Source organism: Carcharodon carcharias, chromosome 2 (genome assembly GCF_017639515.1).
Source record: "Carcharodon carcharias isolate sCarCar2 chromosome 2, sCarCar2.pri, whole genome shotgun sequence".
Taxonomy (NCBI): domain Eukaryota; kingdom Metazoa; phylum Chordata; class Chondrichthyes; order Lamniformes; family Lamnidae; genus Carcharodon; species Carcharodon carcharias.
In genome coordinates, this window is record NC_054468.1 from 208,644,179 (window position 1) to 208,932,536 (window position 288,358).

Sequence of the window (288,358 nt, forward strand, 5' to 3'; positions counted from 1 at the left end):
AACAGAATAAACATAATGTGGCCAAATGGCTTTTGGTCATTCCAAATGCTGGGGCTAAAAATCTTTGATCTTTCCAGTGGACCATTGCTGTAACTCTAGTGGGAGGGTGGGAGTGCAGCAGAAGGTCCAGAAAATAAGCTTGGATCGGGATACACTATGGTGTCAGTCTACTGTCTTGTATCCCACTTGACCTTGTAAGAGACTGAATCTCTGCCTGCCTCTCACAGGCCAGTGAAGTGTGGAAGGTCAGAGATTGCGGCTGGGGCTGGGGCTGAGGCTTCCATACGTTGGAAGCTCCTGCAATCTTAGCCTTACAAGAAGGCCAGTATTTGCAATTAGAAGAATTGTTCAGGACTCCTCCTTGGTGTATATGAGACCATCTTGGGGATTTATGCCAGAAGGAGGCATAGATCCCTGAAGATTAAAATCATTTTTAGTTTAAACTTACATGCACCCACTTACAAAGGGAGCTGAGGGGATGCTGCTTACTGCTTTCCTAGTGGGTTGGAGGTGGAAACAACACCATCCCCATATGTTACAACATCCTGGGTCAGGTGGACACCTGAAATCCACCCCTGGTAGAGAAAGGGTGCCTGGCACCTGTATGCAGATTAGGTGACCATCCATTGATTCCGCATATTTGACTGGGATCAGGAGCAGTTTCATCGATTAGTGACATGCTGCCATAATTTAGCGAGTGTTAAGTCAGCTTGCTTTGCCTTTAATTTTGCACAAAGATCTTGTCGCGTTGATTTTCCTACATTATAACAGTGACTTATCTTCAAAATTACTTGATTGGCTGTGAAGTACTTTGAGACATATTGAGATTGTGAAAGGCGCTATATAAATGCAAGTTCTTTTTTAGATCCTACTGATTCATCTCAGTTTTCAAACCCGACCATCCCCTCCGTAGGAGTGCCTGGGTTGTGCTGGTGAGACAAGGGACATGGTAATTAAAAGACCACTGTACAATCCAGCAAAAGTACTACCAGTGGAGAATTCTGTACAGTTGGTTTTGTCTGTTGTGGAACTTTTACTCAAATACACTATTTTAGTTCAAAAGTTAATGTAACATTATAAATTAGCTTAGTTGGTACTGCAGTGGCTTTCTCGTACTTGTAACTTCAGCCCCAAATCACCTGTACATGGGCTTGGTACCTTCACATGCATTAACTGCATTAGAACATGTCTCATATTCAAATGTGGCTCTCACTATATTTCAGCTTAAAATAAAAACCCTGCGCTAGTCCTGTGTGCCAAACGGTACTTGCTGCTGTTTTTTATTTTGTTGGTGTAATACTTAATTAAGTAAAACCACCTTTTAGTTTTTCTTATTTACAGTATAGTAACATTTACATCCTCTGCTAGAGAGAGTCCTGAGTCCCAAGTGGGTATATTGGCAACAGGGTGAACACGTGGGTCCTGTTGGGTAGGTAAGCCCTTACTAACATGTGAGTTGTAATCTTCCTTACAAGAAGCACAAGCAGATGTAGCTTCCAGAGACACTCCCTGCTGCTGCTGCTGTTGCTGTTGCTGTTGGAATGCATAACTCACATTCCCACAAGGAAAATTCTGCAACCGGAATAGAGGCACATCCAATGCATTGGCAACGAGGGAAGAAGGTTCTAGTACAAGAGCAGAGGCCTGAGGCCTGGATGTTGGGATGGTAATAGAAGAACCGCCACTGGCATGGAAACCAGAATCTTCCCTTTCTGGTGGTTTGTTGTCAGTCAAAGTATTGTTGTTTTGCATGACAGGCTTTTCTGTGAACCATGACCCATACGTAGGGTTCCAGAGGTTGGTGGGTTTTTTCCGGGAGCCCCTATCTTGTTGTAAAGCAGAAGAGTTGTTCATTTGTGAGTATGTCTTGTTGACATGAGACCCCTCCTCAGATGGCCCTCCAGTATGTACAATGGCAGAATCGTTAGGAACAAATCTGATCCGATGTTCACCAAGGCAGAGGCTGGTCGGACGCTGGGGTGGTGGGGAGGGGTCAGTGGAAGCACCTTCATTCTCTGCTTCTTGTGCTGGTGAAACTAAAAGAGGTGCTAATCCATCAGGGTCATCTGGCCGCATAGGAACATTTCCTTCTTCTTCTGCTGGAGGCCCGTATTCTACAGGCAAAGAAGTGTTTATTACATCAGGATCCTAGAGAAAAAGAGCAAACAATACATTGTTAATGACCAGATCACAGGCCATATGGCAAACCTGTGACTTAAATATACCTCCCCAAAGCACTAAGCACACTTAATGAAATAAATGGAGCTCTTGACATACAAATGGCTGAACCCTGCGAACCCAGATTAGGAAAAACTAGAGTTAGCTGCATGCACTAATGGTCGCTCTAGTGAGGCGTCAGAAGATTACAAGCAGAATTTTCTGCCTGCCGGGCGGGCAGGCCTGACCCAATCTCCAGCGGGCGGGGAGATGATTCCTGCCGGAGAAGCGGGCCCCCCCGCCAATTTACGTGGGCGGGCCAATTAAGGCCCATCCAGCATGACGTCTGGTGGGAAGTGCTATGCGTTTCCTGTGAGGGTGGGGGGGATTCCCCAAAAGCGAGAGTGCGATTTTCACGCATGTGCACAAAAGAGCGCCCATCTCCTGAGGCTAAGTGCTGCCTCAGGGAGATCGCTGACATGTGAAAGCATTAAAAATAGAAAAATAAAATTCCCTAACATGTCCCCCTCATGTGACAATATCACACGAGATGGGACATGTTCATAATTTACATTATAAGTTTATTAAACTTTTTAAATCCCTACATGAAACCTCATCCCGCTGGTGGATGACGCTTCATGTTTTCTCTATTTGACACTGGGGCTCCTGGCCTGCCCGCCAACCTTAAGGTTGGACGGACAGGTCCTTCAATTGTTTAAATGATCCTGTCAATGGCCTCAATTGGTCATTGACAGGTCGGCAGACGGACAGCTGATTTTGCTGTGCTCCCACCTTCCTGAAAATTTAAATGGGCCGGGGATGACGTTGGGGGTTCCCCCCGACATTATTCCGCGTCATTTTACACATCAGCGAGCAAGTCCCAAGCCCCGCTCGCCGACAGCAAAATTCTGCCCTACAAGTGCCCATGGGATGGTACCCCAATGCAAAACACCACCTTCAGAAAAGAAATTAAGTTCTAAAATACTAATCTTTATGTGTGTCTGCAATTTTCTTTCTGTTCACCAAACATCCTATTTTCTGCTTCCTAATTGATTACCTCAACAATTACAACTGACTGGACTACAGCTTGCTCTTTACTGAATATCAGTCCCCTCAAAAAAGATACCATCTCAGTGTTGCACTCTCTCACTGGGTGAATATTGGTTACCAGCAGGAACAGGGAAGAGATAAGGGCCTGATTCACACAAATCCATGTGCAATGTTACCAGATGTACAGAAGCAAGAATGACAGTGGACCATCCTGTTATTCAGGTCCATGCTCATACTTGATCAGACGCCTTTGATCTCTCTCCTGTTTAGGTGTCAGATCAACCCCCTAATATACTCCCTTTATTCCTCAAGTTATATTTAACTTGTAGTTTTATTGGTGTATAATCAGTTCTACATTTGCTCTCTTGATTCAAAGAAGGAACCTCTTTATGTCCACTCCCGCTATTTTTACCCACTGCCCCCTTCAAGAAAGTTGCAGTTGTCTACTGGTTATGGTACTGCATTAGCAAATCAAAGGCTATTAGTTTAAATTCCCATCAATGCAACTTGTGAATGTGAACTCACAAGCAAATCACAAATAACATTGCTGGGGTCCAATTAAAACCTATCACCTTCTACCTGGTTGGAGGCTTCTATGTCTCTCTAGACCCACATTGATGCCTCCAGGGCCACCTAAATGCTGGATAGGCACTTTTGTCCACACCTCAAGAACAAATTAAAAGTTACTCCACTTTATAATTTAAGAAAACACTTGAATCCTGTTCTATTGTATAATGGAAATAGAATTAACTCTCTTCACTTCTTTATGATTTAAGAGTTGTACTGATTTTGTTTGAGTCCTTTCTGTGCTTCTGTATTGTGATCTCAACAGGTTCAGTATCAATTTCTTGGAATTCTTCTCTATGAACTGGCGCTAATGCTATTGATAATTACTCTGTTTCCTTTTATCTAGCTAATTAATAATCCAATCTTTGACTTCATCTTCATCTCAAGAGCTTCCATTTTTGTCTCCCATAGGATCCTTAGTTAAACACTTTTGGAAGTCATGATTTATTAGATGCACCAGATTATCCTCAAAGAATGCAGATCATCATTTTCTTAGTGACACCATGATCTCTGTAATCCTAGATAAATGTAACCTCACTAGAGATTTATCAAATATATATGTAAAGGTTACCTGTGTACAATAATCAATTCGTTCCAATATTGTTGCAAAGTTAGGTCTGTCTTCTGGCTGATGCTGCCAACACTGAGTCATTATTCGATACCTGATATATTAAAAATTAAAGTAGGAAGAACATTTTATAGCTATGTGGCATTTATTTATATTTGCACAATTATCATTTAAATGTATTTTCCCTTCCCTTTTACTTTCTTTCAACTTTGGTGATGTCCTCCATTGTAGGGCTTGATTTTTCAACTATGTGTCTCAATAAACTACACATAACTACTGAAGTGAGCCTACTTAATCTGAAGTGTCAATAGCCTCATTCAAGCTCGCAGTGTGTGGCAACATTGTGCCCTTTTGGCAGCAGTGTTTATGGAAATAACTATTGCTGTTGCCCAGTTTATTTTTAAAAGACATTTTCTGTTGTGCACTCCAAGAAGTTGTAATTGATTACTGGGCATATGTTTGGGGCGGCGGGGGTGGGGGCGGGGGGAAGAGAATCACCCGTTACTGCATTTGTGGAAGCAACAGTCATTATGGTTCACCAGCAATAAATATCAGGCATGAAGCCACAAGCCCGCCCTCTGCCTTACCCCTATCCTGTCCTTGTCAAATTTTGGACTTAGGAAAAAGGTGACAGCCTGACATTAAACTGGCTTCAGCATGACTACAGACATGCTAAAGATGAGAGGACAATACTGTTGCTTCAAAGTTAGATCTATGGTCACAAACACAGCTACACTTTGACATGTTAATTATGCATTTCATTCTCAAACAGTTCCCAATATAACCACCACAGGAAAAAAATACATAAATCAGCTTGCAAATTCCCCTTAATTACACAGACATAGTTAAAGTAAAATTTGGTCTGTGCACCATTTGACCTGTCAATGCTTTGGGAGTCATCAAGATCCATGAACTGCTTATCAAGCTGCAGTTCAGAGCCTCTAATTACTCCCTCATTCTCATGTGACAACTCCAGGTAAAAGTAAAATATTCCAAGGCCAGGGTTTTACGGCCCTGCTGCGGCTTGTCTCTCCTCCCCTGAGGTGTGTCTACCCCACCCCCCATTCAGTTCGGTGGGACTGTAATATCCCGCAGGGAGGGAGGGGCCATAAAATCCTGACCCAGGATTACTTAATCTCAGTAGTTAAAGCAAAAGTAATTTCATTTTTCTCATGTGTTTGTTTATTTTGAAATGTGCTTCAGAAATTCAAATATTGCATGTAAATTTATGCCGGATGAAAATACAGTAATTCTTACAGTCAGTCCTATTAAACATGATTATATGCCACGTCTTAATATCTTTCTTGTCCTACATATCTAATCCACAGTTTAAATCAGGATAGATACTTATAAAAAATCAGTGTTTAATTCCTTTTAATTACTGAGGCAAGAGACAGAAATTTCCCCTCAGGCTTAGGGATCAGGGCCCAATGGGGGTTCAGAACCCTGCGCTGTGGGAAACAGTCACCCAGCAGTGATTTTCGCCGAAGTGACCAATTAGTGGCCAGAAGGTGAGCTCATCATCTACTTAAGGATAGCGAGCAGGCTGTTAAAGTTGGAGGGCCAACTGGAGGCCTTGCAGCATTGAAGAAGCAGAAGCGTGTCTTCCCAGATAAGAGAGAGAAAGAGGGCACCTCAAGATAGAAGTGCCATTTGTCCAACTTTTTAATCTTGTAAAATAAAAAAATCCCCTCAGCAGTTACGCCACTGTTGTGTGGGGAGAGCCTCTCCACAGGGTGGTCTGCAGCCGCAGCTGTGGCCAGGCAGGCAGGGAAGGCCTCAAAGACTGCCTGGAGTGGCCTATAGGTTTGACACTGGTAGGCCACCTCCAGGCAGATAGCTTGTTCCCTGCTTCAGCGGCTTTGGAGGCTGACGGGAAAATTCTAGTCGGCCTCTGACAATAGACCGTCGTTGACCTTCACCTATCGTTGAACCCTTGTGGGTGGATAGTCTCCAATCCCATCTTGAGATTGACTAATAGCCCTAGAGCAGGATGGGGATGGCAAACCAGCAAGTTGACTGGAAGCTTGAATTTTAATGCCTGCTCACCTCCATGTTTGCCTGCAACGAGGAGCTATCCTGTCCTAGGCGATTAAAACTATTTTATATTTCAACATCACCCCTTTATAGTGATGTGCTCCTTTACATTGCACCTTCTCAGGATGCATGCAACACTGCTCCAATATAAATCAATTGTGAGGTGCTACATTATTAACAACTCAAACGAATTGTCATTTGGTAGTAGAGAGCTTGAATATTACTGAAAGAAGAGGCACGTTTTGTCAAAGCTTTTCATCTTGCACTCATCAGGACAATTCGCAAGGGAGCCAACATATTTATATTGAATGAGAAGAAAGTGCTGATTGGTTGGCAAATGGACTCTGATTGGTAGAGGTATTGCCATGGAGAATGCATCAGTTGATGCTGACTGACAGTTAACTGCCTAGCAGTGATTGAAATTTAAACCAGGCAGCTAGACACTGATTGATCAAGACACTGCTCTGGGGAATGAACCAGCAAATAGCTGTCACTTATTTTGTTTAGCTGAAATAGGCGCAATGTGTGTACATGTTCTTCCTGTTTGCAAAGAACAGGGGCTGTGTATTAATATATGTAGCTTCCAGTACATGCAAATGCTCAACACCGTGAGCCTGACTGACAATGCTTGGCAGTTAACCATCAGTCACAATCAACTGGTGCATTGTCCATGGCAATGCCTCTGTCAGTGTCTACTTGCCAACCAATCAGGACTCTCTTCTCATACAGTATAAATATGTTGTTTCCCCTGACATTGGTATTTTCTTGTGAATTGTCCTGATGAGTGCAAGACAAAAGCTTCAACAAAAAATCTATTTTTTTCCAGCAATTACTCAAATAAACTAGATAATCTCAATCCCAGTTATTTTCCTACCAATTATACAAATGAAGCTACCTAACCATAAATCTCTATGCACCCAACCTGTCAGTATGTAGATTATTGCAATGACATGTCAGTAACACCGAGAGAAGAAGCAAAGGTCAAACTACTGTAGAGACTAAACAACAGGAAGCTATAATTCGTCTAAATAAAACCTCTAGTAGAACAGAAGCAAAACAGTTTGAGAAGGATTTACGTACACAGGACCAGGGCAGTTTTTGGGTGGGTCCATTCGGCCACCACTAGTGACAAACTCCAGCACCTCTTGGTTACTCTTACTGGGATATGGCATATACCCAAGTGAAAAGATTTCCCATAGTAACACTCCAAAGGACCTGCAAATAAACAGCAAAACACAGTCTGTTACACTGTTCAAGGTATGTCACCTTCTTAAATTCCTCCATTTTGATGCTGTATTACACTCTACTTTATTCCCTGTCTCCATTCTTCTTTTCATTGTCTAATCAGGCTATGCTCCATCAGCAGGTAAGAAGCCATGTCGTCAGGCAATTGACTTTCAAGCCTCTGCCAAGAGCATACAAGAGCAATCTAGCTTGGCCTAAATAGCCAAGTTGTTATGGTACTGGGCTTGTAACCCCAAGATCAAGAGTTCAAATCTCACCATGGCAAACTATGAAACAATGTAACTTCATCTGAATAGGAACAGATGGAAATGTGTTTGTACTCGAAAGAGTTACAAGAGCAATCTAATGCCATCAGTCTTTGATTTTCCCTCCCTCTCTGTCTTCACGCATTTGGCTTCTGACAGTTAAATAAGGTGTGCCTCTCACCATAATTCAAAACAGAATTAAAAAAGACATGATAACTAAGAAGAAGGGCAGATTGATTAAATTACTGATCTCACTGCTAATTTTAAAACACACACTCTGATACATAAAGTATTAAGTTCAATGTTCAGAAGCTACCAAATGAAAATCAAATATACTCTTATTATCAGTTATAGCTGTTTCCCCTTCATATGTTTGTGAAACTTGGTAAATGTTTTAGGTGAATTTTTGTGCTCATCAAGATGATGACTGTCAGTGCAGGGGAATGAGTTTCCCACTATCAGCATTAAGTAGTAAATCAACTGCACCAGTCTGATTTTATTTTTGCTACCCACACTAGGGCCTGAATTTTACCTTTGGCGGCATGCGATCAGTGGGCCTGAAAGTGGTCAGTAAATGGGCCCCCGACCGTGATTGGCCCTCGACACGATTTCACGCTGGCTGGCCAATTAATGGCCAGCTAACGTGAAACTCGCGCTGAAAATCTCAACACTGCCGGGGTGGGGTCAGGAAGAAGGTGGGCCATAATGTTCCCGCAGGTGCGGGTAAGCACTGCGGGAAAGCTCCCTGAAGGCAGGCAGCTGCCTCAGGGAGCTGCAGACCTGAAAATGCTAAACTAAAGGTTTAAAAAGCTGCAAAAAAAGGTGTCCATGCATTATAATAAATCACCTGAAATTATAGCTGATAAAAATGCTATCCACAGATATTTATTTTAATTTTATTTTATAATGAAAATTTCATCCTGCCCTTGGATGAGGTTTGATGAAAAATGCAAAGGCCGCCTGGCTGATTCACTCATCTGCCAACTGTAAGGTTGGATGGGCCATGAAAAATCAGAGATAATTGTGCCATTAATGGGCTTAATTGCCCTCTTAATTGTTGACGTGCAAGCTTCCGACTTTTGCGTGTGCCCGCTGAGTGAAATATCGCATGAGTGCGCGATGACATCGGGACGCTTACCCAACGCCTTCTTGCACGATTTTAAACCCGATCAGGTTGGGCATGCGCCCATAAAATTCAGCTCTAGCTATCCATTAGAGTTTTCTCAATCTTTATATTTGACTTTAAAGCTCTCCTGGCCCTAGCCCATCTTATCTCTGTAACCTACATGAGCCATACAAACTGTTCCCACAACTCTCTGTTATGCTGATTTCAGCCTCTTGTGCATTCCCATGCCTTTCACCTCACCATCAACAATCAAGGCTGCCTAGCTCCCACCGTCTGCTATCCTCTCCTTTAAAAACGTCTGTATATTTACCCCTTTTGGTCACCTTTCCTCCTTCAGCTCAGCAGCTGTTCTCTTCTTAGCTCTGTGAAGTGCATTGGGATATTTTTCTAAATTAAATGTACTATATAAATGAAAAAAAACTTTGAGGAGGTACCAAGCAGGATAGATAAAGGGGAACCAGGAGTAATATATTTGGATTTCCAAAAGGTGTTCAATAAGTACTGGACATAAGGCCACTTAATAAGGTAAGAGCCCATGGTTTTGGGGTAGTATATTAGCATGGTTAGAGGGTTGGCTAACTAATAGAAGGCAAAGAGTTGGGATAAAGGGGGCATTTTCAGGATGGTAACCTGTAACTAGTGGAGTGCCACAGGGGTCAGTGCTGGGGCCATAATTATTTACAATATATATTAATGACTTGGATGAGGGAAGTGAATGTACTATTGCCAAGTTTGTGGATGGCACAAAAATAGATGGGAAGGCAAATGGTGAGGATGACATAAAGAGTCTATAGAGGGATATAGACAGGTTAAGTGAGTGGGCAAAAACTTGGCAGATGGAATACAATGTGGGAAAATATTGTATTCCCACATATACAATATGTACTTTGCACTTTGGCAGGAAGAATAGAAGAGCTGAATGTTACTTAAATGGAGAAAGACTGCAGAAAGCTTCGGCACAGAGGGATTTGGGGGTCCTCGTGCATGAATCACAAAAAGCTAGCATACAAATTCAGCAAGTAATAGGGAAGGCAGATGGAATGTTGGCCTTTATTTCAAAGGGAATGGAGAATAAAATTAGGGAAGTTTTGCTAATACTATACAAAGCACTAATTAGACCACACCTAGAATACTGTGAACAGTTGTGATCCCCTTATCTAAGGAAAGATATACTGACATTGGAGCCAGTCCAAAGAAGGTTCACTAGGTTGACAACGGCTATGAAAGGATTTTCTTATGAGGAGAGATTGAGTAGGTTGGGCTTGTAATCATTGGAGTTTAGAAGAATGAGAGGTGAACTTATTGAAACATATAAGATTCTTAGGGGGCTTGACAGGGTCGATGCTGAGAGATTGTTTCCCCTGTTGGGAGAGTCTCGGACAAGAGGGCATAATCTCAGAATAAAGGGTTGCCCATTATAGGCAGAGAAGAGGTCGAATTTCTTCTCTGAGAGTAGTGAATCTATGGAATTCTTTACCAAAGAGGGCTGCAGAGGCTGAGATAGACATTTTTAATCAACAAGGGAATGAGGGGTTATGGGGAAAAGACAGGAAAGTGGAGTTGAGGACTATTAGATCAGCCATGATCTCATTAAATGGTGGAGCAGACTCGATGGGCTGAATGGCCTAATTCTGCTCCTATACCTTATGGTCTTATTGTTGATTGAGACTATCAATCTCAATTACCAAAAGCAGTTTATGTCCAAATGCAGCAAGACCTGGACAATATCCAGGCTTGGGCTGACAAGTGGCAAGTAACATTCATACCACACAAGTGTCAGACAATGACCATCTCCAACAAGAAAGAATCCAACCATCACCCCTTGATTTTCAATGGCATTACCATCACTGAATCCCCCACTATCAACATCATGGGGGTTACCATTAGCCAGAAACTGAACTGGAGTAGTCATATAAATACTATGGCTACAAGAGCAGGTCAGAGGCTAGGAATAGTACGATGAGTAACCCAAATCCTGACTCCCCAAAGCCTGTCCACCATCTACAAGGCACAGGTCAGGAGTGTGATGAAATACTCCCACTTGCCTAGATGAGTGTAGCTCCCACAACACTCAAGAAGCTTGACATTGTTCAAGACAAAGCAGCCCACTTGATTGGCACCACATCCACAAACATTCACTCACTCCACCACTGACGCACAGTAGCAGTGGTGTGTACCATCTACAAGATGCATTTCAGGAATTCACCAAGACTCCTTTGACAGCACCTTCCAAACCCACAATCACTACCATCTAGAAGGACAGGGCAGTGGATAGATGAGAACACCACCACCTAGAAGTTCCCCTCTAAGTCACTCACCATCCTGACTTGGGAATATATCGCCATTCCTTCACTGTTGCTGCATCAAAATCTTGAAACTCCCTTCCAAATATCTCTGTAGGTGTACCCACACCACATAGACTGCAGCGGTTCAAGAAGGCAGCTCACCACCACCTTCTCAAGGGCAACTAGGGATGGGTAATAAATGCTGGCCGAGCCAGCGAAGCCCACATCCCACGAATGAATAAAAAAAAAATTGAGACCCAAATTGGTGTGAGGTGCTGTGGAAATACTTTTTAGGAACTGGTTGAGACTGCTGAGAGGAGCAGATGGAATTTTAACCAAGATTCTGGAGGTGAAAGGACAGTGCTTAATTCACAATGAAACTCTACCTTATAGAAACTGTTGGGAGAATCTTTCTTTCTTTTGTTTGTTGTTCTGTGATTATGCTGTCAGTACAGCATATCTTGTCAAATTTGCAAACCTGACTTAAGTTATCTTAATGGTGACCTTAACCCTTTTACTTTTCTCTTTTTTAGGAAACACACACAAAAACACACATACCAGGTATCTGTTTTTGAAGTAAATATTCCTTCCATGAAGGCCTCTGGTGGCATCCATTTCACTGGGAGCATGGCACGACCACCCTTTCTGTAATAGCTAGCCCTGTGGAGTCAAACAGCAAACAGATATGACTTGATTGTCTGTCTGAGAGTTGTTAAAGGCAGTCACCTAATAATATACTAAAGTGGTAGTTCAGCAGACCAGCCAGCAGATGTAGTTATCGCTGCTATTTTCTCAGTCTTAAAAGTGGGTTAAAACAGCCAGATTCATGTATTTTTGTTGTCAGTTATATTTCTTTGCTTCTGATGATTATTTTGCAGGCAAATCTTACCATGTTCTGTACTTTATTGCATAGTGTGGCTCTTAAACAGGATTCATATTTAAGCCTCGGTTTACATGTAACATACGGGAAGTTTTCAGGTAACTTGTAAATTTAAAGAGACATCAATGCACTACTGCATTAAAATACATTACCGCATCATTTGTGTATGACACGGTCCTGATAACGCATTATATAGCTCCTCTCTCCCAGAACAAAAGTAGTTTTGTTAAATACTTCTTCCTTCTAGGCAGCATTGCTTTAATGTACACAGGACAGTTACTCTATTGGAAGCACAAAACACTCTGGTTTTGCCATTTCACTTTCAGATAATAGTGGAGGTGTTAACATAGTTATTTAAAATGGGTTAGTACCTTTGCTAGAGCAGCAGAGAGAGGAGCTTCAAATAAACATTAGCATTTGTGCACTGGAATCCCACATTATCATCTCAAAGCCTGTAGGTATAAGATGTCTGCTGCTGATAGTGAAATCAAATGGGTAAAGAACTCCTGTGTGCACTAGATATAACAAAACAGAAAATATTCTCCCCAAAGGAATGTAACGATTGGATGTTAGAGTGAAAATTTATTTTACAAAACCTTAAAAAATGAACTTATCAATTAAACAAAAAAATGAAGTGATGATAAATTATTTTGTTTTACATAATCAATTGCCCAAAGGCCATCAAAAATGATTGTGTTAAAATGAAGGATATTTTACTTCATTCACCAATGTTAATAAAAATATTAATTTGAATATAAAGTGGGAAAAGTTTCACTAATATTAGTAGATGGAAGAAAATATGCTCCACAGCTGCACAAGCAATTCCAGTGTCACTGCTTCTCTCATTTTTGGATTGTTTCGATGTGTTACTGGCATGCATCAATGCTTCCTGGGCATCAGGATCAGCACAACAGGATAGTGCATTTAGCTACTGATATATTAGTGTTCTTTTGATGCAAGTCAGTATCTGAATTAAAATAACGCTAAGCTTGGGGGCAGGGTTGTAAGGTTTGAAATAATTAAGAGCAGGTTAATCAGGAAAAGCTGAATAAATGGGAAGGTTTGGCCAATGGAATTCAATGTTGACATACACAAAGTGATGTAAGAAGAAAAGAAATATAAATTAGAGCCTAAATACATAGTATACCTAGGAGAAAGCAGATCATTGATACCACCTGTTTCAGTGTTATGTAAGACAAATAACATTTTTTTACTGTATAACATTTGGAATAGAAAACAGATCACAATATTATTACTAAGACTATACAGGCTATTAGTTCATCACTATCTCCATTATTGTATGTAGTTCTGGCTTATATTACTGCAAGGACAACATGGCATTGGAGAAGAATGATGCCTGAGCTATAAAGTGGAGACTACAGAAGTTGAGCTTCTTTATACTTATAATCTTCTTAAGAGGATCTTATTGAGATATTTAAGATGCTTAAGTGTATCGATATGTTGGACTCTGAAAAATTGTTTATCATGGCCCTGAGAACAACACAAGTAGGATGAAATGAAGCACAGAAAGTGAATAGGCCTTTCACACGGGGTGAATATGTGGAGTCAACTCATTAAGAAACCAATCAAGGTTGATAATATCAATAATTTTAAGTGAGATTTGGCTTGGAATTTAATGAGAAAATCAATTGATGCAAATAGTTAGTGTACTGTTTATTCTGCTTTGAAATTCTGAGGTCAGGCAAATACACTGTTACTACCAGTGTATAAAATGTCCAAAGTTTTGAAGGATAATGCACAAGGAAACAGGTAGAAGTGGGAGTGCAGATTTATCTCTTTGTAATCATTGAGACCATGGGGTAATGCATAAAGGTACCTCTTTAATTGTTAGGACCAGCGTGGTAATTATCAAAAAGGATTTACCACATGCACCTTGGGAAGTTTGGCTAACGGAATTCAATACTGACAAGGAACTAGGAGAGAAATTGAGTCAGTCGACACATGTCTATATTAAAAATCTTGTACCTGCACACATGTTCTGTCTATATAACCTAGGGTGGAACTTTGTTGCAGCAGTGAGTGTCCTGATGATGAGACTGGAAGTGAGTGGATCTTCTGCTCAGAGGTGGGACGGCTAGCCACACACAATCACATGGCGACCAATCAAATGGCTGTGCAGAGTTGTGGGTCCCGGCCAATTGTACAGCAGAAAGTCGCTGACCCCAGCATTTCCTCATGGTGCCAAGGTCCAGGTGCCATACTTAAGTGGCACACGACAGCAGACATCCACTCCCTGCAAGACAGCGGTATCGTTCTGCCTCTCTGAGAGGCAGATTTCAACTTTGAACTGCTGCCATCCCCTGCCCACCTGTGGATCCCAGTCACCCATTCAAAAGCAGATATATATCTCATTGCAGAGATCAAGTGGCCCCACCATTTGGCAAGGCATCCCTACAGGTTCTCTTTCAGGCTGTCTGGGAACGGCAGGAGGTCCTGTTTCCCAGCAATGGCAGCAGGAGTCCTTCCTGCCTGACCAAAGCAGCCTGAATGGAGATTTCAGTAGAGGTTAGCAGCTGTGGGTTCCACAAGTGAAACTGGGTTCAACGCCACAAAAGGATCAACAACTTCCTGTGCTCCACAAGGTTAAGTGTCACGGTGTGGTCACTGCAAAGTGCCACTTATGATGGCATCAAACAATGTAAATATGCGAGTGGAGAAGTATGTCAGGCAGGAGTTTGGGTTCTAGACTTCAGCACCAGATGGAACATGTGAACTGAAGACATGGGAGCGGGTTCATGCTGTGAAAGTTGTACCAGTTGCAGGAGTGTGTGTATATGGAACATTCACAAGGCAGGTAATATTAGTTGTCATTGGCCTTTATGCTCTTAAAGAGGTTTGCTGTCCATTGAGATGATACTCAATCCTTCTATCTGCCTGCAGAATAAAAGAGTGCACAAAGTCAGGGAGCGCTCAAAGACTGGTGGTGGGGTGGGGTGGCTGGTAGTGGGGGGAGGGGGGGCATGGAGGGTAATCCCTGATATGCACATATTGCCCCTGCAATGAAGGACATGGTCAAATTGGCTAGGGGAGCAGGGCGGATATTCAGTTGTGGATGGCGAGGCTGGAGTGTCAACACAATAGAGTGAGGAAGTCTCTAACCTGGTGTCAAAAACTGGGCATACAGGAGACACTGCACTGGGAAAAGGGATTGTGCATAACCTCAGGCTAATTCTGTGTGTTCTCTACTAGAGGTTCTCACAGTCAGGAGACACATCACACACAGTCTGCAGCAAACCAGAACTCCACATCTGAGGATGAACACAGAACACTCAGAAGATACAATGTTAGATCTATCCCCCGTTCCTGCCACCAGTGGGAAGGTGTTCGCAATTAGGCTCGGAGGCCACAGACATGTTGCAGCAGCTGATGGAGCATGTGACAGATAAGATCCTTGACAGTCTGAGGACTGCTGGAGACCAGGCCCATGCTCAGCCCCATGCTAATGACGGGCCTCTGGGGATGGCCACAAGAAACTTGCTGGAGATGTAGAGACAGGCAGGGGAACATCCAGCAAAAATGACAGCTATATGCAGCCTTGTACAAACATTGGAGGAGTCCATCCAAGCCATGAGTTCTGTCATGGCTGTGGCACGTCAGTGCATGTCTTCCTCCACAGAGAGGTTGGCGACTGCCAAGATCCAACAGAACACTCAGTGGCTGCTGGATATGTGCTTGGACCTGCATTCCATTGCACTGGCCATGGGCTCCATACACCATTGGCTAGTTGAGAGGGGGAATGAGGCACCTCAACCTCCCTTCAGGTGCCCCTTCTCCTCCTGGAGTCAGAGTGGAGCCATCACGTACCGACACAGGAGGAGCACTAGAAATCCAGCTTGGGGCTGTCATCTCAAGGCGCTCCAAGGGTGAGTTGACACTCCTTCTCCCCTCTGCCAGTGATGCCAGTGCCTCCAGTAGGTGAATCTGAAAGGGTGTACCTGCATCTATGCAGGAGACCCTCAGAAGGCTGGAACTCTCTAGGCCTCAGACCAGCAGAGGATGGCCAAAATCATCTTAGGCAATGGGGTATAGCATTCAGCAGGCTGTCTCCACCTCAGTTGTGGACATCGGGGTCACATACTTAGTGGAAGAAAACATAAGTGAAAAACTTTCTAATGGCACAAAGGATGGCATGGGTGCCTAATCATACTATGACATTGTCAGTTTGAGCACTTCATTCATGTGTGTTGAATGGTCATGTTGCTGGGACTTTTGAAACCAGATGGGGGCTTTTAAGGACTTGACATTTCATTGAAACTCAACGATGGCTGATGTGGAGGTTATAGATACATCATTTATTGTGAGTGGCATATCTGAGCTTCTTGGCAACATGGTGCTTTTTATGTTTGTCAACCTTTGTTAGTTGGGGGAATTTGAACCTTGTTGACAAGCCAGCAATTGCTCACCCACTTATCACCCCTCAGAAACTGTTGTCTCAGTGGCACCTGCAGCCAAGGCTTTCCGTATTTTGCAGGTGAATACATAGAGTTCTTAGCGAAAGCCTTGCCAGGATTGGAGCACAGATGACTGAGTCACGTGTGCCTTCCTTCCAAGTCAGAAGTGTGTGGCCTTGACGGGACCAAGCTTATGGGCTTCTTCATGCAAAGGGCCTGAATCCTTTTCCCTTCCAGGTGCCAGAGACTGTGTCTGGTTTGGTGGGCGTGTGCTGCCTGTGGTGCATTCCATCATCGTCCTGGCATTTACAGCTGGAGCTGCACCATGCATCACTTCGGGGTCTTCTGATTCTTCCCCTTCATCCTCCTATGCGGATGAATCCAGCTCCTCCATCTTATCAGCTGGGAATTCCTCATCTCTTTGCTGTGCTATGTTATATAGTGTTATGATCCCAGCTGATGTTATTACCGGACAACTCTGATCCCAGGGTGGAATCCAGCTTGATAGATCCTAACTTTTATTTTTTGTTTAGAAACATGGAGGGTGGCTACTGAACAGAGTCACAGGAGTCAGCTGATGAACTTGTAACAAAAGAATAAAACATGGATTAAAAAAAACAGAATTACCTGAAAAAACTCAGCAGGTCTGGCAGCACTGGCGGAGAAGAAAAGAATTGACGTTTCGAGTCCCCATCACCCTTCCACAGAACTGAGTGAATATAAGGAGAGGGGTGAAATATATGCTGGTTTAAGGTGGTGGGGGGGGGGGGGGTAGAAGTGGTGGGGGGTGGTTGTAGGGACAAGCAAGCAGTGATAGGAGATGATAATCAAAAATTGTCACAGACAAAAGAACAAAGGAGAACACAGAGGTGTTGAAGGTGATGATATTATCCAAACGAATGTGCTAATTAAGAATGGATGGCAGGGCACTCAAGGTACAGCTCTAGTGGCAGCTTGGCCTAAATAGCCAAGTGGTTATGGTACTGGGTTTGTAACCCCAAGATCAAGAGTTCAAATCTCACAATGGCAAACTATGAAACAATGTAACTTTATCTAAAGCAGATGGAAACGGGTTTGTACTCGAAAGAGTTACAGCTCTAGTGGGGGTGGGGTGGAAAGACTAGCTGGGCATAAAAGATTTAAAATTAATGGAAATAGGTGGGAAAAGAAAAATCTATATAAATTATTGGGAAAAAACAAAAGGAAGGGGGAAGAAACAGAAAGGGGTGGGGATGGAGGAGGGAATTCAAGATCTAAAGTTGTTGAATTCAATATTCAGTCCGGAAGGCTGTAATGTGCCTAGTCGGAAGATGAGGTGCTGTTCCTCCAGTTTGCGTTGGGCTTCACTGGAACAATGCAGCAAGCCAAGGACAGACATGTGGGCAAGAGAGCAGGGTGGAGTGTTAAAATGGCAAGCGACAGGGAGGTTTGGGTCATTCTTGTGGACAGACCGCAGGTGTTCTGCAAAGCGGTCGCCCAGTTTACATTTGGTCTCTCCAATGTAGAGGAGACCGCATTGGGAGCAACGAATGCAGTGGACTAATTTGGGAGAAATGCAAGTGAAATGCTGCTTCACTTGAAAGGAGTGTTTGGGCCCTTGGACGGTGAGGAGAGAGGAAGTGAAGGGGCAGGTGTCGCATCTTTTGCGTGGGCATGGGGAGGTGCCATAGGTTGGGGTTGAGGAGTAGTGGGTGATGGAGGAGTGGACCAGGGTGTCCCGGAGGGAACGATCCCTACAGAATGCCGCCGGAGGGCTGAAGGGAAGATGTGTTTGGTGGTGGCATCGTGCTGGAGTTGGCGGAAATGGCAGAGGATGATCCTTTGAATGCGGAGGCAGGTGGGGTGATAAGTGAGGACAAGGGGGACCCTATCATGTTTCTGGGAGGGAGGAGATGGCGTGAGGGCGGATGCGCGGGAGATGGGCCGGATACGGTTCAGGGCCCTGTCAACGACCGTGGGTGGAAAACCTCGGTTAAGGAAGAAGGAGGACATGTCAGAGGAACTGCTTTTGAAGGTAGCATCATTGGAACAGATGCAATGGAGGCGACGGAACTGAGAGAATAAGATGGAGTCCTTACAGGAAGCAGGGTGTGAGGAGCTGTAGTCGAGGTAGCTGTGGGAGTCGGTAGGCTTGTAATGGATATTGGTGGACAGTCTATCACCAGGGATTGAGACAGAGAGGTCAAGGAAGGGAAGGGAAGTGTCAGATATGGAGCATGTGAAAATGATGGAGGGGTGGAGGTTGGACGCAAAATTAATAAATTTTTCCAAGTCCCGACAAGAGCGTGAAGCAGCACCAAAGTAATCATCGATGTACCGGAGAAAGAGTTGTGGAAGGGGGCCGGAGTAGGACTGGAACAAGGAATGTTCCACATACCCCATAAAGAGACAGGCATAGCTGGGGCCCATGCGGGTACCCATAGCCACACCTTTTATTTGGAGGAAGTGAGAGGAGTTAAAGGAGAAATTGTTCAGTGTGAGAACGAGTTCAGCCAGACGGAGGAGAGCAGTGGTGGATGGGGATTGTTCGGGCCTCTGTTGGAGGAAGAAGCTAAGGGCCCTCAGACCATCCTGGTGGGGGATGGAGGTGTAGAGGGATTGGACGTCCATGGTGAAGAGGAAGCGGTTAGGGCCAGGGAACTGGAAATTGTTAATGTGACGTAAGGTGTCAGAGGAATCACGGATGTAGGTGGGAAGGGACTGGACAAGGGGAGAGAGAAGGGAGTCAAGATAACGAGAAATGAGTTCTGTGGGGCAGGAGCAGGCTGACACGATCAGTCTACCGGGACAGTTCTGTTTGTGGATTTTGGGTAGGAGGTAGAAGCGGGCCGTCCGAGGGTGGGTGACTATCAGGTTCGAAGCTGTGGGAGGAAGATCTCCAGAGGAGATGAGGTCAGTGACAGTCCTGGAAACAATGGCTTGAAGTTCAGTGGTGCGGTCATGGTCCAGGGAGAGGTAGGAGGAAGTGTCTGCGAGTTAATGCTCAGCCTCCGCAAGGTAGAGGTCAGTGCGCCAGTGTTGCCATTTTAACACTCCACCCTCAACAGGGCCCTCAACCGTGTCCGGCCCATCTCCCGCGCATCCACCCTCACGCCTTCTCCTCCCTCCCAGAAACGTGATAGGGTCCCCCTTGTCCTCACTTATCACCCCACCTGCCTCCATATTCAAAGGATCATCCTCCGCCATTTCCGCCAACTCCAGCATGATGTCACCACCAAACACATCTTCCCTTCAACCCCCCTGGTGGCATTCCGTAGGGATCGTTCCCTGATCTACTCCTTCATCACCCACTACTCCTCAACCCCCACCTATGGCACCTCCCCATGCTCACACAAAAGATGCAACACCTGCTCCTTCACTTCCTCTCTCCTCACTGTCCAAGGGCCCAAACACTCCTTTCAAGTGAAGCAGCATTTCACTTGCATTTCTCCCAACTTAGTCTACTGCATTCGTTGTTCCCAATGCGGTCTCCTCTACATTGGAGAGACCAAACGTAAACTGGGCGACGGCTTTGCAGAACACCTGTGGTCTGTCCGCAAGAATGACCCAAACCTCCCTGTCGCTTGCCATTTTAACACTCCACTCTGCTCTCTTGCCCACATGTCTGTCCTTGGCTTGCTGCATTGTTCCAGTGAAGCCCAACGCAAACTGGAGGAACAGCACCTCATCTTCCGACTAGGCACTTTACAGCCTTCCGGACTGAATATTGAATGCAACAACTTTAGATCTTGAATTCCCTCCTCCATCCCCACCCCCTTTCTGTTTCTTCCCCTTCCTTTTGTTTTTTCCAATAATTTATATAGATTTTTCTTTTCCCACCTATTTCCATTAATTTTAAATCTTTTATGCCCTGCTAGTCTTTCCACCCCACCCCCACTAGAGCTGTACCTTGAGTGCCCTACCATCCATTCTTAATTAGCACATTCGTTTAGATAATATCACCACCTTCAACACCTCTGTGTTCCTTTGTTCTTTTGTCTGTGACATCTTTTGATTATCTTCCCCTATCACTGCTTTCTTGTCCCTACAACCACCCCACCCACCACCCCCCCCTCCCCCGACTTCCCCCCCACCTTAAACCAGCTTATATTTCACCCCTCTCCTTATATTCACTCATTTCTGTGGAAGGGTCATGAGGACTTGAAACGTCGACACTATTCTTCTCCGCCGATGCTGCCAGACCTGCTGAGTTTTTTCAGGTAATTCTGTTTTTATTTTGGATTTCCAGCATCCGCAGTTTTTTGTTTTTAAAACATTTACTAAACAAGACTTGAACTATATTACAATGCTGCTTCACCCACAACCATAATTTTACGGATATATACAGATTTGTAAGGATTACACAAGTTACAAAATCTATCTTAAACTCCTAAGGTTCACAGTAAATATACAGTCCATGTAAACCAATTGGCCAAACACACCACATTCTGAAACCGAGTGACCAACCAACCAAGCAGATGCTATGGATCTCTCATCAACTACCCCAGATGCATGCCAGGCCATTAGCCAACTGGACTCGCTGACCCTCATACGAGGGTTTCCAATCTTACCACTTGAAGTACACGCAAATTATGCTTTCACTTGGACATCTCAACAAGGTTCTATCTCCAGTATTTCAACCTCTCCTTCTGATGTTCCTTTCCTCTGAATCTCTACGTGCACTTAACCTTTCATGCACCCTCTCAGATACTCAGCCATGCCAACAGAACACCACTGCTTCACAGGCCTGCATTAAGGAGTCATGTGTGCCCTCCTTCCAAGTCAGAAGTGCTTGGCTGTCTCCTTGGATCTCTGGCTTCTTGCAAGCCTATAATGCTTTACAACTGTCTCCTGCAGCTTTGCCTTTTAACTTGGAGCCCTTTTCCTCTGCTCCTCACTCTTAACTTTACTCAACAGGACCTTTTCCAGATTGCTGTTCTTTTCTTTTGACTTGAAGGTCTTCTTGGGACTCCTCCTTTCTGTCCCACTTGTTTGCTTTAGAACGTTTTGGTTCTTTTGGGAAATCTGCTCTCTGCAGTTCCCTATTCTGTGTCCAACTTCTCCTGGCTCCTGGTGTCAACTGAATTGAAAGTACTTTTCTGTTTTTCTCTGTCTCTGTGGGCCTCCTGTTGCTCAGCAACAGCCCAATTTTTCTACTTTGTTTTAACTTCCCTAAACCACTTCAAGTGTTGTAAAATCTCATGAAAATGCAATACACAAACAAAGCCTTCAGACTTGCAGAAAAACGAAGCTAAAACTCAAGTTCCCCTTTTCTTAACACACAAATACAGAAGCACAAAGTAAATTTAAACTTAAAGCTATAAGACATTCCTAACACCTACAAATACAAATATAACTTACTTAAACTATCTCTAGTTCCTAACAACAGGGCGCAACAGACCACAATGATCCGTGAGACACTCTGTGGCGTGTACTGCAGTGCTCCACCTGAGTGGTTCAGGCAATGCAACCTCATCTTCAGCACTCCAATGGTCTGTTCTATTGTTGTCCTTGTTGAAGCATTGGTGGCATTGTACCTCTCCTCTGCTGGGCTTTCTGGGTTCCGCACAAGTGTCAAATCCAGGTCTTCTGAGGGAGCTTACAGCTCCAGTGTCCAGAGTGGGAGTGCTCAGGAACAGAGCTGCGACAGCAGGAAGGGGTGGCCTGAAATCAGGTTGAGGAGGCAGTTGGTGGTGTTGGATGGAGACCAGGGTGTAGTTGATGCATAGCAGTCGTGCTCCCCATTGGTCCACAGTCATCAAGTCAAGAAGGAGAGCCAAATAGACGGTGCTGACCAGATCTTTACCAGGCTTCTGTACACTGATCACTTCAGACTGACAGGATGGGTCTTTTGCGTTGTGTTTTTTGATGCTGTGGTGGAAGAGGCGAGGAATTGGTAGTGGATGATCCATGGCCAGGTGCAGCTACAGCCAAAAGGACAACAAGGCTAAAGAAGCAGAGGCAGCTCAGGATGCTGGCAACCAGGGACCAGTGTGATGCCAAGCAATGAGTGGTAACTGAATACGCTGCATACATAATAACTATCAGCAAATGTCAGAGAGGCAATGTCAAAGATGGCTGAGAATGTCACGCACTGTCACTGACCTATGTCAGCTCCTGCAGGAAGACCTATAGCTTTGTGGAATGGGAGGTTTTCCTATGCCAGTAGTCTTAAAACTCACCATGCCCTTGAATATCTATGCTCCTGGGTTGTTCCAGGGGTCCACGGGGGACATGTCTGGCATCTCCCAGTCAGCCATACACAGACACATAAAGAGAGTTCACCAATGCCATGTTCAAAAGAGCTGATGATTTTATTCCATTCACCATAGACCCTGAGAGCCAGGCAACCAGAGCTGTGACCTTTCCTCAATCACCCTTGCTCTCCCCTCTTTCATGTTTGAGACTTTCTCTGTGTCAAACAGCTCCCTTTGTCTGTCCCCCACAATCCTTCTTAGACCCTGCCATGACTTGACCTTCCCCCCTCGGACAGCCAAGCTACCTATTTAATTTAGATTAACAAAATACGAGCACCAGGCTTGTAAATTTAATAAGTAAATAGCTGTTTATTGAACAAATTGTCTTTAACTAGTGGCAAAAGAAAGAAATATAAACTGCTAACTTCTAACTCAATAACTTAAACCCTATCCCTTCTTAAACCCCAATACATACATGCACACACACGCGTGCGCGCACACACACACACACACACACACACACACAATGCTTTCAGTCTGTGGTTCACCGGTTGAAAAACTTGATTTGTAATGTCTCTTCTGGTGATTTTACCCCTTTTCTTTCTGACAGGGGTTTTCAGAGAAAGCAGGTCACAGAGATGTGAGGGATAGCCAGCTAGCTATTATGGCAGAATTGCTGGAATCTTATAAACACAGGAGAGAGAGGTTTCAGGACTTCCCTCTTTTCAGGCTAGGAGCTGTTCTGCCTGCACTGTTACCACACAAAACCCTGGTCACCTGGTCAGGAGCCATTTAAAATGCTGTCGTTAGGCAGTTCCCCTTAGTCCAGAACCCCTTTCTGGCACCATCCTGTTCTCTTATGGCACCTATGTTCCAGGATAGCAACATTGTAGATATTCCTCATCCTGCTCCAGTGAACAGGTCTTTCAACTGTAGCCAAAAAACTGTAGTTTTTTAAAGTCACAGTCCAATTTTAAAGCCATAGTCCAAGAAAAATAAAAAATAGGTTCTTTACAATGTCAAAATATAGAATGGAAATTTCCTGTACAAACTTGTTATGCTGTAATTAGACTCTCCTGCTAGTGGCAGTATTGTCATGTGGTAGTTTTATGTCTCCAGCTTCTTAACTTGTATTGTAGTGAAAACCCTATGCTGCAACCGACTATTTCCATGGGTAGAATCATCCAGAATTGCACTAAGTGTGGTAGTGGCCAGGAAAAACTATATTTTACCCACTGGCCGCAATGGCAGCTTCTCACGCTGCATCATCCCAATCCCACCACATTAATTATGCATTCCTGGGAAACATGCCAATTCGGTGGTGGGCAGGCACACCACACCGTCTCTTCGCCCCTTTATCATGCTGGGCGCCACATTTAAAGTGCAGCTGTGCGCACACCTCTCAGTGCTTCCAGCCCAGGACTGCTGCAAAGAGGACATGGCTCTGAAAGGCAAGAAGACTGCAGCACCCAGGTTTAGTGACGTGTCCCTCAAGCGCCTTTTAGATGCAGTGGAGACCCACTGTGATGTCCTCTACCCTCCCCATCTGGCTGCAGGAGGGGCAGCATCATTACCACTCTGGCTTGCTAGGCAATGGCAGTTGTGATCAGTGCCAATGTTGCACAGAGGAGGTTGGCCATCCAATGCAGTTCAAGGATGAATGATCTTATCTGTGCCGCCAGGGTAAGGCAACCATCTCATCCTTCTAAACTCACACACTCAAGCCCATCACACATTCACTGGCATCTCACTCACTGCCAGCTGAGGGGTCATCGCCATCCATTGTGTCACTCACACCCTTACATATCCATCTGGCCTCATCTCCTCTGAAGACTGCCTCCTCAGCCCTCACCATATTGAGGCCACTTGCATGTGCCCCCACACAAACCCTGGGATACCCCACTTCCCCAGAACAGCCCTCGCCCTGCAGCCTCTTCTCTTGCCTGAGGCCACTTCTCCCCCTCCCCCAAGCAAGCCCTTGCCCTGCAGCCATTGAAAAGACATCCACGCCTTACAGCTGGTCGGGTAGGTAGAGACCTACCCATGAGTCCCCCTAAAAGTGGTCTGTGAAGCCTGGCGCTAATGACTGCAAGTGCTGCCCGAAACAAGGTAGGCAAACAAACCTCGAAGTCCCAAGCAAGTGCAGCCCGCCATGTGCATTCCTTATATATGCTGTTGTGAAACTTGTTCTGTAGTGAAAATCCTATGCTGCAACCGACTCTTATTTCCATGGGTGGAATCATCCCAGAATTAAGCGCAAATGATGTTTTACCCGCCAGCCACAATGGCGCCGATGTGCTCAGACGATCCAGTGTGCGGGGGATAATTCCGGCAAGCTGGGCTTATAATAATATGCAGATGTATTACAATGAGGTTCCCGAAGTCCGACGGCGGGAAACGCAGTCTGCCACTGATGGGCAAAGCGGATGATTGCAAACTGGTTTCACAACGTGTTGAAAATATTTTTTGGCCTTCTTGTCATTATGTCCACTCATGCCCGAACATGGTCAATGCCAGTGGGCACAGAAAATTCCACCCTATGTTTCCTAAATGATCATGTTTTGCTATTTGTAACTAAAATATAAATTAAAATATCTAAGAATAAGGACATAATGTATAATTTTAAAATTGGGAATGTATTATATATGTGCATCATGGTCCAATTATCCTATACTTTGCAACACAGCTTTATCTGGAAGTTATAATCCATGCGCAATTCCACAGGAAATTGACTACAATAAACTGTATAACATCCAGGTTACAGTGTTACTCTCTTTTAAGTAATGCACATCTTAAATTGCCTGGTACTTTATTTAAGATTGATAAAGCCCCAGTATAGTTGGAGCACATTTTCTATTATATTCAGATAGACAGGCTGACAAATATTCTGTTAGTGGAATAAGAAAAAGTAGATTGAACTGTTAAAATAGGTTCAATATGCAAGGTTATCAGTGTACAGCCAAATTCTTCATTTGAACAGTGTTTTTAATTCTAAGTACTGATTACTAAATATTGCAAATTACAGTATTTTCTTTATTTACCTGTATATATCACGAGCCATTCCAAAATCTCCAATCTTAGCCACTCTTCCTGTACCTTTGAAAGTAAGCAGGCAATTTCTTGCAGCTATATCCCTATTAACAAATAGAAAATGAAAAAGGTAAACTTTCCCCCTCATCTTCTCTCATTTCTTCATCTATTTTCCAGCAGGAGTTGACACATACTGGAATAGGGTTCCATTGTCCCAGCGACTGTCTGTCACTGCTAACATGCTTCATGCATGATCCTTCATAGTGAGTGTTGCTAAGTGATTTGACTTAGGGAACAACACTGAAAAAGTTGAAAACAAAAACAGAATTACCTGGAAAAACTCAGCAGATCTGGCAGCATCGGCGGAGAAGAAAAGAATTGACGTTTCAAGTCCTCATGACCCTTCAACAGAACTTGAGTGAGTCCAAGAAAGGGGTGAAATATAAGCTGGTTTAAGGTGTGTGTGGGGGGGTGGCGGTTTGGGTGGGGGGATAGAGAGAGAAGTGGAGGGGCTTGGTGTGGTTGTAGGGACAAACAAGCAGTAATAGAAGCAGATCATCAAAAGATGTCACAAACAACAGAACAAAAGAACACATAGGTGTTAAAGTTGGTGATATTATCTAAACGAATGTGCTAATTAAGAATGGATGGTAGGGCACTCAAGGTATAGCTCTAGTGGGGGTGGGGGGAGCATAAATGATTTAAAAATATTTAAAAATAATGGAAATAGGTGGGAAAAGAAAAAGCTATATTATTTATTGGAAAAAACAAAAGGAAGGGGGAAACAGAAAGGGGGTGGGGATGGAGGAGGGAGCTCAAGACCTAAAGTTGTTGAATTCAATATTCAGTCCGGAAGGCTGTAAAGTGCCTAGTCGGAAGATGAGGTGTTGTTCTTCCAGTTTGCGTTGGGCTTCACTGGAACAATGCAGCAAGCCAAGGACAGACATGTGGGCAAGCGAGCAGGGTGGAGTGTTAAAATGGCAAGCGACAGGGAGGTTTGGGTCATTCTTGCGGACAGACCGCAGGTGTTCTGCAAAGCGGTCGCCCAGTTTACGTTTGGTCTCTCCAATGTAGAGGAGACCGCATTGGGAGCAACGAATGCAGTAGACTAAGTTGGGGGAAATGCAAGTGAAATGCTGCTTCACTTGAAAGGAGTGTTTGGGCCTTGGACGGTGAGGAGAGAGGAAGTGAAGGGGCAGGTGTTGCATCTTTTGCGTGGGCATGGGGTGGTACCATAGGAGGGGGTTGAGGAGTAGGGGGTGATGGAGGAGTGGACCAGGGTGTCCCGGAGGGAATGATCCCTACGGAATGCCGATAGGGGGGGGTGAAGAGAAGATGTGTTTGGTGGTGGCATCGTGCTGGAGTTGGCGGAAATGGCAGAGGATGATCCTTTGAATGCGGAGGCAGGTGGGGTGATAAGTGAGGACAAGGGGGACCCTATCATGTTTCTGGGATGGAGGAGAAGGTGTGAGGGCGGATGCGCGGGAGATGGGCCGGACACGGTTCAGGGCCCTGTCAACGACCGTGGGTGGAAAACCTCGGTTAAGGAAGAAGGAGGACATGTCAGAAGAACTGTGTTTGAAGGTAGCATCATCGGAACAGATGCAATGGAGGCGACGGAACTGAGAGAATGAGATGGAGTCCTTACAGGAAGCGGGGTGTGAGGAGCTGTAGTCGAGATAGCTGTGGGAGTCGATAGGCTTGTAATGGATATTGGTGGACAGTCTATCACCAGGGATTGAGACAGAGAGGTCAAGGAAGGGAAGGGAAGTGTTAGAGATGGACCATGTGAAAATGATGGAGGGGTGGAGGTTGGAAGCAAAATTAATAAATTTTTCCAAGTCCCGACAAGAGCATGAAGCAGCACCGAAATAATCATCAATGTACCGGAGAAAGAGTTGTGGAAGGGGGCCGGAGTAGGACTGGAACAAGGAATGTTCCACATACCCCATAAAGAGACAGGCATAGCTGGGGCCCATGCGGGTACCCATAGCGACACCTTTTACTTGGAGGAAGTGAGAGGTGTTGAAGGAGAAATTGTTCAGTGTGAGAACAAGTTCAGCCAGACGGAGGACAGTAGTGGTGGATGGGGATTGTTTGGGCTTCTGTTGGAGGAAGAAGCTAAGGGCCCTCAGACCATCCTGGTGGGGGATGGAGGTGTAGAGGGAATGGACACACACCTTAAACCAGCTTATATTTCACCCCTTTCTTGGACTGACTCAAGTTCTGTCGAAGGGTCATGAGGACTCGAAACGTCAACTCTTTTCTTCTCCGCCTATGCTGCCAGACCTGCTGAGTTTTTCCAGGTAATTGTGTTTTTGTTTTGGATTTCCAACATCCACAGTTTTTTTGTTTTTATCACTGAAAAAGTTGATCCTGTCCTCACCTGACACCCACACACAAACACTTTCAGTAGGGACCAGTGGATACTAATTTGTTGCCGGAGTCCTGGCTGATTTTTTGTCTCTTTGCCCAGGGGTGCCAAGATCATTGGCCAAACTGTCATCTTGCCTGAAATCCTCTAGATTAGTAGATCATTAAAAATGAGACTTTCTAATTTGTATGTTTAATAATACAGCAGTCAGTGCCTTCACTATAGTGTCATTATGAGTGTGAAAATATAAATTTAATCTACACACAGCTGATGCTAAGTAACAAAGTTAGATTATTAGTAATTGCCAACATAAAGGCTGAGGGTGAGGAGAGGGGGGGTTTAAATCTTAGAATTTGTACTTGTAGGTGAATATAAAAGTATGTCTGTTACAGATTGCTCAGTCATGTCTGGGTGAAAGCTGGCAGAGTGGAGTAAATGCAAAGTATTTATTATATATGTATAAATGAGTATATATAATGTATGTATAGGTACAAATGACGCCAGGAGTGTGCTAAGTCTGTCCTATTATTGTCTAACTGGGCATAACATTAAACTAAGATTGACACATCTGACCTTTGGTCTTGTCTTCTCTTTGAACTTCAGATGAATATCTTTAGAGGGTAGTGGTTAGTTGTACATGGATACTTCTCAGCATTTACAGTCCTGTGAATATCTCATTTTTCACAGCTCTTTACATTACACAGCAAGTACATCTTGTGTACTCAATCATTGAAAACTGCCTGGAGAAAACGCTTTGAACCAATAAAGTAAGCCAAAGTCAAGAACAATTGGTTTGAGATATAATCCTTAAAATATCAGTATTCTTATCGACTTAGGCAGATGGCTGCACTGTAATTAAACATTTGCATGCTTTCACCTTAGGTAGAAAATCAACTATTGCAATCAGAACTTGTGCTGTAACAGCTGACTTGGAATCTTGCCAAGTTCTTTCAGCATGCCTGAATTAGCAGAATTCTCATCTGAGTCAACATTTTAAGCTCCAGTCCAGAATTTTAGCATATGATCTATGCTGACCCTCCAAGGATGTGTTATTGGAACTGCGATAACGTGAATGAGGTCTTTAACTGAGGTACCACTGCGATATTTCATTTTTTTTTTTACATACATGAAGCATTTGGGGGACTCGAGAATTAAAGGTGTATCAAGCACTACACTAGGGACTAACTCAGGAAGAACACATAGCATCAGGAATAAAAACAAAAAAACTGCGGATGCTGGAAATCCAAAACAAAAACAGAATTACCTGGAAAAACTCAGCAAGTCTGGCAGCATCGGCGGAGAAGAAAAGAGTTGACGTTTCGAGTCCTCATGACCCTTCGACAGAACTGATTCAGTTCTGTCGAAGGGTCATGAGGACTCGAAACGTCAACTCTTTTCTTCTCCGCCGATGCTGCCAGACATAGCATCAGGAACTCACCTGGAGAGAGCAGCAATATTTAGGACTGACTCAGGGAGAGGAGCAGTTCCAGACACTCACTCAAGGAAAAGAATAACTTGGAGAACTGACTCAGTGAAAAGAGTGGCAAGAGGGAGTCACTTGATGAGGGGAATAGCTTCAAGGACTCACCTGTAAGGAGGGGCAGCACTTGGGACTCATTTGGGAAGAAAATCTGCACAGGTGCTCCTTTGAGGAGAGGAGCAGCACCTGAGACGCACCTGTGACTTACTTGGGGAGAGGTGTGGTATTATAGACTGTAATATTAGGGACTAATGCAGGGAGAAGATCAGGTTTGAGGAATCACTCAGTAAGAGGAGTAGAATCAGAACTTGCCTAGTGAATGATGAACCAACAAGGACTCATTGAGGAAGAGATGCACCACTGGGGACCTTATATTAAAAAGTAATATAGGCAATGCCATGTAAAATTAATAATTCAATGTGATGAATATTTACCGTACAGGTTGGTTTTGCATCTTTATATATTTCTTTTTCTGCCTTTACAATCTGTCAACCTCAGGTCTGAAAACATTTTTTTTCTTGCTTTCTCTCATCAAAGGGACAAAAATTACAAACAAAAAAATGTAGCATGACTGAGGAAACTACATTCCAATGGCAATTATATGTTCCCATCCATGTAAGGGGGGGTGCATGCATGGGAATTTTGAAGTATTACAATAACATATTTGGGTTGCAAACATAAATTTATTTGAAAAATTACCTACAGCACTTAAATCTTAATAAATTTTTTGTGAAGAAATGCGTGTGAAGTGCAGGTCTATGTAACTAATTGCAAAAATTAGCTACTCAGAAATAAATGATTAGAACTGCATATCTACGTGTTGATCCCCACATGAGAAAGATCCAGGATCTCTATTATTGGTTTTACGCTGCTGTTATTACATTGGTCAAACAGTAAAACATAAAATTTTAAATTTCTGTGACTATCTGATTTGATTTGAGATCACAAAATAGGGGGCCTGATTTAAGTTTATCTGCACCAGGAACTTTCAAAAAGCCACTTGGGTTCCATGACCAGTTGATATTCATAACTGATAACAATCTTGCAGTGGTTGCTGGAGGCTGGACAAATGCTATCTGGGAGCTGGACTTTTGCTTTTTAGAGCCACTTACTTGTCAAATTGAGGTAATTTCCATTAATTAAAAATTAACCTATCTAATCCATGTTTGCTACAACTGACTTTAGCCATAGCCAAATCATTTCAAAAAGAAACATGCAATAATGGGAGATAGCACAATAACATCCATTACTATATCAATTAAAGAGAAGATTTCCGTCCCGATAGTCCTTGACTGATTTTATCCCAGTACAGAGGTGAAACTGGTGTATGCTAAATCCTTTTCATTTCTTGGAGAGCATTTACACCAGTAAATATCAACAACACCAGGTCTAGTTTAAAAAAAAGATCCACAATAAAGATCATTAAAAAGGATGTGCCATTTGATACCTGCCAGCCATGCCACTTGCAAAGCTTGTGACCACTTACCGATGGATAAAGTGATTTTCCTCCAGATACTGACAACCACGAGCAATGTCACGAGCCACATTCAGTAAGTCCAGCATGCTGAGAGTTGATGGTTGTCCCTGAAATATCACAAAACATTAATGAACAGTAGCAATTAAGAAATGTGAACGTCAGAAATTCTGCTGCTGATGAAATGTTTAGATAAAAAGGGAGCTCAAATAAATTACAGTTATTTTCTTGTCCCACCCCAATCCTCTCTTATGTTGCTGGCCTTGTAAGGAATTGACGGAGGAATTTCCCATCACAAAGTCTACAGAAAGTCTAATGTTAAGGCCAATACTTGTAGGCCCAGACTAATTTCCAGCCTTTTCAAGTCTCTCTGATAGAATTGTGATGGGAGTGTGCCAGAAAGGCTGAGATTTTTGTCCCAATATATCCAATAAACTTTTACAGTGTTCAATTGCAGAGGATACTAGAAGTTCTGCTCACATCATTCCAACCGCAGTAAAAAACATGTTACTCATCTCACTGTTAGCTGAATCCTTGGTTTCCTGGGGTGAGGGACTAACTGCATTGGAAATGCCTTCCAAATCAAGCAGTTGCTTCATTCAGATGTTAATTGATGGCAGGGACATTCTCCATGCTTTCTCTCAATGTTCTAGCTTTCAGAACATCAGATGTCAAACAAGCCCCTCATGGATATAATGGTTCTGCGGCAATTGGGGGCATATGGAAAGCCATGAAAAGAATATAGTAATTTCAGCCATTTTATTTTTTCTCACTAACTGTTTGGTCCTCATGAGCCTTTGTACCATTTGGTAAATTATATATCATTCCCCGCACTCCCCCCATCACCATTAATGGCACCAAAGGGTTTTCCAATTGGCATCTTCTTCTCCAGGGCATTTGGAAGAGGAGGATCAACAAAGAGTGCTAGGCAGAGTAAGTTGTGTAAGGAGTTCTCTGTGCACACCTGCATCTGCAGACAGATCTTAACACATTTTGCATTGGGGTGGCTCCACTTCCCGAAGGAAGTTTAAGTGGCTGGCTATCTGTCATGAATAACAGATGTGAATTCCTGATTAATCATAAAATTGATGCTTTTCAATAAATAACTAAATCACAGTATGTTGCACTTTCAATGCTACTTCATGAAAGAAGGCATACCAGAGTGATCACCGTCTGCTAAACGTTGACTGGCTGCACCTGTCAAGAAGCCATGAACCAGATCTGCAGGCCCTGGCACCCCAAGCTGACAATGATCACAAGATGTTTCAGGTCATTAGAGAGCCAAATATAGTATTGTGCCATATGCTGTAAGGACACAGAGTAAGTAAACAGCATAAGCACAGCACATCATCTGCATCATCAAGGATTTGAACTTATATAGCCTTTTTAATGCAGAAAATTTTCTCAAAGAAATATGAAATGGTGTAATCAAAAACAAGTTGCAAAGCCAAAGAAGGAGAGCAAAGCCAAAGTTTGGACAAAGAGGTGGATTTCAAAGGCTTTCTTAAAGGAATAGTGAGAAGTGGAGAACCAGGAGAGTTTAGGGAGGGAATTCCAGACTGAGGAGCCTAGACACAGGTTTGAAGACACAGCAACCTGTTGTGGGGCATAAGGAGGGAGGGATGCACAAGAGTGCAGAGTCAGAGGTTTGAAATCTAACCTCACCTTCTTTCGGGTGTGCTGCATTAATGACATATTGAGATGCTGCAGTGATGTAGCTCAGAAGGCCACCTCTATCATTTCATGAACCATCAAACAGGTAATCAACCATATACTGGGCTGCCCCCGCTTGCCTTTAGACTTGTGCATGCACATACTGAGCTTTTCAGAAGGCTTTTGGAATTTTTGCCCTGCCATTATCCCTGCCCTTAAATTTCACTTACATGCAACTTTTCATTCCAACTTTTAATGTGCACACTGCAGCTGTCCAAATCTAATTTCAGAAAATTGAGTGCAAACAGCATATTTCAATTTGAGGCTGTCTAAAACCCATCATTAACCATTTGGCATTAAACCATACTTGCAGCTGCAAATCTAAGCCAAAATGTCTACACATGAAGAACCATTTTTTCCTCTTTTCAGATGCTGCCAGACCTACTAAAATTCTTTAGTTAGCCAAGCAGATTAGCCTTTATCAAGGCTGTACGAAAACCCTGAAGAAGAACATGTTATCTTGCCTAAATTCTGTTAATACTTCTGTGCATCAAAGCAAAATTCTGAGCTGAGTACAGAAAAAAATCTATTAGTGCTTTCTAATTATTTTGCTAAAGAATGAAAAGAATTTCCACTTGCATGTCCTTGGGACATCCCAAAGTGCTTCACACCCAATGGCCTACATATTAACTTCTCATTGCTCTGAGAGGAAATTGGAGATAAGTTTCCATTATGATTCTCTCGCTCGTTACTTCAGCAAAACGGCCACTAAACTCTGTAAAATGTATGAATGCCATTTTCCTGGGATGTCTACAGCTGATTTACAGGAAGAAATAGGAGAACATCAATGAAAATTCATCTTTGTAACTTTTTATGACATTAGCGGACATTTTTGTTGAACCGTTACATCTTGAATAGCGAAGTGGACACACATGGAACTGCATTTGTTAGTGAGAAAATTTAGTTATCTTTACTTCTTTCTCATCTTCTTGAAGATGACTTTCGCTGAGATTTGGTTGCGCAGGTGCTTCAGGTTTCTTGCCCAACTGATTATTCTCAAGTCCTTTGATAATAGGGATCATCAGCCTCAGTTTTCCCTTATGCTTTGGTGACACAAGTTGAGGACAAGGGGCCTGAAATTCCCTGAGGATTCTTCCAGACCTCATTGTAAATCTGCTGGATCTCCAGTGAAATGACGTAAGTGGCAATTTTTAGCCAATGATGGGTTCCCTTGAGGTTCCCCCCAGTCTTCTGGTGGATGCATGGTAGGGGACACAGAGCCCTCACTAAATTTCACAGCCAAAGTTTGAGTTGACCAGGGCATTGTACAGCTTCAATGTGGTTTCTTCTGGTTTATGCCCAAAGAATCTAGCAATGTAATGAAGCATCCTATTTGCTTTGTCTATTGCCGCTCAACACCGATTGACATGCTAAGTGTGAAATCTATCATCACTCCCAGATTGTCTTCTGCTTCACCTTTAACAATTTCTATGTCTTCCAGAGTGAACATAGGATATTCATCTTTGCTGCCAATTTCTAGCATCTTGCCTTTACTTAGTTGAACTGCCACAGAATTGCCCAATTCCAGATATCTTACTCTCTTTGTTGCTCCCCTGGCTTCTGTGTTCATCTTGACAGCTGCCACTCCCCTCATTTTAGTATAGTTCACAAGCTATACCATTTCGCCCTCAGTTTCTGCATCTTAAGTCACTCACATAGATTATCAACAGTAAGGCCTCCAGCAGTAAACTCTGTGGAACTCCACTCAATACTTCTGCACCTTAACACTCAGCTACCAAATAGGCAATCCTTTCTTTTAGTCACTTTTGTATTCAAAATTTGACTTTAGTTTGAATTCCCACTGTTTGGGGTCATCGACAATGGGCTGGGAGACTGGAGGTTTGGCAATGTGGGGGGGCAGATGTTGGGAGGGGAATCCGACATTTACCCGCTGCTATGGCATATTGCGAATTAAGAGTTGTTGCCCGTTGCTCTTCTCTGGTATCTTGCCCATGTTGGGAAGGCCCGCTGCCACATTGGAAAGCCCTGGTGACCTCTAACTGGGTGCCACGGAGGGCCCTCCTTGATGGCTGCCAGACAACAATGGCACTGCTGGCACATCCCTTCCCTCCACTCTCCCTCCCCCAACTCCCTCTCCTCCCATCCCCCACCTCTTCCACCCCAACCCCTCCCCAAACTCCTCCTCTCCTCTCACCTGCTCCTTCTCCCCTCTCCCCATCTCCTCTCCACCTTCCTCCCCCCACCTCTCTTAACTGGCCAGCAGTGGGACTTCAAAATCCTCTGAAAAATTCAGCCCTTAGTTTCAGTAACAGCTTTTGATGCAGGTGGTTATTAAAGCTTTTCTGGAAATACAGGTATATTGCGTCATTATGGGGCTGAATTTTCCTAGCCCCGGAGCAGCAGGCTTGAAGATGAGGGGAATTGGGAAAATAGCAGGAAGCCTTGTCGCAATGGCTTCACTGCGCGGTCTTATCTCTGGGGATGTTTCCCATGGGCAGCCGAGACCCCATTTTGGGGCAATTTAGAGGGGCCACTGGCATTCTGACGGCGGTGGAGCGGTTCCCCTTCCATGTGCGGAGGCCGCTAGCCCCATGGAGGCGGCCCCTGCATGTGTCAGGCCAGGGATACAACAAAGCCAGTGGATCCATGCCCAAAGCATGGGCCACTGGCAGCAAAGTCCACACTCACAGCCCAAACACTGCCACCAAGGGATTTTCCCCTCCGATTGCAGGGACATGCCTGCCTGGCTGCTTTGATCTTTTACTTTAAATTTATGCCTACTTTCTCAGGCCTGCCTCAGCAGTGCCCACCTCTTCTGGTGATGCTGCCAAGGCTCTCAAGCTGCCAACTCTGTCATTGGGCAAGCAGCATTGAGGGCTTGCTCGCTGACCCAAACAGGACAGCGAACACATAGGTAACCAATTAGAAGGCCCCCTCTGGGAAAGGGGCACCCTGGTCTGGCTCCCAGCAAGTGTGGGCTTGGGACCCTCATTTGGTTATGATGCTGGGGGTCTCAAAGCCTGTGGGAAAATCCTGACTGCTATGTCCTTGGTATGATATTTCCTCAAAACAGTCAAGGAAAATGATCAAGTAGGATCTTCCCCTTCTAAATTCATAATGGCTTGTAGCTATCAGATTATTCCTATACAGATATTCCTCAAATTCACTCCTCTTGATGGACTGCATCATTTTATCAGGTATTGATATTGGACATGTTGGCTCTGTTGTTACTTGGATCAGATTGGCCCCTTTCTTTAATTGGGTACTATGTTAGCTTGGGTTATGAGGTAGGGCTGAAAAGAGGGACATTCTCAGGTTCCATGGATAGAGACCAACTACAGACATCTTAGCACTGCCCTAGGTTAACCAAGTCAATGCAGACCAGGGAGTGAACTTCTACATTTTTAACTAGCATTAAATTTCTTAGATCAGCTTGTCTAATGTGAGGCCTGTCTTATATGAGACACAGCTTTTCCAAATTGGAATACATGAAAAAGAGCCTCAGTAATATTTTCAGAATATTTGAGAGCCTTGACTGGGTGCATTACTATATAATGAGATCTCCAATTTGCCTACACCAAATCAGCATTCATAACTGATTCTTTCTTTTTGTCTGTACTTTTCAAATATTCTGCATCTTTTCATGATGGCTCATTACTGCACATTTTTCTAAGGACAGTGTTTTTAAATGACATGTAAATGTAACTGATGAAAGAGAACCTGTTACTAAGTGTGTCACTGTTGAATGAGATGTTTTGAGCCGTATGCTCGTGAAAACGAAAGACCTGCTTGGGAATGACATTATCTCCCAATGGAAGATAAAAGAAATACACAATCCTCTGCCTTTGTTTTCTGTGCCTCTATTATGTCTCTGTTTTTTCAATCTGTAACAATGGACAGAATTTAATGCCCACCCCCGTGGTGAGTTTGATGGTGGGGGGACCAATTAATCGGGTGGGAGGGTGCCACCACCTTCCCACCTCTACCCTGGCTAAGTCCAGGACAGGAAGGCCAGTGAACAACCTTGCTGCCCCGCTGCCAATTGGGGCCTTAAGTGGGCAATTAAAGCATCACCATCAATGGTATTGACTCAACAGCAGGTGGGGGACTTGCCATGCAGGAAGCAGGAAAAGCAAACACCGTTGGGCTGCTTGCGGGCTCCCAGGAGAGGTCTCTTGTCTTGGGCACTCAGTATCTGACTGAGGGACCTGGCATTGCAAAGGGTGGGGGTCAGGTTCCAAAAGCCAACCGTGTCCTTGCTACCAAGCCCCATCCTCCCATCCCCCACGACCCTCCCTCCTGCCATCATTCATCTGTGTCCAATTACCTCGGCAATCCTGGGCCTTGGGTGGGGGTAGTGATGACAGCAGCCACCACCTTCCTGGTGGCACTGCTGAGCAATGAAGAGCTGCTGATCTCTGACTGGCCAGCAGCCCTCAGTCTGCCCTCCAGGGTCCTCAATCCCAGGGAAGGCCCACTGCTGTCCAGTAGACCTTCCCAAAAAGAGGCGATGTGGGGCTCTCGTCAGTTCTCCAGCTGGCAGGCGAGACCCTTGTCACCTCCATTAAATACTACCAATGATTCAATAACTCACATTTAATATAGTAAAACATCCCAAGGTGCTTCACAGGAGAACTTTCAAACAAAATTTGACACCGAGTCACTTAAAGAGATATTAGGACAGATGACCACCAATGGTGGAGTGACTAAAATTGGTGTTGCGCAAGGGGCCAGAATTGGAAGGATGCAAAGATCTCAGAGCTTTTTAGGCCTGGAAGAATTTAAAGAGACAGGGAGAGGTGAGGCCATGCATTTTATACAGTGCATTTCACAACCACTGGATACCTCAAAGTGCTTTACAGCAAATGAAGCACATCTGAAGTGTAGTCACTATTGTAATACAGGAACAAGAACAATGAGAATTTTAAAGTCGAGGCATTGCCCAACCCGGAGCCAATGTAAGTCAGCAAGCATAGGGGTAATGGTGATAGGATTTGGCACAAATTAAGATATTGGCAGCAGAGCTTTGGATGAGCTCAAGTTTACAGAGAGTAGTAAATGGGAGTTTGGTCAGGAAAGCACTGGAATAGTCAAATCTGGAAGGTAACAAAGTATGGATGAGTATTTTGGCAGGAGATGGGCTGAGGTGGGACAGAAGAGGTAGTAGGCAGTCCCTTATCTGATATGTGATCAGGACCTCATCTTAGAATCAAATAAGACATCAAGCTGGCAAAGAGTCTGGTTCAGTCTTGGACAGCGTCCAGGAAAGGCACGGAATCAGTAGGGAACCAGTTTGTGGAAGATAACAAAGATAATGGCTTCATTCTTTCCAGTATTTAAGAAAAAGGAAGTTTCGGTTCACGCAATATCGGACATTGGAAAAGCATTGTGAGAAATCAGAGGCTGTGCAGGGGTCAGGAAGTGGTGATAAGATAAAGCTGGGTGTTGTCAGTGTACATGTGGAAACTGACATTGTGCTTTGGGATGAGGAGCAGCATGTAAATGAGAAGTAGAGGGTGGCCAAGGTCAGATCCTTAGGGATTCCAGACATATAGTGCAGGTGTGGGACTGGAAGCCATTGCAAATGTATTTGCAATGAGCTGACACAAAGCACAAAGTCAATTTATGTCACATTTACTGCCACGAAACAAATGTTTGTGTGAGTGCTTGCTCAGTTCCACAAACATAAAATTCTAAGTTATGATAGATGACTGCTCTGCTCCGGAAGTCTACAGGTCAGTTACAGTCATACTGTCCTATTCATTCTTACAACTATTTCCAACTTCAGTTTTCTTACAATCATTTCCACAAATGTTACTTTCTTTAGTAAAGCAAAGGGCATTTCAACATGATATATGGTACACTGAAATTTATCCAATTTAACTCAATGTTCCCTGAGGAAATGGGACTCAAAGTGCCATAGTATAAACCTTTTGGAAATAACAAAGAGGATTCAACGTCTTTTTTCATGCTTAATTTGGTGTTTTTAATAGCAGCCATTTCTCTTGTCTGTGCCACCTAATGGGCCCTTGAACAATGGAGCTTGATGTTCCAATCTCACTTTGATAAAAGTCTGTCTGGCATCACATAGAGCAGAACAAAGTTTGGTAATGATTCTGCCTTTCTGAATAGAGCTGCTTATATGTATTGTTCTATTGTCACATTTTCTTCTGACAAAATTTAACTGTGAAATTAATATGTTCCCATTTGCTGAAAGTACAAGGACTATAGGAGACATAACTTTACAGTTTTGGACAAGAAATGCAGGAAGGATGTGAGGAAGAACTTTTTTTTTGCACAACTAGTGGTAATGACCAGGAACTCGCTGCTCATGAGGGTGGTGGAAGCAGAGATGAATAGTGATTTCAAAAGGAAATTCGATAAGCCCTTGATGGATCTAAACTTGCAGGGCTATAGAGGAAAAGGGACTGACTGGATTGCTCCACAGAGAGCTGGGCCAAATGGCTGCCTCCTGTGTCGTAATGATTCTATGGTTGGAATCTTGGCAGGCGACAGAGGCTACAGAGCCAGCGAAGACACCCAAATCACCTCTTTTCGAAGAGGCTCCGCTACCTCTTGTGCCATTAGGGCACTTAACAGTCGAGCAGCAGGCCTTCCCCTAGGATCAAGGACCCCGGGGGCAGAAGTCATGCGTGCTGACAGCTGATGTCCTATCAGAGGCCCGCAGTTCCTCTGTACTCAGCAGCGTCCCCAGGTGGTTTTCAGCAGCCCAGAGACCTCAATCAGGCACCAAGTACCTTTGAACAATGGATCCCCCCCCCACAGAGCTCGTGCTTGCTTGTCGTGCTTTCTGCATGGCGAGTCGCCCGCTTGCTGCTGGGTTACTACCAGCAGTGATGGGATGTGGCCGTTATGTGGGCATTAATTGCTTACTTAAGGGCCTCAATTGGCAGTGGGGCAGGAAGGTGATGGGGTCCCCATCTGCTACCCTACCAGAATCATAGAATCGCACAGTGCAGAAGTGGCCCTTTGGCCCATCGAGTCTGCACCGACACGTGAGAAACACGCCTGATCAAATGCTCCCCCGCTGGGGTGGGCACAAGATTTTATCCTATGACTCTATAAAACTTAAAACTGGCATCTCAAAATAGTGCATTGTGGAACAGACATACAAATTGATGGTGCACTATCACTGTCCCTGTGCTTACCTGTACTTCATATAAACTCTTCACATAGGCAAATATTTGTGGAATGTTCAAAACACACAGAAACAGTGGAGTTTTTCAAATTGGATGCTCATAAATATCAGGGAGCAAATGCTATAATAGATTTAAAAAAGAGCTGTATTGATTGCAAGGTTTGACAGGAAACCAATTTTACCTGGTACAATTGGCCATCTGAATTTAACTAAAAGGAATGAGGAATTCAATCATTGTCCAAAGCCCTTGCTAACTTTTTATACATTGGTAGATCTCACAGTCCCCTGCACATCCAACTTTATAGCAGAGCGCACACTAAGAGCTTTACACTTTTTTGATTCAGGAAGAAGACCACCAGCTTCTTAGGTCACCAGTAATCAAATCATTTTTAACTGTGACAAATCTAGTTTCAATTACAGCCCCCTGTTGCCCCTGTTTCTAACTTCATGTGCCTCTTACACTGTCCCTCTGGCCTCTCTGTGTGTTTCTCTCTCACTGCTGGGCATCTGACTCACACTGTAATGCAATTAGAATGCCGGACTGTGCAATGCTTTAAATAGCATTGGGTTGATCTCTCTTGATGGTGCAAATAAGGAATCAAGATTTGTTCATTTCTTGCAGGGTCAGGGGATACACTGATAACAATGGGGAAGAGGAAGAATTGCAGGAAGGGAAAGCAGGAAGCATAGGAGGAAAGTAGGGGAAGAGGAAGCTGGAGAAGAGGAAAGGGAGAGAATGGAGTAGGAAAGCGAAAGGATGACAGGAAGGAGGGAGGCAGGAGGGAAGAGATGAGGAAATGGGACATAAGGGCTAAAGAGAAACGGAATGGAATATTCAATGGACTGCATCTCTGTCTGGGAAATTGTTGTTACAGTAAAGCGGGTGGGGTGGGAAAATCCAGCCATGTTGGAAAGCAGGAAAGGTCAGTAAAATTCAGTCCATGGGGGGAAGGGGATGTAGAGGTAGAGGTACTGAAGGCCAACAGTGGGTCAGAGGAGTACCAAATAAAGGGAATTCAGATCTAATGCTCAGGGGTAATAAGACATGAGGCATCAGGCCAACAAGGATCCTGGAGGTGGGTAATGTCATTATGGGGGTGAGGAAGTGTTACTTTGTAAGGGAAAATCCAAGCTGGGGAAAGTAATCTATAAGAGGCAGCTAGTGGTGATAAGGTAGAAAGTGATTAACAGCCAGTGGGTTCCTTGGAATGTAATGGGAAAACAGGGGTGTTTGAGAATTTCTGATGGGACAGGGGCTGGGGGGGCGGTGGTGGTTTGTGTGTGTGGAGGTGGGGTGGGGTTGGGGTGTGCTGCCATGTAGGCTTTTATACTCAATTGGAGGCAGTTTTGATTTAGTCTGTGCAACCCATGACTTACAGCTCACTGGGTAATATTGGTAAATCTTACATAGGGTTGTTGGGATGGGGAATGGGGAGGAAATGGTCATTGATTCCTGCTTAGGAGGGTATTAATTTGCTGCTCATTTCGCTCAGATGAAAGTCCTACCACAGCTGATCCAGAGGTATACCCCTAAGATATCTGCCTGCTACTTTGACTTACTGTTTACCAATCAACCTTCCACTAGGTTTAGCGGTTAATCCTTTTCTGGTCTTTTTTGGGGAGGGGTGCTTTTCCAACTATTGATACCACTGGTGGAGATGTTGGGGGTGGTGCCTTGCTCAGCTGGAGTGGCGACAAGAGAACTTGCTCAGCAAACGGGGCAGACATTGGAACACCTGCTTACTGGGTGAAAATATTTATCAAGGGATGACAATTAAGGCTCACTGTTTCTCAATGCTCTTTCTACCATTACTGGGCAACAAATATGCATAACCTGGTTATGAATGAAGTTGGTTTTTTGGGGCTTTTTTTTGTGCTATTGAACAGTGATTAGCCTGATGACGCTGGTTCTGATGACTGAAGGCTGTTACATTTAGGCTGCATTGATCTTCATTACATATTATTATGTGAATGTTTCTTATCTCTCCTTTCGGGTGTCACATTTTCTTCTTCAGAATTTCAGTGACGTGCTTTCAAGGGGATCGGGTTATAGATAGATGGATATCTATGCTGGTTTAATTGAGCATCTGGCATGCCCTGGTGGTTTCTGTTCCTTACGGCAGTTCTGCTCTCTTATTTCTCTGCCGCTAAGATGCCATCATGAATTTGATCCTACTGGTAATATTTGGGTCTTTTTTTTAAATTCGTTTACAGTATGTGGGCATCGCTGGCTAGGCCAGCATTTATTGCCCATCCCTTATTGCCCTTGAGAAGGTGGTGGTGAGCTGCCTTATTGAACAACTGCAGTCCATGTGGTGTAGGTATATCCACAGTGCTGTTAGGGAGGGAGGTCCAGATTTTGTCCCAGCGAAAGTGAAGGAACAGTGATGTATTTCCAAATCAGATGGTGAGTGACTTGGAGAACTTGCAGGTGCTGGTGTCCCCATGTATCTGCTGCTCTTGTCCTTCTAGATGGTAGCGGTCGTGGATTTGGAAGGTTTTAACTAAGGACTGTTGGTGAGTTCCTGCAGTGCATCTTGTAGATGATACACACTGCTGCTACTGTGAGTTGGTGGTGGAAGGAGTGAATGTTTGTGGATGGGGTGCCAATCAAGCGGCTTTGTCCTGGATGATGTCAAACTTCTTGAGCGTTGTGGGAGCTGCACTCATCCAGGCAAGTTGGGAGTATTCCAAGACACTCCTGTCTTGTGCCATGTAGATAGTGGACAGTATTTGGGGAGTCAGGAGGTGAGTTACTTGCCACAGAATTCCTAGCCTCTAACCTGCTCTTGTAGCCACAGTATTTATGTGGCGAGTGCAATTCAGTTTCTGGTCAATGGTAGCCCCCAGGATGTTGATTGTGGGAGATTCAGTAATGGTAATGCCATTGAATGTCAAGGGGTGATGGTTAGATTCTCTCTTGTTGGAGATGGTCATTGTCTGGCACTTGTGCGGTGTGAATGTAACTTGCCACTTGTCAGCCCAAACCTGGATATTGTCCAGGTCTTGCTCATTTGGACATGGACTGCTTTGGTACCTGAGGAGTCACAAATGGTGCTGAAAATTGTGCAATCATCAGCAAACATCCCCACTCTGACCTGATGATGGAAGCAAGGTCATTGATGAAGCAGCTGAAGATGGCTGGGCCTACCCTGAGGAACTCCTGCAATGATGTCCTGGAACTGAGATAACTGACCTCCAACAACCACAACTATCCTCCTTTGTGCTAGGTATGACTCCAAACAGCGGAGAGCTTTCCCCCTGGTTCCCATTTGCCTACTCTATATATGCTTGTCTTGGAATCTAACCTATGCCAGCCCTTTCACCTTGTTTCCACCATGTTTGAACCTTCTTCCTGCAATTTACTCCTCATGCTAGCATCAAATATTTTTGCATTTGATACTTAATATATCAAAGTTGCGACTGATGCAGCTCACTTAAAGTACTTCATACTTCTAATTGTTCCTCTGATACTATGACTGCTGATTGCTTAGTGGGACAGTTCCCTGAGATTTTGAATAGTGTCTGTCACACAATGTAATTTATGATTGCAGTTTGTCACAATGTTATGTTGGAAGTGGCATCAATCCTTTGAATCTTCAGACCCCTCCCTGTTTTTAATTTTTAATAGATGACGGATGTGAAATATCAAATATTAAAAATAAAGCTAAGCATAAACCACATGGCCTAGAGAAACTTATGACTGCTCTTTATTTATCACATCCCTCTTTAAATTTAGTAGTATTCTTTCTGCAGTTCCACCTTATCACCATCTCTCTCGACTGCTCTACCATCTCTAAATTGTCAGACTGTCCAATATATACGAACATAAGAACCAGGATCAGGGGAAGGCCATTCAGCCCCTTGAGCCATTTAATAAGATCATGGCTGATTTGATTGTAACCTCAAATCTGCATCCCGCCTACCCCCGATAACCTATCACCCCCTTGTTTACTAAGGATCTACCCACCTCTGCCTTAAAAATATTCAAAGACTCTGCTTCCATTGCCTTTTCAGGAAGAGAGATCCAAAGACTCATGACCCTCTGAGAGAAAAAAATTCCCCTCATCTCTGTTTTAAATGGGCGACTCCTTATTTTTAAAGAGTGACCCTTAGTTTTAGATTCTCCCACAACAGGAAACATCTTCTTGACACCCACTCTGTCAAGTCCCTTCAGGATCTTATTTGTTTCAATCAAGTTGCCTCTTGCTCTACTAAACTCCAGCGGATACAAGCCTCGCCTGTCCAACCTTTCCTCATAAGACAACCCGCCCATAACAGGTATAAATCTGGTAAACCTTCTCTGAAATGGGTGAGCAGGAATTTTCACCAACTAAATATTGAAAAGATTGAGGATTGACCTCTCCCCAGATTCTGTTCCCTAGCAACTGACTCCATTCTTCTCCCAGATAACTGTCTTACGCTGAACCAGACTATTCACAACCTGTTATGAGAAAGCCTTTTGGTAAAGCTGAGTTATTTAAAAATCCCAGAGGGAAGCTTTAAACAACTATCAAAAACTAAAATTTAAACGGTGTGTTTGAGATGCAACTCTAAATTCAGGAATCAAGCACCAGTTCGAGAGGTTTTATATTAAACCAAATGAAACATTATATTAATTTACAGAAATTATATACATATACATGGCTACAAATTACTACTATCACAACTTTTAACAAATTCCTAAACTAATTTCCATTAAGGCAAAAGCAACTCATAGTCTTAACCAGACACCAGGCAAAGCATTTTCACCTTACGAATTCAAAATGAGGTTCCTTTCACTTTGGTTCCTGTGGAGACAGTTGTAGGCTTAGAGCTACTTTGATCTTACATTGCCTCTGCTGTGCACACATGAAAATTGCTGAAGTTATAACTAGCACAGCTCATTGAATGCAAAATCTTATTGTATCACTAGCCTCTTTTAACTTGCCTCTTCTAACAATAGAACCCCTTTCATAGCACCAATTTTATTAGTAATATAAACATATTGCTTGGTCTCTGCTAGCTAGATTTCACTCGCCTTCTTGAATGGTCTATTCAACAAATTCAAATGCACGCTACCTCTCTTACATCTCAAAACAAGCACACATCAAAGCACCCAGACTAGCTGACTTTAATCCAACTAAGACGCACCCACAGACTAAAGCTCTATTTTAAAAGAAAAATATTTTCCAATAATATTACATTCATTAATGGCTTCATGACACAACCTTGGTGTCATATTTGACCCTGAGATGAGCTTCTAAACACATATCTGTGCTATCACTAAGACTACCTATTTTCACCTCTGTAACAGCATCCAACATTGCCCCACCTCAGCTCATCTGCTGCTGAAATCCTTGTTGATGTCTTTGTTCTAGACTTGATATTCCAATGCATTCCTGGCTGGCCTCATACATTCTACCCTCCGTAAACTTGGCGTCATCTAAAACTTTGCTACCTGTGCCTTAACTCACACCAGGTTCTATTCATCCATCATCCTTCAGTGCTGCTGACCTACATTGGATCCCAGTTAAGCAACTGCTCAAGTTTAAAATTTTCATCCTTGTTTACAAATCCCTTCACCTGCCCCGCTTCTTTCTATCTCTGTAATCTCCCCTATTCTCACAGTCATCTGAGATATCTGTATTCCACTAACGCCAGACTTTTGAGCATTCCTGGTTTTAATTGTTTCACTATTGCCAGCTATGCTCTCCGTTGCCAAGGTCCTAAGCTCTGAAATTCCCTCCACAAATGTCTCTGTCTCTCTATCTCTCTTTCCTCCTTTGAGATGCTCCTTGAAGCCAGTTCCCCTTGACATTCAATGGCATTACTATCACTGAATCCCCCACTATAAACACAATAATGGAGTTACCCATTGACCAGAAACTGAACTGGACCAGCCATATAAATACTGTGACCACAAGAGCAGGTCAGAGGTTGGGAAATCTGAAGAGAGTAACTCATCTCCTGACTCCCCAAAGCCTGTCCACCATTTATAAGGTGCAAGTCAAGAGTGTGATGGACTAATGTCCGCTTGCCTGGGTGTGGCTCCAACAACACTCAACAAGTTTGACATCTTCCAGGACAAAGCGGCCCATTTGATTGGCACCCCATCCACCTGCTTCAACATTCACTCCCTCCACTACTGGTGCACAATGGCAGCAGTGTGTACCATCTACAAGACGCACTGCAGCAACTCACCAAGGTTTATTTGACAGCACCTTCCAAACCACCCAGAAGGGCAATGGCAGCAGATGCATGGGAACACAACCACCTGAAAGGTCCCCCCTAAGCTACTCACCATCCTGACTTGGAACCATATCCCTGTTCCTTCACTGTCGCTGGGTCAAAATCCTGAAACTCCCTCCCTAACAGCTCTGTGGGTGTACCTACACCTCATGGAATGCAAAGGTTTAAGAAGGCAGCTCGTGATCAACACCACCCTCTCAAGGGCAATTTGGGATGGGCAATAGATGCTGGCCTAGTCAGCGACATCAACATTCTATGAAAGAATAAATAAAAATAAACATCTTCCTGTGTTACTCACTGTGACCTTATTTGAGAATGGGACTGTAATAGGAGGATCTGGTACATACATGGTTAATTTGGGACTGAGTACAGTACCGCCCACATAGTGATGTAAGACACATGACCCAGAGCGAGGGTCAGTCTAGAGATGGACAAAGATGAGTGAAGACCTAGGGTGGAGTCAGCTCCATACCTGTATCTTCTACTGTGTATATCCACATAGTTATGAGTTGTTAATAAAGACATTCCACCTGCATCTCATGCCCACCCACCAACCCTACGCCCCCAACCCCCAAGAGGCACTAGTGAGCAGAGTGCCTCCACCTCATTCTTGTCCACAGAGGGAGCACCTCATAGGAGTATCTGTCAGCGGAGGCCACCACATCAGTAATGTCATTTGTGGGTCACTCGGGTGTTTATGATGTAAATAATAGTGAAATAATAAGCAATAAAATACCGGGAAAGTTGTTGCATTAAAGCTGACTTGCATCTTTTCATCTCACATTGGCAGAACTCCAGAGAATGGAAAATGAGGGTTGGCAGAACAATGGAATGCACTGGTGAAAATTGTACTAGGTTCACACTTTGGAGCCGTCCTGCCCCTCCTTCCTCACCCCTTCATCCCAGTTGCCTAGGTGTCTGCATCTGCTCTGGCAGATGTTGCTTCTCATCACTGGTTGGACCAAGCACAGGGAAAACCTGATGACATTTCCTGTTTTTCTCTTCCTTCATTGACACTGTAGAGTTTGCCTGAACCCCACCCAATCCCCTTACTCCCCAAAAAAACCCTGGTTGAGAGCACAGATATGAAGAATATTTCTTCTCACTAAGCACAACAGCTTGTCTGTGAATGAGGACCATCTCTCAGCCTTCTTTCTTCAATGCTGTCTCTTGCCCCTGTCCCGCTGTTTCAGATCGCTCCCTATGTCACCACCTCCTCCTCCTCCCTCTCTTGATCCTGACGGTAGCACACCCCTTAGAAAAAAAATCCAACTCTGGACCTTAAACAAGCTGACAACAAGCTCATTGATAAGTTTAATTGGCCAGTTACAGTGTGGAGCCCCATACTGCCTCTTCCAGCTCTTGTCGGCACCATTCAACATCTGAGCATGCTGGTTTCTTGTTGGTGGGGTTTAAGCGACTGCTCGTACCCATTCTCGGTCTCTCTGATGAATTGACATTCTGCCCAAGGTCAACACATATCTAACATTCTCATATCTCATCCTTTCTCTGGTTGTGTAAAGTGGTCCTCTTTCAGATCAGCAATTTGATGGTTTGAGTCTCACTTTATTGTACCGGCAACACTCAGCTTTTCCTTCTGTTCCAACCAAAGCTCACACAGTATGTAGGCTAATTGTTTGGCCCAATGAATTGCCTGCAAACTGATGGGCATGGGCCAACTGATTCCCACCTGCTCCTCAATTCCCTGTGCTTGTGAAACTCCAAAATGACCATTTGGATTTGCCGTTGATGTGCCTTTTTCCACCAGTTCAATATATGCCATTGCTGCTTTTCATTTTCGCTGTGCCTAGAATTTGTATAGTGCTGCTAGGTGCTAGCATTGATGTTCCCTTTTCTCCTCTTTTTGTTTGTAGTATTCTCTTTCTTCCTGGAGCTTGTGATGCTCCTCTGCAGCCTTCTATTAAAGCACTTCTAAGATGTAAGCTTGTTCCTTGTCCTTTGCTGCTGCAGTCAGATGTGCTAATTCCAAGATAAAAGCAAAGTACTGCAGATGCTGGAAATCTGAAATAAAAATAGAAAGTGCTGGAAATACTCAGCAGGTTTGGTGGAGAGAGAAACAGAGTTAACATTTTGGGTCAAATGTGACTCATCTTTGAAGATCTATTGAGTATTTCCAGCTCTTTGTTTTTATTTTGCTAATTCTAACTCATGATATAATGTCACTGCTTGCTTCCAGCAATTTACTTAGACTTAAAAGTTGAACACTCTTCAGATGAGATTTGATTCCACTTAAGCTGCTATCAATTGTTTCAACTTGGCTGTTCTCCAAATTTTTTCTTGTGCCCCGTGTGAAGAGCTGCATTGACAACAAGGCCACAGTTCCAATGAACTGAAATATCTTGTGTGTAGTAACATGGAGGCAGTGTGCCCAAGTGAATAATAAACTGTTTACTGTAGATAAGTGCACTGGAAACAGGGGCCATGAAATTCTTTGGGACCTGATCCCAGTGGGATGACAGCCATCAATGATCTCCAGTGCTGACTGGCAGGTGCAAGTGCTGCTATAGGTTCTTGTCCACTTCTTGCATGCCTCATGCGTCCTGAAATCACAGCACTTGCCAGCCTTTAAGGGAGAAGAATTGCTCACTGCCTCCCTGTCCTATCCAAACCTTTGCCAGGTTTCTTTGGTCCCATGGGTAAGAAGGCCGATCAGGAAAAAGACAGCCTTGTCCGGGCATTTCGGCTCAAATAAGGTATTGACAGAGTGGATACAGAGAGAATGTTTCCTCTTGTGGGGAAGAGCATGACTAGAGGCCATCAATACAAGATAGTAGCCAAAAAATCCAATAGGGAATTCAGATGAAACTTGACCCAGAAAGTGGTAACAATGTGGAACTCACTCCATAGGAACCGATTAAACAGAGAATAGATGCATTTAAGGGGAATCTAGGCAAGCATCTGAGGGGGGAGGGTTACAATCGTAGCTCTAGATGAGAAAAGATGGGACAGGCTCGAGTGAAGCATAGCCACTGGCATTGATGGGTTGGGCTGAATGGCCTGTAAATTAGTCAACATATCTGTGAATGGAAATGATTCAGGCTAGCAAGGCCTGTCAGTGTAGGGGTCCTTACTCCTGGCTCTGCCTGATGAGATTTAGCTAATAACAGGCAGGCAGAGGTTTGGCTTCTTAGAAGCCATGAAAGAAATGGTGGTGACCTGTTGGAACCTGGGTCTGTATCATTTTCCAGGGTGGGTTACTCTGGGTATGGCTGACCAGTGATCCCTTGCCATTTTCTGGTTCAGTTACTCTTGCTCTCTCTGACTGATGGACAAATAATATTTACAGGCAATGTGGGCAGAATCCTCCCAGGGTTGCACTAAGGGCAGGAGCAGGCGGGTAAAACAATCTCTTACCTGCCGATCGCAATGGCAACTTTTCATGCTGTATCGTCCCAAACCCGCCACATTAATTATGCCTTCCCGGGAAACACGCTGTTTCCATGGCGGGTGGGCTCTCGTTCAACCGGCACGCCATCACCCTGTCATTTCATCATATCAGGCACCTTATTTAAAGTCCAGCCACATGCACACCTCTCAGTGCTTCCAGCCCATGACTGCTGCCCGGAAGATATGGCCCTAAAAGGCAAAAAGACTGCAGCCCCCAGGTTTAGTGATGCGTCCCTCGAGTACCTTTTGGGCACCGTGGGGGCCAGCTGTGATGTCCTCTACCCCTGCTCTGGCCGCAGGAGGCCCAGCGGCATCACTAATCCAGCATGGGAGGTGGTGGCAGCAGTGGTCAGTGCCAATGTTCCGCAAAAGAGAACAGCCACCCAGTGCTGGTACAAGAGAAATGGTCTCATCCATTACGCCAGGGTAAGTCACTCTTCTACAACAAAAACAGAATTACCTGGAAAAACTCAGCAGGTCTGGCAGCATCGGCGGAGAAGAAAAGAGTTGACGTTTCGAGTCCTCATGACCCTTCGACAGAACTGAAGTTCTGTCGAAGGGTCATGAGGACTCGAAACGTCAACTCTTTTCTTCTCCGCCGATGCTGCCAGACCTGCTGAGTTTTTCCAGGTAATTCTGTTTTTGTTTTGGATTTCCAGCATCCGCAGTTTTTTTGTTTTTAAGTCACTCTTCTCATCGCTCTCAACTCACACACTCACAAACCCATTACACATCCACAGGGATCCCACACCTCAAGAAACAACACCACTAACCCTCTCTCACACCCTCACATCTCCATCAGGCTCATATCTTTTGGAGCTCACGTCGTTATTCTGTCCATGGCTCCGCTCACCACACAAGCATTCTATGTAGTGCCATGCGTCCTGCTCACATTCTCTCCATCTGTTTTCATGCAGGAGAAGCCTGCATCAGCAGGGAGAGGTCCCAGGCTGGGGTTCGAGTGGCCCACATTAGGCCACTCACTCATTTTGAGGAGTGTGTCATTGTGCTGACTGGTGAGGACATGGACCATGCCTGTGGTGACAGTGAGGTCAGCGGCGAACACCCACCTGAGGATCCTGCACCACGTCATCCATCCCTCAATGCAACTGCGCTCTCTCTCCTGCTTTTGACTATGCTGCCACACAGTAATTATCTCTATTTTGGTTCACAGGGAGATCTGCCAAGTGACCGACACCCTCAGCCAGCCAGTCCCTCAGCTCCACTCACTTCCTCACCTCAAGCCAAGAGGACACCTTCTCCATTGAAGAGCTGGAAATAATCAGCCTGGAAGACCCATCACAGTGCTTAACCACACCCTCCACCAGCGCAGACACACATCTCGGTGGGACCTAGATCTAGAGCAGGCTCGGGGTCACTGCATGGACACGAGTCTGCAGAGGGAGGCAGATTCAGCCGAGCTCCCTGGCACTCGGAGGACTGCTGGGGAAGAGGCATCTGAGAGGTCCGAGTCAGATGACAAACCTCTGAATTCGGCCTTCCAACTTATCCTGGAGAGTCAGCAGAAGGTGTGGGAACATCACGCAGAGCTGCTGGAAACCCTCAAAAGAGTGGCTCACAAGTTGGATAAGTGCATCCACCAGCTCTCTGATGAAGTGGTGCCCACATGTGTGCGTATGGAGGTCTCATGGGGAGGATGGTGAATGTCATGGAGACCCTGGTCCAGCTGAGGTAGAGAGGCACACAGATCTGCACTCCATCGTGGGACCCTGCAGTGGCAACACGAGGGGGAAGTGGGGCACCTCAACGTCCCTCCAGGTGCTCTTTCCCCTCAACAAGTCAGGCTGGGGCCCTCAGTTACCTGAAGGGAGGAGGAACGGCAGCTGGACACCCCTGGGTTATCCACTCAGGAATCTCAGAGGCTGTGCTCTCTCTTTTGAGTCCTCTTTTGCCTGTGAGCCCCTGAATGTCATCCTCTGTTCTGGAGGAAGAAGTGTGTGTGAGGCTGGGCTTTTTGGAGTCTCATGCAGGCATTCTCCCACGCATGCAGATCCTTCCCGTAACACACTCATCTGAATGTCCTGAGCATTTTCAGTGCTGCCTGCTGGGTTTCGCCTTCAATTGTCCATCTGAGCTGACCTGCATCTCCATCCACCCAATGATCAAACTACCATGCCGCACATGATCTTGCCCACCATGACTGTAGTTTCACTTTCGGTTGAACACCATGGTGCTAATTCTGTTTTACTTCCGCTCCCCCATCTCTGATCCTCCTCCAGTCACCCATTTCTTTTCCCCCATCACAGTCGACCTCCCTGGCATCACCTTCCATCTCCCTTCCATGACCTACCAGCCACAACCCTTTTCCTTCGGGGATGTCCTGGTGAACGTGCACGTTCCCTTCCTTCCCGAAAATCCCATCCCCATCCATATCCCCGACCTCCTTTTTCCCACTCCCAGGGTCCATGTCTGCCTCCAAATCACGACCAACCACCCTCGCCGTCCCTTCTGTCGCTACCGTCGAACCCTCACCTTCCACCCTATCACCTCACTCTGCCCTCGGTCATTCTCGTCCTTCCCTCATACCACTCCCATCCTCAGTCCACTCCCCAGGAGGCAGTCATGGACCCTTCAGACCCCTCCCTTGCACACTCACTTGGACAGCCTTTCCCCTCTGGATTCCTTCCCCCACAGGACCGCTTCCCCCAGAGCCCCTTTCCCCCTCTGGATCTCTTTCTCACTGGAACGCCTTCCCCCCTCCCGAACCCCTTTGCCCTTGGAACCCCTGTCCCCGACTTAGTCCTCTCACCCTCCTGGACTCCCCCTCCCTGCCCGTTTATTCCCTCTCTCTTCCTGACTTCTTCAAAAACCCTTACTTCTTCCACCACCCTTAGTTCTTCTCCCTTCTTGACTCCTTCCTGCAGTTTACCTCTTCCTCCAGCCTTACTTCTGTCCCCTTCCTGACTCCTTCCTCCACCCTTACTTCTTTCTTCACCCTTACTCCCTCCACTCTCTGCAATCCCTTCACCCTGGTCCCCTCCCCTCTCTGCACTCCTTTCTTCCCCAGGCTCCCTTTACTCTCCGCACTCCTTCCTCCACCCTTAATCCCTCTCTGTGCTCTTTCCCCCCTCCGAACTCCTTCCCTTATACCGTCCATTCCCCCCTTACACCTACCTCCCCAGTTACCATCTTCTCCCCCATTACCCCCTCCTCCCCCGTACTCCCTCCCCCTTCCAAACTCACCCCCCCGACACCTTCATTTCACCCCGCCCCCCCCCCAACCTCACACCCCCGACACCTCTTCCCCTCCCAGTTGATCCAAGACCTTCCTTTCCCACCCCTTCAACCATCATCCATTGTGAGCATCAACATGACTTCCCAACTTCCATGAGCTGTTTCGTAGCAGAGCCATGTCCATGAGAATCCACCCAGCATGCCATGGACGTTCCTCCAGTGTGATGTTGCTGTCGTGGTCCAGCATCTTCAGCTCCTCGGATGTCCGCAATACGAGCAAGGCCCTGGTGGTAAGTCCCAACTTCTGCACGTCACACTTGTCAAGCCGTGTTCTGCACCCGCATGTTTTCCCGCCAATCTGGGCGGGCGATCTAGCATGGGGGTGGATGAATCCGGCAGGCTGACCTTATAATGATATGATGGTGTATTACAATGAGGTTCCCAATGTCCCATGGCAGGGAACACGGCCTGCTATCGATGGGCTGAGCGGACGATCGCAAACTGGTTTCATGACCACGTGCCAATTTTTGGCCTTCTTGCCATATTGCCCGCTCACGCCACCAAACACAACCTGGCGGGCATGAAAAATCCCGCACTTGATTTCAGGCTCATTACAGATCAGGTTTATTAAGAAATAACATATAAGTAAAAGTAAAAACAGCAGCAGCTAGGTAAATGATAATTAACTTCAATCGGGAGAAATATGAAAAGGACTATTTCACACCATTGCACAGATTCAAGATCTCCCCCAATATAACTTGAGGATATACATCGTAAACTCAATACACCTACAAATTTAATCAAATTAAGAAAAATTCAGGATTTACGCTACAAAATCCATGTTCTTCTCATCACAAAATCAATATTCCTCCGTGTCAAACACTATTTGACTTGGCATATGCCATCTCTGAATGGCAATGATGGTGTAAATGTGTCACCTTGTCAGTAATAAAAGGAAGGGAGAATAAAACTCACAGCCTTAATCCCAGCATTTACCTCAGGGCCTTTCACCATAGTGAGCATTTATCGGGATCAATTTTGTCACTTTCCTTCATAAACGTGAGTCACATTTTTTAAAATGCAAGTTCAAAACTGTAAGTCATTATTTACTGATTACATGGACCTGAATTATGATTTAATGCAGAACAATACTTAACCATGTATGAATAAACTTCAGAATTAAGCACTGTGACTTCAACTTCTGCAGTCAGATTATTGAAGAATTGTACTTTCCCATTCATTATAATCCGTAAGGTCCTTCTTCAAGCTCAAAAGGACTGGTAGACTATGGTAACTCAAGCTGCTAAAATACTTCATTCAGTGCATTAAGCCAGAAAAATGATCCAGCAATAACTTCCTCTCGAAAGTTATAGGCTGAAATTTTCCAGCCCTTCACGTCAGCAGGATCTTCTTGTCTTGCTGATATGAACGGAGATTTCACTGGCTCACCGGCCCCATCGTAGAGGAAGCCGCTACAGGACCGGGGGAGGGGAGGTGCGAGGAGGCTGGAAAATTCTGGCCATACAATCCTAGGAACTTGCAGCTCAGTAGGAGGACATTTGGCCCATCAGGCCTGTGTTGTTCTTTGAAAGGAAGTCACACACTCGTGCTTTTGTCTTTAACCTTGTAAGTTCTTCATCCTCAAGTATCTGTCCAACTCCCTTTTAAAATTAATTACGGAATCCACCGATTTTACAGATTGAATGTTCCATCCTGACCACGCTGAGTTAAGAGAAATTCTCCTCACCTCCTCTCCAGGTCTTTTCCCAATGATTTGGAATGCATGACCTTTAGATACCGACCCACTCATCAGTGGGAAGATTTTTTTCCAATTTTCTCTATCAAAACCTCCTTAAAAACGTCCATGAGGTCACTGTTTACCCTTGGCTGCTCTGAGGAAAACAGTCCCAGCTTTTCTTACCTCTCCTTATAATTCACAGTATCATTACAGTGCAGGAGGCAGCAATTCGGTCCATCAAGTCTGCACTGGCTCTCTGAGAGTGCATTCCACTTAGACCCACTCCGCTGCCTTATCTCTGTAATCTTGCACGTTCTCTCTTTTCAGGTAGCAATCCAATTCCCTGTTGAATACCTCAATCAAACCTGCCTCCACCACCTTCTCAGGAAGTTTGTTACAGACTCCAACCAATCTCTGGGTGAAAAAAAATTTCCTCACATCACATTTACTCCTTTTGCCAATTATTTTGAAACTGTGTCCTCTAGTTCTTGATGCTCTATTGAGTGGGAACAGTTTTTCACTATTTACTCTGCCCACACCCCTCAGGATCTTGAATCTCTATCAATTCTCCTCTCAGCCTTCTTTTTTCCAAGGAAAACAATCCCAACCTCTCCAATCTATCCTCATAGCAATAGTTCTTCATCCTGGGAATCATTCTTGTGAACCTCCTCTGCACTCTCTCCAATGCCTTCACATCCTTCCTCAAGGATGGTACCCAGAACTGGATGGAGTACTCCAGATGAGGCCTAACCAGTGTCTCATACAAGTTCAACATGACCTCCTTACTCTTGTACTCAATTCCCCTTATTAATAAAGCCTAAGATACTAAATGCTTTATTAACCGCTCTCTCAACATGCCCTGCCATCTTCAAAGACCTATGCATGTATACACCCAGATCCCTTGTTTTTATACTGTCTGACCATATCTTCCCTGCCAGAATGAATCACCTCACACTTCTCTGCATTGAACTTCATCTGCCACTTGTCTGCCCAATCCACCAACATGTTTATGTATTTTTGGAGTTCAAGGCTATCCCCATCACAGTTGACAACACTTCCAATCTTTGTATCATCTGCAAATTTTGAAATCATGCCTTGCACACCACAGTCTAGGTCATTAATATATATCAGGAAGAGCAAGGATCCCAACACTGACCCCTGAGGAACTTCATTACAAACCTTCCTCCAATCTGAAAAACAACCATTTATCACTACTCTCTGTTTCCTGTCACTCAGCCAATTTCTTATCCAAGTGCCAACTTTCCCTTTTATTTCATGACCTAGAATTTTGCTTGCAAGTCTCTTGTGTGGCACTGTACCAATTGCCTTTTGAAAATCCATACATGCCACATCAACAGTGTTTCCCTTATCAACTTTCTCTGTTACCTCCTCAAAAAACTCCAGCAAGTTAATTAAACATGATTTGCTCTCAATTAATCCATGCTGGCATTCCCTAATTATCCTGCATTTGACTAAGTGATCATTGATTTTATCCTGTACTATAGTTTCCTTAAATTTCCCTACCATTGAGGTCAAACTGATTGGCCTGTAGTTGCCAACTTTATCGTTGCACCCCTTTTTGAACAAGGGTGTAACATTCACAGTTCTCCAGTCCTCTGGCACCTCCCCTGTGTCTAAGGAAGACTGGAAGATTATCACTAGTGCCTCTGCAATTTCCACTCTCACTTCCCTTGGGTACATCTCATCCAGTCCTGGTACCTTACCTATTTTAATTAAAGATAGCCTTTTCAACATCTCCTCCCTCTCGATTGTAAGTTCTTCTAGTGTACCAGTTAACTCCTCTCTCACCTCAGCCTGGGTAGCAGACAGTCCCTCATCCCTTTTAACATCCTGGTAAACCTCCACTTTATCTTTTCTAAGACCTTTACACCTTTCCTGAAGTATGGAGTCAAGAATTGTGCAACACTTCAACCGAGGCTTAACCAGTAATTTGGAAAGTTCTAATATGATCATTCTCCTTTTATACTTTACATCTTTATCTATAAATGCAAGTAAACCAAATTATTTTCAACCACCTTATTAACTTGGTCTGCTTCCTTTAGGAATTATGTACATGGATACCAAGACCTCTCTGTTCATTTACACTATTTAAAATCATCCCTTTATACTATCTTTCCACTTCAATCATTCCAAAGTGCATCATTTTACATTTTCCCACCTTGAACTCCATCTGCTATGTATCTGTCCATTTCTCCATCTTGCCTAGGTCATCTTGAAGCTTATAACTTTCTGCATCACTAGCTACTACTCTGCTAAGTTTAATTTTGTCTGCAAATTTACAATTTGACACCTGAGTCGAGGTCATTTATAAAAATTGAAAAGAATAATGGACCCAAAACTGTCCCTTGGGGAACACCACTGCAAGCTACATCCCAATCCAAAAAAAATCCATCCCCCACCACCCATTGCTTCCTGCCACTGAGTCACGATCCCATATAGCAATTTGCACCTGCAACTCACCAATCATACTACAGACACTGACGTACACACAATGTATTGTGTCCTTCATTACTTTTGCTAATTTCTTTAATTTGTTTGCTGCAATTTTTGGGATATTTCCAATTTTATTGCTGTTAATATCTCTGTTTTTTGATGTAATTTATGCGCCTGTCTGCTGTTTTCTGGTTCCCTTCTCTCTACCATATTAGTTTAAACCCTCCCCAACAGTACTAGCTAACCTCTCAGTAAGAAAATCTGTCCTGGCTATATTCAGCTGCAACCGATTCATCTTGTACAGGTGACCCTTCCCTCTTGAACTGGTTGTAAGAATGTTGTAAGAATTTGAAACCATTCCTTCTACATCACTTCTCCATCCACACATTCACCTGCACTATCCTCCTTTTTCTATACTCATTGGAAATAGTACTGAGCGGTACTGAGAGTAATTCTGAGATTCCTATCATTTATTTTTAAATCATTTTCCTAGCTTCTAAAACTCTTCCTGAAGGACCTCATCACTTTTTCTACCAATGTCATAGGTTCCAACATGAATCACGACTTCCGGTTGTTCCCATTCTCCTCACAGAATATTCTGTTCCAGTTTGATGATACCCTTCATCTTGGCACCAAGGCAGCAATGTTCCATTCATGAATCATGGGGCAGGATATTGAGTTCGGCGAGTGGAGGGGTGGAACTCCCGAAATCACCCCGCTTCATTTCAATTTTCAGGTCGGCGGGGGCGCAGCTGAATCAGCTGTGCGCCTGCTGACCTGTCAATGGCCAATTGAGGCCATTTAAAAACTAATTGAAGTAGTTAAAGGGCCTAGCCATCCAACCTTAAGGTTGGTGGGCAGGCCGGGAGCCCTGGCGGGCTTCAGAAAAAGCATGAAACCTCATCCACGGGTGGGATGAAGTTTCATGTAGGTTTTTAAAAACTTAATAAAAGTTTAATTGAAAGTGATGGACATGTCCCAACTCATGTGGCAGTGTCACATGAGGGGACATGTCATGGAAATTTTATTTTTCTATATTTCACATTTTTGAATTTGGCACCGCTCTCCCTGAGGCAACACTTAGCTTTAGGGAGATGAGTGCATTCTTTTGCGTGCACACGCGAAAGAGCGCACTCTCAGCTTAGGGAATCCCCCCCGCCCACACAGGGCATGCACAGCGCTTCCTGGCAGACGTCATGCTGGGCGGGTCTTAATCGGCTCCTGAACTTCCCCCTCAATGGGGGGAGAATTCTTCCCATGGTGGGTATGGTCAAATCCCTCCTACTGCCGGGCGTTTGATTCTTCCTGGGTTCCTTCAAGGTGCTGTCATCCTTCCTAGTATTCAAAACTGAAACTGGTTAGCGAGTGTCATTGACTTGGCCGATTCCTGTGCTACCTGTTTCTTCCGGCTAGCCAGTCTGTTGTACCTCTATTCCTTCATTCCTGCAACATCTTTAAGTGTGCATATCCTGGAATGTACATTTGAGGAAATATCGAACTCCCAGATGCACTGCAGTGACTCCAGTCACTCCTCAAGCTCAGAAATTTGAGTTTGTGCAACTGGTGGTACTTCCTGCACACATGGTTATCTAGGACGCAAGGTGTCTTTTAGAGTTCCCACATGGAACAGGATGCATTCTATAACCACTATACCAACTACCGGGGTGAAATCCATCTTTGGCAGGAATACAAGTCCGGTGGTATTGAATTGCTGCCTGATAGTAGCCACACCTGAATTTCCTTTCTATTGATCTCAGTTGGCCTCCACTGCCATATTATGCTGGGCAGTGGAAGGTGGTTGAGAGCGAGAAGGCTGGTTTTTCACCCAAGTTGGTGAAAACGTGGGAAGGGGGAGATACGCCCTCTGGGGGGGGGGCACACTGTGCACCTCACCTAAGATCATACCCCACTTTGTGCCTCCCAGCCTGGCCTTGAAAACCTGCCCCCACCCACTTTGTGCGCCTCCCCCACTCCGCACCCCCCTCTCCCCCCCAGAGCGTCTGATCCCTTCCCGCCCAAAAAAATTCTGGAACTTACCTGGGTCTGCTCACCATGATCTTTCTCGTGGGACTGCCGCTGCACCCACAACTGAGTTCTGGGACTGCGAGAGCTGTTGGCCAACAGATTGGTTGGGATCGCTTGAGGGCAGGACTTCCTTTCACTGAGGGGCAGAAGTCTGACCCATCAGTTTGTTTAAGACCCTGGCAGCATGTTACTGCTGCGGGGGAAGGCTTTGAAAAATCAGTCGGTTTCCGAGAGACTTTTTTTTCCCCAGCTCACCCCCCGCAACATTAAATGCAACCTTTAGAGTTCGATGGGGCTCGGAAGAGAGGGGAAGATAAGAGATGTGTAGGAAGGAGTAGGAGTTTCAATTAAAAAGGATCAGCCATCATCATTGGTTCATCTTTCAGCTTTGATTATCACTAGTCATCGAATGAGTTCAGTGAAAGAAGGCAAGTTCTAATTATATAAGCAGTCGCTTGATAGCTTTGTCAAATACCTTTTCCAGTCAGTGACAGAATGAATGTGAAAACTAAACTTTGCAATTAGGTGATTTTTCTCACTTAGGCAGACAATAATGATACAAGCCTAATCATAAATGAAACATTTCATTATTTTGCCGCTTAGTATTTTGAATGTCAGGGTATTAATAAAATGTGGTACATCTTCCGTTCTTCCACTTTGTTATCCAGTTTCAATCAGCGTTACAAAAACTGACAACCAATACATTGCAACAAGTATTAGTTATATTTCAAATGTCAGTGTTTGCATTCGCACATTAATTCTTCAATCAAAGATATAAATCTACGGATTTCATTTCAAAGCACCGAGAGTTTATCCTCAATCAGAACTATAGTAATTCAGAAAATGGTCACATTTGACATTTTGTTAGCACTGTCTAAATAAAACATCAGGTTAAATGCTGACATTTAATCTGTGTCATCTGGCAAAGGGTCAGCATAATGTGAGCCTAAAAAGGGATCGCTTGTGCATCTATGAATGGACATCTCATAAAATGGTCACTCAGACGGGGACTATACATTGAATGTTGGCAGTCTATTTTGAGCATGATGAGGTGGGGAGTTGGATCACTGCAGCCAATAACAAGCCTAGCCTCATCTAGCATTAACATGAGACCAGCAGCAAGCCCAATTAAAAGCCAGGAGTTTAGAACATTAAGATTGGTCAATTTTTCAAATGCTATGGGAAATTCTCACTCTAAGGTGAATCAGACTAAACAAACCTGTGAGGCGTATATGTTAGCATGCAAACATTGCTATTAAAGAATGGTCACTTCTTACCGGTTTAGGTCGATATTCTCGAAGGAAGGATTTCATGTCTCCTCCTGCCATCAGCTCCAGTAGAATGAAGCGAGGAAGAGCCTGCAGGCTGACTCCTATACATCGCACTATGTTCTGGTGGCAGAATTTACTGGAATAGTTGGAGAAAAGGACACATTTACCATTTCTAAGAAAACCATTAATTGTTTCATCATGTGACAATATACAAGATGATCCATGAGGACCAATATCAGAAGGCCCTGGAGAGATTTGGGGGTGGGGGGGGGGGGGGGGGGTTGGGGGGGGGGTGGTGGGCAACTAAGTTGATTGAGTCTCATTCCTGTTAAAATGTATTTTTATTGCAATTGTAGAGATTCCCAGATTTCCAGGTCAAGCAAGATTTAATGAGGGAAGAAGTTGGCAAAACGTCAATGGAAAGAGGAAACAAATATTCTAGTGATTTGGGGGAGGATTTTCCTCTTGTTGGGCAGGTGCAGCAGGTGGGCCTGGGAGCAGCCCTGCAACGGTCCACCACCCGTGATCGGGCTCCGATTGCGATTTCACACTGGCTGACCAATTGGCGTCCAGCCAGTGTGAAAAACACGCTGATTCCCCAGCAGCGCTGCGGGGTAAAGACAGGAGGAGAGTGAGCACTGAAGTGTGCGCGTGCGCGGGGAAGCGCTCAGTGAAGGCTCCCTGAAAGCTCAGGGCTGCTTCAGGGAGCTGAAGATTTTTAACCTTAAAAATTAGGTTTTTTTAAAAATTAGGGAAACATGACTCTGGGACATGTGAAAATGAGTTTAAAAATGTTTTATTGTTTTTTCTCAATCACTGTTCGAAACCGTATCCCGCCCGTGGATGAGGTTTCACAAAAAATGCAAAGGCTGCTTTGCCTATTTGCCTGCCCGCCAACCGTAAGGTTGGTTGGGCAGGGAAAAATTCACTTTAATTAATTGATTAATGGGTTTAACAGCCCTCTTAATTGTCAGTGGGTGCGCTGCCGACTGTCGCACTCATCCGCCAACCAAAATATCACGTGAGGGCGTGATGACGTCGGGATGCTTGCCCAACATCATCATGCGCTATTTCATGCTCGTCATGCCAGGCACACGTCTGCACGCCTAACTGAAGGTCCTGCCCCTAGAATATCATTGTTTTTCTAGGAATTAGAAAATCATATGGGATAAAGGATACTTGCCTTTATTAGCCGAGGCATAGAATATAAGTGCACGAGGGTTATGCTGGAACTGTATAAAATGCTGATTAGGCCACAGCTAGAGTATTGTGTGCAGTATTGTGTGCAGTTCTGGAATCTGCATTGTGGGAAGGATGTGATTGCACTAGAGAGAGTGCAGAGGAGATTTACCAGGATGTTGCGTGGGCTGGAGAATTTTAGTTAAGAGAGATTGGATAGACTGGGGTTATTTTCCCTGGAGCAGAGTGGGGACATGATTGAGGTGTACAAAATTATGAGGGGCATAGATAGGGTAGACAGGAACAAACTTTTCCCCTTGGTGGAGGGATCAATAACCAGAGGGCATAGATTTAAGGTAAGGGGAAGGAGGTTTAGAGGGGATGTGAGGAAGAATTTTTTCACCCAGAAGGTGCTGGGAATCTGGAACTCACTGCCTGAAAGGGTGGTAGAGGCAGAAACCCTCATAACATTCAAGAAGTATTTGGATGTGCACTTGCGATGCCATGGCATACAAGGTTATAGGCCTAGTGCTGGAAAATGGGATTAGAATAGTTAGGTGCTTGTTGGGCCGATGGGCCTTTTTCTGTGCTGTAGACCTCTATGACTATGACTCCATGGCCCTGCAAACCCACAAGGCTGTTTATACGGTATTGCACCTATCAGTTATCACTTCTACTTGCCAGTCATCTCCAGTGCTGACCACACCATATATTGTATTGGTTTCAGAAGTGCAATTTTTATGCAGCCTGGAAGTAAAGTATTGGAAAAGGACGAAAGTTCATGGCTTAATGAGTCAGGTAGATGTAGCGTCCTAAAGTGGATCTCTGATTCTGCACAATTTTTTGTTTATTCATTCGTGGAATGTGGGCATCACTGGCAAGGCCAGCATTTGTTGCCCATCCCTAATTTCCCTTGAGCAAGTGATGGTATGCTGCCTTCTTGCAGTCTGTCTGGTGTAGGTACACCCACAGTGTTGTTAAGAAGGGAGCTCCAGGATTTTGATCCGGTGACAGTGATGGAATTGTGATATAGTTCCAAATCAGGATGGCGTGTGGCTTGGAGGGGAACTTGCAGGTTGGGGTGTTGCTATCTGTCTGCTGTCCTTGTCTTTCTAGGTGGTAGAGATCATGGTCTTGACGGGTGCTCTTGGAGGAGCCTTGATGAGTTGCCCCAGTGCATCTTGTTTGTAGTGTACACTGCTGCCACTGTGCATAGGTAGTGGAGGGAGTGAATGTTTAAGTTGGTGGATGGGACCTGTGATTTCAAAGCTTGTATTTTTCGAGACAGACTCCAGTGAAAATGCAAACTGGAAAGGGGACTTGAGAAAGGAAACTGGCCTATTGAGTTCCTAAGAAAACTATGGCTGAAACTAAGATTGGAAACCAAATCTTCTGGAGAGACTGAAACTGGTTGAAATCATATAAAAGGACACAGAGCCATCGGACTCTAATAATGATTGCAGTGGTGCAGTATAGGCAGGCTGAAGAAAAAAGGCTAGATCCAGAAGCTGAGAATAGGCAAATATACAGTTGCTGCAGCTGTTTCTGTTACTTGAACTTAACATTGATGTAAGCAGAGCTGAGGATGTCCTGTAGATGTGAGACATTTTTGATTAAGACCGTTCCCTTGGGTCTTGAGTTGGTGGTCCACTGCTGTTGGCTGGGGATCAGGCTAAATTCTGGAAGAAGAGGAACTGAAATTTTTTGTGAGGAAGACAAGAGCTTTAAAAAACTTTGTAACTGAGATTGATGACATATATGCTGCGTGGACTGCTGAGCCAATTTGTAAGATCTGTCTTAGTTGTATCTGTCATTTAATGTGTAATTTATAGTTTATAATTGAACACAGTTTGCCTGTTAAGTAATGTTCAACTTATGTTGATTCTGCATTTTAGAGCATATGTGGTTACCCAAGTTAGTACTTAGTATTTGCTTTGTTTGACACTTGCATAGTTAAAAATTATTTTGTTTCAAACCCTGGAATCTTTGTGGCTTCATTCTTTCAGCAAACAACTGGGATTTCAGATTTCTTCCTTTTTCAAAGTAAGTTACAGGTCTCAACTGAGATCAAAGTAAGTGTTGTAGAAGCCACTGTTACAATCCATGTAGAGACTGTTAACTTTTAAAGAGAAATTCAAAATTCCTGTTATTTACTGAAAGAATGAAGCCACAAGATTCTATGGTTTAAATAAATGATTTTACTATTACAAGAGTCAAACAAAGCAAACACTACTGATTAAACACTATCTTAGGTTATCAGTAATGTTTTACCATAATAAAAACAATTAACACGATTACTTAAACTTTAAAACAGAAATCCTCAAGTGAACCTTTCTCTTTCCACTTTGACTTCACCCCAGAAATCCTTTGGCTACTTGTCAAGCTCTTAAAGGTTCCTTCAGTTCCTTGGACTAAACCAAAGTGCCTCAACTCTCAGGAATTCACTTCCTCAACGTTCCTGCTATCTTCTGAAGTATGAGTTTTCTTGGGGTCCTTCCATAGCATCCAGCTAAGCGACCTATCACTAGGTTGACACCTCATTTTTAGGTATGCCTGGTGCTGCTCCTGGCATGCTCTCCTACACTCTTCATTGAACCAAGGCTGATCCCCCGGCTTGATGATGATGGTAAAGTGAGGAATATGCCAGGCCATGAGGTTACAGATTGTGGTTGTATACAGTTCTGCTGCTGCTGATGGCCCTCAGCACCTCATGGATGACCAGTTTTGAGATTCACTGCGGTGGCTTAACAGGAGCCAATGGTCTAAATGTCAGTGCGAATGACAATTTTGCAGCCACATGTAGAGCTGCCTGAGCAGATAATCCTGGCTGGAGATCATCAGGTAGTAGCTAATCACCAGTTAAGTGTACACTAGTGAAGTGGTGAAGGTCGAAGTTATGAGGTCTTTGTAGGACCTGCATGCCCTGTAAATTTGTTGCGACAATAGAGTGAAATTTTGTCAAATAGCGCTATTCTCTTCTTTTGTGCACTTGTCCTTGTCCTCCTCCTTTAAAATTACAATAAGGATTTAAAATGCAATAAGGAATTCTGTACCTGCTATTCAGATCCTGTCACTACGAATGGGGCCAAAGATTTCCCATGGGTCTCAGATTGTCAAAGGCAAGCCAAACCTAATCCAGTTGCAAGACAAAAATAATGCCTTAAAAGCTTAGCTGTAATACCAGCAATCTCTCTTGAAAGTTTGTTCAGGCTGAATGCTCCAAAGTAAACCACTTCCACCAGTATTAACTGCAGGTCGCTTGTACACCTCATGTATTTTATTGTAATTTACTTGTGCTGCAATGGAAGCACAGCCCAGAGGCTTTGGGGTTTCTAATGTCATTCTTCTGTATCAAATTTTATATTAATGGATCTTTGTGGAAGCACAAAGGAAGGGCCCAGATCACATTGCAAGCTACAGTGCAACCATTACAGGACAAACTCAGCAGAAATGGGGTCTGTTGTATTATGCCTTTAAGGGCTATCAGTATGACATCACTAGGAGGGAAATGTGTCATGTGAACCGGCCTTAATTTCACTTTTGCTTTGAGAAGAGCACATACACAGCTCTGATGCCTTCTACCTATGTTCTCATGTACCTAGTCTTAATAAATGAACCCACAAAACATTTACCCAATCCCCTATGAGCAACAAGTGCCTTGTGTCTTGTACAGTAAATAAGCCCAAGGTAATACATCATTGTAATACCACAACATAGTGATCAGTGCTGGTAAGGCAGGGGGCAGCACGATTAAGTATAGGTATGGCGTGGTGAACAGCCTTGAATCATACTACGTGGCATGAGAAGATCCTCGAGTTTTGGTCAGACCGTAATTAAGTCGTAGCATCGAAGAGGGTTGAAAACACAGTGTGGTGATTCTGAAGAAAAGCTTTGGAGACACAGCATCGAGCTAGTGCTCATGAAAAGAGATGGTGAGCAGACGGATCCCTCGTGGTGGGATTGCAGTATGCAGCCTGTCAGTTCCATGAGTGGGACAGTCCGTCCAGAGGACCAGCACTGGGTTAGCTCAGTCAGAAAATACGAGAGACCAGGGTGTGGGCCAGAGCAATAGCTAGCAAGGAGAGCTACACCGACACTTATCCCAGCTACTACAGAAGAAAGAAAGTTAAAGGAGTGTTGTCAGAATGTCCACAAAATCCCCAGTTTGAACTGATTTGCAGCTGAACCAGTGGTGGGTTTACTATGAAACAAAAGGTTCAGTGGCATGGGGCCCCCAAACAACAGGGGGACTCAAAATTCAGGACAAATCGGACAAAAGAATTACAACCGGCCAAAGGAAAAGCCAAATCGCCTTTGTCTGCTGCATAATGTGTGCACAAGGGAGTGGTGGTCTAAATCAAACGACATTTACTGGTTTCCTTTGCAAAGATAGACAGCAGAATGTGAGTTGGGATGGTCTAAGATTGCTGCTGTTTGTGTTGCAAAATGTTTCTAGGTGAGTGTTTGTGCGCACATGCGGGTCAGATCCTCATGGGTGCAGCACGTGGTCCAGGGGTGGGGTGGAGGGGGGAGTGAGGGCATGGGGTGAGAAGGGGCATGAGCACCGCAGATGTGGACAGTCGTCGAGCGTGAGCGGGAAATGGTTGCTATCTGCTCCTCTCAGCTCCGTAACAACACTTTGCCACACTCAGTGCTGTACCCCCTCCCCTCCCAAAGCCCGGGGACTCCCCTTCTCCCCACTAAGGCCCCGTGAACACCCTCCCCACCCTCAAGGCCCTTGGACCCCCCTCACCCCAATAAGGGCCTGGGACCCTCTTCCCTCCTCCTCAAGGCCCTGGGAGCATCTCACTCCCCCTCAAGCCTCTGAGACCCCCCTCACCCCAATAAGGGCCTGGGACCCTCTTCCCTCCTCTTCAAGGCCCTGGGAGCTCCTCACTCCCCCTCAAGCCTCTGGGACACCCCCACCACCCCCGGATCCCCCTCCCCACTGACAAGATGTAATCCGGATGCCAAACTCCAAAGCGACCAACACACTGAGCAGCCAATCAGCTGAAGTAGAAAAGGAGGAAGGTGCTTCTTGACAGGTTAGTTGGAATTAAACCTTAAATCCGCTAGCAACTCCTCTTAAAACATTTTTCTGGTGGTTGTTACTTCCCCAACATTTAAATTCCCATGCTCAGGCTTATTTTTAATGAACAGGCCAGAGCAAGAGCCCCAGATATTATCTGCTTATGGGGTGGTCATGGAGCACTGGAGGAGGCCATTCGGCCTGTCTGGCAAGTGCTGTTCTCTGAAAGGATAATTGAGTCGCCAGGACTCACACCACCTCTTCCACATGTAGCATTCATCTGCATTTTACAAAAGACACTTTTAATAATCACACATCATGGGCAGAATTTTTGGCTTGTTGGGCAGGCATGCGCCCGACCTGAATGAGTGTAAAATGACGTGCGATGATGTAGGGCGAGCGTCCTGATGTCGTCACACACTTGCCTGATATTTCGGTCGGCGAGCGCACACGGGATCAGCAGCACTCCCGCTGGCAATTAAGTGGCCTATTAAGGCCCTTAATGAACTAATTATTTGAAATTTTTTTGCTGCCCATCCAACCGTTCAGTCAGCGGGCGGGCTAAAAAGCCGAACGGCCTTTGAGTTTTTGGCGAAACCTCAGCCGCGGGCGGTTTGAGGTTTCGACCAGTGATTTAAAAATTTTTTAAAAACTTTTCAAACTCATCTCTAACATGTCCCTGCTCATTTTACCATTTCTAATTTCTTAACTTTTTTATTTTAAAAATCTTCAGCTCCCTGGGGCAGTTCTGTGCTCATGGAGCTTTTACTGTGCGTGCATGCTCCAACTTCTGCGTTCGCCCTCCTCCACCCCACCCCCACCCCCCCCACGCGGGCAGCACTGAGCACTGCAACGCGCGGGCTGGCCGTTAATTAGCCGGGCGGCAGTCCATTTTGTGGCCACCCCTGACGAGCCCTTCCGAAAACCAGAAACTCCTGGACCACGCGTGTGTTGGACTTATTTTGTTGAATTCTGATTATCCTGTATTTGCCGACAATTTGATTTGGTTTATTGGGGAGTAGGAAATCCACAATGAAACTGTTACCTTGTGGTGAAAGTTAAGCTTTTTCTTTCTGAATGCCAAGTTATCAAGATAAACGCACTGTAACATTCGCAAAGAATGAAAAATATCAGGCGGTGGGGGGAGATAAGCGAGAATGTTCTTTTTCTTGGCTGGGTCCTGAGGGGGGGGGTTGGAATTCCTGAAAATGCGCACAGGGCTCCACTGACTCTAAATCTGCCACTGAGCTGACCTACTACCCAAATTCAGAATGTTTAAACAGCGCAGAGCTAAGGTTCCTTGATTCAGGTGTGTCAGAACCAGAGAAGCAAGCCATAAGAATTCACCTAGCAATTAGGAATCAAGGTCTACACAGGCTGAACACACCAGGATTATTAACAGCAGGAGAGCTAAAAGATCCCCAAAATATATAGGCCAGAATCTTGGGGTCAGCGTGCAGGGATGGGCCCCGCTCGCTGACACGCAAAATGACGTGCAGTGACGTTGGGCGTGCGTCATTCCGATTTTCAGTTCGGTGGATAACAATCAACGGAGCTGACCATTCAACCTTAAGGTTGGCGGGCAGGTGAAGAGCCCAGGCGGCCTTCGCATTTATCATGAAACCTCATCCATGGGTGGGATGAGGTTTCACGAAGGATTTATAAATCCAATAAATTTTTTACATTAAAATTCATTGATATGTCCCAGTTCATGTGATACTGTCACATGAGGTGACATGCCTCAATTTTTTTTTTTCTTTACATAAATTTTGAAAAGTGAAATTCAACTCCCTGAGGTAGCTCTGTGCCTCAGAGATTTCTGCGCTTTTTCACGCACATGCACGAAAGAGAGCAGGCCACGGCTCAACTTACTTCCCCCCTTAATTGTCGCCCATGTAAAATGACAGCACGTAGCCGTTTGTGGGCAGTGATCGGCTGTGTGCCCGCCCTTGCCCACTCCCGCTCAGCTCCCCCAACGGGGAGAAGACTCTCCCCATAGGTTACATTAGAAGGCCATTTCAGAATCAGGTTAAATTTCCATATTTATCAACTTTTGTTCATGTCATTTCGACAACAGCCTACAGGATCCATAGGCCATTTCATCAGCAGATGCAGAAAAAAGGGTACGTACTGTAATTTTTCAAATGCCGCACTAGCAGACAGAATTGTTGAGTTGGCGATTGTATCCAGTCCCATTGAAGCATTCCGGAAAGGTCTGCTAGTCAAGCCTAAATGTATAGCATCGAAGAGCTACTCAAGGATGGACGTAAGTATGAAGTGATTTTCACAGGTTGACAAAGTTTACAGGTCCTAAGTACAACCCCAGTTGTTGAGGCATTCACTAAAACGTCCAAATCTGGCAAGACATGTGGAAGGTGTGGCCTTTTCCATGCACCAAGGAAATGCCCAGCTTTCCAGCAAATCTGCAAGGTATGTGGCAGAAAGGGCCATTGGCAGTGGCAGTGCACTAGAGCATAGGCTGATGCAGCCACAAACAGCTGTGTACTGATCCAAACAGCCCATACACAACGGGTACCTTCAAGCAATAAGAATGACCGTCCAGTATCCCGTCAGAAATATATACATACACACAGGTATACAGGTGATTAATAAAATGGACAATGACGATGATGCGTATGATGGGATGTCAATCTCGTGGAAAACATAGATGCCACCACACTGTCCAAAATGTTTGCCTAGATTCGAATTATCTAAGAAAGTTGGTAATCGTTCATTTTGGCCAAGGTTGAGACAGGGGAAGTGCCAACGTACTACCTTTGCGAATTCTAAAAGACATGAATCCACAGATATGGAAGGCTATGGTGAAACCTACTGCTGTAAAACTTCCAGCGTACAACAGTTCACTAACTCCATGTGCAGGGTACGTAGTCCTGAAGTGCAAATACAAATCAAATCTTCCTGCATGTCACAGATGTTGTGCAACAAGGAAGCTAAAGGCTTCGACCTTTAGGTTTCGACCAGTGATTTAAAAAAAATAAAAACTTTTAAGTTCTTTCTTGTTTATTTGGAAAATCTTCAGCTCCCTGAGGCAGCTCTGTGCCTCGGGGAGCTTTTACTGCGCCCACTCACGTCATGCTTGAACTTCCGTGCTTGTCCTCCTCAGCCCCCCAACCCTCACCTGGCACAGGCAGTGCTGAGTGCTGCAGCACGCAAATTTTAAGGATTAATGGTGGATTATGATACCATTCTCAGTTCAATACCCGAGAAGGATTTGACACTTTGTACTACTGCCTAGTTTTTGGTGGCCAGGTTACTATAGCCCTCGATCCGTTAGAGCCTCAAATGGACGTCCAGGGTCGTAGGCATTTCTTGGCTTGAGATTATCTACCTTGATTCAGCTACCTACAAGGAGGAATTTCTTCGCAGACTATTTAAATTGGGCTAACTAAGAAGCAGCAATCTCCTGGAGCAATCTACTCCACGGATCATCATGCTCACTAACTGAAAAAAAAAATGCTTGAACAGTGATGGCCATCTTTTTGGAGTGGGATTGGAACATAGAAACATAGGACTTAGGAGAAGGAGTAGGCCATTCAGCCCTTCGAGTTTGCTGTGCCACTTGATAAGGTCATGGCTAATCTGGTTGTGGTCTCAGCTGAACCTTCTTCTCTGCCCCCATGACCCTTGACTCCTTTGTCTATTAAAAATCTATCCTGCCCTGAATAAATTCAAAGATGCAGTCTCCACTGCTTTATGGGGAAGAGAATTCCAAAGACTAATGAGAGAAAACATTCTTCCTCATCCCCGTCCTAAAAAGGAGAACTCTTATTAAACTGTGTCCCCTCATTCTAGTGTTGCCTAGAAGAGGAAACATCCCCCCAGCATCTACCCTATTAAACCCCCTCAGGGTCTTATATGTTTCAATAAGATCACATCTCATTCTTCTAAACTCCAGTGGGTGTAGGCCCAACCTGTCCAACTTTTCCTTATAGATAAACTCTTCATTCCAGGAATGAGATGGGATGAGAAGAAGATTGGAATGAGAACAAAGGGGAAAAAAAAAGAAAATAGGGGAAGGTGAAGTGAAGTTGTGGCTTCTAATGCTGTTTGGCAAGGAACCTTACTGTTTCCTTTGACAATTTGTTAAGACAGTCTTACCTAATTATCAAGGCCTCCATCAGGAAATCCAGCTCATCCTGTTCAGAACATACCTCTGGCAATGTCTAAAGAGAACAGAAAATCAAAAGAAGTTACTTTTACCAAGGCCAGAATTTTTCGCTTGTCAGCTGGGCATGCATCCAACCCGAACGAGTGTAAAATGATACATTGGGGAGCGTCCTGATGTCATCGCGCAATATTCCAGTTGAGGCGCGTGCGGGAGTCGGCAGTGCACCCGCCAACAATGAACAGGTCTATTAAGTCCATTAAAGTCCCAATGGAATTAAATTTTTCGCTGCCTGTCCAACCTTACGGTTGGCGGGCAGGCAAAAAGGCCAAGCAGCCTTTGGGTTTTTTAGGAAACCTCATCCACGGGCGGGGCGAGGTTTCCAACGGCAATTAAAAATTAAATAAAAGTTTTAACACTTTATTAATAACATAATAACAGACTCACATGGTGGGGGGGACATGCTTCATAACATTTTAAAATTCCTTATCTTTATTCCTGAGCTCTGTGCCTCAGGAAGCTTTTCCTGTGCGCAGTTGTACGCATGTGCAAAGTTCCCCACTCCCCCTCCTCCCCCTCTACACAGGCAGCGCTGAGCGCTGCAACGCACGTTTCACGCTGGGCGGGCCTTAATTGGCCCGCCATCATGAAATCGCGATCGTGGCCCGATCGCGGGCGGTAGTCTGCTTCCCGACTGCTCCCACTCGCCCCTACAAGCCCGCCCGACAAGGGCAAAGTCCTGGCCCAAACGTATTTACCATGCATCTCTCAAGAGGGCTGTGGTGTGAGATCCCTTATAGAAGAGCAAAATATTGCAGATGCTGCAAATTTGAAATAAAAACAGAAAATACTAGAAATATTCAGCAGGTCAGGCATCACGTGTAGAGAGAAACACCAGTTTACATTTCAGGTCGATGACCCTTCATAAGGCCTGTTGTCAACTGAGCATTTCCAGCATTCCTTGTTTCTTTAAGATCGCTTGTTGGGCTGTAATGGAAAATGAGTGACTAAAGTGAAATGCACTCCTGTCTGAGCTGCTGGGAAGCAGAATTAGCTGCCATTTGCACATGTCTTTCACCCCTGACAGCCTCTGGTGTTAAAAGCTGTTAGAATTACTGCCTCAGGGACATTGGCACATTGACACTTAACAGCATCTTTTAAACCTTGTTAATTTTAACATAATGCCAACTTGTTACAACTGAAATAGTTGACAGTGGAACAGCATTGTTTGCTTGCTTTACGTTGGACTGAATCTGCTGAGGATTGCCACTCTGCTCCTGTTTTTTAACTCAGCGCTGGAGCTCCACATTCCTGACCCAGAACTCTGAACTGGGCCTATGCAGAAATGCGGAATGTACCTGTTCTCATAGTCGTTCCTCATACAGCAGCATTGATGAGGGAAACCAAGCCATGCCCTCCTTTACAGCACTAGCTGCCGCAGTTTAGTAATTTGGTAATTTAGTAATGGTTCATTCACTAGCGCAGAGAAGCTTTGGGACATTTAAATAGCTTTACCCTGTGTTAGTGAATGAGTGTGAGTGAGGTAAATGGGTAGCATGGTAGGGTGCTAGTTGGATGGTAGGTAGCAGGGTGGTGGGTGGGTAGGCTGGCAGGATGGTGGAGTGATAGGGTGGTGAGGTCGTGTCAGATTGGGTGGGAGGGAGAGTTGGAAGGTCAGGGCAGGGGGTCAGAGGGTTGGGAGTATCCGGACATTTCTGGGTAACTATTCAGTTAAGTAAGTCAGAACCTTCTGAAGTTTCTGACTGCAACTTGGAGTTGGAGGCTTTTTCGGAGGGTTACAGGCACAGGGTAATTGCCCATCAGAAGTTGAAACTTTCCAGGCAATTCCTGCGGAGTCCTTGTGTTGGGACCTCTGAAGGGTCCCCCAGCACATCTTCCAGGGTACCTCCGAGGTCTGACCATCCAGAGACCGGGTTCTGAGCCATCATATTGTGGCTGCCAGTGAAACAAGTGGATTTATTTACTGGCATGTTCTTCTGAATGGACAGTCACAATATCATCTGTAACCCTTTCCTGATGTTAAGAATAACCCATGCAAGTATTCCATGTTGGTTTTCATATTACTGACTTAGACAGACGGGTGTTGGTGACATTTATGTGGTGGAAAGAAACAAAAATCATCCCACAAGGTGGCGCTCTTTGCCTATGTAGGAATGCATAGCGCCTGAATGATGCAGCAAACTGGTGTCATTACTATGAACCTGGATTTTTTTTAGTTTTGCATAATCCAGGCATATCTTTGGCGGAACTGAACTTTCACTCCTTTTACCCTTGACCCCAGCTGAATCTTTGGGTCACTTAAATAACTTTGGAAGATTGCTCAGCCTCGATGAGAGAGAGTCCACTTGCGAGAGGGGGAGGGGGGATGGTTTTGGTTTTGGTGGGTGCAGATCACGTGTGGCAGACCACAGAAGGTTGAATACACAAGGTCTTTAGATTTAAACACCCACCTGTGCTGGGTTGCGGGGGAGTCGGAGGGTTGGGGGGGGGATTCAGGGTGGTGCCAATTGTATACTTATCCAGGAGTTAGACCTATCTTTTTCAGTCTAACATTTTCTGGGTAACTATCCAGTTAAGTAAGTCAGAACCCTCTGAAGTTTCTGACTTTAACTTGGAGTTGGAGGCTTTTTTGAAGGGTTGCAGACACAGGGTAATTGCCCTCACCCCTCAAAGCAATTCTGGAGGGCGGGGGAAATCAGGAGATTCTTGCACCCAACACTGCTATGATGTAAGTTAAAGTTACTATCATTTAAACATCATTACAGTATGCCCACTCAAATGTTGGCAGGGACCATCCTTCAAATTCAGAGTTAGAAAAATGAATGGGACACAGAATAGGAGCGCATCTCAATTACTACATAGCTGCCCAGTTTTGCTTTAAAATCATAATATTTTGCCTAAAAACCATAATAGGATATTAACATAACACATGTTGCACATTAACTATGTAATCTGTTCTTAACACCAAATCAGAGTACTAAAATAAAAAATGGGGGAAAAAATAACTCACTCTGCACCTGTTTGTTGGGCATTTAATGACACAATGCCTGTTTTATCACCCTGACCTCAAGCTCAGCTTCAGCTGCTCACCAGTGATCTTCCCTCCATCATAAGGTCAGAAGTGGGGATGTTCGCTGATGAAACACATAATGTTCAGCATCATTCGCGATTCCTGATACTGAAGCAATTCATGCCCATATGCAGCAAGAACTGAACAACATTCAGGCTTGGGCTGATACGTGGCAAGTGACTTCGTGCCACAAAAGTGCCAGGTAATGATCATCTCCAACAAGAAAAAATCTAACCAACTCCCCTTGATATTCAACACCGCTGAATCCCCCAAACTTAACTGGAATAGCCACGTAAACATAGTGGCTACAAGAGCAGGTGTGGGGCTGGGGACTTTGCAGTGAATAACTCAACTCCTGATTTCCCAAAGCCAGTTCATCAACTACAAGTTGCCAGTCAGGAGTGTGTTGGATTACTTTCCACTTGCCTGGATGAGTACGGCTCCAGCAACACTCAGGAAGCTTGAAACAATCCAGGACAAAGCAGCCCTCTGGATTGTCACCCCATCCACCACCTTCGACATTCGCTCCCTAAACCGCTGATACACAGTGGTAGCAGTGTGTACCCTCTACAAGATGCATTGCAGCAACTCATCAAGCCTCCTTCAGCAGCACCTTTCCAAACCTGTGACCTCCACCACCTAGAAAGGTAAGGACAGCAGACACATGGGACCACCACCATCTGCAAGTTCCTCTCTCACACCCTCCTGACTTTGAACTATATCACTGTTCCTTCGGTGTTGTTTGGAAGGGAATTCCAGCATTTTGACCCAGTAGCAATGATGTGTACCTATTCCAGATAGGCTGCAGCCGTTCAAGGTGGAAGCTTACCACCACCTTCTCAAGGATAATTATGGATCAGCAACAAATGTCGGTCATGCCAACAACACTCATATCCCATGAAAAAATTTTTTAAAATGCATACATCGCTCAGTTTTTCTCTGGCTTAACCAATCGTCCTTTAAAAGACCATTGGAGACCACCAACAAAAAACCAAGTGAAGGATCCCATGTTTGGCAACCAATAGCATCTGTGTGAGGGGCCGGGCAGGTGAAGATGAGAGATATAGTGATAAAACCTCCAGTCAGTTCAGCAACAGCTGGCAACTCTAGTCTTCACTAATAAATTCCATTCATCACGTCAGCATTGAAGTTGGAGCTGAATGAAATGTCAATTGCTTTCACCTGTCAATTGTTTTCGATTCCAAACTAGCCTGACCATTTCAGTCATCTGTATCCCTTTCTGAGACATTGTCCATCCAGCACTTCCTTGGTCTTCTTATTCCCTGTGGGCCATGGGTATTTTAGTTGTTTCCACTCTTGAAGTCTGCCAACACCATCTCTGGGCAAGAGTTGTTTCTTGTCCGAGCCAAGCTCGTACTATGTCATTCAAGATTCTTCTCATCCTATGTTACTCTCAATCAACTTATCTTTGCTGTCAATACCCTTCACTGTACATTGGGATGAGTTGAATGAGTGACAACATATTTCCATGTACAATAATTTTGGCACTAGATTAGCAAAGTGCCAAGGCAATAGGAGAAGGTTTAGGAAATGGGATGCACATTACTGTTGTTGCAGCAGCAGCGAATAGGAATTCAGATTGAATGATACAGTAGGAAAAATGCGGGAAACTCAAGTTAATTAAAAAATAGTAACGAAAGTAAAAAAAAACTTGTATTTATCTATTGTCTTCCACAATCTGAGTGTCCGAACATCCTTAATGGCCAATAGTGTGATTTGGAAGTGCAGTCAATGTAATGTAGGGAAGTGTGGAAATCAATAAACAGCAATGAAATAAGTGACCAGATCACCTATTTCTCTGATTTTATGATATTGGTTGAGGGATAACTGTTGGTCAGGATACCAAGCAGAACTTCCTGCTCTTCTTCAAATAGTACTATGAAATCTTTTACTTTTACTTGAGGGGGTTTGGGTTTACGTTTCATCTGAGAGGCGGTACTTCTGACAGTGCAACACTCGCTCAGTATTGCACTGAAGTGTCAGCCTAGATTACGTGCTCAAGTTTCTGAAAAGGGACTTGTACCCACGACCTTCTGAGCCATGAGTGCTGCCACTGAGCCGCAACTTAAAAATTATTAAACAAAAATGGGATAAGTAAATAGCGAAAGAGAACAGGGAAAAAATGGTGACGATAAAAACCCTATCTCCATAGCTCCCTTGCTGTTAAGGGACAGAAAGCAAAAGAAGGCCATGAATTAATGGCAGGTTGTATATACATGGGAAACTGTAACCCTGAGGCAGGAGATTATGAATTATCAAGGAAGATCCTGCTGAGTTTGGAAGAGCTGGGAGGCTGGCCTATGAAACATGTCCATACAATTTGCATCGTGAAGTATGCCATCAACACCTGGAACATTATTACAGAACAGATTGCAACTTTAGGTTATGAAGGAGAAACCCAAGCTGTTATGTTTTACAGCCACTGCTGTTTTCCATATCTTACCCAATATTAGTCATTTTCTAAACTCTTTATTGCAGGGAAACGAGGAAGCGCGTCCCTAAAAACCATGTACTTTCTGCCAAAACAAATGAATCTTGGATAATAACCACAATGTGATTTTGAAAGTCAATATCAGAATGGCCATTATCAAAATTGAGCAGCCCAGAGTCAACACTGTTTACAAATGCCTCAGTAAAATCCACCATTAAACTTCCACTCAAAATCTAATGGGAACAACTTTTATAGCCATCAAATAAAACAAATGAGCTTATAAAATAAAAGCAGTTTTGTTTCATTCTGCATCAGCAACGCAAACAAAAGCGCTGATAATCAGAAGCTTTTTTTTTGTTTTAATCAGCAGTTTATTTTAAACAGCACCTTTCTTAATGCTTTCTAGCAAAATTAGCTACTTTATGTAAATCCAATGAGCACATTTCCTAATACCTGTACCATTCGTGGATACTGATACTGACTGAATCTTTTCTTATCCCAATTTTCTCTGGTCGTCTCCTGAATATATAAGCCTGAAGCCTCTGAATGCGTCGGGAGAAATAAATGGGCGGAAACATTGCTGTTGTTTGATTTTTTTTTCTTTATTCTTTGTTGCCAGCTACTAAAATTCCTTGCTAAATTATGGTTCTAAAGGTTTCAATGGATCTCTGGTTCATTGTGCAAGTGACCGTTGCGCAAACATGGTGAAAAGCCTTTGCCTCCTGATCAGCTGCACCCGGGCCCTATACGAATTCATGGGTTCAAGTGTCTTTGCATAATTCAGGTGTATGCATAGGCTAGTATCAATGCTACTGAGATGCCTATTTGGCTAGGGAAGGGCTGAGAGGGCATGGATGAGGACAGCACAGCAATGAGAGGGGTTAGCGATGTAGGAAACTGCATTGTCATGTTGCTGTGTTGAATGGACAGTTGTATCAGCTAAAGTAGGCAAAATGGGTTTTAAATTATTGGCCTGAATTTCATGCTCCCCCGCTGGCAGGTTTGAAGGTGTGGTGGGTGGGGGCGGGGAAACTCTTAGCCATGTAAGGGCTGTTTCCCACTCAGCCTCAATTTTTAGGCTGGCAGGAGGATTTCTAGGATACAGGGGAAGCCTGAAAATGATCAACCTCGGTCGAGAAGGGTTGGGGGCCTCCATCAGAAGCCCCCTTCTGACTTTGACAGCAGGCCTCCACCCCCACCTCCCCAAGGTTCTCTCTCCCTTGACACCCCAATCGCCCATTATCCACCCCCACCAGGCCTCCTCTACCCTCCTTGCCCTGAGACCCCGAAAACTTACCTTTCCATCCAGTCCTGGACCTTAGGCTCTGATGTCTTCAGGAAGTTCCTCTCCTGTCCACTGCAGCTTCTGTTCCTGCAGGGACTAGAGGGCTGCCGGCCAATCAGATTGGACGGCAGCTTTCTAAGGTGGGATTTCCTCCCAGGTGAGGGGCAGAAGTCCTGCCTGTAGCCAACCGATGCTCATTCGAACATGAAATGGCTGCGGGGCAGGCAGAGTTGGCCGGGATGTGTTCCCCACCCACTCTTCGGATGGAGATGAGATGGGAGAACCCGCCATCCGAAACGCCCTGACCTTTGTTAATATAACCTCTGCCAGAATGAGGCCCTGGCAGTCATGTATGCATGTTTCAAACAGTGTGTGGGAGAGGTGCAAACTTGGACATGTTACATTATCCTGCTAGACTTTTTACAGAATGAGGCAGGTGCAAAAAAAGCTCTTTCACCCACTTCTACCAGAGAGGTCAAGGCTGAAAATGATGAATCATAACTGGGTCTTGCTCAAATTTCATCCTTGCCTACCTAACTAGCGCCCCTGGTGTGCTCAAAATCTTGCAAATTTTTGGGGCTTAGTAGTTTACTGCACAATGGTGAGCACAATCCTGGCTTCACCTGACAACAGTTCAAACAAAGAGTGAGAACGCTAATTCAGTTTTTGTCCTACTTTACTCAGGTACGCTGAAGGCACCCATATCACTGCACTGCTGACACTGGAAGCCTGTGGAGCAGATAAAATCAACAACCAAAAGAAAAAAAAATGCACAATAATTTCCTGGGGAGGGTTTTCCCTCATCGGGCGGGCGTGGTGAGCAGACCCGGGAATGGACACAAGGCTGACTGCCGCTCGCGATCAGGCCCCGGCCATGAATTCACACTGGTTGGCCAATTAATGGAAAATGCAAAGGCTGCCTGGCCTGTTTGCCCGCCCGCCAACCAAACAGTTGGACAGGCAGCGAAAAATTCTATTTGATTAATTGTTTAAGGGCCTTAATAGGCCTCTTGATTGTCGGCGGACACGCACGTGAGAGACTGAAAGATCACGAGAGAGCGTGATGACATCGGGACTCTCACCCAGCGTCATCGCGCACTATTTCACCACTGTTTGGGTTGGACGCGCGCCCTCCGGCGGGACCAAAAATTCTGCTCCCGGTTTCTGTTCAGGTCTGTTTCGTTTAGAATCAGCCACAATAAAATGAATTGAATTTGCCTTGGCAGCATCTTCAGACTGATATAAAAAGATAAAATAACAGATATCAAAGTGGTCACCAATTTGTTGCCCCCTCAAATTTTGTGCAGTAGGTGGAATTGGTGACGGGAGACTGAAAAACCCAGCTCGTATCTATATAGCTGGATCTGCATCACTCTTGCGGCAGAAGTCATTTTAAGATTGGCCTAGAAAAGCCATAGTTGCTTTTAAATACTATGGGCAGAATATTATGCTTGGCGGCGGGCACGTGCCCGACACTCCTGAGCGTAAAATGACGCGCGATGACGTTGGGCGAGCACCCCAACAATATTGCAGTCTCGCGATATTTAGTTCGGCGGGTGCGTGCCAGAATCAGCTGTGCGCCTGCCAACAATTAAAAGGCCTACTAAAGCCATTAAGTAGCTAAGCAAATTCAGCTTCCTGACCACCCCCGCCAAGCACGCCTGCCAAGGGTAAAATCCTGCCCTGTAATACACAGAAACAAAGCCTAGCTTAACTTTCTGCTTCGTTCACTCAGGATTGGGCTGACCACACGCTTTGACCATCTAGAGAGGGCTTCACAATCAATGGAGCTTAGAGGGTTTAAAGTTTTTATCCTTTTTCTTATTTTACAGGTTAACAACGTGTTGTAAGTATAGGCTTTTGTTATTAACTTTTATTGACATTTATATGGGAAAAAATGTTTTATTAAAAGGTTACAGATTTTTTTCCTTTCCCTTAACTGTATCTGATGTTTGTGTGGAACCTAAGGTACCAAACACTGGGCTGTCACTTTCCCTGACTGGTGAACAAGTGGCACCAGCTGGCTGTTACACGTGCACTTGCCCATAGGTTTTCTCTAGGCTTTGACACTTAACAGCCAAATATTCAAAAAGCACAGCATTCCCTATAGATCAGTGGTATTCATTAGAAAAATAGTGATGGCCAACTGGGATATGGGAAAATTTTAATCAGGCCACAAGTACAAGGTTTCTCAATACATAAATCAAAAACAAGATTATGAAAAATAAACACATTAGTAACTGTACACAATACACCAAGTGTACGCTTACTAAGGGCAGGATTTTCACAGAGTTTGGGGGGACTCCACAGACCTTTAAAAAAATGGCATGTTGGATCTGAATGCAAAAGATGCGTCCCCATTTCTGACAGATCCAATTTTGGCCGGCGAGGGGAAAGGGACAGGCCATGATTCACATAGGTGGGAAACCCAAGCTCAGCATAGCCATTTTATCTTAGTGCTGTGTTAATACAGGCCCCATTTTGCCTGTTCCAAGGCCCTTAACCCACAGTGTGGGAGACATGATTTGATGGAATAGGCATAAACACTCTTGAAGGGTGGATAGGTCTGTTTAAATGTCATGGTCTGAAGTTTTTTTCAAAATCACCTGATCTTTAAACTTAAAAGAAAACAGATTAAACTGTCAGCGAGAGTGAAAAAAGAGTCTGTTGGAGTGCTTTGACAGACGGGCCATCTTGTTTAGATTAGAAAAAGAAGACAATCTGTTCTGCAGTTTCAGTGAGGTTCTTTGTTGACATTTCCCAAGGGCTGTTATTATGCCACAATGAATGCTTGGCTGAGTTCCAAAACTACAATTATCTCAGCAGGTGTTTCTGAGTTCACAGTTTGATTGGAGAGGCTATTACATGATAAGCTGTCTTTACTGTGGTTATTAACTAGAAGCGTGTTTGTTTTTCTAACATATTAACCACTTGAGAGGATTTAAAAGCTTTGACTGGGTTTTGAGGATGGGAGTGTGCATGAGTGAGAACTGTATTAGATTGTTAGGAGTCTACTTTTTCATCTCCATATGATTCTTGAGGTCTGCCCAGGGTGAGCACTGGGAAAGTGGCTAAGGGATTGGCATGGGGAGTATGAAGGGACATGGAATGGATGGGGGTATGAGTTGGCTTGGAGGTGGCATGGGGATATGAGGGGCATGAGGATGTGAGAGGGTATAAAGGGTGAGGATTAGAGGGCCAATAGCCTCTAAAATAACTGTGATGAAGCCCCAGAGAATTATGATAGGTCTTCTAACCAGCTTACCTTGGCACTTGCCCACCTCCATGGCCGCCTACGATCTGCTTCCAGGGACCCTGTTCCCTGGAGTGAAAATTGGATCCAATGGGGCCCTTTAAACCAAGGCAGCTCTGCCAAGTCAGGAAATTTCCCAGCATGAGCTACCCACCTCACTAATGAAAATCCAGTCCTATAACTTATTAACTCCTAGTAACGTAACTCCTGCTTGCTGTCATTCCCATTGGCTGCCTTTCCCTTTCCCAGACCCTCCCACTCGCTACCTCTCCTGTTCACTGCTTCCCTCCCCAACCCTCTTGCTCGCTGTCTCTCTCCTGCTCACTGACTCTCCCACTTGTTGCTTCCTTCCCCAACTCTTCCCTCTGACTCACCGCTTCCCTCTCCCAAAGCTTTGCTGTGAGTGAGGGCTCATGCGAGGGTCGGCGAGAGGAAGGAAATGAGTGAGGCAGCATCAGAGACTGCAAGTGGGAGGTGTGGGGAGGGAAGCAGCGTGTAGGAGAAGCAGTGAGTAGGAGGGTCGGTGAACCTCTTGGTGAATACTGCTGCTGTGGAGCAGGCAACAATGTGTATCCTTAGACAGTAAGATCGAAGAATTGTTAATTTGCCACACAGTTTGAACAAGAATCTGTCAGTTACAATATTGAATTCAAGGGCAAATTAGGTATGAAAGTGAAATAAAGCGAAGTAAACAAAAATTGGATTAAGAGAGAGTAGGAGACAAAAAGAAAAGTAAAAACAATTTTTTTGTATTTCCAATAATAATTAAATTCTGAGGAATGAGACTCCATACTTGTGAAAGCTAATTTTCAGTGTTAAAGAAGTTGTTTGGCAATAATTAAGATTTCCCACATCATTAAAAGTGTACTCACATTGGAATGGATAATCTCTTCTTGTGAGTTTAGTTTGATCTGTAAGGTAAGTACAGCAACCTCATGCTGTTCAATCTAATTGAATGATTAGTCAGATGGTGGAATGCGATTTTTAGTAAGTTTTTGGAGGATCATCTCATCTGCACAACAATGTAAACTTTTCCTTTTTTAATTACTTATGTGCACTTGTCAGAAATTGTTGCTTGATTTCCACACAAATAGCCCTGATAACCACCTGACTTTTAGTTAAACAGCAAATTCGGGCCCTTTATCTACTAATTCAGCAGAAAGCTGTCTGCAATGGAAGCATTTGCAAGAGTTCAGCAAAATGGAAAGAGCTAAAAAAATTGAAAGAGAAGGACGTGAGTAAAGAACTATTACAACACAGACTTCCATGAAAAGAGATATCTAATTGATGAATCACCTTAGTTAAAATAATGATGAAAGTTTGTTTAGAAGCACTTATTTAGAAGTACAACATTTTAAAATTGCTGGCACAAAGTGAATGAAAGGGTGCCAGGCAGATCAACAGATACCAAAACTTGACTGTCTGCACCCTTTATACGCCACCCATTCATATGGTTATCTGGCATATTTACTTGGCAGTGATTGGGGAACTGAGCCACTTTAATCCAATTTCAGATCTATGCCATCTCATGTAAAGGCACCAACCATTATCTGAGTAGCATTGCCAGTGTAAGTTGGGGGTAATTACCTCCCTCAATATTTTGCCACTGACTCCTAGCATTAACTAATTTGCAGAATCAGCCAATGTGGTGTCCACACAAGAAAGAATAAACATTCATTTAGAATGTTTCTTCTGATGTCTTTGGGATCTCCCAAGGTACTTTAAAGTTAATGGATCACTTTCTTGAAGGGTAGTGTTACAATTGCAGAGAGACTGATAACTTTTAAAAGAAAGGAATTCCCATGAAGCCAATGGAAAGAAAACCAATGGACAACATTTCACTTTTTCAAATTTTTACTGTAACAAACCAACTAAGATCAACATAATTCATACACTAATTAATAAGTGAAGGATATTTCAAATGAAAAGATAAATTTCACTTTAATTCGTTGATACAACAAAAATAAGCCTCACATCACCTCCTGCACAAATGTGGGACCACGTGCAATCTCACAATCTTTCCAGCTCGGCACCCACTATGTAGGAACTTCCACTTCCCACTCAATCATTCCGACCCGAGTCACATTCACCAGCAGACGTATTCCATCCAAAGTACCCAGGCATAGCTAACACCAGCAAGGCTCACATCTATGAACCCTCTCTCACTCGGGTCCCAACAGCTCTGATAGCACAGAATTCCCAATGAGTCCCTTCTCCAACCCTCTATAGTTGCTCTGGTGAGCTCTGACAATATTGAAACATCAGCAATGGGTCTTGTCTGATCCACCTTCCTTGCCCTATCTGTCTTCAGTTCTATGCTCTTTCCAACTGCATAAAACACACAGCAACACAAGGTGGAATTTTCCATGAATTGCACCAAGCGCGGTGGCGGGCGTGAAAAACGATGCTTTTCTCTCTGGCCACAAGGGTGGATTTTGAGCTTCCTGGTGCGTCCCACCTCATTAATAATGCATGCATGGGAAACTCATTGGATCGCTGATGGCTGGGCTCAGGTATGCCCGCCACGCCATCACCTTATATTGAAAGCACACCAGAGCACAGCCTACTTCATGTACACAGACGAGCACTGCTCCAGGTGACAGATGGCCCTGAAAGCCAAGATGACAGCAGCACCCAAATGTACTGACGCCTTACTGGAGCACCTTTTGGATGCACTTGAGGCTCACCATGATGTTGTCTACCTCCGCTCTGGCTGCAGGAAGTCCACCTGAGTCACCAATCTAGCCTAGAGGTGGTGGGAGCAGCGATCAGCACCAACGGAGCACAGAGGTTGTCAGCCATCCAGTGCAGGAAGAGGATGAATGCTCTCATCCGTTCCATCAGGGTAAGTCAACCACCTCATCACACTCAACACCCAAACCCATCACACACCCGCTGAGATTTCACACCTCAAGGGACAACACCACTAACTCTCACACACACCCTCACATCTCTGTCAGGCTCATATCCTCTTGATCTCACGTCCTCATCCTGTCCATGGCTTTGCCCACCACACAACCATTCCGTACAGTGTCATCTGTCCTGCTCACATTCTCTCCATCTGTTTTCATGCAGGAGAAGCTGGCTCACAACAGCAAAGAGAGGGCCCACACCAGGGGTGGAGTGACCACATTAGGCCCCTCACCCACTTTGAGGAGCATGACATCACGTTGGTTGATGAGGGTGTGGACGTTTCTATGGCAATGGGGAGGTTGGCAGCGAACAGCTATGTGAGGATCCTGCACCAGGTCATCCCTCTCTCAACACAACTATGAGTGCTCTCTCCTGTTTTTGACTCTGCTGCATGCACTAACTATCTCTACTTTGGTTCACATGGAGCTCTGCGAAATGACCAGCGCCCTCAGCCAATCCCTGAGCTCCATCCAGGTCCTCATCCATTGAAGAGCTGGAAATAAGCAGGCCAGAAGATCCGTCACAGCCCCTACCCACACCCTTCACCAGTGCAGAGGCATACACCTTGGTGGCACCTAGATGTAGAGCAGGCTCGGGTTCACAATCTGGTGGTCACTACATGGATATGTGTCCGCAGCAGGAGAAGGCAAGTTCAGCCGAGCTCCCCGGCATTCAGAGGACTGCTGGGGAAGAGGCATCTGTGAGGTCTGAGTTAGATGATGAGCCTCTGGATTCAGTCTTCCAACTTATCCTGGGGAGTCAGCAGAAGGTGGGGGAACATCATGCAGCACTGTTGGAACTCAACAGAGTGGCACATGAGTTGGAGGAGTGCATTCACCTGCTCTCTGATGAGTTGGTGCCCACATGTGCATGCATGGAGGTCTCCATGGGGAGGATAGTGGATGCCATGGACCTTGGTCCAGCAGAATGTGGAGATGCACGCAGACCTGCACTCCATTGTGGTAGCCATGGGTAAGTTCCTGCTGTGGCAACACGAGAGGGAAATGGGGCACCTCGACGTGCTCTAAGTGTTCCTTTCCCTCAAGGAGTCAGGCTGGGGCCCATGGGCACTCAAATGGAGAAGGAGCGGCAGTTGGACACCCTAGGGTCATCCACTCTGGAACCTCGGAGGCTGTCCGCTGCCTCTGAGTCCCTTTTGGCTGTGACCCTCTCAACCTCATCCTCTGTCACCACTGAGGGACAGGGGAATAGCCAAAGCAAGCTGGGATCCTCCAGGCTCGCTAGAAGACACAGGTCTAAGTTGTCAGAGGCAACAGAACCAACCATTGCACAGGCTGTTTCCACCCCTGCTGTGGATGTCAGGGCAGCACCTAGAAGTGGTAGGCCTAGAAAAGTTAAGAAATTCTGATCACAAGTGGTTGCACGGCTGAACACATTTTGCCACTTTATAATCTGAAAATATATTCACTTTCATTGAATAATGTTGTCTTTTAGGTTCATTCACGAGTCTTCCCCCTGCATCCCCCCACACTAGCAGAAGTGAATCTGGGGGGAGAAGTGTGTGAGTGGCAGGGCCTTTCGGAACCTTGTGTAAACACTCTCCCACGCATCCGGAGCCTTCATCCTGCACGCTCATCTCACTGTCCTGAGCATTTTCAATGCTGCCTGCTGGATTCTCTTTCAGTTGTCCATCTGAGCTGACCTGCATTTCTGCCCACCCATTGATTTCATTCCCAAGCAGCACCTGTGTCAATCCAACATGAGGCTCTGCTCACTTTCGATTTGTGTGATATGGTGATCGTTAAGTTTCTGGTAAGCACCCCCATCCTTCCCCTCCCCCAGTCACCCATGTCCTTTCCCCCATCACAGTGGATCCCCCGGCATCAGCTTCCACCCCTCCACTATTACACTATAGACCAAAACCTTCTCTTTCAGGGGTGTCCAGGTGAATGTTCATGTTCCCTACCTTCATGTGAATCCCACTCCCATCCACATTGACCTCCCTGACTTCCTCCTCCCACCCAGAGGGTCCGTGTTTGCCTCCATGTCTCCACTGACCACCCTCGCTGCTCCTTCCACCGGTACCGATATACCCTCACTCTCCCACACTATTGGCTCCCTCAGCCCCTCCCACATACTCACCATTCTGCCCCCATCCCAGCATGCCCAACCTGAGTTTGCTCCCCAGGAGGCTCACATTGATTCCACAGACACTTCACTTGCACGTTCACCTGGACATTCCACCCCCTCCTTACACCTTATCCCCTCCGTACACCTACCTCCTCACTTATACCTTTCCCCCTTCAACTTCACTCCCCAACATCTTCACACGCCCCCCCCCCACCTAATTTACCCCCCCAACACCATCGCCCAACTTTACCCCCACCCCAGCCCCCGCAAACGCTCGGCACATCTCCCTCTCCCCCCACCCCCTTTGCTGCTCATCCATACCTGTTCATGTCAAAGTCCCTGAAGGATGGTACAAGCCCAGGGTGAAGTCCCTGAAGTTCCGAAACAGGTCCGAAGCCTCAGTTAAGTCAAAGCTTCTGTGTGGAAACTTCCCAACTTCTGAGAGCTATTTTGCGGCGGAGTCATACGCGTGAGGATTCACCCAGCATGCAATGCACGTGTTTCTCCAGGGTCCAGTATGTGTAGGCCTCCAGCATCCTCTTCTCCTTGGATGTGTGAGATCTGAACAAGGCCCTAAAGGGAATTTTGCTTGTCATGCTGGTCCAGGTGTGTTCTGGACCGGCATGTTTTCCCAGCGTCATAATGGTAAATCAGGTGTGAGGGGGATGATTCCAGTCGGGTCTTACTTTGCAACCTATTAATGGGATCCAAATCGGTTTCACACTGGCCTCCAGTGGAATTCACGATCCACCATGGCAGAAATCATCGGATGATCCTGCTGTGATTTCACGCCAAAGTGTAACTGATTTCTGTCTCTCCCTTGAATTTTCCCCCTCTGCCCCGCCATGATGCCCTCCACAAACGGGAGTGGAAAATCCCGGCCACAGTTTCTGCTTTATTCTCAGAGACCTGTTTCAATACCAGGATCTGTTTAAGGATCTTGCTATTTCCTCTTTACACAAGTTCTCAGTGTGTTATGAGCCACCAAACAGAAAACTGCTCCATTCAGAGAGAACATGGTTTGTTTCCTCTCACCCGAGTTCTGTGTATTCTGAACTGCCAGACAGAAAACAATGGTGGTTGAATCCAACTGCAATATCTTTATATTTGCCATTTGTGTCTTAGCAGTTAATCCCCATGGCAATCCCAGGTCACATGGACATTTCTTAGGACCTAATGATGTAATAATCAGGAAAGTAATTAGCCCTCTTTCAGACTACTCACTAGCCCATTTTGGTCTTAAAGGGACATTGCACAAAAAGAAAATTTTCTAAAGCACTTGGGTCCTCACAGCAGTCACTGATTTATGTCATAACCAATTTGTGCACATTAATGTCCCACAAACAGCAAATGAAATAAAATTTATCTTTCTCAGCTGGTATTAAGTGTGGGATGAATGATGGCCAGGATATTAGGAGAGTACTTTGCTAATTTGCGAACCATATTTTGGGCTCATTTATGTCAACCTAAACAGTGGAGGTCCTGTTTTAATATCTCATTGAAAATACAGCATCTCCCACAGCACAGCTCAGAAGAGTCATCCTAATTTACATACTTAAGTCCCAGCCTGGTGCTTAAGCTTGTAACCTTCTGACTCAGAGGGGAGTCTGTCAGCTATTGAATCAAATTAGCATAAATATAGGATAGATAACTGATGACTAGTACTTTTATCTTCTTTCCAACTGATCTGTTCCAGCTCCCAATGTCATTGCGCTGCTACATTTCTTATCGTAGACAGTCATTGATGACCATCATGTGGCCATTCTATAGCCCACTATGTGTCAGTAAAAGGAAGTAATTAGCCATAGTAATTGGTTATATCAACTAATAGAGCTGGTGCAAGGATTAAACCCACGTCATTGACGTCATTTTGCATCACACATGAGACATCTAACCAACTGAAATAAGCAAGTGAGCCAGCATCATACAAATTAGTTGTGTTATAGTGATTTTAGGTGTGAAGCTCTCTTAAAATGTAGGCATGCCAAGAGGATCAGTTCAAAGCTGTCACCTGCCTGAGTAGAGGCGTGCATGATAAGGAAAGAAAAAATTGTAACATGGGGTGGAATTTTCCACTTGGAGACTAAGTGTTGTGGCGGGCGGAAGAGTCGGCACTGCTCCCACTGGCCAGCACGTGGGGGGCAGAGGCGAGTTGCTGTGCGAGATAGTCTGCTTTTCATCTCATCGCATATGCAGAAACAAGCAGCAAGTCATATCTCATGGCAGGCCAGGCTGAGATTCATCCACCCTGCCATTACTCATTGGGCTGCATTGTTTCGGGCACCTGATTTGGATGGCACCCGCACACATTTTCACTCTTTGCAGCCTGAGAATTTGTTGTGGCGAGTGATGGCACCCAGAAGAGATAAGTTTTGTGCCCCAAAGTTCAGTGACAAGGGCCTGGAGAGACTTCTTCAGGCAGTGGAGGCCTGGTGAGAGGCCGGATGTTCAGCAGCCTCCCCTCCAAGGTTTGGAGTCGCCAATGTGGTCAGTGCCTGCCGGATTCAGAAGGGGAACTACTCTCCTGTGCAGGAAGAGGATGAACGATCTTATCCACTCTGCCAGGGTATGTCAACTTTCTCCTCAACCTCAACTCACACTCTCAGAAGGCCATCAGGCATGTGCAGGGTTACAGTCCATAGGGATCTCAGATACTATCAAATACTACATCATCACTGATTCTCTCGTATACACTTCGACATCTTCATCTCTTGTCACCTCCTGCACAAATCATGTCTTCAGCCATTACATAGGTCCACTCAGCACACACCGAAAGCATACATGTTTATCATCTGCTTTGGCATCGTCCTGCTCACAGTCTTTATGCAGGACAAGATCACCCATTACGCCAGGGAGAGATCCCAGAAAGGAAGGGTGATGCCAGAGCTCAGGCCACTTTGAAAAGCAGGCAGCAGAGCTGGCTGGCGTTGACAGGGGCCATTCCTGCGTCGAAGGAGAGATCGGTGTCTCCCAACGATCCAGTGAGGCCTCACCCACTAGTCTTCGCCGACCTGCCAAAACTATGAGTGCTCCTCAATGTAGGTGACTATCCAGCCAATCGCTAATTATCTCTTCTCTCTATTACAGGCATCAGCTAAAAAAGGAGGCACACCATCAGCCAGCACACCAGCCTCCAGACCACCTTGGATGAGGATCCTGAGACCCACAAGATGTCGAGCCGTCACTGCATTCACCTGCACCCTCCACCAGCGCAGACACGCACCTCGGTGGGACCCAGCTTTAGAGCTGGCTCAGGGTCACTATCTGGTAAGCACAGTACAGATTCAGGTCCACAGCAGGCAGAAGCAACGACAGTCAAGGTCACTGACACTCGGAGGACTGCTGGAGGTCAGGTTCCTGCTGAGTCTGAGTCCGATGACGAGCCTCTGGAAGCGGCCCTCAGAGAGATGCTGGAGCTCCAAATACAGGCAGGGGTTTAGCGGGCAGGGTTGTCAGGGGCCATCAGCAGATTAGAATGGAGGATGGAGGAGTCTGTCCACGTCCTGTCTGATGATGTGGCTCTGACATGCCAGTGCATCGAGGTCACCATCGGAAAAGTGGCAATTGTTAAGGAGTCCCTTGTCTAGCAGAACGCTCAGTTTCTGTTAGATAAACACTCAGACCTGGACACCATTGCTATAGCCATGAGTGAGATCCATCAGTGGCTATGTGAGAGGGGAATGGACACTTCAATCTCCCCCCAGGAGTCCCTTCTCCTTAAGAAGTCGAGGAGGGGCCCTCGAGCACCCACAGGGAGGACACCCTGGGGCAATCCACCCAGGACTCTCCAGGGCTGTCCAGTCGGTCCAAATACCTTCTGTTTGTGACCCCATCAGGTCGAGGAGGGTGTACCTGCCCCACAACAGGAGACCCAAAATAGGCTAGGGCCCTCCAGAGGATGCCCGCCAAGGACATCACAGACTACAGGGCAAAGCAGTCAGCAGGCTGCTTCTACCTCTGCTGTGGCTGTCAGGGATATACCTAGACGTAGCAGTAGGGTAAGAAAAGTTAAGAAATACTGAGAGCACAATGGTGACATGGGTGTTCACTCACTGTATATATTTTTCACATCTGTAGATAAATTTTGCTTTTCTGAAAGTCTCATCTAGTGAATGGCTCTTCTACCTGATGTAATGCTCCGAGGTCAGCTATCGTGTCCCTCAGGTCTATATTGTTTCTCACAATCTCAGTATGGTGAGTCACCCTATGTCCATGGCAATGACATGAACAAAGCCAGCTGCCCTATCAACATGGTGGTTGGGCAAAGCATATCTTAGACTTGTGTTTAAGGATCAAATCATGTGGCCTCATGACTCTAGATTTTGCAGTTTTCTTTGTTCTCCTGATACTGTTGCACTGAACTCCGGTCTATGTGGATGTTATAGGTTTTAATGGTGATCCGCACCGGAGTCAATTTTTCAATGGCCTCAATGTAATGTCTTTCAGTCTTGGGCGTGGGTTACATTTCAAGTAATAGTTGGGGATCTTAGCTGTTCCTGGCAGCCTGTAGCATGGCCACGTTTATGGCAAGAGATCACCCCTAAAGTAGTTCCCACTTTCCACCTGCATGATGCAGAGCTATGTACCTAGCACTTGGTGACTCCTGAAATGTCTGCTAGACAACCACAACTATGAGATTGGAGGCCTGTGTCTTGCCTCATGATGCCGACCTATTAAAAGGCAAGATGCAGGTTTGCACCTGAAGGTCTGGCTAGCGTGGCTTGACAGGATCCCTGAGCTAGCTCCCTGAAGGGCAATCAACATGGTTATCTGATCATGACAATGCCACCAGTGTCGCAGGCTTCCTCGTGTATATCTTAAACTGCTGGATGAAAATGTGGAGGCCTCAAATGGGATCGCAGCAAAGCTCCACTACATCTGAAGTGCGCACGTTATTATCGATAAAGTTATTAAGTAATGCTTAACTGCTGTGTCGAGATTAACTGGGCTACCTCACACCCAGATACCAAGGCAATGCTGGACGTGTACTTGGGAAGCTCCAGATGAAGGCTGGGTCATGAGTGCTTATCAATGATCTGACGATGGTGCTGCTGAAGCTCTCCCTGTGCAAACAAAGGTCATCTGACTCGCAGGCTCACATCCATGACTGAGAGTGACAGATCACAGAGTCCTAAAGAACAATCTCATGCTGGGGACTCAATATGAGGATGCGGCCAGAACATTATTCTTGCATGAGGGATGGCCTGTGGAGAGATGCTGCAGCCTGGATTCAGAGCAGTACTCAGACGGTCAAGCGAGAATCAGTGATTGATGGTTGTCCTCCTTGAGGCACCTTACAACACTCCAGTCATACTACCACGAGTTCATTGAGGTTTGCAGTGCTGTTCCTGCCTCTTAAAGGCTGCCATCATCAGTGAAATGATGGCACGAGACTTGAGAAGACTGCATCATGTCTACTTGCTTCACAGTGAGCACTGGTGTAGTTCTTCAGAATGGCCAAATGCTCCGCAGGCTGCCTAGCCTTCCAAGAAAAGACCATTGTCACGCAAGATAGTGACTACTCATTTTGAGATTGATGTCGGTGTTAGTGTCAAGCCTGCATGGAGGGCAGAGGTGAAAGAGGCTCATATGAGCTAGTCTTCTTCATCTTCCTGGAACCTTGTGGCTAGAAGGATCTCATGGGCATGTCTTCCATGTCATGACTTATGGCCTCTTCCTGTGGGGCTTCCATATCCTTGTCCTCATTGAATTCATCAGTTTTGACATCCTTCTCATTGGAGGTGATGTGCAGCTCCTCCATCTCTCCAGGTGGCAACTCATCCCCTTTGGAGCACCAGATTGCATAGAGCACAGCAAATACAATGTTGCAGGACACCCTCTGGGTGCCTGACCAGTCCAGATGAAATTTATCTTCAACATGCCAATGGCCTGCTGAATCAGGAGCATGCTGCAGAACGATCTGCACCGTACCTCTCCTCTGAAGCACTCTGTGGCCACCGAATGGGTGTCATTAGCTATATCTTTTGGGGGAAGCTTTTATCACCAATGAGCCAACCCTGAATGTGCTAAGGGCCCTTAAAGATCTGTGGCATCTGCGAGTGACTCAAGATATAAAAGTCATGTGAGCTCCCCGGGTATCTAGCATGGACCTGCATAATCTGCTTTTGATAATCACAGATCAGCTGAACTTTGAGAGAGTGGAAGCCTTTTCTATTGATGAATTGTTGTGGCTGCTGCCAGGGAGTTCTTCATGCCATATGTGTGCAGTCAATGGCACCCTGCGCCTGTGGGAAGCTGAATATCACTGCAACTCCCACTGCTCTGGTAGCCTGGTTTGATTCATCCAGGGAGAACTGGAAGTAATTGTAAATAGGGCATCAGTGACCTCTCGTATGCATTTATGAGCAGAGGATTGTGATATTCCACAGAGGTCCCCACAGGAACCCTGGAACGAGCCACTCGCAAAAAAGTGGAGTGCAGTGGTCATTTTTAGAATCATTGGCAATGGATGGCCTACCAGTCCATGCGGCGTCAGATCCTCCTGAAGAATGTGGCATATGTGAGCCACCACATCCCTTGACAGGCGCATTGTCTCTCATTCATCTGCAAGTATGAGAGGTGTCTTCGGTACACCCTGGGTCGTGCCAAACACCTCCGTGGAATTGACGTCTCCTCCTCAACTTCTGGGTCTCCATGGGGCCCCCCTGGCTCATGGTCCGCAGGGCGAGGCTCTTCCCTTTGCCCTGCCTGGCAGCGATGGGCCCTTCTTCCCCTCCTCAATTACATGAGATCCACGAAAAAGGCAGCATTGCCTGCTGCCTCCATTCTGCACTCCTCCTGTCGTCTGTGGAAAAATTGATCAGAGAGGTGATCAAACCTGACCCTGCAATGATCACCTTCCAAACTACAGGGTCATTGTGAAGCCCTTGGCCAGGATTTTCCGGTGGTTGGGCGGGCTCGGTGGGCAGGCCGGGTCAGGAAACTGCCAGGCACAATCGGGAACCGACCGCGATTTCACACTGGTGGGCCAATTAAGGTCCAACCAACATGAAATGCACGCTGCAGTGCTCAACACTGCCTGTGTGTCTGTGTGTGTGTGTGTGTGTGAGTGTGTGTGTGTGAGTGTGGTGGTGGTGGTGGGGAGGAGGGCGAATGCGGGAGTTTGCTCATGCCTTTGAGTGCATGCAGGAAAAGCTCCCTGAGGCACAAAGCTGCCTCAGGGAGATGAAGATTTTTGAAAATAAAATAGAAACATTTTAAAAATGTTAATAAAATGTCCCCTCTCATTAGTTTGAAAAAATTTTAATGACTGATCGAAACCTCATCCATGAGGTTTCACAAAAATTCCAAAGGCCATTTGGCCTTTTTGCCTGCCTGCCAACCGTAAGTGAAAAGTTTCACTTAATTAGATCTTTAATAGGCCTGTTAATTGTTAGTGGATGCGCTGCCGACTCCTGTGCGCACCCACCGACCAAAACATCACGCGAGTGCATGATGGTGTCGGGACGCTCGCCTGACGTCATCGCGCATCTTTATGCGCTCGATTGGGTGGGGGCGCGTGCCCACCCGACGAGCACAATATTCTGAACCTCGAGCTGCCCTCATTCCAGGCATTTCATCCCAGATCCTCCCTTGCAGCTGTAGAACAGCTTTAAGGTTCACTGGAAGCTGAGTTTCCCCCACACCCCAGGCATGATAGTGCATTCACAAAGGGGGTTGGATCTGGACAAGTGCAGCAAGGCACCATCAGCCTCAGTCAGGCACTGTCAGGCCTCCGCTTTTGGAGCAGACTAGAGCCCAGTTTTGCATTAATGTAATGACTGTAAAGCCTGGATCTCTCAGTTGCAATATGTAGCGTCTTTGGACTATGTTAATTTGTAGTTTAGCCATGGCCCCTTTACAGTTTGACCCTTCTGACTTTGCACATTCTTATGAGAGGGACAATGGTCATTCATATCCATTCAACATTTGGCCACAAGCTGTAATTGACTCTCACAAGAATGCAGACCATGAGCCCTCCCCCTCCCTGGACTGGGACCAAGACACGTGTGCCAGGCAGAGCCTTGCAGCATGGCGTGCCCTGCCAGGGCTGTCTTTGCTTTCTGGCTCCAACTACATGGTATGCACTGCCACAGGATTGCCTCAGACTTTTTCCCTCTTTTCCTTTATCTCCCCCGAATCATGTGTCTCCATCTGCCCCTTCCCTCCCAGGCTCCAGTCACCCCACCAAAACCCCCAAAGTCAAGTGTGTACTTTCCAGCCCCTTCCCTTGCCTGTGTGTAGCCTCACCACCACACAAACTCCCCCCCCCCCCCACCGCAGTCAAGTGGTGCCTTCAGTCAGAGCAGTTGCGAGAGCAGTGCGGTGAAAGGCAGGCAAACGCAAACCTCAAGGTCACAAATGAAGTGCAGTTCGCCAGGTGCTGGTCTTGATTCACATCAGTCTAATTAGCTGCCGGCATGGCCATTGGATTTGGTGTGGGAGCGTGATTCTGGCGAGCTGGGTTTTCACTGAGCACTCATGAGATGCATAGGCATGCAAAGCTGGCCCCTGACCCATGGTGAAATCTGGGAGGGGAAAATTGCAATCTGTTTTTACACCGGTGGAAAACTGACTTTTGGCTGCACGCCGAATTTCCTGGTCCTGCCCACCATGATGCCTGCCGCTGACGGGACTGGAAAATCCCACCTATGGTGGAAGGGTGTTGGTCAGCAATGAAATTACAACAGTTCGACAAAGGCCACATTTTGCAGACCGTCTGTTGCAAGGCTCTATTGTGTACCTTGTCAGCTTCCTTAAAGATCTAACATCTTTTTGATCATAGTATCTGTAAGTCCCATGTACAGCATTGCCCTTGGTCACCAGGCACCAGGCTGCCAGGCATAGACTTATGGACAGGTATACTAGTAATCTAAGCAGGATAGTCCTCCTCACATTCACATAGCGGCACTTTATTTCAGATTTCCAGTATCCGCAATATTTTGCTTTTGTAGTAGTGTTTCTACTGCGCTGTTAATGGACTCGGCTTTTGGGCACTGCAATGGTTCAACACTTGCCCACACATTCCACTTCTCTGCCTCCAGATTTATTTTGTCAGTCTCTTTTTTCTTGTAAAGGCCGCAACAATTTTTGCCTCCATAAGGCATTATGACTTCTGGTTGACTGAATAACAGAACTAGGAAGTAGTGCTGCATTATGTTAACAACGATAGAACATCAGTGTAATTAGAACAACAAAGGGTATCTGAAATGATGCCACTTTGTACACTCTTTTAGCAAACTCATTAACCTACTCATTGTTACAAAATCACATGGCAATTACAGACGATGAAGGCCATTCAGCTTAATTCATCCATCCAGAGAGCTCCTAACATATTGTGACACCTAATTTCTCCTTAAATGGTCGTTTTTCTTCAATGATTAAACAACTTTATTTATAAAAGATGGGTTGAGAGCATGGCCTTTCCCTGTAATTTGTAGATTATGTAAGCACCTTTACTGCTGTCCGTAGTTTTTCTATAATAACTGTTCTGCCCCAGAAGGCTGTGGAGGCTCAGTATTTAGTATATTCAACACCAAGATTGATAGATTTCTAGATATTAAAAGTATCAAGCGATAGAAGGACAGTGCAAGAAAATGGCGTTGAAGTAGAAGATCAGCCATGATCTAGTTGAATAGTGGAGCAGGTTTGAGGGGCTGAATGGCCTACTCCTGCAGCTACCTCCCATGTATGGGCCATTGTTTACGTAGCTGATAATATTAAAAGATCACTGATCTTAGAAATTAATACCATATACCTAGTGAAATTTTTGGGTTGAACATAGTGAGTGATGTCAGTGGTGAGGAATGCAATATTTTTACTATTTCCGGCAGTCAGGGTCAAGCATTGTTAGGTTAATAGTCTGATTAGATGCAGACTAAGGCCCCCTTTAATCTGACTGGAACAATGTGCCTCTGTATAAACCTCATCACCCCCTCCTTCCCCACAGCACAAGGATGATATTCTTCCAATTGGTCTCAGTTAGATTCAAACTCAGGTTCCTGAGGTGAAAGAATGGCACAATAACTCATGTAATCCCATTATGAAGATAGAAAAAAAGCATGTTCAACCATTAAACATTGCTATGAGCAAGTCTGCAAATGTTGTTGAGTACATGACAGAAAACAAAAATCATCAACGCTGGCTGATGCCAATCTGTAATGTCATACAGAGTGAACAGAAGTCATCACATGCAATGTTAGAACAACTGCGGCATTCACCTCCTCATGATCAGTTTTCGAGAACACTTACTGTTTAACTGGTCATTTTCTCAGAAGGAGAATGGCAGACAGAATCAGGACAGGCAGTCTAACCCACTGCCTTCTCAGGAAGCTTATTACTTTCAAAGGCATCCTTTGATAGGAAAACGTGTCTGGCAAGTTCTTTCTGTTTATGTGGCGAGGGACAAGAGTCAAAAAAGCCAATGATATCATACACACAAATGAGATGAAGCACTGCATTAATACATAAGGGCTGGATTTAAAATAGCCCATTGCAGCCAGGCTCACTTAATTATGGGAAAAAGCCCAGCATTAGTCTCCCAATGGCGGAAAACTTCTCTCGATTAAGTGGGATAGAAGAAGGGGCTGCCACAGGATTCCCAGTCACCAGCGGAGGTGGTCAATTAGGCTCACTAATGAGCCAAATGAAACCCATTACCCCTGAGCCCACTGCAACTTAGTTGTGGCTCAGAGATTAAATGGGAGCTACATGGCTTTCTTGTACCCTCGGAAAGCTGCCCAGCAAACCCTGTTGGTCTTCCGTGATTGTCTCTCTATATCAGGCACTCTGTGGCTAATCGAGAGACCGGGCATCATGAAGGTGTTGAGGGGGAGCCACTCCCATGCCCTTGCCTCCAACCCCCTCCTTCCCCATGACCCCACCCCACCCTCACTCACCCATGGCGTAGAGTCTTACAATTATCCTGTGCCTCTGCTGGGCACAGTGCCACCAGAGCCAGAGCTGCCAGCCTCAGATTGGCTGGCAGCTCTTGGCCGACAGAACTTCGGCCACTGGGGACCTCGATCACAGAAAGGCCTGCCTGTGGCCACTTAAATGCCTGAAAGGCACTTGATTCCGCTGGGCCTCCCTCACAGAACTGACGGAGGATTCCCACTGGTTTTCCGACTGGTGGGCGAGAGCCCCATCGGCCTGACAAAAAAGTGTTTTAGAGGCAAAAATAGTGGAACAGAATTTTCACAAAGATGGCGGTGCCTCTTATCAAAAGAAAAACGGCACTACAAAATAGAATGTAGCCGCATAACACTTTAAAATTAACATGTGATTAAAGACACCAATGGAAATCACAAGGTTCCTACCTTCACTGCGACTTGCAAAGGGCTGGGTTCACCAGGGATACCAGTCACTTGACCTTCATACACCTCACCAAAGGCTCCATGGCCCAGGCCCCTATTAGGAAAATCATTCTGTCAACACTAGTCATTTCCAACTAATAAGCAGCCAATTACAGCATCTACAAGCTTTAAGAGAATCAATGTTTGCAATCCCACACTTCTATTAGAATAAAGATATCAATGGTGAGTAAATGTTGCGATTTGTGATCACAAGAATGAATCAGGTTATAAACTCTTTAAAATAAAGAAAGCTGTTTCTATTTTTAAAAGCATACTTGTACCAAAATATCACCAATTTTTAAGTAAAATGAATAAATGTCATTTTGAATGACAGTGCTTGACAGGTTTGATTAGACATGCCTAAATCCAGCATCAGCAGAGAGGTATTTATAGTCTACACCTGTGAATTCAGTCATTTAATTCAAATTATTTGATCATTCAATTTTTAGCTCTAAACTTCCAATTTGCTGTGTATTTCACATGGTCTAGTTCAGATTCCTGTCTAATTCATGCTGTTTAAATGAAAAAAAAAAAATGACTGAATAATTAGGAGTGGGTTGTACATGCCTCTGCAGTTAACAAGTTCTCCAAATAGGAAATTGCAATGATTAATTTTAACCCAATAACCTGTTCTTATTTATAAATAGCCACTCACTATTGAAGCTGACAAATAATTAGGATTTACTTACGTAGCAGAAATAAAAGCTGTTCGTGAAGTCAACCTTTTCATTACTGGACTCAGTTTTCTTTTTTCTTTTGTCTGGATATTTTTCAACTATTTCAACTCCGCTGGTCAGGCCATTGTATGCTCATTTACTTGGGTGTATTTCAGTTAAACAGTGAAGTTGTTAGTGGACTAGAGAGGCCTTTATACATAAACTATTTGTCCTCCATTACTGTAGTGCATCACTCCAGGATTACCAGAACAAAAAAAGTCCTCTGGAAATCAGTAATCTCTAGGGGACCTAAATGAATAAGCGCACAGGGTCTGACAAGGTTCAAGTTAATTAAATAAAGAGAACGACCCATCTAATTGGGATTCGCTTCTCAAAATCCAGTAGGACCACGCATATTATGATTAAATAATTAGAAGCCTAAGTCAAATAGGATGGTCACAAAAGTATGAATTTAACTGATTTTAGCTAATGATAATGGATTCTATCTTTTAAGTAGAAATATAAAAAAACTTACAGTACACAAAGTGGTCGCTCTACCTATCATCCCTCCTTTCAGGACCTCCCTGAATGTCTGCACTTCCACAGGGACCCCTCCTGCCCTGTCTTGTGCACCCCAGCCTTCACCCACCTGTCGAACCCCCTCCCACTCACTGGGGCCTCGTCTCCTGACCTCGCTGAAAACCTCTCCCTACTTATCTGTCATCTGGCTCCTTTCTCACCTTCATCAAGGACAGGATGCAGGCCTACCAGAGGCCACTGCTCCTGGTGGAGCCTCTTACTTCCCACTTACACATAAAAAGGGGATAATGTCTCAGTGCTGCTGGACTAGAGAGGACAAAAGTAAAAATCACCTCATGCTGTTCCAAAGCACTGACCTCTGCTGAGAGGGGATGCGTGTGAGACTGGCTTTGCTTTGATGTTCTCCTGCAGGAAATTGAGCTGCCAATGCCCTTGCGCATGAACATGCCTGAAGAATTATACCCAGTGCTATAGAATGTGTCTTAAGGGATGAGGAAATTTGAGGGAAAAATAATAACAAAAATAACTGTTTGGTTGTTTATGTTTGTTCCTTACCAACAAGTATCAAGAAAAACTGAGCAACTGCAAAACACCAAGGCCTGAGTTATTTCCTTGGCCTGGGCCCGGGAGCGGTTGGGAAACAGGCCCACGATCGCGATTTCACGCTGGCTGGCCAATTAAGGCCTGCCCAGCGTGAAACGCGTCTTCCCAACGGTCAGGAAGGGCCAGGTGGGGGCAGGAGTCTCCCCAATGTTGACCTGGCAGGCGGTTTAAAATTGGTAGAAGCAGCTTACTGAAGGCTGCCAGGGGAGAATCATTCTGTGGTCTGGAGACTGGAGCAATGGCCTCAACAGCGGCTGGGGGTCAGGCAGGAGGGCAGGTCGGGTGGGTACTCCGATACCAATGCAGATACCAGCACCTCAGTGAGCATTAGATCATTGGCTAGAATGTTGGTGCACAGCAGTGAGGACACTTCACACTCACTTGAGGAGCAGACTGAGGCAGAGAGTGCCCAGGGTGCCGGCATTTGGAGGACTGCTGGAGATCAGGACGATGCTGAGACGAAGGCAGGTGATGAGCCTCTGGATGCTGGATGTCCAGCGGAATGTGCGGGAGGATCTGGCATGCAGGAGATCCATGAGGGTATGCATGACTTGGTCTCTATCTTGGAGGAATCACTGAATGCACTGCCTCCTCCATTGAGAGAGTGGCAACTCTCATGGAGAGGCAGCTCCAGGGACAGAATGAGGGGTTCCTGGGGTTGCACCTGGACTTGCAAGCCCTCACACAGGCAATGACCTCAGGTGGTATCCCAGCTAGGTGCCCCTCTATCAATGGCAAGCAGGGAGGTCCAGAGCGACCTCATATTGGCGCATGACCTGTTTGTCATCTCTGCATACTCCTCAGGTCACTCTGGATGATGGCAGCAGCTCCTCTGCCCCTCTGCCAGTGACCGTGGCATCTGATGAGCTGCAATGACTGGGGTGACGCCAGCCGTGGCACTGGCTGCTCCCTCCCTGGTGGGGCCAGTACAGGCTCCACTGGCCAGAGGATGACTGCCAAGGTCATCATGGCCAACAAGACACCGGAGTCAACAAGCTGCCTCCAATGCCACTATCAGCGATAGGGGGGCACCAAGACCCAGCACTCACAAATGTAAGTTTACGGCACCATGAGAACAAGAGGGACGGGTCATGGGTGATCTTCTGTTCTGCCATGTTTTATTTATGTGTTTACTGGTATGGGCACTAACACCAAATACGGTAATGTTCATTTGTTTTGAGTGTAAAAATTATAGAAATTTTGCTTTTGTCTTAATGGGCTGAGTATGCTTCACCTTTTTATTTTCTTGGAGCAGGGTACGCCAGTATCTAATGCTGGACATGAGTGGCTCTAAACCTTTTGCACAGGTACTGAGTGGACTTTGGGTTCAATTGAAAGGGTCATTTCAGACATCCTGGATGGAGGCTGCAGCCCTGGCATGAGGTGGAAGCAGGTCTTTGGCAGCCTAGCTGAAGGAGCGTTAGATCAAGGCATCCTTGGTGACCCTGGCTCCCTGAAGGATGCAGAGGTCTGCCTCCACACCCTCAGCGTTCTCCTCACTGTGCTCCTCTTCTGACTCACTACCGGATTCATCCTCTGTGGCCTGCGGAGCTGCCTCAACATCCTCTTCCTCCAGGGACAGAGCGAGATTGTGGAGAGTGCAGTGTGCAACCACTATCAGTAACACCCGTTCTGGGGGCTATTGTAGTGCGTCCCCTGAACGGTCCAGGTATCAGAAGCACATCTTCAGGAGACCTATAGTCCTCTCTATCACCGCCCTTGTGATAATGCTGCTCTGCCTCTGTTCTTGTGTGGTGGAGAGGCGTCATAAATCACCTTTTCAACGGATAGCCCTTGTCACCCAGCAGCCATCCATCCAGTCGGGCTGGAAAACTGAATAACCTGGATGCGGGGGAGCCCAGCAATCGCTGAAAACCCTCCGGCTCGTTCAGCCTGGCTGGCCTCGTCCGTACGGAAAAGAGTAAATGTCATTACCTGCCTGAACAGAGCTTCTGTCACCAGCTTGATGCAACTGTGGACAGCTGACTGGAAGACTCCACAAAGATCCCCCGCTGACCCTTGGGAAGAGTCAGAGACATAGAAGTTGAGGGCCACTGTGACCTTCAGAGCCACTGGCAGTTGGAGGTGATCCCAGGCTCAATCATATGACAAATGGAGGTCACAGTCTCCATGGAAAGATGGAGCCTCCTTCGGCATTGCACCTCGGGCATATTGAGGTAGCTGCATCATTGCCTGTAAACCCGGGCAGCAGGATAATGGCGTCTTCTGTGGCTCTTTATGCCTTGGACTACCTGCTGGCTCTGCGCCCCTTGTGCCTGCGCCTCTCCTCCCACAGATCCATCCCTTAGAAGCTGCATTGGGACAGCTGGCCCCTCTCCCTTTTGCCCTCTCTTCCTCCTCAGACGAGGTGCCACCAGCAGAGACCACAATCCCCATTACCAGAGTTACAGAAGGCTGTCTGATACCTGGAAGGTTCTACACGGTCAAAATTCTCCAGGGGCCTTGGAGAAAACAATGGCCAGGAATTTCCCCTGGGCGATTTGGGGGCAGGGCCTGCTCGCCGAGGGGAAAATGACGCGGGATGATGTCGGGAGGAATCCCCGACATCATCCCGGTCCATTTAAATTTTTATGAAGGCGGGTGGATAGCGAGATCAGCTGACCTGTCAAGGGCCAATTGAGGCCATTAACAGGCTAATTAAAGTAAGTAAAGACCTGCCTGGCCAAGCTTAAGGCTGGCAGGCAGGCCAGGAGCCCCAGCGGGGTCCAGATTATTCATGAAACTTCATCCCCGTTTCATGTCCGTTTTGTACAAAATTAATAAAGTTTATGTGTTCTTTATTAACATGCGTAGGCCTTAATTGGCCAGCCCACTTAAAGTGGCGGCGGGGCCCACTTCAGTGGCGGGGGTCGGCTGGCCGCCCACCGCTGAGCCGGTGGGGCCCGCAAGCCATCCGAGGGCAAGATTCTGCCCAATGTGTCCTGAAATGAAGCCTATAAAAGGTAAGAATGAAGCTCAGAACCAAGGTGAAGCTGTCAAGTTCAAATAAGCTACCAGCAGCAAACCATCTCCTAAACTCCTCACTACTCACAACGGCAATGCTGCTGACCCTTTTTGTCTCGCCCTTGGATGAGGTTTTGCAAAACGTGGGCTGCCTGCCTGCCCATTTTGCCTGTGCGATGAGCTCGAAATCGTGTGGGCAACGTAAAATCGAGAACAATTGCCTTTTTATTGGTCTTAAGTGGCCTCTTAATTGGTGGCGGGCACGGCCCTGAAACCCATGAAATGGCCGACCTGAAGACTGCTTGCGTGGAAGACGATGTCGGGACGCTCGCCCAACGCCATTTCACGCCCGATCGGGTCAGGCACGCGCTCTCCTGCAAGGCGTAAAATTCTGCGGCAGGTAAAAGTAATGAAGCCATGGCCCCAAACGTTAACTTTCCTCTGACTCACCTGATGAGGATAATGTTTTTCCGGGAAACCTCTTTGAGATCGCTGATGGAGGTAGTTTTCCCAGCAAAGCAGTAGTTGGGATTGTAGTCAGTCATGATGGTGGAGGTTCGCAGCTTGCTGAGCTTGTAATCAGGACTCTGTAGCTCCATCTGCATGGCTTGCAGCTCTTGGTGCTTGAGGCGGTATACTACAATGAACATTATTTAAAAGGAATTATTTCACCAACACACAAAGAAAAAAGGCATCGACTAGTAATGAGGAAGTGTGGGTCTTACTTGAAATCTTAAAAAAAAAAATCACAAAATGTTGGAAATACTCAGCAGGTCAGGCAGCATCTGTGGAGAGAAAAACAGGGTTAACGTTTCAGGTCTGTGACCTTACATCAGCAGCTTTCTGATATCGTCACAGACCTGCAACTTTGGGCGGAGTCTTGTGCCGGTAATGGGGGTCTTGCAGAGCCAGCGAGACCCCCACACCGCCTCTTTCTGGGAAGGCCCACTGGTAGTGCGTGCCAATCAGGCAGTTGACAAGCAAGTGGCGGGCTTTTCCCCGGGATCAGGACCCAGGTCCCGCCTACCAAGAGTTTCCGGCCAATCAGAGGCTGGCAGCTCTTTTGAACGGCAGGACCACTGTGGCTGCTGCTGGAACGACACCCACCTGAGGCCTGGGATCCAGGCCACAGGTGAATGAAGGTGGGAGGGGGTTCACGGGGGAGTGGGACTTAGGGGAGTCGGCAACCAGGGCAGGAATGTTGCTCTCAGCAGGCCCCCCGATGTCGGGTCTCTCGATCAGGCACTGAGCGCCTTTGAATGAGGGGAAGCCCCGGGAACCGGCAAGCAAACACACCAGGCTGTGCTTGTTATGCATGCTGCACGATGAGCCCCCTGTTTGCTGCAAGGGCCTCAATTAGTGGCAGGGCAGGAAGGTGGTCCTCGGGCCTTCCCGCCACAGATTCTATCAGGTGGAGGCAGGAAGGTAGCAGGGTCCCCATCCTCTACCCTGATACAATATCTCCCCTGTCACCAAACTTGCCACGAGGGAGGGCACAAGATTCTGCCCTTTATCTTTGTTTCTCTCTCCACAAAGGCTGCTTGACCTGCTGAGTATTTCCAGCACCTTCTACTTTTATTTTAGATTTCCAACATCCGCAGCATTTTTGCTTTTACATTCTCACTCATCTTTTTTTTTGGTGCTCCCCAGGGTAAGACTCTGATAACACTTAAAGGCAGCTAGCGACTCTTAAACAGGAGGTGTACGGCAACTGCAGACAGCAGGGAACACTGACAAGTGAAAAATGGTTGTGAGAGATCTAAGGCACCAGTTTGCCAATAGAGCGTTTGGGGGCCTTGCTCCAGGTGTTCAGCAGGAGAAGCAACCCTCTGAAGGACACAAAGCCCTCCAGGAACACCTCTGCCGCCACTGCCTCCGAGGCCATTTCTTCAGGGCAAGTAGCTTTTACCGAAACTGGGACAGAGGGACCTAATTTGGCTTGTCAAAATATACTGGATGAGTAAAAGGGATCCGTGCACATTTCACCACAATGTTCCAAAGGGCTGAACTTACCGATCATGATTCCTGAGAAGGCAAGCAACAAGGCTGCCACCACCACTGACAACACCACTGAAAGCACTAGAGAGAGCGGCAGGTGACCCTCTGGGGGTGCTAGGAAAGAAGAAAGATTGTGAGAAAATTACCAGTAAAACAGCAAATAATTTAATTCCATTCCTTGTCTTCCCTGTTTCCATCCTATTCCTATTTCTGAACCCACACATTGGCCTTTGCCTGTCCATACTTGGCTGGGAGAGTTTTCAGAGGGCTCCAGGTTGCAGAACTCTTCACGACTATTAGCCATTCTTCACCTGTACTAAGACAACAGGCTTCAGTTTGATTGTGCGGCTTGACGCTCTATTCAGTGTTTCTTACCTAAGATATGTCAGTGTTCAGCAGTGATGTCACAGGATACAGCAAAATTTGTACAATACATCTATTCTTTCAGAAAATAAATTCAGCTTTTATTTTGGCAATGATGATGATTAAACTTGCATTATTTGGGATAAATCTGAAAGCGAGTGAAAAAATAACCATGTCAAAAATGATACTCACAAATGCAGGTAACACTGTCTGGAGCCAATATTTTTCCCGATTCACACAAGCAGATGAGTTCTTCTTTAATGTGGTCAAATACACAGTCATTATGTTCGCAGTGGCTGCAATTTAAGTGCAGCACAATTTCAACCTCCCCATGGCTTTCTGTCACTGTGTAGAGAGAGAAACAAATACAAAAAAGAAACAGTGTGAGAGATAATAGATTGATAGACTCATAGACATTTACAGTAAAGAAGGAGACATTCAGCCCATTGTGTCCACACCGGCCAACAAAGATCTGACTACACTAATCCCATTTTCCAGCACTTGACCCATAGCCCTGGAGGCTATGGCAACACAATTGAATATCTAAATACTTCTTTAATGTTAGAAGAGTTTCTGACTCAACCACCCTTTCAGGCAGTGAGTTCTAGACTCCCACCACCCTCTGGATGAAAAAGTTTCTCCTCAACTACCCTCTTAGCCTTCTACCTCTTACCTTAAATCTTTGTCCCCTGGTTATTGATCCCTCTACTAATGGAAAAAAGGCTTTCCTATCCACCATACCATGTCCCTCCTTTATTCTACCCACCAATGCTTTCTCATGCACTCTCTTAGCTTTCCTAATTTCCTTTTTAAGTTCCCCTCTGCGCTTTTTATACTCCTGTAGGGACTCAGCTGTATTGAGCCCTCAGTATCTGCCTTAAGCTTCTCTTTTTTCCTTTATCCTAACCTTTATGCCCCTTGACATCCAGGGTTCTACGGACTTGGTCCCCTCCTTTGTCTTTATGGGAACATATTTGCCCTGTCTTCTCGCTATTTCCTCCTTGAATGCCTCCCACTGGTCCGGCACAGTTTTATCTGCAAGTAGCTGCTCCCAGTCCACTTGAGCCAAATTGTATCTCATCTTAGTAAAATTGGCCTTTCCCCAGTTTAGAACTTTTATTCCTGGCCCAACCGTATCCTTTTCCACAACTATCCTAAATCTAACTGAATTATGGTCACTATCTTCAAGATGCTCCCCTACTGCATTTTTTACTTCTCCCCATATGGCTTCTTTTGATAATTCTTCCAAGATATCGTTCCTCCTCACTGCTATAAATGAGTCCTTGATCAATATTGTCACGCCCTCTCCTATCCCCCTCGCCATCTCGTCTGAATGTTGAGCTGCCAATCCTGTCCTTCTTTTAGCCAGGTCTCGGCCATAGCTATGATATCATACTCCCACATGCCTATCTGTGCCCTCAGCTTGTCTGTCTTATTCTCAGGCTCCTTGCATTAGAATATATTCCATTTAGCCTTGCTAAATTCAATTCTTTCTTATCTAGCCTATGTTCCCTCTGCCTTCCAGACTCACTGACTAGCATTTTAACTTCTAATTCTATATCAGCTTCTCTCCCCTCTGAATTGCTTTTCAGGATCCCACCCTCCTGCCAATTTAGTTTAAATCTGCCCCAGCAGCATTAGCAAACCTACCCCCGACGACGTTGGTCCCATTCCTGTTCAGATCCCGTCCAACTTGTACAGTTCCCGCCTCCCCCAGAAACAGTCCCAAAGCCCCAGGAATCTAAAGCCCTCCCCCCTGCACCATCTCTCCAGCCACGCATTCATCTGCTCTATCCTTCTGTTTCTATGCTCATGACTGCGTGGCAGCAGGAGTAGTCTGGAGATTACTACCTTTGAAGTCTTGCTTTTCAATTCCCTACCTAACTCCCTAAAAGCTGCTTGCTGGACCTAATTTCTCTTTCTTCCCATGTCATTGGTTTCAACATGGACCACGACCTCTGGCTGTTCACCCTCCCTCTTCAGAATGCCCTGCATCCGCTCCATGACATCCTTGACCCTGGCACCTGGGAGGCAAAATACTATCCTGGAGTCATGTCTATGGCCGCAGAAGTGCCTGCCTACTCCCCTCACTAACGAATCCCATACACTTACTGCCCTTCCACACTTCTTCCTCCCCCACCCTGAGCAGCTGGACCACCCACAGTGCCATGGCCTTTGCTCAGGTTGGCCTCCACAGAGGAACTGTCATTCTCACCCTTTTCCAAGGCCGAAAAATAGTTTGCAAGTGAGGTGCACCCAGGGGATTCCTTCATTACCTGCCTGGTCCCCTTCTTCTGTCTGGCAGTCACCCATTCCCTCTCTGCTCGCACTTCCTTAAGCTGCGGGGTGACCACATCCTGAAACGTGCTGTCCACGAACCTCTCAGCCTCATGAATGCACCGTAGCGCCCCCTGCTGCCACTCAAGCTCCAAATCCCGGAGCTCGAGTTGCTCCAGTCGGAGGCACCTCCTGCACACATGGCCATCCAGACCGCCAGGAGCATGTAGGATTTCCCACGTAGCGCAGGATAACCATAGAGACAAAGAGATAGTGAACAGACCAAGAAGGGAGGATGTGAACACATTCGAGAGAGTGCTGAACAGGTTTACAAAAATAGCTCCAGGGATGAGAAACTTGAGCTATGAAGATAGATTGCAGAGGTTGGGACCATTCTCCTTGGAGAGGAGAAAGCTAAGAGGAGATTTGATAGAGGTGTTCAAAATCATGAGGGCTGGACAGAGTAGGTAGGGAGAAACTGTTCCCACTCGTAAAAGGATCAAGAATGAGAGGGCACAGATTTAAAGTGATTTGCGAAAGAAGCAAATGCGATGTGAAAAAAAAAAACTTTTTCACTCGAGTGGTTTGGATCTGGAATGCACAGCCTGGAAATGTGGTGAAGCCAAGTTGAATCAAGGCATTCAAGAGGGCAATAGATGATTATTTAAATAGAAATGGTGTGCAAGGTTACAGGGAAAAGGCAGGAGAATGGTACTGAGTCATAATTCTCATTCGGAGAGCCAGTGCAGACACAATGGGCCGAATGGCCTCTTTCTGCATTGTAACAAATCTGCGACTCTGAGAAACAAAGAGACACAGAGAGGAATAGAAAGCTAAAGACCCAGAGGCAAAAATGAAGAAACAGAACCAGTGACTGAAGGAAGAGGAAAATTAAGAAACAGACAAATAGAGCAAGAGACAGTGTGCACTGAAGACAATGACATGAGCCTAGTGGTTTAAAAATGCCTGAATTACACTGGGGCACAGTTTGATCATCACCATTTGGGTAGTAATCTGGTTAAGATCACCTGCCCATTAACAAATGCACCCAATTTCCTTTATACTTTTCTTGATGCATCTTCAATCATTTGCGAGAAAAGTTCAATACACCAGGAATATCTGATGATGACCTAGGGGCTTTTGCCCAAGTTTCCAATCTCCAGTATTTTAACACTAGCATTACCTACACTCCAGAGTGGGGTATTGGCAGTGTTAAAATAATGTCCAGTGGAAAAGCTAGTCCGTTGTGTCTTGCAGGTAGTTAATGATAACATCCCATTACAATAATAGAACTGTCCACAGCTCTCACATACCTGCGAGTGGTGGGGTGTATATTTCACCCAGTGGACTAATATAAGAAACACCACAGCCACCATCTTTTTCAGGGTGATTATTCTCAGTTGCATTTCCCCCTGTAGTTAATCAGACATGATTCAATTCCCTTGTCATCCTTTCATTCATAAAACAATCACATGACACTGTTTTACTAATTAAAAAAACAGAATATAAAATCAAGATATAATTTTTCAGCAACATTACCTCTGCAAGACTTAAGTATGATTTTACAAAGTAACCACTTCAGCTTCTCAGATGGATCCTTAATGATAAATACCCCTTGTTTGGTTTGAAGCTATAAATATCAGGAGAATCTCACATTTGATTTCCAGCTTGAGCTGAGTTAGCTCTTCTCAACCAGGACAACAATAAATGATGTGATATCTGAAAAAAAAACTCTGCCATTCTTCCTGTTCTCAACTGCTATCTAGTGGGCCCTGATAGGAAGTGTCCATAGGACAGGGTCATGCAGAGTAGTAGCGTTCCCCATTGTTCAACAGCCTGCTGTCAAACAGGGGGCAAGAAATTCATGTGTGGCCAAAAACCAGTGCAAAATGTATACATCCATCACGTATGTGACATTATTGCATTGTGCAGTACACGACTGCCATCTATGCTGCTCTGCACTATTGGGAAACCTGGCATTTGGGAAATATCATATGTTATATTCAGCTGATAATACCTTTCCACATGGAAAGTGATCACCATTAATACAAAGCAAAATACTGCAGATGCTGGAAATCAATTCTAAAGAAAAGTCATCAGTCTGAAACGTTACCTCTGTTTCTCCCCTCAGATGCTGCCAGACCTCGGAGTATTCCCACATATTATTAAAATAATGAAGGGGTTGCATCTTTCAAACACTCATGATTTGTGGACAGCTGATTGGCCAAATTGGCATTTGTCACCAGGGAAGGATTAGGAGGATCCAGCGCCATAAAAATGTGCTGTATACAGATGGTATGACCCATTCCTGTAAGTTGTCTTGAGATCAGCCCACAACACATAGGGTGACTGCTCCCCTTGTGAACTGGATGTGGCAAAGAACAGTTCTCTTGTGATATGTGTAGGTCGTTGTGGTAAGGTGTGTAACAAGGAGGTCCTAGCGTAATGATGTATGTGGATATATTGGTCTCCTTGCACTTATATTTGTTGAGTATATTCAAGACTGAGATCAATGGCTCTAGAGATGCAAAGGGAATCAAGGGCAGGAAAGTGAAGCTGTGGTAGAAGAGGAGCTATAATTCATGTGGCCTACTCCTGTATCTTTCTTATTTTCTTACGTTTGCCCCTCATGAAATTGTATTCCTCATCCAGGTCATGCAACACATTAGAGCCTCCAAAGAAATTCTGAGCTTCATCACTTTAAATATTATTAAAATTGCAGCAGCGAACAAAAATAATGAAACAAATTAAAGGCAAAAGTAAACAAATTTTTAAAATGGCACATTTTCAGCAACAAATTCTTCAGGAATAATGCGAAGATGTAGCTGATAAAACAACCCACACTTTGCAAACAAATTCAGCAACAGCAGTCTCCCTTTACAAGCCCTCCTTGAGGAGGCTGGGTCACAGGATTAATGATGCGTCCATTTAACTTTGGTCAGCTAAGAGCCGGGGTTGGAGTCCACTCAAAAATACTTAAAACCCAGCAAGTTGACAACTTGGATAATTATCAGCCTTTGACTGGCCTCCAGCACAGCCTCTCCCTGTGCACAGCTTGATATTTCTTCTGAAAAATGTGGCATGGTGAAGGGACACCACGTCACAGCAAAAACTCATGCTGAGAAATAACATTTGCCCTTAAACGGCACACATGCCACTGTCCACTAGTGGTTGTATATTTCTTGCTCTCTGATTTTCTCTCTTACCTCAGCAAAAAGTACTTTGCTTTTATTCAGTGAATACTGAAATGGGATTCCCACGAGAATCCGTATCCCAATACCCTGCCATCGTGGCATTGCATGAGGCATTATGCCACACTGCAGCAAAATTAAAGGGGAGAGGCTACAAGGAGGCATGAGAGAAACCTACAGTCCAGACAGAAAAGCAAAATACTGCGGATGCTGGAAAACTCAGCAGGTCTGACAGCATCTGTAGAGAGGAAGACAGAGCCAACGCCTCGAGTCCGTACATGAGAATATTTGCAAACTTCGTATGGATCACTGACATTTCCTATCTCCATATATGGCTACTTAGCCTTAAATGGCCACATCCGTTTAAATTTACCCATCAGTCACAGTACTTCGTGTAAGTTTGCAAAGCTACGCTTAAAATAGACTGGGGCTTACCTATATTATGTGAGTAAAGGTAATGCTGCAATATGGGGTAGAGTCAGCCAGCCTCGTAACAATCAACCAAGTGCTAATAATAATACACCCCACAGCTAACATTCAGTTAGAAAATCTGTTCCGTCCAATCACTGTAAACCACATTCCTTTAGTGATAGCTAGTGTACATATACAGATAACAAACTATAACGAACCTATATACCCTCCACCTCCTCCTCCTGCTGTACAAGCTCCTCCTCCTCCTCCAAAGCCTCCGCTTGTTATCCAGCCCCATTTCTTGATGGCCTGTGGGCAGGATTGTCCACCTTCAGCACCTTCGGTCAGCGATTTGCCAGACCACAGCAGGACAGTGACATCACTCCAACCACCGCCGCCCCCTGTACAAAAACATAAAAGGGACATTAATTACAGGGAAGAAATGGAACCCAAATGGCCTCCATACACTTTGTTCATGCCACAGTCTAAAACAGTAAAATAAAAGCAAAATATCGCAGATGCCGGAAATTTGAAATAAAAACCAAAAGCGCTGGAAAAAAACTCAGCTGGTCTGGCAGCATCTGTAGAGAGAGAGAGACACAGAGTTAATGGGGAGAATTTTCTCCCCGTTGGGCGGGCGGGGGGGGGTGGGTTGTGCAGGAGTGGGCGCGGGTGTGCGCGGCTGGGCACTGCCATTTTACATGGGCAGGCCAATTAAGGCCCGCCCAGCATGACGCACACTCAGAAGCGCTGAGCGTTCCCTGTGTTGGCGGGGTGGGGTGGGGGCTGCCTGAATCAGGCAGTGCGCTCTTTTGCATGTATGCAAAAGAGTGCAGAAATCTCCCTGAGGCACAGAGCTGCCTCAGGGAGATAAGTTTAAGTTTAAAAAATTTTAATATAGGGAAAAAAAATTTTTTTAGGATATGTCCCCTTATGTGAAACTGTCTATGAATTTTATTAAAAATTTTTTCAAACCTTTTAAAACCTTCATGAAGACTGGTCCTGCCCGTGGATGAGGTTCCATGAAAAATGTGAAGGCCGCCTGGGCTCTTTGCCGCACGCCAACCTTAAGGTTGGACAGGCAGCTCAGTTTATTGCTTTAATTGATAGTTAACTGGCCTTAATAGACCTTTGACAGTTCGGCGGGCGCGTAGCCGACTCAGGTGCGTGCCCGCTGAACTGAAAATCTGAATGATGCGCGGTGATGTTGGGACGCACGCCCGATTTCACCGTGTGTCATTTTATGCCTCTTGGTGAGGGAGCCCCCCCCACCTTGCCGAACCGAAGATTCTGCCCAATGTTTCGAGTCTGATATGACTCTTCTTCGGAACAGTCTAAAACAGATTGCACCATTTCACATCTTTTAAATCTCATTTATTTTTAGTTCTTGTTTTCTGTGAAAATGTTCCCTGTTTTGTACATTACTATTAAGAATGATCTTGAGTTTGCTTGATGGCTCAGTTTTCACATGAACTGCTCACTGGTGGTACAAAGACCCATGGATTATATAGTCATTTACCTAATTTGTTATATGTGGAACCTTGCTGTGCGTAAACAGGTTGTCATGTTTGCCTACAACACAACTGACCAATTAATTAATTAATTAATTGCAAAATACCTTGTACATCTGGAGGCTGGAAAGATACTAGATAAATACATTTTTTTTTAACAGGCCTGTAAGGTTCCAGGTGTAAACCATGTTCTGTGCTAAATTAGCTGATTTATGTAGGATGGCAAAAAAAACACAATAACCAATCTATCATGGCCCACAAAGAAGTACAAGGGCAGCAACATGAGAACACCATCTCCTGCAAGTCGCTCTCCGAATCACACACCATCCTGATTTAGAACCATAGGACCATGAAAAATTACAGCATATCAAAGAGGCCATTCAGCCCATTGTGTCTGCACCAGCTGAAAAAAAATCTATCTGCCAGTTCTAATCTCACGTTCCAGCACCCAGTCCATAGCCTTGCAGGTTACAGCACTTCAGGTGCAGACTTGGAACTATATTATTGTTCCTTGCCTGTTGCTGTATCCAAATCCTGGAACCACCTGTGGGTGTGCCTACACCACATGGGCTACAGCGGTTCAGGAAGGTGACTCACCACCACCTTCAAGGGCAATTAGGGACAGGCCATAAACGCTGACCTTGCCAATGAGGATCACATCTCAAGAACACTATCCAGTAAGTTCAACGGAACTGCAATGATGAGTAGGAACTTTTAGGCTGAGAGTTGGATGAGGACAGGATCCTTTTTAATGTTTTCTACCATTGGTGAGCATCCACTTGTCACCGTTTATGCTTGTACACTATGAGGCATCAAGGGATATGGGGAGAGCGTGGAAGTACGGCATTGAGATAAAAGGTCAGCCATGATCATACTGAATGGCACAGCAGGCTCGAAGGTCCGAATGACCTACTCCCGCTCCTAATTTCTACCTTTCTGTGAAAGGCTAGTCAGCTAAGGTAGCAGAGGACAGCCAGTGTCAGTGTGCCTGCAACCCAAAGACACTTGTGTTCACTGGTGTGATGCTCTGTCTTATTTTGCCTCCCTTCCTCCCATCATCTGAATAAGGAACTGCCTGGCTTCTGCTCAATACTTTTTCACAGAATAGAGGTCAGACAGTCACGGCATGGGGTATCATGGATAGAAATTATTACAAAGAACATTCTTAATGAATTCATTATAATAATCTGGATAACTATAATTGAAACAATAAATTGTTTAGTATTTCAAATTTCACTTGCTCTCTGACATTTGTTAAAATGAATAGGCAATGCACAACCAATTTAACGGCTGACTGAGCATCCCGAAGTCATTAATGTCCCTACGACAAGTGGTGTACTCATGTTGATGATGAACCAGACTTTCTTATATAGATCAGACTGGATAAAGTAGGGTTTTTAGTAACTATATCATGTGAAACATTCTGCAATAAGTTGGTTTAAATTTATAACGAAACATACCTTAGCAAGAATAGAGCTTTTGTGATAGGACGTTTAAGATGCAGTACATGAAGGAGATTCCACTGTGCAAAATAATTAATATGCATCAGGTAATAATGGACAACATCTTTCAAGAGTGTCAGTGTTGCCCGTAAGGTAAAATGGTGTGTGTGTGTGTGTGTGTGTGTGTGTGTATGTCACTGGTGCTGGTAGTGAGCAACTAAGCAGTTTGAAATGATTAATTTAGAATATAATTCAAGAAACGTGTGTAACTCAACATTAAAAGATTGTAAGTGAAATTTTAACAATAATTTATTTGTTAAATATGTCATGACATCAGGGAGTGTGCTATTAATAAATATGAAAAGTAAATTGCAACAATACAGGCATAGACTACACAGCTGCAGCTTTCTCTCCAGAGCATCAATAATTTTGGCGAGGGCGCTGTTTTTTAAATTTATTCAAGGCCTTCATGCAATTTTTTTTTCTATTTGGTCCCTTCAGTTTCTTGAGATGTACTCTTGCTGGTTCCACAGGTTTTGGGGTACATCATTCAAAATGGCCATTCTTGGAATGTCAGCCTTGCTAGTAAAGGAATATGTGTCCCTGAAGTTTTCCCAACTGTGGGTCATTTTCCAAGGTTTCTACAGAGTCGTCTTAAACTACCTTAAGACCAGAATCATAGTTGGTTGATCAGGAAAACTGTGAAGAAATTCACAACCTCAGTCACTTCAGCCATGGCGACATATTATTGCTGAGGCTGATTCTATCCTTGAACTATATCCATACAGGGGTTCTTCCCTGATCACTTTCCAGAGTCATTTTGTTTTCTATTCTAGGGACACTGAGTTCAGTTTTAGAAACCCTAAGTAACTCAGCACAAACCACAATCAAAATATGTTTGCTCCTACATCTGAAATATGTTTAATGATGCTCACCCTGACTCAGTGATAACACTTCTGCCCCTGTTAGAAAATCATGGGTTTGTGGCTTCACTCCAGAGAGTTGAACAACTAATCTAAACCGACATCTCAGTGCAGCTTCGCGGGAGTATTGCCCTCTCTTGAGTTGCCAACTTTTGGATGAGGCATTAATTCAAGCTCCTTTTTTGCATTTGTGCATGGAATGTGGGTGTCACTAGCTAGGCCAGCGTTTACTGCCCATCCCTAATTGCATTTTAAGAGTCAACCACATTGCTGTGGGTCTGGAGACCTAAAGGACATTAGTGAACCTGATTACTATTTTTTTAACGACAATCAGCAATGGTTTCATGGTCATAATTAGACTTTTAATTCCAGGTTTTTATTGAATTCAAATTTCACCATGTGCTGTGGTGAGATTTGAACCTGGGTCCCCAGACTATTACCCTGGCTCTCCAGAATACTGGTCCAGTGACAATACCACCATGCCACTACCTCCCCCAAGATGTGATGTGCCATCACACATAAATGAAAAAGGTCCTAAGGCACTTTTCTCTAAGAAGGTAAGGTATTTTGGCCAACATTAATCCCACAGACACCACCAAAAGTAAATTATCCTGTCAATAATTGGATTGTTGTTTGTGAGATCATGCTGTGCACAAATTGGTTGCTTGAATTACAAGAGGGACCACACTTCAAAAGTCCTTCATTGGCTGTAAAGCACTTGGGGATGTCCTGCAGTTGTAAGGTTCTTGTGCTTTTGACAGCCTTGGTCTCTATTAAGGTGTAAGGAAAAAGCTATCTTAAAGGGTTCTCTTGAATGCCATTGTATTTCTGTGCTTAGAGTTACAGGGTAGAGCTTAGGGTCAGAATAGCAATGTTCAGTAATGTCATAGATAATATCAGAAAACAAGCAGAAAGGAGGGTAAATATTATACATAAAATACAGTGGAAGGCACTTCAAAATGTCATTGATTTTTTTTTATGAAGCTAGGACAATTTTGAAATGTTAAAGTCAAATTTGGAATAAGGTGATCTTTCTTTAAGGTTTCAGAATTACTGTTGAGGCTGAATGAAATACTTAGATTTGATTTGTTCATAGGGACGGGTAACAGTACGAAGTAGGTGGATTAATATTTGCTTTCTCTTATGACTGAAAATGAAAATTCACAAAATAATGGAAGCCACTTACTCATTCTTCTCACAATCCCACATCAAATTGTCTAATTGCTTCTTGAATGATTGCAAAGATTTTTCCTCTCCAACCCAGAAATTAATGGAAAATCAGTGGCAGTACAGCTGTGGCCATTTTCAGGAGACCCTATGGGAATAAGTCCCAATTGGGCATTTACCTTCTCGCCATTGGGCTTCCTGGCTCCTGTGAGGATAATTTACCTCCAGAGATCCTGGTGTGGGGCGGATATCCCACCCTGAAGAGCTGCTGGACAGTCAGAGGCTGGCAGCACGGCCTAAATCCGTGATCAGTGATGGAGCCCAAATAAAGGTGAGTAAAGCCAACTCACCAGGGCCAGATAGGAAGCCCCCAGCGAGGTGGGTGGGGGGGGGGGAGGGGGGGGGGTGTTGATTTGAAGGTCATGAGAGGTTTTACACTGGGTTTCTCCCTTCTGCTAGTGGGTGCCTCCACCAGGCATGGTGTGCCCTGCAAGGAGAGAGTTCCTTCCTAGGCACCAGACCTAACCATCAAGATATTCCTGCCTCCAGGCAGGAAGGCCATCTTTGAGCCTTCCTGCCCTGGACTTGTTCGGAGGAAGGTGGGAAGGGGGTGGGATCTCCACCCTGCACCTTCCTACCTAATCACACTGCCTCTCAATTCCAAATCCTGCCTATGGAGGCCATTAAATCCCACCCTAGGAATTTATCATTGGGCAGGCAGTAGGGTAAGTTCCAATATCAAACAAGAGAAAGCCCCATTAACATATCCAAATGTGGCCAAAGTGGAGCCAGGATGTTGCCTCAATTTTGTACCTTTAGTTCCCCATTTGCTAGGCCTTGTTCCTACCCACAAACCATGGGGAAATTACTGAAGGCAAGTGCTTCTTTTAAATATCTGAAAGGTTTATCTGTTGATATCATCTACTACTCATGAGTTTATTGTCGCAAAGAGGCTAGATTTTTGTCCCTTAGACACATTGCTGCAAACGCCACTAACTTCAGCTACTTGGAGGAATGGGAGGAGTAGAAAGGACACACTCATTCTGTGGGAGGGCCAGGACGTGCTAGGAAGCTTACCCACACCTGTCCTTGCTCTCCCAACTAAGCAGAACTTTCTTGCGCTTAACTGAAAAGGAGTGTAGATAGAGGCACAGCTTCTCAAGGAAGCAGTAGCAGATTGCGTCATCTGGTCCAGGATGACTCTCAACCAATTTCCAGGATTAATACTCATGTGAAGAATGAATATCACCACAGACTGGATGGCCCAAACAACCTATTTCCATACAATAGTTTCTTTCTAATACACTTTTGATAAAATAATGGACAGATTTTTTTTTTATTCGTCCATAGGATGTGGGCATCCCTGGCATAGCCAGCAATTATTGCCAATCCTTAATTGCCCTTGATAGAAGGTGGTGATGAATTTCCTTCTTGAACCACTGCAGCCCATGTGGTGCAGGTATATTCACAGTGCAGCTGGGGAGTGAATTTCAGGTTTCTGATCCAGCGACAGTGAAGCAACAGTGATATATTTCCAAACTAGGATGGTGTATGGCTTGGAGGGGAACTTGCAGTTGGTGGTATTCCCAAGTGTCTGCTGCCCTGATTCTTTTGGGGGCGTCCATGGAGCTTAGGGGTTTAGGTTGTAGGTTTGGTGGGTACTGTGATAAGAGCTTTGGTGATTGCTACAGTACATCTCGCAGATGGTATACACTGCAGCCACTGTGCATTGGTAGTGGAGGGACTGAATGTTTCAGGTGTTAGATGAGGTTCCAATCAAGCAGGCTGCTTTAGCTTGGATGGTGTTGAGCTTGTTGAATGTTTTGCAGATATCACTCATCCAGGCAAGTGGGGAGTATTCCACCACACTCCTGACTTGTGCTTTGTGGATGTAGTATAAGGGTTTGGCACATAAAGAGTTAACGTAGGACTAAGTACAGTTCTGTCCACACAGTATAATGTTGGACAGAGCCATGTGTAGAAGCAAGCATGGAGGCAGCTCCCAGCTTGGACCTTTACTGCACCTATGTATATAGTTTCTAGTAGTTAATACATACTTACTGTTGAACCACCTAAGACTACAAATACCTTAGTAAGGCCTACTGAACTACACCCAACACCTTATAACAGTGAAAAGGCTTTGGAAAGTCAGGAGGTGAGTTACTCACCGCAGAATTCTCGGCCTCTGGCCTGGTCTTGCAGCCACTAGTCTGTGAGACTTGTGGAATTTAATCCCAAAGCACCAGGGTAATATGATTTAATAAAAACTGACCTTTTACAGGTCAGTTACCTTTTACATGGAATTAGATAACCTCTATTCCAAAATAGCAAATCTTCTGACTCACTGCAAGCAATACCATGGTCATTTATGAATGTTTGAGAAAAGATAGCCAAAACCAATAAAGATGAGTTGAAAATTGATTTCTTCTCAAGTCTTGGAAGTTTAAATTCATTTTTTAAAACAGACAGGCATTTAGTGTAATTTGTTTAAACCTTTTTTCACCTTTTGAATGGAGTGATTGACAAAACTGATGCACACAAATTATATATTATGGTGAACTGTTCTAACACTGAACGCTAAGAAATAGGAGCAGGAGTAAACCATATGCCCCCTCAAGCCTGCACCACGATTCAATACAATCATGACTGATCTGCTGCCTCAGCTCTGCTTTCCTGCTCACTCTCCACATCTCTTGGTCCCCTGAAAAATCAAAATCCATCCATCACAGCATTAAATCTACTTAATGATGCAGCATCCATAATCTTCTAGGGCAGACAATTCCAAAGATTCACAACCCTTTCATTGAAGAAATTTTTCCTCTTCTCAGTGCTAAATGATCAACCCCTTATCCTCCGTGTTTTAGATCCCTCAGCCTGGTGAAACAACCTCTTATTGTCTACCTTGTCAAGCCCCTTCAGAATCCTAAATGTTTCAATAAGATCACCTCTTATTCATCGAGCTCCATAGAACCATAGAAAAGTTGCAGCACAGAAGGAGGCCACTCGCCCCATCTTGTCCATGCCAGCCGGAGGACACCCAGGTGCCCTTTCTAATCCCACTTTTCTGCACCCGGCCCATGGCCCTGCAGTTTACAGCACTTTAGGTGCAGATCCAGGTACTTTTTAAAAGAGTTTAGAGTTTCTGCCTCTACCACCAACTTGGGCAGCGAATTCCAGACACCCAGTACCCTCTGCGTAAAAATGTTCTTCCTCATGTCCCCCCTACACCTTCTGCCACTTATCTTGAGTCTCTGTCCCCGGTTCTAGAATTCTCTATCAAGGGAAACAATATAGGTCCAATTTACTCATCCTCTCATCATAGGGCAACCCTCTTATCCCAGGAATCTATCTAGTGAACCTTTGCTCTGCTGCCTCCAAGGTAAGTATATCCTTCCTCAGATATGGAGACCAAAACTGTGCACAGTACTCCAGATGTAGTCTCACCGCCCTGCATAATTACAGCAAGACCGCCTTATTCTTGTGCTCCAATCCCTTTGCAATAAAAGCCAACATGCCATTTGCTTCTTTAAAAGTGTCAGCAATGGTTCAGCTGGTGCAATCTTGCCTTTGAGTCACAAGGTTCTGGGTTTAAGGGCTTGAGGACATAAATGTAGGCTGACAGTCGAGTGCAGTACTGAGTGAGTGCTGTATTGTTGGAGGCCATCTTTCAGATGGGATGTTAAATTGAGGCCCTTTCTGACCTCTCAGATCCCACGGTACTATTTTGAAGAAGAGCAGGCGAGATATCCCCAGTGTCCTGGCCAATATCTATCCCTTATTCAACATAAAATACAGATGATCTGGTGATTATCATATTGCTGTTTGTGGGAGCTTGCTGTACAAATTGGCTGCAGTGATTCCTACACCACAACAGTGACCACACATCAAAAAGTACTTCATTGCCTGAAAAATGTTTTCAGACACCCATTGGTCATGAAAAGCACCATATAAATGTAAGTCTTTCTTTTAATTGCTTGCTGTACTTGCATGTTAATTTTCTGGCTGAGATTTTCTGTCCATGAGGGTTGTGAACCTGAAACTGAGGCCAGTTCTGGGCTTTTAACCTGCGTGACATGTTCCAGGCATGGCCCATCTGGATTTTTAAAGGACCAGGCCAATGAATGGAAAGGAGTGGGGCTCATCATCCAATTAAGGAGGTGGGTAGCCTCCCAAGGATGGAGCGCCAATGGAGGCCCTCCAGCACGGACACTGGCCAAGGTGGAAGCTGCTGATTCATGATGGTGAGAGAGAGAGAGCACAAAAGATGAAATGGTCAGCTATTTAAAAACTTAAGAGGGTCGCAGCTGCCTGGCTGTGATTCTGGAGGGACAATTGCTCCATCAGACAGCCAGAGACTGCCGCTGCAGCTCGGCGGACCTGCTGTGGGTGGGGGCCCTTTGCTGGATTAATCATAGCCCGCACCCACCCTGTCCCAATGTGCATCCACTGTGGTTGCCTGCCAATGCCTCTTGCCTGCATTGCTGACTGGAAATCCTGTAATTGTCCCTAATTTCCCTCAGTTGGCTACCTGCCAATCCGGCCTTGAGCTGGCTTTTCCAAAAATGCCTTGGGATTGAGATTGTGGCACCAAACTGGCATGACAGCCAGTAACGTGAAATTACGGGCGTGCCTACCTCCAATCCAATCCCAATCTGCTTCTAAATTTCAGCCCTCTGTGTTCCATGTACAAGTATACCAAAATCACTCTGAATCAACATTTAAAAGTTCCAATCCTTTTAAAAAATATTCTGCTTTTCTATTCTTGCTCCCAAGGTAAATAATCTCATACTTCCTCACTTAAACTCCATCTGCCACCTTGTTGCCCACTCATCTAACCTGTCTATATCTCTTCACAGCCTCTTTGTATCCTCCTCACAGCTTATATTCCTATCTAGCTCTATACCATTAATCTAAGGGCCACAAGCTATAAATTGGAAAGTCAGGAGTAAGAATGGAAGCCAGGTATAACAGTTTTTACATTAAGGATTTTGAGCTTGTTGATTAAGTTATCATCAAAAGTAATTGAGGCAAATGGCATAAATGGATGCAAGAGGCAACTGAATAGTGAAGGCATTGAAGGATGTGATGAGAGGAAGTAAGGTTGATCTATGGAAAAGGAATGTATTGCTGGGTCCAATGATCCTTTCTAGGCCCTGGATTCCAGTAGATTCTGGACACTTCCATAACTGTTTCTGGCACTTTTTTTGTGGTTATGTGGTAGCGGATATCCATTCTCCCAACCTACCAGAGGCCAAGCATTCTGTCTCAGCTTTACACTTTGGCTGGTTGTGATTAGCAACTCCACATGGGAGGAAAGCAGTGCTGAAATGTCAGCAGGTATTGTAATTTACATTCGGGTTGTCTAGTTCAAAGCGCAACGTACTAATTTGTCATGTCAATGATCCACTGCAGTCATTCATTGAAGGAAGGACAGACTTGAGTTCACACTGAGGCCAATGATTTAGAGCTGATTAGTCACACAAATTACACATTACTTTAAGTCACCTTAAGTAACATTTACAAATTATATTTGAGGCAATAAAATACAAATATTATGCTGTAGTAGTTTTTGTTAAATTGTCTGTGATTTGAAGTGCTAATGGCATATCAAAGATAATATCTACAGAGTGGTTTGCAGAGAGACTGTTTGTGACATTCCAAATTGCATGTGAATTGGTGAAATGGGATATAACACCAATGTGTCAGCAATCTACTTGAAGTAATTATAAGGAGATCAATAAGGCTAAGGGCTGAAGGATTTAAGGCTTCATAAATTAAGGAACTTTACAGCGTGATTGCTTTGCAAGGTCATGTTATTCCCACAATATAAGAACATTACAACAATTCTTTTGATAACAGGTGAAAAACTTCTTCAATTCAGCCTGAGGCCTACGAAAGCAAAAGTTCTAGGGACCTGAATTAAAGAGGACAACAGTAAAGAGGACAACAGAAGAAAGCAGTTCTTCCCCCTTCAAATTGTTAGGTAAAATTATGAATTGCCTGATCACTAACTTTTGCTGGAAAGTGAATGTTTGTGGACATTGATTGGGGATTGGATTGAGCATGATTGTGATGCCTTCCATAGTTAAATAGACCACCTGTACGGATTCATGCATGAAGAGCGACCATTTGGGCAATGCTCTGATATGTGGCCAACACCTGTGAAACTGTACCACCCTCAGGAAGAGACACATTTGAAGAAAATAAAAAGCTAAGCTATCTGAACTTACTGTCTAAAATTCATCCAGAAGCCAAAACCTCAGTGGAATAGATCCAGGCAAATTGAGTTAAAGCTGAGAATATTCACATTAGAATAACTATAAAGTTGAAAACAAAATTCAGTTTTATACTCATGTGCTTGCGTGATAATACATTACTCTCGACTTCAGCCTATGGGCAGGCTGATGTGGAAGAAATCCAATGACACTTGTCTTTGCCTAATGCTGACCTTCTTCAGTTAAAAGAAAAATATGCTTGGCTTTTTTTTGTTTCCTTAGGAGATGATTCCAGAGATGTTTTGGTGCTCCAAGCCAAAGAGGACATCTTAGCATTCAAAGCATAGATACAAATTCCCTTCTAAAATATATGATACAGGACTAGAGGGAATGGTATTGAAATTTGTAAGGGGATTCCAAAACAGTAGGCATAGTGAATTCTACAGAAGAGCAAAGGAAGCTATTAAAGGACATCACTGACCTGCAGCACCTGACATCCCATTCACACCTGGAACAGAGGAATCAGTTTCTAGCATCTCTTCAGGGAAACTGGAATCTTTACTCAAATAGGCTTTGCCGCCTCCACCCGCTGCTATCAGCAATGGTATTGGTTCTCCATTATCCATCTGGAATATTTCAGGGATGCAAGCACAATTTTTAAATACAGTTAAATAAAACATCAAACATTTGCTGCACAGAAGGAGACCATTCAGCCGATTGTGTGTGTGCTGGCCTAAAATGAGCTTTGCAGCCTCATTCAACTTTCCAGCTCTTGGTTTGTAGCCCTGCAGATTACAGCACATATCCTAGTATATTTTTTAAAATGCAGTGAGGGTTTCTGCCTCTACCACCCTTCAAGCAGGGAGTTTCAGACCCTCACCACCCTCTGGATGAAAACAATTATCCTCAAATCCTCTCTAATCTTTCTGCCAATTCTATCAAAACCATCCATAATTTTGAACACCTTTATGAAATCTTCTCTTAACCTTCTCTGCTTTAAGGACAGCAATCCTATTTTCTCTAGTCACTCCACAAAACTGAAGTCCTTCATCCCAGGTACCATTCCAATAAACTTCCCCTGCACTTGCTCTAAGAATCTGACATCCTTCCTAAAGTGCAGTGCCCATAATTAATGACAACACTCCAACTAAGGCCTAAATGGTGTTTTTAGGTGTTTGGCGTAACTTCGTTGCTTTTTACTCTATGGTCCAGGCCCAGTGGAGGCGGAAATGGGGTGAAACTATCTCAATATCTTGCATAACCTTTTTGCGGGTCAGAAAGCATTGGTCACGTCTCCACATGCACCTCTTCTGAGGACAGTGTTGACATTCTGAGCCCTATAGAAAGTTCAAATTTCCTTGCTCCTTCCCTGCTATTTTCCTAAGCTGGTGCAGTTTTTGGAAATCCTAATAAAACCAATCTTATTAGAAAGTTCTTTACCACTTGGGAGAGCCTAATGAGGAGTCAGAAACATTCTGACATATAAGTATTAAATCTTTGGACAATTTCAAATGTCACTATTAGATATTGTACTGGGATGTAGACGTGTTTCAACTGCAATGATACATCATAGGGCTCTGTCCTGAAAAGCTAAGGTGACCAATAAATTGACCAGTATTGTTTAAGTGTTAAGATTCATTAGAGTACTTTTCCCATTGGGAAAAGTGCTATCATGCATTAAAAATGAAGAAAACACTGCTTGGAATCTCTTGTGTAATAATTTGAAGTAACTTGAATGCGCAGAGTACTTTTAAATGAAAAAAAACCTTCAGCAGCTTTCACTTGATAACCACTTGTTCTTGGACTGCTTTGGTTGCCAGGATGTCTGGTGTAGCTTAAAAAAAGACCATGGGGATAATTTTGACGTGCGTAAAATGAAGCGTGGTGACATTGGCCATGCATCATTCAGATCTTCTGTTTGGTGGGCGCGCGCCAGATGTGGCTGTGCACCTGCCAAACTGTCAAAGGCCTCTAAAGGCCATTAATAAACTAATTACACTAATCTCAATGCTGCCCATCCAACTTAAGGTTGGCGGGCAGACAAAGAGCCCAAACTGCCTTCGCGTTTTTCATGAAACCTCATCCACGGGCAGGATGAGGTTTCATGAAGGTTTTATTAAATCAATAAAAAAAATTTTGACAATTCATAAACATGTCTCAGCTCATGTGGCACTGTCACATGAGGGGACATGTCTGAATAATTTTAATCTTTCTTTTTTTCAAACTTTATAAAACTGAACTTTATCTCCCTGAGGCAGCTCTGTGCTTCCTGGAAACTTCTGCGCTCTTTCACATGCATGTTGAGCGCTACCAGGCATACGTCATGCTGGGCGGGCCTTAATTGGCCCGCCCACATAAAATGGCGGCATGCAGCCAATCATGGGCGGTGATTGGCTCCACGCCTACTCCCAACCGGCCCGCCAGAAAATTCTGCCCTATCTGGGTTTTTTTTCCAGATTCAATAGACTCAATTGTTTATATTTTCCAGGATTTGTTTGACACTGAACCCATTATGAATGTTTGGCTGAGTTTCAAAAGTTATAACCACTTATCTCAACAGGGGGCTGTGTTCAGATTTTGGTCCACAGTTTTAAGAGGTTATTAAAGGATTATCTCTCTTTGATGTGGCAAGTGAATAGGTGTTTCTTTATTTTTACGACATATTGACCATTTGAGGGGATTTATTTTTCTGAATGGCTTTTTTGATAGAGAATTTTTTTCAATATGAAATGTGCTTGAATGACAGCTCTATTAGATTGTTATAAGTTTTTTTTTAATGTCCATTTCAAAGACATCCTGAGGTCTGCCTATGGTGGATACTGGGTGACTGGCTATGGAGGATATATGGCAAGCATGAAGCATGCATGGGGAGAATACGAGGGGGCATGGAGGGGCATGGGGAGCGTGAGGGAGCATGGACATGGGTGGGGGTGGAATGGGGAAAGGGGTGAAGTTTACTGGGCATAAGAACAATACTGGGATCGGGGATACTGTTACTGAAAACCAAGGTGGACCTTCTAACCAACCCACATCCACATCCGTATTCCTTTTGCATTGCATTGCAACTCGCAAAACCCAACCCCTCCCTGCCCACATCTCTCAGAGACAAACATAAGGCAGGAATGGGGTTTGAAGGTCCCTTCATGTTTTGGAAGCTGCCAAAGGATCCAACTCACGTTTTCCTGTCCTTACATGAAAATATGGCCCTGTGCCTCTATGTATAAAGCAAGGATCTCATATGCTCTTTAATAGCCTTCTCAACTGCTCCTGCTACCTTCAAAGATTTATGTATGTCCCAGGTCTCTCTATTCTTATGTTCCCTTTAGAATTGTACCATTTAATTCATAATCCTTCTCTTCATTCTTCTTATCAAAATGTCTCACCACAGGTCTTTGCATCATATCTCAATTGCCATATTTTTCCCATTTTACCAGTCTATGTCCTCCTGAAGTCTATTACTATTCTCCTCATGGTTTACTATATTTCCAACTTTTGTGTCACCTGCAAACTTTGAAATTATGCCCTGTTTAATCAAGGTCAGGTCATTGATATATATCAACAAGAGCAGTGGTCCTGATATACTGCTGTACATCTCCCTCTATTCTGAAAAACGACCATTCACCATTCCTCTTTGCTTTTGGTCCCTTAGCCAATTTTATATCCATGTCCCTTTAATTCCATGGACTTTGATTTGCCAATAACATGCAAGATCACAGGAGGCTGCAATTACAGCCTTTGGGTCACACTATTGTATAGATATTAGGTGATAAAAGTCTTTTCCAGAGTATATGGTAAGTAAGATGTACTTACAGGAGTGATCAGTGACACCAAGCCCAAGAGAATATCCAGTGCAGATGTGAAATTGTAATAGCTTCATTTAAATCAATTGTAAGAATGCTTCTTATCAGGAAGAACACTTTAGGCTTATCTAATAAGCCTCAGCAGTAAACTCAGCAGTAAAGTGCCACAGATCTTACAATATGGATCTGTGCCAGACATTCAAATTCCCCAGCACTCCTACACACCAGCTTCTGTAACTATAAATCCTCCCCTCATGTTTTCTGATTAAGACGACTGGAACCACACAATTCGGTCCAAAGGCAGAATCAAAAGCATTCCCTGTCTGAGGCGAAAGAAAACATTTGCCATCATTCAGTACTATTTGCAGAACCCTACTTGAAATGGAATATTACATTAAAAATAAAATTTCTTCTAAGGCTCTTTAAGTGGCTTGGATTTTTGAACTTGGATGTGCACTTGAAGCGCTGTAACCTACAAGGCTGCAGTGTGGACACAATGGGTCAAATGGCCTCCTTCCCTCCTGTAAATTCCAGTGATTCGATGATTTCTGATTGATAAGATGGTGGATGCCTTTTTAAAAAAAAATCTGTGACGAACCAAGCTATTATAAATCCTCACCTTGAAAATGAACGTGGCTCCTCCACCTCCTCCTCCACCTCCTGCCCACTCTGTGACATTGCCATTTGCTTTTAGCTCCTCTTCAATTACATTATTCTCTCCCAAGCAAACATTCTGGATGGTGGGATTAGCCTTCAAACAAAACAATGAACAATGTAATTCTGAGTATACCATGTGCCTGGACCAACTGAGTCACTGAGGTAAAAACTTAAAAGAAGAGATTTTCTCAGAGTAGAACAAAATTAAAAATCCAATTTGATAAGCTGGAAAACACTAATAGTTACATTTCAATCTTAGCCATTAACATCTCTAGAAAACTGTATTTCAGGTTATATCTTAGACTTTGGCATGCTGTACACTGGAAACTCATTACATCAATATCATTTCAGTTACATCTCAAAACCTCAATGTGAACTTTGGTTCTGGACTTAGTTATTGTTAATGAATTATTTATTTTTGCATATGAATTAGGCTGGAAAATTATGAAACAGCATATAGAGTATATATTCAAACTTACAAATCCATCTTAATGGGGAGATAGCTGCCTTAATGAGAAGGATACGAAGGATCCAAAATACCAGAGCTCAACTTACTATGTCATGGACTGATACATCACAAATTTATAGCTTCCTATATATAGGAACATGGTCAAGTTGCTGAATTGATTGAAAAAAATGGAATACTTGAAAAAAAAACAGTGCTAAACAAATCAGTGCAAAATGGAAAAAGCAGTAGGGTGGTGTTGTCTATGTAAAAGTGAACAAAATAACAAGACAGTGATGAGTGGAAACGACCAGAAAAATATGTGTCTTGCTGGCTATATGGAAGCCGAATAGAATAATGCTTAATAATAGAATAATGCTTCTGTCCAGGAAAACAAGATTTACCTTAGACCAATGTTTTTCAACTAGATAAACTTGGGTGCAGGGTTAGGATCCTGAAAATTGAAACTGAGAACCATGCTTGAGAAAAATAAAGAAGATTAGAAAAATCAGGAAGGATAGATTAGTTGATGCAAAGTTGGGTTTTAAAAGGTTGTAAGATTGGAGGAGGAGGAAAAACCTAAGGGAGATAAGGCACTCAACAATTTTGAAGACCTGATGAGGATATTAATGTTGGGAAGAGGAAGATCATGAAAGATTTAGAAAGAACAGGCCATCAACCATATAGTATAGTGCGCTTGCACGTAACTGTAGGAGCCGCACTGGTGTAGGCCTGAAAGCACTAAGCACCATTTTATTCAGGAATTGTGCATATCTTGGAAACATCCATGAAATGGTAATGTTGGAAAGAAAGACTTAAGCAAAAGCCTTAAAACAATGAAAAAGAATATGAACAGATATATTAATCCCAGAGTGTAAAATGAAAAGGAGCTGAGATCACTGATTTGCTGAAGTACCAGGGGACACACATTAACTCAGATCTAAAATAGAGCGTTAAACTGGATATGAGAGTCATAAAAACACAGCAATATCTTTGTTTCAAAAATAAGCCTAGGGAGTTTGATGCAGACATTGGAATCATTAAAATGGTTTGTTCAGGGGCAGTTAAAAACTTTCATTACCCATGGCCTCAGTGGCTAGCAAGATAAAACAGATAAATTAAGAGTGTCAAACTCAGCAAATCCTGTGATGTTCCAAACGCTTCATACAAGAAAATATTGGGATAAAGGAAAACAGGCCAAAATGAGCAGCAGGATTTCTTCAAGCTTTGTTTCAGAGCCCCCAAAATTCAGATATCCGAGATTTGAAACACACAGATTACAGGCTAGTGGGTAAACCCAAAATAAGATGTTACTCATTAGCTGTTTGTTAAAGCAGCTCAGAACACTGTATTATAGATTGATATGATGTATATTTATGGCTGACAACTTTCAAGGTCATATACTTCTGATTTCAAATGTGCCGCCTTAAGCAGTTCCTGCATATAGATCAGGCACTCTATTGAAATAGCCTAAAATAATTTAAGACCAAGGGCAGAATTTTCACCACCATATAGGGGCAAGAACAGAGGAAGGCAAGAGGCCCTGTTGGCCACTGTGCCAGCACCATCTTGTCCATGGGCCATTTCCCTGAAGGTAGGATGAGGGCTGATAGTCAATTATGGTAAGTGAATGGCTGACTAAGGCCAATTATCAAAGGCGAACATAGAAACATAGAAAATAGGAGCAGGAGTAGATTACTCAGCCCTTCAAACCTGCACCGACATTCAATATAATCATGGCTGATCCTCTATCTCAGCACTGTACTCCCGCACTCTCCCCATACCCCTTGACGACTTTGGAGTCCAGAAATCGATTTATTTCCTTCTTAAATATATTCAGAGACTTGGCCTCCACAGCCTTCTGTGGTAGAGAATTCCACAGGTTCACCATCCTCTGAGTGAAGAGGTTTCTCCTCATCTCAGTCCTAAATGGTCTATCCCATATCCTGAGACTGGGACCCCTTGTTCTGGACCCCCCAGCCAGAGGAAATATAATCCCTGCAGCCAGTCTGTCCATCCCTGTCAGAATTTTATATGTTTCAATGATCTCTCCTCTCATTCTTCTAAATTCCAATGAATACAGGCCTAGCTGGCCCAATCTCTCCTCTTACGACAATCCTGCCATCCCAGGAATCAGTCTGGTGAACCTTTGCTGCACTCCCTCCATGGCAAGTATATCCTTTCTTAGGTAAGGAGACCAAAACTGCACACAATACTCCAGGTGTAGTCTCACCAAGGCCCTGTACAGCTGCAGTAAGACATCCTTGCTCCTGTACTTAAGTCCTCTCACAATGAAGACCAACATACCATCTGCTTTCTTAACTGCTTGCTGCACCTGCATGCTTGCTTTCTGTGATTGGTGTACAAGGACACCCAGTTCCCTTTGTTCATCAACATTTCCAAATCTATCACCATTTAAATAATACTCTGCCGTTCTGTTTTTTCTACCAAAGTGGATAACTTCACACTTCTGCATCTGCCATGTATTTGCCCACTTACTCAACCTGTCTAAATTGCCTTGAAGCCTCTTAACACCCTCCTCATCGCTTACATTCCCACCAAGCTTCATGCCATCAGCAAACTTGGAAATATTACATTTGATTCCCTCATCCAAATCATTGATATATACTGTGAATAGCTGGGGTCCAAGCACTGATCCCTGCGGTAGCCCACTAGTCACTGGCTGCCACTCCGAAAAAGACCCCTTATTCCTACTCTCTGTTTCCCATCTGCTAACCAATTCTCAATCCATGCCAACATATTAACCCAATCCCATGTGCTTTACTTTTACACACTAACCTCTTATGTGGTTCTTAATCAAAAGCTTACAGAAAATCCAAATACACCACATCCACTGGTTCTCCCTTATCTATTCTGCTAGTTATGTCCTCGAAAAACTCCAGTACGTTTCTCAAATATGCAGGATTTTGCCCTTGGTGGGCATGCGAGCCCCCCTGGCTCGGTGGCAGGTGGACAGCCAACCCCTGCCGCCAAAACAGGGCCCGCCGCCATTTTGAGTGGGTGGGCCAATTAAGGCCCGTCCAGCAGCCTGCCAGATAGGAAGCTGGGAATCCCCAGCATGCGCGTGAAAGAGCGCACTGCTCCCTGAGCCTTCCTAAAAATTTAAAGGGATCGGGATGACGTCGGGGGTTCATCCTAACGTCATCCCACATCATTTTCCCATCAGTGAGGGACCCCAAATTGCCGATGGGAAAATTCTGTCCATGATTTCCCTTTTATAAATCCATGTTATCTTTGTCTAATCCTGTTGGTATTTTCTAATTGTCCTGTTATCACTTTCCCTACTTCTGATGTTAGGCTAGCAGGTCTGTAATTCGCTATTTTCTCACTCCCTCCTTTTTTAAATAGTGGGGTTACATTTGCCACCCTCCAATTTGCCGGGACTATTTCAGAATCCACAGAATTTTTGAAGACAACACCAATGCATGCACTATTTCCATGGCCACCTTCTTTAGTACCTGGGATGTAGATTATTGGCCTCTGGGAATTTACTGGCTTTCAGTCCCATTAATTTCTCTAGCACTATTGTTTTAGTAATAATAATTTCCTTCAATTCCTCCTCCTCACTAGACCCTTGGTTTCCTAGTATTTCTGGAAAGTTATTTATGTCTTCTTCTATGAAGACGAGAGTTAAGGGAGTTATTTAATTGCTCTGCCATTTCCTTGTTCTCTATCGTAAATTCTCCGATTTCAGGCTGTATTTGTCTTGACTAACCTTGACCAACATTTTTCTTTTTACATACTTATAGAAGCTCTTACAGTCTGCTTTTATGTTCCTTGCAAGTTTACTCTCATACTCTATTTTTCCCCTCTTAATCAATCTCTTGGTCCTCCTTTGCTGAAGTCTAAACTGCTCCCAATCCTCAGGCTTGCTACTTTATCTAGCAACTTTATATGACTCCTCTTTGGATCTAATACGATCTTTAATTTATTTTGTTAGCCATGATTGGGCTGCTTTCCCTGTTATGTTTTTGTGCGAGAAAGGAATGTATGACTGTTGGAATGCATACATTCATTCCTTAAATATTAGCCATTGTCTATCCACCATCATGCCTTTTAATGAAACTCCCCAATTTATCTTAGCCAACTCACACCTCATACCTTCATAGTTTCCTTTGTTAAGATTTAGGACCCGAGATTCAGATATGCAGATCAAAGTCACCCATGAAAACAGTAGCAACCTTGTTACATGCATCTCTAATTTCCTGTTTAATGCTGTCTCCTACGTTATCACTACTGTTTGGATGCCTAAATGCAACTACCACTAATGTTTTCCACCCCTTGTTGCTACTTAGCTCCACCCAGACTGATTCTACATCTAGATTTTCTGAGCCAATATCCTCTCTCACTGTCGTACTGATTTCATCCTTAACTAACAATGCCATGCCATCTCCTTTTCCTTTTTGACTGTCCATCCTAAATATCGAGTACCCTTGGATATTAGGATCCCAGCCTTGGTCACCCTGCAGCCATGTCTCTGCAATCGCAATCATATCATACCCGTTTACATCTATTTGCGCTGTTAATTCATCTACCTTATTGCAAATGCTCCATGAATTCAGATACAGTGCCTAAAGACTTGTCTTTTTAACATTTTCACCAATTTTTCGTGTACTATGGCCCTATTTGCTGCTAGCCCATGTTTCCTCTGCCTTCTAACCTTGCTTCCTACCTTTCTGCTTTTCATTCCTATCTTTGTTTCCCTCTCTTGTGTCTCCCTGCTCAGGTTCCCACCCCCCTTGCCAATCTCATTTAAACCCTACTCCACAGTACTAGTGAATACCTCTATGAGGATATTGATCCCGGTCCTGCTGGAGTGCAACCTGTCCAGCTTGTACAGGTCTCATCTTCCCCAGAATTGGTCCCAATGCCTCAGGAATCTAAAACCCTCCCTCCTACACCATCTCTCCAGCCATGCATTCATCTGGTCTTTTCTCCTACCCCTGATCTCGCTAGCATGTGGCATTGGGAGTAATCCTGAGATTACGACCTTTGGGGTACTGCTTTTTAATTTATTTTCTAGCTCTCTATATTCTGCTTTCAGGACCTCATCGCTCTTTTTACCTATGTGGTTGGTACCAATATGGACCACAACCTCTGGCTGTTCACCTTCCCCCTTTAGAATGTCCTGCAGGTGCTCAGTGACATCCTTGGCCCTGGCACCAGGAAGCAACATACCACCCTGGTGTCAAATCTGCAGCTGCAGAAATGTCCATCTATTCTCCTTACAGTAGAATCCCCTATCAGCATTGCCCACCCACTCTTTATCCACCACTCCCCCCACCCCCCCCCCCCCCCCCCCCCCCCTATGCAGCTGAGCCAGTCGTAGTGCCATGGACTTGGCTCTTGCTGTATTCCCCTGAGAAACCATCTCTCCCAACAAGTATCCAAAACAGAAAATCTGTTGGAGAGAGAGATGGACAAAGACTCCTGCACTACCTGCCTGGTGCTTTTACTCTGTCTGGCAGTCATCCATTCCCTTTCTGCCTGTGTACTCTTTACCTGTGGCGTGACCACCTCACTTTACATTCTATCCATGAAGATCTGATCCTTGAGCCTGTATAACCCCTGTTTTAAAGCTAGACTAAAACTCACCTTCTCCAAGCACAAAGAGCAACTTTTAGTTAGTTGCTAAATTAAAGAAAGATTAGACTTTAGATAGAAATTAACCCTTAAAAGTCTCCCTCTCACCCAACTCCAACTGAAGCACTCTAATGTAGCCCAAAGCAACATTCAAACTTTCCAGTCAGTTTGCAGCCTCCTGTGATGTCAGGAACTAGGCTATCTGCCTAAATTGGCCTCTTGGTGGCAGAATGGAGGTTCCAGCACTCTAGGAAGGCACTGAGGCTCTGCCCAACAGCTTGGCCACAGGCTGCCCTTTGGCAGAGATCCCCCTCCACAATGAGGCCATTTTTAAATTGAGAATTTTTAGAAGTTGCTGAGAGGGTGCCTCAAGAGAGAGGTTCCCACCCTCTCCCTTTCCTTCAATGGCAGGCTATATCCCCTTCCAAGTTGGAGAGCTTCCTATTCGTCCTCCAGCTTCGAAAGCCTGCCTGCCATCCTCAATTGAATGGTGAGTATGCAAAGTGACCACTAATTGGTTAATTCAGGGAAGATCACTGCTGGGTGACTGTTCCCCACACAGTGATGGGTTGGGACCCCTATTTGACCCTGACTTTGGGGTACTGAGCCAAGTGTTTGATCTGAGATATTGTGTTTGAGAGCAAGAGATGAAGAGGGAACAGAGTTGAATCCTATGTTTTTCAAAATTGCTCTATTGCAAAACTATGGAGGTCCAGACATATAAGGAGTAGCAAACCTATTCAGGACAACTGTGAAAGGGTTGTGCTATTTAAACAGTCCCTGGTTCATGTTATGAGCACCAGTGCCTTAAACTGACAGAATAGAGATAGCAAAGCATCTTATTTGGAAACAATGAAATATAGGTACATATTTATAACTAACTAAAAAAAATGCCAATTTCAAATTCAATCCAGTGAATCTAACTCTTCCACCTTCAGCTTTTCCCATGTATAAAGGATCTGTTTATACATAGCAAGCTGAGAAATCTTCTGAACATTGCACTTCAGAATGGTTGCTGTTTAGAACAGAACACACACTGAAAACTGAAGTGGATGACAATGCATTCATTGAGGTCCATTAATAGAGGAATGTTTAGTGATCATGTGTGAACTCTAAAGTTTCTTTTCTGTAGCCTAGTTATATTTACTGCTCTTGAAGTTTAGTGAATCAGTCATAGAACGATCACCATTATCACAGATTAAAACATTAAAACTAAATAGTGAGCTTCTCAACCCTTAGAATAGATTGGTTACCAAACCAGTATTTCAAAATCATGACTCATAAAGCATTGAAAAATGTCACTTTAATGGCACTGAGGCACCCGTCATTATCATAGTGGTTCTGTGACAACAGCTTTGTAATAGCCTTTGTTCTAATTAACCTCTTCACTCTACCTCCTCTGAGACAGTGAGTGACAAGAGAATTTATTGTTTCCCCACACTGATGCAGTTGAGATCAGGAATTCAAGTATGATGCTCATTTTCCAACATTTACTTTTTGCGTTGCATTTAAAGCGTTAGAAGAGTTGAGAATTTCCACACATAAATGACCTTCTGAAAATGGCAGGTTCAGTTTCTTGTTCCTCTGCTTGTTTTTATATTCTCTTTCTTTTATTATCTTTCATTCTTCTGAAATGAGAAAAATGTTCCAAATATTTTGATGAAAAAGAACAGAAAAACATCGGGCAGATCGCTTACAATCTCAAAGGGTGGTTATTTCTTTTGCTTTCATCAGAACCAATGACCAAAATGTCACATCCGAATGTTAACCTATCTTTCTCTTTCAGAGGCTGGTTGACCTTCTGTGCAATTTTTGGCATTTCCCATTTTTCTTCCCGAATGTCAGCATTTTCTTTTTGACCTTTGAATATTTTGAGCCTATTTTTCATCATGAAGCTGAGCAACAGATGTCAAATTAAAACACCTTCAAAACACGGATTTCATTTATAATTTTGCTATAATTTTCAATGAAATATTTAGCAAGAGTGTTAGCAGTATTGTGTTTTATAATTCAGAGATGTGCAGAGATGACACACACCAGGTTTCATATGTTAACAGGACTTCAATACAAAAGCTTTTAATATGTCTCAGCCACAAGCTTCCAGCTTGCTTTCAGTTTTTCTTCCTTGGTAACCACACTCACAACCTTGGCTAATAGCACACAGAATAGATAACAATCAATAGACATACAATCAAACACTGAACAAAATATCTTTCCCCCTTGTAAAACTAAAGGACCTTATTTTAAATTAAACCACCATAAACAACAAACATGCGAATAAATACATTTCTTAGAGAAAACAGATACCCTGAACTCTAAGTATAGAAATAGTCTTTGAAAAATGAAGGTCACGGAAGATGGCACTGAAATCTACAAACTTGAGGTTGTGGTTCTGTGTGATGACCCTTGATGAGACAGATGATCAACATCACAGACACTCTTTAGTAAAAGGAGTGCATCCTCATAATAACTGTCCTTGAAATATCCTGGTCTATGTGCTATCATGTGCCTCAGCTGTCAAAGTCAACACTTTGTTGTCATCCAACAGATAAGCGTTGGTACTGAGCAACAGCATGAGCTGTTTAGGAGCTGATGCAGATGATGAGAGCTGGTGATCACGATTTGGCCGTTTGATGCAAACCCAATCTCCAACTTCAAATCGTGGTTTCCTTGTATTTGCTAGTCAAAGAACTCATTTACTTTATCTTGTCACTTTGCAATTTCTTCTATTTTCACTCTGACATTCTTGTTGGAAAGCATTGATGGCTCAAGAAAGGTCAGTGGCATGCAAAAGTCACAATCAGTCATGAGTTCTGCCGGTGTCGTTCTGATAAGACAGCATGGGATGGATCGACATGTGCTAGGAGGATATGAATGAACTGTTCAAATTGCTCTCAGACTGTTATTGACCATCCTGTTGAATTGCTCGACGTCACCATTCGTTTGTGGAGTGTATCATGATGTAACATGATGGTGAACTCCATAGCTTACTAGGAAGTAAACTGTCTGGAAACAAATTGCAGTCCATTTTCTGTAATGATAGTCTCCAGCAAACCCCATTTTGTAAAAACATTGTCTAAAGTGTCAATGATAGAGTCGTTTTTATGGAATTTGTAGCGATTTCTGGTCATTTGCTATGTAGATCATGAACAAGAAGAAGAAAGCGTTGATTCCTAGGGGCTGTTTGCACTTCTCCAAAAATATCAACGTGGAGTTGTTGCCATGGTTTCGTTGGCCAGTGGGGTTGTTTGTAGAGGTGTGGAACATAGTTTAACAGATTTTTCACTGAGTGTACAAACTATGCAGTTTCTAATGAACTCTTCCATGTGGCAATCTATTGCCGGCCAGCAGGTTGCTTCATGGGATCATTGCTTCAACTTAACAACACCTGGATGTCCTTCAGATGCAAGATGCAAAATATGTTGCTGTACTGCTCTCGGGATAACCACTCGAGCACCACTTGGCACACAGTTGTCATCAAACAAAGCAAGTTCATTGCGTACTCTATAGTACAGGGTCAGTTCTTCCTCTATTTCGTGAGGCCACTTGGTTTTTAGGTGCGGGCTTATGTTCTGCAGTGCATTGTCGCCGATTCTGCCTTCAACTCCTCTTACAAAATGAGGTTCAGGGGTTGTGTGTGAAATCACTGCGATCACTTAGTCTTCAATGTCACAAGTTGCTTCGATATCACCAACATTGTCTACAGTACAACTAAATATGTCAACTACTCAGTTGCATGAACCTGTGAAGGACCCAGCCTCAAAGTTGCACTGATGAAGACAATCTGGCCAACTGTAGATGTGTAGAGGTCGGTGATCAAATCCTGATGTGGTTAACAATGTGGTCAGCGCTTGGTGATTGGCTCAGAGAGTGAACTTTCTACCACAGAGATACATGTGCCAATGTTCACAAGCATAGATGCAAACTAGTGCTCGCCACTCTCCAGTAGAGTATTTGTGTTCAGTTTCTGACAATGGACCTGACGTGCACGCAATCAGTCATTCTCGTCCTTCAATGTGCTATGAGAGTTCTGCTCTTATTGCATTTCCTGGTGCATCTGTGGTGATATACATTTCACCATGTAGGTTGAAAAACATGCAGACTGGCGGAGATGCTAAGTTCACCTTTAACATGTCAAATAGTGTTTGCTGTGCGGGTTGTCCTTTTCCATTGTGCATCTTTATGCAGTATCTTTCGCAAAGGCTTAGGAATCTCTTCATACTTAGGAACAAATTTTTGATGAAAACTGGCAGTGCCGAGGAACAATACCAACTCTTTCCATTAGACAAGGTCTGAAGTGCAAGAATGGCTTTGATGTTGGCCTGAGTAGGCTTTACTCCAGCTATGTCACTCTGTACCCTAGAAAGTCAATTTTGGATGCTGCAAATGTGGACTTGTCCTTGTTGAGACTCAAGTGAGCACTGCTGATAACCGCTAATCATGTTCTTCTTTGTCCCTTCCATGGACAATGGTGTCATTGAGTAGGTTGAGCGTCCCTCAACATCTGACAAGACTGAAGAAATGATCTTCTGGAATGCACTAGGTGCTGAACTCAGTCCATTGGACATTTGTGGTACAGAAACACACCTTTGTGAGTAACAAAAGCTGTAAGATATAGGCTTTGCTTTGCAAACAGCAGCTGAAGAGAACTTCATCGCATGTTGACTCGAGTCATGAAATGATGCTGATAGTTCTTGGATCATAGGAAGTGGATACTTGTCTAGAATGATTGCTTTGTTGACTGCCTTAAGGTCAACGCTTGGTCTAAGTCTGCCATTTTTGCATCGTGCTTTGGCTAGGTTCAATATCCATGGGGATGAGTTGATTCGTTCAATGATACTGTCTGCTTCATGTCGTTTCAACTCCAGTGATACTTTTGCATAGATTGCAAATATTAACCGTCAGAAAATTTGTTGAAACCAGCAGAATTGACATGTAGACACGAGGAGCATAATAATAACCCTTAATCTCCCCAAATCCAGTTAAAGGAAGGATATTGTGCATAGTCAATGTGATTGACCACATTAATGTGTGTTCTCGTGGGGTCTTCAAGTTTGAAGCCAAGCATATCGAACAGGTTTGCCACCACAAGACTTCTGCCTTAGGCTAAATAGGATGTGAACTTGCCTAGGGTGATGTTTTTGTAGTGCACTAGAACTGAATTCCCAAAACCAGAATACACGAGTCATCGTAGGCTTGAAGAATGTCTGTCGCAGGAGTGAGAGAAAGATGTGAAAAATAATGATGGTAGAGTTTTTTTTATTCATTCATGGGATGTGGGCTTCGCTGGCTCGGCCAGCATTTATTGCACATCCCTAATTGCCCTTTAGAAGGTGAGCTGCCTTCTTGAACAGTTGCAGTCCATGTGTTGTTGGTACACCCCACATTGCTGTTAGGAAGCGAGTTCCAGGATTTTAACCCTAAGGCACAGCGATATATTTCCAAGTCAGGGTGGTGAGTGGCTTGGAGGGAAACTTCCAGGTGGTGGTGTTCCCATATACCTGCTGCCCTTGTCCTTCTAGCTGGTAGTGGTCGTGGGTTTGGGAAGTGCTGTCAAAGAAGCCTTGGTGAATTTCTACAGTGCACCTTGTAGATGGTACATAGTGCTGCTACTGTGCGTCGGTGGTGGAGGGAGTGCATGTTTGTGGATGTGATGCCAATCAAGCGGGCTGCTTTGTCCTGAATGGTGTCCAGCTTGAGTGTTGTGGGAGCTGCACCCAACCAGGCAAGTGGGGAGTATTCCATCACGCTCCTGACTTGTGCCTTGTAGATGGTGGACAGACTTTGGGGAGTCAGGAGGTGGGTTACTAGTTACACGAGTCCTAGCCTCTGACCTACTCTTGTAGCCACAGTATTTATACGGCTAGTTCAGTTCAGTTTCTGGTCAATGGTAACCCCTAGGATGTTGATAGTGAGGGATTCAATGATGGTAATGCCATTGAACATCAAGGGCCGATGGCTGGATTCTCTCTTGTTGGAGATGGTCATTGCCTGACACTTGTGTGGTGTGAATGTTACTTGCTACTTATCAGCCCAGGCCTGTTTATTGTCCAGGTCTTGCTTCATTTGGACATGGGCTGCTTCAGTATCTGAGGAGTCGAGAATGGTGCTGAAAATGGTGTAATCAGCATTGAGCATCCCCACTTATGACCTTATGATGGAAGAAAGGTCATCGATGAAGCAGCTGAAGATGGCTGGGCCGAGAATTGTTACTCGGTATAGCAACTTTCATACTGACATGAATGAGAAGGGACATTGAGATGCACGCAATCTTGACTGAGTAATCTTAAAATTACCTAGTGCTTTGCCATCCATGATGCTATACACATGCTGAATTTCACTCTCAGGAATAGATTCCTTCACATGTTGAACTGAGGAAGGCTTTTTCTTCTCCAAGACCTGCACACCTTTGCAAAATGATTCATCTATATATGTTAAAATTTTTCCCCTTGAGCCTAATATGATGTTGGGAACCAATGGATACCTCCACAATATGTGCATATTGTTAAGCGTATCTGACCGTGATGGGCAATTGTTGTGGAGGCTGCTGAAGTCTCTTTGTCCGTAACTCTTGTACTTGAGCTGGTTGGGCAAGCTGTATCTGCAATCCTGAGTCTGAGGGTGCATTTCTGTGCAACCTCTTTGAATCTAACATGGTAGAATTGATTTCGACTGCTAAGATAGTGGTTTTTTCCAAAGTTAAAGCATCATCCTCCATGAGTAGGTGTTCCTTAATTCATTGAATTGAAGTTCTCTCAATCAGTTTATCACAAATTAATTCATTAGATACTGTGCCAAATTTACACGTGGAAACCAACTGCCACAATGCTGCCATATCCTGTTTTATGGGCTCACTATTTCCCTGGCATCTCTGTTGGAACATACATTGTTCAATCATGACACTTTTCTTTGGCCCGAAGTATCTTTCAAGAGCAATATCAAACCATATCAAACATAGACATGTCTCCTGTGAGCTGTTCGAATACATGCTGAGGCAAAGGATGAATATTGCACTCTTGTGGATCACTGCTACCTCTGTGTATTCCATACCCATAGTGAGAAAATAGATCTTGAACCCCGAAACCTATTGATCTCATGGCAAGAGTAGGCCTCCCAGTGAAGGAAAGCAAAGGTGCTGGAACTGATAAATTTAAATGATTCTCCACTTTTGTCACCAGTTATTGGCTGGCATTTTCCGGCCCCATTGGCATTGGGCATCATGGCGGAGACAATAAGGCAAAAATGGCAAAGATCAATTTTACACTGTTGTGAAACCAGTTTGCGATTGTCCATTCTGCCGGTCAATGGCAGGCCGCGTTTCCTGCAGTTCAGGACAAACGTCCGGGACCAATATCTCCATGGTGGCTGCCATCCTACCAGTTTTGACTTCGGTGCATTGGCATGCCGGCGCTATCACCTCAGGCTGAAGATGGATGGGCTCTTCCATTGTGCCTTGCAATCTGAGGAGTGCAGCAGACATCCTTTCCTGCTGTTCGTGAGCTTGCCTTTGCAGCTCCAGCAACTGAGGTATGACCAAGTCCAGAGGCTCCTCATCTGACTTGGATTCAGCAGGTTTCTGGCCTCTAGCAGTTTTCAGAGTGCCGGAAACCGGAAGTCCCTGCCTCCACCGGCTGTGGATCAGATAGTGCAATGTGCTCACTAGATTGTGACCCTGAACTAGGTCCCTCTGAGGTGTGTGTCTCTGCACTGGTGGAGGGCATGGGTGAGCGCTGTGATGGGTCTACAATGATAGTGTCAACAAATTCTTCTTCTGGGGTGTCTTCAGGGGTTGAGTTGAGGACCTGGGTCGTGGACCCTCTTTGCTGCATCCCAGGTTTGACTGCGAAAGCAAAAAGGAATAATTAGTGCATGGCAGGGGACTGCGGAACAGGGGAACTGACTCACAGCATGGTTGTCTGATGGATGTTGCACGACTGGATCCTCACTTGGTTGAGCACTGCCAACCTCATTGTCAGCACAGGAATGGTCCAACTGTTGCTAGCCAGCTGGATGACTCTATTCTCAAAGCCCGTGAGGACCTTGACGTTGGGCATTCCTCCACCAGTCAGTGACCTCTCCCTTTTGCTGTGTGATGGCTTGTCCTGCATTAATACAGATGGAGAGAGTGTAAGCAGGACACCTGCTAAGCCAGATTACAGTTGAATACAAGCAACTATAGAGGCATGAGGGAGGAGCTGGTCAGAGTTGACTGGGAGATGAGCCTAGCAGGAAAGACAGTGGAACAGCAATGGCAGGAGTTTCTGGGAGTAATTTGGGAGACACAGCAAAAATTCATCCCTAGGAAGAAGCATACTGAAGGGAGGACAAGGTAACAATGGCTGACAAGGGAAGTCAGGAACAGCATAAAAGCTAAAGAGAAAGCATACAATGCAGCGAACAGAGACCAACAGAGGACAACTAAAAAAGAAATAAGGAGGGAGAAGATTAAATATGAGGGTAAACTAGCCAGTAATATAAAAGAAGATTGCAAGAGCTTTTTTAGATATATAAAGGGTAAGAGAGAGGCAAAAGTGGACATTGGGCTGCTGGAAAATGACGCTGGAGAAGTAGTAGTGGAGAACAAAGAAATGGCGGAGGAACTGAATAGGTACTTTGCGTCAGACTTCATGGTAGAAGACATGAGTAACTTCCCCAAAGTTCAAAAGAGTCGGGGGCAGAGGTGAGTATGGTGGCCATTACAGAGGAGAAGGTGCTAGGAAAACTGAAAGGTCTGAAGGTGGATAAATCACCTGGACCAGACAGATTACACCCCAAAGTTCTGAAGGAGATAGCTGAAGAGATAATGGAGGCGTTAGTGGTGATCTTTCAGGAATCACTGGAGTCAGGGAGGGTCCCAGAGGACTGGAAAATTGCTAATGTAACCCCCCCCCCCCACCTGTTTAAGAAGGGAGTGAGGCAAAAGATGGGAAATTACAGGCTGATTAGCCTGACCTCGGTCGTTGATAAGATTTTAGAGTCCATTATTAAGGATGAGATTTCAGAATACTTTGAAGTGCATGGTAAAATAGGGCAAAGTCAGCATGGTTTCATCAAGGGGAGGTCATGCCTGACAAATCTGTTAGAATTCTTTGAGGAGGTAACGAGTAGGTTAGACAAAGAAGAGCCAATGGATGTTATCTACTTGGACTTCCAGAAGGCCTTTGACAAGGTGCCGCACAGGAGGCTGCTCAGTAAGATAAGAGCCCATGGTGTTAGAGGCAAGGTACTAGCATGGATAGAAGATTGGCTGTCTGGCAGGAGGCAGAGAGTGGGGATAAGGAGGTCCTTCTCAGGATGGCGGCCTGGTAACTAGTGGAGTTCCGCAGGGGTCAGTGTTGGAACCACAACTTTTCACTTTATACATTAATGATCTAGATGAAGGAATTGAGGGCATTCTGGCTAAGTTTGCAGATGATACAAAGATAGGTAGTATTGAGGAGGCAGGGAGGCTGCAGAAGGATTTGTACAGGTTAGGAGAATGGGCAAAGAAGTGGCAGATGGAATACAACGTGGGGAAGTGTGAGGTCATGCACTTTGGTAGGAAGAATAGAGGCATAGACTATTTTCTAAATGGGGAGAGAATTCAGAAATCTGGATTGCAAAGGGACTTGGGAGTCCTAGTCCAGGATTCTCTTAAGGTTAACTGCAGATTGAATCAGTAGTTAGGAAGGCAAATGCAATGTTGGCACTTATTTTGAGAGGACTAGAATATAAAAGCAGGGCTGTGCTGCTGAGGCTTTATAAAGCTCTGGTCAGACCACATTTAGAATATTGTGAGCAATTTTGGGCCCCATATCTCAGGAAGGATGTGTTGGCCCTGTAGAGGGTCCAGAGGAGGTTCACGAGAATGATCTCAGGAATGAAAGGCTTAACATATGAAGGACGTTTGAGGACTCTGGGTCTATACTCAATGGAGTTTAGAAGGATGAGGGGGGATCTGATTGAAACTTACAGAATACTGAAAGGCCTGGATAGAGTGGACGTGGGAAAGATGTTTCCATTACTAGGAGAGACTAGGCCCCGAGGGCACAGTCTCAGAATAAAGGGAAGACCTTTTAGAACAGAGATGAGGAGAAACTTCTTTAGCCAGAGAGTGGTGAATCAATGGAATTCATTGCCACAGAAGGCTGTGGAGGCCAAGTCATTGAGTGTATTTGAGACTGAGGTAGATAGGTTCTTGATTGGTAAGGGGATCAAAGGTTATAGGGAGAAGGCAGGAGAATGGGGTTGAGAAACTTATCAGCCATAGTTGAATGGCAGAGCAGACTCGATGGGCCGAATGGCCTAATTTCTGCTCCTATGTCTTATGGTCTTATAGATGAGAAGGATGCATGGCATGTGTGGGTGGAAGTGGTGCCATGGATGGGATGAGGTAAATGAAGGTGTGTTTGAGAGTGTGAATGGTGATGTCCCTTAAACTGGCAGTGAGTGAGGTCCCTGTGGATGTGTGATAGGTTAGGGTGTGTGTAAGTTGAGAGTGATGAGAAGAGTGACTTACCCTGGCAGAACGGAAGAGATCGTTCGTCCTCTTTCGTCACTGGGTGGTTGTTCTCCTTTGCAGGGCATTGGTGCTGACTGCCACTGCCAGTGGCCCCCATTCTGGATTGGTGACCTTGCTTGCTGGCCTTTGCCGAGAGCGGGGATAGAGAACTTCACAGCAGGCCTCCGCTGCAGATGCCCGAGGGAGGCGTCGCTAAATTTGGGGGCAGCATGTTTCAGCCATGACTTTTCAGCAGCTTATGATACTTTAGAAAGTGCAGAGCCACCCTTTAAATATGGCGCCCAGTTTACTGAAGGCCTGAGGTGACGGCTGGATGAGTGAGTGAGAGGCAGCCATCCCAGCGATCCGGCATGTTTCCCGGGAATGCGTTATTAGTAAGGCTGGGAATGGGATGAAACTGCGTGAAAACCCAACATTGCGGCCGGTGGGTAAAACATCTTTATACCCACCTGCTACCGTACTTAACGTAAATCTGCGACGATTCCGCTCATTGTGTTTTGTACGTCAGAGATATGCAGAGATGACACACACCAGGTTGTATGTGTTAATAGAACTTTATTACAAAAGCTTTTAAAATGTCTCAGCACAAGCTTCCAGCTTGATTTCCATTTTTTTTCTCTTTGTAACCACACCCACAGGCTTAACTAATAGCAAACAGCACAGAGAACACTCAACAGACACACACAATCAAACATCGAACCAATGAACAATTGAGCACAACAGGACAGGGTGACCAACTCTGGGCGAGAAAAGAAAGGGACATTTTGCCATGAGGGGGATGTTGGTGAGGCCATGGGAGTGGCGGGGTAGAGGGTGTACTCTATGGAGACAGAAGAGGTCCTGGGAAGGCCATTTTTTTACTCATTCATGGGATGTGGGCAATGTTGGCTAGGCCAGCATTTATTGCCTATTCCTAATTGCCGTTGAGCTGGTGGTGGTGAGCTGCTTTCTTGAACCACTGCAGTTCATGTGGTGTAGGTACACCCACAGTGCTATTAAGGAGGGAATTCCAGGATTTTGACCCAGCAACAATGAAGGAATGGTGAGATATTTCCAAGTCAGGATGGTGAGTGGTTGGAGGGGAAGTTGTGGGTGGTGGTGTTTCCATGCATCTGCTGCCCTTGTCCTTCTTGGTTGTAGAGGTCACAGGTTTGGAAGGTGGTGTTGAAGGAGCCTAGGTGAGTTGCTGCAATGCATCTTGTAGATTGTAGACCCTGATGCCACTATGAGTCGGTGGTGAAGGGAGTGAATATTGAAGATGGTGGATGAGGTGCCAATCAAGTGGGCTGCTTTGGCCTGGATGCTGTCGAGTTGAGTGTTGTTGGAACTGCACTCAGCCAGGCAAGTGGAAGGAACTCCATCATACTCTTGACTTATGCCTTGTAGATGGTGGACAGGCTTTGGGGAGTCAGGAGGTGAGTGACTTGCCACAGAATTCTCAGTGCCTGCCCTGCTCTTGTAGCCACAGTATTTACATGGCTAGTTCAATTCAGTGGGATATTGATAATAAGAGGTTCAGTGATAGTAATGCCATTGAATGTCAATGCCTGACCTGGGACAAAAAGTTGAATTATGGGACAGTTCCAGAAAATCCGGGATGGTTGATCACCCTCCAACAGTGATTTTCCCTGAATTGATCAATTAGTAGCCAGAAGTGCATTCACCATCCAATTAAGCAGTGCAGATGGGGTCCCAAACCTGGAGGGCCAATAAGTTGCCCTCCAGCTTAGAAAAAGCTGCAGACTGTCGGGTAAGAGAGGTGCCTCTTAGCATTTTTAAAGATTTTGAATTAATAAATGACCACAGGTCACCACTGTGGAGGGAAACCCAACTCAGGGCAGCCTGTGGTCACAGCTGTGGCCAGGTAGGTAGGGAAAGCTACAAAAGCTCCTGTTGGCAGGCCGCCTCCAAGCAGCTGGCCTGTTTCTAACACCTCCAGGCCTGGAGGCCCACTGGAAAATTCCAGTAGGCCTCTGATAATTGGCATTAATTGGCCTTCTATTTAATTGGCTTACTGCCACTTGCAGGTGGGTCAACCTGATCCTGCCTCTTGCAATGTTTTTGAGGGACAGAATGGTACCAGCTAGCTGCCTGCTAGCACAAAAATAGACACCCACCCGCCTTCTTTATCATCTTTATTGACCCCATTTCGGTGAAAATTCAGCCCTCGGTATGGACAGCCGTTTAGGGGTTTTATGACAATCTGACAGCTTCAGGTTCACTTTTACTAACATTGACTTTCTCTTGTTCCTTCTAAAGTCCAAATAAGCCATGGTAAACATTCTATCTCCTCCCTCAATGCTGATTGTTAAAATACCAGATTGCACCATCTTTTATTCTCTCGTGATGTTTCCCAGGACCTCAACTGTGCAAGTTCCTAACCTGCTTCAGCAATCCCTCCTCTCATCTCTAGGGGCAGAATTTTTTGTCCCGCAGGTGGGCCCAACCCAAATGGGAGTGAAATAGTGCACAATGACGTTGGCTGAAAATCCCGACGTCATTGCGGACTCTCGTGATCTATCAGTCGGCGGGCGCGTGCGAGAGTTGGCAGTGCGCCCGCCAACAATTAAGAGGGCTATTCAGGCCCTTAAGCAATTAATTAAGTTGTACATTTTGCTGCCCGCTCAACCTTTTGGTTGGCGGGTGGATGAATAGGCAAGTCGGCCTTTGTATTTTTCACAAAGCCTCATCCATGGGCAAGCTGAGGTTTCCAACAGTTACCAAAAAAAAACAGTAAAAATTTTTTACATCCTTTTTTACATGTCCTTCTTCATGTGGCTGAGTCACATGTGGTGACATGTTTATATCATTTGTAAAAAGTTAATATTTGTATTTAAAATTCTTCAGCTCCCTGAGGCAGCTCTGTGCCTTCAGGGAGCTTTTAGTGCACACTCCCCCGCACATGTACACACTTCAGTGCTCGTGCTCCTCCTGCCCCCACCTGGCAGTGTGGAGGCTCTTAGCGCGTGTTTCATGCAGGCAGCAGTCAGTCTTGCAGCCACTCCTGGGCCCACCCACCGCGCCCGCTCAACGAGGGGTAAATCCTGCCCTAGGTTTTTAAAACCTAAGATTGATGTTACTTAGCCAACGACATTTGATGTAACTCATCTTCTCCACAGCTTTCAACCTGGATAATGTCCTGTACAATGGGCTATGCCTTCCCACCTATGTTCCTTTCTGATAAAATAAAATGTAATTTACAGTTGCAATAAATGATGAGGTAAAACTTAGCAAGTTTTCTACAGCAGAAATTTCATATGCATTTTAATGCCAACATTTCATCTATTAAAGCACCCAGAGAACATTTATCTTTTCATTTGTTCACTTCTATATGCTTACTTCAACATGCAATTAATTTAAATTTAACAGCAACTTCTTTGTCTCGATCATCTTTTGAACGAATCTTCAATGTATTCTCCTCCATACTATTTCAATCTGCCCATTTGATTATACAATTTAGTTCTTCTCATCCCTTATCATTAGTCATTTTCCGAATGACCTGTCTTGGCATTCCATCATCAGCAAATTTAATTAACTATGTGTTGGGAGTATACAGGTTTTAAATCATTTGCTATCAGTGAATGCAACTGAGTCCCATTCATGGTTCGTTGTGGCAGATCTCTAGATTTCATTTGTCAGAAAGAGTAATGCGGCCGTGGCTTTATCCTCACGTGGCAAATGGTAATAAAACTCTGGGAGCTGCTTTAATTGGTCCATCAGTATTTGAAGCTGCACAGTGCTGAATGCTTTCTACATATTCATGAAAAGAATCTGTCACAAAAAGTCAGACTCCACTCATTTCACTAATTCTAGACAAGGCTGGAACAAGTCAGAACAATAAGCCTTGATCCCAATTTTTGGGCCTCTGAGCTTGAACTTCAAATTAGGATTTCTCATTAGCCAAATCAGTTTTGCTTCAGCTTTGGCTTTCACAAGTCCTGCCACTGTATTTGAGCAGAGTGAGCACTGATGGTGTTGCAAGTCGTAACAGATCCAGAACTTGCAACAACAAAACAAAAATGGGGAGCTCATCCCCACAGCCTGCAAGGAGTGAAAGGAGCTCCACTTCAGCAAATAGCATAAATGTTACAAGGCAAGAATAAATCGTCATTTTGGGAGCCAATGCATGAGGTTAGTCAGTATAACATTGATCCATTTTGTTAGAGTGAATTCAGAATACAGTGAGATTGTTACATAACATTAGGCAGACTGCACTGCACTTAGTGGGTAGCGTAATGTGACCATCATAGTAACACCTACAGATGCAATACCAATGGAACACTGGGATGACTCACTAGGGGTGAAATTCAACTTTGGCTGAGGCATAAAATGAACATCAGCGGATCAGCTACCCATTATACGTTCTGCATGATTTACTTTACATTGAAGGCAATGGAAAGAGAAATCAGCTGTGGTGTATAACTGGTGGCCAACGTACTATCGGACATTTTGCACCTCAGTTAAAGTTGAACTTAAATCCATTATTTTTAATATATAAGGATACATTGCGTTATAGTAATCTGATGCGTAATAAACCTTTAGGAAGAATGTATAATGGAAGATCACATGATCTTATTATCCAATGACAGTGCAGCTACTTTAGTAGTCAGAAGAGGTCTAGAGTTAGAGTCTGTAATGTAGAGACAGAGATTGAGTTGTAAGCACACAAGCATTGCTGCTTAGTTCCTTTGTAAATAAGTAGAATGTGTTCTACATAAGAACTGTCTGCTGACCTACTCTTTCTATAGTACCAACTCGGTCATCCCAAAACAAGCATGCAACCCGGATCCATTAGTCCAACTAAACTAAGGACCAGGATCCAACAGTGTCCTTAATCTTCCTCCAAAAAATATAATTCCAGATTGATCCACTTGAAAATTCATCATATATTAATCTGACCAACCTACTGTCGATACATTTTTTTAAAATTTATTCGTTCATGGAATTTGGGCGTCGCTGGCAAGGCCAGCATTTGTTGCCTGTTCCTAATTGTCCTTGAGAAGACGGTGGTGAGCTGCCTTCTTGAACAGCTGCGGTCCACATGTGTAGGCATACTCACTGTGCTGTTAGAGAGAGAGAGAGTTCCAAGATTTTGACCCAGTGCCAGTGAAGGAAGGGCGATATAGTTCCAAGTCAGGATGGTGTGTGGTTTGGAGGGGGACTTGCAGGTGGTTGTGTTCCCCTGTGCCTGCTGTTTATATGCTCTTAAAGTCATTTACAAGCCCACTTCACAGTTAATTACATTCCCAATTTTTATAATGTGATACTGTCCCTCCAATAGCCAGGTCATATAGTTATAGATACACATCCAGAAATTCCTGCAGGGTTCTTGATGTGTGTTGAATTGTGGGTGGTGTGGAGCTTCCAGAAACTGGCATTTCGGGACACAAATTCCACCAGTCTACACAGCAACACAGGAAACCAAGGACACAGTTGTCCCTAATGTCCAACATTGCTAAGATATTAATGCCAGAAATATGTTGTATTTGACAGCAGGCGACAGTGGGCCCTTCCATAATGTGCCAGAGTTTCAATTGGCAGAGTCCTGCTGAACCTGGGTTCCAATTTCAATTGGCAGAGTCCTGCTGGATTTGGGTTCCAAATTTCTTTCCCCTAGGGGCATTATCTCAAAACAGCTCTCCCTGGTCCATGTAATTTCATTAGGAAGTGCAATGAGTCCAACATTGAGTCCAGCAGATATTGTTATTTGCTGCTCTACTGTCCGAAAACACTCGTAAGCACCAAATTCTACTTTCTGTCCTTTAACCTGCTGAGGCCAATTGCTGACTGACAGCTTTGAGGTTACAGCTGCCCATAATAGTAGTGGCTGATGACCTTGGGTTGCTTCCTTAGGATCTTGATAAGCACTGTTACTCATGACACCATCAGTATTCCGAAAAAGCAGACAATTGGTATTCTGAAGGTCTGCTTCAGGTGGCTATACGTTCTCTGTAGCTCACTAATTATAGTGCTGCCAGCACATCATGTGGACTATGGTAGCCCTTACACCATGTATCAGCTAGTGTTCTAAAATGCTTTTGACAAAGTTTCATCCAATTGGTTATTTGCTAAACTTAAAACTGTAGGAATTCAGGATAAGCATTGAACATGGCTAAGAAATTAGCTGAGTCCTCACTGTGAATGGGTGGGGTGTGGGGGGAGGGGGAGTATTGAGAAGATTATTATTTGGACTGCTGTTGTTTCTAATTTGCATAAATGATTCGGATTCAGAAATTCAATGTCAAGTAGCCAAATTTGCAGTTGGTATTAACCTCTAGATTCAGAATTGAGTCATAAATTACAAAATGAATTAGATGGATGAATGGCAGCTAAAAGTTAATGATGAAAATGTAAAGTTCTGTACACAGGAAGAACAAATAAGTGTGACACCTGCATCACAAATGGTGCTGAAATAGCCAAAAGCTGAAAAAGATCCAGGAGTTGTAGCTCAATATATAAAAAAATACAGGATAGTAGTTAACCAAAACCAGTGGCATGTTGAATTATACAGCTAAAAACATAAAATATAACGGAGATAGTAGGGATCAAACTTTAGCGAGCTTTGATCAGATTGCACCTGGGTTCAGCTTTAGTCACTAAATCTCCCGTGGGAGATATTCAAGTTATAGAGGCAGTTCAGAGAGGAAAGATTGGGAAAACTTGGGACCCAAAAAGTTTCAGGCCATCCCAGTGTCATGCTGTCTTAAATTTGGCAGGACTAACCAAAGTGGCCAGAATTAAGTCTGGGACATGCATACAATGGGTCCTAACCTTGCTGCAAAGCCTTTTCCCGTCCCTTACAAGGTCATCATTGCAAGTGGTGGGGGGCGATGGGGGGGAGATCTTGCTGCAGGGATTCTCGCAACTGCATTACTTATAGGGACACAGCCTACTGCCAACACAGCTATATAATGCTTGACCCAGTGATGGATGGGGGACCATCCAGAGGCCCAGGCAAGATTGTGAGCTGGACATCAGAAGGTTTGCCAAGAACAGGCAGCTACACTTCCCTTCTAGGGCGTGTTTTACATCACTACTCACCCCACTCTCAATCCTCAGCACTGGGCATTAAAGTAGGATTTTATGACTTGGTACTTATGGGGGCATCTTAGAAGTCTCCAGTGTAATGGGTGCTGGCATTTGAAGGCCTTAATCACTTTTGATGGTTCCAATTAATCTTTACGCTTCAATGTTAAATATATTTATTATTACTGATTTTACAGAAGAATTACTGATGATAGAGAGATGCCTGCTGACAATCTCACTTGGGTCATTTAGTTCAATATTTCAGGATCATTTCATTCTGTTTACACACCAAATTTTCAATCAAATTTGTTAAACCTTTTTACATTAGCTACAAATTGTCAGGCAAAAGGCTTTTATACGAGGAATACAAGTCCACTGCTGTGAAATACGCATTTATGATGAAATCTGTAGGAGAATGAACTTTGTGACATGGGTTGAATATGCTGATCTGTTAAGGCACCGCATCAGTGATAGGGCTTGTACCTCTAATTCCCTAATGGAAAGCTGTTACGGCAGGTGGCTAAGCAGAAATTAATTATTCTCATATTTAAGGGAACAAAATAAATCACAGAGGGGTTCACTGAAGAGTTCTCTAACTTAACTCCTAGAAATCACATAGTCAGTGAAATCAGGGTATTTTTTTTGCCCTTGTCAAGGCTATTGAATGGTCTACGGCATGGAGGGGGGGAAGGAGTTGGTGAAGGGGTGCGGTATGTGGAAATATAAAAAAGTCATGCGATGAGTTTTGTTTTGACTGTTTAAATATAAGCTCGTGAGGTTTATCTCACAGCTTTCTTAATCCATATAATTTAGCTGAAGATGATCAAAGATCTAACAATTCTGTATCTAATCTTAAAACTGTACAACTAGCTCCATTACAGAATTATAAATTAACAACTATCTTCTTAACCCTCTGGCAACTACCAAATCCATTTGGCTGCTTTGTACTAGGAGCACTTCCAGCACACAGTCTTCAAAGCTAACCCATTTTTCCTTAGTTGCTGCCAGAGGGCTACAGATTCTACCATGTTACCAATTCAACTCTCCTTTTTCTTCTGTTCTGACTTTCACAGGAACTAAGTCTGCCTTTGATTCTTCATGTATTAAATATACTTTCAAACAATGTTATATTTCAGCATATATTTACTAATAAGCTCCTCAAGATTACTTTCACACGGGAATGCTCCTGAGAAAGGTTAATTTTGTATTAACGGAATCTTCTTTTAATTTACCCAAGATTCTATTATAATTAAAGGCATGATTCTAAAGAATACTTAGATATTGAATTTTTTCTCTGTTCCCTGTTTCAATCTAGAGATACGATAGTGCTTTCCACTGAGGTTCTCCCCATTTTCACAGAGTCTCAATGGAGGTTGGAAGAAAAGCAGGTGAAGTGATGTAAATGGCCATTTATGCTATTTCTCCAGGGTTTCTTCTTATCTTCTGCTGAGGTTTTGATGAATGACCAAGGAGTTCCCGCCATCCATTGTTCTGTTGAGATCTCAGATGTTAGTAATATTTGGGATTTGGGACTGTCCTCATTAAACAGTGGATAATGGATATCTGGGAGAGATTACGAGACAGTGATATAAGCAAAGGGTGTAAGAGTTTTATATACTGAAGAGTAGATAGTTGGGAATGATTGGAAGGCTATAACTTACAGATACTAGACCCATAGAAATTTATAGCACTGGAGTCCATTTGGCCCATTATGTCAACGGCAGCCCTATGCTGGACCAATCCAAAACTAATAACTGCCTTACTTTTACAGATCCCTTTATCTTCCTCTGCTTCAAATGTTTATCCATTTTTCCCTTGAAAGGAATAATGGTCTTTGCCTTATTGTTCCCTCTGGCAAAGTATTCCATGCTTCAGCAATTCTGCATAAGGAAATATCTTCCAAAGTCTCTCCACGCTCATACTGGCAATTTCAAATTGGTGACCCTTATCTCTGTCTTCCTGACCAGAGGGAATAATTTTTCCCTGGTTACCCCATTGAGACCATTCATAATTTTGTTAAAGAATCTATTAAATCTCCTCTCAGCCTTCACTGTTGTAGTGGAAATAGTCCCAGGATGTCAAATCTCTCCTCATAGCTATAAATCCTCTACCTGATATCATTCTGATGAATCAAGCTTATGTTGTCTATGGATTTAATATCCCACCTGTAATGGGTGATGAAACCTCCATTTTAATTCTCAGCTAACTAATGCATTGCACAAATTCATCATTACCTCGTCACTCTATGGCCCTATTGATAGAAATAGGAACCAAAAAAACATTTGCCTTATGTTTCATCTTGTGTTCGGGGTCTAAGTGGGGTTCTTTAGGGTTTGACTGCTTCCCTAAGAAAACTACTTAAGACAGTAGTTCGTAAACCCATTATTATTTATTTACAACTCTATGTGCATCTCAGTAACTCTACATGAGGTTGGACTTCTCCTTCCTTCCATATCGCTTTTACTTGGTCATGTGACATTGCATCATAGTTTCATCAGCATCGGGTGCTTCTGATGTTAACCTTTTACTCTACACCATATATCTCATGATAACTCTTACAGCTGTCTATGAAATTTTCTTCTGGTACTCCATCTCTTGAATTTTCCTATATGTCAGTGTTTCCTTTAAAAAAGATACTGGGCAGATTTCAACAGGTGGCAGGGCTAATTGGTTGGAGGCGAGACTTCCATCCCTCATTTGGGAGGAAGTCCCCTGTTCAGCAGGCTGCCAGCCAATTTGATTGGCCGGCAGCTCTGTGATCCCAGCAGCACCACTGCAAGTGGCCACTGCTGGGACTACATGTACTCCCACTATTCTAAGTAAGGGTAGGTCTGGGGCCTTTTGACAAGGATGGAAGGGGAGGCCCATTAATTGGCCACATAAGGGCCTTAATTGGGGTGAGGACAGTTAGGCCACCCTAGACCTTACCCACAACAACCCCCCACCCAAACTCGGTAAAATTACAGACAGGTCGGGGCAGGCGGGGCAGCTACCTGGGTAATTTTACAGGCCTTCATGCAAACCCACCACCAGGGGCTCATAAAATTCTGTCCATCGTATGTGGCCTGTTTTTCAATGCACATTCCCCTTAAATCTTTTTATGTGGCACGTTATATTTATCATGGGATATAGCTTGTGTGGTACCTTGAGGGTTGCTGTGCATTCACACACATGCACAAGTTTAGTGAGAATATTGCTACATACCCACCTTGCATTACCTCACTTTATGTCAGTTCTACAAATTGCATAAATCATTAAATCTGACTGGTCTTTTTAACCTCCTTCTTCTAAGTTTGAAGCTACATCCTCTTGTAAAGTCCCAAATGCTTTTGTTTTTTTATGTGTATCTACTGCGGGTAAAAGAATTATGCATTTGAAGCCCTTGGTTCATTCGTATTCTTTAGTGTTTTTCCTTTGAGTATATATTACCCTTGCCTCACACTTCACATTAAATTAGAGCTGCCAACCTTTTGCCCATTTTCCCTTCCTCCACCACGTTCAACAATTCCCTCATCTCCATCACATCCTTTAGCACCTAGCACTAGGCCAAACTAAAACACTTCTCATTACAAGTCGCTGACTCCATCCTTCTCCATCATCCTTCTGTGGCGGCTGTTTGAGGCTCAACCAGACTGATTGCAAACTTGGTGTCATACTTGACCCTGAGAGGAGCTACCAGCCATATATTTGTGCTATCGCTATAATGGTCTATTTCTGCAGCATTGCCAGACTTTTCCCCAACTCAACATATCTGCTGCTGAAACTCATCCACGCTTTGTTGAACTCTAGACTTGACTATTCCAAAGCAGTCTTGGGTGGGCTCCCATCTTCCAACATCCATAAACGTAAGGTCAACCAAACCTCCGCTGCCCACACCCTAGTTAGTTCTAAGTCCCAACACCCCTTGCTCACTGACCTACATTGGATCCTGGCTAAGTGTCACAATTTTAAAATTCTCATCCTTGTTTTCAAATCCCTCCATGGCCTTGTCCCCAAGGCCTACCCCCACATCTCTGTAATCTTCACCAGTCCTACGACCCTCTGAGATATCTGTACTCCTCTAATTCTGGTATCTTTTACATTCCCGGTTTTAATTAGTCCACCATTGGTGGGCATTCCTTCATCTGCTGAGGCCCTGAGGCTCTACACCTCTCTGTCAGCCTGCCTCCTTTTCATCCTCCAAAACGCTCCTTAAAACCTAGGTCTTTGACCAATTAAGCTTTCGATAATCTGACTTTTTTTGTTATATTCTTTCATGGGAAGTGGACAGTGTTGGCAAGGCTAGCATTTGTTACCCATCCCTAATTGCCTTCGAGAAGGTGGTGGTAAGCCACCTTCTTGAACCGCTGCAGTCCATGTGGTGTAGGTACACCTACAGTGCTGTTAGGAAAGGAGCTTCAGGATTTTGACCCAGCGACAGTGAAGGACCGGCGATATATTTTCAAGTCAGCATAGTGTGGGGCTTGGAGGGAACTTGCAAGTGGGGATGTTTGATATCAGTCCTGGGAAGCAGCTTAGAAGATTTTACTAAAGTAGCTATATAATTGAAATTCAAAAGCAAAATACTATGGATGTTGGAAATATAAAATAAAAACAGAAAATATTCAGGAGGTCATGCAGCATCGGTGAAGAGAGAAATAGAGTTAACAGGTGGAATCTTGTGCTGGTGACAATCAGCTGTTGGCTGAAGAGCCGGTGAGACCCCCTCTTTGTATCATTCTGGAAGGCCCACCAGTAGTGCGTGCCAATCAGGCAGTTGATAGGCCAACAGCAGGCCATTCCCTGGGATTAGGATCTTGGACGGAGGTCCCACCTACTGTTAGTTGCCAGTCAATCAGAAGTTGGGGGCGGTGGTGTTTGAGTGGGTGTGTGGAAAAAGTACAAAATGGCAAGTCTGTAATAGGCTGAAAGTCTGTGATAGGTTAAATGACAAAAGAGCTGATGGTGCAAGTTCAAAGGAGTGGTAATGGGACAAGTTATGAAACAAAAGATGTGTCCAGAGGAGGTATGAATGGTCAAATGATGGGCAGCTGCCATCTGAAAACAAAAATAAGAGTGAAATGAGAAGAAAACCAAAACCTCTAAAGTAACAGGAAACAAAATGGGGACAGCGATTACAGTCTGAAATTGTTGAAGTTGCTGTTGAATCCGGAAGGCTGTAAAGTGCCTAATCAAAAGATGAGATGCTGTTCCTAGAGCTTATGTCAAACTTTATTGGAACAGCGTTGGTGGCCAAGGGCAAAGAGGTCAGAGAGAAAGGTGGAGAATTAAAATTACAGATGACTGGAAGCTCAGGGTTATGGTTGCAGACTGAACGGAGATGTAAGTACAAGCTGTTGTTGTATAAATATTGTTTTTGCTCATTTCGCAGCACCCATTACCACCATTCTCTTGATTTCAATGCAAATAAAATTCAGGAGATATGTAAGATTTTCTTACAATTCATTATTAAATATCCTACATTATCACACAAAATCCAAATCTATCCCAATTGTTATGAGACTGTGCCCCTTTATTTTCGAAAATATTATTTTTCAACTTTGAATTGACTGGAAATTTTGCAATTTGAACTGAGAAAACTGCTTAAAAATGCAAGGCCAAATTCCAAGGTGAAGATGAGAAGCAAACAAATCACCATCGGGGGAGTGTAAAGAGAGAGACATTTCCTAAAATCCAGGCACCCATCAAAATTGATAATTGTCTAAGGAAGAAACAATAAAAATGCAAAGTACTGGATATTGAAACCCTGGCTGCCACAGAGAGACACACCTGAAACCTCTAGGAAATACACTTTGGGTGAAGTATTTCAAGGCAAAGCTACCCAGCCAATAGAGAGAGACTGCAAGTGACACAGCTGGTGTCAAGAAAGTCTTTAGCAGAGGAAACAGGCTGAAGGCTACTGTCTCTCCCTTTTTTGGAATAAGCATGTCACCCCGTTTGAGAAGCCAGCTCTACCAGAAACATGCTAGCGAACCGAGATCTCATAATAATTGCAAGATCTTCTACATCTGATTGCATCCAAGAAGAGCGTAAGAGTGTAAGTGTGTGTGTGTGTGTGTGTGTGTGTGTGTCTGAATGATTACTTGAGGGCCAAATGATTGATGTTGCATTTTTAAAATTTTTTCAGCTTTAGTGGTTAATAAATTTGCTCTTTCTTTGACTCAAGAAAACCTGGTTTGATTGACTCCTTATTGCTCACAGCTTAAATAGTTTAATATAGTCTGATCTGGAAAAGACATATCCCTGTGAAAAAGAAACTTAAACCTTTGTTGTGACCAGCCGAGGAGGCTGAATAGAGAGGAGCCAGTTCACCTCTTCTGTTACGACACAGCAGTTGTTAAAAGCTGAGTTATTTAAAATCCCAAAGGGAAACTTTAAACAACTGTCATAACCTATATTTTCAAGTGATATGTTTGAGATGCAGTTCTAAATTCAGGAATAAGACCACCAGTTTTTGAGGGGTTTTTACATCAAACTACATGAGATATTTATTAATTTACACAAGTTAAACGTATACACATGACTATGAATTACTACAATCATAACTTTTTAACAAATTCCCAAACTAATCTCCACTAAGGCAATCATAATCCATAGACTTTAAGCAGACACCAGGCAAAGCATTTTCACCTTACAAATTCAAAATGAGGATCCTTTCACTTTGCTTCCTTTTCAGGCAGTTGTAGGCTTTGATCTTATATTGCCTCTGCCCTGCACACACAAAACTTCTGTTGTACCCAGCACTTCTCTTTGAATGCAAGTTCTCATTGTATCATCAGGCCCTTTGAACTCCACCTGTTTTAACAATAAAACCCCTTCCATAGCACCAATTTTATTAGTAATATAAACATATTGCTTGGTCTCTCCTAGCTAGGTGCCAATCACCCAAATTCTTTGAATGCTCTATTCAACAAAATGCAAATGTCCTCTACCTCTGTGTTTACATCTCAAAACTATGATATATCAAAGCACCCAGACTAGCTGGCTTTGATGCATTAAAAACACACACAGTCACACCCACAGCCTAAACATCTATTTAAAAAAATATAATTTCCAATAACATTAAATACATTAATAGCTTCATGACACATTCTCACCTGGTTATAACACAATATGTCCCTCGACTCTCCAAGAGCAATATTATGGAAAATCCTCTAGATTTTACAGAAGACAGGAATATGCAGCTATACAATGTTTTATGTAACATTTATGCAACATTGATAGTTAGGCAGATAAATAGCTTAGGCAAATGGAAGAGATTATGCTACATCAAGGCAAAAATAACGAAATGCTCAAGTGACAACTGCAGTGAAATGCCTGTAAAAGACAAAAGTAATGCAAATGGTTCAGCCAATTTATTTTCTTCTAACCTTTATACATGGCTCATTGATCTTTAATAGATGTATATTTTTAGTTGGCGGAGTGAATAGTCAGGTTAACAGTATTTATCTTTGACTGATGAATGAGGACAGGGAAAGCCACTTAAATGCTGTAATCACAATTGATCAACCAGCAGCATAAAGCCATGTGGTTAAAATGTCAGTGGGCAGGCGAACACAAAATATAGAAACATTCTGCAATGATTCACAAATCTTTCTTTACATAATATCAAGTCCCAAAGAGTGCCCCAACCCAATCGGGAGTAAAATAGTGCACGATGATGTTGGGCGAGTGTCCTGACATCAACAAGCACTTGCGGGATATTTTGGTTAGCAAGGGCACACGAGAGTCGGCAGCACGCCCACCGACAATTAAGAGGCCTATTAAGGCCATTAAGCAAGTAATTAATTTGTATTTTTTATTGCCTGTCCAACCCTCTGGTTGGCGGGTAGGCAAATAGGCCAGGCGGCCTTTGCAATTTTTACGAAACCTCATCAACAGGTGGGTTGAGGATTCCAACAGTAAATAAAAATACAACAAAAATGTTTTAACATCATTTTTAACATGTCCCTCTTCATGTGACAGAGTCACATGTGGGAACATGTTTATATCATTTGTAAAATCTTTACTTTTGTATGTACAATTCTTCAGCTCCCTGAGGCAGCTCTGTGTCCTCAGACCTCAATGCTCGCCCTCCTCCTGTCCCCACCCCAGCAGCGCTGAGCTCCTCAGTGTGCCTTTCACACTGGCTGGCCGTTAACTGGCCAGCCAACTTTAATTTGCAGTTGGGGGCCGATCACGGGCAGTGACACTTTACCCATCCGCTCCTGGGCTTGCCTGCCACACCTGCTCGATGAAGGGAAAATCCTGCCCTAAGTGTTAATATGGAAATATCATGCTAAGGAAGGCAACAAGTTGAAGATTAATGCAATATAGGCTTAACAGATAGTGTAGAGATTTACTTTTGGATGGGGAAAGAATATGTAGAAGCTTTCTTTAGAGAACAAATGGGTTTAAATCAGTGGACATGATCTGTGGATTGAATAGATTTGATGGATTGAATGCTATTTTCTTGTTCAAAGCATTTTGATATTCTTATGTCTACATCCACAGTCTTGTTATGTTTGTAATTATACAACATATTGGATTTATTTGATTAGATTGAGCAAGAGGTGATCTATCTTTCTGTTATACTGTTCAAGGAATATTAACAGGATCTTTAGTGAAATATATACTGCAATTATGGAACTTCTTCCATATCTATCAAACTACTTTGACACATTCATATAAATAGAACAAACTGGATAAGTTAATCATAAGAAACATCAAGACAATACAAGTTGAGGAATAAGCTATAAGGGAAGGTCATTGGAATGGATAATAGAAATGGATTGAAGAGTAAGTGTGTCGTACTCCTGCGGAGAAGAGATTGAGGGACATGCTGGTAAGGTTGGTTAGTGAGGTTGAGTTCAATAAGATAAAAACAGTTTCCTGCATCATAGGCCTTTGTCTGTTCCTAATAATTGTTATGTCCTTTTGAGAGAAGGGGGATATGTAAAATTAACTAAATGGCTACTTACGTTGGGACAGGCATCTTCTCCCTGTTGTCCAACCAGTATGTACAGAATCATATCTTTTTCCAGCTGGAAAATGGCTTGTACTAACACACCATGAAACCTTCTAAAGTTTCCCTTTCCCCCTATGCCTCCAGCAGCTCCGTAAGCTGATATCCTGTAGGTAGAAGTGAAAATTGTTTATTTCATTCATACATTCACAAGAAAGAAACAATAGTCTCAATATTTATCGAGATAGGATTCAGAGTGTGTGTGTGGGGCAGGGGGGCGGGGGTGGTTGTTGGAATTATGGTTGTAAAACAGGGAAGTGTGGTGTTGTTATCTTGGATGTCATGGAGTTTTAACAGAGGAGGTGCTTTAATTTGTTCATTCAGGTTTCCCACCCCACAGCCAGCCTGATTGACAAGGCTGTCGAACAGGAAATTCACTGCAAAGCAAAAAAGCCTAATTGTGATCAGGTCGGTGATTACGGAAGCAGTGGTTGGTCATTGCAGACAGGGTGAGGGAGATCAGCTTTGGACAGATTATGTAGGGGGGTTGGCAATAGGGAAGGGGAATGGGGTGTAAATGGGTAGATTGTTGGGGAGTGGAAGAAACATTCTTGTTTCTCCTAGTCCACAATCTGTGCTGTAAAGACACTTACCTAAGGATCTGGCCCTTCTCATCTTCTTTTACCTGTTGGGCTTCCAAAGACCAGAGAAACCAAAATGACATGGGTTATAAATGGATATCATGTTAAAATGGAGGTACACAGCCTCCTTATAATGTTTCAATGACCGACCTGCCTCCTGAGAGCAGATTAGTTGCCTGCACTTCTTTTTGCCTCTTTTAAAACCAGAAGTGGGCAGGTTCGAGGCTTAGGTTTGAAATTTTTAACACTAACTTCCTACCCAACCCAAACCTATCCATCTTTAGGGCTTAAACGTTTTCCCCCTGCCAACCCCAATCCCCATATGTTTAGGGAGCCAGAATAAAGGATTAGTCTCCTCCATCTGTTTTCCCCCTTATCTCTAAACTGTCAGTTCTACACCTCTACACTTTAAAAAAATACTTCTCAAGACCCACCTTTTTTTGCCTATCTTTTGGTCATCCCTCCTGATTTCTATCTTCCCAGCTTGACAAGCATTTTTATTATGTCTATTTGTTAAGCGTCTTGGGATTTAATGTTAAAGAACGTCCATAAATGAAAATAAAAGCAAAATGCTGCGGATGCTTGAAATCTGAAACAAAAAGAGAAAATGCTGGAAAAAAGCAGCAGGTCTGACAGTATCTGCTAGAGATGGCACAGATGCTGCTAGACCTGCTGAGTTTTACCTGCATTTTCTGTTTCTGTTGCATAAATGAAAGTTGTTGTCAGTGCCCTATTGTGATCTCCTTATAAGTTTCGAGCTCTAAACAATCTTCTGTAGCTGCAAGGGAAGAGTAAATGAATAATGAGCTTATCCATGACTATAACTTTCCCCAATTCTTTGTTATCATTATCCATTATTCCTAATTATTCCTATTAAATTGGAATGTAGACCATCTGCTCGCAAGCACTGGCCAATATAACACCTTAGCTAGTTTTTAGGAGATGTGCGAGAGTAACTTCAGTGGACGTTTTGGGAAAGAGCCTCCTCTACACTTGCTCTGCCCGTTTAATGATCAAGTTTGCATTGGGTCCGAGCACTAACATTAGGTTCATGTTTGCACATTTAGAAGTTGCAGGCTTCTGACTTTGCCGCGTGCCTACTTCTGGAAGAGATCAGATGCAGCAGAATGCAGCCTGAAACTCATTTCTCAAATGTTGATTTTTCACCCAAAAAAAGAAATGTGTGCACTGATGTTTAATTTCTCCATGGGTTGTCTTGCCCATGCTGCTTAAATATGCTTCTGGTAGGTCAGATTACTGTCATCTATGATGATACCTCTAATCTGAACCTTCCTTCCAGCGTAGTGGAGATTATGCAGAAGGTAATCTTAAAAGGAAGGAGGTGAGAGAAAATAATTGGAAAGAGGAAGAGTTCTCAATTCAGTTCCTTGTAGATGTCAATGCACAGCACAAAAACAATACCAAAATTTAATTTACTGTCAAATCTACTTGTTTATGGATTGGGTGAAGAAATTCATTTTGTTATGTCAAAGTAAATAACTGGGGATAAGCAGGAATGTAATATTAATACGGCATTGTTGACTTATGCTATATATAATTGCCTGGAAAAGATTACTAGTTAACATCACTCAGGGCAAAATGGGAACAAGTTGCATGTTACAACACTACCATTTAATTTGATAAATTGGGGGAAAAGCCAGCTTTATGTTTTCTAACATTGACAGAAATCTTTTTATTCCCAGATGCCTATATCTCAAAGGAGCGAGACGACACATAAGAAGACTGACAAATTAAATTGGATTAATACATGATGCAAGTGTTGCTCTAGCTATCAAAGACTGCAAAGATCAATCCATTTTTTAATGATACTTTGGTTTACAAGAAACTGCTGACATGTCATTAAAATCTGGGTCCATCCTGGTTTTTAAATGTTAAACTTGAGAGTAACTTCGACGAGCCATACTAGTTTCATCCTGTCGTGCCAAATGTTCTTAGTTAGCAGTAATGGGTGCTGGAAATAGATGAGAGGTGCCATAGGGCTACAACAGTCATGGATGAACAGCAGGAGAACTGCATTTAAACTGCAAACATATTATCCAATTTTCTGCTTTTTCAAAACAATCAAAATCCTGAAGCAGGACCTGGCACATTCGTGACAGGTAGCCAAATTGATCATTTAGTATCAGTTTGTCCTGTCAACATAACGGTGTTAACCACAAAAACAGCTGATTGAAGTATTGCAAACACAGTGTTGTATAGGTTTTATACAGAGCTTGACTGACACCATATCAGATTTCATATGTACACCAAGAGGATTAATGTTAGCACAAAAATACAGATTCTACGATGTTTTTTGGGTCTCGTGCATTTTCCAGGCTTCAAAGGCAATGTGCCAAGTTATGTTGAAGTTATGTTGAAGTCCATTGGCTTTTGGCAGGACTGGATGATCCTGCCAGCGGGCAGGGCCAGAAAATCCCGCCCAATGTCTTGGTGATGCATGTCATTTATAATGCACAAAGTACTTATAATGGCAAAGAGATATCCTTTGAATTATCCTGTGAATTGTGAATCGCTACAAGTTTCTGGCCAATTTGCGCTACTCTGCCATTAGCTTTGCGAAAATGGCATCCTGTGCTTAATCTCACCTTGGTTTCCATGAAGTGGCTGCACTTGCACATTAATTGCCTGTTTAACTCACCACAGAAAGTTAAGTCTAATAATTAACATGATAAGCATCCTTTTAATGGTGTGAAATTGTTAATAGCTCTCAATCAACCTCTGCTATCCAGATAGTGAACAATTACAGATGCGGAGTCTCATTCCTTCAGGTTGTAAATCGTTTTAGGGGAAATTAAAAAATAATAAATTTTTTATTTCAATTTTTTTCTTATTTTTCCTTTCTGTTTTTGTCTGTCTCTCTTAATCTAATCTTTCTTTCCCTGTCTTTAGTCATCTTTTTGAACTGGATTTGACATTGATTTCACCCATTCTAATTACCCCACTTCTTAGCTTTTCCTTTGTTCATTTCTCAATCTTAAATCTCATTGGTTTAGGAGATACTCTGTTTTCCCCATTCTTCACCAAAGTCCCAGATGACCTGTTACACTCGCTGCGCCCTTGTTAGTTCAAACAAGCAGCAACATTGAGCAAATGTTTTTAAAACTTAAACATACATGAACAAGTGTAATGAATAGGGCACATCACCAGATACCTGATTCCAACAAAATCTGGCCCAATAATTACTCCCTTGGTTATAGATGTATTCTCTTGTTTGCAATGTTAAAGAAGGGCAACAATTTACCTCAGCTAGATTAAACAAAATCCAGAAACAGATAGCCCATTTGGTTCATCAAGCCTGCTCCATCAGAGACCAAGGGGAAGATTTTAAGGCCCTGCTGGAGTTGGAAAGGGAGGCGGATGAGCTTGGAATTTTGCGCCACCTAATTATGTGCTCCATTCTGTCCCCAGGCCATTCTCCCAGAGGCAGAATGGGGACCTGCAGGGCTACCCATCCACAAAAAGGTGGCTCTCTAATTCAGCTAATTCATTGCCACTTAAGACCAACTGTTGGAGGCCCACTGGGATTTTCCAGTCAGCCTCCCAGTTTCCAGAGGGGAGGTGGCAGACAGCCCAGCTGCCTTGGGTGGCCTTCTGTCAGCAGATCAGAAGGTCAGCGCTCCAGGAAGGCTTAGAGGCCCTCCCTACCTGCCAGGGTGCAGCAGCAGCTATAGGCTGTCCTGTAGAGAGACTCCCACCTGACAATGGTGGCCCAGCTGCTCAAGTTATTTTTTTACTTTAAGTTTAAAAATGTTGGAGAGAGGATGCCTCCATTTTGGGGTACCCTCTCCCTTGCTTACCTGCTGCTAGATTCAAACTGACTGCATGGCCCTCAGTTTCCAGAGCCCATCCACCATCCTTAACTTGACAGTAAGCCTGCCTGTCATTTGGTTGCTCCTAGGAAAATCACATTGAGTGACTGTTTCCCTCACCATCCTGGGTTTCCCATCCACATTTGAGCCTAACGGTGGGGTCAGAAACCCGGAGGGAAATCCTGCCTCAAGTGCAATTAAATGAGAGTGGACCAACCACCAGTACTTTTCCCCTAATTTAAAAAAAACTAAGCTCCTTGCACAACATCTGCTGAAAAAAACGAGGAGTTCTAGTAGCTCTGTAACCCTCATACTCTTTCCCAACAAATATTAATCTGGTTCCTTTATAAATGTGACCCTGAATGAACCCCTGGGAGTCTGTTTCACATATTTACTATCCTGTGGCAATATTTTTCTAAGTTCATGTGTTGCTTATTGTCTTTGCATTTGGAGTTCCCTACTTCAAAGCTCTTGTCCAAATTTACCTTAGCTACACTTTTCATTAGGCTCCCCTCAATCTTTTTCCTAGTGAAAATAAAGAGTCAATTAAGCTTTTCTCATGAATTAGTCCCCTAAGGGCTGACATCATCATTCTTTGAAAAGGATTCTAATGATTTTTTAAGATAGCTTGACCAAAAACTGCATGCTGTTCTTCAGAATTGGCTGGATCAATCATATAATTAGCAGGAAATTAGCAGTTTATCATGTCAATTAAAGCATTTCAAAGTGCTTGACAGACCAAAGAGTACAGGGAAATAATAAACAGTTCTGGGTTAGAAAATCCATAGCCCTTTTGATGCGTTGCCAATCTAACTCCAGCAAGACTTCTGCTAGAAGGATTACAAATGCAGTCAGAACACAAGGTTACTGCAGATTCAGGGTGTCTTCCAAGGGATGGAATCTCTGCATGTGCCAAGCAAGGCCAGAATAGGACTAGGGCTGGAGACTTAAAATTCTGGTAGTTTCAGTGTCCCCAACCTGGGAGCAGCTCAATTGGCTCCTGAAGCAGATTCCAAAATGATCAATTTATTACATCTTTACAAAGGGGCATTTTTGTTCAACTTTGAGGTGGTGGGATGGGGTGATATGCAAGTGGCTGTTGTTATATTTTCTGGCAACTTGAGGCAGATGTGTATGATGATCTACATGATCTATTGGTGGCATGGGCACCCACAAGTGGAATATAATGTGAGTAGTTCCCTGTTACAGCATGAATTTTGGCTGGGTTACTGATTGAGGCTCCATAAGAAGGCAGCCTGGCACTTGCACCCAGATGTGGCTGCTGTGAATTTTCCCCCTCCTGATGTGGAACCAACAACAGCATAGGCTGGATAATCCGTTTGTGCTAACATTTATATGATTTTGTCATCATTGATCTATCAATATATCTTGATCTAATGGAACATAATGCCTCTTAATACATCTGTGTACCCTGCTCCTTCAACAGCATCTTCCAAACTGCAACCTCTACCACCTAGGAGGACAAGGGCAGCAGACACATGGGAACACCACCTATTGCAAGTTTCCCTCCAAGTCACACACCATCCTGACTTGGAACTATATTGTCGCTTCTTCACTATCGCTGGGCCAAAATCTTGGAACTCCCTCTCTAACAGCACTGTGGATGGATATACCTACACCATATTTACTGCAGTGCTTCAATGGCAGGCCAGCACCACCTTTTCAAGGGCTAGAGCAATGGGCAATAAATGCTGGCCTTGCCAGCAATGCTCAAATCCCATGAAGAAATAAGGTTTAAAAAATTGCCTTATTGATAACTGCTTCAAGTACTGTCAAAACTTTGCTCTTCCAGCCTTTGCCTGTGGAGATTATTTTATCTTATGGGCTTGTACATGGCAACCTTTTCGAGATACAAAAGCAAACTCACAAGGAGCTCCTCCAATCAACTAACCCTATACACTGAGCAGGATTGCCTATTTAAATTTTGATGTATAGATCCTAGTTGAATGATCTTTGTGCACTAGTATGCGGTGTCTACCAGTTCATTAGATGCTTTCCCTGAGCAGAGGATAGTGCATGATATTTCTATTTTGATTTTCCCATATTTTATCATTTTGATTCAATTTAACTATTTTTTTAAAAGAACTTATGTGAGGCTTGGTAGATTGAGCCATCAATCCTGTAATATAAATGACATGACCACTATATGAGGAGGCACTTGAAGTGTCCCAATGGAATTGAGCTTTGCTGAAGCACACAATCCAAAATTGAATGCTTCATGTTATGAGACTCTGACTGCTTGACTTCACATGATAGAAAGCTTATATTCAGGCTGTTCTTGAGCTGTTAGCTGTCTACTCATATTTTTTGTTGGTTAGCATGTACGCTGACCACTGGTCAGGGAATGAGACGACGTTGGGAAGGAGGAAATAACTTAGGTAGCACATTTAAAAAAATCCTACAAAGTCATAAAATAAATCACCTCCCAAGAAAATCCTTCAAAGCACCAATTAAGGCAATAGCAGCCAGAATTAACACTATCATCATATGGGCTGCAGTGGTTTAAGAAGAAGGTTCATTTCTCAAGGGCAACCAGGGATGGGCAATGTATTCTGGCCTTGCTAACGACTCCCATATCTCAAGAATGAATTTAAAAGGAAGGATGTCTACACTTACTTGTATGTGTCTGTTGACGGTACTCTCCACTTCTGAATGCCTTTCCAAGGTCCTCTAGCTACAACCACCACAGAAGTACTTGTGTTCCTGTAAGCATTGTTGCATTGAATTTGGGTTGGCCCTTTGGGTCCACTGGCGCCACATGTCCTAATAATCCACGGACCTGAAAAATTTGGAGGGGGGAGAAGTTAAGGCAGCTGAGACTACTTTTTGCTGCATATGCATTCGACTGTAGATAGTTGATGCAAATGAAGTCTTTGGTTATTTTAATGGAACAATAGGCATGATTATAAAGTGGTATTTAACCTCTGTGAGTCTGCTAACCTAACACAAATTTACCTGCAGTGATATCAAGGAGGAATCATGGAACAATTATCTGAGTTAATTAACTTAACAGCTTAGTTCCATTTTCCCACCAAAAATCAGTGAAAACAAGAATTTTGGCCTGAGATTTACCATATATCATACAATTGTGTACTATAATGCATGAAAGACTCAGTGCTTCTGTGATACCACATAGGAACATTGTAATAAATCACAGTAGGCGAATATCCTATTAAACGTAAGGAAGATTATTCCCTCCACAGGACAAAACAACTTCCCCTGCTGGGTTTGGTTTTTGTACTTTGCTTCAATTTAATACAACCAAGGAGTGGAGAAGACAACTTTTCAAATAATCTCACTGTAAATAATTTGAGGACTCTTGGGAGTGACTCAAGTAGACATACCCACATGGTCTAAATGTTCAATTGCAGACAGAACAATCATTCATCAAAGGAAGTTTAGAATCCATGCTGGCCTATTTAGGGGAGTGAGCACTGAGCACGTTGTCTATCTACAATGTATCAGTACAGGCAGACAGCCTGATGGAGTAGCATTTAAGCCTCCTGCTTTATTTGATGGAATGGCAAGTTCTGAGGTTTCAGATCCATGCTTAGTATTTGAAACTTCTGATGTAGAGTGTAACTTCTCCAGTCCAGAAATCTATTGTTCAGTAACACCAGTTGTCCAGAAATTCTTTGAGCTGATCCAAGCCTTATTTTAGATCAGTACTTTGGGAGTGGAAACATAGAAGGTGCAGTATTTGGTTGAGTAAATCAATTTTTATTACTGCTTTATAATGCTTTATCATTGTTTATGTTTCACTGCTTTTTATGTCTCTGGTGTTTTCCAGTTTGCACACTACTGGTTAGGCATTCTAATAGCATTCTATAATCCAAAAATTCCGAAATGCAGTAATGACTTGGTCCCAAGCTGCAGAGATTACAATGTTGCTTTCAGTTGTCTCTGGTCTCTGATTTGGCGAAATGTCATTGGTTAAATGAAAAAATGTTTGTTTCCCTCCAAACATACACATGTTGGAGTAACAGGTGCCTGAGTTGTATAAAAATTCAGTCAGCAAGAAAAATTGATGCATATCTCCACCCCCAGGTGAGAAGTAATTATTCTTGCATCAAGCTATGGAGGAAGTTAATGTTAAAGTTCCTGGCAATAAGACTCCAATATTTGCACAATTCAAAATGGAGCACTGTGAAAATGACATATACTTAATTATATTGGTTTATTTAGCCTTGCACTCAGCAAGCATGGGGAGAAAAACAGCTCAGGCATTTTTAGAGTAAGTGAGAGGAGCAATTCTCAGCAACAGCTTGGAATACTTGTGATGCATTGGGGCAGACTTTTGTTGGATCGCTGAGCTCTCTGCAAACCGGGAAGTTAGGTGGGGAGAACTGCAAAAGGAGCCCAGCTAAATTCTTTGTCGATTTATTGGAAAATATGGTAGTCTTCCACACAGATATGTGGTCTGGCCCACTTGATTTTCTGCTAACTGTTGCCTTCAAGTGATGTAATATGTTCAGGTGTGAGAACAGGAGAGCCTGTTCCATTAAATTCTGGTCGGAGCAAATGTCTATATTTTGCCTCATTATAGTTGGAGCTACATAAAACTCTGGATGGAATTTTCCCAAATTTGCGCTAATTGCAGTAGCGGGCAAGTAAAACAGTGTGCTGCCCGCTGATGGTGATGGTGAGTTTTCATGCCGCATCTTCCTGAGCCTGCCTCATTATTTATGCACTCTCAGGAAACATGCCATTTCCATGGCAGGCGGGAGAATGAGGAGCCTGCCCACCATCACCCCATCGTTGCATCACGCTGGGTGCCATGTTTAAGGGCCAGCCGCAAGCACAGTGCTCATTGCTTCCAGCTCACCACTGCATGTTGGAGAGACATGCCTCTCCAAGGCAAGAAGACTGCAGCTCCCTGGTTCAATGACGGGTCCCTCGAGCGACTGCTGGTTGCTGTGGAGGCCCGCCGGGATGGGCAGCAACATGACCAATCTGGCTTTGGAGGTGGTGGCATTGGTGGTCAGCACCAATGCCCTTCAGAAGAGGACAGCTGCCCAGTGTCACAAGAGGATAAATGATCTCCTCCATTCCGCCAGGGTAAGTCACTCTTTTCATCACTCTCAGCGCACACACTCACAAACCTAACAAACATCCACATGGCCCTCATTCACTGACAGCTCAAGAGACATCACCATTCACTCTCTCACACTCACCGTCACTGTCCTCATCCCATCCATGGGACCACTCACCACCCGCACAGGCCAGGCATACTTATCATCTGACCTGGCAGGGGTCCTGCTTACACTCTCTCCATCTCTATCCGTGCAGGACAAGCTGGCACACAACAAGAGAGAAAGAGAGAGAGAGAGACAGGTGGCGGAATGCCTGAAATCAAAGTCCTCACGGACTTTGAAAATAGAGCCATCCAGCTGGCGAGGATCTGGACTGATCCTATGCTGACGGTGAGGTCGGCACTACTCTACCAAGTGAAGATCCAGTAGTGCAACATCCATCAGGCAACCATGCTGTGAGTGATGTGTCCCCTTTCACAGGCCACTGTCATGCACTAATTATTTCCCCATGCTTTCACAGGCACATCTGCCACACAGCTGATAGAATCCATGACCCAGGATCTCCAATCAAGGCCCGAAGAAACCTCAAAGAATCTGGAGCCACCCTCCCTAAAGTCCCATCACAGCACTCGCCCACACCCTCCACCAGTGCAGGAACACACACTCCAGTGGGACCTAGCTTTGGAGTAGCCCCGGGATCACAATCTGGTGAGAACATTGCACTGTCTGATCCACTGTAGGCGGTGGCAGGGACTACCCAGGTCTCCGGCATTTGAAGGATTGCTGGAGGTCAGTAATTTGCTGAGTCCGAGTCAGATGACGAGCCTCTGGACTTGGTTGTGTCACAGTTGCTGGAGCTACAAAGGCAAGCTTGGGAACATCAGGAAGGGATGTCTGCTGCACTCCACAGGTTGCAAAGCACGATAGAGGAGTCTGTCTGCCTTCAGTCTGAGGTGATAGTGCTGGGATGTCTATGCACCAAGGTCAACACTGTAGGACGGCAGCTGCCTTGGAAACCTTGGTCCAGGAGTTTGTTCCTATACTGCAGCATGGGCTCAACTCTATCGCTGATGCCATAGTTGACCTCCAAATGTGTGTAGGTGAGAGGGGTGCCGGGCAGATCAACCTTACTCCAGCAACCCCTGCTCCTCAAGGAGTCAGTCGGGGGTTCCTCGGCACCCATAGGGTGGAGAATCCACAGGTGCACACTCCAGGCCCATTGACCCAGGTGACTCCAAGAGTGTCCGGTCCATCCGATTCCCCCCTTCCTGTGACCTCAGCAGCTCTAGCTCTACAGGCCGAGAAGATTGGCCCCCCTCTCATCAGCATCTGTGACCAGGCTCCAGTGACAAGTGATTTCAACTTGAACTTATAAATTCATTAATGAACCAGCTGCTTTATGACTGAAACGCAGTCTGCTGTTGATGGGCCGAGTGGGCAAGTGTGACCTGCCTTCCCACCATCGTGAAACCAATTGCGCCATATTGTCCACTCATGCCACCTATCACGTCCACCGCCAGCAGGCTCAGAAAATTCTGCCCTCTGCCTTGAGGTTGGGAGGTGATTGCTGACACTTTAAGGGATTTCTGCTAGTAAAACGATTAGCAAACTTTTGTATATTTCAGCAGTTCTCATAACTATGTAACAATGCACGAGTAATAAAGATGATGATTCATTAATGAATTTATAAATTCAAGTTGAAATCACTTGTCATTGGAATCTTAGTTTTGGATCTTCCTACATCCTAATCATCAATGTTTCATGCTGTCAGTCAGTATTTTAAGCCCTTTCAGTGCGTCAACATCTGCTAACATGAATATGTGTAATCATATCCCAATCTGCAGCTCTGCCCTGTCCCTTTCAAGGCTGATGGCTAGTGGCCACTGCCACCTCTCTGCATTCTCTCTGTCCGCTTTACCACTTCCGTATATTGGAGATCGATACAAAAAGGAAGAGCCACTTCAAACCAGTGCCAATGGAGTCTGGATGGGTAGAGAGGGAAAAGAATGCTAAGGGAGGTCAAGAAGGGGAAGAGAATCTAATGAGGGGGCAAACAGGGAGAGATGCAAGGGGAGATTAAAAGGGTCAGAATGAAAGAGAAGGCAAGAGGGTAGAAAGTCATTGGAGGGAAAAAGAGGCAAATGGATGGCATTGAAGGGAAGGGGGGGGGGAAGGGAAAATTAATGGACATGAAGTAGAAGGTACATGGATAGTAATGGAGGGTAGGAAGTGGATAGTAATGAAGGAAAGAAAGTAACAAGCCAGAAACAATGCTTTGTGGGAGAGAAAACAAGTGGTAATCTGTTAGTCTGAAAATTTAAAAATGACAATTTGCCTTTCTTTATTAAAGGAAAATCTATTAATTGTGAAGTATAAAAGTGGTTGACATTAACCAGAATATATAATTTTTAGGGGTAAAGTTTTTAAAAAAATTCTTGACTCACTATTAACTCTGTATCTTCAACTTTTGGATCTTTCCTTCAGACATTCATGAACATATATATTTTTCTCCATACAAGTGAAGCAATACAAATGACGGCTTCTCACGACACAGAGCCTGCGTAACTACTTGTTTTCATATATCAGGTCTCTTTTTGAATAGCCCAGAATACTGACTGACAGCATGAAACACTGATGTAGGATGTAGGAAGATCCAAAAGAAAAGGCTCCAGTGACAAGTGATTTCACTTTGAATTTATGAATTCATTAATGAACAAGTTTTGTGGGAGTGTGTTAGCCCTTTGGAGCGATTGGTTAGTTTCTGCTAGTTTTCCAGGTTGCCCTGTAAGAATCTACAACACATGCATGTATTGTGGCTAACTGGAAGTCATGTGCTTTCAAATATTTGACAGGAAGACATCTGGAAGAGTGAAAACTGTGAAGGTGATCCACTTAATTTAAGATTGAGATTAATAACATAGCAGTGCAAACCTACGCCATTGCAAAAACTTGGTTAGGTTAAGCAGTCACAATTTCAAACAGTACGAGAACACATTTTTACAGCATTACGAACCATGTATGTCAACCTACAAATCTCAAAAGCTGACAATGGAAAACAATGGCATATGGCTTGAAAAGAGCCTTGACTAAACGCTTGTGACTAAAGCAACAGCTTCAAGATGACTGAATATGTTAAACTCCTCTTTACTAAATTGAATTTCAGAACCGTCTTAGTGTTTTGGGATCACATATCACAATTCATTTCTTTTTGTGGAAACTGTAACCCAAAGGATTTATATATGACATATGAAAAGGAGGAGTTATTAATGGTAATGAAATGGGACATGAGCATAAACTGCAACTGCAAACAATCTTCCAACCCTTATATAAAAGGTAAAACTTCAGAAGTACACAGAAGTCATTGGTGGGGAAGCTAAGAAACAATAATCTGAGAGAAAAATGACAGCCATTTGGACAAGCAGAAACTAGTAAAGGGAAGCCAGCACAGATTTGTTAAGGGAAGATCTTGTTTGACTGACTTCATTGAATTTAGATGAGATACCAGAGGTTGAGGCTGTGCTGTTGATGTTGCGAATATAGCCTATCAAAAGGCGTTTAATAACATCTTACATATTAGGCGTGTTAGCAAAATTGGGATTAAAGGGAGTGTAGCAGCATGGATATAAATCAGCTAGGGGATAGGAAACAGAGAGTAGTTATGAATAGCTGTTGATTGAACTAGAGCGAGGTATGCTGTAAAGTTCGCCAAGGTCGGATCACTGCTGTTTTTGATATAGGTTAAACAACCTGAACTTGGTGGGGGAGTTTAAAGGGCGCAATTTCAAAATTTGCAGATGAAACAAAATTTGGAAGTGTAGTAAGCGCCGAGGAAGATAGTAATAGATGTCAAGAGAACATTGAGAGCGTGGTGGAATGGGCAGACAAATGGCAGATGAAATTCTATGCAGGAAAGTGTCAGGTAATGCATGTTGTAGGAAGAATGAAAGAGAGACAATACATTCTAAATGATAAACAATATTAAAGATCAACAAGAGAGTAATCTGGACGTGTTTACGCAGAAATCCTCGAAGATGACAGGACAAGTTGATAAAGCAGTTAATGTAGAATATGGGACCTGCACTTTATAAATAGAGACAAATTACAGAAGCCAGGAAGTTATGTTAAAACTATACAAAACACAAGTTTGACCCCACCTGAAGTTACTGTGTCCAGTTCTGGGAACCACACTTGAGCAAGAGTGTGAAGGCTTTGGAGAGGGTATGGAAGAAACTTACTAGAATGGTTTCAGGAATAAGGATTCACTGTTACATGAATGGACTGGGGAAACTGGGCTGCTTGTTCTCTTTAGAGCAGAGAATGTTAAGAGGAGATTTTACTGAGGTGTTTAAAATCATGATAGGTTTACAGAAAGTAACTAGAAAGAAACTGGTTCCAATGGCTGAAGGGTTGATAGAAAGGGCACAGATTTAAAGTAATTGGCAAAAGAACGAGAGGCAACATGAGGTAAAACCTTTTTTATACAATGATTGTTTAGGATTTGGAATACACTGCCTGATAGGGTGGTGGATATAGATTCAATAGAAGTTTTCAAAATGGAATTGAATAATACTTGAAGGAGAAAATATTGCAGGAATATGGGGAAAGAGCAGGATTACTCTTTAAAAGAGCCAGCAGGACTCCATGGCCTGAATAGCCTAATTTTGTGCTATGGCTAATCTATGATTCTATAATTTCCATCTTTGCAATAGATTTAAAAATGTTGATGAAGAAAATAAGTACGGCTGATATGAAGTTTATTTCTGGGGCTGGGTGGTCTGGGGACATATTCCTCTCAAGAATTTCTTTCACATTTCTTCAGTGCAATTTTCAACATTTTGAAATGCTCTGGCATTCCCCTTGGTTTGTTTTACATTAGTAAGCAAAACTTTACTCTTAGCAAGATGGCAGCAAACATTTTCTACTAAAACAAGCAGGCGGATGAAACAAGATACCGTGACACACAACATTAAGCTTCAAACGTTAAGTAAGGTACTTGGGTCTGTGAAGGTCTGATCAGCCATTCTTCAAATGAGTAACTCATATCCCTGGTGAAGACACCTTTCAGTCTATTCCGCATGAGCAGCCAGGGGATTTTCAATTCTTTCAAGATATGTGTATCACGGCACTTTTCGGTCACTGCATACCATCTAGACATAAAAGGAACAGTGACCTCTTCTAATCCTGAGCACACGTCGCCCTGAAGCATTCCCAGTTGTGTTTCTGAGCACACAATATGCAGCCTAATCCAATTAACTTCCTTCACACAAATGTCAGGTTCATGAATGGCAACTAGTGTAATCATTTGTGCCTTGTACACAGGGAATGCTAAGTGACTGGCAAAATTCAGACTGATAGTTAAGCTAGTGCTACATCTCACTGCTGAACTTAAGGAATGACACCACAAGGTGGAAGAGGGGAACTTCACTGATGCAGCAATGAACTGCAAAATAGTCAGAGATATCTCATGTTGCTGCTTGGAAGTATCCAGTCGTCATGAGGTTGGTTGCAGTGGGACTTACAATTTCACTGAAAGTGTTTCCCAAATATTGGATGTTTAGTAACAAAATTTGGGGCATCTCAAAAGTCCCATCAATATTGAAGCATAACCTCTTTATACACAGTTGCTGAAGAGGTCCAGGTAGGTTGCCAACTTCAGTTGCATTAACAGTGTCTTATAGTAAGTCCCATAACTTCAACTCTTCGCTTGCCATCCCCTTTTGTTGCCATTCTGAAGCATCTGATGCTAATAAGCTTTATTGGATATATCTTCCGTATAATGGGCAGAATTTTCCGTTCCGGAGACAAAGTGCCATGGCAGGCAGGAAAGGGTGGCGCTGTTCCCGCTGACCAGTATGGCGGGTTTCCATGCTGGATTGTCTGCCTTTCAGCTCATTATGTATCCATGAACATGATGCACATCTAATCTCGTGGCTGAGCAGGCTGGGATTCATCTGCCCCACTATTACCTCATTGGTTTATGTTTCCAGGCACCGTATATGAACATACAAACACATTAACATGAATTAGAAGCAGAAGTGGGCCATTTGCCCCCTTGAACCTGCTCCACCATTCCACAAGATCATGGCTGATCTGTTTGTGTTTCAAGTTCTACATTCCCATCTATCCCTGTTAACCTTTGATTCCCTTTGTCTAACAAGAATCCTCTGCCTCAAAAATATTCAATGACCTTGCTTCCACTGCTTTCTGAGGCAGAGAGTTCAAAAGTTGCACAAGTCTCAGAAAAAAAACATTTATCCTCATCTCTATCCTTTAAGGGCAATCCCTAATTTTAAAACAATGCCCCCTAGTTCTGGACTCACCCACAAGAGGATACATCCTTTCCACATCCACCTTATCAAGACCATTCAGGATCTTGTATACTTCAATCACATCATCCCTCACTCTTCCAAACTCCAGTGGAAACAAGCCCAGTCTGACCAAACTATCCTCATAAGATAACCCGCTCATTCCAGATATCAATCTAGTAAATCTCCTCTGAACCATCTCCAATGCATTTATATTCTTCCTTAAATAAGGAGACCAAAACTGCACACAGTACTCGAGATGTGGTACTATCAATGCCCTGTACAATTGAAGCATAACATTCTTACTTTTATGTTCAATTCCTCTCATAATAAAGGAAAGCATTCCATTAGCCTTCTTGAGTACATGCTGTTCCTGCTGTACTTTTGTGATTCATGCACAAGAACACCTAGATCGCTCTGCATCTCGGAATTCTGCAGCTGTTCCCCGTTTAAGTAATCCTCTGCTTTTTTATTCTTCCCGCCAAAGTGAAGAACTTCACATTTTCCCACCTTATACTCCATCTGCCAGATTTAAATGGCACCCATGCACACATTCACTCTCTGCAGCCCAGGACTTGTTGTGTTGAGCACTGGGACGGCCCCCGAAAGCAAGATGTCCACAGATCAGAAGTTCAGTGACAAGGCATAGCACTCCTCTAGGCAATTGAAGACCAATGGGAGATACTTTCCCCCCATGATGGGAGCTGGAGGTCCACCAGCCTCACCACAAATGTTTGGGGAGGAGTCACCAGGGTGATCAGCATCAACATAGTGTAGAAGAGGATGAAAGATCTCATCCGCTTCGCCAGGGTAAGTATACCTTCTCCTCAATCTCAACTCACAATCTCACAAGGTCAACAGGCATTTGCAGGGTGACAGTCCACAGAGACCTCACACATGACCAGCACAAGGGGCATCACCACTGATTCTCCCACACACACTTTTACATGTTCATCCCTTGGCACATCCTGCACAAGTTGCATCCTCAGTCCTTACATAGGTCCACTCAGCACACAATGATGGCTGGCATGCATATCATCTGCTCTGGCATCTCTCCTCCTCACAGTCTGTCCATCTGTCCTTATGCAGGAAAAGATCACCCACAACAACAGGGATAGATTCCAGACCAGTGGGGGATGCTGGAGCTCAGGCTACTGAGCCCCTATGAGGAGCAGAGCTGGCCAGTAAAGAGAGGGGCTGTGCCTGCACCAAAGGAGAGATCGGCCTCTCCCAACAACCTGGTGAGGCCCCACCAACAACTCATCCCCAACTCGCCAAAACTGGGTGTTTTTTAAGTTGGTGACTATGCAGCCAATCACTATCTCTTCTTCCTATGACAGGCACCAGCTAGAAAAGTAAGAGACCCAACAGCAGCCATCGCATCAGTCCCAGACCAACTCAGATGAGGATTCCGAGGATCCACTAGATGTAGAGTCATCACGGTGTTCACCCACACCCTCCACCAGTGCAGGGGCACACAACTCGGTGGAACCTGGTTTTAGAGCAGGCTCGGGGTCACCATTTGGTGACGCCAGCACAGATTCTAGCCCACAGCAGGCGGACAGACAAGATCACTGACACTTGGAGGAATGCTGGAGGCCAGGCCCCTGCTCTGTCCGAGTCTGATGACGATCCTAGGGACTTGGCTCTCAGAGAGATGTTGGAGCTCCAAGAACAGACAGGGGCACATCAGGCAGGGGTCTCAGGGGCCATCACCAGATTAGAATGGAGGATGGAGGAGACCGTCCATGTTCAGTCTGATGTCACGTTGGCACTGACATGCCAGTGCATCGAGGTCACCATTGGAAGGGTGGCGATCACCATGAACAGGTTTGCCCAGCAGTTTCTGCCAGATATTTGCGAGAGCCAGCACACCATTGCTTCAACCATGAGAATATTCCAGAAGTGACTAGGCGAGATAAGCGAGAGGGGAATGGGGCACCTTGATCTTCCTCCAGGAGTCCCTTCTCCTCAGGGAGGGGCCCTCGGGCACCCACAGGGAGGAGGAGCATCAGCCGGACATGCTGGGGCCATCCAGCCAGGATTGACCAGCCACTTCAAGTCCCCTCTGCCTGTGACCCCATCAATTCCAGCTTCTCAGCATGAGGAGGTTGCACCTGCCTCACAGAAGGAGACCAAAAGCAGGTCAGGCTCTTCCAGGTCTCAACTCTCCAGAGGACACCCGTCAAGGTCAGCACTGACAATAGGGTGTAGCAGTTAGCAGGCAGCCTCCACCTCTGCTGCAGATGTCAGGGATGTACCTAGACATAGTGATAGGGCAAGAAATATGAAGAAATTCTGAGATCACAAAGGTGGCACAGGTGTTCACAAACTGTACATACTTTGGGCACATGTAAATATCATTTGTTTCTGTGAAATTCTCACCCCGTGAATGGCACTTCCATCTGATGCAATGTTCCATGGTCATACAAGGGTAACAGAGGCCAGCCCTCGTCACATATCTCCCATCATGTGCTTCAGGTCTCTGGTGTCTCGCACCATCCCATAACAGTGCATTGCCTTTCTGTGTGCAGCAGGGGCATGAGAAAGACATCTGGCTCCAGCAAAATGGTGGTTGGGCAATGCATATCTGAGACTTGAGTCAGAGGATCATATCATGTGGCCTCATGAGTATAGATGTTGCAGTCTGGCTTATTCACCTGATGCTTCTCCACTGAGGAATTGTCCATGTGGTCCGTATAGATTTTAATGTTGAGCCACATTGGAGTCAGTCTCAGTTAGTGCTTCTTTCAATGGCCTCCATGTAATGGCTGTCAGGTTTGAGTATGGTTTACATATCCACAAATATATGGGGATTTTGTACACTCCTGGCAGCCCGCTGTGTTATGTTGTGTTCATGTTTACAGCTAGACATCAGTCCTATAGTAGTTCCCACTTCTTCACCTACATAATGCAGAGCTATGGATCTAGTTGACACTTGATGACTCCTGAAATGCTTGCTAGAGGACAATGACTAAGTGAGATCAGAGGTGTGTGTCAAGGCCCCATGCTGGAATATTACATGGGAGGATGCCGCTCTGGACCTGAAGGTCTGCCTGGCGGGGCTTGCCCAAATCCCTGAGCCAGCTCTCCAATTGGCAATTGACATGGTCATCTGATCAGAAGAATGCTATCTGTGTGCCTAATTTCTGTGTGGACATCTGAGACTTCTGGAAGGAAGATGTGGAGGCCTCAAATGGGATTAGAGCTAAGCTCCACTACATCTGATGTGTGCTCTTTATTGTAAATGAATTAACTAATTAAGGCCCAAATGCAGTGACTGCATTCTCAGACCTACAAAAGCAAAGGTTAGGCTGCACAGGAAGGTGGAATACTCCAGACAAAGGCATGGTCATGAGTGATTGTCAGTCATCAGACAATGCTGAAGCAGGCTTGCAACCATGACTGAGAGTGACAGGTCACTGCATGCTGAAGATCTTATGCTCTGGACTCAGTATGATGATGAGGCCTGAACACCAGTCTTGCATGAGGGATTGCCTATGGAGATATGCCGCAGTGCAGATTCAGATTAGACTTCAAACATCAAAGCGAGAAACAATGGGGCACCTAGCAATACTGCCACAATTGCACTGAGGTATGCAGTGCTGCTCCTGCCTCTTGAAGGCTGCCATAGGCAGTGGAGTGTTTGTGGGATGCTTGAAGAGACTACACCACATCTACTCTGTTCACAGTGCATACTGGTGGTGTTATGGTCACATAATAGAATGGCCACATGCTCCAGAGGCTGCCTAGCATCCTTAGAAAGAGGTCATCATCAAGTAAGATTGCAACACCTTATTCTGAGATTGATGTCCTTCATGGAGATGTTGAGGACAGCACTGAATGTGTTAATGTCAAGGCAGCATGGAGGGCACAGGGGACAGAGGCTCGCTGGGATAGTTGTCACAATTGTCTTGCAGCCTTGTGGCTATTAGCATCTCATGGCAACATCTGCCATGTCTGGCCCATGCTATGGCCTCCTCCTCTGGAACCGCAGCTTCCTCGCCCTCATCGAGCTCAGCCCTCTCGATGTCCTGGGGAGGAGCTGACTCTGCTGGGACTGGGAGACCATGCATTGCCAGTGGCTCTAAATCGTCCATTGCAGCGGTAGCACAGCCTTGAGCATCAACGGAAGTGCCCCTCTGTCTCCCCCCACCCCCCACCAAAACATTTGATGTCCCGATGCCCCATGCTGACATGACCCCTCCACATCGTGATGCCCAATGCACAGTTATATACCAAGCACCCCCACCACCCCTGAGACCATTGAGTGACTCCACTGTATTACCTGTTCCTCATCTACAGGCTGCAGATGCCATCTGCGTAAAGTGTGCGAGGGACTGACCACACCCTGAATACCTTGCTGGGCACCACAGGTCACAGGTCAGATAGGGCCTTCCCCTCCCTCAACTGGGCCCAGGACAGGCTTACCAAGCACAGCCTTCTAAATTGGTGAGCTATTGCCCAGGACATTCTATGCTTTCTGGCAACAATTAAATTTGTGCACCACCCCCCAACACTCGTAACTCAATGTGTCTCTGTGCACCCTTCCCCAGTCATTCCCCACCAGTCATGAGTCTCTGTGCACCCTTCCCCAGTCATTCCCCACCAGTCATGTGTCTCTGTGCACCCTTCCCCAGTCATTCCCCACCAGTCATGTGTCTCTGTGCACCCTTCCCCAGTCATTCTCCACCAGTCATGTGTCTCTGTGCATCCTTCCCCAGTCATTCTCCACCAGTCACGTGTTTCTGTGCATCCTTCCCCAGTCATTCTCCACCAGTCATGTGTCTCTGTGCATCCTTGACCAGTCATCCCACCCAATCATATCAATCTGTGCACGCTTTCCCCCGGGATCCAGTCACCACCCCACACCTCCCAACCTCACAGTCAAGCCTTTGCCTTTCAGCCCCTTCCCTTGCCTCGGTCTTGTCTCACCCCTCCACCCCCAGTCAAGCTTTGCCTTCCAGCATCCGCCCCTTGCCTTCCCTCTGGACTTGCCTGAGCGGCCTTGGCACGGAGTCAGAGCAGCGGCGAGCGCAGTGCTGTGTGAACAAACCTCGAGGTCACGAGTGGAATGCAGTTCGCCGGGTGAACGTCACTTGTATCTGGTCGTGTTTCATGCCAGTCTAATTAGCCACAGGCATGGCCATTTGATCTGGATAGGAGGCGTGATTCAGGCTAGCTGGGTTTTTATGAGTATTTATGATATTCAAATACATGCAAATGCAGTTCCCGATACGGCCCAGTGGCCTAGTTGAACCGCCATGAAATTCGGGAGCAGAAAATTTCTAACTATTTATATGCCAGCGGGAAACTGACTTTTGGCCGCACTCCAAATTTTCCTGTCCTGCCCGCCACAGTGCCAACTGCTGGTGGGAGTAGAAAATCCCACACTCCACATTTCTTACTCTGCTAAACATCATACCTCTGCTGGCTCTTGTGATGCTTTAATACCAGCTTGAAATGGGACAAATTACAACAATTCTTTGGTTCAGTCACCAGCTGGTGATTAGCCTCCCAGCAAACATTGCCATCTTTACTAGGGTGAAGAAACATGACATGACCATATGGGAACCAAGTAAACCTGGGTAAATTGAAGTCTGTGCTTCAACTACAGCTTAACAAACAATTATCAAGCTCAATAGAAGCATGAATGACAGGACAGTGCCTAAGTGTAATTACACAGAGGCTGTTAATCAAGTAAAATATATTGATAAACTTACTGGAGGTTTCAATGAAGTTTATTTCTTTCCAATTTTCTCATCAAATTTTGTTGACGTTTGTAGAAAAGTATAGGCTAAGAAAGCTAATGAGATTGTGCTGCATGATGTGTGTTCAGAATGCTGCTATACAATGTGTCCTCAAGCAACCCTGATTAATACTGGAGGGAGTATGCTAAGCAAAGCTATTAGGAGCAAATCAGAGGTTATCAGTTTAGGAATGTAACAAACATTGATGGTGGAGAGGAAAATTACTGGGAATGCTATTGGAGAGTATGTAACTCAGACAGATAAGTGAGATTTGGTTCTGAAGAGGGTATGTTCAGCAGGGTAACAGGGAATAGTCCTGTTTAACATGTAGCTGAAGAGGTCCAATTGGACGTGGTGATATGGAGTGTAATGAGACCACAATGCAAGCTGTTACATTGAAATCCAGCAATGCAAATATTTGGCTTCTCTCCTCAATGCAATGAAAAGGAGATTATTGTCCTTAATCTCCCAAATCAACAAAGCTTTTAAATTAGTATCACAAGATAGTGCTCCACAATGACTTTAACCTCACAACTTCAACTGTAAAAGGCATTCAGGCCCACAAAAAAAACCCCTATTTGTTTGTACAGTCATCAGCCTCCCAGCCAATGTTGCCATCCTTACCAGGGCTGGGTGAAGGAACTTGACATTCTGTCACTGAGCCTTGATTCACAGTATCTTCCCTGTCTTCTCCCATTATCCCAAAACCTTTGTTTAATCTCCAAAAACACCGCACAGCAATGGTGCATGAGGGGAGGTGGGGCAGTTGAAAATCAAACATTATGGGAGCCCAACCAGCACCAGCAACAGGTGAGGATGAGACAAGAGTTTAACAGTAGTAACATTCGTGGCTGCTGCATTTGACCGTGGTTGAATGGGATGCTGCCACCTACTGAGGATAGAATCAGAGTGTTCAGATTCCTGGACTTCTGCGAGGGGTGGAGTGTATTAGGGGAGGTACTGGCACTCTGGCATGCTCAGACACCCTTTGCAAGCCTGGTACAGCTAAAAGGGCAGAAACAGCCAGTTCTTCAAGATGAGTTATCTTCCTTATTTGCTCCCAGTTTCAGGCACACGGTACAATGACACATCAAAGGAATGTGAGTGGAGTACTATTAATGAGAGCACTCACCTCTGAAACTCTCCTGGCAGAAACGTCTGATCTGTGGCTGGGTTGTAGCAACAAATACAGACAGCACAGCCAGCTTTCTTAGCAGAAGGACACTGGATCAGGATGTGTCTGTTGCTCCCAGCAGCACTGTTCTACACTGGGGCCTAGAGTATGGTGATTCCTGAGGCAAATGCTGGCTGAAGGAAGAGAGCAGGACTGCTGGGCATGACAGGTCTAGGTTGATGTGTTCCTGACTCTTTAAATAAAAATCCAGTTGATTTGTGATAAATACACAGCTGGGGAAGAGCAGGGGATTACAAAGTTTTAGGAAAAGCTCCATGGACCAGATAAAACGGAGAAGCAAGCCAGATTTAGCTCATGGACTGGGAACCAAGATGCCACAGACAGATTGTACATTACAGAGGAATGATCTAGAATGAAGTCGAGTCGATGTAACATATCCTGGAGAACATGGTTACATTTCAAAATCCCTGGTTAAACTTTCTGGTAACAGTGTGTCTGGTAGGGATGTACAGTAAATCGTCACTATAAATTATGGCTGCGTTCCTGAAAATCGTGACAACTTTAAGTGAATCATGGGTTGCCAAAGGAATCAATGTTAAAGCCAGAATTGGGTTTCTTCAGACATTTCTTGCCCGGAAAAACCCACGTACAAGTTGAAACACTGTACTATACATGCACAGCACTGTGTATTCCTAAGTCAGATAACTTGCAAAGTAAAATAAATCACTGAATATAACAGAAATACTCTATAAATTGAAATTAGATGACACTAAATCACCCAAACAAGCCCTGAGTAGCAGCTTCTGTGCACTCCTGAAACTCAGCTCAACTCTTTGCTTGCTTTCCTTTCCCACTGTCTCTCTCTCTCTCTTTTCCCTCTCTCTCTCTCTCTCTTTCTCTTTCTTTCTCCTTTCGCACGGTCCCTTTCTCCTCTCCCACTCTGTCTGTCTCTATAGCCTGGACCCATTCCTGACAGTTTGCAGGAGCCAAGCCCCAGTTCCTGTGGGTTGTCACAGAAGAAGGCAGGGAGGCGATGGAGCTGGGAGGGCTGCGCGAGGAGCCAGATGTGGGCCGCGGAAGGAGCCGGGGGTGGGGGGGTTGCAGAATAAGCCAGTGGGGGCGCTCCCTCCTCCTCCTCCCACCCTGGGTTACTCACAGTTCACCACCTGGCTGGCAGCTGGCAGCTTCCTTTCCCTGCCCTGCGCTCCTGCTCCTGGAATCTCAGGCCTCGCTCTCTCCCTGCAACCCGGGCCTCTGGTGACTGCAGCAGCAACGATGGATCCGGCATCAGAACATGGCGATGACTGCCCCAGAGTTCTGCAGCCATTTCGCAGGGCCAGGGTGCAGACGGCGTAAAATTGGAAATGGCCACGTAAATCGAAAAGAAATGTGCCAAAGTGTAAACGCTGTTGTAGAGAAATTACTTAAAGTGGGGTGACTTCTGGTGAGGATTTACTGCACTCCAATATTGATGTCAATAGAGAGCTAATACTTGTGCTAATCGGTCACTGTACAAAAACCTTAGTGGTTTGTGTTGCATGTTGGTGCCACCTGTCAGAAGAGGAACTGGGGGAAAGAGTAAATTAATAGAAAGAGCAGTATTACTGGGAGCAGAAGTTGCTGCTCAACAGAGAGCAGGACGACATTCATCCTCAGCTCACAGGTTTATTCAAGCTCCGATTTCAAATAGTACAAAGTATTTAATGAAAAAACACACACTAAGGCCTGAACTTTGCACTCGTTGGGCACGCGCGATCGGCAGGCCCAGAAGCGGACGCTAAATGCTCTTCCGCCTGTGATCGGCCCCCGACCGCGATCTTACTTTGGCTGGCCGGTTAACGGCCAACCGGCGTGAACGGCGCCCGGAGAAAGGCTCAGCGCTGCTGGCGGGGATGGGAAGAGGGCGGCCGCCCACGTCACCGCGGGTGCTGGTGAGCGCTTCCGCTAAGCTCCCTGAAGGCAGACAGACATCTCATTTTAAAAGGGAATAAAAGAGTTGACGTTTTGAGTCCTCATGACCCTTCAACAGAACTCAGTTCTGTTGAAGGGTCATGAGGACTCGAAACGTCAACTCTTTTCTTCTCCGCCGATGCTGCCAGACCTGCTGAGTTTTTCCAGGTAATTCTGTTTTTGTTTTGGATTTCCAGCATCCGTAGTTTTTTGTTTTCATCTCATTTTAAATCCTAACGGAGATTTCACCCCGCCCTTGGATCAAGTTCCATCAAAAATGTAAAGCCCGCCTGGCCGATTGGCACATCCGCCAACCATAAGGTTGGATGGGTCATGAAAAATCCCTTACAATTGGGCTGTTAATGGGCTTAATTGCCCTCTTAATTGTTGGCAGGCACTCTTCCGACTTTTGCGTGTGCCTGCCGAGCGAAGTATCACACAACTGCATGATGATGTCAGGACGCTCGCCCGACGCCATCTTCTGCGATTTCACGCCCGTTCGGGTCGGGTGTGTACCCACCCACGGGATGTAAAACTCTGGCCTAAGAATCCTTTTACATGCACTAAGAAATATGACTGAGTGATTTTTCAATCCTTGTCTGGTGGCACAGAGGGTGCAGATTGCTTGCATTGTTATCATTCGTTCACTGATTTGTACAGTATGTTTGCCCAATGTCATTCAAGCCTGCCTTGTGGTGTTGAGAATGAACTTGGCCATTTCGGAGTTGAGACAGTGTAGTGCTGGGGGACTGCTTCACTGTCTGAGATGTCGTCTTTCAGGTGCGATGTTAAACCAAATCAGTCTGCCTTCTCAGATAGATATAACAGATCCCATGAATTATTTCAAAGAAAAGCATAATCTGCCAACCCAACCATAACACTTATGACCATGAGACCCACCTGAACATGATCAGCAGTCCACAACCAGAAACTGCCTCGCTGAGGATGATATGAGGCTCTTGACCACAAGTTACGCCCTGAACACAACCTGCATTCCTCATGCCTACTATGTGCCCTGCAACATCCAGGTCATTCCCCACCATGACTGGTGTGCCCCATAACCTGCAGCGCAGCATCCCGCAAACATGATCAGTGTCCCACCCTCCCTCTATACCTGCTCGTTGTGCTGCAGGTTTTCCTGTCTGAGACACAGACAGTCAGACAATCAGAAAAAAATGAAAGGAGGTTAACAATATCTGTACTTTCAATCTTCCCGTCAAGAACTCCTCATGCTCTGCTCCCTTCCCATAAATATTGGTTCCTACACTTAAAAAATAATTAATTGGCTATCAAATGCTGTGGACCATCCCGAGGTCATGAAAGGCACTGGATTTTGCATTCTTCAGTTAGTGTATCATTTAACTTTCTGACTCTTCCCACCTTCTTTCCATTTATGCATCCTGATTATCATGACAACTATGTTATCTACGATTAGTATTGTGAGGAAAGAAACACTCTTAGTTATAGATTACACATATTGTATATTATCATTACATCAGGATATTATGCAGCATTATGAGATCTTTTAAACAATTCATCATATTCCACTGGGTAGATTAAACTGATTTCCCTTAGCACATCTTGGCCATTGAAATGACTGCAATGCGTCAGATAATGATTGAACGGTGTTTCAGTGGAGCCCATTTGAGATCATTTCTGATAAGATTAAATCTCAATTTAAAGAAAACAATTTTTAAATGTCCCAAACCATTATTTTTTAATGGAGCTTTGCTCTTGAGAAGATCAAAATCGTGTTAATATTATCTTTTATTTAATTAAATGAAGTTGAGCTGATTAGGAATTTACTAGAACTGGTCGATTAATGATGGATTTTATATATTTTTATGTAGTCTGTGCAATGGGCCTACCGAAACATTTATTTTATATTCTTGCTTGGTGCATTACCAGTAAGGTGCAAGCAATATTTAAAAAAAATAAAAACCATAGATTTACCTCCTACATTACAAACAGCTAAATAAATCACAATATTCGAATACCATCTGTTTCTCTGTGTCTCAGCAAGATAGCACCCAGGTTCTTATCTTGACTGCGCTAATTTAGGAAGGGCCCAGGTGGAGACGAGGCACTTGCCCATAGGGCGGGAAATCAGAGGCCATACTCTTGCATCTGAGAAAGGCCGGTATTAATTTACAGCAGGTCTGTTTTTGGGCAGGAAGGTGTATGACTTTGGAGGTCGTGAGGGGGGAGTTGCAGTATGGTGGGTGGGGGATGGTAGTGAGGGGAAGGGGGGTGGTGGGGGGGGGGAACAGGGGTAGTGTGAAGCACAAAGTGATCGGGAAACAGAGTGCTTCATAAGTAGAATGCTATAGTCAGGAATGTGGATCAAATAGGATCTCTGTGTTAAATATTCTTAAGCTATAATTTAGTTTAACATTTAGAATTTGACTGAGAACGTTAAAACTGCAAAAGAAACTGCAAGCTACTTAAGGTCTGGTTAACAGACACTGCCTGTCAGCAGCAGCAGCAGTTAGCTGTCAACCTGCTGAAAGTGGTTGCCTTACTAAATGTAATTATTGTAACCGGAAATAAAGGCAAAATACTGCGGATACTGGAAATCTGAAATGAAAGCAAAAAATGCTGGAGACACTTAGCAAGTCTGACAGCATCTGTGGAGAAAAAGACAAAGTTAACGTTTCGAGTCTGTATGACTCTTCTTCAGATCTAAAGGAAGGTAGAGATGTGGTGAAATATATACTGATTAAGGGGGGTGGACCGGTGAAGCTGGATAGAAGGCCAGAGATAGGTGGAGGCAAAGGAGAGATGGCAAAAGGTGTCATAAACAAAAGGTAAAAGAGTTGTTAATGGTGGTGGTACTGGCTAAATGAGATGCTAATGATGAAATTAAGAAAGCAAAATGTGATAATGGCTGGACCAGGGTAAGCACTCTGGAAAGTGACAGATGGCCCTAGCGGGGGTGGGGTGGGGGGAGGGGACGGTGGTGGGAAGAGAGATCGAAAATAGGCTAAAAGCTGGGGATAACACAATGAATGAAAATGGAAATAAATTTTAAAAATAATAATAATGAAAATAAGTGGAAAAAAATTAATAAAATTTTTTTTAAAAAATGAAAAGGAAAAATGTGGATGAAAAAGGGGTTAGGGATGGAGGAGAGAGTTCATGGTCTGAAGCTATTGAACTCAATGTTAAGTCCGGAAGGCTGTAAAGTGCCTAGTCGGAAGATGAGGTGCTGTTTTTCCAGTTTGCGTTGAGCTTCACTGGAACATTGCAGCAGGCCGAGGACGGACATATGGGCATGAGAGCAGGGTGGTGTGTTGAAATGGCAAACAACAGGGAGGTCTGGGTCATGCTTGCGGACAGACCGGAGGTGTTCTGCAAAGCGGTCACCCAGTCTGCCTTTGGTCTCTCCAATGTAGAGGAGACTGCATTGGGAGCAGCAAATGTAGTAGATCAAATTGAGGGAAGTGCAAGTGAAATGCTGCTTCACTTGAAAGGTGTGTTTGGGTGCTTGGAGGGTGAGGAGGGGGGAAGTAAAGGGGCAGGTGTTTTACCTTCTGTAATTGGATGGGAAGGTGCCGTGGGCGGGGGTTGAGGTGTTGGGGGTGATGGAGGAGTGGACCAGGGTGTCTTAGAGGGAACAGTCCCTACAGAATGACAACAGGGAGGGCAAAGGGAAGATGTATTTGGTACAAACCTTCCCATGCAATCACAGAAGGTGCAACACCTGACCCTTTACTTCCCCCCTCCTCACCATCCAAGGGTCCAAACACTCCTTTCAAGTGAAGCAGCACTTCACTTGCACTTCCCTCAATTTGGTCTACTGCATTTGCTGCTCCCAATGCGGTCTCCCCTACATTGGAAAGACCAAGCGCAGACTGGGTGACCGCTTTGCGGAACACCTTCGGTCTGTCCGGAGGCATGACCCAGACCTCCCTGTCGCTTACCATTTCAACACCCCACCCTGCTCTCATGCTCACACGTCCATCCTTGGCCTGCTGCAATGTTCCAGTGAAGCTCAACGCAAACTGGAGGAACACCACCTCATCTTGCGATTAAGCACTTTACAGCCTTCTGAACTTAACATTGAGTTCAATAACGTCAGACCATGAACTCTCTCCTCCATCCCCACCCCCTTTTTTCATCCATCTTTTTTCTATATTCATTTTTATTTTTTAATTTTTATTAATTTTTTCCACTTATTTTCATTGTTATTATTTTAAAAATTTATTCCCACTTTCATTCATTGTGTTATCCCCAGCTTTTAGCCTATTTTCGATCTTTCTTTCCACCACCGTCCCCTCCCCCCACCCCACCCTCACTAGGGTCATTTGTCACTTTCCAGAGTGCTTACCCTGGTCCAGCTATTATCACATTTTGCTTTCTTAATGTCACCCTTAGCACCTCATTTAGCTAGTACCACCACCATTAACAACTCTTGCATTTGACATAGTCTACTTGGGCTTCAGCAAGGCTTTAGATAAGGTCCCACATGGGAGGCTATTAACGAAGGTAAGAGCCCATGGGATCCAAGGCAATTTGGCAATTTGAATCCAGAATTGGCTGAGTGGCAGGAAGCAGAGGGTGATGGTGGAGGGGTGTTTTTGTGACTGGATGCCTGTGTCCAGTGGGGTTCCACATGGATCGATGTTGGGTCCCTTGCTGTTTGTGGTATATATAAATGATTTAGTCTTGAAAGTAGGAGGGTTGATCAGTAAGTTCGCGGATGACACGAAAATTGGTGGGGTGATAAATAGTGAGGGGGATAGCCTTAGATTACAGGAGGATATAGATGGGCTGGTCAGATGGGCTGGTCAGTGGCAAATGGAATTTAATCCGGATAAGTGAGAGGTGATGCACTTGAGCAGGACCAACAAGGCACGGGAATATATGATGAATGGTAGGGACCCTGGGAAATACTGAGGATCAGAGGGACCTTGGTGTACATGTCCACCAACCCCTTAAGGTAGCTGGACAGGTAGATAAGGTGGTTAAGAAGGCATATGGGATACTTGCCTTTATTAGCCAAGGCATAAAATATAAGAGCAGGGAGGTTATGCTGGAACTGTATAAAACGCTGGTTAGGCCACAGCTAGAGCATTGCGTGCAGTTCTGCAATCTGCTTTATAGGAAGGATGTGATTGCACTAGAGTGCAGACAAGATTTACCATGATGTTGCCTGGGCTGAAGGGTTTTAATTATGAGGAGAGATTGGATAGACGGGTTATTTTCCCTGCAGCAGAGGAGATTGAGGGGGGACATGATTGAGGTGTATAAATTATGAGGGGCATAGATACAGTAGACAGGAAGGAACTTTTCCCCTTGGTGGAGGGATCAATAACCAGGGGGCATAGATTTAAGGTAAGGGGCAGGAGATTTAGAGGGGCTGTGAGGAAGAATTTTTTAACCTGAGGGTGGTGGGAATCTGGAGCTCATTGCCTGATAGGGTGATAGAGGCAGAAACGCTCTTAACATTTAAGAAGTATTTGGATGTGCACTTGCGATGCCATGGCATGCAAGGCTATGGGCCTAGTGCTGGAAAATGGGATTAGAATAGTTAGGTACTTGTTTGACCGGCGCAGACTCGATAGGCCGAAGGGCTTTTCCTATGCTGTAGACCTCTATGACTCTATGACCTTTATGACATCTTTTGCCATCTCTCCTTTGCCTCCACCTATCGCTGCTCTTCTATCCAGCTTCACCTGCTCCACCCCCCTTAATCAGTATATATTTCACCATAACTCTATCTCCCTTTAGATCTGAAGAAGAGTCATACGAACTCAAAACGTTAACTCTGTCTCACTCTCTCCACAGATGGTGTCAGACCTGCTGAGTTTTTCCAGCATTTTTTGTTTTCATTATTGTAACCAGAAACTGACCTTGACTTGGGAGTGAGTAATATGCTCTCTTTAATCATGGTTCAGTCAATAGCATTCTTGCCCGAAAGGCAGAAGGTTCTGGATTCAAGTCTTGCTTCAGGACTTAAGTGCAAAGATCAAGGCTGACTCTCCAGTGTAGTACTGAGGGAGTGCTGCACTATCCAAGGTGTCTTCTTTCGGATGAGATATTAAAGCAAGAAAGACCTACCTGTACTCACTCAAGTGGATATAAAAATCCCATAGCACTACTTTGAGTAAGAGCAGGGGAGTTACCTGCTTAACATTTTTCCCTCAATCAATATCACGAAAACAGGTTATTTGGTCATTAGCCTGTTGTTATTTGTGGGAGCTTGCTGCATGCAAATTGGCTGCCATGTTCCCACATTACAAAGAGTGACTAAACTTCAAAAGTGCTCCATTGGCTGTAAAGCACATTGAAATAAAAACAAAAAAACTGTGGAAGCTGGAAATCCAAAACAAAAACAAAAACAGAACTACCTGGAAAAAGTTCTGTCGAAGGGTCATGAGGACTCGAAACATCAACTCTTTTCTTCTCTGCCGATGCTGCCAGACCTGCTGAGTTTTTCCAGCACATTGAAATGTCTGGTGCTTGTGAAAGGTCCTTTAGAAATGCAAGTGCAGGGGGTTGGGGGGGGGGGGGGGGGGGGGGCGGTGGTGGGGAGGGGGTGCTGCTTTTTATTCTGTTTGTTTATCTCTGTTAGCTGGTGAGTGTTTCTATTTGTCTTTCAGATAGGAGAATCTATTTGCTGTTACTTGACTAAAGGAGTAATTAATTACCTAACCAAATGATTAAATAAGGTTAGACTGACAGGCAGGGCAGGAACTTTGCCATAACTGTAACATGGGGGAGTTTATAGAGAGCACAGCCATCCCAGACAGAAAAAAAACTATTGTTGTATAAACATATAAACTAAGAGCAGGAGTAGGCTACTTGGTCCCTTGAGCCTGCTCTGCCATTTAATAAGTTCATGGTTGATCTAATTTAACCTCAACTCCACATCCCTGCCTACCCCAGATAATCTTTCACTCCATTGTTTATCAAGCATCTATCTACCTTAAAGGCTTTGTATCTGAATGCGCGTAGCATTCGGAATAAAACTAATGCGTTAACAGCGCAAATAGAGATAAATAGGTATGATTTGGTGGTGATTACTGAGACGTGGTTACAGGGAGAACAGGTTTGGGAGTTGAATAATCAAAGGCACTCTGTTTCGGAAGGATAGGCAAGAAGGAAAATGAGGCGGTGTAGCTCTGTTAGTAAAGGAAGAGATCAGTGCTATAGTGGGGAATGATATAGGCACTGGAAAGCAAGACGTAGAGTCAGTCTGGGTAGAAATAAGAAATAGCAAGGGAAAGAAGTCCCTGGTGGGAGTAATCTATAGGTTCCCAAATAGTAATTCAGCAGTAGGGCACAGTATAAACCAGGAAATACTGGGAACATGTAAGAAAGGCACGGCAATAATCATGGGTGATTTTAATAAAAATATAGACTGGACTAATCAAATTGGCAAGTGTGGCCTCGAGGGAGAGTTCATAAACTGTATTAGAGATTGTTTCTTAGAGCAATATGTTGTGGAACCAACCAGGGAGCAGGCTATTCTTGATTTGGTTTCATGTAATGAGATGGGATTAATTAATGATCTCATAGTAAAGCATCCTCTAGGGAAGAGTGATCATAGCATGCTAGAATTTCAAGTTCAGTTTGACAGCGAGAAACTTGAGTCCCACACTAGGGTTCTGGAGTTAAACAAAAGTAACTACATTGTCTTGAGGGTAGATTTAGCCCTAGTGGACTGGGCAGTAAGTTAGGACAGTTGATGAACAGCGACAGATATTTAAGGAGATATTCAATTCCTCCCAAGTAAACTATATTCCAAAGAGGAAGAAATATGGTAAAAGGGGGGAAAGCATCCATGGCTAAGCAAGGAAGTTAAAGATAACATAAAGGCAAAAACTAAGGCATACCAAATTGCAAAGGTCAGTAGCAGGCTGGAAGATTGGGAACCTTCTAAAGATCAACAAAGGGTTACTAAAAAATTAATAAAATGAGCAAAGGTAAATTATGAAAGAAAACTAGCGTAAAATGTAAAAACTGATAGCACAACTTCTACAAGTATATAAAAGGAAAGAGAGTAGCTAAAGTGAATGTTGGTCCCATGGAGGATGAGACTGGGGAGTTAATGCAGAAAAGGCAGAGACGCTTAATCAACATCTTGCCTCAGTTTTCATGGTGGAGGACACTAGTACCAACCCAATAGTAACAGGTAGGGCAGAGGGTATAGAGAAGGAGGAACTTAGGGCAATCACTATCACTAGAGAAAAAATACTGAGTAAACTACTGGGATTAAAAGGTGACAAGTCCCCAGGACCTGATGGCCTACATCCCAGGGTCTTAAAAGTAGTGGCAGCGGAGGTAGGGGATGCATTAGCTATAATATTCCAAAATTCCCTGGATTCTGGAAAGGTTCCAGTGGATAGGAAGAATACTAATATAATGCCCTTATTCAAAAAGGGGGGAGAAGGCAGAAATTAGGAAACTATAGACCACTTAGTTTAACGTCTGTCTTTGGGAAATTGTTGGAATCCATTATTAAAGAGGTAGAAATGGAGCATTTGGAAAGTCAAAATGCAGTCCATCAGAGTCAGCATGGTTTTATGAAGATAAATATTGTTTAACTAATTTGCTGGAGTTCTTTGAAGACATGACGGGCAAAGTGAATAATGGGGATCCTGTAGATGTAGTATATCTGGACTTCCAGAAGGCCTTTGGTAAGGTGTCATACAAAAGATTAATGAACAAGATAAGATCACTCGGAGTTAGGGGTAAGTTATTAGCTTGGATAGAGGATTGGCTAACCAACAGAAAGCAGAGAGTCAGGATAAATGGGCCTTTTTCTGGATGGCAAGCTGTAACTAGTGGGGTGCCACAGGGTTCGGTCCTTGGGCCCCAACTATTTACAATCTATATTAATGACTTGGATTCAGGGATAGAAGGTACTATAGCTAAATTTGCAGATGAAACCAAATAGGTGGGAAAATAAGTTGCAATGAAGAAATAAGACATTTACAAATGGGCATGGACAGATTAGGTGAATGGGCCAAAATTTGGCAGATGGAGTTTAACGTGGTAAGTGTGAGGTTATCCATTTTGGTCGGAAGAATAAAAAGGCGACTTATTACTTAAACAGAGAGAAACTTCAGAATGCTTCAGTGCAGAGGGATCTGGGTGTCCTTGTGCATGAATCGCTGAAAGCTAGTATGCTGGTGCGGCAGGTAATAAGGAAGGCAAATGGAATTTTGGCATTTATTGCTAAAGAAATAAAGTATAAAAATAGGGAAGTGTTGCAACTGTACAAGGCATTGATGAGACCACACCTGGAGTACTGTGCACAGTTTTTGTCCCCTTACTTGAGAAAGGATGTTGTTGCACTGGAGGCGGTTCAGAGGAGGTTCACTAGATTGATTCCAAAGATGCGGGGCTTGTCTTATGAGGAGAGATTGAGCAGTTTAGGCCTATACTCACTAGAGTTTAGAAGGCTGAGAGGAGATCTAATTGAGGTGTATAAGCTGCTACAGGGGATAGACAAAGTAGACGTGGAGTGGATGTTTCCCCTTGTGAGGTATTCTAGAGTGAGAGGCCATAGTTTTAGTCTAAGGGGTGGTGGATTTAATCAGAGATGAGGAGGAATTACTTTTCTCAAAGGGTCGTGAATCTGTGGAATTCGCTACCTCAGAGTGCAGTGGATGCCGGGACGCTGAATAAATTTAAGGGGGAGATAGACAGATTTTTAATTAGTAACAGGTTGAAAGGTTATGGGGAGGGGGCGGGAAATTGGAGTTGAGGCCAAAATGAGATCAGCCATGATCGTATTGAATGGCAGGGCAGGCTCGAGGGACTGAATTGCCTGCTACTAGTTCTCATGTTCTTATGTACCTCTGTCTTAAAGATATTCAAAGACTCTGTCTTGAGTAAGAGAATTCCAAAGTCTCACAATCCTCTAAGAGAAAAATGTTTTCCTCATCTTTGTCTTAAATGGGAGACCCCTTATTTTTAAACAATGAATCCTAGCCCAGATTTTCCCACAAGAGGGAACACCTTTCACACATCCACCCTGTTAATTCCCCTCAACATCTTATATGTTTCAAGCTTACTCTTACTCTTCTAAACTGCAGCGCATACAAACCTAGCCTGCCCAGCCTTTCCTCATAAGACAACCTGCCTATTCCAGGTGGTAACTGAGTAAATCCTCTCTGAACTGCTCCCAACATCTTTCCTTAAATAAGGACACCAATATTGTACACAGTACTCCAGACATGGCCTCACCAATGCTCTGTATAATTGAAGCATAATCTCCTCAATTTTGTATTCCCCTTACAATAAGCAATAAAATTCTATTAGCTTTGCTAATTTTTTTTTATTCATTCATCGGATGTGGGCGTCGCTGGCTAGGGCAGCATTTATTGCCCATCCATAATTGCCTTGATAAGGTGGTGGTGAGCTGCCTTCTTGAACCGCTGCAGTCTATGTGCTGTAGGTAAACCCACAGTGCTATTAGGGCAGGTGTTCCAGGATTTTGACCCATCAACAGTAAAGGAATGGCAATATAATTCCAAGTCAGGATGGTGAGTGGTTTGGAGGGGAATTTCCAGGTGGTGGTGCTCCCATGTATCTGCTCCTTCTAGATGGTAGCGGCCGTGGTTTTGTAAGGTGCTGTCTAAGGAGGCTTGATGAGTTCCAACAGTGCATCTTGTAGATGGTATACACTGCTGCCACTGTGCATTGGTGGTTGGGAGAGTGGATGTTTGTGGATAGGGTGCCAATCAAGCGGGCTGCTTCGTCCTGGATGGTGTCAAGATTCTTGGAGTTATGTTGGAGCTGCATTCATCCAGGCAAGTGGGGAGTATTCTATCACACTCCTGACTATTCCTTGTAGATGGTGGACAGGCTTTGGGGAGTCAGGAGGTGAGTTACTTGCCACAGGATTCCTAGCCTCTGACCTTCTCTTGTAGCCACATTATTTATATGACTAGTCCAGTTCAGGTTCTGGCCACTGGCAACACCCAGGGTGTTGATAGTGGGAGATTCAGTGCTGGTAATGACATTGAATGTCAAGGGGCGATGGTTAGATTCTCTCTTGGTGGAGATGCCCATTGTCCGGCACTTGTGTGGCATGAATGTTACTTGCCACTTGTCAACTGGATACTGTTCGGGTCTTGCTGCATTTGGACATGGGCTGCTTCAGTTTCTGAGGAGTCGTGAATGGTGCTGAACATTGTACAGTCAGTGAACATCCCCACTTCTGACCTTATGATGGAAGATAGGTCATTGATGAAGCAGCTGAAAATGGTTGAGCCTAGGACACTATCCTGAGGAACTCCTGCAGTGATGTCCTGGAGCAGAGATGATTGACCTCCAACAACCACAACCATCTTCCTTTGTGCTAGGTATGACTCCAACCAGCGGAGAGTTTTCCCCTGATTCCTATTGACTCCAGTTTTGCTCGGGCTCCTTGATGCTACACTCGGTCAAATGCTGCCTTGATGTCAAGGACAGTCAATCTCACCTCACCTCTGGAGTTCAGCTCCTTTGTCCATGTTTGAACCAAGGCTGTAATGAGGTCAGGAGTTGAGTGGAACCCAAACTGAGCATCAGTGAGCAGGTTATGGCTTGGTAAGTGCTGCTTCATAGCACTGTTGATGACCCCATCAGTTTACTGATGATAAAGAGTAGATTGATGGGGCTGTAATTGGCCGGGTTGGATTTGTCCTGTTTTTTTGTGATGCGGCATGCCTGGGCAGTTTTCCACATTGCTGGGTAAATGCCAGTGTTGTTGCTGTACTGGAACAGCTTGGCTAGGGACATGGCAAGTTCTGGAGCACAAGTCTTCAGTACTATTGCCGGAATGTTGTCAGGGCCCATAGTCTTTGCAGTATCCAGTGCCTTCAGCCGTTTCTTGATATCACGTGGAGTGAATCAAATTGGCTGAAGATTGACATCTGTGATGCTGGGGACCTCCGCAGGAGGCTGAGATGGATCATCCAGTCGGCACATCTGGCTGAAGATTGGTGCAAACGTTTCAGCCTTATCTTTTGGACTGATGTGCGGGGCTCCCCATCATTGAGGATGGCAATATTTGTGGAGACTGCTCCTCCAGTGAACTAATTAATTGTCCACCTCCATTCACAACTGGATGTGACAGGACTGCAGAGCTTACATCTGATCTGTTGGTTGTGGGATCACTTAGCTCTGTCTATCACTTGCTGCTTAAGCTGCTTGGCATGTAAGTAGTCCTGTGTTGTACCTTCACTAGGTTAACGCCTGATTTTTAGGTATGCCAGGTACTGCTCCTGGCATGCCCTCCTGTACTCTTCATTGAACTAGGGTTGATCCCCTGGTTTGGTTGTAATGGTAGAGTGGGGATTTTCCAGGCCATGAGGTTACAGATTGTGGTTGAGTACAATTCTGCCGGTGCTGTTGGCCCACAGTGCTTCATAGTTATGTGGTACTGAGCCTATCTCAGTGATGGATATTTAAGTCCCCCACCCAGAGTACATTCTATGCCTCATAGTTGTCCAGTCTTGAGTTGCTAGATCCGTTTGACACCTATCACATTTAGCACCGTGGTATTGTCACACAACACGATGGAGGATATCCTCATTGTGAAGATGGGACTTCATTTCCATGAGACCTGTGCAGTGGTCACTCCTACCAATACTGTCATGGACAGATACATCTGCGGCAGGAAGATTGGTAAGGATGGGGTCAAGTATGCTTTTCCCTCTTGTTGGTACCCAGTCTAGCAGCCAGTTGGCTAGCTCAGTCAGTGGTGATGCTATCGGGCCTATCTTGACATTGAAGTCCCCAACCCAGAGTATGTTCGACGCCCTTGCCATCCTCAGTGCTTCCTCCAAGTGGTGTTCACTGGTTCAGGACATATCCAGGGATGGTGATGGTGGTGTCTGGGACATTGCCTGTAAAGTATGTTTCTGTGAGTATGACTATGTCAGGCTGTGACTAGTCTGTGAGACAGCTCTCCCAACCTTGGCACTAGCCCCCAGATGTTTGTAAGGAGGACTTTGCAGGGTCCACAGGGCTGAGTTTGCCATTGTCATTTCCAGTGAATAGGTCGAAGTTGGGTGGTCCATCCAGTTCCAATCCTTTTGGGATTTTTAGCAGATTGATACAACTAAGTGCCTTGCTAGGCCATTTCAGAGGGAGTAACACATAGGCCAGACCAGGTAAGAACGGTAGGTTTCCTACACCAATGGTTTCATGGCTATCATTAGACTTTTAATTCCAGCTTTTTATTGAATTCAAATTTCAACCATCTGCCGTGGTGGGATACGAACTCAGAGCATTGCCCTGGGTTTCTGGATTACTAGTCCAGCAACAATACCACTATGCCACCGCCTCCTCTTGCTGTACCTGCATATGACACCGAGATCCCTATGCATCTCAGAGCTCTGCAATTTCTTGCCATTTAGATAACATGCTTCTTTTTTATTCGTTCTTTTTTATTCATCCAGATAAAATGGACAACCTCACTTTTTCTCACATTATACTCCATTTTCCAGATCTTCCTCCACTCACCTAACCTATCTATATTCTTTTGCAGCCCCCCTATGTCCTTTTCACAACTTATTTTCCTCCTTATCTTTGTGCCATCAGCAAATTTAGCAACATACCATCGATCCCCTCATCCAAGTCATTTATACTAAGTGTAAAGAACTGAGGCCGCAGCACTGATCCCTGTGACACAACACTCACACTCCTGCCAACCAGAAAATGAACCATTTATGCCTACTCTGTTTCCTGTTAGCTAGTCAATATTCTATCCATGCCAATATGTTACCCCTACACCATGTGCTTTTATTTTCTGCAATAACCTCTGATGTGGCACTTTATCAAATGCCTTCTGAAAATCTAAGTACCATACATCCACTGGTTTCCCTTTATCCATAGCACGTTTCTTCTTCAAAGAACCCCAATAAGTTGGTTAAACATGATTTCCCTTTCACAAAATCATGTTGACTTTGCCTGATCACCTTGAATTTATCTTAGTGCCCTGCTATAATGTCTTTAATCATACTTACTAACATCTCCCCTGTGACAGACGTTAAGCTAACTGGCCTATTGTTTCCTGTTTTCTCTCTCCTTCCCTTTTTGAATAAAGGAGTTACACTAGCTATTTTCCAATCTAATGGAACCTCCCCTCAATCCAGTGAATCAAGGAGAGGGAAGAGTTACTTGGACACTTTGTTTCAGGAGGCAGTCACACCCCTTAGATTAAGCAGAACTTTTGAGCTGATCATTAGTCATGGATAGGAGGGATCCAGGCTATAATGATGGAGAATCTTCAGCCTTAGACTTTAACAAACAGACACGATGTACTTGCTACCTTTATGTTCTGCAATGTCTGCAGCTCAGACTCCAACTCAGCAACTTCAAGCTGAAGTTGCTCGTGATTACTCAAGTGGCTCAAAGACTGGTGTGGGAGAAGTGGGTTCTGGTTTGTGGGGCACTGGCACCAGTATTGGGGAAAAGTGAGGGCTGTACCATTGGGGCAGTATACACCTGAATCATGCTGGGACCAGTGTTCTTGTAAACCACATAGCTAGGGAAGTAAAGAGGGATGAGAACAAGGACTGCAGGGTGGATGAGAAACCTGACATAGATCCTCCATCACTTAATTGAATAAAAAAGATCTGCAAGTTAATTAATGTCTTCCTATATTTTGTCGCAGACCTCCAATATTAACTATGTGACAAAAGTATAATAACTTGCATAATATTTTTCTAGTTTATTGTGAAGTAGGCTTATGGGGGTAAGGATAGTTGGGCCTGTCTGTGTGATTTAATTACATTTGGAGTCAAGTAGACTGCAAGCGTGAAATCATCAAAAGAAGCTAGGTGCTTGACTTGTTAATGAGTAAACATGGATGCTGGCTTAGCATTTAAGATGTGAAGGGAATTTGCATTTTTATATAAATTAAGGGATTTTTGGATTTCAAAGAGATCTTAGTCTGTTTAAAACTAGCCAGATAAGCAAGGCTAAGGAGTGTCTTTGTTTTTCCCAAAGGTTACTGACAATGTTGGCAACATGATAGTTTTTATACTTTGAGAAAGATACAGTTTCAAAGACATATGGAACAACAGAATTTACATTTTAAAAAGAGAGAAACATATATAAAGGAGAATGTAAGGCTACGTGGGAGGAGGTCATGTAAGATCTAACAGGACTGTGTGAAATAGCCTGAATGAAGCCTCCAGCCATTTGTGCGTAAGTCTCCTATATAATGAAACTGAAATTGGGGGAAAGCCATTTGGAATTCCACTGTCAAGTAGGTATTGTGTTAGCTAGTTGGCTCTGTTTTAAATCTAGAATCTATTTTGGACTAAAAGCAAAATACTGCGGATGCTGGAAATCTGAAACAAAAACAGAAAATGCTGGAAAAACTCAGCAGGTTTTTCTATTTTGGACTGTTGTGTTAAAGGGGGTGTAACCGGTGGTCAGGTTAATTAGGAATTTTAGGAGTTATTATAATAGTAATTGTAGTCTTATGTATGCGCTTGAAATCTTTTACTTTGTTAATAAATATTTTAAATTAACGTTTTAAATCTCTAAAGGTCCTGGGTGAACTTATTACTTCTGAATTCATGGCACACATCTTCTCATAACAAATACAAATTGCAAAACTGTTGTGATAGCACGACAAAGTTTCCCCTTGTGGATTTGGTCTGCCTAGCACTCATCATCTGCCACGTTATAACAAATACAATCCCAAATTTTGATAACTGTGAAACTGTACTTCCAATTCCTGACTCCAAATTGTTTACCGTGGCTAAAGTATTTGAGAGAACAGAGAGGCCAAAGGGATATCTATTGAGGAGTGGATAACAAGAGTGGTATTGAAAGCAAGAGGACATTACCTAAGGAGAGGGAACAATTTATAGGGCAGAATTTAGCCCTTGGCTACGGGGGTGGGTCCCATCGGCCCGGCGGCGGGTGGGCAGCTGAACCCCGCTGCCGAAACGGGGCCCGCCGCCATTTTTAGTCGGCAGGCCAATTAAGGCCCGCCCAGCAGCCTGCCCGACAGGAAGCGCTATGCGTTTCCTGTTCCGGGGAGGGGGATGGAGGGAAACCCATCTGTCAAAGTGCGCTCTTTCGCACATGGGCACGAAAGAGCACAATGCTCCCTGAGGCAAAGTCCTGTCTCAGGAGATTCGTGAGAGGTAAGTAAACTCTAAAAATAGATAAATATTAAAATTATTAACATGTCCCCCTCATGTGACAATGTCACACAAGATGGGACATGTTAATAATAAACACAAAATTTATTAAATTTTTAAAAAACGGACATGAAACTTCATCCTGCCAGTGGATGAAGTTTCATTAATAATTTGCAGCCTGCTGGGGTTCCTGGTCTGCCTGTCAGCCTTAAGGTTGGCCGGGCAGGGTGTTTAATAATGTTAATTAGCCTGTCACTGGCATTATTTGGCCATTGACAGGTTGGCGGGTGGACTGTTGACCTCGCTGTCCGCCTGCCTTCATGAATATTTAAAAGGGACCGGGATGATGTTGGGGATTCCTCCCAACATCATCCCGTGTCATTTTCCCCGCGGCAAGCGGGCCCCCCTCCACCCCCCAAATCGCCAAGAGGAAAATCCTGGCCATAATGTCTGAAAGCATCGAGGTCATAAAGAAAAGTTGGTGGTCAGAACTTTAGTAGAATGGAGTCAAGGGCGTAAGATGTGGGCGTCTTGGGCATGATAGAGAAACTATAACGACATAGGAGATGGGTATTCACTGCTCGGGTGACAAATGCACTAAATAAAAAGTAATTGCATGTGCCTATCAATCCACAAACTTTACTCAACAACAAAAAGTTACCTTGAGGGAACTTTGGGTTTACATTAATTATACTTTGTGGCCAATTAAACAAAGCTGCATGTTAGCTGCAGAATATTGTACTTTACATGTAAAATCTGTATTATGATAAAATAATGTATTATTTGACTTACCGTGAACAATATCATGGGAAATTCCCTTTATAATCAGAATTCCACCTGAAATAGAGTTCACTGTTTATCCTCAATATGTTCAAAGACTTCAAGCCTCAGTTTCCTCTTCTAAACTATGTTTAACCTCTTCAGAATAAATTCAAATAGAAATGCTTCTGCTTATCTTGACTCCAAGTGCTTCTATGTAAGTAGTTGTTTATAAACCATGACTACAGCTTTGAAGTCTGGTCCTCACACTGTTCCCATGAGACTACTGAATGGAAGGTTTTTAATGTGTAAATCACATTGCTGGCTTGTACCGGATGGCTGTGCACTTATCCATCAAGCTAATTACATGCTGCCCTGGTCTTGCTGGCTTAACCAACATGGGTGCCTCGAGTTTTCTCCACATTTACACCAAGATGCACTAATAATCTGCGGGCAAACAAATCATGTGACTTTGTGGATTTTGGGCATAAATTAGCTGTGCGTGTAACTACAAATGGGGAGTCACTTCAATTTTTTATATTAGTCTGCCAAACCCTCTGTCCAAACAAGCCTCCACACATTAAGCTAGTCAGACTCCTAACTGTCAAATGCAGACATCCTCCATTTGCACTTGTTCAGGGGTCTCTTTTCAGCCAGATTTTCAGGCGCAGCAGGAGAAAAGGTCATTTTTCTGGTCTTTTGACTGCAATATGTTGAGTATTTAAACAAAGTTGCATTTTCTATTTATTTTAATGTGATTTATGCTTATGCCATCATAATATATTAAAACTTGAAAAGCTTTACCAATTGCAGGTTGTTAAACATGCTGGGCAGAATTTTGCCCTTGATGGGCGGGCGGGCCTGACTGACTCGGTGGTGGGCGGGCAGCCGATCGCCGCCGGCGGAACGGGCCCTGCCGCCATTTTGAGTGGCCCGCCCAGTGTGCTGCCTGACAGGAAGCGCTATGTGCTTCCTGTGATGGCGGGGGGGGGGGGGGGGGGTGATTCCCCAACTGCAAGAGTGCACTCTTTCGTGTATGCGCGTGAAAGAGCGCACATCCCCCTGAGGCAAAGCGCTGCCTCAGGGAGATTGCTGAAAGACTGTCAAATAATAAAAATAGGACAATAAAAAATTCATTAACGTGGCCCCCTCATGTGAAAACGTCACACGAGCTGAGACACGTTAATGAGGTACGCAAAACCTTTATTAAACGTTTTTAAATCCGATATCAAACCTCATCCCGCCACTGGATTAGATTTGTAAAAAAAAAATCACTCACCCGCCTGCCCGTTGGGTCCATGCGCCGAGCCGAAATTCGCACGGGCCCCTCAAAATCCTGGCCGATTGGAAAGTTAATGGCCTTAACAAGGCCTTTAATTAACGGCGGGTGTGCGTCCCTCTGCATAGTGCACCCGCCGACCGAAATATCGCGAAGCCGCTAGCTGACATCGGGACGCTTGTGCGTCGTCAACGCGCGACATTTTAAGTGCTGGCATGCGGACTCCGCCACCCACTCGCCAGCCAGAAGATTCAGCTCGCTGTGCCTGATTTGCATGAACGATGGTTCTCTGTGTTGAAATTTTAATTCAGAGACTCAGGGAAGAAATTTATGGCTGTGGGTTTGGCCTCTCCTTGCACTCTGACTCTTTATGCCCATTTAACGTATTTTATGTTTGGGCATATTCTAATGAGATTGGGAGTATACTGAGGTGTAACTTGCCATCTACAAAATGTAAGTAACTTTGGCACAATTTCAGGTGCAATTTCCAGGCTGTGTCAATGGAGAAAGTTCCAGGCTGGAGGAACATAGTAAACTCTGCAAAGAAATACAACAATATCATATGGTTTCTTCCAATTCTGAGACCAACTTCAGGCCAGTCCAGATTAAAGTGATTTTTTAATACTGAATTTTTACCAATTTATTTTACTATGCTTTGGGATTATCAGAAGCACTGGCAAAGGCTGTCCTAGTTATATTTTAAATATTCCCCTACTGCCAAGATTATGCATGAGAAGTAAAGCAACTTTGGATCTCTACTGTACAGTATTTAAAAGGCTAAATGGCCAGTAATGCTTACGGGAGAGCAACTAATAGCATACCAGTGGCACAAGATTGAACGGAAATTTGATTCAACTCTATTGTAGGGTGAGGTAATTTATCTTAATCATTGTGGATGTCACAAATCACAGAATACCTGTAACATTGGAGCGTAAGAGGTAGGACATGGGATTCAACAAGAGCTCTCTCTTTGCCGGCATGATATTGAAGAAAGATATATTTAAAAAAAAGGTCTTTAATTTCACCAATTAAATGCTTTTAACTTTAGGGCTGCCTAACTGAATGGCATTCTGACTCACTGAGTGTCTCGTGATGCTTATGTGATACCTGCAAGTCCCAAGTGATTTAGGGTTTGCAACACTTTCCATTCAAGTTACTGGTCTAAGTGGTGCTGAGCGAAAAGCACCAATCTCTAACCTCCTCATTAAACTCAGCTGACAACTAATGCAATTCTAAAGTTTATCGGAAATGCAAACTAAACCTGTTTAGACTATAAGATGATGGCAGCTATTTTCTCAAACTACTTTCTTTCAGTTGATTCAGCTCAAGCATCACAAAGCATTGAAGTAACAGCAGAAATTCCAGGCACTATGCCTTTCACATGCAAACCAAGACAAACACATCTGCCACAGGACAAGCTGATGGTGGAGGCTGCTACTGACAGCAGCTAATTGAGGAGTATAGCTTTCTACTCAGGTCCAACATCAAAGCAATCTAGATGCAACAAAGGAACTTGTGGAAATTTGTTGCTAACATTTTTTTTAAACATAGACTAGTCTGACTATGAATTAAGAGGTAGTAGAAATACACATTAACGGTAAATTTACATTATAGATTGGCTGCTGGCAGTAGTCCCGACTTCAGCAAGATAAACAGTGAAATTTGCAGGTAGATTTTCCAAATGCAGATTCCCAACATGGGGCCTCTCCTGTGAGGAGCATGAATCAGAAGGGTTCACTCCTTAGTTTGGATTGGAAATTGTGGGAAGTGATCACAGTGGATGAGGCTCTGAAGGTGCATTTGCAAAATATACCCTGTGGTATTCAGGCTAGCATTAGAATGTCATACATCCAATTATCTGAATAGCTGTCAATATATAACATAAGCATGCAGTATTGAAGTTCACCACTAGGTGTCCTATGCAAAGATATCAAAACAAAAAAATATGCTCACAATATGGTCTCCTCTACTTTAGGGGACCAAACACAGATTGGGTGCCCACCTTGCAGAACTCCGCCATTCAATTTGCAAGCGTGTTCCTGAGCTTTCAGTCACTTGTCAGTTTAATTCTCCAACCCACTCCCACTCTGACCTCTCTGTCTTTGGCCTCCTACACTGTTCCAATGAAGCTGGAGGAACAGCACCTCATGTTTTGATTAAAGCCTTCCAGGCTCAACATTGAGTTCAATAATCTCAGATCATAACCTCTGCTTCCGTTTTTGGTTGGTAGCTGTTGGTGATTATTCTGTTATTTTCCCATATATACCTTCTCTAAACATATCTTTTGTTTTCCTTTTGTCTTGCACCATCATCCCTCTTGCCATTTAATCTCTCCAGCCTTCCACCCTATCACAGACCTTTTTTATTCTTCCCTGCTTCTCCCTAATTCCCTGCTTCTGTAAATGCTTAAAAATAGTTACGCTTTTAAATTTTTTTCAGTTTTGATGACAAGTCACCGACCAGAAACATTAACTCCATTTCTCTCCCCACAGATGCTGCCTGGCTTGCTGAGTATTTCCAACATTTTCTGTTTTTATGTTATAAAAATAACTTTGTGCAGTACTGAGGCCTACCACTAGGTGCCACAAGCACAACACGAGCAGACGATAACTAAATATTCCCCAACTCTTGTAAACCCGGCTCGAGAGAAAGTGCCCTGGATGTTCTAATTTTAGTTTGAATGGTGTCAACAGGAGACAGGTCCTCCACCCCCAGAAAGTGTTCAGGCTAAGCCACAGGGGCTGCCGGGTGCAGAGGTGGGCTGTGTGAAAGGCCCTCCTTGGTGCTCCAGGACTTTGTCCCAGCTGTAAAAAAACAATAAAACAAGAAACAGCTCTCCAGTCCTCACCCCCAACACCCCCTCACCTCCCACACACTCCCCATGCCCCATCCATGCCAACTCATGTCACCATCCAGCCCCATGGCTCTTCATTCTCTCCATGTTACCTCATGCCCCCACAAATCCCCAAGGCCCCTCATACCCTCAATGCCAACCTATGTCCCTCTACCCATCCCGAGTGCCCCTCATACCCCCCCATGCAACCTATGTCTCTCTACCCACCCTCCAAAGACCTTTATAACCTGAAGTTGGAATAGGTGCTATCTCATGACAACCAAGACCACCCACCATCCACCCTTTGCCCTTACACTCTCCATGCCAACTCACTCATTATCAACCATGGGCAGACCTCAAGACCTATGCTGAGATGAAATAAAGTTCTAAGTATCTATTGCAGACTTTATTTAAAAAGAACATACTCATTCATAAAAAAACCCATTCACTACATTTACAGTCCTTCACCTACATAATCCTTTATGAAAACAAACATTTCAAGTGTGTAATCCCTTATGAATTAAAAATTTCATTCAAGTGCTTAATCCTTTACAAAACAAGTATTTGTATTCATAGCCTCACACCAAAGACTTTATAACCACTTGGAGCTATCAATCAAACCGTGAACTGACCGGTACCCCATTGTAATAATGATAGGTTGTGAAATCAGCCATGCAGCACAAATCCTGTAATGATAACTCCCAGGGCTTATATCAACAGACAGCTAGTGAAATAACAAGCACTGAATTTTTAAAAAAACTCCAGAATGCTTTTTAAAACATTTAAAAGGTCAGCTGATTTAATTACCTTGACAGCTTGACAGTTTCAATGAGTTTATCCACTTCTTACGCACATTCATGTCTAATTTTAACAATCACAAAGGACGGTTGACTTCTCCCAAAGGGCACCTGCCCTCTCCCACATGGTGCCTGACCTCTACAAAAGGGTACCTGGCCTCTCCCAAAGGTGGCCCTGGACCCATCCAAAAGGCTACTCTACCTCTCCAAAGAACCCCGGTGGTTTCAGTCCTGAAAAGTGTAAAGTCCATGAGTTGTGTTTTGGATATCCCACTAGAGAAGGCCGGATCTAACTGAAGGCACTTGCACTTTTACATGTGCAGCTGCCTCATTGAACCACAGATGTGCAAAGTACAGCCCGTACCTGTTCACCCCCATGGCAAAAATGGTGGGTGCTGGGTTTGGGGCAGGACTTCCAGAACTGGGTCTCCATGTTGGCTAAGCTGGAGACCCTCTCCATTTTATGGAAAATTCAGGCCATTTTCTCCACTTCGTTTGCTGGAATCTAACTTTATAGACTCTTGAAAGCTGGAAATGAAACTTTGAATGTTACCCTAGGTATTAAAACTCATTTGAATTTCCTTTGACTGTTATTTTAATGCATGTATCAGCCTTATTTTAAATTCTGTTAAAATAGTGGACACAGGAAATTTAGTTAAACGCTGGAATGCCGATGTTTGTGAGATAATTTTGAAAGCAAGACCCTGAAATTAATTTTCTAACAAGTCTGCAGTTTTCAGCACCATAGCTTCATGACCTTTCCCTTCAATCTTTGATTCTGAAAATGAATGTGATTTGCCTCAACAACAAGAAGTTATATTTATATGGTACCTTTAGCCTTATAAATCATCTCAAGGCATTTTACAGAAAGCATTATAAAACTAAGCATGACACAGAGACTCCAACAATGGGCGCAATTTCACGGCTCCGATGTGGTAGCAGGGCTGTAAAATTCAGCGAGCCATTCAAAAGTCCACTGATTTCAGCGAGACTGTAAAATCCCACCGCTGCAAAATTCCGCCCAATAGGCCAAATGACTAATATCTTGGGCAAAGAGCTTGATTTTAATAGGTGTCTTAAAAGGAGGAAAGTGAGGCAGAGAGGTCTAGGGAGGAAATTACAGAGCTCGGGGAGAGGCAACTGAAGGCATGGCCACCAACAGTGGAATGATTAAAATCGGTGATGCACAAGGGACTAGGAATAGAGGAGGCCAGATATCTTGAAGGGTTATGGGCTGAAGGAGATTACAGAAATGGGGAATGTAAGGCCATGGAGGGGTTTGAAAACAAGGCCGATAATTTTAAAATCAAGACATTGGGTTTGACTGGGAGCCAATGTAGATCAGCGAGCACATGGGTGATAGGTGAATGGAACTTGCTGTGAGTTAAGACATGGGAACCAGAGTTTTGGATGACTCCAGTTTATGGGGGGGACAGAGGTTAGAATGTGGGACCAATTGGAAGTGCATTAGAAAGAGCTAGTCTGGAGGTAACAAGGGCATAAATAAGGGCTTCAGCAGTTGAAGAGCTAAGACGGGGTGAAGTTGGGCCATGTTATAGAGGTGGAAATAAGCAGTCTTAGTAATGGCACGAGTATCACGATGGAAGCTCATCTCAGGATCAAATGTGACACCAAGGTTGTGAGCAGACTGGCTTAACCTCAGACTGTTGCCAGGGAGGGGGATGGAGTCAGTGTCTAGGGAATGGAGTTTGGAGTGGGGACCGAAAGCAATGGCTTCAGTCTTCCCAATGCTTAACTGGAGGAAATTTCTACTCATCCAGTACTGGATGTCAGATAAACAGGGTTATAATTTAGAAACAGTGGAGGATTTGAGAGAGGAGGTGGTGATGTAGAGCTGGTGTTTTCAGCGTACATGTTAAAATTAACATGTGCCATTGGATGTGTTGTCAAGGGGTAGCATGTGATGAGAAATAGGAGAGGGGGAGGATTGATCCTTGCGGAACAGCAGAAGTAGTGGTGTGGGAGCATGAAGAGAAGCCACTTATTCTCTGGCTGTGATTAGATAGATAAGAATGGAATCAGGCGAAAGCAACCCCAACCAACTGGACTACAGTGGAAAGGTACTGGAGGAGGAAGGTGTGGTCAGTGATGTCAAAGACTGCAGACAGGTCTAGAAGGATGAGGAAGGAAAGTTTACCTTTGTCGCAGTCACATCGGTGTCATGTTATTATAATTATATAAGTACCAATCGTGCCTAAGGGATTGGGTAAACACAATGTGGGTTCATTTATTTAGACTAGGCACATGAGAACAGTTATACATAAGTATAAAGCTTGAAGGCAGAGAAGCTGTGTTTGTGTGCTCTGCTCAGAGCAAAAGTGAAACTATAAGTGACACACTTCCCTTCTAGTGACAACATGCTGATATCCCTTAATAGCAGGTTACAACAATAGGATGCCATTTGTGACTTTGATTTAGACTGTGGTAGGGGCGGAAATCTGACTGGACGGATTCAAACAGAGTTCCTGGAAAAATGAGAATGAATTTGGGGGCAAATTCAAATTTCAAGGACTTTCAAGAACAACGGGAAGTTTGATATGGGATGGTAGTTTGTAACGATGGGGCCAAGGATTGGTTTTTTGAGGAGGAGGTGATGACAGCAGATTTAATGGAGAGAGGGGCAAAACTTGAAGAGAGAGAACCATATACAACATCGACGAACATGGCAGCCAGGAGGGAAAATTCGGTGATCAACAGTTTAGTAGGAAGAAGATTGAGGAAACAGGAGGTGAGTCTCAATGACAAGATAAGCTCAGAGACAGCATGAGGGGAGATAGGAGTTACTTCAACACTCACACCTCTAACATCGGGGCTGTAAATCTGTCAGTGCTGGATGGCCCCCTACTGGCTGTCCAGACTCAGGAATCTGCCCACTGCCCTTAATTGGACAGACTCCTACAGGAGGCCACTTAATTGGCTGCCTCTTCAAAATCACCTTGTAGGTCCTCCTGCTGGCATTTGCATGTTCCCAATTCATATTTCATTCCAACGACGGGAATGGGACATGGGATTGAAAGTTCAGCCCAATGGTTCAGGATGACAGACTTTCATCAGAACTCAAAGGTTATCAATAAGCATCACTGGCCTTGATATTTACCAGCTGTGTATTCAGAGCTGGGACAAATTTTATGTTTCAGAGACCTGTAAGTATAGGTTTCTCTGACAACCATAGTTTCCCAACCAACAGCCACCACAAGGCAGCCCAGTAGAAGGACGGTTTAGCAGGTAGATTGCTGAGGGCTGGAGAGTGGTTCAGGGAGGGGAAGGGAGGAAATGGTGGAGATGGGGTGGGAAAAGCATGGTTGAAGGGCGTTCGGGAGGAGATTGTGGAGTTGGCTGGGAGAGGTTTCCACTGTTAGTTTGTTGTGCCTGGAAGAACAACCCCTGCTCCTTCTGGCCCACACTTAGCCCTGTAAAGGCATTTACCTTATGGATCTGGCCTTTCTCAACTCATTTTATTTATTGGGTTTGTTGGGATGGTGTTGGTTACAGAACGTGTCTCTTAAAGAAGTCTACGTAGTCTTCTGAATATTAACAGCAAGTCTTAATTAACTATTTATAATTATATAATATATACAGTAAAGGATACAGGCAAGAAGCTATCTCCATGTCTAGATCTTAAAATGTCTCTGGCCAACACCACTGACCTAAGTCTGGGTCATGTGCCTTCTTACATCACTGTGTGGACGGTACTCAGTCCCATATTAACCCTGTATATGTCAGATCCTTGTACTATAGAGTTTCCCAAGAGCAAGACTCATTCGACAGCAGTTGAAAATAGAAATTTTATTGACATGAAGGCACAGAGCCTCAATTAAAAACAAAAGTGGGCAGGTTTGAGGTGTGTTTGAAATTTTTAATTTTTTACTTCTCACCTGACCCAAATCTGTTTCTGGAGGTGAAAATAACCCTCATCAACTCTGTTTTGTTGCCTGACCTGCTGAGTTTTTCCAGCTTTTTTTGCTTTCATATCAAAGGAATGAAGCTTGCTTCCCACTGTTGTCAGTTCAATAAGATCCAATAATTTTTCATCTGTGATGTATGGTTACATCAAGCTGAAAATCTTCAAGTTATCCTGGAATAATTATATTAGGATTCTGCTCAACATTTTTATTAACTCCTTGTAGGTGTCTTGCAACTACTGAGCTAAAAATAAAATGTCGCTTCTTTATTGTTACAAATAAATTTATAATTGAAAGATTCCCTATCCCCAGTCTACTATTTAAACCAAGATTATAAATTGAATATCAGCAGAATCAGTACTAAATCTTATTATATGTAAAATTACAAACTGGCTTTAAGCATGATCAAAGTCACTCCACAACAATGAAATAACCAGTGAGAACAAGTCAAGAATGCAAATGGACCACAGTTGCATTTGTGCCTTTGGTTGCAGTTGCATTTCAGGTTATTAATTACGGAGAAAATTACTGGCTCCTGATTTAATGTAATGAGATTTTATTACACCCATCAACCATGGTTCAAAACCGAAAATAGCTAAGGAATTTTTAGAAAAAGACAAAGGTTACACTTTTTATTTCCCCTCTCTGGATCTCTGATACAATGCCATTGCTGACAGGGTAGACAGGAAACCTTCATTCAACTCTCTGCTGTCCCCACCTCCACCATCAACTCCCAACATTGCTAATAGCTTGGAAATGCACAAAGGTGTCACAGGATGTCTGACCCTCCTAATGGGGAAGTGTCTGTCTATTATTTCAGATCATTCTCACAACATAGTTGAATTGTAGGCTCATTGGACACCAGGGGCTGGAGTTCCACCTTGGAGGTGGGAAACAGGAGCCTGGGTCTGGATTTTCACAGAGTCATGCAGACTCTGGGGAACTTCCAAAATTGTAGGTGGGACTCTGAGCAAGGGCCTTATCTCATGGCACAGGAGTTACAAATCTTTAGAGAAGTTGTAAATGCTCTTAAAGGATGTATAAGGTCTGTAGAGCTGTCAAGTTGTCGATTTATTTAAATGGACAGCCCTTCAAAAAATAAAAAAAAACTGCCTGTGTCTGTGAGAGTTGAAAAAAAAAATCTGTTCTAGCAGTTTCAATAGCTGTTTGCTGGCATAACCCTAAGTGCTATCATTAGAGCATTATTAACGCTTGGCTGCTTTCCACAAACTATTATCATTGCAGTGGGGTGGTTGTAAGTTTACAGTTTGATTGGTAGCTCAAAGAGGCTACTAAAAGGTTAGCCATCTTTGAAGTGGGATTATGAATACAAATCTGTTTGTTTTAATAAGGGATTAATGACTTGAGGGCATTTAAAAGTTTTGAACGGGCTTTCATGAGTGGGACTGTTTTTTATATCATAAAAGCTGGAATAGGTACTTAGGACTCTCTTTTATTTCATCTCAGCATGGCTCCTGAGGTCGCCGGATATTGGAATACTGGGTGAGTTGGCATGAAGGATGTAAGGTCAAAGGATGGTGGGTAGGAAGATCATGAGTTGGCAGCACGTTGGCATAGGAGCTATAAGGGGCCACAGAGATGAGTAGGATGCATGGGTTAGCATGAGTTGGCATAGGAGCTATAAGGGACATTGGACTCGGTAATGAAAATCTAGGTCCTGATTGTTTTTATATCAAAAATCTGCCTTAGGTGGGCAATCGACTGAAGTTCAAATTTTTGCAGAGGTGAGTCCTTAATTGATATGGAGACAGGTTTCCCTTCCACTTACTGGGAATAGGAATGGAGGCGGGTCAGAAGAAGTGTGGGACTCATTTACACTCCCTAATACAGCCATTGCTGAGGCTGTGCTGTGCTGATTATGCTGAGGGAGAGATCTGCAGTTTTTGCCAAAGCCTTCCACAGCACTACAGGGAAGCAAGATGTAACAGGGGAGCAAAAGCCTGGCATCCAGGGCAGGACAAACCTTCGCTTCATTGATGTTGACCTTGATCTAATGCTGGAGGCCATGAAGAAGAGGAGGCAGATCCTCTTCCCAGAGGATAGCAGAGGAGGCCACCTTGTCATGCAGCAAGGGCACCTCTTTGCTCACACTCCACTTCCTCCACCTCCAATTCATTCTCTTCCCTTATCTCCTTCTTCTGTTCCTCTCCTGATGAGCTGTTTAATTCCAGGGCATCACTGTCCTCAAGGTCCACACTTCTCTGGAGGGCCAACGAGAGCACAGCAGGGCACCACAATGGCCAGGACACTTGCACAAGGGTATTGGAGGGTACCATGCGACTAGCTCAAGCCTTGGTGAAGAGGACATCTGTCACCAGGGTGATGCACCAGTGTGCAACCACCTGCAAGATCCTGTAGCAGTCCACAGCTGGCCCTTGAAAGGATTCAGCAGTGAAGAAATCCAAGGTCACAGTTTTGTTAACTGCTACTTGCAGTGCGATCAGTGGTGCAAGGTGTGAGGTCCACACTGATGAGGGCACGGATGACTGTGACCATCTGCCTAGAGATTCTCAGTCTCTTTTGGCACTGGTTCTTAGTCATGTCCATATATCTTTGTTTCTGCCTGTAGATCCTGTGCTCCAGGTGGTATCTCCTTCTCTTTTATGTCTCTCGTCACTCTCCTCTAGCCCCCTGATGTCCAGGCTCTGCCCTTGCTGTGCAGGTTGCTGCTCTTCATGTCCAATGGCTCTGATTCCTGAGGCTGCAGAACTCACTTCCAGCTGCATCCTTCCTGGTGCTCAAGTGGAGTCCAAAGAGTCTTGCCCACTGCTTTGATGTTCACGTGATACCAAGAGGGGGATGACAACCTAAACTGGTAAAGTTCTTAATGCTGTCTCCTCCCCTGACCTGTGATGGGCTGTTCCAACTTTTGGGGGTAAGTCCTTTCACCTATTATCCCAATTTAGACTTACCTTTAGAAACTTTTCTGGCCTGTCTGACCCACCCCCGACTCGGCCCACACCTGCTTTCAGCTGGCCTGGGGCAGACAGTTCCTAAACATTGGCCACCTCCACCAAAGTTGAAAACTTGCAGAAATTCGGGCTTTTAAGCCCTTAATGACCTTGCCACCATATTCTTTTAGCCACCACCTCTGTTTAGATGTGATTTGGGTGATGAAAATCTGGCCCTAGCTTTAACTACATATTATGTCAGCGCGTGGGTTTGCAATGGGCCTGATGAACGTCAGAGATTCAAATTATAATGTTGCAGCCCTATCTCTAACTGTGCTCAATGCCAACAAGGCTCCACACCAGATGCAGTCTTGCAAAATTGCACAGCCTGTGGCTTTGGACATATCAGGAGCTTGGTTATAAATACACAAGTGTTGAGTGGGTAAATGAATAGTCTCACAATGTTCCTCTCTGGGCTTGCATTCTTAATCTACTTGGCTGAGGGTTGTGGCCAAATCCAGGATCTAATTCTGTTCCTTCTGCTTTGCAATCTAGAGGCTGTTAAAATATGAGCCCATCCTATTATTCACGGTATAAAAGAAAGGTCATTTGGCAACAGTTCAGTGCAACACAATTGAAATCAAGAGCTCATTAAGTGGGGATCAATGGCGCTGAGCCATGACACAACATTCTGTGGTGCAACTTGTTAGGTATTTCTCAGTATTGCCCCAAGCAAGACATTGGGTGGGATTTTGCGGCCCTGACACCAGTGGGCGTCATTGCAGGCAGGACGGGAAAATGTGTTGAGCCATTAAAAATCAACGGTTCTCCACATTTTCTTGCCCTGCCGGTGGTGAATCCCCGTCATTATTTACAATTATTACCTAGTCTCAATGTTAGAAAACAACATTGAATTTACATACTCAAAAAACAGGGCTTATGAAACAACTGTAATGTAGAAAAATAAATTAAGATTAAGCAAAAGAATTGGGAGTCAAATTTCCAAACAAAATTTCTCTTGTTCATTTGTCATAGCTTTGGTGGAAGAGCCACAGAAACCCTGGACAAAAGCCACTTACGGCATTTTTCCATGTTTTCGCAGCTCCTTTCCTGAAGTTATGGCCAATGAGCAGGAGAACCACGGAATCACACAGTGCAGAAGAGGCCCTTCGGCCCATTGAGTCTGCACCGACTCATGAGAAACACCTGAACTACCTACCTACCTAATCCCATTTCCCAGCACTTGGCCCATAGCCTTGAATGTTATGATGTGCCAAGTGCTTATCCAGGTACTTTTTAAAGGATGTGAGGCAACCTGCCTCCACCACCCTCCCAGGCAGTGCATTCCAGACCATCACCACCCTCTGGGTAAATAAGTTTTTCCTCACATCCCCCTAAACCTCCTGCTCCTCAACTTGAATTTATGCCCCCTCGTGACTAACCCTTCAACTAAGAGGAACAGCTGCTCCCTATCCACCTTGTCCATGCCCCTCATAATCTTGTACGCCTCGATCAGGTCGCCCCTCAGTCTTCTCTGCTCCAACGAAAACAACCAAGATTATCCAACCTCTCTTCATAATTTAAATGTTTCATCCCAGGCAACATCCTGGTGAATCTCCTCTGCACCCCCTCCAGTGCAATCACATCCTTCCTATAATGTAGCGACCAGAACTGTACATAGTAATCCAGCTGTGGCCTCACCAAGGTTCTATACAACTCCAACATGACCTCCCTACTTTTGTATTCTATGCCTCGACTGATAAAGACAAGTGTCCCATAGGCCTTTTTCACCACCTCACTAACATGCCCCTCCGCCTTCAGAGATCTATGGACACACACGCCAAGGTCCATTTGTTCCTCAGAACTTCATGGTGCCATGCCGTTCATTGAAAACTTCCTTGTCAAATTACTCTTTCCAAAGTGTATCACCTCACACTTTTCAGGGTTAAATTGCATCTGCCACTTACCTGCCCATTTGACCATTCCGTCTATATCTTCCTGTAGCCCAAGACACTCAACCTCACTGTTAACCACCCGGCCTCCACAGGAATTCACTCCCAAAGTTACAAAGAGTCGGCTTGTCCAACACCCAGCCCACAACCGAAAGGCAACCCATCATGCGTCTCTATTCCTCTGGAGCCACTGTTCAAAATGCCGGTAAGATAGGTAAGTGAATTGGAAGACTCTGCAAGGAGCTGCTCCTCCAATCACAGGCCATCCCTCTCCTGTGTTTGCTGCTGATAGGCTAGTGAGCCTAACAGCTGCAAATGTCGGGGGGGAAACAGCTTGTGATTGGAGGACCAGTGACACCGGTGGCGGTGAGTGTGCTGGGCCCAGGGGAGAGAGACTGGCTGCGGGGCCCGGTGGGAAGGAGACGCTGCCAGTGTGTGTGATAGAGAGAGGAAGTGTGAGAGAGAGCACAAGAGAGTGAGTGTGTTAGGAGAGAGTATGAGAGGGAGGGTTTGAGAGCAAGTGTGAGAAACAGAGATAGATTGAGAGTGTGAGAGAGAGTGCGAGAAAGATAGTGGGCAGGACTTTGCCCTTAGCGGGGGTGTTTGGCAGGGGCCATCAGCACCGCACCGTGATTTCACCCTGGCAGGCCAATGAAACGAGAGTGGCAGCGCTGAGCGCTGCCTGTGTGCGAGGGGGGAGGGGAGTGAGCGCCAGTCAATCACGAACTTCGCACACGTGCGCAAGTGAGCACTATATAATTTCCCTGAGGCAGCACCATGCCTCAGGAAGATGAAGAGGTATAAAAAAAAATTTAATAAAAATGTAATGAAACATGTTCCTCTATGTGACTGTCACATGAGCAGGGGCATGTAAATAATGAAAAATTGAAGTTTTTATTTTATTTGCTTTTTGGAAACCTCATCCCAACTGTGGATGAGGCTTCCAAAAAAATGCAAAGGCCGCTTGGCCTTTTCACCTTTTTGGGCAGCGAAAAATTTGATTTAATTGGTGACTTAATCACCTTTACAGGCCTTTTAATTATGGGCGGGCACGCTGCTGGCTCCGCCCTGCACCCACCAACCAAACTATTGCGTGACCGTGTGTTGACGTCGGCTGAGCAGGTGTGTCATTTCACGCTCGAGCAGATCGGGCGCGCGCATGCCCACCGAGCGGGGATTTCTGCCAGGCACGCGTGTGTGTGTGTGTGTGTGTAAAAGTGTCTGGCTCGCTCCCAGTCTCAAGGTTCTCACTCACCCTCACCCCCATAAACCAACACATACTCACACCCACTCACGCAGTGGGTGAGGGTGAGTGAGTGAGCACCCTGAAGCTGGGAGTGAGCCAGACGCACACTCTCTTACCCTCTCACACTCAAATGGTCATCTTTACTAATTACTCATTTAAAAAAATATGCATCAATTGCTTTGACATTGTTTTATTTTTGCTCAGCAAGTTGTTTCTTTTCTTCATATCTCAACTTTTTTTTGAAATTCATCTTTAATGTTGAGTCAATCACCTTACCTTTCTGAAAGTTGTTCATCGGACCCTTGAGTGAGAAAAAAAATGGAAATGTGCCTCCCCACCTCCTCCCACAAGCAAGAAGGTTGGGCAAGCCTGGTTTAGAGTAACTACGCAAAGAGTCAATGACAAGAACACACCATCAAAATGGCTTGCTGGCCACCCCCATTTGTTAAATGTTCCTGAAACCATTTGAGGATAGATATCATACTTGACCCTGTGGACAGTAAGGCAGCTGGGAGCATTACCAGGTGAAGGACAAAGGGCAATATCCTTCCAACCAAATTAATTGAAAAAGATATTGTGTGCCAGGAGGAGTTTGCCCTTGGTGAGCTCACAATTGAGAAGTCAGCTCGAAGAGGAAAAGTTGAAACTGTAACAACTGAATATTGAAAAAAGCTGTTTTAAAAAAAACATCAGTCTTTCTTGAAATTTGCTGAAAACTGTACAGATTTTCTCTTGAAATAATCTAAGAGCAATTCCAGGAGCTTTTACGATATTTTCAAAACATGGAGGGGAAAAAAAGAACTAGTTACTTCTTGTTTTATAAGAAGCAGAAGGAAAGGGAGAGAGGGGGGAGAGAGAGAGAGAGATTCAGCATTGGAAACTGTACAGAGAAGAGCTACTAGGCTGACAGAAAGAAAACGATTTGCATTTGTTTCAGCATCTTTTATACCCCCAGGCTGCCCTGGGGCGCTTCTGAATGAATGAAGTACTTTTGAAGTGAAGTCACTGTTGGAATGTATGGGAAAATGTGGCAGCCAACCTACACTCAAGACACACCAATGCCAGTGAGAAAATGATCAGATAATCTGTATTTGTGATGACAGTTGAGATTACATGCTGACAGAACACTAGCAGAATTCCCTTCATCTTTTTTGAAATGTGCTTTGGGATCTTTTACATCCATCCAAGCAGGCAGATGCAGCCTTGGTTTAATGTCTCTTTCAGAAGATGGCACCACTGACATTGCAACCCTTCTACATAACTACATGGAAGCCTAAATTAGCTGCTTACTTCCAAAAGTGGAGGTTGAATCTGACTGTACAGGCAAGAATGTTATCACTGTATCTCAGCTGGCATATCCCTAGTGTCAGCAGTCAGTTATGAGGAAAGATCGGAGGTTTAGAAAAGTGATATTGAAATGCTGCTGTTTTAGGAGAATACAAAATGGTTAAATGATCACACTACCCGGAATAATACTTTAATTTAAACTAAAAGCAGAATAAGGGGAGACAACTTCAAATTAGTAAAACGTAATTTTAGGACCAATGTCAGGAGGTTCTCCTTCACACTGAGTGATCAGCACTTGCAATGGACCCTCTAGGCAGAGTATGGAGTTCAAAACCCTGGAATCAATAAACAATTAGATGTACCAATGAGAGGAATTGTAGGGTTTATCTGGATGGATAAATGAAGGTAGGCAGAATGACCTTCCTCATTCGTAAGTATTCTATGAGATGTGTGAAGAATGAGAAAGGGTAAGGTAATTATATGGAAGCAGGGTTGGGGGAGGGATTCTGGAGGATTCACTTCTGGAAGCAGTTCTCCATTAGAAATGCAGCTTTACATTCTGCCACAAGTGAAAAAAATCCAGACCAGTTCTGAAATCATTGCGCTGGAAATTCCCTTTATATGGATGTTTTTAGAGCTACTTTGGGACACAAGTGCAAATGTTCCCACGGAACATTTATGAGGCATAAACTCTTAATAAGGAGAAAAATTGAAGAAAAACAAAGTTAATGAAACCAAAGAAAATTTGATGTGTGTATGTGTGAGGATGGGGGTAGAAGAGATAGGCTTAAATTTTTGTAAAGATGGAGGTGGTCTCTGGCTTAGCCAAAATGGAAATGGAGACCCGATTCCGGCAGTCGTGTCCCCAAACCCGGCAGCTGCCATTTTTGCTTGGAGGGACGGCTGGGAAAGGGGACGGGTTGTAGTTTGCACATCCATGGTTCATGGAGGCAGCTGCACATGTTTAAGTGCAGCTGGCTTCAAACGGATCCAATTTCTGTAACTGGAATGTCAAGAAAAAGACTTCTGGGCTTTCGACCTTTCAGGAGCAGGTCTAAAAGCTGTTGGAGTTCTTTGGAGTGGTAGGGTACCTTTTTGGAATGTTTAAAATAGGCTTGAATGTGCATAAAAAGTGGATAAACTCATTGGAACGGTCAGAATGTCAAGGGAGCTGTCAAGCTATTAAGGATCTAAATCTCCTGGCCTTTAATTTTTTTTCAAAAAAAGCAGTCTGCAGTCTATAGAAAATCACTGCTTCCCACTTCATTCTGTTGACATAAACCTGAGGGTTATTATTATACGATTTGTGCTGCATGACTGCTTTCACAACCCATCTTTATCACTGTGGGGTGCCTGATAGTTGACAGTTTGATGGACAGCACTAAGTGTTTATAAATTCTTTGATATGAAACTATGACTACAAATGCTTGTTTTTATAACGGATTAAGCATTTGAATGAAATGTTTGTTTTTATAAGGTATTAAGCACATGAAGGAAAGTAAATGCAGTGAATGTGCTTATTATGATTAAGACTGCATTTTAAAAAAATAGTGAAGCCATCAATAGACACTTAGGACCCATGCTGAGATCAAATAAAACACAATTCTGAGGTCTGCCCATGGTGGTTACCGGGTGGGTTGGCATGGAAAATGTAAGGGCAAAGGGTTGGGGTGGGGTCATGTGTTGTCAAGAGATGGCCCTAAGTTGACATAGGGGCTATAAAAGGCTATGGGCATAGGTTGCATGGATGGAATGAGCCAAGGGCTGTGGTACAGGGGCTTGGTTGGGCATAGAGGGGCCATGGAAGTGGGTAGAGGGGCACAGTTGGCATGGGCTGGCATTGATGGAGAAGCAGAGTGTGTATGGCGGGGTGAGGGGTATGAGGGCTGGAGGGCTGTTTTTTTGTTTTTTATTTAAAACAGCTGTAACAAAGTCTCGGAGCACCGAGGGTGGCCTTGCACTCAGCAGCCCCTGTGGCTGCCTCTACACTATTTCCAGAGGTGGTGGGCCTGAGTCCTGTTGACACCTGCCCCCTCAGATTGAAAACCTGACCATCCGGGGCACTTACTCCTGAGTCGAGCTTGGGGAGCCAGGAATTTTCCTGACTCTGCACTCCCGACTCGGGAGTGAAAATTCAGGTCATAGTGTGAGCAAGAGAAAGGTTGAGAGCGAGAGAGAGAAAAGGAGAGAAAATATTTTTGGGGTAGTGAGATAGATATAGGTTGCATAGGGAAGAAAGAGGCAGGGGCTAAATTTTCATCTTTAGTGCCAGGACAGAGTGGGTTGAGCACCTGCTGCAGAACCCACCTCACATTTATTCCAGAATTTAAAGAAAATTGGCAGTGGTGATCCACTCCATGCAACTGTTGAGATAAAAGTTTACTCAAAGCTTTGAGTAGTGAGCAACAACTAAATAAGTCAGTGGATTTCTCATACCAGTATCTCATTCATCAGTTAGACATTTTACAGCCTTCTGCACTCAACATTGCATTCAAAAATTTCAGATCATAATCACTGCTCCCATTTTTTCAGGCAGCAGATACTGTAAGTGACTCATTGACACCTCTTCTAGACCCATTTTGCTTACTTCACTTCTCTTATTACTGCCCCATTTTGCCATGCATCATCATCCTTTTTGCTATTTAATCATTCTGCATTCCACCCCAACATTGACCTTTCTTTTTGTTCTTTTCTCTATCTTGCTGTTCACTTCCGCTGTACTTGTTTAAAACCTCTTACATCTGTAATGTTTTCCAGCTCTGATGAAAGGCTACAGATCTGAAATGTTAACTCTGTTTCTCTCTCCACACTGCTGTTTGACGGACATGAGTATTTTCTGTTTGTGTTTCAGATTTCCAGTATTCACAGTATTTTGTCTTTGTAACTGGACAAGTCTACTAGTTATTTTCCAACATCAGCTCAAAGAGTTTCACCATCATCGAGCTAAGTCAGTAAACAGAGGTAACATGGAGGGAATGCTCCAACTGGCCTTAGTGACCCTGCATAAGGTGGACTTTAAATGGTATTTGCTATAATTCTTCAAAAAAACCTTGAAACATATTCATGATTTACAATTGATAATAGCATATACAAGATTGATGTTACCCACTTGCCATGACAAAGGCCCCTTGAGGAGCTGGATGGCAAATCTACTAGACTGTAGCACAATGCTTCATCGAACATCCTGGCTAAGAACTGACAAACTTGACGATGCACTGACACATGATCATAAATGGCCGGCAGTCAAAACCGAGAGCCTTCATTTGGAGGATAGGCTCTATTGCTATCTAAATTGACAATTGTCATTCTAAATGCTATGAAGAGAGATAACTGCACATTACTGGTGTCTCTGAGTTCTCCTTTATTCAGATCTTTGATAATTGAATACAGCTGCTCTGAGACAATTTTCAGACAGATCTTTAGATTAAAATTCCCTTCATAGTGATGCCATGAATGGGGTTGATGGCTATGGCTGTACACTCCATTCATGTCACTGAGTAGGAAGGGTTTTTAAAAATCTATCTATCTATATATATATATTCACTTATTTTTAAAATACTTATTTTGCACAATTAATGTAGCCTTTTGCTGAAATCACTGATCTCAAATTGTGGTCTTGGGCTTTTTGAGTTATTCATGAATCTGAATGTTGATACATTTTAGTAGCTCATTATTATTTCAAATAGTGTTCTGTATCTATATATATATATTCACTTATTTTTAAAATACTTATTTTGCACAATTAATGTAGCCTTTTGCTGAAATCACTGATCTCAAATTGTGGTCTTGGGCTTTTTGAGTTATTCATGAATCTGAATGTTGATACATTTTAGTAGCTCATTATTATTTCAAATAGTGTTCTGTGCTATGTTGACCAATTTTCAACCAGCTTGCTTGGTTTCTCTGGCCTGGATCTTTCCAATTGCAAGTTAAAATTCTCTTTGAAAAATCTAGACCTTTTGGGGCCGAAATTTGACAGTGGCCAATAATACGTAAAAATTTATCAGAGCACTGCACTTGTGTGCCAGAAGAGAAAGACTTCGGCAATGCCCTAAATTTATCCTCAGGTTTCCTTGTAATAAATCTGCAAAGCCATGAGCGTAAATCTGGCACCTCGATGCAGCTCATCAGTCTGTGCCTATCAAATTTCATTTAGCTAGAATGCTGAGCTAGCTCCTAGGTGAATCCAGTGGTCTGGGGTATGGGGTGATGGGGGGGTGGGGGGAAGATAGGGATTGCAGATAGGCAGGAGGAATGACAAGTGATGGCTTACAATGGCCTGCAGTATTAATGTTGAAGCAGGAGGAGCACTCCTGTTCCTCCTGGCTCCATAATAAGGTAGGTTAAGAAAGCTTACCTGCTGGTATCTTTCACAGTGTCCAGAACTCCCTTTAAGGATGGCTGGGTCAGCCACTGTGGAGCCTTAAAAACTATTGGGAGTTTGTACAGCGCAATCTTAGACTGCTCATAATGAATTTCCTGAATAAAAGGTGCAGGGCCCTTGTTTCAATATTGAAATACAAACATGTGAATTAGGAGCAAGAATAGGCCATTCAGCCCCACGAGCCTGTTCCGCCATTCGATAAGATCACAGCTGGTCTGATTGTTGCTTCCACTTTCCTGTTTACCCCTATAACATTTGACTTCCTTATTAGTCAAGAACCTATTTAACTCAACCTCAAAAATATTCAATGACCCTACCACCACTGCTCGCAGGGAAATATAATTCCATATACTAACCACCAACTGAGAGAAAAAAATTCTCCTCATCTTGGTCTTTAATGGGAGACCCCTTACTTTTGCGTCTCCTAGTTCTACTATCACGCACGAGAGAAAACATCCTGTCGGCATCAAGTCCCCTCAGGATCTCCTCTCATTCTTCTAAACTCCAATGAATACAGGACCAACCTGTCTAGCCTGTCCTCATAAAATAATCACTTCACCACAGAAATCAGTTGAGCGAACCTTCTCTGAACTGCTTCCAATGCAAGTATATGTTTTCTTAAGTAAGGAGACCAAAACTGTATGCAGTTATCCAGATGCAGGCTCACCAATGCCCTGTACAACTATAACAAAACTTTCTATTTTTATACTTTATTCCCCTTACAATAAATGCCAACACCCCATTTGCCTTCCTAATCACTTGCTGTACTTGCATTCTGACTTTGTGTGTTCCATGAACCAGGCACACAGATCCTTCTGGAGCTCTGAATTCTGCAATTTCTCTTCATTTAAATGATATTTTGCTTTTCTATTCTTGCTGCTAAGGTGAACAAGTTCACATTTTCCCACATTATACTCTATCTGCCAAATTTTTGCCCATTCACCAATGTATATCCCTTTGCAGACTCTACATCCTATTTTCCGACCTATCTTTGTGTCAGCAAATTTAGCAACCATGCATTCCATCCTTTCATTCAGGTCACTGACATAGTACAAATCTGTGACAATTCCGCCCAATCTAAGTGTGGTAGTGGGCGAGTAAAAGGATAAAATGACGGGTTTTCACACCGTATTGTCCCAAACCAGCTGCATTAGTTATGCATTCCCACGAAACACACCGTTTCAATGGCAGTCGGGCTGTCATTCACCCACCACACCATCACCTCACCACTTCATCACACCGGGTACCGGGAGCCATATTTAATTCCAGCCCAGCACTACTTCAGGGAAGATGTCCATGAAAGGCAAAAAGAGTGCAGCCCCAGGTTTAGTGGCAGGTCACTGGAATGCCTTTTGGGCACTGTGGAAGCCCACTGCGATGTACTCTACCCCTGCTTTGGTCATAGGATGGGCAGCGGCATGACCAACCAGGGTTGGGAGGCGGTGGTAGTGGTGATCAGTGGCAACACTCTTCAGAAGAGGTTGGTCATCCAATGCAAATAGAGCAGGAATGATCTCACACTCAAGCCCATCACACATTCACTGGCATCTCATTCACTGCCAGCTCAAGGGACATCACCACCCATTCTCACACACATACCCTCACATGTCCATCTGGCCTCATCTCCTCGGAGACTGCCTCCTCAGTCCTCACCATCTTGAGGCCACTTACACAGATCAACACATGCCCCCAAACATATCCTGGGTTACCCTCCTTCCCCAATACGATCCTGCAGCCTCTTCCCTTGCCTGAGGCCACTTCTCCCCCTTTGCCAAGCAAGCCCTAGCCCTGCAGTCATTGAAAAGCCACCCACATATGGTCGGTCTGGCAGGTAGAGACCCACTCGTGAGCCCCCCTGAAAGTGATGTGGTGTTATCTGTGAAGCCTGGTGCTGATGACTGCAAGTGCTGACGGAAACAAGGTAGGAAAACAAACCTTGAAGTCCCCAGTGAAGTGCAACCCTCCAGATGCAAATCGTTTATGGGCTGATGTGAAACACGTCAGTGTCTTTACCCACCGATACGGGCAGATGATCCAGAAGGGTGGGGAGGGGGAGCTGTGGTGGTGGAAACGATTCCGGTGGGTTGTAGATGTATTACAATAAGGTTCCCGATGTCCGGTGGCAGAAAATGTGCCCCGCCATCGGCAAGCTGAGCGGACGGTCACAACTGGTTTCACACTGTCGTGAAACCAATCGCACCATATTGTGTGCTCACACCATCGAGCACATGCGGCCGGCGGGCACAGAAAATCCCGGCCATTGTAAATAGCTGAGGCCCAGCACTGACCCCTGTGGCACTCCACTACTTCCAGCTTGCCAGCCCAAAATTGACCCATTTATCTCTACGCTCTGCTTCCTGTTAACTAACCAATTCTCTAGTCATGTTAATTGGTTATCCCCTAAACATGAGCTCTTATTTTGTGTAGTAGCCTTTGATACGGCACTTTATCAAATGCCTTTGGGAAATGCAAATACACCAAATCCACAGGTCCTCATTCATCCAGGTTGCTTTTTACTTCCTCAAAGGACTCTAATAAATTAGTCAAACACGATTTCCCTTTCACAAAAACATGTTGACTCTGCTTGAATGCATTAAGATTTTCTAAGTGCCCTGCCATAACCTCCTAAATAATTGATTCTAGCATTTCCCCTATGACAAGTGTTAGACTAACTGGCTGACAGGTGTTAGACTAACTGGCCTGTAGTTTCCTGCTCTCCATCTCCCTCCTTTTTTGAACAAAAGAGCTGCATTTTCCAATCTGATAGGACCTTTCAAGCATCTAGGGAATTTTGGAAAATTAAAACCAATGCATCTACTATCCCCATGGCCACTTCCTTTAAGACCCTAGGATGAAGTCCAGTAGGATCTGGGGACTTGTCAGACTTTAGTCCTAATAGTTTTCTCAGCACCTTGTCTCTGGTGATTGTAATTCTTTTGAGGTCCTCCCTCTCTTTCACCTCTTGATTTACAATTATTTCTGGAATGTCATTTGTTCATTCTACAGTGAAGACAGACAAAAAATATCTGTTCAATTCATCTGCCATTTCCTTACTTGCCATTATTACTTTCCCATTTTCACTCTTGAGAAGACCAACATTCCCTTTAATTACCCTTTCCCTTTTTAAAGATTTGTAGGAACTTATCATCTGTTTTTATATTTCTAGCTAGCTTTCTCTCATCCTGTAATTTCTCCCTCCTATGTTATTTTTGATAGTTTTTAACTTCTCCCCAATCTTATGACCTACCACTAATCTTCACAGAATTGTACGCTTTTTCTTTCAATTTGATATTATTTTTAACTTCCTTAGTTGGTACCAGTGGTGCATCCTACTCCTAGAGTCTTTCTTTCTCACTGGAAAGTATCTTTGCTGAAAGATTTCCTTAAATATCTGCCACTGCATTTCCACTGTCCTACCCTTTAACCTAATTTCCCAATTCACTTTAGCAAGCTCTCTCAACATAGCCTTGTAATTGCCTTTATTTAGGTTTAAAACAATAGTCTTACACTTATTCTTTTCACTCTCAAACTGAATGTCAAATTCAATCATATGATGACCACTTCTACCTACAGGCTCCTTCACCATGAGGTCATTAATCAACCCTGTCTCATTGCACATTATCAGGTCTAGAATAGCCTGCTCTCTGGTTGGCTCTAGAATGGGCTGCTCCAAGAAACTGTCCTAAAAACACTATGAGCTCATCTTCCAAGCCAGCTTCACAAATCTGATTCATCCAATCTATAAGTAGATTAAAATCACCCATGATTATTGCAGTACCTTTCTTACAAACCCCCATTAATTTTCCCTGCATATTCCATCCTGTAGTTATTGTTCAGGGACTGGTAAACTACTCCCACAAATGACTTCTTACCTTTGTTATTTCTTATCTCTACTCAAACTGATTCTACATCATAATCTTTAGAACTGTCCTTCTGAATTGTCCAGTACTCTTGAATATTCACATCTCAGCCTTGGTCACCTTGCAGCCATGTCACTGTAATAGCTATCAGTTCATACATATTTATTTTCAGATACACAGCCATTGGTTCTTCTCTGTTTTTACTATTATCACCAACTCTGGCCTTATCAGTAGTACACATTTAAGTTTGTGCGCACTAATTATCCTTATTGCTATCTTGCTTTAATACCTTGGCCTTTCCCTTTAAGCTAAATAGTGGGGGGAATCACGTGAGGCCAGCTGTGATAGATTAAAGCCCTGTCTACCACCTAGTTTATGACTCGCCAGAACACTGGTCCCAGCAATGGTCCCAGTTCAGGTGAAGACTATCCCAACGGTAGAGCTCCCATTTTTCCCAGTACTGGACCAGTGTCCTGCAAATCAAAACCCATTCTCCCCATACCAATCTTTGAGCCACACATTCAACTCCCTAATCTTATTTATGCTATGCCAATTTGCTTGAATCTCAGGTAGTAATCCAGAGATTATTACCTTTGAAGTTCTTTTTTTTAAATTTAGCCCTAGCTGCTCATGTTCCCTAAGCAAAACCTCTTTCTAATCCTATCTACGTTGTTGTTATCTATGTGGCCCACAACAGTTGGATCCTCCCCTCCCCCTGCAAGTTTCTTTCCAGACCCGAGCAGATGGCCCAAACCCTGGCACAGGGCAGGCAACATAGCTGCCTGGACTCTTGCTCTCAGCTGCAGAGAATTGTGTCTATCTACCTGACTACAATGTCCTCTCCTACCGTTACATTCCTATTTAGTCCCTCTGCTTGAATGGTTTCCTGTAGTAGTGTGCCATGGTCAGCTTGCTCATCCACCCTGCGGTTCCCACTCTCATTCATACAAGCTGAAAGAACCTCAAATCAGTTGGACAATTGCAGAGGCTGAGGCTCCTGCAGTCCTGATTTCTCACTCTCCTTATCTGCTTCACTTGCAATCTCACTCTCTCGTCTCTGATCACTGAACAAATAAGAAGACCCTAGCCTAAAGGTTGTGACTGCTTTCTGGAACAAAGTGTCTGGATAATTTTCCCCCTTCACAATGCATTGCATTGTCTTCAGCTCGACCTCCAGCTCACTGACTCTGAGCTGAACCTCCTTGAGCCATAGGCACTTACTGCAGATGGAACACACTGGCATCCACAAGCACCCACGTACTGCAGCTGCAACACGTCACCTGCCCTGCCATCCTTATTGCATTTTAATTAACTAATAAAGTAATTATTTTCTTTTTTTTAATTTAATGCGTCTCTCATCACCACTTACTGTACTAATTTAAAACTTAGTAATACAATTAACCTTTACCGCTAAAATAAAACTGTAAACTCGTCAACTTCTTACTTCTGCTAGTATCGCTTAATTAATTAAAACGTTGCTACATAAGAGTTACTCAAAAGTTTACATTTTTCTAATTTCCACCTCTTTACACACACACACCCTAAGAGGAATTCCTCACTAACCAATCACATATGGCTTTCCTGTGATGTTACTCTCCACTTTGTTTTTCAAACTTAGGACACTCCTGGACTCGTTCCCTGGTCTGTGTTCCCCCCCTCTCCTCTCTGCCTCTTACCCTGAAGGTGAGTAGTGTAGGCTGCATTCAACAGTTCCTTGGTCTATGTTCCTCTTGCAGGTCCACTCCTCGTTGCCTCTCTCCCTGAATGTAAGTATTCAGTGGAAATAGAGCTTGCCCTAATTTTAGGTGGACTCTGGGACTGCCTAAGAAAGGGACCTGACAAATTTACTACAGCCTGAATTCACACTCAAAGTGGGCATGGTCTGACACTCCAGCAAACCAATCAACCACCTGTTCAACAGCTGCAACATAGGCACAAAGATGTTAAATTTAGATCCCAAAAATTGTTATTGGTGAACTACATTTCACGACATCTCCTGCAAGCTCCCTACACATTTGAAAAGCGGCATATTCCTGATGAACAACTAATAGATGATGACTCAAGACTAAGGATGGAATTGTCCCAGATTTGCACATAGCGTGATAGAAGGTGGGAAAAAGGACGTTTTATCCACTGGCCGTAATGGCGGTTTTCCGTGCAATATAGTCCCATTCCAGGCGTACCCCGCCTCATTGATAATACATTCATGGGAAACACACCAGACCACTGGCGGGCAGACTCGGATTTGCCCACCGCACTGTGACCTCAGCGCTTCCTTGCTCTGGGCGTCATATTTAAAGAGCACCAGAGCGCAGCCTACTTCGTATCTACAGACCAGGACTGCTCAAGGTGACAGATGGCCCTAAAAGCAAAGAAGATGGCAGCCCTCAAATTTAGTGACATGTCCCTGGGGTGCCAGCTGGATGCAGTGGAAGGCCACCACGGTGCGCCAGCTCTGGCTGCAGAAGGTCCACCAGAGTGACCAATTCGGCCTGGAAGGTGGTGACAGTGGCAGTCAGCACCGCCAGAGCACAGAGAGGGTCAGCCATCCGGTGCAGGAAGAGGATGAATGCTCTCATCTCTTCCACCAGGGGAAGTCAAACACCATTACTCTCAACTCACACACTCCAAAACCCATCACACATCCACAAGGATCTCACATCTCAAGGGACAACACCACTAAATCTCACACACACCGTCACATCTCCATCAGACTCATAACCTCTGGAACTCACGCCCTCATCCTGTCCATGGTTCCGCACAAGATTCCATGCCGTGGCATGTGTCCTGCTCAAACTCTCTCCATCTGTTTTCATGCAGGAGAAGCTGGCTCACAACAACAGGGAAAGGTCCCACACCGGCGGAGGAGTGGCCCACATTAGGCCTCTCACTGACTGAGGACCACACCATCATATTGACTGGTAAGGATGTGGACTGTGTGGCGAACACCCATGTGAGGTTCCTGCATCTCTCTCAATGTAACTGTGAGCACTCTTTCCTGCTTTTGACTCTGCTGCCATGCACTAAATATCTTTACTTTGGTTCACAGGAAACTCTGCCAAGCGTACGACACCCTCAGCCAGCCAGTCCCTCAGTTCCATCCAGGTCCTCACCTCCAGCAAAGAGAACACATCCTCCATTGAAGAGCAGGAAATAATCAGTCTGGAAGACCCATCACAGTGCTTACCCACACCCTCCACCAGCACTTCAGTGGGACCTAGATGTAGAGTAGGCTTGGATTCACAATCTCGTGGTCACCTCATGGACACATGTCTGCAGCAGGGGGAGGCAGTGCCCACATGTGCTCATGTGGAGATGTTCATGAGACGGATGGCAGATGCCACCGAGACCCTGGTCCAAAAGAACGCAGAGATGTGTGCATACATGCACTCCATCATGGTAGGCATGGGTGACTTCCTGCAGTGCAACGCGAAAGAGGAAAAGGGCACCTTGTCATTTCTCCAGGTGCTCCTTCCCCTCAAGGAGTGAAGCCTGGGCCCACAGCCACCCGCATTGATGATCCTCCATGGCAGCCCATGGAAGGCCATGTTGTTCCGAAGCAGATCCGAGACATCGACGGAGACCTTCCACCTTCCGTGAGCTGCTTTGCGGCAGAGCCATGTCTGTGAGAACCCACCCAGCATGCGATGAGCGTGTTCCTCCGGGGTCCGGGCACTGTCACGCTCCAGCATCTTCTGCTCCTCGGATGCCCGCGATCTGGGCAAGGCCCTAACAGTAAGTCCGACTTCTGCACGTCACACTTAGCAAGACGGGTTCACCGGGGGTGACGGAAAATCTGGCGTGGGGGCACGATTCCGGTCTGGCCTTATTTGCATCCCGTTTGTGGGATGCAAAGTGGGTTCTTGCTGTCCTCCAGCGGGATTGGCGCTCCGCCATGGTGGGCACCGTCTGATGACCCCACTGTGCTTTCACGCCGGCGTGAAACCGATTTTTGGCCTTCTCGCCATATTGTCCCCACCCCACCCCTGCCCGCCATGATGCCCGACGCCATCAGGGAAGAAACATTCCAGCCTAAGAAGAAGCAACTAACAGGAAAACTTAAAAATTTTCCCATAAGTCAGCAAAACCCCTCTTTCACCATAACAGAAAATCTTAAAACCCCTCAGAATTGGAGTTTGTCTATATATAACATGTTTTCTCTAATTTTATGGTCTTCAGGGCATTGACACTAATTGCAGTAGCTCAATCAATGCCCTGGCTGCAGTGAGCTAACAGCATTGCAGAACACAAATCTGGGCTGTCCTACTCTGTGAAGCTCAGTATCACAACACCACATTTATCTACGGAACCACTAGGAAGAGCCTTCTGCAGGAGCGTGTTTAAGTAATCATTTTATCTTGGGGCCTGAGATTACCCCAAAATGAAAACTGCAGCACTGACTTGCATAGAACTGCATGAAGTGGTTCAAATTAATTACTAAGAAGGGTCAATGTGTGCAATAAATGCTTTCTCTGCAAGATGGTAACAGACCAATACAGCAATTCATCTCAAAGTGGCTCAGAAAATTGTACTTGAAAATGAACAAAACCCAGAGAAATTAATGCTGACAGGCTTTTGTTCTCTAGCAGACCTTGAAATCATAACTGTTTAGAAACCTCTTCAAGTGCTCCATTTATGAATTATAGAATCTTAACTGGCTGAAAGCCAATGGTTTAAAAACCATAAAAGGCACTGCTTTGCATTGCCAGCTTTATTATTTAGCACAATTCAGTATATCTGAGATTTTTCTACTGAAAGTAAATGCATTAGGTGACAGAGAGCTTTCCCAAATGCACTTCTCATATGCCCAACTCCTCAGAAAGGTCTTCACATGACCTGCACTGTATAATTTAAGTGAGAGGTAATATCTGGTGGACGGCATCCTCTTTAAACAATGTTGAACTCTCTTTTGCTCAATCCTGTGCTGCTTCTCTTCCTCCCCCATGATAATGGCATAGATGGGTAAGCTCGTAGGGAATGCCATACCTACAGGTTGTGGAGCTTGACCTTGTGCAAGTGCCTACAAGCTGGATGGCAAATAAAAATGAAAAAGTATTTTTCTCCATCTGCATGCACTTCAGGTTCATAAACTCTCACTCTGCCTTTCTGAGCTGATCGAGGCAGCTGCTGCACCTCATAAATATCAACCGAAGTGCTGTGTATTAGGAGTGAAAAACCAGGTGCTGTGCAACAAGCCCTAATTTTTGACACACAGAAAGTGTTTGTACAGGCAAGTTCATGATATTTCAACACATGCCTGATTCTGGACAAAGAAAAGAGGAACAAGCTTTGAATATGGACTAGAAAATGTAATCAGGGCCACAATGACCAAGGAAGATATAGGCCAGAGGCCCTATATATGCTGCTCAGATGGATGTGTACAACAACCAACCTTGCTAACCCTCTCTGTTATAATCCAGGATTACTCCCAACACTTCATGTTTTCTCATTTCAACTGAAAAAAGCAGCTTCTGTATGTGATCTGATGTTTTCTATAATCTAGATCATATTAATCATCAGCTGAAACTCAGGAGTTGGGAAACCACATTCCACAAGGTAAAAAATCCTCCCTTTTATTGTACAGCTGGGTAAATTCAATCCTATGCTCTGAGTGAGGGGTAATGATCGAGAAAACATTGAATTTACCCTTACTTCTCATGTCAGTTCAGAAGATTGATAATATCAAATATGTCAGATATGTTCCTTAGGCTAGATTATTAAAAACAAACGGTTATTTACAGAGCAGCAAGGGATACCGGACACATTAATGCAATGCTAGAAGTCTGAAGATAGATTCCAAGGGCAGGATTTTCCGGCCTTGACACCGGCAGGCATTGTCGTGGGAGGGACGGGAAAATTTGGCGAGCCATTAAAAGCCAATGGGCCTCCAAATTTTCCTGTCCTGCCCGTAACGATGTCCGCTGGTGTGGGGCCGGAAAATCGCAACCCAAGGAGTTGGTTAAATCATTATCAGTCTGACCAGGTTCTTGGATTCTCCTTAAAAAAACAAATAAATGATTAAAATTACAAAAAAAACTTGGCAAAACGAAAACAAGCTGTTTGACTCAACCAGTCCAAATTGTCGCTCGGTCATACAGAGCTTCAGTATTGCTGAAAAAAGAGACATGCTGTTGAAGCTTTTCATCTTGCACTCATCAGGACAGACACAAGAATGCCAAATTTCATGGGGAAAATCAATTTATACAGCATGATAAATGGGGTGTAGATTGGTTGGCAAGTCAGCTCTGATTGGTCAAGACATTGGCATGGTAAAGACACCAGGAAGCTATTGTCCCCAGGTTTTTGTTTATTCAAAAAATGTGCAATGCCTGGACATATCCCTTTTGACTGCAGAGGACAGGTCCCTGCATTTGAATGTGTGCTTGTAAAACTCAGGACATAGTTCTAACATTAGATGTGATTCCGCAATTGGACATTTGCTGAACAAATCTGAGTATAAGAATTACACTTACAACCAACTTAAGATTATTAGTGGGACTTGCAATGTATCTCACTTATGCTTGCTAGAGGCTACAGATGCATCAAACAGGTGACAGGCACCATGTTTGCAAGATATGACATTTACATTATTTCAAACTCGAAATGCAAGGAACGCATTACTATTTTGTGTGTAATATTACAGCCTTCAACTGCTGGTACTCTAACAGCCTGACACTACACGCTCCCTCCCAATTTACCCTAAACTCCCAGCTCCCTTGTCCATCCAAACCATCCCTTCGCCTTTCCTACTCTGCAGTTTCTTATATGACTCTGTTCAATTCCCAGCCCGTTTATATTGCCTATGAGACTCATCACCGGCTCCTTCAATATCCTGATTCCTGACAACCAAACCTTACCTTTTCATCCAATACTAATGAGCAATCAAATGGAGAACTCGGAGGAAACCTCTTTATCCAGAGAGTGTAAAGAATGTGGAACTTTCTACTACCGGGTGTAATTGAGGAGAATAGTATAGGTGCAATTAAGGGGAATCTAGATAAGCATGTGAGGCAGATGAGAGGGAGAACGGAAAAGAAATTTACGCTGATGGAGTTAGATGAGGAAGGATGCAAGGAGGCTTGACTGCAGCATAAATGCCAGCATGGACTGATTGGGCCGAATGGCTTGTTTCTGTGCCATGTATCCTATGCAATGTCATCAACATGTGTCTCTCAACAAGCTTCTTTCAAGGTTGCAATTATCACTTCCCTCCCTGACAGAAAGAAGAGGAGGATCTTAGAGTCAGGGGAATTCCCGTTACCAACCACCAGGGCACACTGCATAGGATAGAAAAACAGGAGGAAATGAACGCTGCACAACAAATAGAATAAAAGACACAGAGTGAAGTAGTTGTCCTGTTAAAAAAATCTCCAAAATTCATTGTAAAATATAGATTTCGAAAGGCTTTTAAACATATTGGCTGGCCTCTTTGGTCGAATCTTAATTCTAAAAATAGGTTGCGCCAGAGGTTAAAATGGAGAAAATCTGAAAAAGGAACTACCCTGCCTCAAAAATGCCTACTTATGGTTTTGACTGTGGTGCTATGCGTTGTAGTGAGTGACCAATCAGCTCATGGGAAATGAGTTGATTATTTAAACATTATCATGAAGCTTTCTGGCTTCATTTTAACAGCTATTTTATTTTGAAGTCATTTAGGCCATACATCCCAGGCCTCAGAAAACTCGACAGCTGGAATTAGGAAAGGAGGTCTGAATCTATGTGGTAAGTGCCTTTACAGCATTGCTTGTGGGCCAGGGGTAGCAGGAGTGTGTTTGCCAAGCCCAACAAGCTATGCAGTTAGCCCCTTCCCACTCTATGCTTAGTCCACTCCTCCAGCCACCATCAGATATCTCCTCCCTTGATCATCAATGATCTCTCACACTCCCTCAGTGCACCTACCTGCTACCATAAGCTCTAACACTATGAAGCAGGCTTCCCATCTAGAAGATCTCTACAGCCAGTCAATCAGTATGCCTGTAGGTGGAAATGCCACCAAAAAATATTTAAAGGAGCACTGAAGTTAAAAACTGCAGGACATTGTGGAAATGCTCTTCTGGGTTTTCCGACCTCACAACAGCATGGGACCCACCTTGAGGCTAAAATCCAAGCCTTCAAATTCACTGCTATCTTTTTAGCGGGGTCGAGAATGGGTCCTGATGTATATCAGAACTATGACCGGGTGCTATTGAAATACAAAAATAACAGGCAGGAAAAGACAAGCTGTCCCACATTCATTATGCCGGGAGCAGCATGACCAGACATTTTCTAATCAATCTTCACACACCCACCCACTTTTGTGCTCTTCCCCTATCCCCACCTACTCTCCCCCTCACACCACCCACAGCAATATACTGAGACACAAAAATACAGAAAAAGAACCAGGGTCAATTAGGGAAGACACCTCTCCCATCCCTTTTAGCAATCAAAACCAGTCCAGGAGATGCAGTTTGAAAAAGGCAAAACTGCTTGACTAGCCAATATATGAAGCTGGATATAATATTGCACTGGAGATCTAATGCTACTGAACTGCCTGTTAAAGAGGGCTACAACCAATGATTGTGCCCTCTCAAAGATCATCAGGCAAAAACTGTCAATCAAATCCTTGATCCCAGGCTAGAGCTAATTGTTTGACCTGTATCAAGCTGGTTTGGAACTTTTCCCTGCAGACATGCTTACCCACAGAATTATGGGCAGCAAGCTTTTAAGTTTTACTGAACTAAATTCTAAAGGTCAAGTGCCTCTCTAATAATTACACTAAATCAACAGCTGCTCACAGAAGGCTACATTTCTTGTATCAATATTGAATGAATAGCCAATCATTGTGATTAAACATGATGGCTTTGGTCAATTAAAACAATTACTATCTTGCACAAAGTCATATGCTTTTATTTCAGTAACTTGCAGCCAGTCTGCTTGATCTCCGAGCTGACAACTTTCCTCTTGAGGAAGACGCTCCGTGCCTAAGGGTTTTTAACCTCTTACATGTTGATTCTAGCCATTAAGAGTCCAAATCAGAACTTAAAAGAACAATTTTGTCACGGGCGGTTTGCATGAGGTCACTGAAAACCCAAGCATTTTGTGTTTGTTGACTATTCGACTTTAGCTGAACCTGATTCAGTCCATAGCCAACAGCACAGTTTCCTGCAGTCCTTGGGAATGTCAAAACCCTCTGTAATGTCCCTAAGGCCAGAACATTTGGAATCAAGTAATTCAGCACAGACTGTGTTATAGAGCTGATTTTCCAGGCAACTTTTCTTGGTGGAAACATTGAACTTTATTTTCAAGACAGCAGCAGCAGCTACATGCGTGCATCTAACTCTGTAACCAAAGAAGAACTCTCTCCTAGAGTTTCCCCGTGCTGCTAACCCATTGGTTTACACAGATCATGTGATCTTACAAAACAGGATTATTCTCAAAACTACAGTCCAACATTCATCAAAACTATGGCCAGAATATTGCCGGAGTGCAGGGGCGGGCCCAACACGCCGACACGCAAAATGACACGCGATCATGTCGGGTGTGTGTCCCGACATTATCACGCGTCATTCCGATATTGTGCATGATGGGTGCACGCCAGAGGCGGCTATGCACCCGATGAACTGTCAAAGGCCTATTAAGACCATTAGGATAGTAATTTAGCTAATTAACAGCGCTTAAGGTTGACGGGCAGGCAAAGAGCCCAAGAGGCCTTCATGTTTTTCATGAAACCTCATCCAGGGGTGGGATGAGGTTTCCTGAAAGCTTAAGAAAATAATTAAATAAAATTTGCGAGATGCACAAACATGTCCCAGCTCATGTGACACTGTCACATGAGGGAACATGTTTAAATAATTTTTCAGATCATCTATTCAAAATTTTCATTTCCGACTTAATCTCCCTGAGGCAACTCTCCCTCCTCCTTCTGCTCGCAAAGGAGTGCTGAGCGCTACTGGCTATGCCTTAATTGGCCCGCCCATGTAAAATGGCAGTGATTGGCTCCGCACCCACTCCCGCTCAGCCTGCCCAACATAGGTAAGTTTCTGGCCTATAATTACTACAGATTGGGACATTGAATCTGGAATCTTATGGTCTGTAAGGCCGGTTACAAGCTGTCTTTAACCAGGCTAGAACCCTATTTTAGTGAAATTGAATACAACCACTATGACAATTCCTCACCAATCCCATTATGTTCTCCCTAAAAGTTGTTAAAAAATTCACAAAGAAAACTTAGCCATAAACCTGGAGCCATCAGCTTCATCCATACACAGCATAACATACTCAGCTGGATCGTAAATATTCTGAGTTTGGGAAACTAATTACTGTCATGCCTACTAATTCCCACATTGCAAATGGTTCCCTAGATCCTTACAAGACCTTAAGTGATGCCCCCAGTATGAATCAATAAAATGCACATGTAAGATAGTGCTTTATTTTTTCTTCTTGCTGTAAAGGGATAAAATTCCCAGATCTAGGGCTCCAGTATGCACAAGTGAGTGTACTTCTTTCTTCATATGGCAAATTGCCTCAATAGCTCATTCACCATAATCTGTCTTCAAGCGGCATTGCAATCCTTGAAACAGGAGAGAGAGAGAAGTACAGATGTTGTTTGAGAGGTAATGAGAGGAACAGAGGGAGACCCCATTGGAAACCTAGTTGAGAAGGGAAGGTGAGAAATTGTCTTGGTGGCTTTTACAAATTGTTTTTTATTCTTTCATGGAAAATGAGCAACACTGGAAAGGCCTTAATGGGTTGCATGTCCCTAATTGTCACATCTGAGTGCCTTGCTAGGCCATTACAGAGGGCAGTTAAGAGTCGGTCTGGATCATATGTAGGCCAGACCAGGTAAGAATGGTAGGTTTCTTTCCCTAAAGGGTATTAATGAACCAGATGGGTTTTTATGACAATTGATGGTAGCTTCATGGCCACTATTACAGAGACTAGCTTTCAATTCCAGATTTTATTAAGTTATTGTATTTATTAATTGAATTTAAATTCCAACAGCTGCCATGGTGGGATTTGAACCAGTGTCCCCTGTACATTAGCCTGGGCCTCTGGATTACAATAACATTACCACTAAACCACCATCTTCGCCCTCATTAAAATAAACACTGGAATTTTACTCTGATTTCCACCACACTGCAGAAGGAGTGATGTTGGAGTGTGCTGATGATAGTAAATTAGGAGGCATATAAGAAAGTGAGGACATTTATTTAAAAATTGCAGAAGAATGTAGACAATCTAACTGAATGGGCAGATAGGTGGCAGATGTAGTTCAATACAGTAAATGTAAAACATTGGAAAGAACATTGGGGTAATTTTCCTGGACAATTTTAGCTGCCTGGCCTGTTTCCATCAGGCAGGCAGCGTTACAATTGCCCCTATTGTTTCAAACGGTCAATAAACAAGGGGGCAAAGACTTATTAGAAAAACAAAGAGGAATAAAAGAACATCATGCCTATGGATTTTTTTCACCTTAGAATACTACTGAAACAGAAACTTTAGTACTTTTTAAAAGGGATGGGCTGGTGTTTGAACAGAGAAAATACAAAGGCTATAAAGGAAGAGATCAAATCTATCTGGTTCGGAACATTACAATTTTTTTAAGTAACTTTGAGTCCACTTATGTTTATTCTTTAGTTATTCTTGTGTGATATTGGTAATTGAGAACTTTCAAAGGCATTCCCTCCATTGCCAACAGGTTTGTGTGTACACATACTCACACACATCCTTTAATACTTCTCTTGGGATATTAGGCTGCAGTAGTCAGAATAATGGCAGAGCCTCTTTGTGAAGTTAATTCTGTCTCTTTGTTCACTGTGCATAGAGTTTTGTAAAATAAAGCAGGAATGAGTGGAAGTGAAACTTAAGGTATCTGGAGCCATGATTTACTGTCAACTCTATCAGTGAGAATGGGACTGGAATTTGAATTGAGCTTGCAATCACTTAGGGTAACAGATTGTCACAGGGATTTGCTGAAGTCCTACTGTGCTCCTAGAGAATCCTCAGGATCTGACAGCTTATAACCACAAGAAGCAATTGAGCTCACTGTATATTTTTCTGGTATGTTTTCATGCTTCTGAAACTCTGCCAAAATATTTGTTCACAGAGGTCAAAGAACATATAACCTACTGTTTAAAGTATTTATAAGTATTGAAAACCCCAAGCTTCTCAGCAAAGATGGTTCAGTGGATCTCTCTCTAATTCCAACAAGTAACCAACATCTGGAATTAACTAACAGCACTAAAGCTTAATGCACAGGTACAAAAAAAAAAGGCCAGTGGAATGGTGGCTGCTATCTCAAGGGCAAGTTATGCTTCAGTTGTACAGAGCATTGGTCAGACTTCACTTGGAGTGCAGCATTCCATCTTGGGCAATGAACCTCAGAAGTAAATATTGAGTGGAGTTTTACAGCCCCATCGCGGCAGGGGTGGGGCTGTAAAATGAGGTGAGCCGTTCAAAACTGCATTGACTTCAGTAAAATCCTGCCAGTGTAAAATTCTGCCCATTGGCTTTGGAGGGGGATAGCATAGATTAACCAAAATGATAGCAGGGCTTAAAGGATTCAATTATGAGGACGGGTTGGGGTAAATATTAACACAAAATGTGTTATATTAGAAGAAAAAGTGTAGTCAAGAATAACGTGCGCCCTTTCAAAGTAGATGCCAGTAAAAATGCAAATGCAAATAAGGAAATGGCATAGTTTTTCCAGGTATTTTTGTTTTTGTTTTGGATTTCCAGCATCCGCAGTTTTTTGCTTTTATCTTAAGGAAATGGCATACTTGGTGACTAATTACCTTGTGTTAGTCTTTGCAGCAGAGGAAGTATGCCTGATATTTCTGGGAAACAGATAATGAATCAAGGACTAGAACTCACTAAAAGTTAACATAAGCATGAAAACAATATCAGAGAGAAAGAGATTTAAGGGTCCATGTACACAGGTCACTAAAACGTAGTGAAATGAGAAACAATCAAAACGGCTAAAGGAATATTAGCTGTTATACATAGAGGGCTAGCATATCAAAGGGAGAACACTTTACTACATCTATACGAAGTATACCACATCGGAAGTACTGTGTGCTGTTCAGGGTGCCACACCTTAATGAGGATATATTGACTTTGGAAAGAGTGTTGCATAGATTCACCAGAACGTTACCAAGGCTTCAAGGGTTAAATTATGAAAAGCAATTACATAAACAATTCTTTTCCCTGGAACACAAGATGTAAGAGCTAGAGTAGGCTATTTGTCCCTTTGGGCTTGCTCCACCATTCCACAAGATCATGGTTGATCTTCCACCTCAACTCCACCTTCCCACACTATCCCCCTACCCCTTAATTCTATTAATATTATAAAGTTTTTGATCTCTGTCTTGAATGTATTCAATGGCTGGGTATCCCACACTCTTTGGGCCATAGAAACCCAAAGTTTCACAACCCTCTGAGTGAAGAAATTTCTCCTCATTCAGTCCTAATGACTGAACCCTTATTCTGAGACTGTGATCCTGTGTGCTATATTCCCCAGAATATGACAATTATGGTGTCATTTGATCGAGGACTTTAGGATTTTGAAAGGAGTTAACAGGGTAGGTAGAGGGTAATATTTTCCACTGTTTAGGGGTCAGAGGGAGGTGGATGTTTCGGACAAGAGTACATAATCTTAAAATCAGAACCAGGTCATCCATGAGAGGAGAGTGGTAGAAGTGTAGCACTCTCTTCTACAAACAACAGTGGATGCAAGCTCAATTAAACATTTTCAGTCTGAGATTGATAGATTTTTGCTAGCCAAGGATATTAAGAAATAAGGGGTTGAGGTGGATGGGTGGAGTTAGGTTACAGATCAACCATCATCTCATTCAAAGTCAGAACAGGCTGAAGAAACTGAATGGCCGACTACTCTTCTGACATGTTCGTTTGAGCTTAGATGGCTGAGCAGTGGCTGACTTTGAGGTTTTTTAAATGATTAAATGATTCAATTAGGTAAAATATAAAAAAATGATATACTGTGGGGTGGCGAGGGGTGGGGGAGGGGGGTGAATTCAGAACAGTAATAGATCACAACCTGTATAACAAACCTTTATGTACATTAAATTTGGCAAACAGACAGTGGACATTTGGCCCATATGCTTTACTTTTCCAAGCCATTCTTATTTCTGCTTCCATCATTGGGCAGAATTTAGTGTAGGTGATAAGGGCTCAGCTCATCGGTGGGAAACCCATCTTGCCTCTCCAAGGGGCACCTAATGCTGTTTAAGTGAAATCAGGCAGTTAAGCGGGCAACATTGGGCCTCCCACAATATTAAGTCCCCAGTAGGGTGGAAATCCCACCCCTGAGAGCTGCCAGCCAATCAGAGACAGGAAGTTCCACATTACAGGCGTCATTACTGGGAGCGGTGGCTGCTGCTGGTAATTCAGTGAGGCCTTCGCCAAGGTTTATCAATGGGTCCCTGGAGACAGGTGTGTGGGCAGGTTAGGGATTGTGGGGAGGGGCGGTCACCAGCGAGGGGAGGAGATCGGATGCAAAGGGAGGGGAGTGGCCCTCAGTGGGTGCCCCATTCCTGATGCCTACCTTCAATCCCGCACGAAGGGTCTTTGAACCCTGACAGAGTTTGCTGTACTAGCCATGCCTATGCCTAGGCAATGAACCATGATACTGAATACACAATATTGGTCCAAGGTGTTTGCTGCATGCTGCATATAATGTGCTATACTGCCAGGCTGAGGGTTCACCTAGGGCGGTAAATACCCTTGTCCCAGCACTGTTGCAAGGAGGGAAGTTTTACGGCAGTTGTACAGGACCTCATGAGACCAAATCTGGTGTAATTTGTACAGTTTCGCTTTCCCTATTTGAAAAAGAATATAATTGCATTAGAAGCAGTTCAGAGAAGGATCACTCGGCTCATTCCTGGGAAGAAGGGCTTATCTTATACAGAAAGTTTGAACAGGTTGGGCTTGTATCCATTAAAGTTCAGCAGAATTAAGTGGTCTTATTGAAACGTGTGGGACAGAATTTTTCGTCTTCCGGGTGGGCGTGCACCCGACCTGAATGGGAGTGAAATAGTGCGCGATGATGTCGGGCGAGCGTCCTGACATCATCGTGCGTGCTCACGATCTTTTGGTCGGCAGGCGTGCGCGAGAGGCGGCAGCACACCCGCTGACAATTGAGAGACCTATTAAGGTCCTTAAGTAATTAATTAAGCTGCATTTTTTGCTACCAGCTCAACCATTCGGTTGGCGGGCGGGCGATTAGGCCAGGCGGCCTTTGCATTTTTAATGAAACTTCATCCACGGGCGGGATGAGGTTCCAACGCTCACTAAAAAAAAATAAAAGATTTTTAACATCCTTTTTCACATGTCCCTCTTCATGTGACTGAGCCACATGTGGGGACATGTTTACCTCATATGTTAAAAGATTATTTTTGTGTTTAAAATCCGTCAGCTCCCCGAGGCAGCCCTGTGCCTTTAGGGAGCTGTCAGTGCGTGCTCCCCGACGCATGCGCACACCTCAGCCCTCGCGCTCCACCCGCCCCCATCCTGGGAAGTGAGACCCCACCATCTGAAAAATTCAGGCCTAAGGGCAGAGTCGTCCCAGATTTGCACTAAGTGCAGTAGCGGGTAGGAAAAAGGACATTTTACCTGCTGGCTGCATTGACAGATTTTCACACCGTATTGCCCCAATCCCACCTCATTAATAGTGCATTCCCAGAAAACATGCTGTTTCGATGGTGAGCAAGCTGTCATTCGCCTGCTACGCCATCACCTCGCCACTTCATTACGCCAGGCGCCATATTTAAAGTGCAGCCGCAATTTAAGCACACTTCTCAGTGCTTCCAGCCCAGGACTGCTGCAAATAAGACATGGCCCCCAAAGGCAAAAAGACTACAACCCCCCCAATTCAGTGATGCATCCCTGGAATGCCATCTGGATGCTTTGGAGGCCTGCCCTGAAGTCCTCTACCCCTGCTCTGGCTGTAGGAGAGGCAGCAATCTCACCGCTCTGTCTTGGTAGGCGATCGCAGTGGTGATTAGTGTCAATGCTGCACAGAAGTGGTTGGCCATCAATTGCAGATAGAGGATGAATGATCACATCCGTGCTGCCAGGGTAAGGCAACCATTTCAGCACTCGAAACTCAAACATTCAAGCCCATCACATATTCATGGACGTCTCACTCACTGTCAGCTCAAGGGACATCACCATCCATTGTGTCACACACTGCCCCCATATATCTATCTGGCCTCATCTCCTCTGGGGGCTGCCTCCTCAGCCCTCACCATCTTGAGGCCACTTGCGCAGATCAACATGTGCCCCCACACACACCCTGGGATATCCTCCTTCCCCTGTACAGCCGTCACCCTGCAGCTTCTTCCATTGCCTGAGGCCACTTCTTCCCCTTCACCAAGCACCCATTGAAAAGCTGGTCTGGTAGGCAGAGACCTGCCTCTGTGTCCTCCTAAACGTGATGTGGTGCTGTCTACGAAGTCTGGCACTGATGACTGCGAGTGCTGCCCAAAGCAAGGTAGGCGAACAAACCTCAAAGTCCCGAGTGAAGTGCAACTCGCCAGGTGCATGTCACTTATGTTCCGTTGTGAAACACTTGCTGACGAGTTCAGAGGATCCAGCATGGGGGGATGATTCTGGTGGGCTGGGCTTATGATATTACAATGAGGTTCCCAACGTCCGACAGCCTACCATTGATGGGCAAAATGGACGATTGCAAACTGGTTTCACGACGTAGTGAAACCGATTTTTGGCCTTCTTGCCATAGTGTCTGCTCACGCCGTCAAACACGCCTGACGCCAGCGGACACAGAAAATTCCGCCCTAAATCTCTCCACTCCTTTTAAAATTTGACCATGGAGTGTGTAAGGCTTCTTCTTACTCTACCTCCAAAAATCTATTACTTTGCATCTTTCCACATTCAGCAGATAGGTGCCATATGAAATTAATCCACTAACCTCTTTACATCCTCCCGAAGTTGCAAATACTTCTATTTATAGTAAACCGTGCCTATTTTTGTGTCATTGGTAAATTTTGATATGCTGCTGTCTACGCCCAAGTGCAGATTATTTATGTGATAAGTAAACCAATTATTTCAGAACATTACTGTTTACATCCTTCCAGTCAAAAAATTTTGCATGAATTGCCACTTGCTCGTCTTTCAAACAACTTTCCATCCATGCTGTTGAGCTTCCTTGAATCCGACCGAACCTTAGCAAATAATTTGAAAAACCATATTTACAACAAGCACGGTTTTTCCTCTAACATTACACTCCGTTATTTTTCAAAGGAATCCCACTTTCTTAAATCTACATTGGCTGTCCTTGATTAACCCATATCTTTCTTGGTGAGTATGAACTTATTCATTTTATATTATGGTCTTTGGAAACTTAACCATAACTGACGTTAGGTGATTGGCCCATAGTTATCTGGTTCATCCGTTTTTAACATTTTTAACAGAGGTATTTCTTTGGCAACCCTTCAGTCTTCCATATCTAAGAATGTTTGAAATATTGTGGTCAGAGCCTCTGCTATTTCCTCTATGACTTCTACATATCTTCTATGATGTATGCCAACAGGTATCAATACATTTATCACTTTGAGTTCCTCCAATTCTTTTTTCAGTTTAGTTTCTTATTTATATATATCATTTCCAATTGCTCGACCTCTTTCTCTTGTACTCTTTCGTTCCAACTACCTCACGCTTCTTTGAAAACATGCACTTTACAAAATATGCACTTTTTAGCTCAGCAATTCGTTATCTTCCATAACAACATTTATTCTGACCAATTCCAGTGGTTATCTGGCTAGCTTACTCTTTAATAGTTTCAGGCACAATTACTCTGAATATTTCTGAAAGTTTCTTAATGTATTTTGGTTGATCTGGGTTTTTGTACATTTTAAAAAGGAGGAAGCGTTACCAACATGAACCTGTGCAAAGCAAAATTTACATGAATGCATGTTCAACTTTAAAGTTGTTGGTCAAATACATATCTGAATAAATCACACATTGTGCTTTAACTGAGTCATCAGCTTTACGATCAATTGTAATGCTTGGTGACAAATGCTAAGTCAACACAACATCGTGCTGAATTAGGCTGTGGCATGAATTCTGTGAGTATTGCTTTTTTAACAATTGGACTACCTTCACTGAATTAAAATGAGTCAATATGAAACTAGAATTCATTGATAATGCTCTCTCCAGTTCTTAAGGGTGAAGCATGTTTAAGCCAATTTGAAAATTATCTTCTCACAATAGTATCTAGCACCTTCTTAAATGATTCTAATGTCCTGATCTGAACAACCATATTCACAACCCATTTCAGCTGTTGTTCACCTTCCATATAAAAGCACTTGCTCACATCTGTCCTAAATTTTCTCATCAAAATCTTGGGCTGTCCTCTTGTTCTGCTGCCTTCGGTTTCAATTTTGTGTTATTTGGCAATTTAACATAAAAGCCAGATTTTGGCCACATAGAGTCAGACAGGAGAAAAAAATGGTGGCTGGAGCACTGACCAGCAGGGCCACCTCTGCTTTCTCATCATTCCTTCACTGTCTCGGAGTCAAAATCCTGTAACTCCCTTCTGAACAACACTTTGGATGTACCTGCACCACATGGACTGCAGTGGAGCAAGAATGCGGCTCACCACCGCCTCCTCAGGGGCAATTAGGGATGGGCAACAAATGCTGGCCTAACCAGCAATGCCCACATCCCATGAAAGAAAAAAATTGTGCCTTAATTTATTTTCAGTCAAGCAGGAAAGAGGGTGGGGCAGGAAATTCACACACTGCTGGTTAAGAGTTGCCAGCACTATTCTGGAAGTGTGCATTTCAAAACATCTGCAATTTTCAGTGAGGCAGCTGCATTTTGGAAGCATTTCTAAATCACACCTGCAGAGTGGACACATGAACCATGGATTGGAGGTGGGAAGACTCTAAAAGGTGAGTAAAAATGGTGTTTCCTCCTTTACAGTTCATCATGAAATGCAATAGCCTGAGTTATATGTATGTTTACTGAAGTGAGTGATGACAGTGCTGTGATTGGAAAAGATAAGTGACCCATTAAATAATATGGTTACCAGGTTGTTACTTTTGACAACTGGCAAGCTGTCAACTGAAGGAACAACATTGTAAAAGTGGCAAAGTCTTCAGAGATATTAAAATAGATCAGTCACTGGATAAAGTGCTATTCTGCACTGTACAATGTACAGGGGCTTGCCCAGTGTGAAATCCAGTGCTAATTGTTTACATTCTACTCATGACTTTCATTCATTCCTCACAGAACAGTTCAGCCATCTCTTTGGCAGCTTGAAATATCAGAGATGCCTGAGCCTTCATTCATTCCTTACAGAACAGTTCTGCCATCTGTTTGGACGTTTGAAAGCTTTGACAGATGTATGAGTTTTCATTATTTCTTTACAGAACAGCTTCAAAATCTGTTTAGCTGTTTGAAAGCTTTAACAGATTTATGAGCTATCTTCAAAGGCACTAAAGGATTCTGCACTGCAGGCTTTATTAATGCAACTGTTCTGGAAAATATCAATTTGCTGGCTTGGCTGCCTTCCAAACCATTAATGGATTCTTCACTGCAGGGTTTGTTGTCATAGCTATATTGGGGAAGATGAGCTTGTTTATTTTGAAGAGGATAATAGTTTTTCAATACCTGTTTATTTTAACAAATTTTTGACTTTGAACTAATATTTTGTATCTGACCTCATAGCAGAAGACACAAAAAGCATCAAAGAATAGTACAAAAGCAGGGAGCAAAAGGGAGGGAGGAACTTAATCATGATCACTAGAGAAAAAGTACTAGGAAAGCTAATGGGACTAATGATTATCAAGTTCCCTGGACCTAATAGCTTGCATCCCAGGTTCTTGAAAGAAGAGGATGCAGAGATAGTGAATGCTTTGGTATTCCTTCAAAATTCCCTAAATTCTGGAAAGGTCCTAACAGATTGGAATGTTTAAAAAAAAGTCAGTGTTGCTATTTCATTCTGTTTGTTGACATAAGCCTAAGGGTATCATGACAGGATTAGTGCTGCGTGACTGATTTCATAACCTTTCATTATCACAGTGGGGTGACTCAGTTCATGGATTGATTGACAGTTTCAAGTGGTTATAAACTCTTTGAAGTGGGACTATGAATTCCAATACTTGTTTTTATAAGGGATTAAATGAAGTTCAATGTAGTGAATGGGTTTTTATCAATGAGGGCGCTTTCTTAAATAGTGAATTCATTGTTTTATTTAATCTCAACATGGTGGATACTGAGTTGGGATGGTAGGTGTAAGGGGAAAGGGTGGTGGTTGGGGTGCTTGGGTTGGCATAACTTGGCACTAAGTTGGCATAGGGGCTATAAAGGGCCATGGGGGTTGGCAGAGGCACATAGGTTGGCATGGAGGGTTTGAGGGGCCATTGGTTGCACATAGGAGCATAGGTTCACTTGTAGTATGAGGGGTCAGAGGGGCATGGGTTTTATTAGGGCATGAGGGGCCATAGAGGGTGGGCACAGGTGCATAGGCTGGCATAGAGAGTATGAGGGATCATGGGATGGGCAGAGGGCCATAAGTTGGCATGGTAGCTAGGAGGGGCCATGGAGGCGGCATGAATTAGCATGGATGGGGCATGGGGAGTGCATGGGAGGTATTGGGTTGTGAGGGGTGAGGGCTGGAAGGTTGTTTTTTGTTTTATTGGGCAACATTTTGCCATTGGGGGGTGTGGGTGGGTGGAGAGGGGAAGTGAGGGAGTGGGTGCAGGCTGGCGGCCTTCCGATCGGTGCCCACAGTCAGGGGGGCACAGCCATTTTACGTGGGCGGGCCAATTAAGGCCCACCCATGGTTACGTCTGCCAGGAAGCGCTGTGCGCACTCTGTGCGGGTGGGGCGGGGGGGGGGTTCCCTCAGCCGGGAGTGGGTTCTTTCACACGTGTGCGCAAAATAGCGCACAGGTCTCCCTGATGCAAAGTGCTGCCTCAGGGAGATCAGATCCACCTGGGCTTCTGGTCCATTAAGCATCTTAATTAGTTTATCAATTACCTTAATAGGCTGTTGAATCAGCTGCACATCCGCCGATGACATCGGGATGCACGCCTGATGTATCCCCACATCATTTTATACGTCGGCGAGTGGGCCCCGCCCCCGCTCGCCGACCGGAAGATGCTGCCCATTGTTTTTTTTCATTGCTTTGATAAAGTGCCAGTGCACCAAGGCAAGCCTCCATCCAGACCACCTCCACATCCAGTAGTCTCCGCATTGTTTCCAGGGTCACGCGCCAAGACCCCCATAAAACCCAGACACCCATAACAAAAATCTGACATTCCGAGGCACTTCTTACTGGTTGGGTTTGTGGAGATGGGAATGTCCCTACTCTGCACTCCTGACTCGGGAGCGAACATTCAGGCCAGAGAGTCAGAGTAGATGGGTCATTTTCAGGTTGGCAAACGACAACAAGTGGAGTGCCACAGGAATCAGTGCTGGGGCCTCAATTATTTACGATCTATATTTCTGACTTTAATGAAGGGACTAACTGTATTGTAGCCAAATTTGCTGACAATGCAAAGATAGATAGGAAAGCAAGTTGTGAGGAGGATACAATGAGCCTGCAAAGGGATTTAGATACGTTAAGGGAGCGGGCAAATATTTGGTAAGTGGAGTCTAATTTAGAAAAATGTGAGGTTGTCCACTTTGGTTGGAAAAACAGAAAAGTAGATTATTATTTAAATGGAGAGAGCTTGCAGAATGCTGCAGTACAATGGGATCCGAGTGTCCTTGTACAGGAATCATAAAAAGTTAGCACGGAGGTACAACAAGTAATTAGGAGGGCAAATGGAATGTTGGCCTTTATTGCGATGGATTGGAGTATATAAGTGGGGAAGTCTCACTACAACTTTACAGCATGTTTGTGAGACCACATTGAGAGTACTGTGTACAGTTTTGTCTCCTTACTTAAGGAGGAACATACTTGCAATGGAAGCAGTTCAGAGAAGGTGCACTAGGCCGGTTCCTGGGATGAAGGGGTTTTCTTATAAGGAAATGTTGAGCAGGTTGAACCTATACTCATTGGAGCTTAGAAGAATGAGAGGTGATCTTATTGAAACATAAAATTCTGAGGGAGCTTGACAGGGTGAATGCTCAGAAGACATTTCCCCTCATGTGGGCATCCAGAACTAAGGGGCAGGGGTAAGACAGAGATTAGGATGAATTTCTTCTCTCAGAGGGTTGTTAGTCTTTGGAATTCTCTTCCACAAAGAGAAGTGGAGGCTGGGTCATTGAATATATTCAAAGCTAAACCAGAGAGATTTTTAATCTGCAAGGGAGTCAAAGGTTATGGGGGCAGGCAGGAAAATGGAGATAAAGCCACAATCAGATCAGCCATGATCTTATTGAATGGCAGAGTAGGCTCGATGGGCCAAATGACATACTCCTGCTCCTATTTCTTATGGAGCAGAATATTACACTCGTTGGGCAGGCTTAAAATGACACGTGATGATGTCAGGCAGTTGTCCCGACGTCATCGCGCACTCGCACGATATTTTGGTCGGCTGGTGCAAACGGGAGTCGACAGCGCACCTGCGGACAATTAAGCGGCCTATTAGGGCCCGTAATGAAGGAATTGATTCAAATTTTTCACTGCCCATCCTATCGTTCAGTTGGCGGGTGGGCGAAAAGGCCAAGCGGCCTTTGCATTTTTGGTGAAACCTCATTCACGGGCGGAATGAGGTTTCGACCAGTGATTTAAAATAAAATTAAAACTTTTTGCACTCGTCTCTATCATGTCCCTGCTCATGTGACAGAGTCACATTTTTAAATTCTTTATTGTTTATTTGGAAAATCTTCAGTTCTCTGAGGCAAGCTGCCTTAGGGAGGTTTTACTGCACGCACCTGGACACATGCACCAACTTCCGCGCTCACCCTCCTCCCCCCGTCCCACGCAGCAGAGCTGAGCGCTGCAGCGCATAATTCACGCTGGCTTGCCGTTAATTGGCCAGCCAGCTTGAAACTGTGGTCGGAGCCTGATCGTGGATGGCGGTCAGCTTCTCGACCACTCCCAGGCCCGCCCGCCGAGCCTGCCCGATGACTGGAAGACCCTGGCCATGATGAGCTTTTTTCTTTAAAAGAGTTCCAAATATTAGTACAGGGTTGGCGAGTTCTCTTTATAAAATGGAGACTGGGTAAGCAGTTCGGAGGGGTTATGGGGGATGCGGGGTGGGTGGGGGTGATGGGTGAAAGGAATGAGGGGTGTAAGCAGGTGAAGGGGTTTCACATTGATCTGCTGAACTGTGTCGATGTCTCTCTGAATGGAGGCCGGCCTTTTAACCAGGCTGCTTCAGCATTGACCTGCCTCCATCTCTGCCTCAGGCCTGCCACTTCTGGCCATCCCCGCCTCCCTTGGATGATAACCCCGCTGGCTAAACACTGCCGGGACAGAGGTGGGATCGCAATGTTGGGAAAATGTCATATTCCCGATTTCCGCCTCCCTGATGAGATCCATCCCAAAGTCTCTTTCGGGGAGAGGCCACAGGGTGATTTGCGTAGGAAATGGAAATACAATTAGAAGATGTCCTCCTGAGACAGGGGCTGAGGCATATTATTGAAGAAGAGTAGAAGGAGCTGTCTGCGCACTTGATCACAACATTGCGCTGTGTTAGGCTGAAAATGAGATCAATATGGAAGTCTGATCTTAAAGTAATAATAAACACTGACCAGACTTACTGTATTAGATGCACATATGATTCTGCTACCATGACACTTATTAAAGGTTGAGCTGAATCTCCTTTTCGCCCCTCAGGGATGGTGCCCTATCAAGCAGCCTGCTTGAGAACTTAAAGCATTATTGCAAATATGATTTGTGTTATTAGGGCATCAGACATAAACTAGACTAGAAGCCTTGTGGGAGCAACAAATGCTCAACACCACCAAGCTCCGGTAAAGAGCAGTTATCAACAGCTCTAGTTTCTCAGACATTGGCATATCAAGACATTAAGTTCTCTTAAAATTTCAATCAACAGTTTCTGTGCTAATGAAGGTGATGGATGGTGAAAATGAGAAATAGAACACTTTCTACTTTCATGCACTCAGGTCAGACATAGCAAATAACAGATGTACAATAAAGCACCCTCCAGTGAGCTCAGGGACCAGCCGCAGCAGAACACCCCTGACTGCATCAGTGTGACACCTTCTATTACCTAGATGGACCATCTAATGGGTTATTTGATTGATTTAGCCAAAATGATGCTGAAACACATTTTATATAGGACACAGAGTGAGGAAAGATAGGAACCCTTTGTGCTAACAGTCCAGGCTAGCTTTGATCCCAGTATCTAGAGGTGAAAGGACAGAATACAATATCCATGATATTTAGTTAGTCACTTCATAAGTTTCTGGAATGAGGACGATGAAAGTCTTTACCACAAGGTTTGTATCTTGGCTGAAGCAGAAAATTTGTTCCTCAACAACATAAGCTTTTCTTACTTATGCTTTTATTTTAGTTTTGATTTAATTTAAAAAAAAGCTGTAGTACAGAATGCAATTGCATTTACAATGGTAAACTTCCTTTCGATAAACTTTGCTACAGCCATGTTGTCTTTTTAACCAAGAGCTTCTTAGTATGAGATTCTTCATAGAGAGAAACTGAGATCGTCGCTTGCAATTCCTGTGTCATGTGGGGACTTCAGGACACTGTGTCTTGGGTAACCACGCATGTAGGAAACATCTCCAGCTGTTTGAGCTCACGCTCAGGATTCCTGAGCTTGAGGAGCAGCTGGACTCAATGAGGAGCATTAAGGAAGATGACAGTTTCCTGGATGGTAAGTACCAGGTGGTGGCCACCCCACAGGCAGTAGGAGTTCAGGATAGTAGATGGGTGACATCCTGAACAACAGGAAGAGGCAGGAAGTATAGGAGTCTTCAGAGTGTGTACCACTCAAACCAGTACTCAGCACTGGGGACTGCTGGGAGTGTGGACACCTTGAAGGAATGCAGTACAGACTACAGCACCAATGGGCATGGGCCTGCAGTGGAGGGAACAGCAAAGAGTAGAAATGTAGTCATTGTAAGAGATTTCGTAGTTAGGACAGATAGGCATTTCTGTAACCATCATTGTGAATCCCACACGGTGTACTGCCTCCCTGGTATCAGGGTAAAGGACCTCAGGGAGATGGTGTAGAATATTCTGAGGAAGGGAGTGAGCCAGCAGTTGTATAGATCAGTACCAATGACATGGAGAGGGCAGGCATTGAGGTTCTACAGTCAGATTTGCAGGAGCTACAAAGGAAATTGAAAAGGACCTCGATGGTAGTAATCTCTGGATTATTCAGAGTGCCATGCACTGGCAAAAGTAGAAATAGGTAGGGAGGGATCAAATGTGTGGCTTGAGGCATGATGCAGGAGGGAGGGCTTCAGATTCCTGGGGCTTTGGGATCAGCTGGTTCTGGGGTAGGAGGGACTTATTCTCAATGGATGGGTTGCACCTCAACAGTACTGGGGCCAGCGTCCTCACAGGCAGGTTCACTACTGTGGTTGGGGAGGATTTAAACTAAATTGGCAATATCAGCATAAAGAAGTAGAAAAGAGGAATAAGGTGCATAAAGTGAGAGTCTAGGACAATACTAGAGAAGGAAGTAGTACCATTTCAGATAAGACCAAACTGAGAAGGATTACAAGGAATACAAAGACAGATTTGGAATGTACGTATGCAAAAGCTCAGTGAATAAAGTGGGTAAGCTACAAGCACAAATTTCCATATGGGAATGGGGTGTAGATTTCCTTAAAAAAAGCAGTTACTTTGCCAGTTGATCCCAGGCTATTAGATGCTTCTTAAAGGCTTTTCTCTTTGGTTATGTAAAATGGCAACTGGGCCGCAACACATCTCCAACAATTCAGTGAAGTGAGTTTAGGGGTCAAGCACAATCCACCTAATCTGGTGTTAAATGAGAGGTCTTTACATCAATAGTCCTGAAAAGAGTTTACGAACAAAATATATCACAATGGTGGCCTTAGCATTCTATGAGATCCTAAAAATGTGCATGTTATTTCACTTAGAACCTTCCTTCATGCATTCTGAAAGGAATTTTCCACCTACAACAGGAAACTATTTTCTACACAAAATCTACAAAGTGTTTACTGTCTATACCATAGCAACTCTCCATCTCCTCAAATGAGGTTTTATCTTCCTTGTAGTAGATTTAAGGCACTCCATATCAGTGCACACAGATTCTTGTTGGAAGGTCGTGAAGTAATTCATGTATTACCAAAACAGTAGATTGTGGAAGATATGTATCTTCAACAGAGGTCTCCCTAGTAGCTGGCATAACAAGGGAATATGTATCTGTTGAGAACCTTTGAGCTCACAACTGTTGAATAAGAAGACATCACAGAACATTTTAAAGCAGATTGGAGCAATTTTACTCTTACAATTATCCAAATAGTCAACACTGCCAAGTAAATGTACAGTGAATATAAAATTTAAAGCTATCAAAACAGTGAGTAACAAACTGAGTGACAAAAAAGCACATCTAATTTTTCAAATAGCCATAATAAAAGTTCCTTGAACTTTCTTTTGTTACCTCTGCATTCCTTATACTTTAGGTGCCCCTTCTCTTTACTTCTGGTCCTTTTTCTCCAGTCCTCGATTGTTTTTACACACTCAATGCTTTACCTCTCAGTCTTCCTCTTCCTTTTTTACTAATTCATTCTTGAGATACGGACATTTCTAGAAAGGGTGGTGTTCATTGCACATGCCTAACTGACCTTGAGAAGGTGGTCGTGAGCCTTCTTCTTGAACCGTCCATGTGGTGATGGTGCTCCCGCAATGCTGCAAGGAAGGGAGCTCTAGAATTTTGAACCAGTGACAGTCATAAGTCCAAGTTGGGATGATGTGTGTCTTGGACAGGAACTTGGAGGTGAACTGATACCCTTGTCCTTCTGGGTGGCGGAGGTTGTGTGTTTGTGAAGCAGTGTTGAAGCAGCATTGGTGCACTGCTGCAAGTGCATCCATTGAATAGTACACACTGTAGACATGATGGAGGGAGTGCATGTTTAAGGTGGGATGTAGGCTGCCTATTAAGCAGACTGCTTTGTCCTGGAAGGTGTTGAGCTTATTGAGTTTCGTTGCTGCTGTATCCATTCAGGTAAGTAGACAGTATTCCATCACACTCCTGATTTTTACCTTATAGATGATGGAAAAATGTAGACGAGCCAGCAGATGAGCCACTGGCTGCAGAATACCCAGCCTCTGACCTGTTCTATTAACCATGGTATTCATGTGACTGGCTCATTTCTGGTCAGTATTGACTTTGGAGGCTTCAGCAATGGTAATGCCTTTTTATGTCAAAGGGAGGTGCTTAGGTTTTTGTTGGAGTTAGTCATTTGTTGGAGTTAGTCATTACCTGGCATTTAAGTGGCACATAACATTTGAGCTACACATCAGTCCAAGCCATATGTCTGTCCTTGGCTTGCTGCATTGTTCCAGTGAAGCCCAACGCAAACTGGAGGAACAACACCTCATCTTCCAACTAGGCACTTTACAGCCTTCCAGACTGAGTATTGAATTCAACAACTTTAGGTCTTGACCTCCCCCCTCCATCCCCACCCCATTTTTGTTTCTTCCCCCTTCCTTTTGTTTTTTTCCAATAAATTATATAGATTTTTCTTTTTCCCACCTATTTCCATTATTTTAAAATATTTTAAAATCTTTTATGCTCCCCCCACCCCCACTAGAGCTATACCTTGAGTGTCCTACCATCCATTCTTAATTAGCACATTTGTTTAGATAATATCACCAACTTTAACACCTATGTGTTCTTTTGTTCTGTTGTTGGTGACATCTTTTGATGATCTGCTTCTATTACTGCTTGTTTGTCCCTACAACCACACCAACCCCCTCCATTTCTCTCTCTCTCTCTCTCTCTCTCTCTCCACCACCCCCCCCCCCCCCCCCACCCCCACCTTAAACCAGCTTATATTTCAACTCTTTCTTGGACTCAAACTCAAGTTCTGTCAAAGGGTCATGAGGACTCGAAACGTCAACTCTTTTCTTCTCCGCCGATGCTGCCAGACCTGCTGAGTTTTTCCAGGTAATTCTGTTTTTGTTTTAGTCCAAGCCTTGATATTGTCCAGTTTGTAAGGAAAAGGTTAACAGGCTGGCTCTACGAGTTCAAAGCAATGTTTATTATCTGGAAACAGGATGGGTGTGACACTTGTTAATTACATCAATAATTGTTAATTGCAGTGTAATGGTGAATTTAATAAAACCATTTAAATTGAATAGGACTGTTAATCACAGCAAACTGGTTGAAATCAGCCTCCGCTGATTGAAACCAGACAGGTAATCACAGCAGGACAGGAAGATGTCCTTATATGGTTAAGACAATGGAAGACAACTTCAGAATACTTTAACCAAGCAGCAGGCGATTAAGCAAACTAATCAATCTGCATCCAGAAGAGGAATGTGCATGAGCTCGTTCACAAACTGTATTCTGGAAAAATCCCACACAGCAACAGTCAAGAAAGACAGAAGATACATAATGATATGGTGCGCTTCCGCAAAGAAGATAGAAGATACGTTTTGATGGGAAGAGCCCTAGGGAACAAAGCAGGAAGATCTCATTCAAAGATCACTCCTTAGTGACCTACAGTCAGCTCAGATTGACCACCTGAGGGGTCCCTGTATGATTTAACTGAAACTTTTGTTTAAAATTCTCAATAAAGGTGTTGGATTTAGTGTGAGATTGTGTCAATCATAATTGTCGGTCTCTGAATCTGAGAAAGAGGTAAAATCGCCTACGAGCTTTTGCTGCATGCGGGTATGGGCTGCTTCATTACCTGATTTAATTGCGAATGTAACAGAATACACTGCAATCATCAGTGAACCTGACCTTATGATGGAGCGAAGGTCATTGATGAAACTGCTGAAGATAATTGGGTCGAGCACAATAACCTGAGGAACTCCTGAAGTGAATTCCCAGGGCGGGGATAATTGGCCTCCAAAACCCCTCCTGCCTTATTTTATTTATTCTATCCTTCCTGTCTTTCTTCAAAGGTCCTGCTTTTTAAAAAATCTCTTTTGCTCTCATTTTCATCCACCTCCTTTAGGCACTGAGGTGACACAAAAGAAGACAGCAGATGGCAGGGACTGAGTAAGCAGCCTTCACAGTTGAACTGGATATTTTCATATTTTTATTTGTTTTTCTCTGCTTTGACATTCATTTAATATTACAGCTTCAGTTCCAATTACAGGCCACACACAGAAGACATGAGGGAGAGGTAGGTTGCCGGAGACAGAAAACAGATCATGCTGAAATTCCGTCTACAATTCCACCGCAGTCCGGTTCAATAAGGTTTTTAAAAATTGCACATTTTAATATTGCTAATGGAATGATACAAACATGTATCCCGTAAATGATGAGGTATTTTTGTACTGTAACTATGGCCAGGATTTTCTGGCAGTCGGGCGGGCATGGCGGTGGGCCTGGGAGCTGTCGGGAAGCCGGCTGCCACCCATGATCGGGCTCCGACCGCGATTTTACGTTGGCTGGCCAATTAAACGGCCAGCCAGTGTGAAACGTGCGCTGCAGCACTGCCGGGGCGGTGTCACGCCGTCAAAGCTCCCTGAGGCATAGAGCTGTCTCATGGAGAAGATTTTTAAAATTAAAAATTAACAACTTAAAGCAATGCTAAAAACACGTCCCCTCGTGTGAGTCTGTCGCATGAGCAGAGAGATGTTCTGAAAGAAATTTAAACGTTTTTGTTTAATTTTTATTTGCTGTTGGAAACTTCATCCCGCCCGTGGATGGTGGGACTCCCGCGTGCGCCCGCTGACTGAAATGTCACGCGAGTGCATGATAATGTCAGGACGCTCGTCCGACGTCATTGCGAGTCATTTTTATGCTCGTTCAGGTTGGGTGTGTGCCTGCCCGACGAGCGCAATATTCTGCCCTATAAAAATGCTACAATAATTCCTGCACTTGCTTGTAATAATATTGGCCTTTGCACCCATTTCTCACGTCTCACATATACACCTTGAAATTGTCAGTTTAGAAAACAGGTATTCTGAAACTTTGTCAGTTTACATGTAGTCTCTGCATCCAATGCATAATTCAAGATCAAAGCAGGTTTTTAATCAAAGAACCTCAAAATAACACTGGCGTAAATTTGACTTGTATGAGCATTTTGAATTCCTAGTATACATCATACATTAATATTACATGCATTGCCCTGCCTGGAGCTGTATGCAGCTCCGGTTCTGCTTTAAGTCTACTAAACCCTTACTCCCTGTAGATCCAATTAAACTACAAGGCTCTTGATTCACTTGGTCTTTGCCCTGTTCCGAGAGCAGGGCTTTTAATGTGAGCAATAAAATATGACCTCGTCAACTACAATATCGATGTATATATTCTGTAAACAAAGACACTGCACTGCATTTTTGGGCCCTGCCGAAGTTAGGAACCGAAGTGGACTGGGTCTGAAAATTATGTGGCCGGTTTCCCTGATGCTGTTCCAGTCATTGGCCATTTTGGCCTGGTAAGGCTGCCTGCCCCCACAAGGCTGGCAGACAATTAGGCTCATTAAGAGTCTTGTTAACCAGGGATTAAAGGAAGCCAACTGGGATCTTCCAGTCAACCTCGAGTTTCCTAATGCGAAAGGGGCACAGCAGGGCCCAAAAATGCAGTGCAGTGTCTTTGTTTACAGAATATATACATCGATATTGTAGTTGAAGAGGTCATATTTTATTGCTCACATTAAGAGCCCTGCTCTCGGAACAGGGCAAAGACCAACTGAATGCCTGGAGGCATGCAGCTAATGGCAGGCTGGCATGCCAGTGCTCCTGGCAGATATACAGGCCCTTCCTGCCTGCAGGGCAAAAGCCCAAAGCTGCCCTGTTGTTGAGCTCCACCACCCACAGTGATGGTCTGGCTGCTTTCTGTATTTTTTAAATTATTGTTGAAGCACCTCTCAGCTACTTACTATCTACTGCAGCCTGTTGCTCCTCTGAAGCTGGAGGGCCTCTGATAGGTCTTTGGGAGCCCACCCGCTGCCCTTAGTTGGACTGGGAACCTGTTGTTTTGGCAATTGAGGGGGGCAACCCTGTTAAAATTCCAGGTCAGGCACAAATCAGTATGGGAAATACACCAGTGTCACATCTTTGATCAAAGATTTGGAATGGCAAAAGAGGGAGAAAAATAGGTTGACTGTGTCCAAAAAATATAAATGATCCGGTGGCAATTGACAGAAACAAGTACCTGGTGCCCTCCGGCAATAAGAAAACACGAGGTAGCTGCCATACAAACTACTAAAACCATTTGTTTCCCAGATGTCAACAGTCTTTCTTCCCAAGGACAATTGCACAATGGAACAAGTTGCCAAAAGACAGAGCCACAGCCCTGCAACCTGAAATCATCAAGATCTATCTTTCAGTTATTTCCATTTAAAATTTTTCATTATTAGGGCTACCATTTCAGCAGGTCATGCCTGGTTTAGCTAGCGCTGCCCATATAAATGTTGACGGAATTTGGATATAAGTCTCCGACACAACTAAAGTAGAAGCAACAATTTCCCCTCAAGGGCGGGTTTGGGACATGAAAAGAGTCCTGGTTCCTGTTTCCTGCTCCGAAACAAAAATGCAGCCCACTGTTTCACTCTGGACTCCATGTGGTAGATTTTCTCTCCAAGCAGCATTTGGTCAACCAGCAGGGAGATCCCATTGGGCACATCCTTACTTAAGCTGCCTTTTGCACAGCACGTTATTAAAAGGCTTTTGAAATAATCTGCTTAAATAATATCTACCGGGCTTAATTCATTTAAATATTCTGCGAGCTCTTTAAAAAGTTCAATCAGAGAGACTAGGCAAGCTTGAACTGTTCGCCTTTGGGTGAAAGATGTGAAGGGATAATTTAATGGAGGTGTTCAAAATTATATATGGTTTTGATGTATTAGACAGGTTTGAAACTATTTCTGCTGGCAGGTGGGTCAATTAGCAGAGGACTCAGATTTAAGATTATTCACAAAAAAAGCCAGGGGGAGGTTAGGAGAACTATGTTTTCTTAATAATTGCAGTGAGTTGTTACAATCAGAATCGCATTGCCTGAAAGAGTCTTGGAAGCAGATTCAATAGTAATTTCCATTTCAATAGTAATTTTGGTCATATACTTAAAAATGAAAATTTGCAGGGCTAAAGGGAAAGAACAAGGGGAGTGGGACTAATTGGTAGTTCTTTTGGAGAGCCAGCACAGGCTGAATGGTCTCCTTTTGTGCTATATCATTTGATCATATGTGTTGTTGAGACAGGACTTCTGGAAGCCATATTGTGATTCCTAAATAGCTACTTCTTTGTCAATCTTATCATGCAATGCACACCAAATTATAACTTCTAGCAACTTGCCGATAACCGACGTTAAGCTAATGGGCCTATGGCTCTCTGCCCTTTTTAAATATAGGTTCCAGGCATCAGTGACCTGTTAAATATGAGGCATAGCATTCTGTCCCTGTGATTTCCAATAAAAAGAGCCACTAATGTCAAATGTCACCTGTGCAGCTTGATAGAGGGTTTATTTCTTTGTGAATGGTGAACTGCCTCCTATCCACACTCCATTAATTTCATTCACAGTGTTGCAAGGAAAAGAAGTGAACCCACATGCTGGTAGTGATGCACATAGAGCATGAATTCCTTCAAGGGTCACAAGTAAAGGGAAATTGATCTGAAAGTGATATTTGAGCTGTACAATGGGCAAAATTGCTTAAACCCAAAGGGATAAGGATTTACTTTTAATTCTCATCCATGCGGCACCCATGAGAAGAATTTAATTGTTGTAGCTTCCTTCCTGCCACCCTAAAAAGATGTGGTGGTGGATGGGAAGCTATTATTTTATTTACGGTGTGACATTTACTGGCGTGAAGCCACATGGAAAATAACAATGCTTCAGTCTTTCATAAGGAACTTCACTTTATCGAACTGTGTCCATTGCACAAGCAAGGAACACAAAGGCCATGAGGTTTCACAGCCCTCATGGTTGAAATTCTCTCACAGTCACAAAATCTCCGTAAGATACATTTGCTAGAGGAAGAAAAATGCCTCAATTAAGTGAGTTAGTTGAAGTATTAATATTTTGAAAATTAACTTGTGGAATTCAAGTGCATTTTTCTGTACCAACTGTGTCTTCCAACACCCCCTTCCCATAAATAAATTTGGCATTATGCACTTAGTCAACAGGGTCCAATCTATCAGCTAAAACATAGTCCAACTCAAGGCTCAATTTTATATTGACAAGCAAACTCAACATCAAATGGAAGTGCACCTATTGACAGAAACCCATTTTTTCTGATGCTAAGTGTGTACAAGATGAGATTGAATATTCCACAGCAATAACACTCTTCTGGAGAGGAGGGGGAATAGGGTTGGACATTTGTTTGACACATTATAGAATTTTTACAATATTTCTTTCAAGAAGTACTCTATCAAATAGAACATGATAACTGCTCAAGTCAAAACAATCATGGTATTCTTTGCATAACAAATACTGCAGTGTTGTTATTCTAGGCAACTTGTACCACATGCAATATTGTACTAATGACTCATGCTACATACATATTCCACCATCTATTCAATACTGCAAGCAATATTCTACCATGCAATTCACATTGCAATAGAATTGTACCATATATCTCCTCTTACAGTGCTGTTGCAACACATGGGTCCTTTCACAATAATATTGTACTATGTAACTCACGCTGCAGTGCTAACATGCTATTGGCTCACATTGATATTGTAACAGGTGACTGACTACAACAGTATTATACCACTTGACTCAAAATGCAGTGTACCAAGTCAGTTTTATTCATCCTTCCACTCAGTCAACTTCGTGGGGTCTGCATAGTGCCATATTCTATGCCACATGATCAACAAATGTGGAATGGGCCAGGTTTGGATGTTGTTCAGGGAAGAAATGGGTAAAAGAGATGGCCAAAAATTGTTGGCTACTCTTGCACATTAAGAATATCTACCTAGGTGAGATGCCAAAGACCTGGTAATATTCATGAAACTATACCCTAATAAGATCAGGTGGGGAGGATAAAATTGTGGGGTGGGTAAAGCAGATTTGTGTCTTTATAGGCGGGTACATACCTATTAAAAATCCTCTTCACTAAAATAACTTAAGTTCCCAAAATTCTTATGCTGCATTATTTCACACAAAGTTGCAGTGAGAAAAGAACATAAATACTTGAACAGAAATACAACATTAATAAAAATAAATTTGAAATTCTAAAAGCAAAAAAGAAATCAGAAAAAAATAGTCACATGTGCAACCCCGCAACTGCCCATCCATCCACCAATTAGATTGATTATTGGTGGTGCATTCAACAGTGGGAGTTGTCACAGTAGTTGCCTATCCCATCCTGATCTAACACTTACGCATGTGCATTTCCAAAAGATGGACAGAATTGTGTATGGTTCAGCTTTCTGAACTGTCGAAGCAAAGTGGGAGTACTTCATTCATTTCTGATAGATGACCCCCATCTAAGCACCCACTCGCCTCATCCTTAAGTCTCTTCCTTCTCCAGAAACACTTCTAATTGTCTCCTGAATCCATTAAAATGTCAGCTTCAATGTCCCCCTCTGGTAACATTTCACAACTCTATTACTCTGTAATGAAGAATACCATTTGTTCCAAGTTAAAGGTAATTAAGATAAAGGGAAAGCTGCCCCTCCAACTGCAAAAGATGATTCCAGAATATGTGTTTAAATTGGTGTCTAAAGCCAAGATTGAATTATTCTCCTATTTCTTATTTATTTTTGATATTATTTAATTTTATTTCACCCATCTTTACCAACACTGAATTTCATTTTTGCTTACCTGTGTGAAAAGAAATCGCTTTGACATTGTGATTAGAAGTTTAAAGATCTACAACTGCTGCCCACATCCAACTTGTTGACTGCCTGAAATAACTTCAGTCACAAAATGATGTATTAATGGGGCACAATTAACGTCTGTTTTCTCTCAGTGCAGGTGTGGCCCACATTAACTTTAATTAGTTCTGCAGCCTTTCCATTTATTTCTTAAAAGAGGGTAGGTCTGTTTTAATGACTGATAAGCTAAGCAGAACAATGATGAGATAAAATCAAAATACTGTGGATGCTGGAAATCTGAAACAAAAACAGAAAATGCTGGAAAAACTCAGCAGGTCTAACAGCATCAGTGGAGAGAAAAAAAACAGAGTTAATGTTTCGAGTCCTTATATAAGGACTCGAAACGTTAACTCTTTTTTCTCTCCACAGATGCTGTTAGACCTGCTGAGTTTTTCCAGCATTTTCTGTTTTTGTTTCAGAACAATGAGAAGGCTAGTTTAATTAGCTAATACCATCGTATGCACAGTATGATTGTAGACTGGTACTTTTGGAATTGGTCACAAAATGGAAAAGGACCAAGTGGAGAGCCAAAGCTAAGTTATGGGACTGTACATGGGGGCGATCAATGGAAATGTGACAATAGGCAGAGAGCTGTGTGTGCAAGTCTGGGGGAGTGTGGAAGTGAGCAATGTCAACTTGAAATTCTCCCTTTTTAATTTTTTCTCCACGCCATTTTAATTCTTATTGCATTACACAACATTTCCTCATCGAGTATAAGCACTTATCTCAAACCCAAGCCTCTCTCAGCGCTGCTCTTGAATCATCTGCTAGAAGGCATATGAAAGCTGCCTGAGGTGACCTGGGCAATAATTCTCCACACTTCAGGTCAGATAGTACCTGATGTCCCTTTGATAAAAGTTTGAAATCAGTAATCCAATGTGAGAGGAATAATAGGCATGAACTTGAATAGCACCATCCAGCACTCCTGCACTTGGCAGCATTGTGCTGCACTGTCAGTGAAATTTATTGAGTGGCTCAACAGTAATTTCTTATCTAGAGGTCACCATGAGCAAAGCAAAGCCTGTAAGGCAACATAGTGAAATCAACTTAAAGAGCACTGTTTTGAATTTTAACAGGAAAATACAACATAAGACCGCAGATAATCACTTTAGGTATATTTTATCCACAACATAACAGATGGAAATGGCACCCATGAAGACCCAGAACTGCTGGAGCAGAGGGGGAGATTGGTTTGTCCCACCAACCTAGTACGGATCACAACTTCATCACTTCATCACATCCTGACAGTCACAGTGAGTCACATGCAGCCTTATATTGCTTATGTTCATCAACTGAAACTCTATTCTCTATTTTCTAGGCAGCAGCAGATCAAAGCCTACAAGTCAGCTCTGCATAAGTCTGAGACCCCAGATCATGTCTGAAGAGGAAGCTCTGGAAGAGCCCACCAAGATGTGTGTCACGGCGCTCACCCGCTCCCTCCACCAGCGCAGAGACACACACCTTGGTGGGGCACAGTTCTAGGTTAAGTTCAGGGTCACTTTCTGGAGAACACCTCACTGACACACTCCCCCAGCAGGGACAGCCCAGGTCTCCGGCACTAAGAGGGCTGCTGGAGGACAGCCATCCACTTGGTCAGAGTCAGGTGATGAGCCTCTGGAAGCAGCCACCAAACCAAAGCTGGAGCTGCAACAACAGGCGGTGGAACATCAGGCAGCAATTCGACAGTCACTCGGCAGACTAGAGCGAATGATGGAGGAGTCCGTCTGCGTTCTGTCTGATGTTGTGACCCTGACATGCGAGCACCTCGTGGTCACCAAGGGAAGATTGGCGGCCACCATGGAGATGTTGGTCCAGCAGGTCTTGTCGGAATTGTGTTCGGCCCTGCATTCCAAAGCCATACACCCTGGTGGGCACCATCAAGATATAGGCGACATGGGGACGAGGCACCTTGACCTCCCTCCAGGTGCACCACCTCCTCAAGGAGTCAGGGTGGGGCCTTCATGTGCCCACCGGACATCCTCGGGCACCCACGGGGAGGATAAGCATCAGCCTGGGGGCCTCTTCTCAGGACACTCCAAGGGTGCGCAGCCATTCACGGTCAATTCTGCCTGTGACACCATCCACTCAAGTTGCGCAGACCACCCCGGGTGCATCCTCCCCTGAGCAGGAGACCCTTATCAGGCTGGGGGCCTCCAGGCTTCGGGCCACCAGAGGACATATGCCAAGGTCTTCATAGACATCATGACGTAGCAGTCAGCGGGCTGACTCCACCTCTGCTGTGGATGTCAGGGCTGCACCCAAGTGTAGCAGTAGGGTTAGGAAAGTTAAGAAATTTTGATGTCACTTTTGTCACTTCATGCTACCACTGTCACTTTTTTTACAGTTTGCTATCACTGTAAAGAAATTGCACTTTTGTGAAAACATTTGATGGTTATGTAAGTGTTTTGGCTAACTCAAGGCACTGTGAATTTGTACATTGTAATCCTCTTATGTCGAGTTTTAGCAATCCTCCCACTCAGTGATTGTGTCCCACTGTGAGATTAACATACCTGTAATGTCAACCTCAGTTGAACTAGTCTCCACATCCTTGTGGGATGTCAGGGAGATGTGTTTAAATCTTTATTGGAAGCGTGTGATGTAAGCGTTTCTAACCCTCCTTCCTCAAGGAACAAACACCATTGAGTGAGGGTAGCTCATCAGCTTTGATATTCTAGTGGCATTTGTGTCTCCTCAGTGGTAGTGGCAGAAGAATGACAGGCACCGGAGGAGGAGACCCCTAACCAAGTCCTCATCTCAGTGGCAGCAGTGTTTGCATCATTATATGGTGGAGAAAGATTCAAGTCTTCTCTTGCATTGCTCTCGTTCCTCGATGGACTCTCAGTTCCTAGACTGAGTGCATTCACAGGGCAATGTCGACCAAAGAAAAGATCATGGCCTGGTGATTCATGAGGCCAGAATGCACAAATGTGAATCAGGACTCGCTCATGCTGCGAATGGTTGGACATCCCCTGAGATGAAAGGGAATGATATTGAGGACTAGAAGAGATGTGACTTTATGCCCTCCCTTAACTTTACTCTTCCTGGAACCTGACAGCAGTTAAAGTGTCACGGGCATATCTCCCATGTCTTGATTCCTCCATGGGGTCATGGCGTCCTTACTGACATTCAGCAGCCTTCTGAGGTTCCAGGGTCTCTGGATCTTCATCCTCCGATGAGCTCTCATCTACCTCCATTTCATCCTCTGGCAAGGGTTCTCCACTTTGAATTGCCAGATTGTGAAGGGTGCAAGACACTGCAATGATGTGGGAAACTCTGTTTGGAGTGTATTGTAGTGAGCCACCTGAGCAACCCAAGCATTTGGAGCGCACCTTCAGAATCCGTATCGTCTGCTCTATAAGGGAGCATGTGGAGCTGTGAGCAGCGCTGTACCTCTCCTCGGATGATTCTGAGGACACACCGGTGTCATCAGCCAGCATTTCAGTGGATACCTCTTATCCCCAAGCAGCCATTCCTGCAGATGTACAGGCTTCTCGAAACCTGGGAATGACTCAGGATGTAGGAGTCATGGCACAAACGTGCATTATGTGCTTCTGATGATCACACACCAGTTGTATATTGATGGCATGATAGCCCCTGCGGTTTATAAACAGTAGGGTCTGCTGCCATGGAGCCCTTACAGCCATTTGGATGCAGTCTATTGCACCTTGCACTCTTGAGAAGCCTGAGATGGCGGCAAAGCCAATGAATCTCACAGCCTGACTATCTTTGTCCAGAGTAAACCTGAAATAATGATGGGCCTTCCTGTAGAGGGCATCTGTGACCTCCTTTATGCATCTATGTGTTGTGGGCTGAGAGATGCCGCATAGGTCCCCTGTTGATCCCTGGAAATAACCAGAGGCAAAGAAATTGAGCACAGCGGTCACCTTCCAAGTCATTGGCAGGGAATAGCCTCCAACACCAGGTGGCGTCAGGTCCTCATGAAGAATGTGGCATATGTGATGTACCAGAGCTTGGGACAAGCGCAGACATGCCTGACATTCTCTCTCACTCATTTGTAGATAGGAGACTCTTCTACAGTACACCCTAGGTCTGGCGAGTTGCCTCGGTTATCTGGCTCTCTCCCCCTGACACTCCTGATAATGCTCTGGCTCCCCTTGACTATATCCCTCAGGTGGAGCCTCCTGCTGGAGCTGGGCTCAGTGTCACCTCTCCCTCCTTCACCTCCTCCATTGTGTAAGGACCCTGACAAAGGCAGCACTGAGCCCTGGATCCATTTGTGCTTTTTGCCTTTTCTCCAAAATGAAACATTGAAGACATTAATAATTAAAGGGTCAAGAAATTGAAGCTCAGAATATGAAATGTGTGGCAACTGTAAGGGTCTATAGTTTTTCCCAGCCTATTTGCATGCTGGCTGATGCAGCCTTGTCCCTGAGACACTAGCACACACATTGAGGTGACCAAGATGGCATACCAGATATATAACATCTTGAGCCCTGCATGGGATGCTAAAGTTTCAGTGAGATGAATGGCCCAGCCTAGCTCTGTGCTCCAATCTCTGATGTGGCATATTAATGACTAATCAGTTGTCATGGTCAATGAGTGGAGGCCCTTTGGCCTGTTATGAATGCCAATTCTGGTGAGGCCTTCATTGATGGAATGCTATATATGATGCAGCTGGCCTCCTTCACTCTTGCCTGCATTCCCAAATTCTACATTTCTATGGCCAGGATTTTCGAGCGGGGGATGGGGCTCACTCGCCGACGTGTAAAATGATGCGCGATGATGTTGGGCGGAACTCCCAATGCCACCGCCTTCTATTTAAATTTTCAAGTAGGCAGGGGATCAGCAAAATCAGCTGTGCGCCCGCCGACCTGTCAACGGCCCACTGAGACCATTGACAGAGTCATTGAAGTAACTAATGGACCTGCCCGTCCAACCATGAGGTTGGCAGGCAGGCCAGGAGCCCTGGCGGGCATTAGAAAAAGCATTAAACCTCATCCCGTTTCATGTAGGTTTTAAAAAATTTAAATATGGACATGTCCCAACTCATGTGACAGTGTCACATGAGGGGACATGTCAGGGAATTTTTTTTTCCTATTTTAAATGTTTTTTTACAGTAGAGCCGACCTCCCTGAGGTAGCACTTAGCCTTCCATGCAGACGTCACGCTGGGTGGGCCTTAATTGGCCCGCCCACTAAAAATGGTGGCCCGCCCCCAATTGGGGGCGCTGATCGGAGGCGCACCTCCGCATGCTCGCTCTTCAACTTCCCCCCAACGGGGGGAAAATTCTGCCCTATGTATTATTCTTGGGATGCAGTGACTGTGATGTGAGTTCTGAGTACTACTTTAACAGCACTAATGAAGGCATTGGTTTTCAGTGGCTTTCTTCCCAAGGAGATCTTCATCCTTTCTCACTAAGCAGACTCATGTTCACTCTCGTGGCACCAGCAAGTTAGAGAGTGCCCCTTAGCCCAGCAGTTTGCTCCTCACACAGTGCCTCAGACCCTTCCTGACCAGATTCGCTTGTACTTTCAATTTGAGACAGTGACATTACTGCGGCGGTTCTCCACCATATCACATGGTGGTTCTCCACTATTACTTTGAAACACAATTTGATGTTCCATCTCTCACTGCCCATGTGCCTGATGTGTACCTGGAACCTCACAATGTGAAGGTAGAGCTCTCTCCTGTTATTCTCCCGTCTCCCCCAATAATATTGGATCCAATGTTTGTTGAGGTGGACATTCCTACCCGCACCCCGAGATCATCACTGTTGACGTGCCCATGCCCCATGTGGACCTCTACCCACCCCATCTACAGCCTGTGTGCACAGTCACCTACCGAGGTAAACTCCCCAGGAGATCTCACACCCCACATTTATTAAGTGTTTCCAATCTACAGGCTGTAGATGCCTCCAGTTACCATCACCATTCCATTTGCAGCCCAGTACAGAGACAGCCAAGCCCAAGGACAGTGACTGTGAGTCACACCAAGCCTTTTTCCTCTGGAGCACACAGCCTGTGCCCTGCCTGCAGCTGGAGTACACTGTGCGCCCAATGACTCCTCCTGCTGCATGCCCGCTGCACCTCTGGACTGTCTCCTATTTCTGACTTCTGATTAGCCCCTGGACTGCCTGTACTCTCTGACTCCTTTCCAAAGAACCCTTGGACTGCCTGTACTCTGATTCCTTTCCACATAGCCCCTGGACTGCCTGTACTCTCTGACTCCTTTCCACATGGCCCCTGGTCTGTCTGTAATCTGTGATTCCTTACTCCAAGCCCCAGACCAAGAACTCGGACTTTCACAGAGTTCCCCATTGCCCTGATGACTGAGGACTACCGTGTCCCCTCCAAAACGACCCCCCACCACCTTCTGAGTCTCCGTGCAACCCCTCCCTCTTGTGCCAAACTAACAACTTGCATGCATCCCCTTCCAGTCAAATATGTATTATCCCTTTGACCCCCCCTTGAATGTCAGTATTCCATGTACCCTTGTCGGGCTCCAGCTTCCCATTCTTCAGTCTACCCTCTTGCGTTCCACTGTTCTTCTTCGTCCTTCGCCTCTTTGCCTCTCGACCTTCTGTTGTGCCCCTTTTCCTCTCTCACTGGCCTTGCACAGCCTATCTGCCCCATTGCCTCCCTTGTGTTCGCCCTTCCCCTCTCACAGACTTTGCATAGCCTTCCTTTCCCATTTTCCCCCTTGTGTTTGCCCTTGCTCCTCTCATAGCCCTTGCATAGCCTTCCTTCCCTATTGCCCCTCTTGTGTTCATTATCCCCACACTCCCCTCACACCCCAGCCCTGGTTGAAATGCTCATTTCTGAAACTGGAGTTCTGCCTGAGTACCACTGCACAGTGGTGTCCTTGTGGACAATGGTGTCAGCCACCGGGAGCAGAAGACCCCTGCACTCCCCACTCCCCTGCAGTGCTGGTCAGGGTCCAAAGGTGGAGACATGAGTACCACAGCACAGTGGTGTCCTTGTGGACAACGTACGCAAAGAGCAGGAGCAGACCAACCCTATAGCCCCGGCAGTGTGGCGTTCATCGCAACAAGCCTGGCGCAGCATTATGGCATGTAGGCCATGCATATTGCACTCACCTCAAAGTCACAAGTGAACTGAGATCTGATGTGTGCATGCCACTCCTTTTCAAATAGGTTTGAGGCCGATATAACTTCCGGCTGGATTGGAAGGCATAACAGGATTTTGCTGAGCAGCTGCTTTAAGGAGCATTCATGAGATGGTAGTGAATGCAAATGGCATTCATGCCACTAGGCAGCGGGATAACCGACCTGTCATTAACCCACTATCGTCAGAATCACAAACTACTTTTATGCTGGTGGGTTTCTGACATTTTGTCTGCCGCTGGATTCTCTGCTTCCACCCACTGCGAAACCTGTGGCGGGAAGGATGGGAAAATTTCACCCATAGTCTCCCAGAAGGCATCTGGTAAGATTCCATGCATGAAACTGTTAACAAAAATAACAGCACATGGAACTGAAAGTAAGCTATTGGCATGGGTAGGGAATTGGTTAGGAGGTCAGAAGTGGAAAGTAGGGATAATGAGTATGTACTCACATTTGCAGGGTATGATTGCTGTTGTCCCTCAGGGATCTACAAGGACTTCAATTTTTCACTACATTTACAAATGACTTATGAAAAAATGACTTATGAAAGCATATATTATTGAGAATACTAATTTAGATGGCAAATAATGCAGATAGCGGCAGAAAGTTGAAAAGGGACATTTAAAGATTAAGTGAATGGACACAACTGTAGCAGATTAAGTGAGGATGCGTGAGGTGATACACATTATACCTAAGAAAGATAGAGTATTTTCTAAATGGTAAAAAGCTAGGAAATGTGGAGGAGCTGAGAGATTTATGGATTCATGTACTTAAATCACTAAAAGCCAGTGGACAGATACAAAATTAATCAAAAAGGCTAATGAAATATTTGCCTTTATTTCAAGCGGGCTGGAATACAAAGTGACAGAAGTTGTGATACAGTTGTATAAAGCTCTGGTTAGGCTCCATCAATTCTGGACACCACATGACAGAAAGGATATATTAGCCTTGGAGAAGTGCAGCACAGATTCAACAGAATTATACCAGGGATATAAGATTTAACTTATGAGGCTAGGTTGCATAGACGAGGCTTGTATTCCCTTGGACATAGAACATTATGTGATAATCTAATTGAGGCGTTTAAATGATTAAAGGATTTGATAGGGTAGATACAGACAAACCATTTTCTCTAACAGGGGAGTCCACAATAAGTGGGCATAACCTTAAAATTCGAGCTAGGCAGGAAGCAATTCTTCACACAAAAAAAAATGATATGGAAATCTGGAATTCTCTTATTAAAAGGCTGTTGACTCTAGGCCAATTCTTTTACCTTTCAGCTCAAAAATATTTTGCACTGTAAATTTCTGGAAGTGTGACTTGGGGAATCTGGGACCTTGATAAATGATGGAACCAACAGTGTATCTCATTATCCTTAAATCTTATTAGTCAAAGAAAGAAAGAGAACGACTCAGAAAGAATTAGTGTCAAATTAGGTACAGGAAGATAAAAGAAAGATTGGATTAAAAGAGTTAGGGGCAGAGCAGTGTTGCACAAATTCAGAGCAATTACCTGCTACTGTGCATATATGGCCCCAACTACTTTGAGAGCTGGAAGCAATGAGCTAGAAACTTCAACATTGTAAATGAAGTGCTCTTGTTTTGAAAGAGAACCAAAATACCAAAAACTCAGATATTTAATGAACAACAGAGGCAAAAACATGGCATCAGAATATTCTCCACAAGCACTGAAGGAAGAAAAATTGCAAGTCATTGGCGTCTTTAAGTTGCTTCGAAGCTCTGGAAAATATAGTAGGTAAAACAATGCTGCTCCCAGTTTGAGAAATTCCTCAGAACTAACTTCTCACCATTAAATTCCATGAAAGTGTTGATGGAATTGAGGAAAGAAGCCATTTGTGACAAACATACCCAAGTATCAGAATTTTGCTAAAAATCAGTCAACAGCTGGAAATTATAGCAATGTGCTTCTTACTGGGATTGAAGTTGCAGATCTGACAAGAGATGGGAAATGAGGGTTGAATGTTTTTGTGCCTCAATGGCATTCAGGTCTGTAATGTATACAGTAGCATGTGATTTATTACAGTTCCCAAAGAACAGGTATAATGCAAGCATTTGATGAGCAGTGTAACGCTAAGTGTTTTACCTGAGGTAGGAGAGCAAATGGTAAAGCATGTCAGTAAACTGAATATTTTCTAGCTGCAGTTTGAAGGAACCTGATGAATCTTTAAATCAGAGGACAGGCAAAATTAAAGGCTTACCATTGAGGGAAAGGCTCTTTAGATAACTTTAGATTTAGATCTGTCAAAATGTCTGCAAGTGTGCGACAATGTGGAGGAAAGTATTATAACCGCAGAGAACTCAATCACTGTTTATACTGTTAAAAAAGCAAAAGTGAAAATGCGAAGGATAAAATACTGCAGCAACCTGTGCAAGTACAGAATTGTAAGTCCGACAACCATCATGTTCATAGTGCCCTTAAGTATCACAAAATGCTACACAGAGAAGAAACAGTAAGAAGCAGTTGTAGAAAAGTTAAGAGAGGGCCAAAAACTTGGCTGTAGAGAGAGGTTTTGAAGAAACTTTTAAAGGTGGGAGAGGTAGAAAGGTGAAGGGGTCTAGGGTGAAGCAATGGTAGTGTGGAGGGGGTAGGATACACATTTGGCTACAACTAAAGAAGTGAAGCACATCAGCTGGGTCAAAGGGTGAGAGGAGTTGGCAGAGACCATAAGACCATAAGACATAGGAGCAGAAATTAGGCCATTCGGCCCCTTGGATCTGCTCCACCATTCAATCATGGCTGATAAGTTTCTCAACCCCATTATCCCGCCTTCGCCTCGTAACCTTTGATCCCTTTACCAATCAAGAACCTATCTATCTCGGTCTTAAATACACTCAATGACCTGATTTCCACAGCCTTCTGCGGCAATGAATTCCATAGATTCACCACTCTCTGGCTAAAGAAGTTTCTCCTCATCTCTGTTCTAAAAGGTCTTCCCTTTACTCTGAGGCTGTGCCCCCGGGTCCTAGTCTCAAAGATAGATGTGTATATTCATACTAGGGTAGTGAATTTGATGCTTTGGTGTAAAGCAGCTAATGAAGTTGAAGGCATTGTGGTCAATGGGACTCAGCACAGTGGATTACGTATTAAATCACGGAAGCAGAAAAACTAAAAAGAAAAAATGTCCCACTTGTACAGTAACTTCAGTTTAATTCCAGTGTTATTACAATAATCAGAAGAATGCCAAGGTTCACACCTTGGCAACAATAGACAAAGTAACATTGCTGCTGAACACAGAGCAGATGAATGGTGTTAGGGGAAGCCACCAACCCGACAAGGTGATGCTATCATTCATATTCACAGCTGGCCAGTTAGATCGCAGTGCCCCACAATGTGAACACATCCATGCAGCTGGGAAACCTGAGCAACAATCACCTTGAAAAGAAACAGCGGATTCTAATAATGTACAACAAGACTTCTCCTTAGTTTTTTCAATAACTAACAGGTAAAGCACCATGGTCAGTACAGATTTATTCACTAATTACTGTAAAATTTCATCAAGCAAAGTATGAGAGGGAAACATAGGCAAGTTTGCATTCTAATTTTGGGAAGTGTATTTTTAAACAACCTGCAGAGGCAAGGCCTCCTCGTACATTGGCTGCTTCAACTAGAAAACCGGATTTTTCCACAAGTCCTATTAATGCTGCTGTATGACTGAACAAAAAGAGCATGGTTATCACCCTCCATCTCTTAAGACACTGTCCCAGGACAGCGTGGCCATTGTCTCATTTGGTCAAAAACTTCCAAGACCAATCTCCGACAGTACCAGATGGATTCTGAGAAGAGGCAGCAAGAACCTAGATCAGCTTCCATTTATATAGCATCATCAACATAGAAAGGTTTTAAGGCATCTTACAGAAAGAAAATAAGTAGCTGATTAAAGGGAATGGGCACCAAAGGTGAGATTTTTTGTTTTAAATGGCAAAAAGACTCAATATGTTCCACAATTTTCTACCTGGCAATGTGGAATTAACCAGGTATGTCCTGTCCACAAAAAGTAGGGCCAATCAAACCTGGCCAATCACCACACTATCAGCTCACTCTTGATCACCAACAAAGCTATGGAAAGTGTCATCGGCAGTGCTACCAAGTGCACTTATATAGCAATAACATGCTCACTGATGCTCAGTTCGAGTTTCAGTAGGGCTTCTCGACTCCTGATCTCATTACAGCCTTGGTTCAAACATGGACACAAGAGCTGAACTCGAGGTGAGGTGAGAGCACTTGACTTCAAGGAAGCGTTTGACTGAGCATGGTATCAAGGAGTCTGAGCAAAATTTAAGTCAATGGGAATTAGGAGGAAAAGCTCTCCACTAGTTGGAGTCATACCTAGCACAAAGGAAGATGGTTGTAATTGGTGGAGGCCAATCATCTCGGGTCCCCGGACATTGTTGCAGGAGTTCCTCAGGGTAGTGTCCTAGGCCCAAACATCTTCAGCTGCTTAATCAATGACCTTCTCTCCATTATAAGGTCAGAAATAGGAATGTTCACTGATGATTGTCCAATATTTAGTGCCACTTGCAACTCCTTAAATACTGAAGCAGCCCATGTCCATATGTAGTAAGACCTGGGGTGGAATCATCCCAGATTTGGACTAAATGTGGTAGTGGGAGTGAAAAAAAGATGTTTTACCCACTGGCCACAATGGCAGGTTTTTGCACCGTATCGTCCCCTTCCCAGCACATCCTGCATAATTAATAACGTATGCATGAGAAACACGCCAGAACACTGGTGTGCGGGCTCGGATTTGCCTGTCATGCTATGAGCTCAAAGCGTCCTTGCTCTGAGTGCATATTTAAAGCACAATAGAGCACAGACTTTATGTCTACAGACCAGGATTTCCCTGAAAGCCAGAAAGGCAGCAGGCTCCAAATTTAGTGACGCCTCTTTGGGGCACCTGCTGGATGCAGGGGAAGGCTGCCACAATGTCCTTTAGCCCCGCTCTGGCCGTAGGAGGTCCATCAGTGTCACCAACCTGGCCTGGGAGGCGATGGCAGTGGCAGTCAGCACCACCAGAGCACAGAGGAGCCCAAACATCTAGTGCAAAAAGAGGATGAATGCTCTCATCCGTTCCGCCAGGGTAAGTCAATCACCTCATCACTACCAACTCACAAACCCATCACACATCCACAGGGATCTCACGGGGACAATAGGGGGCCACTAACTCTCACTTACACTCTCACATCTCTATCAGGCTCATATCTTCTGGAATTTGCATCCTCATCCCATCCATGGCTCCACTCACCACACAAACATTCCACACAGTGCCATGTGTCCTGCTCACACTCTGTCCGTCTGTTTTTATGCAGATGAAGCTGGCTCACATCAGCAGTGAGAGAGTGAGAGGTCCTAGACTGGGGGTGGAGTGGCCCACATTAGGCCCCTCACTGACTTTGAGAAGCATGTCATCATGCTGACTGGTGAGGACGTGGACTGTGCCTGCAGTGACGGTGAGGTTAGCGGTGAGCACGCATGTGAGGGTCCTGCAGCACATCATCCCTCTCTCAATGCAAATGGGAGTGCTGTCTCTCCTGCTTTTGACTCTGCTGCATGCACTAATTATCTCTGCTTTGGTCCACAGGGAGCTCTGGCACGTGACTGACACCCTCAGCACCATCCACTCCTCCCCTCCAGCCAAGAAGAATCCTCCTCCTCCATTGAAGAGCTGGAAATAAGCAGCCTGCAAAGACCATCACAGTGCTTACCCACACCCTGCACCAGTGCAGAGGCACACACCTCAGTGGGACCTAGAGGTAGAACAGGCTTGGTTTCACAATCTGGTGGTCACCACACAGACACATGTCCGCAACAGCAGGAGGCAGGTTCATGCGAGCTCCCCGGCACTTGGAGGATTATTGGGGATCAGGCATCTGAGAGTCCAAATCAGATGACAAGCCTCTGGATTCAGCCTTCCAACTCATCCTGGAGAGTCAGCAGAAGGCAGGGGAACATCAAGCAGAGCTGTTGGGAGCCCTCAACAGAGTGGCACGCAAGTCAGAGTAGTGTGTCCACCTGCTCTCTGAAGTGGTGCCCACGTTTGCGCTTATGGAGGTCTCAATGGAAAGGATGGCGAATGCCATGGAGGCCCTGGTCCAGTAGAACGCAGAGATGCGAGCAGACCCGCACTCCATTGCGGTAGCCATGGGTGAGTTCCTGCAGTGGCAATGTGAAGGGGAAATGGGGCACCTCAACATCCCCCTAGGTGCTCCTTCCTTTCAAAGAGTCAGGCTGCAACCCTCGGGCACCCGAAGGGAAGAGGAGCAGCAGCTGGGCAGTCCTGGGTCATCCTGTCAGGAATCTCAGAGGCTGTCCTCTCCCTCCGAGTCCATTTTGCCTGTGATCCCTCAGCCTCGCCCTCTGTTAGCGCAGAGGGAGTAGCTGGCCCACAGGAGGGCAGCCAAAGCAAGCCGGGGCCCTCAAGGTCTCGGCTCTCCAGAGGATGCACACCGAAGTCATCAGAGGCAACAGGGTTGCCCCACCCCTGCTGCGAGAGCCGGGGCAGCACCCAGAAGAAATGGTAGGCCTATAAAAGTTAAGAAATTCTGGTCACAAATGGTTGCACGGGTGAACACATTTTGTCACTTTATAATCTGAAAATATATTCACTTTCACTGAATAATGTGTAATGTTGTCTTTCAGCTTCATTGACAGAACCTGCCCTTCATCCCACCCACTAGCAATTCAGCTGCACACAGCTGGACGAGTGATTCTGGAGGGAGAAGTGTATGTGTGGCAGGGCCTTTCAGAGCCACATGAAAACACTCTTCCACACATGTGGAGCCTTCATTATCACACTCATCTTATGTCACGAGCATTTTCTGTGCTGTCTGCCAGAGTTCTCTTTCAGTTGTCCATCTGAACTGACCTGCGTCTCCGCCCACCCACTGATCACACTCCCATGCAGCACCTGTCCAACTCGAGTCTCTGCTCACTTTCGATTCCTGTGAAATGGTAGTTGTCAAGTGTGAGTTAACCACCCCCATCGTTACCCCTCTCCCAGTCACCCATGTCCTGTTCCATCCTACCAGCTCCGTCTGCCCCCTCACCATTCCCTCATACCACGTCCATCCTCAGTTTGCTCCCCAGGGAGGCAGTAATTAACTCCACAGACCCCTCCCTTGCATGTTCACTTGGACATCCCCCCACCTACTCACTCCTCCACCCTTACTCCCTCCTCCACCCCTACTTCCTCCTATCGCCCCACCCCGGACACCTCCCTCCCTCAGAACTCCCTCCTCCCCCCAGCCACCATCCCCCCTCTGAACTCCCTCCTCCCCCCAGACACATTCCCCCCTCTGAAATCTCTCCTACCGTCAGCCACCATCCCCCCTCTGAACTCTCTCCTCCCCCCAGACACCTTCCCCTCTCTAAAACCTCTCCTACCGTCAGCCACCATCCCCCCTCCGAACTCCTTCCTCGCCCCCGGACACCTTGCTCCCTCTGAACTCCCTCCTCCCCCCAGACACCTTCCCCCTTCTGAAATCTCTCCGTCAGCCACCATCCCTCCTTTGAACTCCCTCATCCCTCCTTTGAACTCCCTCCTCCCCCTGGACACCTTCCCCCCTCCGGCTCCTCCTCCCCCTGGACTCCCACCGGTACCGACAGCTCAAACTCCCTCCCTTATACCTTCCTCCCCCCTTACACATACCTCCCCACTTGCAGCATTCTCCCCCATTACACCCTCCTGCCCCTATACTCCCTCCTCTCCCAGGCACTCTCCTTCCCCATCCCAACCTGACCCCCCCAACACCTTCGACCCCCCCCCCCCCCACCCCCCAACCTCACTGCCACTGGTACACCTTCCTCTCTGCACGTCACACTTGTCCAGACCTGTTCTGGGCTGGAGTGTTTTCCCCACCAGTGTAGCAGTAAATCAGGTGTGGAGGGACAATTCCAGCCGGGTCTTACTTTGTATCCTATTACCGGGATGGAAATCATATTCACGCCGGCCTCCAGCGTGATCTGGGCTCCGCCATGGCAGATACTATCAGATGATCCCGCTGTGCTTTCACACCGGTGTGAAACCAATTTCTGCCCCTCACGCCGAATTTCCTCCCCCTGCCCACCTTGACAACATTCAGGCCTGGGCTGACAAGTGTCAAGTAATATTCGTGCCGCACAAGTGCCAGGCAATGTCCATTTCCAATGAGAGAGAATCTGACCATCTCCCCTTGACATTCAATGGCATTCCCATGGCAATACCATTGCTAAATCCCCCTACTGTCAACATTCTGAGGTTACAATTGAGCGGAAACTGACCTAGACCAACCATATAAATACTGTGGACATAACAGAAGGTCAGAAGCTGGGAATTCTGTGGTGAGTAACTCGCCTCCTAGCTCTCCAAATTCTATGCACCATCGATAATGAAGAAACCAGGAGTGTGATGGAATACTCTCCACTCACTAGGATGAGCGTGGCTCCAACAACACTCAAGAAACTTGATACCATTAAGAACAAAGCAGCCTGCTTGATCGACACCCCATCCACCACCTTAAAAGTTCATGCCTTCCACCACCACCACGCAATGGCAGCAGTGTGTGCCATCTACAAGATGCACTACAGCAACTCGACAAGGTTCCTTCAACAGCACCTTCTAAACCTCAACCTTGGCCATAAGGACAGTAGACACCTGGGAACACCAACACCTGCCAGTAAACCTCCAGCCACACACCATCCTGACTTGGAACTATGGGCAGGATGTTGGACCGGAAATTTCCGTGCATAGTCATAGATGGGAAAATCCCGACCTATATTGCGCCATTCCTTTATTGTCGCCAGGTCAAAGTCCTGGAACTCCCTTCCTAACAGCTCTGTGGAACCACCTGCAACTGATGGACTCAGCGGTTCAAGAAGGTGGCTCATCACCTCCTTCTCAAGGGCAATTAGGGATGGTCAACAAATGATGGCCTAGCCAGAGACTTCAACATCTCATGAAAGAATAATAAAAAAAATAGTGGTGCTTCAGTGGTGCCTACCAGTGCAGCAATCAGAAAGCCTGAACTATCTTCAGGCACTGATCATATTAACATTTTATCAGTAAGCTATGGACCCTAACCAGGTGCTTCACTGCAACTCACTGAGAATTAAAATTAGCCAGGGGAATCTCCATTGGATGAAAGAAAGGGCCAGCAGCACAGATTTAGATTTTTGTGCTGCTGCACTGGGTAGGCAACACCGGAGCACCACCAATTTTTTTAAATTATTTTTTTCATGGGGATGTTGAAGTCTCTGATTAGGCCATCATTTGCTGCCCATCCTTAATTGCCCTTGAGAAGGTGGTGGTGAGCCACCTTCTTGAAACGCCGCAGTCCATGTGGTGCAGGTAGACCCACAGTGCTGTTAGGATTGCGGGGTTTTGATCCAGTGACAACAAATGAACAGTGATCTAGTTCCAAGTCAGGATGGTGTGTGGTTTGGTGGGGGTTGGGTTGGGGGCGGGGGGGGGAAAGAACTTGCATGTGGTGGTGACCCTCATGCATTTAATCCCCTTGTCCCTTTGGGGCGTTCAAGGTCATGGGTTTAGAAGGCTCTATCGAAGGAGGCTTGTCAAGCTGCTGTAGTGCATCAAAAAAAACTGCAAAAAATAGCAAAGCCTTTACCTTTTTGGAGAAGCCTCCAGAATCTTTTCAAGGGCTGATGTAGGAAGTGGGACTGACATGCTGTCTTCATGCAAATTCTGATTGGGTTCCGACAACAAATGTAGGATCTTGATTTTCAAATTTAAACAGCCTCTCTCTTGTTTTGCAGATTCCGGGAGGAGCGCAAGCGTGTAAGTTTGTGCATGTGCATGGGTGCGGCAGTAAAAGTTCCCTGAGAGCTGCCTCAGATAGCTGAAGATTTTTAAAATAAAAAATGAAGATATTAATAATGAAAACATGTCCCCTCATGTGACTCTGTCACAGGAACAGGGATATGTTAACTACGAGTGTTAAAAGGTTTGATATATTTTTAAATCACCTGACGAAACCTCAACCCGCCCATGGATGAGGTTTCGCCAAAAATGCAAACGCCGCTTGGCCTTTTCGCCCGCCCGCCGACCGAGAGGTTGGATGAGTAGTGAAAAATTTGAATCAATTACTTCATTGAGGGCTTTAATAGGCCACTTAATTGTCCGTGGACGCACTGCCAATTGTCGTGTGCACCCACCAACCAAAATATCGCGCAAGTTCACGATGACGTCGGGACGCTCGCCCAACATCATTGTGCATCATTTTACGCTCAACGAACGCAATATTCTGCCCATGAAGTGCTATTTGATCACTGTTTGCAAGTGTTGATGCATTTACATTAATCAAGTATCTTAGTACTCCAATGTTCCTGTTTACCAAAGTACACAACAATCCTTTCTAATTTGATGCACAATTTGCACAGAAATATTTGGAACCATCTCATGTTCACATTTATTACATGTGCCAAAATTGATATGGCCAAGAATAAAATCTATGTTTAAACGACAGATGTTGCAACTGGCTGCTTTACAATTATGTCATATGTTATTAAAAAAGCTAATTTTAGGACACGAAATGTGTGACAAAAAACAGCCTTTTTAAATACAGAATTCTCATTTCTTAATCTAGGCTCAGCAAATGAATCTATGTAGGTCAATTAAGAGGCTGCACCGTTTGTGGAGAGAGAAGCAGAGTTAACTGATCTGATGAAAGGTCACAAACCTGAAACATTGGACTGAATTTTCAATGGCCCATGAAAGCAACTCTAGAGGTGGGAGGGGGCCTGGAAACAGGAGGGAAATCTCTTTGGGCTGGCTCTGCAAAACGTTCCCGCCTCCACAGGATTACGCAGGAGTCAGGGTGACGTTTGAAATGTTTACCCACCCGGCCATGGCAAGCATCCAATTAAGCCTCTTCAGGGGAACACGTACACTAATAACGGCCACAGCTGCAGCAGTGCCTGTCACAGTCGGGGGGCTCTCCCTCTCATGTCCAATGACTCTAACCATTTTGGTTGTCTTAATAATTCCTTTTGTGTCCAGCAACTGGGAATGGAGGTGCCCCCTTGTGTCACCCTACACGCTTCAGCAATATCTTCCTCTGACAGTGGAGCTGCCAATCTTTGACTCTTGGACAGCCTCCTACTAACCCTTTAGACTCAGAAGCCTGCCCACCATCCTTATGTGAATGGGACTCCTGGAATTGACCAATTAATTGACCGGCTCCTCCAAAATTGCCCTTAAGTCCCGCCACCAGCACTTATGGGCTCCTCATCTGAATTTCATCCCGACAGTAGGATCGGGACATGGGAAGAAAAATTCCCATGCTCATTAACTCTGTTTCTCTGTCCATAGTTGCTGGCAGATCTGCTGAGTATTTCCAGCATTTTCTGTGATTTTTTTTTTCCCAGTGGTTCCAGCATCTGCAGTATGTTGCTATTGTACTGCACCATTTGTAATGTTCTCTCCAGTTAAGGAAATTTCTGGGAGTGCTTCCCTCACGGACAGATTCTTTTGTTTAAATTTCTTTTATCATGAGCAGGATAGATAGCACAGAGTGCTAGGTGGACATTTAAAACTGACAGGAAATTGGACCCTGGGGTGTAAGATCTTTCACAGATATATTTGCTAGACACAGTGGACAATTTGAAGCACAAGGTTTTTGGCACATTCACCAACAATTAGATCATAATGTAAAAAAAAAAGGCCTTTCTCGTCACGTTGTTATAGTCAGGATAAAACCTTTCTTTACTTGTTGTAAACCTGCAGGCTGTGATAGTTGAAATTCTTCCAATTATAAGTTCGGAATTACCTTACGATTGGTCTGAGAACCACTCTTCCTGCGAAGTTATGATGAGAAAGGAAATTCTAGGCTATTTCTTTAAATGGGAGGCAGGGAATGGATGGGAGCATTTCAACAGAAGGCAGAGAGACGCACCTACATGACCCCCAGCGCCAGGGAGGCAGCTTTGATGGTAGAGACAAGATGTAGCAAGGATTAGGAACACAGGAAGAGGGGTAGGTCGTCCAGGCACTCAAACCTGTTCTGCCATTCAGTTACATCATGGCCGATCTGTACCTCAAGTCCATTTAATCACGTTTGCTCCATATTTCCTAATGCCCACAATTCAGAAAAAATCTCTCCTTCAATCTTCAAAATTTCAATAGACCCAAGACACACCATCCATTTTTTGAGAGTGTTCCAGATTCCTACTACCCTTCGTGTGAAAATGTTCATCCTGATTTGCCAGCAGCCTATACGGGTACCAATACTGCATACCAGGAAACCCTTAGGGAATATATGCAAATTGTAATGGTGGAGCAAATTTCATTACAATACATTCATTCTTCACAGTGTATTCAAGTAAAGGTAATCTGCTGGCCAAACGTTCAAAACTCAGTTTCATTCCGTATGGCCAGCCCTTGACCATGAAGAGACAGATCGAATTTATTTATTACTTGTGCTGTCTTTTATTTTGGCCGAATCCAGGTGCTGTAGTGAGTGGTCAGGACAAGATCTTGGGTTGCAAATGGGCATGTCATATCCAAACACGTGGGAGTAGAGTTTCCACTTTGAGTGCAATCGGCAATTTCAGGGTAAATTGCATCCAAATTTTAGCCCATTTTGAAACGTTTCTTTGTCTTCTTGTTTTTTTTGATTCAGATCAAACTTATTTGCATATCAGAAAAAGTAACATTTGCTATAAACCACTGCAATCATCTTAAAATTTCATTTTTTTAAATAGTAATTATAAAAATATTCCTTGCTATTTTTAAGAGTTGCAACTTTGTGAAGTTTTATCAATGCAGCTGAAAATGGGCCAGTGCCAATCCACTACCTGTGAGTAACCTGATTTGAAATGACTGAAAATGACTTTTAAAAAATATACAAAACTATTTTCTACTTAGGTTGGGGTACAGTAGCCAGTTCCTTATTAAATTACCATCAATTTCATACAAAACCTTTCATAATGTACTTAATAATGTCCTTGCAAACACAAGATCTAGCTTAATTTTTGAAATCTCCTCAAAGCTCAATTAATGTAGCCTCCCAATAATGATTTCTTCATCCTGGGGCGGTTGGGGCCTGCATCTAGGGTGATGTTTTTAAAACTAGTGCAAAAAAATCACAAAAACTGGAGTTGTACTGAACACACACTTAAAATCTGCTGGACCTTTAGCACCTGTTACACTGATATCAGACAAAATGTGCCAAAGAAACAGCGCAGTTATGCAGAAGCTCCAGACCCCGGTTCTCTGCTGCTCCATCTTCAGTAATTTCATGGCGGTCACTGAATGCCTGCACTCCTCTCTTCCTTCATGCCATCCCAGAGTATGGAGCTGCTGCCAGTATGGTAATCATTCAAAACCCCATTCTCCAACAACAATTGCTTTCTCAAATCAATTTTGAGACCAAGTATTTATAAGGGGAGGCGGTGGCATAGTGGTATTGTCACTGGACTGGTAATACAGAGACCCAGGGTAATGCTCTGGGCAGATGGTGGAATTTGGATTCAATAAAAATCTGGAATTAAAAGTGATGATGGCCATGAAGCCATTGCCGATTGTCATAAAAACCCATCTGGTTCACTAATGCCCTTTAGGGAAGGAAATCTACCGTCCTTACCTACAAGCGGCTCCAGACTCACAGCAATGTGGTTGACTCTTAAATGCCCTCTAAACAAGGACAATTAGGGATGGGAAATAAATGCTAGCCAAGCCAGCGACCCCCCCCCCACATCCCCAGGGACGAATTTAAAAAACCCATCCATGGCCTCACTCCTCTTTATCTCTGTAACCTCCTCCAAAAATTCTGTGTTTCTCCAGTGCTGGGCACTTATGCATCCCCCACCTCCTTCGGATGGCCATGTCTTTGTCTTGGCCCTAAGCTCTGTAGGCTCCTCTCTAAATCTATTCACCTTTCCATCCGTTCTCCTTCTTTAAGGTATTCAGTAAAACCTGCCTTTTTGACCAAGTTTTTGGTCATTGGCCTGCATATCCCCTTCTTTAGCTCAATGTCAATTTTTGTCTGATGATGCTCCTGTAAAGTTCCTTGGATTGTTTCATTATGTTAAAGGTGATAGATAAATGCAAATTGTAGCTGTTGTTTCCACTCGTTTTTTGCTACTTTATTATGTCTTATGAATTGACGTAATGCTCATGAAAAGTAGCTTCAGCGAGTGGGCAAGATGGACTTTGTAAAGTAATTGGTGCAGGTGTACATGACATTGCTTTAAGCTTAATGAATATTGTTGTGATTCATTTCTCAATCATCAGAAGAGCTATCGAACTTTCTAATTAAAATAAGAAATATTTGAGGTTGCTGGAATATATATTGTGTTTTTCAAGCAGAATGTTCTCATAAAATATTGTCAAATTACTTCAGTAACAAAAAAGGCTTCTCACAAATAGGTTGTGTTTATTTGTCCTCTAACACAAGGGGGTGCACTTTCTGCACTTGCACTGATGCAGTACAGTTGTCGGAGTTCCAGTGTTGCAGCTACTGCATGCTCCATCCTAAAAGCATGCCTGAAAATGAAGACTAGGATAGCAAAGCCATGACAAAGTAAGAGAGGAAGATGACAATGAGAAAGCAGCAGCAGTGCGAGCAACAATAACTTGTTCCCTAAGTGCAAGGCCCAGGAGAAGGGGGTGCACAAGGTGCAAAACACCGGGGTCCATGCCTTCGGTGTGCCCGGGTTCAAACTGCAGCGTTTACCTTTACGGGAAGCACCGCCCCTCTCTCGGTAGCTGCCTCAGGCTTGGATGTGTTCCTGAACAAGTGCGCGGTGGGCGCTCCTCTCCAGGACTAAGTTCCAGCATGTGAGATCTGATTGTCCTGGAGTAAGAGTCCGAGTCCGTGCGGTCATTTGTTCTAACAGCCAGGGTGCATTCTGGGTGATGTAGTCTGCCTCTGGCCTACTCTCCCCCTCCCGCATAGGCACCAGCCCACTAAAAGACTACAGGAGCCACCCTCACATCAAGTTGTCAGTGCGGTCAGGAAGGCCAGGAGGAGCAACGGCTGCAGCACTAGCGAGGCCCAGGGCAACTAGAGTCTTGGAAAGGGTGGAGAGGAAGCACATCTTGCTACCTTCACGATTGTCCCGAACTCCTCCTCAGTGATATTAGTCTCCTAACCTCCTGGGCCCGGGGGGTAGTGGATGAGAGAGTGAGAGAGTGAGTGGGTGTGAGAGTGAGAGAGTGAGTGAATGCAAGTGAGTGTGAGTGAATGCAAGTGAGTGAGAGTGAGCAAGTGTGCTTGAGAGTAAGCGAGTGTGCTTGAGGGAGAGAGAGAGAGCGTGTGCGAGAGAACCCTGAGACTGAGAGTGAGCCAGTGACACACACACACACAGACAGAAGCTGCATGGTGCGGACACACACACAACCTCCCCCTCCTCCTCCTTCACCCTCCCCAAAAACCTATCCACACACCGTGCCGGGAGAGGAGGCTAAAAGGCAACCTGCTTCCGACCCCCATTTTTATATGAATTCTGCTGAAGCCAGCTCAGAGTCTGCAACACCAGAGGCAAACGCCAGTTTGGCATTAGCTAAACCCAACTCCTTACATCGACCCTGGACCCCTCCTTCTTCCCTGGGTGACCAGGACTCGTGGCCTAGTCTGTCTCACTCTAGTTCTGCATCTTAAGTGAAAAGGCAAAAAAGATTTTATTTATTAGCTCTGCTGCTTGGACCTTGTTAATGGCCATTTTTATTAATTAATCATTTTTCAAAATGATCAATTCATTGCTTTAAGATTGTTGTTTATGTTTTCTTCACACCTTAGCTTTTCTTCGAAATTCATGTTTAATGTAGTGCCAAACCAGATTACAGGCAGCTGCTGCTGGGTTTCTTGCTGAAGGGGAAAGAGAAACCTACAAGAAGTCTGATTGCTTTTTGGAGAGCTGGCAAAAGAGGTTAGTTTTGCTTCAATAGAAATGGGAAGTGTTGGAAATATTCAGCATGTCTGGCAGTATCTTTGCAGAGAGGAACATATGTCAGTGACCCTTTGTCAGAACTAGTGCAGATCTTGGATCTGAAGTATTGACTTTGTTTCTTTCTTCGCAGATGCTGCCTGGCTTGAGTATTTCCAGCATTTTCTGTTTATATTTGAGATTTCCAGCATCTCAGTGTTTTTCTCTCCTATTATATGCTCCATTCTGGGTATTGTAAGCATGGTTAGTTTCAATTTAAAATGAGAAAACATTTATCACCTAATGCAAAATGTAATTTTTCTGTTAACAAAGCCCACTTAAGTGGATAGAAATAATACTTTATTGTAGGTAAATTGGTCGGTGCTAATTTACTGGACGGTTTTGCCGTTTTTAAACTTGGAGGTGAGTCATTCGCTAGTAGAATATGTCACTGTTGATTCAAGATATTTTCATTTGTACACATGACTGTTGTTAGTGGTGCTTGTGAGTTTTAAGTCTTTTGCACGTTGCTGTCCAGATATTGCATAGGAACAGGTTCAAATAAGCAGTGCTGGTTGCATAATATGAATGAGCAAGTTGTGTGTAATTCTCTGACAAAGCCGTGGTTGCAAAGTGTATCTACTGAAACCTGTGCTTTCACATAAGAATGCAAGAAATAGGAGCAGGAGTAGGCCATTTGGCCCGCTGAGCCTAATCTGCCATTCAATACAATCATGGCTGACCTTGGGTTTCAACTCTACCTTTCAGCATGTTCCCCATATCCTTTGATTCCCTGAGAGAGCAAAAATCTGTCTATCCCATTGAAATGTATTCAATGATGGAGCATCCACACCCACTGGGGTAGAGAATTCCAAAGATTCACAAACCTTTGGGTGAAGTTATTTCACCTCATTTCAGTCCGAAATGATCGGCCCCTCATCGTGAGACTGTGTCTCTGTGTTTTGATTCCCTGACCAGTGGAAACCATCTCTCAGCACCCACCCTATCAAGCCCCTTCAGAATCTTGTATGTTTCAATGAGATCGCCTCTCATTCTTCTAACCGCCAGAGAATATAAGCCCAATTCAATCAGCCTCTTATCATATGACAACCCTCTCATCCCAGATACCAATTTAGTAAACTCCACTGTACTGCCTCCAACGCAAATAAGATTCTTTCTTAAATGTGGAGACCAAACTGCACACAGTATTCCAGATGTGGTCTCACCAAAATCCTACGCAATTATAGCAAGACTTCTTTATTCCTGTATTCCAGTCCTCTTGCAATAAAGGCCAACATGTCATTTGCCTTCCTAATTGCTTGCTGGACTTGCACGCTAACTTTCTGTGTTCCTTGTATGAGCTCACGCAATCTCTTTGAACATCAACACTTAATAGTTTCTCACCTTTTAAGAAGTATTCTGCTTTTCTATTCTTATGACCAAAGTGAATAACTTCACATTTCCCCACATTATATTCCATCTGTCATCTTGTTGCCCACTCCCTTAACCTGTCTACATCTCTTTGCAGCTTCTCTGTGTCCTATCCACAGCTTACCTTTCCACCTAGCTTTGTATCATCAGCAAACTTTAATATATTACACTCTGTCTCTTCATCTAAGTCATTAATTTGGATTATAATTTGATGGGCTTTATAATTAGGGACATAGAGTACAAAAGCCAAGAAGTTAGGCTAAACCTATACCAAACAGGTTGACCCCACCGTGACTATGGTTCCTAATTTTAGGCACCTGAAAGATGTGAGGGGGAGGATTAAAGGGGGAAGGGATATGGGGCCCGAAAACAGGAGAAGGACCAGGGCCCATGATTTCTCTCCCTGGCCCTGCTTTGGTGCTAAATCTGAATGCCTTCCAATGAATGTGTCAGTTATAATATTTCCAATGGAAATATCTGCCGAAGAACTGTGTCCAAGCTACCATGTTGAAAAGTTTCTTGCTCAGTTAACTGAGTCCAATTTATTATTTCCTTAAATAAAATATAAAATAAAAAATCACCACCCAATATGGGGCTTGAGACCATGCCGCTGGAATTAAGAGACTCATTAATGATCAACTGAGCCAGTTAGGCTGTGTAGGAACTTGGTCCACTTGACCTTGATAGCTCCACAACTCATCCGGGACCTTTCAAACTTTGGCCGTCCACCAGTGTGAGCAAGAAACCTTTTGTACAAGTAGCTTTGACAGTTCTTTGAGATCTTCAGAGTTTTCAAAGCAACTTCTTAAAAATTCACCAATGCTTCTGCCATTTCCTGATCGGAAAGCTATCAGGAAGATTTGTGCATGCACTGGCAACTCCAGTGCGAGCCGAGTGGTCGGTGACAGGTGTTACAGTGAACAAAATATGTTTCTTGGGGAGGGACAAGGGCAGGTGTCAATTGAGACTCTCTATTTTGTAAATCCAGGGCTTGAACTTCTGCTGGGCCACCAGGACAAGTGAGCAGAGATCAGTTGATTCCCTATTAGGAGGGAGGGAATCATGAATAAAAATATTAAACAAGACCACAGTTATGCACCTATGTGTTAGAGAAAAACACCAGAAGGAGCCAAGGAACAAGTTGCCTCTTCATTACAGTATAATGTGGGCAAAGACAAAAATATGGACAAAACTCTTTACTAAATACCTTGTGGGCCAAAATTACTGGGTGAGAGTTGGCGAAATTGAGTGGATAATTTGGGAGGCCAGGAATTTGGGTGAAACCTAAGCTGGGTTTCTGTTCTATGCAAGAAGCTGCTTAAAGACCAAGCTGGGAGTTGGTAGGCAAGTCCTTTGCCTGGCCTCCTATAAATACAGCAGGCTTTAGGGACATCACCAAGATAGTGCAAAGAAACAAGATAGTGCAAAGAAGCACAAATTTGAGTCCAATATTATTTTTGCCCGAAAAGCCCCACAAAATGTCGGTTCCAGAAGTTTCATCCCATGACAGGCATAGAGTTTTAGACTAAGCTCACTATGTGCCACAACATTTTAATCATGCTGAGAAATCAACACCTCTTTTCAATTAAGCATATGTTTACACTGAATTCATTTTATCATATATTTGGAATCAAATCCTGAGAACATGCTATCATGCATAATTATTATTGATGCTATATCTTGTCTCTTAAGCTTTATCTTTACACAATCTTGTTGAATCCAAGTACAGTCTCAAAAGAGAAACATCTCAAGATGCAACTTACTCAAAAGATCATGCAAGATAATCAAGCAAAAGCTTTAAAACGGCAGAAAAAAATTCGGAGCACCTTTGGAAATCTATATTCCAAAAACATTTATTCAAAATGCCATATGATTTATCCTATATGGCTCATACCTGACAGAGCACTGACTTCAGTCCCCTCTTGTACCTTCTTACTGGCTGCAACAACAGTCTTGTTCACAAAGGCTCGTCCTAGCACGGGTTGACTTGAATTAGCAGAAGGATTTTTGGGTGAGCTCTCTACGTTACCTGTGTTAAAGAAAAGAAATAAAATCAAATGTTTTCCCGGACGAGGTTTGTGAATATGTTTGTAAGGGAACGCAAGTGATTATCAAAACAGCTACCAAATATCAGTTATCTGTAATCAAATATGGATTATCACACAATGGATATGTCATTGTTGCAAATCCTTTGGTTTGGATTTCATTGCTGATCAATTGATAAGATCATAACGACATTCTGTACCTGCTTTGAAAGCTTGTCATCTGACAGATAATCGCTCTCTCGAATCCAACCTCCTAACTTCTTTTATGTTCTTTCTTTCTGTCTCTATTTTATCAATTATGATCATTCTTCCTAAGCTGTATATATTTTTCTGCCTTTTGTATTTTCACTGTTGCAATATAACTGAATGGACACAGAAATACCTGGAAAAATTCAGCAGGTCTGGCAGCACCGGCGGAGAAGAGCACAGTTGACGTTTTGAGTCCTCATGACCCTTCAACAGAACTAAGTAAAATTAGGAAAGGGGTGAAATATAAGCTGGTTGAAGCGGTGGGGTTGGTGGTGGTGGGGGTTTTGTTGGGACAAGCAGCCAGTGATAGGTGGAGATAACCAAAAGCTGTCACAGAAAAATGAACAGAGGTGTTGAAGGTGGTAATATTATCTAAAGGAATGTGCTAATTAAGAGTATAAGACAGGACAGATAAGGTTCAGATAGCTCTAGTGGGGGTGTGGGAATACTAAAAGGTAGAAATAAACAATGGTGGAAATACATTTAAAAATAATGGAAATAGGTGGGAAAAGAAAAAATCTATATAAATTATTGGAAAAAACAAAAAGGAGGGGGAAGAAATGGGAAGGGGGTGGAGATAGAGGAGAGAGTTCAAGATTTAAAATTGTTGAAATGCATTTCACTTGCATTTCCCTCAACTTAGTCTACTACATTGTTGCTCCCAATGCAGTTTCCTCTTCATTGGAGAGACCAAACGCAGACTGGGTGACCACCTTGCAGAACACCTTCGGTCTGTCCGCAAGCATGACCCAGACCTCCCTGTTGTTTGCCATTTCAACACTCCACCCTGCTCTCATGGCTGTCCTTGGCTTGCTGCATTGTTCCAGTGAAGCTCAACGCAAACTGGAGGAACAGCACCTCATCTTCCGACCAGGCACTTTACAGCCTTCCGGACTGATTATTGAGTTCAACAATTTTAGATCTTGAACTCTCTCCTCCATCCCCACCCCCTTCCCATTTCTTCCCCCTCCTTTTTGTTTTTTCCAATAAATTATATAGATTTTTTCTTTTCCTACCCATTTCCATTATTTTTAAATGTATTTCCACCATTGTTTATTTCTACCTTTTAGTATTCCCCCACCCCCGCTAGAGCTATCTGTACCTTATCTGTCCTGTCTTATACTCTTTAATTAGCACCACCTTCAACACCTCTTTGTTCTTTTGTCTGTGACAGCTTTTGGTTATCTCCACCTATCACTGGCTGCTTGTCCCAACAAACTGCCACCCCCCACCCTTAAACTAGCTTATATTTCACCCCTTTCCTAATTTTACTTAGTTCTGTTGAATGGTCATGAGGACTCGAAACGTCAACTGTACTCTTCTCCGCCGATGCTGCCAGACCTGCTGAGTTTTTCCAGGTATTTCTGTTTCTGTTTTTGTTTTGGATTTCCAGCATCCGCAGTTTTTTGATTTTATAACTGAATGGACAACTTCCTATCTACAAAATGTACCGCAGCAACTCGACAAGCATTCTTCCACCGCACCTCCAATATCCATGACCTCTACCACCTAGAAAGACAAAGGCAACACTACCACCTGCAAGTTCCCCTCCATCCTGACTTGGAAATATATTGCTGCTCCTTCACTGTCACGGGATCAAAATCCTGTATCTTCCTGCCTAACAACACTGTGGGTGTATCTACATCGCATAGGCTCTGTGGTGTTAAAAGGCAGCTCACCACCACCTTCTCAAGGACAATTAGCAATAAATGCTGGCCTAGCTAGTACTGCCCACATCTCATGAATGAAAAAAATATCACCAGCAGTGATTTCTTAGCTTATATCACAAATTACTAAGAATCACAAGGCCTACGTCCTTTAAGTATTTTTAGAATAGTTCTGCATACTAATAGCATGATTCATCAGTCCAGTTAATTCCAAACCAGGAATGTGGGCATTAACAAGCTAAAAAAAAGTGCTGACATGACTGACAACAGACTAAAACATATTATCATTTCCATCTTCAATTACAGGTACTGTAACTTCTCCTCTCATACAGATGCATATCAGCCTTTCTGCCAAACCAGGAACGTGGGCATTAACAAGCTAAAAAAAAAATGCTGACATGACTGACAATAGACTAAAACATATTATCATTTCCATCTTCAATTACAGGTGCTGTAACTTCTCCTCTCATACAGATGCATATCAGCCTTTCTGCCAAACAAAGTATTTTTTGGGGATTTTTTGGCACAATCTTTGTACTTGTCAAGATGAGGGACATCAGAGTTAGGGAATGGAACATTTTGTACCCATTAAATTTATTCTGGTCTGGTGAAATACAGAACAAACATGTCTGACTGACATAGCTTTTATGTTCCATGTTTCAATTAACACTTTATTTGTGAGTCAGTTTTCAGTCAGCCTTCATTTTCTGAATGCTAGTTTTACTAATTTCTTCTTGAATTATTGTATTATTCTTCTCACACAATAAATATAAAACTCAGCTAAAGATATCCACCTCATGTTACTATTCTTTTCTTGTTCTTTGTCACTCACACATTATTTTCTTGAATCGGCAATTGTTAATT

At 44.1% G+C, this 288,358-nt stretch overlaps 1 protein-coding gene across 1 annotated transcript; it reads right to left on the reverse strand.

Annotated features, from left to right (window-relative positions):
• Window positions 1–348: 348 nt before the first annotated feature.
• LOC121288717 (ALK tyrosine kinase receptor-like) lies at window positions 349–173,003 on the reverse strand. The gene is made up of 21 exons (XM_041207475.1): window positions 172,791–173,003; window positions 167,039–167,081; window positions 165,381–165,543; window positions 158,289–158,439; window positions 125,715–125,846; window positions 121,777–121,921; window positions 110,256–110,438; window positions 107,749–107,847; window positions 104,351–104,503; window positions 103,811–103,909; window positions 102,248–102,434; window positions 96,999–97,089; window positions 70,589–70,653; window positions 60,268–60,397; window positions 31,119–31,216; window positions 25,790–25,882; window positions 11,839–11,940; window positions 7,460–7,594; window positions 4,346–4,436; window positions 1,450–2,148; window positions 349–414 (listed from the first exon to the last, which is right to left on the reverse strand). Exons 1-21 carry the CDS (start codon window positions 173,001–173,003, stop codon window positions 349–351), a joined length of 3,138 nt encoding a protein of 1,045 aa, XP_041063409.1.
• Between the last annotated feature and the right edge of the window lie 115,355 nt (window positions 173,004–288,358).

Coding starts and splice junctions, on each gene's coding strand:
- LOC121288717 (XM_041207475.1), bottom strand. CDS start 173,003: ATGCTTCAGGGCGACGTGTGCTCAGGATTAGAAGAGGTCACTGTTCCT. Junction 60,398..70,588: donor ATGGAGGCCTTGATAATTAG/GTAAGACTGTCT, acceptor CAACTATTCCAG/TAAATTCTGCCACCAGAACA. Junction 4,437..7,459: donor AAAAACTGCCCTGGTCCTGT/GTACGTAAATCC, acceptor TTAATATATCAG/GTATCGAATAATGACTCAGT.